Raw genomic sequence first — 288,358 nt, 5'->3', positions numbered from 1 at the left:
ATCGAACAAATTTCGAATATCAAATAATGAAAAAGAACTATTAAATACAAATTCTAAACCAAATAAAGTGAAATTAAAGTGTTTAGTGGTTGGGTTTTCAATATAATGCGCTCGGGACGCAGTAAGCGGAATGCAAAAATAATGCAAATGCATTTTGCCGCTGGTGCTCATTGAACGGACGCGATGAACTAAAAACAACAACAACAACAAAATGGGTAGTAAGGAGCAAAAGGGTTGCCAAAGTAATGCGCTTAATAACAAACTGCAGGCGTAACTGAAATGCCAGGCTACTGCACATTTGTCCATGGATGGGAGATGCTGGCCAAGACGAAGGCAAAGGCGAAGGCGTTGGCCACGGCACGGGAGGCGCAACTGCGGTAATTACAATTGCCGGCGGACAAGTTGCAACATCGGCCATGCAGCAGCAGCAGCAGCTGTGGCTGTGGCTGTGGTTGTGGCAGAGGCAGTGGCAGTGGCAAGCAGCGCATCCTCAGACAATTATATGCTGCCAAAGACGCATGCGCGCAGCTTCCTGACTGGGCATAAGGTTTTGTTTTTACGTTTTTATTTAACTAAATTGCTGCCAAGTTTATGCTGACTGCCTGACTGACTGACTGACTGATAGACTGAATGAATGCCTGGCTGACAGACTGACTGCTTGACATTTGCTGCAGCTCCCTCAGCCCCCATCTCGGGGCACAACCCAACTATTGCTGCTGTGATCCAATTGTAATTTGTTGGTCCAGAAAGAGAGCAAAGCTAAATTTGGAAAGCCAGATTCGGCATCCCCGACTCTTCTATGCCCTCCACTTTTCCGCATAGTCTTTAAAATAAAAAACAAAAAAAATGTAGAAAATTTGAACCTTAACAGAAACGACTGAATATCTAAGATGAAAAAGTAATTACAAACGTTTATTTCAACTTTTTTTTTATTAAAATATTCGAAATGTTTTTCCAAATTTTTTGCATTCCATGTATCTATGGTATAGTGCATTGATTTGGATGAATACAAAACACGAATCAATACCAAGTTCAATGATAACACTTCTATCTTTAGAGAAAAAAGGTTTCTGCTACTTTCAGCAGTCTTTCAAGCGAACCTTCATATAGAAGATATAGTAAGCTATACAAGGTAAACCGAATTAAATTGAACTTCACCATATTAATTGGTTATCAATTAATAAAGAACTCGTAACTACCAAACTTGGGTAAGATATATTTATAAATAAAAACATATCTCAAAATCTCTGATTTTTCAATCCATCGTTCCTATGAAACACTGATGCTATAGTTGGTTTGAAATAAACTTGATGTGCCTATCATTGAAGCCAGTCTACCTGACAAATTTGGTGTTCCTAGCTGCTATAGTTTCTAAGATATCGAGGTTCAAACAGTCGAACAAATAAACGGAGGAACGAACATTGCTAAATCGATTTATTTTTGGTGAGGCTTGGTATCTATAATATTAAGTGTTCTGCCTGTTACATACACTCCCAACTTGCTGGTATACCCTTTAATTCACCTACTGTAGGGTATAAAAATATGCCAAAATGAGTACGTGCGGGCGTTTTCCTCAAGAATCTGCGCGCACTCAGCTTGCAACGATAATGATGATTGCAGCTAAATTATGATGCTGCCACAGCCCGAGCGAGGCTGTTGTGGCAACAACAGAGAAAGTGTAGCAATTCAACAGAAGCTGCCAGCACCATCATCAGCCTGCATCAGCAACAGTCTTTACCATCAGCCTTAGCAGCCTGAGCAGCCACTGCAGCTTTGGCTTTATTTAGCATAACTTGCATACTTTTTTGCACGGCATGGTCCAAGTTGTCCAGCCGGCCGACCATTCGGTTCCTTCGTTCGCCTTTGGGGAGGCGGCAGCAGCACGAGAAAAAAAGTAATAATTGCAAAGCAGTTTGCCGCAGGTGCGCCACCCGCCTCTGTGTGTGCTCTGGAGTCGGTCGTTGCACGTTGTTGCCCCCTCATTTTGTAGCCCAGATGAGCACGCTGATAAAGCAACAACAGCAACTCCTTTTTTTTGCAGCCACATCCGATGACGATGAACAGCATGCCAACGTCTGCTGCGTCCCCATCTCGTATTTAATGCATTTGATCCTTGATGCTGTTGAAAATGAACTGTGCTCGAACATGCAATCAGCAGCAGCTCTTTTTTTAAGCTTTGTCTTGCTCGCACAATTTTATGAATGAAAACTTGTGGAGTAGACACTTTGCATGTTTCGCAGCATTTCCGAGGCTTCGGGTTACAATTAAGTTGGCTTTGATTTTCATTTGGATGTGGCCAGCATCAAGAGGCAAACCAACTCACGCACCCACACACAAGACAGAAAACAAACACATTGGTAAACAATTGCTATTGCTGTCTCTGCTGGCGATGAATGTGGCTGCTGGTGCTGCTGCTGCTGCTGCTGCTGCTGAGGCGCATTAACCCCGTTGGCTGCAGTAAGTCAGACTGGCAGTCAGTCAGTCACTCAGGTAGGCAGGCAGGCGAGCAAAAAAATATTTACCAAAGTGATTAAGATGCCTGAGTAATTTTTAACACAATTACGCTGCCAAGCAGACGACGGCCGGGGCACAATTGCTATTGCCTTGCCGGCTACCGTAGTTACACTGGCAACTTAAACGCAGCTGCAACATCGCCAGCAACTGGCACTGCCACAGCCACTGCCACCGCAACTGCAACTGCAATGTTGCCGTGCTAATGACCAGCCTCGGACAGCAGCGTAATATAAACTGTGGCATTGTCTGACCGAAGCAATAGCTGCAACATCGACACCACCAACAGCAACATCTAATACAGCAGCCATGGGCGGAGGCCGACATATATCAGTGGGAAAAAATCCTGATAAAAAATGTTACTTTACAATGCTACTATAAGAAGTTAACTCTTAATCTGGAGTTGACAAAATGGTTACACAAATTTTGGTCACATCTGAATTGTAAACAGAATTTAAACAGATTTTTCTTGAATTAAAAACAAAAAAATGTTAAAACTTTAGAACCCTTTGCTGGTCTCTTTGTAGCCATAGGATTAGAGACTCGAAGCGCAAGTCAAACACTACAAGTCTCTTAAGTATTTTCGATGTAAGTGAAAACAATTGAATGTCGAAGTTTAGGACTAACAGTTGGCTCATAAAAGTATAGACCTAAGCTCATATACTTTTGGTCGTGCTGCTATTTTTTCACCCACTAATACTATGTTATATACATATTATAAGAAGTGAGTAGTCCTTTTATCAAGTTAAGTTTTTTTACAGGTGACTTATGTCGATAAGCTCTTAAAGCTCCGTGATTTCAGGTATGTTCTTAATCTTTTAACTGTGATTTTTACCATTGATTCGAGGATCAGCCGCGTAACTAAGCTCTACTGCCTTCAACTATACAAGAAAACGAACCTGCTTTTCCATTCTATGGTATAATCTTGTTTTCTTTTCAAGTCCCTAAAATCTGTTTTATGGACCAGCATCTTGTTCAAACTTTGCAATTATGTATTTTCTATCCCCATTTACTTCGAGCTGAGCTATTCTGATTTCAGTCTGAATCAAATAAAAATTAGCTAGTTTATTATCCATTTTTTCGGCAAGATGTTATTTTTTGGACTGGAGATAATATATATAAAAAGCGCTTTTTAATAATAAAACCAAATGAAATACAGTTTCTTAAAAACGTGTGATTAAGGCTTCGTAATATTCCAAAAATTGCTGCCAAATCGATTGTAAATATTGTTAAATATTTGATTAGGTAATTAAATTCATTTAGTTAGCATTTACTTGAAAATATCCTTCCAATTAAATATGAAATGATAAAATGAAAAGGAGCAGCAACTTTGTTGTACAAGTGAATGTTTTAATTGAACTAAATTTAAAATGCATTTCAAAATGGAATAATTTTTTCAATACCCTACGAAGCAAGCTATATATATTAAGTACCGATTCTGGCTACGCCCATGCCAGCAGCAAATACCATATCGATGTTGCTATCAAGCCCAGCTCTGGTGTGTGTCTTATCCATTAGCATTGCCACACTAGGCTGACTTTAATCGTAGCGCAGCGGCGGGTGTTTACGCTTCAGTGTTTTTTGACAGCTTTTCGAACGCTCCAAAGGTATGGGTGGGGGCTGTGGTGGCGTTGGCGACTTGGCTTATTAGCATTTGCCGAGCGACGCGTGTTTGAAGGCAACAGCACATGCTGATAGAAATCAAACCTGTTGATTTACCAGCATTTAGTTGTGATTTATTGTGCGGACAGACAGACAGATAGACCGGCCGACAGACAAACAAACATTTGTACAAATACTCGTAATATTTTTGGCAAGGCAATTGCCACCTGCCTGATGAACAAACGAGTGTAACCTGCTGACATTTGCATTTGCAAATGGCGCCCGCAATTGACTGCAGTGGAAGATCATAAAACCAACAATAACACCAACAAAAGTAGCAGCTACAACAACAACAACAACCACGGCAGCAACATGGTCAGGCAATGCATTGGAACGTGATAAGCATTTGACACTTATTGCCTGCAAATGTTGCTGCCACACGAGCGAACGCGCGAGCGCGCGAGCGGCAACGTCAAATGGCGCAACAAGAAAAGTCGTGCTGCGTTTGGTTTATATTCGAGCGGCACGAATTTTCTGCCGCAAAATGTTGCCGACTCCGGGGCCGGCATCGGCATCGGCAATTGTTGCCAATGAAAAATGTTGGCAATGAGACGGAAAGGTGGCAAGACGGCAGCAGCAGCATCGGCCGATTTACGCGATTCACAAATATGCAAGTAAGTACGAATATAACTATAGTCGTACTGTGACAAAATCAGCTAACAATGTTTCTAAGCACTTGCGTCTACAGAAGCTTTGCTACTGCAACTAATTTCACTGATCGGCACAGTGGAATGAGGAATAGATAAACGGGTGAACTGAAAAGACAGGCAAAGGATCCTCTCATAGCAACAATAGTTTTCATTTTTAATTACATTTTAAAGTATTACAAGTATTTTGAGCTCAACGATTATGGTTATCATAATGAGGAAGCACAATCAAATGGTACAAAATGGAAAAGAAACAACATATAAATTAATTACAGGAAAATGGAACAGTATTCAAAATCAAGAAGTGAAATGCAATTTGTTTGGAACATTGTGGTATGGAACATTGTGGAAATCGAAGCAAGCGAAATGTGAGTTTTCTTTTATATAATAGTTATAATTTAAGGAATTTTTAGGAATTTTAAAAATATTCTACCTGCAAAAATACACTTAAATAACAGCCAGAAAAACAGCACAACATCTCCCAATTTATTTTTCTACATACTCCAATTTCCTTATTTATTTGGATAGTTTATTTATCGAGAAATAATACTTCAATTTTCTCTGATTCTTAATTATTTCGAATGATAAAAATTGTGTCATTGGGTAACGTTATTCGATCTAAATCAAAACTTTTTTGCAATGCGAATAAAAAAATTTAAGCAATACTTAAACATGTAAGTAATATGATAACATTATTAATTTGTTGTCATGTAAAAGTAGTTTTAAGGGCATTTTAACAAATCTTCGAACATTCAATGACACAAGTGGTAGTAATATTAAAAGTCAAGAGAATTTCTTGCTAATGGATTTTCATTCGAATACAAACCCTTAAATAAAACGATATATTTCTAGCCAGTGTGCTATGTTTGGGAAAAAAGAAAATAGCACGCGATGCGCTGGCATGAGCCTGGACAACGGGCACGACTGGAAAATTGCATCGGCGGCAAGTGGCAAGCGGCAAGTGGTGAGTGGCAGCAGTAGCAGCGGCTCGCTTGGCTGCGCAGCGGCACTTGCAGTGGGCCACGTGTTGCGCATGCGCTTCGAGTTGGACACGATCCACATCCACGTTCAGAGACGCCCTCAGCGTTTGTCAGGGTCGACTGAGCGTTCGTGCCATTGCAGTGGCAATTGTTCTACGCCGCACGTAGCACGTTGCAAGTTGGCGTGAGCAGCACAAACAGCACAGCAGCAGCAACAACAACAACAACAACAGTAGAGCAACACCTTCACTCTCATTGCCTCAGAGTGCCTGAAACCGAAGCTCAGCCTGAACCTCAGTCAGAGTCTCAGTCTCTGATAGTGGTGCGATGATGTATGGCCACTGCGATTGTAGGCGTCAACTCACGTTTATACTTTGTAGACATTATCGCGCCTGTTTATCTTTAAATTGCAAGTAAATTACTTTGGCTCGCGAATAGCGCGAGCAGCGGCAACAACGCCAGAAACAACACCAACAACAACAACAGCACCAGCAGCACCAGAATATGATAAATTGTGGCCGGAGAGTTTTGGTTCCCCCTAGACGTCGTCGTTGAAGGCTGTGAGTGACGCATTGATGGCGTGTTGGCATGATGGAATAATGAAGCAGAGGCTTACTTCCCGGCCTGTTCCCGTTCCGAATTCTAATCAATTATTTGGTTGGAAAATTGCTGGCAATTACTAATTCTTAAAGACTATTCAATTGGACGATGCACCGGAAGTTGTGAAAGGCATGAATAGACCAAAATAAAACCACATCTTAAAACAATTAACTGAAAAAAAAATTAAGTTAATAAAGGAGCGAACCAAATTCCAATGAAAAGCTAGTTAGAATGCTTAAGAAAAATGAGAAGTCTTCAACTCTTTGGGTGTAGATTTATCAGTCAGTCCCTTCAGGCAAACTCACAGAGGTGTGTGGTCAGAGAAGTCCACGGAAATGGTTAAAAGGTGACGTTTTTAGAGTAAAAATGTTGACAGTAGATGAAAAAGATATTTATAATCTGAACTAAAAACGCAAAAACAATTGTGCAAAGCGTAGGCAGTTGGGCATTTGGAAAATATTAAATGGAAATAATAGTTAAAATTAATAAATCAAAAAAGTTTCTCAGGTTTTAAGTAATTTATAAAAATGCTGAAATTCTCATCAATATAGCATGCATTATATTTTACTCGGAAATATATATGATAATTCAAGTAAAAACAAACCATTCTCTATGCCCAATTAGCTCAGAAGGATTTCTGTTCCTTATGCAATTATTGCAAGGCTAGTTAAGATATATACGTTTTATATAAAATATACAAGGAAGTGCTTTAAAAACTAGAACTATTTTTGATCACACCTTTTCCGTATGTTTTTCTATCTCCCTAAATAATGATTTTCAATTTCTTTCACTTCAGCCGCATTTTGAAATTCACGCAATTCCCTTATTGTTTGCTATTTATATTGATCACTTTTTTTTTTCAATGATTGATTATTCACCATTTGGCAGTTATATTTTTGCTTGATTCCTTGCCACGGAACAAATACTAAGACGATTAGCGCTGGTATTGCCAGGATTGTTGCTAGTCCATTACGAAACAGAAGCGCCAAATTGAAAACGATGTTGTATTACTTTTTAAATGCAAAACTGTTTGGTTTTGAATAAAAAATCGCTCGTAATTTATTCGAGTACGAAACTAAAGAGTAAATATAAATGTGCGCGGGCCACGCGGCGTATGCTCAATAAATTAGCAATGAAAGCGGCGTCGTTCTTAATGCAGCATTGGATATGATGGATGGATGGATTGTGTGTATAGTGTATATGGATGGGGAAATCTCTTAATAATGCGTCTCAGTGATTCTCACTTTGCCGTATTTGCCGTGCAGATGGTGCTTGGCAAAGGCCAAGATGTTCGCAGGGCTGTGCGTGTCCAGATGAGCGGGATACACCTTATGGACTAAAGCGGCATGACTGTGATGATGGTGGTGCACCAGAGGGGCCGAATGATGGTGCACATAGCCATGGCCATAGCCATGGTGGAGATCGCTGTGATGCAAATCGGCGGCATGGACATGTTCATCGACGTGGGCATTGTGATGAACCACATGGTGATCGACCACGGGATTGGTGTAGTGCAGGAAGTGGTGGGGCTCGTGATGCACCACCTTGGTCACGTGATGCACCGGCTCCACTTGATGGATGGCGTCGTGGTGGACAATCTTGGCCGCTGGGGCATGCACATCCGTATGATGCACATCCAAATGGCCGACATGCTCATCGTGGTGATGGTAGACAGGATGCGGATGCTCGGCTCCATCAATGACCACTGCCGAGGAGTGGCCCAAATGTATGCCATCCGAGTGATGCACATCGGCGTCCACGAAGTCGTGATGCAAGTCGTGATGATCGAATTGATCGTGATGGTCCACATGTGGCAACAAACCCGCCTGTGCAGCGCCCAGCACGGCCAAAGTGCAGATCAGGAACTGCCAAGGAAGCAAGAAATGTGAATGGGAATTTGTCTTCCCGAAGCCCCAACTGGACTTACCTTCATTGTAGAGATTTCGCGCTTAGTTGCTTGTATGTATCCAAAAAGTTTAAAACGACACTTGCTGCTTCGACTCCGGGCTGTGTTCGACTGTGCTCTAAACTGGCAAGCCCACGCACTTTTAAAGCCCTGCAAATTCGGCAGATTCGACAAATTCGACAAATTCCGACAATTGCATGTTGGCCAACACAACGTGTCAAACGTTGAAGTCCCCAATCAAAAATTTCAGCGCCAAAGCAATGAAAGTGATATGTGTTGGTCAGCCAGCAGTTTGTGGCCTGATCGGCATATCCAATGAGCTCCCACTTGGACGAACGTCACATTTGAAAGGCAGTGGGAGCCCCAAAGAGCCCACTACACTCACACACACTCACTCAATTATGTAAAGAGTGTGCGGCCAGTCAATAAACCTTTTCTAGGCCTCATTGCGCTGGTCGTGTCATAATTTTATGGCACACCGCATGCCCACCAACCTAATGAGCCGCATTTGAATTTGGGTTAGTCCCCTCCCGATTACATTGCACTTACAATTACAATTACAATAACAATTACGAGTTCAATGCATTTGGCAATCGGCAGAAGGGGAGAAAGTATTTGAATATTGTTGACCAACATAGAGTTTATAAAACTCATATGCACGAATCTGCGAAATACTAACAAAATATTTGCAATTCGCATACAAAACATACATCACGTATCTATGGGGAATTCGAAAAAACCCAACAACAACAAAAGAACCCCCAAAAAAAAAAAAATATTAATAATTGGAGAATAGCGAGCTGTGTGAAGTGCAAGATTTTTGCACGAAAGTGTTAAAAATAAGAGTTGTGGGTGTATTTGTTCACACGCACCAATTCTGGGAAAGTGGGAAGTGTTAAAATGGCAATGACTTGCCGCATTTGGACTTCCGTTGATATGTCTATAGAGTATATGTCAATATGCAATACAATATTCCCATTAATTGTTCTACAAATATGGCCGCATCTGATATTGATTTAAGAATTTGCAAATCAAAACTATAGTTTGCAATTGTAGAATACCTGCAAGCAAATAAATTGCCAATGAAATTAATTGCGATTTTTTTTTTTTTTAATAAAACTAAGCTATTTGTGAATTTGTATATCTATACAATTTTGTTTGGTCAATATAGGAATATTTGTCCAAGCACTGCCATTAGTTTGATCATAGAAAACAGCATTATGCAATTATTTAATTATAACAATAATATGCGCACAAAGAGCTGAAGTTATAGGATATTTTATAAAAATCTTGTAGTAGATTACATGAGTAGAGAGAAGTAATTAGAAATAAAACAAAAGGTAAAAATACGGATAATCGAACTTAATGAATAGTATCACTAGAAATATTTTTTATGCATTTGAAGAGTACACGTTCTGTCAAGGGAGCTTTTTTCTAAAATTGTGTGCATCTATACATGTCGAAGTCCGTTTTCAAGCGGTTCGCGTGCAGCCAAGAGAGGCTTTATGTAGAATTTTTCACAAAAAAGTGTCTGTGTCCGGTCAAGAGAGTGTCCTGCCATGAGAGACGAACTTGCTCTAAAAAGTAAACCAAAAATAATGTTCTAGGAAAAGTATCCGCTTACGAGGGGTGTACGCTTAAGGTACCATTAATATGAATGTTGTTGATGATCGTTATTCGATTATGTTGAAGGTCAACGGGACGGCCAAGATCCAGTAACCCAACGAGAACAATAAGTAAGTGAAACTTTTTATATCGGCTTGAGTTGCTTTAGTAAAGTGAAGCAGGCCTGAATCAGCTATTATATAGTAGATTACAAGTTGTGAACTATAACATACAATGTTTCAACAAGCCCCAGCACAGCTCGAATGTAATTAGAATATTAATGCAAATTTACAATTAATTGACAGCAATACATTTGGATAAAATAGCACAAAACCATATCCTTATCGAAGGATCTGACTCAACAAACAGTTTTAAGGTGGCCTCAACCAACAATCTAACTGATTAGCATATCTGTTAATATGGCTAATAAAACTAATAACTCATTCAACTCGCAGACACACACACACACATACACATACACAACATACAGACAAGCCAATCAGCTGCAACTTCCGCCCACTTGACCCACTGCTAATGAAAAGGCAATGCATGCAGACACGTTCGATAAATAAATTATTGGAAAATAATCATAATTCAGTTGCAGCACTTACCTTCAACTAGAAAACTGAGCTGCATTGGCGGCCATTAAGTGGGTCAGTTGCCGAACACTGTGACGTTTGGCTAATTACATAATAATTTGGCCAATTAAACGCTAGCGCTAATGAGCGACATTGTATGCGTAAAAGCAGCTCAGCCGCCGGGTGGAGGGGGAAGTGGAAGTACCACGAATAGCTTTGGGCGGACAACGCCAACACCCCATGCAACAGACTACAAACTTCCACCCAGAGAAAAAAACAAAAACATGCATAACTACAAACGTGCCAGAAATATCTAATGGGTCGCCGCCGAACTTAAAAAGAAGTGAGCGACAAAGCGACCTGCACGTTACCAATACCCAACTCTACTATACTATATATACAAATATCGCGTATATATGCATATACTACGAGTATACATGTATGTTTAAAATGCCAGCAACGTGCTGCGCGTTGCCCACGCGGCCTGTCACATGTGTCGGCTGCCAAATTCGAGTGCGAATTTGTTTTTAGTTAGAGTCGTAGTAGTATTTGATTTTTGTTTTACATTTTCCGTGGTGTTTATTTCGTGGAAGCGCAAACGCAATTTGTTCGCCTGACAAATTTTGTAACACTTGCTATGAATTTTGCATTTCGGCCCGCCCGACTCTTGAGACAATTCTTTTTTGGCGCACTTTTGGAATTGATTGTGAGCGACGACTTACACCTGCAACCACAGCAGCAGCAGTAGTAGCAGCAGCTGAGCAGCCAATTAACAAAAAGTATCTAGAGAGGCGTGTTGCACACAACAACAACAACAGCAACAGCAGCAAGCACAGATATTTTGTAATTAGACGTGGCAACAACAGCGGCGTCAACTCGCAGCGCTATTCAGTATGCAAATTGTTGTTGTACTTGTACTGTCGGAGCAGCAAAAAATTTACATAAACCAGCCAGACAAAGAGAGTGAATATAGAGAGCAGATAAAATGAAAACAACAATCTAAATAGTTATCTGCGGCTACAGCGAAGCTATGCCCCCTGCTTTCTCACCAAAAAAAACACTTATTTTTCAAAATTGTCGAGAACTTTGAATCCAACAGATTATTTGCACTAAGGGACTGATTGTTCGAATAACTATTTTATGATTAACACGTTGGCATTATCATAAAAGCCTTCTTAACCGTGGTTTCCAATGAAATGAAAATGGGTTTAAAAGGAGAAAATGTTGTATCCAAATGTTTTATAAGTATTTACTCCTTTAATTAAGGATGTTTAGTGGGAGACTGAATAATTAGAGGTTTATTTTCTAATTTATTTTCGTTTGGAATGGGGCTCTCAAATTTAACTTTAATTTTAATATATGATATCGAAAGAACAGGTATGCCTAAAAATATATTTATAACAGACATAAACATTTTTCTTTTTTATTTACTTTAGTATATAGCCAAATATTTTACAGGACAAATTTGAAGATAAAAATGTATAGAAAAGTTACAATAATTTTTAATAACGACTCCGAATTGTGAAGCTATTCACAAAATCAATAACATTTTCATTTTTCGATATGCAAGCAGACATATTCTGAGGCAAATCTATTCCTATATCTTCATCAAGCTAAATAAATTCTCAGAAAACAACAACAATAAGTCATCATTATGCTTAGGCTATATTATTAAAATATTCATTCCTTGATAACTTTGAAATTAAGATTCATCATCAAAATAGATCTGGAATACTACAACAAATCTCTAATCAATAATTAATAGTATTTAGTAATTAAAACATTCAGCAGAAATTTGAGGATCCCAATGCTACTCGTTTATAGAATAGCAGACTCTCACTCGTGCTAACAAACACAATATACCCCTTCGTTCAAGGTGAAGGGTATAGAAAACGCAAAAAAAACAAAAATGAATTTTAATTTATTTACACAAAAATGACGGCAGCGGCGCATGTTTGTAATTGAGTGCATCGTTAGCGAACGGTTGGGGGCGGGGTGGGATGCATTAGCGGCGGCCCGCTGCCAACAACTAATTTAATGCCAGCAGCAGTGACAGCAGCAGCAACAACAAAAACAACAACGACAACAACAACAGCAACTGTTGAGGCACCGGCGACAACAACGACGGCAACATGTCAACAACAACGCCTGCCCCCATCGTCTGCAACTGGGCTGAAGGATGCGGCCGGCGCGGCGGCAATGGCGGTCCGAGTGGGTTGAGGGTGCATTTATTTATGCCGGCCATTGTGGGCAGCTAACATGAAATACATTCTTTCAGCCCACAAATCAGCGGCAAGAAAAATTTGGCTGCAATTAATAACCCGTCTTTGGCTAAAATATGAATATAAATTTGGGTTAGAGATGTATTCCGATTGGCCAAAAGAATAAACTGAAAGCGATTAAGTGCGAACAGATGCTAAGGAAGAGCATTCGGTTTGATTTGATTGTAACTGTACGAGTATTAAACAAAATCTTGGCCAACTTCATAAAACTTGTAAGTTAAATAGCTTAAAATTAAAATAAATTATAGGTTTCTTTTAAAAACTCGTAGCTGAGCTGTGATGAGTTTAAGTAATTTAAAATTTTAAAATATTAATATTTGTATTAAAAAAGTTATTTCGAAGTTATCTTCTTAATGAAGATAATCTTGATAATTTGATAATCCATCTAATCTATCTAGCGATTGATCTACAGCTTAAAATTTTCAAAACCTTTTGGGAGAAGAAAAGTAAAAAATTTGGCTGCAATTAATAACCCGTCTTTGGCTAAAATATGAATATAAATTTGGGTTAGAGATGTATTCCGATTGGCCAAAAGAATAAACTGAAAGCGATTAAGTGCGAACAGATGCTAAGGAAGAGCATTCGGTTTGATTTGATTGTAACTGTACGAGTATTAAACAAAATCTTGGCCAACTTCATAAAACTTGTAAGTTAAATAGCTTAAAATTAAAATAAATTATAGGTTTCTTTTAAAAACTCGTAGCTGAGCTGTGATGAGTTTAAGTAATTTAAAATTTTAAAATATTAATATATGTATTAAAAAAGTTATTTCGAAGTTATCTTCTTAATGAAGATAATCTTGATAATTAGATAATATATCCTATTGATCTAGAGTTTAAGAATTGTGGACAATTTTCTAAACCTTTTGGGAGAAGAAGAGTCAAATCAGTAAAATGCTTTCAGTAAAATGCTTTAAAATTTATTCTGGGCAAAAAAAAAAAAAAATACAAATGACCAACTTCGGTATAATTTTATAACTTGATGTCGATTCCATAAATTGTCGAGACCTAATTTTTAAGATTCTTTGTAACCCCCTTAAAAAACTTAGCCAAACACCATACGTCTACTAAATGTCCAGAAATTATTAAAACAAAACGTCCTAGAAAGATCGAAAATTAATAATTATAAGGTTAGAACAGAAAGAAAATTATGAAAACATTTTATATCCTCAACCCTCAGTACTAAGATTCGGAATAGGAGGTAGAAGCTTTATACATGAATATCCCTTAAAACTGAGTACCCTTTTCTATTTCATAGCCAAATTCATTCTAATTTTGTTGCTAAAAAGTTCCTCTAATGGTACTTTTCATTAAAAAAAAACATTTACGCACATTCTTATAAAAAACATAGATCGATAAAGATCACTATATTATACATATACAGTCATACATGTATAGTAATCCACGATCTTGAATAACTTTTCTTTCAATAGCAGACCTGTAATAGCTAGCTTTTAAAACAATTATTTGTTGTAGCCAGATGTCCGGTCTTAGCTTAATTCACCATTTAAAACCTTTTTCGCTAAGACTAATTTCTTTGCAATGTGTGATCAATGAAGAGTAAGTTAAGTTGCTTTCAGCTTTCGTTAGTTTTTAGCTTCGAGTTTAAAGATTGTATTACTTCTCGCATAAGTTCTTCCAAGGCCGCTGTGCCGATCCGCATTTCCCGAGAAGTTAATCAACTCTTGTAAACTCTTGTAAGTTGTAACTCAAAGGGGGAGCATGCACAGCAGTATTATTGTATAGTGTGCATTGCTTTCGATTTTTTTAATCATTTTCTGTGATATGTGCCTACTGTGGGTTCCCATACAAATTACACAGCGGTAGAGCAGTAGTCTCTGTCGTTACAATTTCGTCAGGTAATGAAGTTCAACAAAAAGTTAATCGGAAAAGCAAGACAAGGCGATTGGCGCATGTGCCAGCGCGACTAAATAGACAAATGATACGGAACGGAAGCTACTTTTGCCTGCAATTGTGTGGTGGGCTTTGCTCGCACATTAGCGGCTATAAATTGTCTTAATGCACACACACACACACACACACACACACATGCACACATACCAAGCTACAGATTCAAGTCAGTCTTGGACTCCGACTCCAACTCAGACACCTTGAACGGTCTGGCAAAGTCGGCAAAGATCAGTGCGCCATCGTCGTGTGATTTCGCGAAATGTGGCGGCAACGCCGATTGAGTTGGAGTCGCCGTCTGATCTTCATACATGATCGTGTACATATATATATATACATACATACATATATGCAGCATAAGCTCATGTGTGTCTGCCTGTTGGTATCTGTATCTGTATCGATGCCTGCAGCTTATGCAACAACGAACCAAGCAACCCAATCCAATAAGCCTGGCCCGACTGCATGTCCAATCGCAGCCAGATTGTGAAAATTGTAACGCTCGATTGAGAGCTCAAAAGTTGCAGCAGAAGTTGCTACTATTGTTGCTGTTGTTACTGTTGTTCTTGTTGTTGTTTTTAATAATATTTCACAAAGCGCTGTTTGCGCCTGCGCGGAAGTTCGTCAGTCGGCAACCGCCGGCAGAGAACAATAGCCCGCGAACTCAATTCAAGTATATTATGCCACGAGTGGCGTGGCGTGGCGTGGTGTTGTTCTCAACTCTTGGCCATTGTCAGTTGATTTCATCTGAAATAGAAAGCATGCAATTTTCATGCCATGCCTGGCCTCCAATGCCAGCGATAGCGGCAGCAATTGATCTACGCGATCGGTTGAAGGAGTTATTACTCGAACAAAGCCAATGCCATAGCCACAGCAGCTATCCAGCTATTGCTCTATTAGAGTGTGCCTCTGCGTATGTGTGAGCTCTCATTGCCGATATAGTACTATATAGCATAATGATTTTGCGGAATTTCAAATAGACAGACGCACAGACCGACCACAGGACAGGTGCTAATTTCATAGAACGAGCCGCACAGCAGCGCGCCAATTGAAATGCTTGGCTCATCATCACAGGCTGCCGACATGCTCTAAAGCATATACATACTATACTACAAGTATAGGCGGCCGACTAGGGGAGGGAACTGTGGAAACGCTTAAGCTAACTCTAAATTATCTGCAGCAGCAATTGGCAAATCGACAGCCAATTGGCCAATTTCGATAGCGGGTCAGCGGCCAGTTGTGCAACGATTCCGCATTGACAAACTGCAATGCCGAGCGAGCCCATTAAATTGTGCAGTGTATGTTCCATGGAAGGAATTTCGAGAGGAAACGGTCTCTAATGGACGACCTATGAAGCACATAGACTTTATTTATAATTTAAATTCAAACTCTGAACAGAGTTGGCAAAACACTTTTCTTATTTGAATTCCATTTTGCAACTATTCTATAAATCGTAATTTAGTGAAATATTAATATCTTTATTTAATAGAAATAATAGATTCCAACACTATTATGGTATCTGTAAACTTAAATTAAGTCAGGATACCTTTACTATTCCGATTTACAATAGTTCAACATTTATATAAAAATATAATTTTACTTCATTACTTCAATTAAATCTGACTGAAAAAACAAATGCATGTTTCCATTAGAAAATTCAAAATCTTGGTTTTTAAAATATACCAATTGAATAGGTAAGAAACTTAGTTGCGAAAGTAAAACTACCACTCACAATATTTGTGATATCAACTTTCGACGATAAATAAATAAATAAATAATAAATAGCCACTCACAAATGTCTAATATCAATGTCATGTGTCGAAAGCTTTCTTAGCTTGTAAGGTTTTTTATATAATTTTTATATAGTACATGTATTCTATTTCTATGTCGACATAAATAAATAAAAAGTACGTCTGTTTACTGTGAACAGAAATTAAAAAATATTTTTGTCATACTTGTAAAACCCAATAAGTTAAAAACTCTAAAGGAGTAATATTGGTGAAGTGATTTGATAAGCAAAATACATATTCATATTAATATTGAAATGTATTGTCTATCCATCCACATACAAACATTTTCCCAAAAACAATCCTCTTATGGTACAAAACAATAACGAAAGAGCCAAAATAGGTAGCTACAGTTAAAAATTTGTCCCCGGGGAAGCTCGACTGTAAAATTATGATTGCATAGCGACGTTTAATTACCTTGCGGCTCGACTGCCCACAACTGGCACATAAAACGGAGTAGCGCCTTATCGAAGTCAGCAAAGGCGTTCCCACGCACAGGTACACAAGGATGCTGAGGCAATCGGCCAGGCGGCCAGTTGGCCAGTCGGTAGTGCCACCATGAAGAAGCAGGCCATAAAATGCAACTTAAGCAAAAGGATTTTTAATGCCTGTGATAAGATGGCACACAGGATGTGTTCAGGCCAGCCTCTGTCCCTCACTTACTCGCACCCCTACAACTATGGCTTGACTGTCTGTCTGTCCGCCCGTCTGTGGTCGGCGCTCGCTTCCAACCATTTTGTGTCAACGCCTGGCGACAAACACATAAATTAGTTGAGGGCCCATGAATGAAATCGATTGAAATTGATTGAGTTTAACTGTAAATGCATTTTTAAGCGTATGTTTGGCTGTGTTTTGTCAAAGATGTGACTACAAGCAGGCATGCCTACACTGAGAGAAAACACATTTCACCCACATGTGTAAGAATTGAGGTCGGATTTAGTGTTGAAAGATGACTGTCGATCGATTTGTATACAACTATACCTTGTCTGTTGAAGTATGCACATTTTTTATGAATAAACTAATTTTATATTTTGAAGCTTAATTGATTGGAGCTCTCAATCGGCAGAGACAAGAAAATTTAAATTGTTCCTATGCCCAAGATCTGGATTATCAAATATTTCGCACGCTTTTTTAGTTAGTTTTTTACTATAACGACGATCGAAAAAATTTTAATCTTTAAGTGCGAAGCAGAATGAATATTTTCAAATTCTTAAAAACTTGTTATAAAATAGAAAAAATTTACAAATTTCACCAACGCTTTGATAACAAATTTTTTTCCTTGATTAAAAAATATTTAAGGAAAAAGAGAATTTTTTTGCTAGAAATATAATTTACATAATTTAAATTTTAAAAGGTTTCTTATGATGTTTAAAACATTTAACAGATGATGGCTAAAAATATAGTTTAAAAGTTAACGTTTGTTTAACAATTTTCAACAAAAAATATTCCACATTAAGCGCTTAATCTTCAATCTAGAAGTGAAAAAAATATGCTGAGATTATAATTCTGAATTTCAGATAAATGAAAAAGCTAGTAAAAATAGCATAAGTCTGAAAATTCAGTGAGTTTTCTAAACTATTTCCTGTTCCCAATCAGGTGTTATAGTTCACTGGAATGTACTTGTATATAAAATGTCCCTAAAAATCAGCTATTTAGTTTGTGCCAACTTCCATATCACCTGATAGAGCTTGGAATAAATCTGGAGCTGAAATATATACTTTGTTGGTAACAGTGTACGAATTGAAATTGTCGAAAGAATGCAGTCGGTGGCTGCCCCCGAACCGCTGCCCAACCCTGACCCTTCTGACGATTGCGGGCGCGCTTATCAAAGGCCAATATCTAAGTGGATGTAGTTTCGTTTGTATAGCAAACGGACGGCGCATTGTCGCATATGTTTGTCTGTCTGTATGTATATACGAGTATGTATGTATATACATATGTAAGTCAGTATATGTGGACCTTTAACTGTTGCGCCTGTTGCTTTTATGCCCGCCTGCTATGCATTTTTATGCATATATATTATTTTTCTTTTTTTTTTTTTATTATTTGGAGGCTGTGCATTCAGGCCGTTTGCTTATAAATCTGTGCGTCTGTCATTAATTTTTCGTTACTCTGCGGCAACAGCAATAACAAGAGAAATAGCAACAACAACTTGTAAAACTGTAATTTTAAATTAATAGCCACATATTACAAGCAGTTTATATGCGCGCCAGCATTTAAGAGCGTAGGAGTGCGGTCGCTCGATGAGCGCCTCGAGCCGATCTGAAAGCTTTTCTTGCATCGCCGGAGCTGTGGTTCGGACTGTGGTTGGCACTGTGGTTGGCACTGTGGTTGGGACTGTGGTTGGGACTGTGGCTGGCGTTGGGGCTTTATCGGGCGAACGGGCTTAAGAAGGTGTTGAAATCAACAGCTAGTCCAAACTCAATAAGAATTTATAGCGGAATTATGTGACAGCTGCTGCCGTCGCCGTCCAACCGACAATTCAGAGACCGCTAGCGGGCGTATAACAATGCCTCGATGGTATCATTGTTGTTGTTGTAGTTGCTGTTGCTGTTGCTGTGCGTTTGAAGCGGCGCAACATTTCTTACGGCATTTTATTTCAACGCATTTCATTTGATTTGATTTCTTTTCTTTATGCTTGTGCCTGTTTTTTTTTCTTCTTTTTTTTTGCCCTCTTTGGCTCTCAATTTTCACCTTTGCTCACAAGTCTTTGGCTAATTTATGCAAATGTGTATTTAATCGTCGTTGACAGTTAAGGCGGCGCACAAAAGATGCAGCATTATATTGTCTGCCGATATTGTAGTTACATTGTTGCTGTGGTTCTTGTTGTTGTTGTTGTTGTAGCCGTGAATTTGTAACTCGTGCGCTTTGTATATACTATACTTGTATAGTATTGCTGATAAATGCTGATTGGCATCCAAAAACGATCAGCGGACAACACCCACCAATTGGATTGAACGTGGAAATGGGAATGGGAATCGAAACAGGTGCAAATTTGTTTGTTGTCTTGGCCATGTTAGGCACTTTAAATGGTCGCCTAATGAAGGTATTTGTGTATTTTTCCCTCTTCTCAAATTTGTTATTGGGGCTGTTGTTGATCTTATTCTGATAGTAGAGTGGAATCTGAACTGAAAACTTTCAAAAAGCTGTCATTATGAAGAAGGTATGATGGTTAAGCTGATGATGGTTCTTAAACTGAGGCTGCTTTCAAGTTTGGAAATTATATACCTTATCGTTTCATCTGTTGTTCTACCTAAAGATTGTCAGTATACTGTACCTTTTATATTATTGTCTCATGATATAATTTCGAACTGAGTTTCATTGCTGATGCAATTCTAATAGTTGTATTCAACCAGCTCTCTGGCTACCAATTAAGTTTACATTATATTTGAGTATATATACTATACTGCTGAAGAAGTTACGTTCAACAAGATATTAGAAGGCCCTCAGACTCTGAGGCAGCAATGATTATGGATAAAAAACTACATACGAGTAAATATCATTTGTTGGGAAAAAGGCAATAGTTTTTAGGTCGCTTGTTCTCGTATATCGAAAGATTAATTTCTTGAGAAGCCCAGAAGAAGGCAAAGAAAGTACCTCCTCCCTTCCGAAATTCATTTGCCATATCTATGTAGGTATATAGGATTTATCGTAATATAGTAATATAATAATGTCATTCTAATGTGATTGATTGTATTGACACTCGCTCTCAAGGACGGAAGAAAGGAGAAATGGAGCTCACCTTTTCTCGTAGCTGAATCTGAACTTTGGGACCACATAAACCTTTATAAATAAAAGAAGGAAATCGTACCGTTAAATTGTATTCGGTCACCAACTAGGCGCAAAATTTGTATAAAGCGGATAAAGCGTTATACAAGTATGCGTACCTCAATTTATTATTTTGCTAAGACAAGGGCTCTCTTATATTCAAATTGCTCAAAAAGCTCTGCGTCGCTGCAATCTCTAAACGGACATGGGTGCCAGTTCTCCGCCGCGCTCTAAGATCGAAAGGCGCCGCGTTTGATTATTTTTGTCCAGAGCCAACTGTTTTTTTTTTTTTTTTTTGTGTTAAGTGTTAAGAGACGGGTTAAATGACGACAGTGATTCCCCGGCAAAATGACTTAGTGGAGCAAAATTATAAAAATGTTGGCCCCGAAAATAATGCTTGATGTGCGGCGTTTATTTTATTTTGTTGTGACACCTAACCCTCCCAAAAAGCATGACCCCTAAAAAGCTAATAATTAATTTTTTTGTTGTTTTGTTTTCGTTAATATCATTTAAGTCGTTTCTTTGTTTATATAAAATATACGTTCAGTATGTTATAGTGCGCAATAGAAAAATGAAGAAAAACGCAGTAGCGTTACGATTAGTACTAACAAAAAACAAGAGGAAGGGTGACTTACCGCAATTTGCAATGCCTTCTCCCAACCTCTCTCTTTTTGACGTGGATCCACCAGCGGTAAGTAATCCACCACATTTTTATTACTGCGCCTCTCTGAGAGAGCTTTCAATTCGTAATGCGAAAGCGCGTGAGCTGCATAGCGGTAAAAAAAGTCTGCATATGTTTTAATGTACATATGTATATATACATATGTATATTAATTTACCAGATCTACGCTGCACACTGCAGGCCACTTGTTTTCCACTATCAATTTAAGAATCGTAAATTTTAAATTAAAATTCCGCTTGATATTGCTGATGACAGAACGTAGTAGTAGCAGTGGTATAATGAATTAGGTTCTGGTTGCATATCTACACATGTATACATACATATATGCACCGTTTTAGACCAGCGGGAAAATTGACCTTCGTAGACGATCTAGCTTTCTGTGCCTTTTCCTTCTGTTCGCTCTATTATCCCCTCTCCTGCAGGCAAGCGAAATAATTAAATAACAAGAGATTTTAGAATTTTAACATTACCTAATACTTATTATATTGCAGTATTATTTTTGAACCACACTCATATTGCTGACGACCGCCGAAGCTGGATGCTAATAATCATAAGAACTTTTTCATATTTTGATAAATCGAGACTTCCTCTATAACTTTATCTGTTTTCTAAATATACAACATACTTTAATAATTTTAATAATTAAAAATCTGATTAATGGGATTCAAATTCACTAAAATCAAAAGTTCCTCAATTTCTAGCTCAGATTCTGCTTCAAGTCACGTCGATAAACCGAATAAAACAATTTTAAAAGCATTACAATGTTTAACATGATAATTTTGAACTTCCGGAGCTACATATATAGGATCGACTTGGTATCACCTGGGAGTTTTTCTAAATAATTTTTTACTTTAATAATTTTAATAATTAAAAATGGGATTAATGGGATTCAAATTCACTAAAATCAAAAGTTCCTCAATTTCTAGCTCAGATTCTGCTTCAAGTCACGTCGATAAACCGAAAAAACAATTTTAAAAGCATTACAATGTTTAACATGATAATTTAGAGATTCCGGAGCTACATATATAGGATCGACTTGGTATCACCTGGGAGTTTTTCTAAATAATTTTTTCCCTGCAATAGATTTTGCCCGATCGATCCTATTACTGCAAATGCTTTGTGCCCTTCGGCATGCTAATCCGAATCGCAGCAAAGCTCAGAACTCCCTGAAGAGTTGGACCGCACCCAAGCAGACTCCACTTATTTAAGTATTTCCATGTCTAATAAAGGTATTAACTGCTGTACACTAATTGCTACAAAAACTACGCTAAATGGCGCACGTAAATCATTTGTATGCCGGAATGGATGCCCTTGGGCGCCAAGAATTGATTAGAGAAGCCAAATAGTTATGTCCGGGCATACATGCGCATTAAAATAAAGAAAATTACTACCTGAATTCCGCATGCGCATTAAACAAAGCGACCGCCTTGTGTGTGTCGGTGTGTGTGTGTGTGTGTGTGTTTGTCTAAATGTTTATAAACTAAATCATAGACAAAGACCGAATAAGCTTAACGGGCGCCATAAAAGTAGCAAAAAAACCAAAATAAAAAAGTCGAAGCTCGCTTCAATGGCCGCAAGTGTCGTGGTCAGGTAGAGAGCCAAAAGTTAGTAAGCGGCAAGTGCAGCACGCGCGACGTCTTTGCCTCATGTTGCAGGCAGTTCCTTGGCCCCCCTTACCGCCACCACACCCCTTGTTTAGCCACCGCTCCAATTGCACGTCCATGTCCATTCCCATTCCCATTCATGTGCTGTTGCTGCGTCCCGCTCGCTAAATATCAATAACATTTTTATTTATTTTGTTTGCGGGCATTTTGGCATTTTTGAGTGCATTTATATTATTTTGAACGTGGCTGGCTACTCGTACATTTTTGTTGTTGTTGTTGCTGCTGCTGCTAAAGTTGTTGTTGTTGTTGTTGTTGTAGTTGTTGTCGTTGCTGCCTAAAACGAACGTTTTGTAAAGCGTTTTGTCCGCGCGTCGCTGTTGTTACGTTTCAGTGCGCAGAGATTTCTGCAGAGGCGCACACGGTAGCCCGAACATGCAGCATGCAGCATGGGGCATGTGGCAAGGAGCGCGTGCAACTGCAGCTGCGCCACAAACCACTTGTCGCTTGGTAGCTGCAACAATAAATAATAAACCTTTTGTGGATTTTTGTCGATGATGGCGGTGGCGGTGGTGGTGCTAGTGGCTACGGTGGCTACTGCCATCGCAGGGATTCGAACCTTGCAACTCACCTACAAGTCAGGCAGATCAAAGCGGCGGGCCGCCATTGTCTTGCAGCAGCAGCCGCAGCAGCAGAAGCAGCCAAAAAGGCAACAACGCCGACCACAATAAAATGCAAGCAAATAAAACAAATTACAGTAAAACCTTTTCAATGGGATTTCCATCGAAACGGACAAATCAATATTAATAGATATGTATAGTAGAACAAATTAATAATTTGCATCTGCAATACAGTTTTTTATAATATTATACAAATATGAATAGTACAGATATAATTGAATTAAAAATTATCATTAATTTTAGAATCAATTAAAACAGTGGGTAATAATATTTATAATATCAGAAAATATCCGTTGTAAGAAAAAATGGTTGAAATTTAAATGAATTTTAAATCACTAGCACGATCCCCATTTCCATTCTAGGATAGAACCGGGTCAATTAACAAATCTACAAATGACCAAATCTGAAAATTCAACTGTTATCGTATATTTTAGTATATCTTTTTTTAGAGATCTGAAAACAGCGACAACAGATGTTAGGAAAAAATTGATAAAAATTAAATCAATTTTGAATCACTATCCACTACCGTGGATTTCCATTTTAGGATAGAACCAAGAGCACCTTTCAGTTCAATTAACAAATCTACAAATAACCAAATCTGAAAATGAAAATGTTGTATTCAAAAGAATGGAGAGAACGTTCTTAGCTCAATGCCTGGCTCTGTTCTCATCTAAATTTCCGCTTTCTAGCAAATATGATCAATATGGCAGTCTTCACTGTACCCACAAAATAAAAAATAATGTGTAAAGTCCGGGGCTGAGCCACAAGGAGCCACAGGCAAACACTTAGAAAGTTTTGCAGGCAAGTGCTAAACGCCATTCGTTGTCTCGGCTTGTTATTAAAATTTAATTAAAAGGGAAAATCGAGCGCTACGAGCACGAGTATTGTATGTGGAGCGGAAGCTGACCTACACAAATGACCAGAACAACAACACCAATAGCAACAGCAATACGTATAATACAAGTAATAGCGGCAACAAGTAGGCATAAAACCGACAAGAAAAACCGGTGGCAGTTTCTCTGACTATATAACTACGATTCCGGCGACGTCGGCGGTGATAAAGTATGTACAGAGCCCTGTCTGTTGCGGCATCGTAAAATTTTTGAAAACATATTTTACGAGCCAAAATACACGTTGACAAATTTAGTCAAACAAAAGAGGTCGCCAGGCCGTTCATTTTATTCATTTTTTTAGTTTTTACTTGCTAGGTGCGCGCGCCTTGAAAGAAAAGCATTTCTAAACGAGTAAAGACACATCTGATAATGTGTGTGTGTGTGTGTGTGTGGCTCATAAACGACTGTGATTTAATTTTACGATTATCGCCATACTTAAAACAAAAGCAAGCGGCAATGTCGCAAAGGCCGCACCAAATAAAAAGGCCAGAAGAAACAAGGGTAACAGTGTTACCAAAAAAAGATGTTTCCAAGCTGGTCGGCAATGCTTTGGAACTTCGAACTGAAATTCGAGCAAGCCACCCACATAAAACAACGGACGCTGTGCCATTGTCTCAGGCGTTCAAAATTCACTCGAATTGGCGACAAGCACAAAGCTCGTAAAGCCGAAAAGGCACTCATACCAATGCAGGTAATGCATACTACAAAGGAATATATGTATAGTATATAGTGTATGGACATATGTATACAAATAAAATTGTAGGCAGGTAAGTTGTGTGTTGTATTGAAAAGCCCTAAAACGAAAGCAATCGGACTGACTCGGCCTCGCCACCAAAGACATGACCACAGATCAACAACTTTGATCACGCGCATGCGCAACGACGCCGACGATGCCGAAGACTACGAAGACGTTCGACGACCGACGACGACCACGACCACGACAACGACGACGACGACGACGTTCGATGTGATTTCGTTTGAAGAGCCGCGCGCATGCGCGGGAGCAAAACAATCGCTTGACAGCAATCGCAGTCGCAGTCGTAGTCGCAGGCGCAGGCGCAGCATTGACAGTAGCGGCGCATCAGCAGAGGCGTAGCAGCTGCTGAAGATGAGCATTATTGTGATTTTGGAGATATCGAAACAATTTGGCAGGGAATGGGGCTATCGCAGGACATACTCGTACATATTTGTTACCTGGGAAGTAATCATAGCAGGAGATATTTAAACCTTTCTATGATGAGTCAGAAGCTTTTATACTTGTATGTTTTCAGAAGAAGTATGTTGATTTTAGAAGATGATTTTCATAATCATCCCCTTCTTCAAGTAAAGCTGGCCTTTGTTCTGTAAAACAGTGCCTAAGTGTAGTTTTCGCATCTTACTTTCATTCTCAAATATATAAGCTCTCAAGCATTCGAAAATGTCTGTGCAGAGGATATCTGTGAAACGTGCTTACTGGAGTTCCTGTTTTGACCAGTTTGCAGGAGCTAATATTATTATCATTTATTTTCTTAGTATGAACTACATTTAACTTTTTTCATTTTATTCATTATTTATGTCAGGACGAATAGCTATTGGGCTCTTTTGGTTTTCAATTTATTTGGGTTACTACTAGTGCTATAAAGTACTTGTTATTGCCATTGCGTAGATTAAAAAGAATAACTTAAGATAACATTTTAACAAGTTTAGTCAAGCCTGTCTTCACCTGTCTTCCACTTTACGTCGTTTTCTTCTAGTTCTGATTGGAAATATAATAAAAACAATAGCAGACTACCAAAAGCAGGTATTAAGTTAGGCTTTACCGCTTGCACAGACTTGATTTTATATGAATAGGAAGGAGCATCAAACAAATCTGTAGCTGCAGATCTTAATAGAGATGTAGTTCCTTAAAATGGTTGCAAGATGTTGGCCATAATTCTCCCATAGTCATTAGCTGAAATAAAACACTGAAACCTATTTAAATGAGTTAGGGGATAGGTCGAGAAGTAGGGCAGTTGCTATGATTTGTAACTGGGTCACCGTTTTTATAGATCGAAGAGCCTGAATGCGACGCCACTGCCCATAAATACAATCCCATCAAATATGTGTATAAGTAAATGGTACGGATATATAGTATCTACATAGTAGCTAGTTGGCGGCTAGCTGGTGGCTAGCTGGCGCTCTTTTGCACACACAGTGTGCCGCTCAAAAAGTCAAAAGTGAGGCAATGCAATCAGATAATAATCTGACAAACTGTCGCTAACGTTTGACGTTGCGCGCACAAAGGTAAGCGGCAGCAGGCAGGTCGGCAGGTAAGCGGGCAGATAGGCGGGCAGGTAAGCAGCCGACGGCAAACAGGAAGAAATCAAATTTAGCCAAAAGCCAAATGGGCCAATAGGCAAGTATCCGTAAGTAAGTGAGCGGCATGAGCAGCCGGCCTGCCAGGCAGACAGGCAACTCGAACAGCCGCTTGCCTTTTCCTAATGATGACAATTCCAGTGGCTGCCACATTTACGAATACTAGTAGTAAGGTAGTCTGTTGAACCGAACCGATCCGATCCGAGCCAAACCGAACTGAAAGCTCGACTTCGACTCGCTCGACTGTGTTGAATTTTGAATGATTAGTTTGATTCGCGAGCGATCGCCAGATTGAGCGCTGACTTTTAAATGTCGCAGTGTTGTCGTCGTCGTCGTCGTCGTTCGAATCGTCGTCGGCTGCTTATTAGCTGCGCTAAATTGTTGGCCTGCCCGGCACTAGGGACCCAATTTTGTTCAAGACAGACAGCCAGACAGTCAGACAGGCATCCAGATACGAACGTGCAACGAGAAAACATAGACGCCGCCGCCGACGCCACTGCCACTGCCACCGTCGTCCTCATCATCGTCCTCATCATCGTCCTCATCATCGTCCTCATCATCGTCCTCATCATCGTCATCATCATCATGATCATCATAGTTGAAGTCGAAGTCATCGGCAAAGTCGGGCCAAATGACAAAACGTAACGTGTGTCAGTTTTAAGGCAAGCGTCAACTCTAATGAACTCTTGTGTGAATTTCGAGTTTAAGTCCAATAATCCAGCGCTGTATATCAATTAAATCGCTGCCTGACTTTGATGTTACTCTGACTTCCTTCGAACCTCCTTAGCTCCGTGCCTGCCTCTCTGCTTCCCTGCCTCCCTGCCTGTCTGTCTGCTTGTCTGACTGCTTACCGAGACGCCCACTTGGCCCATGCCAAGGATCTCCCTCGCTCTCTTTCTCTCTCTCCCCGTCTGTACCTCATTGTCCCAGGTTGCCAACAATGATGATCAATGGGCCGTTACTAACAGCAATGACTGCTAGAGTAGTATGGGGATCGGTGTTAGTGGTCAGCATTGATGCACGTAGCATCCGACATGGCATTGCAAACATGTGTGTGCAGCTTGTCCATGTCAAGTCAAACAATTACCACAATTGAGAAAGGATGTGTGTGCTTGTGTGTGCTTGGGTGTGTGTGTGTGTGTGTGTGTTCGGCTGACCAATCCCATTGCAAATTGAATAAAAACATTATTTTATTTATCACTACAACTGCAACAACAAGCACATACTCGTAGTACAAGATGCGGCTAAAGCCAGTGGGCACACGGCATGACAATAATAATCAAGATCAATTGCAATTACAAGCAGCAATAAGCGCAATGAATGGATCGATCTAACTATTGTACAATAACTCGAACTAACCACAGTTTGCGTGTCACGTTGCCACAGGAAGCCAGGCCGGCCAGCCAGCCAGCTAGCTCACCAGTTAGTCACACTCGTAGGCAAAAGTATGATCAATAGTTGTGTGAAGGAAGGCGGCATTTAGAAATATATACAAGTATTTTATTGCATGCAAGTCACATATATTTTAATCGGTTGCATTTGCACACCACTATGTGTTTGCTACAATTGATGAGATAAAATATAATCGAAGAACGAGCCGATGGCCATACCGAAAAGGCCACTTCAGAATGCTTCGAGGATTGGAAGAAACTGGATTATATCTGAGGGGATTTCTTTAAAAGGGACAAAATGGATATTGATGAATAAATAAATACTTTTCATACTTTGAGCAGACTAGAAAAAATTGTAATCTAATCTACAAGCTATAGACGAAAACTTTCTCTTTTCATAAAAGCAAAAGGTTGATAACTAATAATTGTGTTCTTGGGGCTGTTTGTTCATTCGCATAATACCATTCTTCTTATTGATTCTCTACTATACATTTGTAGAGTTCGATGATCGATTTTTTTGCACTGAGACTTCTTATGTGAGGGTCTTAAGTGTTGGATTGGCAACCTTTTCTGTAACACGCTAACTTAAATGAACAGCAAGTAGACCAGCTGGAAAAACTGAAATAAACTGAAATAAAACCGAAACTAGCTGTGGTATAAAGATGCGTGTACAACCCTAATGGAACAATCTGAAATTTAAGCAATCTTGGTGTTCTTGTATTGAGCAAAACGCATTGCTTCACGACAGTATATTAAAATAAACACTCATTTGTCTGCCGTTGATGTGCCTTCTGCCTATTTCTGACTCCTTGGTAGTTTATCCAGGAATATTTTTAATGCGAAATAAAACTGCGTTGTCTCGGGCTCTTGAAACCTGACCTGATTTCTATCCATATTTTAGTTGGTTTTATAGCTATATATTAGCAGTGTCTCAAGGCCATTTTCTGGCGGTTTTTCTATCTATTTCTAGTGGGGTTTCATAGCGGAGTTGTGGCTGCTTTTCTACCTTTTTTCTTTTTTTAAAACCATTTTCTAGCGGAAAGCAATAACCATTTTCTAGCCATTCCTATCATAGGAAATTTTTATATTTCCAACAATCATTGATGAATAGTTATGAAGGCTTTTTGTATATTTTGTTTATAATACCATCCTTCTTATTGACTCCCTACTGCATTCGATAATCGTAATCTTTTTTCCAAAATGTGTTCATTTTCTTTGAAAGCAGTCTCATCGAATAACTTTTATCGTGTAGTGTTAGCGGACAGTCGGACGGATCTTCAGTGGAGCACAGACATTGGCAAAACTTTTGATATGATTTAACACAAAACTTGCTATGGAACCCGTCAGTAGTCTGGGCAGTCGCTACGCGTTTAGTATATTATTGCGAATTGTGTGTGCAGAGAGGGGCATTTGCTTTGTCCTGCAGCATGACGCGACGCGATGCGACTAATGCGCAAAATTCACACAATCCATCATGTTGGCCTTGGCATTGGTATTGGCATTGGCAGTGGCACTAACAAGCCCAAATCATCTTTAGCAGTCCGCTCAGAGCAGGAGGCGCAGTTATAGAACCGATTGATCGCTGCAGCTGAATGTCTGACGTACGCAAGGAACGTTGCTCATTGTTTTTGTTAATGTTGCTGTTGCTGTTATTGTTGTTGTTGCTGTTGTTGCATTTGTGACGCGGGCGCGCTATAATTGCTTAACGAGCGTTCAAATCGGCCATAATTTAAGTGCCGCCTTAATATGGCAAATGTGCGCATGATTGACAATTGGCAAGGACTCGAAACTTGATGCGCATGCGCGCCCGCCTTTCACCAGCGACTGGAAGAGAAACGGCAGCCACAACACAATCAGCAGCCAGTCCCCCAGTATTGGGACACAGTCAGACAGTCAGAGTCGGAGCTAAATGCATGCATCACAATTGCAGTTGCATCTCAGATATGGCCCACATGCGTTGGTGTTGGCCATGGCTGTGGGAACAGGCCCAAACCGCATAGCAAATGCAGTGTACGAGTGGTGTGGCGGCGTGGGCACTTGAAAGACACGGCATAATTTCGTTTTTTTTTTATTTTTATTTTATTTTACTTTTTTTTAACAACAGCCGCACACACTCACTCACTCACTGAGTTGGTTTTATTCGAAATTTGTTGTATTTTGTGATTTCCGCGGAAAAGATACATCTACATAGCAACCGGGCCGCTGTAAGTGTGTATCTATACGTGTGTGTGTATGTGTGTGTGTATGTATGTATGTGTATGTGTGTGTGTGCCACATATAATAAATAAAATGCTCGTACAACACTCGCTTTGCCATCTATAAAGAGTTACGCCCGCCCGCCTGGCTAGCTGCTCGGCTCTCAGCTCTTGATGTGATTTCGTAGAAGTGGCTCAGCACAGTGGCCCTAAACAATGAGCGATAAGGGAAATATACTACATACGATCACATACATACTTGTACATATATATCGAATATATACTTTATCTAAAAGCTTACAATTTGGACCACATTTCAGTTAAAAAACTTGTTATTCCGTTTAGCTTTTTGATTAGAAAGCTAAGCCTGCTCCCAAACCACTTCTTTTTTTTTTCAGTCGTATCACTGATCAGCCTGATGCTGCATTTCTTAAGCCTGCTAGTTAATGGATAAACCTACAGAACTTGCTGTATCGATTAAGTGTCAAGTTAGCTTAAATAAGGAATTTAGCTTGTCACCATTCTTCTGTTTTTGTCCGGAATAAAAAGAGAAGGATAGCTCCGATTTCTTTTATCGCAACAACTATCTTGCTTTAACAGGTTATTCTGCATATCCTTTATTATGCTGTTAAGCAAATGCTTTTAACTAGTCGTCCAATTTACGAATATTTTTAGATTAGTGGTGGTTTAGTTTATCAATTTTAAAATAAAACTTAACACCTATTAACCGACAAAAATCTTTATAGATAAGAAGCAAATTAGAGCTTCTGGGAAAAAAATATACAGAGAAACTACCTACATATTTAGCAATTTCGAAAGGTATATGAAATAATGTGATCTGAACTTAAAGCTGTTAGAATTAAGTACTGTTAACTATACAAAAAAAAAAGAAAAAAAAAAAATAAAAACTTGCTCTTGTACCAGAAAAAAGCCAGTGAACTAACGCAGAATGAGTCTCCTTTAAAAAGAATCACGCTCCTGATGCCTTACATCGGTAAAAGGCGGTACACGGGCATAGCAATACTTCAGAGCCCCAGCTAGGAGTGCATTTTTGGGATCAGCTTTCCTATTTAACCGATCTTCCAGTCTGAGCTTAAATATACGAAAATACTCTTTAACTATTCTTCAGTTTAAAGCCACTGTGCTTTGGTCAGTTGGAGTAGTACACGCGCTTGCTATTGCGTATTGCGCGGTAGGTACAACATCAGCAACAACAGCAACAACAACAACAACAACAACAGCAACAGTGACAACCATTACAGCAACACCATTGGCCAACACAGTCAGTTGGGCAGTCAGTCGGGCAAGTCGACCTCCACTGAGACACTAAGACAGTCGGCCCGTCATCATTTCATTGTTGCCATAAACTTGCATTTATGATGACTTACGGGTCAGTTTTCCTTTTGTTTTTCAGTCGTGCTCTGACTTGTCGTCATCGTCGTCGGAGTCGTCGTAGTCGTCGTAGTCGTCGTCGGAGTCGTCGGAATCGTCAAACCCAACCACTTAATGTCGCACATGAGTTACAAACGCTTTGCTCCTCCACACACTCGAAGTCGGCGCACTTTGGGGGACCATGTGGCGATGATGGTGGCGGTGGTGCTGGTGCTGGTGCTGGTGGTGGATGTGGTGGCGGTGGCGGTGGTGTTGCTGTTGCTGTTGGCGGCGGCGTCGGTGGCCCAAGTTGAGCCTACGCCTGTCTGTATACATGTACATGCATGTGTGTTGAGTTGGTTTTCGGTAGTTCGGAGAGCTATACATACATAGAGCGACTACGAGAAACAGGCGCTCTAGCACAGATTGTTGGGCCTGGCTGTTGCTGTTGTTGTTGTTGTCAGTTGTGTTTTCGTTGTTTGTTCTTTTGTGTTTAACCTTTTGTTTTTACCTGATTTCTTTTGGCCTGGCGACGAAGGCGAGTTAACAAACGCATTCGCCCTCAATGTCAACAACAACAACAACAACAGCTCCAGCCTGTTGTTGTAACATTCGTAGAAATCACAAGTGCTGTGACCAACATTTCATTGTGGGAACTCTTTTTGAAGTGTGCGTCTTAGTATGTGCGCCAATATCGCCTATGTACGAGTATGTGTGTACAGTATAACCTCAATACTCCAGAAACCCAAGAACTAGACCGAATTCGGGTTCAATCGGAACAGAAAAGGGGGAAAAATGGCATTAATACTTAGTTGTAATTTCTATTCAGCCGAATATTTTTGAAGACATGTTAACTTTCTTGTTCTTAGGCACGGAAATAAATATACTACAAGATATATAACCATATTAAAAACCACCTTTTAAGAATGAAATTAGCTCACAATTGTGTCGATTAAGATATTTGCTTTCAATCTAATTTGAGATTATTGATTTATCTTTTATTTTGAATATATAATTTTAATCATAAAAGGAAGTTTTAAAATTTCAGCCCAAGCGAGGAAGCCCTCATTGTGGACACATCAATCCATATATACAGATATATTTTAACAAGTTTCTAGGTCTTTATTAGTTCTGCCACATTACAATACGCATATCTTTATATGATAGGAAAAGAAATGGAAAAATTATACAATAGTTAAATTTTAAACAAGATAGAACGCTACAGTCGAGCAAGCCCGACAGTAAAATAGCCTGTACTCTCCACAAAAAGGAAAAATTAAAAAAAAAAAAAAATTAAAAAAAAATTAAATTATTAAAAAAAATGAATGAATTAATTAATTAAAATAATTAATTTAATTAAATTAGAATACATGTTTATGTTCAGTTTAAACAGCATACATTTACATCACGTACCTATGCGTGTTCATATGCGTGTATGTATGCAGCACAAAGTTGAACAAAAGCAGCAACAACAACAGCTGCGGGCAGCGCTGCCGACAGAGCTGCAGGCAGCGCATGAGCAGCGATTTTACTTATGGCTATAACTTTCTTCAGAATTGACCTATCATGATGAAATTTGGCACACGGACACATTAGTACTAACTGGATGTACCTACCAAAATTGATTTTTAAATTCCGAGTTACGGAAGTTATAAGAAAAAATACGAATTGCGGGGGAGTGGGGGGGTGTATCAGAAAAAATAAACAAACTCGTTCTGCCTAGGGCTTATAGGAACCTTGATACCAATTTTGGTTATCCTAGCTCTTGTACTTACTGAGATCCTTGCGCTCATACAGACAGACGGACAGACGGTCAGACGGACAGACGGACATGGCTATATCGACTCGTCTTCTCATCCTGATCAAGAATATATATACTTTGTGGGGTCTGCCACGCCTCCTTCTGTGTGTTACATACATGCGCACAAAACTAGTATAGCCTTTCACCCTTTGGGTACAGGCTATAAAAACATGTGTGGATTTTTTCAAAATTGTTTTCAAACACGTCACAACCATTATGACTGAACGCATGATTATACAAATTAAATGCTTCCGTAAAATTTAATAATTGTACTCCTTAGGACAGATCTTAAATAAAGAATAAATATAAAAAAAAAATTTACTTTAGTTCAAATTATAGCAGAAGTTTTCACATTAAGGAGGGTATACTGTAGACACATGTGTGTTTCTGTGCTTGTGTGCTCTGTGCCTCTACGCACACACACACTTCACGTATTGCGTCTAATATCCTTTTGAAATTGATTTGATTAACCTTTTGATGAACGATGATAATGAATATTTATTAACTGTGTTCGCCACCAGCTGAACAAATGGGTCAGCAACGCATTTCCCACACTCTGCAGATCAATAAATATTATATATGGAAATACATAAGTATATAACTTACGTTGTGTATCGTTTTGTTATTGGTTTTGTTTTGGTTCGATTTAATTTGCTGTCATTAAATGCTAAGTCCGAAGTGGATCATAAAAATTAATTTCAAAATTTGAAGTAATTTTTAGTAGCCCATCCAGTTTTCACCTCAAAGTTCTTTGTGTTGTTGTTGTGCTTGTTGTTTTTGTTGTGACAGCAGTTGCCATTTGATAACAGTCATTAAAAAAATTTGAAATTTTAGTATAGATAAAGCGAACTTAATTGGGTGTTGGCTGTGATCTCAGGCTGACTGTCCGAAGTAGAATACAGTTAATTAGGCGGGCATTTTATGGCTCAATTTGGAAGTCGTATACTCGTATGCACGTCCCCAGCCAAAAAATGAGGAAAAAATAACACAGAAATGTCAATTTATTAAAAAATCAGCTAATAAAAAAAAGAAGAAGATATGCATAGTTCGATCTGTGTGCTAGCCATGAACCTGATGAGCTTATTGGGGGGTACGAGGTGCAGGGCTGCTCTCGTTGTGGGGTGTATTTATTTTGATATCATTTGCATAGACTCGTTAATTAGGCGGCTATAGTTTCAGCCTTTTATCGGACAATTAAGTTGCATGCGCTGCGTCGTCGTCGTCGCCGGCGTCGTTGTTGTGTGGTAATCAAATTTTATGAAGTGGATCTAAACAGCTGCAAAAAGCGGCAATTAGCACAGAAACATATGTAAAGAAGGCTTTGTTAAGATCTCCTCAGCTTGAAACGGAAACATCAAAGCTCTGCCAAAGTTCGAAAGAAACGAGCACTTGGAGATCATTGGAAATTGGGATCAGGTCAGCAGTAACGACTATTGTAAAATGCTGATGATCATCATCATTTGATAGATCATATAAAATGATTTTTAAGTCGGTATGCAAATAGCATTGGCAATTGGCAAAGCTTTGTATTCTGATGAATGAGTTCCCAGAGAAATAAGTTCGCTATCGAGTATTTAAGCATGATAAGGTAATGCAAATTCTCCTATTTATTTACATATTCAGCCCTTACTTTTTAAATAGGGATCATATATAATAAGATCAGATTTAAATAGAATGCTGATGTGGCTTTTGATTTACGTTTTCATTTTGAATGGTTATAGTTTTTCATGCTTTAAATTATATGTACATATGTATATATAAATTATTCTTACGATCTCAATTGACATTTTTGTGTTTTCTTTGCCATTTACTTAGCTGGAAAACAACCTCGATGACATATCAATATCAGCTATAAAGTACGCATTAGTTATAAAGAAATGCAAATAAATTCAGTAGCTGGTGGGATTTTGCTTCTGCCAGCAATTGAGACCCTTTATAAAAAGCCACAGAGTATTATTAGCATTTACCAAGTGTTTTAAATAAACTTCTGTATTAATATTTGTAATTATCGATGAATATATTTTTTTTGTACAACATTTGAGCCGCTCGTTATTTTAATAACGAGCAGAATTTTCTTCTCAGCTTTCACCTGATGAGATCTGTTTTTGAAGCCACTGCCTATCACTTCCGTTATTTAATATCAACTTAAAAGTTCTCTGAAAACAATGGTGTTGTGTTACTGAGCCCTCAGATCTTTCACATTGGCGGATATATATTTTAAATACTTTATTGGGCCTAATGCTTCGCGCCGCAGGTCACCAAAATTGTATTGCTAAATGCAGACGGACTTATGAATTTTAATATAGCCATATAGTCACAGAGGTGATGTTCGCTGGTCATGCATTAACATAAATATGAAATTTATCACCACACGCACAGACACACACATACACACACACACAGTCATACGCCCAGACACACACAGATAGTTATAGAGTTGAAATGGATGCTGATTGAACTCATTTTGCTATTCAGCGCATATTCTTTTTATGGTACCATCACATTATAAACATCAGACCGACATCGGCATATCGGCACACTCTCAAAACAGTCCGAGTGTCAAAGTGTCCGGCCCGGCTTGTTTAAACAAAAGCAGTTTTAATAAATAGACACATGAAACACGACAACTAACACCATTAGCTCCACTTTAAATTGTTAAATTATTCAGAAACTAATATGGAAACGGCAAAACAGCTACAACAACATCAGCTACAATAAAAGCAACAAAAGCCACTGAGCAACCATAACGTCAACCAAACGATAAAAGCCAATTTGTCTGTCATTTTTGGTCAATTTTATGCAATATTTTAGTGGCCACTCGCAATATGCTCCATATAACTGCACACATACATAATTAAGTATACTATATACACATATATGTATGTGTGTATATACACACATATGTACATATATAAAGATATTCATATTTAGATGCATTTGAGCAGACATCAAGCAAATTGGTTTATCAACAACATCGACATCAACAGCAACAGCAACAGCAAAGCGCAGCAAATGTTGTTGATGAGCTGATTATGCGGCTGCTAATGCTGCCTCTCGCACTCCCTCTCCCACCCGCTCGGGCTCCCACCAGCGCCACCAGCACTATCTCCATCTCGCTCGAGCACGCCCGCAATTAACATATTGCGGGGTGTGGTCAAAACCGCCAGCAAGTGTGTGGCACCGGCACCGGCACCCAGCCATAAAGTGGACCACCAACAGCAGCCGCGACCGACTTTCCGTCTCTCCACCTGCACTCAGACAAAAAATTTCCTAAAAAAATTCCAAATTTATAAATAAAAGTGAGTTTTATTTGATATAGTATTTTATACGTTCTAAGATATTATGAGGATATCAGTTTTAGGAAACTTTAAAAACATAATTAAAAATCGATGTAGGGACATGTGGGAAACCTCGTATTTTGTTCTAAAATCAGAATACAATTGAAAAAATGTATTCCAATACCGGCTTTTCCTTTGATTGAAGGGTTTTAAGATCACCCACAAATATTTGCATACCTTTTATTTAATTATTTTAAAGCTATGATATATGAGATTTAAAAAAAGAGATTTACAAAAAAAGTATAATCTTATTACTCCTATTGCGCTAATTAAATGCTCAAATAGGCGGACATTTTTTTAGATTTCAGAAGAAACCTAAGATCCTTAGAGCGCTAAAAAATAAAGAAATTATAGTAAAGGAGAATATTTCATAAAGTAAACTTCTTGATATACATTATACTGAAATATGTAAACAAATATTTTGGAATTGTTTGAGCAATACTCTTCCATAAGAAGGGAATTCTCCTGATGATTGAGTTAGGAACGCTTTGAAAGTGTTACTAATATAATGATTTTTTAAGCTCTAGGTTGTTGAAGGTTCATATTAAGGGAGAACTACCTTTCCGATAGATAATATCTTGCTTGCTTGATTTTAAAACTGAACTAACCTAAACACTTTAAACTTTTTAAATTTTTCTTGTAGACAATTTAATTTTAGTTCGTAAATAATTGTAATAATGTTGCGAAAAGTAACTTTGAATCTTTTTAGCAAAGCTACTTTAAGGTTCTTTCTTCAATAAATATTTATGAAAATCTACCTGAAACTTACTGGCACAATTTATATAAAAAGTGCACTTAAACAATTCTAAACAACAAAATCAATAATATTTGAGCAATATTAATTAATGTATATTAATAACTAAAGCGTTGCTATTCTCTAATTCGACAATGTTAGGGACTTTTCTCCGTGTGTGCGCGCGTGCAACGATTTTTGGCTCATAAAATATATTTTTATTAACAAGGGAAATTAGTACGAGAAATCATAATTTCATAGCAGTGCTTTTTATTGCCATGGCATGGTTGTTGTTATTATTGTTGTTGTTGTTTTTGTGTGACTGGCTTTTGTTTCATTTTGAAAATAGTCTACTGATATTTAGTGAACTGTTATAGTTGCCTTTTATGTGTAATGCGATACCAGAGACGGGCGCAAACACAACTGGACATTCTTACATACATATAGTATACTCGTATATGTAGCCATATTGATAAACATAAATCTCTTTCACCTGGGATGGGTATAAAGGTACCATTTAATGCTTTCATAGCATCGTAAAATATATACAAGTATACCTATAGCTATATCTCTGCCCCTATACTCTGGCACTACTCTCAGGCTGTTGGCGCGCTCTAAAACTGTAGCGTTTATTTCTAAATTAGTTGCGTGTATGGGATTTAGAAAGTCCATCAGATCGCATCGTTCCGCCTCATATTACTGAGGCACTTTGGAGACCAATCTAAAGAGATCATATTTTATGTCGTTAGCGGTCGATAGATGTGATGTTTTAGTTTAAAAAGCGTCCATTCAACTGCTAATTTTCGAGATAAGGCCACTTTGTGCGATATATATGTAGTCATGCATATAGATAAGTATTGGCGTCGATATTTGTATACGAGTATATTTGTATTTGAGAAGCCGGCAAATTGGAAATACGTTGAAGGCTCGGCTGCTGAAAAGCGAAACTTCGAAATGAAGTGAGGCTGTCAGTGTTGCCCGTTTATTTATAATAATAAAGACATAGTCATATATTTATGCTTCAAATCGGTTTCACGTTATGCATAGACAAAGTAAAAAGCCCGGCTTATGCATACAACAAGAAGAAAAAAGGTTAAAAAAAACACAACCAGTTCCAGTTCTTTTACTCCATTGAATTTGGTCTCAAACTTGTTAGGAAAACAACAGCAACAACGACAACAACCGCCAACAACTTGTAAGAGCCAAACTATAATTTTTGTCAATTTTAAATTTATTTTATGAGCAACAATTTTTAAAAATAATGCCCAAGTAGTCACATAATTCATGCAAAATTCGCAGCTACAATTATGCAAATTTTAATTGAAAGATTTTTTTCTCCTCGATCCCCAACCAACGCCGCCAACGATTTCTTTCATATGCGTAGTATATGTATTCTATACCGATGTATATTGTTATTTTTTATTCGCTTGTACTTTTCAAAAATGTGTTTTTAAGGCATTTTGTTTAGCTGAGACTGTTAATGTTCTTTCCGTTGTTTGGCTTATTTATTATGCATTTTGTTTTTTGTCTTTGTATTGGGATTATATACATATGTATATACATAGTAAGTATAGTATATGAATTTTTGCTGCTCTTTGTGTTCTGTTAAAAAAGCATAGCATAGCCTATAATTAAAGTATCATATAGCACTCGCGGGCTGCGCGTGAAACTGTCAAAATATTTCCAACCAAAGCCATCTAGCTTGGCTGGCTATAATGATTAGCCGGTCATTAGTCGAAGCCGTAGTCCGAAGACAAGACGAAAAACGTTGGATCGCCGAGTCTGGGGTTTCATTTAAAAAGCCTTTAAGCCAAAAAGTGTTTTGTTGTTGTTATTCACGAGGCATGCGACCATTTGCTGGATCTGTTCGATGTGTTGGGTGTGTATGTGTGAGTCGTATGCCGGGGGTGCAGTCTAATGATGCTACACACACACGCGCACGCACACACACACACCTTCATAGCGGTGCTCTGGCCTATAATTAGGCTGCAGCTCTCTTGCCCCCGGCTCTGAGGCACTCCACTACACCCACAATACTATAATGATCATTGGAAGAGTCATGCGCGCTTCTGAGAACGCTTAGTAATGGAAACGAAACCGAATCGAAGCTGAGTCGAAATCTCGGTCCATTGAGTGCCTTCTATACATATATTTGCACTTTGCATCTACTTATGCTAAATAGCCTGAAAATTGCTTGTCATTTTTGTCGTGTTCGCTCCTCAGATTTATAGCGAAAATTCAACAATACATTTGCATGTACATATACTATATAGTATATTTTTATGCGGCAATATTTAAAAGCAGCCGCCATGTGGGTCCATAGGCTGTGCGCTTTGCGTTGATAAGACAGTGACAAGATCTAAAAGCCGAACTTCATTTTATGCGAATATCGAGGAAAAAAATAAAATAGCGAAAAATGTTAAACACGCGTCGATCGAAACCCCGCCTGGCAGATGCTATGCTCATCAATAAATAAATTAAGTTGCATGCGCCACAGTGGTGGGACGGAGGGGATTGGGATTGATTTGATAAATATTTTTATTGCCTACTTACTATATGGAAATGAATTAGAAAATCAATAAAAATTTGTAGTTTGAAAAGTGCATTAGTTACGCAATTGGAAAATAATACATATTTTTTAATTGTATTCTCCATTCTCCATTCTTCGGAAAAAAAATTTACAAAAATTAAATATATTATAGACTGTTGCTGTTAAGAATAAAGTTACACAATTCATGAATATTAGAAAGTACCAAAAATTATACATATATATGTATAAACTACAATATTCCTTATTTTTATCCCTATTAAAATTTCTTTCCCTATAATTATAACGATTAGTGTTGCAAATGCTTTCCTCATGAAGGGAAAGAAAAACCACGGAGTTTTCAAGCGAATATATAAAAGAGAAGCTAACATAGTTTTTAAAATAAATCGCAAAACAATGTGCCGTCTAATTTTAAATCAATAAATAGGACAAACAATTGATTGGAGAACCTTTCTAAAAAAAACTAACCATTTTAAATCAACCTCATGTGTTAGTATGTAGTTAGTCACTAACTTTAAAATCAAAGTAACACTTCAGCAATTTCCTCGTACATTCCCACTACAATTTTTAGACGTCATTTTCGAAATCATCCGCTAGATGTGCATAGGAAATGAGGGTCAGGTGTGGGGAATCGAAACTGCAGTTGCTTTTGACTTTATTATCTGTTTCTTGACATATTTAGGAGATCCCCTCCCCCACCAATAACTGATACATTTACACAGATGCTCTGTCGTCTTGCTGTTGTTGAACATACCATTTAGTGTTAAGCCGATTCAGAACTCAAAGTCCAGTTTTGGAATGAGCCGAGTATTGAGGCTATCGCGTTGTGCATATCAAATTTCATTCATTTTAGCTCGTTAGCTAAAATATCGATAATGGTCGAAATATGCGAGCGTGATTTACGCGGAAGGGAGGCGCAACTAAATCGAGATTAATTAATGATCTGTGAGACACTCCTCCCGCATAATGAGGCGCAGGCCTACACACATACATGTATGTATATACAAGTAGCATTCCTATGTATAGTATATGGATACATGTATAGATCGGAGATAGGCCCACGAGTAAGCGTCAGGTTTTGTGTAAGACATCAGTATCGGCAGCGGCTCTGAAAATGATTTTATGGTGTTGTTCCCAGGCTTGTTGTTATTTTGCTGTTGCCTAAGCTTTTATTTCATGCTATTGCTAATGTTATTAAATTAAATATGTTGTTAGTGCTGTTTACGGCGGCCTTGTGGCGCAGCGAACGACTACCGTTAGTTCCAATGAATTTTCAAGCACATCGCTAATGCTTTTAATTCCAGACACACAAACACAACAACAGCAAAAACAACAAACAACAACAAAACCAATCAAACCTAAACCATGATGAACAATTTATATGCTTTTATGCAAATCGAGGAGAAACGTTTGATTTTTTAATGCCAGGCGTGCGTTTTGTTTCCAAAGTTTTTTCTCCACTTCAGAGTCTCCTCCTTTTTGCTATGAAAATCAAATTTATTAAATAATATAAATGTTTATGAGCTTTTAATAAAACGCGTTACAATAAAAAGCCCAAATTTATATATAAGCATATTAATAATCAGAGTATAGTGAACCGAGCCAGACATATTGGCAACAAGTTACCGAGCAACCCACGCTGAACAAATCGCAGCTGCGGGGAAGCACACGAGCGGGCGAGGCATCTGCGGATTAAGCGACTTAAGCTTAAGTTTATTGCAAATGCAAATGCGGACAACTGATGATGATTATTTTTAGCAAAGTCGAAGAGAGTGACTGATAGGTAGATAGATAGATAGATATATAGATAGGTGGATGGATAGAAAGATAGATAGATGGAGTGAGTTAGTAAGTGAGTGAGTGAGTGAGCGATGGAAAGAGCTTTATGTGGCTATGTGACTGACGGAAACACACTGTCAAGGTATCAGGCCAGTGTCGTCGTCGTCGTACGCCTTCTCCTCCTCCTCCTCCTTCTCCTCCTCGTCCTCCTCCTGCGCCTCCTTCTCGCCATCTTTACAGCATCACCATTCATTCAAGTATGTCATTCAGGCAATTGACAAACCAGACAAGCATCGGCATCAGCATCAGGAGCGGCATCGGCATCGGCATCGGCAGCAACCGCCTCGCACTTGCCACAATCAACACGCAATTTGAAATTGGCAACGCCCGGCAGCGGCGGCGCGGCTTTAAAGCCAACTTAGCCAACTTAGCCAAGTCCCAGTGCCAGTCCAGTGCCAATGCCAGTGGTGGTGGCTGGTGAAGCCGACGTTGTCAAGTGTCAGCAACAATGCGGCGTCGTCTTCGACATCGTCGCATGCAAATGCCCAAATGGGTGTGACGATCTCTCAATCGCGAACGCGCGCTGTCTTTGTCGTTGCCTTTGTTGCTGTTGCTGCTGTTGTTGCTGTTGTTACCATTCAGTTGCCGACGCCTCGCCTTGCCTCGCCGTGCCTCGCAGCGCCTCACCTCATTCTGCTGATCATGCCTTTTCATTGAGTGTCGATTTGCCGGCCTTGATATCGATGCTTTAGTGTCGCTTAATTAAAATAATATGCCTACTCAAGTTACATATCAATTTCATTTCATTTTTGTTTTTGCTTCTTCTTTTTTTCTTTTTTTTTTTTGGAAAGGCAATTGCATTGTTAGCCAGACTTTCCCAATTCCGACCAACAATCAATATCTGATACAGCTTTCGCAGTTCATTTTACCGCCACATTAATAATGAAACATTTTATTTGAGGTGCCTCAAAAGTTAATTACAAGTTGCGCCCACAACAGCAGCAACAGCGATGGTAACCCAATCAAGCCATACAGAAGGCATACGAGAATGCGTACAGTTTAGGGTTACCATAATAAACTAACAAAAATATCAGATCTTTTTGAAATTAAGGAAAAAAGTAAGGGCTCGTAATCAGAAAAAAACCAAAAAAAAACCTTTATTTCCTAAATAATTCATATTATTGTGAGTTAACGTCAATGCTGCATTCAGCAGTTTTTGCTTTTAGTTTGCAGTTCAGTTGAAAGCAAATCTGCATCGATGAGCTGTTTGAAATCCTATTAAAACATTATGTAATGAAACAGTTTTAAAACTAAATAACATAAATATGCATTTATTTCTTTATATCTTAAAAGAAAGAATAAAATATCTTATGCAACATTTAAAAAAAAAAAAAAAATTATATCTAAAAGAAGAAATTATTTAATTAAAAGTCTTCATGAGACACATGGGAAAAAAACGATATCATTCCTGAACAACACTTTATTTGCCATGAAAGTATATGTAAATCGGCAATTCAGACAAATATTTATAAGCCCATTTGTTTAAAAAAAAGTGTAATAATAATAAAACGGCCACTCTGACACTGTTTCACATTTTACTTAAATTCCATCCTAAATAATTTCGATTATTGTTGAAAATACAAAGAAAATTTCACGTTCCTTTTCTTTTCCACTTTTGTGTTTATTTTTTTGTTACTGAATGTTTCTTTTTTTTGTGTTGCTTTAAGCGAAGCAGAAACAGTCGATTAACTTACAAATTGAGATTAGCGGGACATCAGAGACGTTGTCAGCGCCCCAGGAAGTCCCTCCTTCAACAGCCGGCCCAGGGAGGGGCCTCTCTCGGACTCCTCTCACACAATCAGCCAGACATTAGCACAATTAAAAGCGCGTTCTACCGCAGCTTTGAGCTCATTTTTCATAATTTAACACGCTGCCCCCGCAAACGCGAAACACGAAACGCAACAAGAGCGAAGGCAGCAACAGCAGCGACGGCTGTGAAGGGTTAAAGGGCAGCATGTTGTAGCGCAGCGTCTCTCATTAGATTTTCTATATCTAATTATGTACGAAATATATGATTAATTATAACAGGTTGATTGATTGTTCGATGTACGCTGTTGTGGCCACATGCAGCAGCAACAAACACCTTGCTTCCAATGCTGCCAGCGATCTCTCAGTCTCAGTCTCAGACTTAGACTCGATCTCAGTTGCAGTCGCAGTCCCATCCATTCAGTTTTTAGGCGTCGCTTCGAGACGGTTTGTTTTTTATTCTGTGTTTTTCATTGAAAATGAAAAATGCAGCAACAACATTGTGTTGTCAGTTGCAAACAAAGCGCAGGCGCAGCCTCAGACGCCATTTACACACACACATATTCAGACCACGACAGGTTGCGACTGCGACTCTTGTGGTGGCAACTGTTGCCGTTGCTGCCACCGCCTGGAAGTTGCTGCTGCTGCTGCTGCATGTCAAAGTTTTGTTGGCAACGCAGCTGTTTGATTGATGTTCGATTGCTGCGATTTCATTTGTATGTATTTTTTCCCCTCCTACCATATACTAGTGGTTTTTTTGTGTTTCTTGTCTAACAAAAGCTGAGCATGTTCGCCAGACCTTCATTGATAAGCAGCTGAGATTACAACATATGGCCAAGTTTTGCTAATGACTGTATTGGTTAATACTATGTACAGTCGAAATGGCCTAAATGAACATTTTAGAGTGTGACAAAAAAGATATGCTACTAAAGTACCATTCATAGCAAAAGAATATGTGCATATATATGTATTACAATAAAGTTCCATTATTTACTCAATGGGTGCACAAATTATGAGCATTTTTGATTAAACTTGGCCGATGGTCTGATGACGAAACTACACAAATGTGGAAGAGGAGAAAGGACAAACCTTCCTAAATCATTTCACAGAAATACCAACAGTTGAGATCGTCGAACAGGCACAATTTTTAGCAGGAGAGCCTACCTACCTATAAACAACCAAATTGAAATATAATATATCTTTTAATAAGCTTATCCACATGTTTTTTAATCTTTATCTATGTTTTTACCTTCTTTGAAACACATAGTGAGCGAGAGTGTATACTAAGATACATATTCAAACTTTCCAAATATTTCGAAAGTACTTTTTGATCGAGCTATATATTCGTCCGAGTAGTAGAATAGTATAGTATTGCTAGTGAAGTACACTTGTAATTATTTCAATAAAGTTAAAAATTAGTTTGATGGAAGTTTTCTTTGGGCACATTTATTTTGTTCAAATATATTGAAAATTTAAACAGCAGCTTTAAAAACAAAACTAACGCCTCAATCAAAAGGCAAAAAAAAATAGATCAATGCAACTAATGTTTTAGCTTGAAGGTGTTAGTGACAAAATAAAAGTATATCTGCAAGGTGTGTAAATTTTTTATCTAATTCTGACTATTCTGCGCTAAGTTAAATCTTTTTAGCTTCAACAACATGTATTTTCCATAATACTTGTTTTTAGTACCTCACAGTGTCCTCAATAATGAAATTTAATTACGTTTTTATAACTCTCCCAAATGTTCTATCATAATCAGTTTAATTTTTAACATAGATGTCGACCGAATACTAATATTTATACTTTTAACCTAATTTATTTAGTTACATTTCTTTATTATAATTATGTGCAGGTTACGGAAATGGTTCTAATATTTCGAAAATTGCGAACACAACAACAATTGAAAGCTTACAAGCCACAAACAACTCGGCATTTGTTGGCGGCATTTTAAAAGCAAAAGTGAGCCTCCAATTGCCGGCCAGGCCTCATGGAACAACAACAACCAGCAACAGTACGAATTGAGAAAAAAAATGCGAACAACAACCGAACCGCATGCACTCTTTGGCAATTTGATTTATGGGCCAAATAGATTAAGTTAGCGTATCTGCCGCATGCTGCTTAATTAATTTGTATCTCTCACCAAATCGAATGTTTCGATTCTGCAAATCCGCGACCATCCGCCACAGATTCAGATTGAGATTCAGCTACAGAAACATATACAGATACAGATACAAATCCAGATTCCGATTCAGATTCAGATTTAGCTGCAGATTCGCGACTCTTTCCGTTTCGTTGCAGTCGTTTAACATGTCAGCAGCCTCGTTGGCTCTTCCGCTGTCAGCGCGTTTGTCGCCGATGGCCGTTTGTCCTTACGCCGCCGTCTGCGCCATAAATTTTGCGCCCGTCCCTGTCAACTTGTAGTGCACACACACACACACACATACACAAACACACACACTTACATATAATGTCACATTTATTTATTTCTGTGTGTCAAACGAATTTGCTGCGCCATGCTCAAGGCCGGAAATTGTGTACTGACCATCAAATTTGTTTGGCTAATAGTGGCTTATGATAGGGAACTGAAACCGCCTGAGGGGGGAGGAGAGAGCGAGCGAAGAACTTAGTTAGAGAGAACATTTTCATTCATTCGGGAGACATGCTTATTGCTTAAATAGATAGACTTTAGAGTAACATATAGGGCTCAGCTTAATCATAGAAATTTAAGCTAACCTTGTAAAGAAATGGCTTTAAAATATATTAAGCTGAACTGCCAAGAAGACTTCAAAATTGTAGTGGCCGATAAGAAAACTTTTCGAAAAATTTGATGAGTTTGTGTCTGAAACTGAATCCAAACCGATTACACAGAATGGAACAGGTTTTGAATTTTGCTTGCTTAAAAGAAATCAGTCGTCTAATATTGGGAGACTGCCTAATTGACAAACATATATCATAAATTATTAATTTTTTTTTTTTTTTTTATTGTTTGGCCGGCTCGAGGTCAGAGTAAGAAAAACCAATTTATTTAATTTTCTTTTCTTTTTCCGATATATTTCGGTTACGCCACGGTAACCGTCTTCAGGGCAATTATTTAAGCAAGTCTGCTCTGTTTGACTTGGAGTTACTAACTCCAAGTCAAACAGAGCAGACTTGCTTAAATAATTGCCCTGAAGACGGTTACCGTGGCGTAACCGAAATATATCGGAAAAAGAAAAGAAAATTAAATAAATTGGTTTTTCTTACTCTGACCTCGAGCCGGCCAAACAATAAAAATAACTATGAGGAAGGTCACCAAAATACTCAATAAATTATTAATTTTAAAAACCCTATCAATTGTGATATTTTTCTTAATATTGATATTTAATTCTCCACCTTGCTAACAATTTCGTTTTTAAGATTAATTTGGCTTTCAATTTTTTTGCTGTTCTCTACAATTCTTATTTCTTTATAGTTTAAATACTATTTTTAAATTGCGATACAGTTTCTTAATTATTATTTATATTTTTTTGGATAGCTTATTATTGACTTATTGGAAGGTTGTTTTATTTATTGAATAAAAAATCGTTATAAACCATTTTTTAAGCACTTCATATGTTCCTGATTCATTTGCTGCTTATTAATTAATAATTATTATTTCTTTCTTTTTTAGGTGTCGATTTAATTTAATTGAAATGTTGGTACGTACTTAATTATTTCTGAACCTATATACTTGTATTTGTCACTATTAAGAGTTCTTTCCTAAATTGCTTAAAAGAAAGGATTTGTGATAAAATATTTTTATTTATATTTTCAATTACTTCTGCTGAACTTTTTAAACATATAAAAAGATTATTGCTATTCTAAAAGTGTATTTTTGGTTGAACGTGCTGGAAGTGTTAAGTTATAGTAGCTGTGAATGCTTTTCCTGGTCCTTTGTTGCTAATATTTGCTTATTAGTGCGTTTAGCATTGATTTGAGTTAATTGCCAGCATCGGAGCAAATGTTTCATCATCATCTCCATCATCATTAGCAACATATTGCCTGCACTTTGAGCAACATGCGCAGCAGCAGCATCAGTCTGGTGTCTGCCTGCCACACTTAGCGTTTGTTTATCGCACCAGCACGAAATGTGTGGCTGTTGTTGTTGTTTCTGGTTTTTTTTTTAGCAGCTACCGCCTAAGCCAAGCAGCCGCCCACTTTGTCAGCCCAGTTGAAGCTGCCAGCCTACCAGCCTAGTTGCCGTTAGTTTTGCCACTGCGAAGAGGCAACGACAAGAACGCATGTTGCCGCACTTTGCGTCGCCTTTCACGCGTTATTTACAGTTAGAGAGAGCTGCAGAGTTGGGAGGAAGCGATGCGCGGGTGTCTGTCGCCCGTTAGATGTCTGCTGATGCTGATGTTGCTGCTGTTGCAGTTGCATGTTGTCGTTGCGCCATCACTGGCCACATGAATCACGACGCAATGCCTGCGTGCCTCACTCTCTGGAAGCCTGGCAGCCAACAACATTGAAATTGAGGCAATTTGTTTGCTGTTGTCGCGCATCCTGCGGGTAATTAAAAAAGGCGCAAAAGCAACAACAACAACATCAACAACAACATCAACAACAACAGCAGCAGCAATGGCAACGACAACAACGACGAGAACGACAACGACAACGACATCGACAACGCCGACATAGCGGCCTGCATAGACACGGTAAACTGGCAAACTGGTCACTGCAGTGGCAATTTGTGGCAATTACATGCGGAGCCATTTACATTTAGATTGAAGGGTATTTATCAGCTCTCAAGCTCGAGAGCTGCTGCTGGCCAACTCGCTCAAATTTGGCATAAAATGGAGCCAAAGATTTCAACTGGAACTGGAACTGGAACTAAACCGAACTGTATGCAAACGAGTAATGCAAAAATAATATATTGAAATGAGATGAAAATTATAATAATATGCCAAATCGGCAACTACTTACTACAAAATGCTAACAAGTTGTTATTATAAATCGACATGGAAATTAGTTTACACTCGAAGCCGTTTTCCATTTGATTTATTGCCGCCTGTCACATGAGTGCCAGCTGTCTACCTACCAGCAACCAACAGACAACAGGCAGCAACCAACAACTGCCAAACGCCAAACGACAACCGACACTCGACACCAGCTATAGGCTGTTGTAGCTTTGGGTTGGCGCGTGCATCCTAGGCGAGCATTAAATTGCTTGCCCCATAGGTCGCGCCACTTGTCCGCCCAATGCAGCTGCCACCGCCACCACTGACTGGCACAGAAAATTTATTTAAAATACAACACGGCTGCAGACATTAAAATAAATTAAAACGTAATAACAAATAAGCCGTCGTCATTGCTCGCCGTTAATGCAATGACATTAAGTTTATTATGCACCTACGCAGGCAGCTCGGAGCTCAGCTTTTCATCACCAACATCACACCAACAAGAGTCCAATTGTGCAAAAAATTACAGTTTCTGTCCCCGCGAAAACGAATGCAGTTTTTTTTTGTAAATTGCAAACTGAGCTACGATGTCGACTCAGACTGGTACGATATAGAGTCGACCGAAGCACACGATTAATTCAAAAGCCGATTACATATTAAAATAATTAAATGAATGAAATATTAAATTTAAAGAGTTCTGTGTGAAATAAAAGTGGTTAACCATCTTGGCTTTAAACATGAATTGCTATACAAGTGATTATTAAAAATTTACAAAATAGCAATTGTAAGAGCTTTAAATTATTGCTTCATTTGTTAAAAGCTCATATTATTTTAAGCATTTAATGGAAAATATTGAGGACATGGCTAGACAGGTAAACTATTTGCATGATCCGATTCATTCAGTTAGTTCAAACAAATTCAATGCAATGCAAGATTTTCACAGCACAGCACAGTGAGAATTTCCCGGCTTTAAACAAATGAAATATTTGAATTATTAAAAACCATGTCAATTGTTTCTATTTTAAAAGAACAACTCATTTATAAATAAAATTGATGAGCAAATTATTTCGAATTATTACGGAATATATAGTATAGTAATATGTTTACATATCTATATATTTTCACATGCTTTAACAAAGAACAGATTTGTATACAGTCTTTCATAAGTGAAGTAAGTTTTAACCAATAAGTGATCTCTTACATTTGAAACTTTATTTGAAATGTTATTGGTGTACATTGAAACATTAACAATTTTTTTTAAATCAACTCATTTATATTAAATACAGTCTATTTTAGTAAATACATTTAGTCTATAACACAAGATTTATTCCGATAGTAGTAGAATAGATTAGACACATAGATACTTAAAAATTGGCAATCATCCTTCTTGTGGGAACATTTTGTCAATCAATTAATTGGTTAAAACTAACTTCAACTTACTTTAATAAGTTGTTTTTTTTAAGGTATATCATTGAAAAATGTTAGCTACAACTAAAGATATGTAAGAGTATATTGGGATAAGTGATACGATCTTTTTTTATTATTTATTTATTATTGGTTCCTAGTGCGACAAGAAAGATTCTTATAAATTAATTTTAATTTTTTTCTATCTAATCAAAATCAATATTGATTATACTCAAATAGACAGATATTTATAAATTGGGTAGCAGGCTTTTTACAAAATCTCGGCTCAGGTGAAATTTATATTAATATGGAAGCATTGCATAGAGTAGAAAATATTTTATTTATTTCGCATTTAACACAATAAACCATTAAATATTCCATGGTTTTTAATAAGAATAATAAATACTTTTAGTAAGGCAGACTGTCATAAAATGATTTTAATTTGTCATATATTAGCTTTATCCATCCTTTTTGTATATATTTTCTCAGCTGGGAACGCTGCTGGCAAGCAGATATTTTCCCATCGCTTGGCTTGCTTGCGGGGAACTTGTTGCCTGCCGCCACACTATCGGCACAAGAAAAAATTCTAAGCTCGCTTGCACCTTTTGACAGTTTTATGGATTTTTTCCGCAAAATGTTTTATGACACGCCACGTTCCGATCAATGGCGAGCAGTGCTGCTCCAAGTGCCAGGGCGAGCGCGAAACATGATTATAATGAGACTGACAAGACTTTGAACGTCGCTTGCATGTTGCTCATACGCCATGTGGTCTGAGAGTGTGTGTGTGTGTGTGTGTGTGTGTATGCGCGCCAATCAGCGTGTCCGCCCACACTTTTGTATTTAGTTGCGAGAATAATGCGCCAAAATTGAAATGAAAATGATAAATGTGCAATGCAACAGATATAACAACAACTAAAACAACTACAACAAAAAGTATAGTGAGGCACGCATATCGTTCGGCTTTGTCCGTCCATTGTCCAGTCAGGCTCCGATCTGAGCCTGACTCTGACTCTGACTCTCCGTCTGCGGCTCAAGCACCGCGCAGGCGTTTTTGACAGTTTTTTAATAAAATCGTACGTATTGCCAGCCTGCCAAAGACTCAGCCTACTTCATATCACACATACAGACTCGCACACACACACACACACACACATACACTTATGCACACAATCATTGCCAGCTTTTTGTTTAATTTTTATATCTCATTGCCATTTTGGCATAAACGCTACAGACACGGCCACGTCCGCAGACCGCCTTCGACTCTGACTGCCTGCCTGCCTGCCTTCCTTTCAGCCTTTATTTTATTTTTTTTGTAATGTTTTGCCTCAACGTTGCATGCCGCACGACATTTTTCGCGCCGTTTAATGTGTGTATGTTGGTGTGAGTGTGAGTGAGTGTGTGTATCTGTGTGTGTCTGTGTGTGCGATAATGAAAATTTCTGACACTTTAACCAACACTTTTGGGCCAGCCAGCAGGCGTAGCTGACAGGTAGGCTGTGCGAAAATGCCAGTTGATAAGTCAAAAAGTTGTTTCCTCATTACGTTGATAAACGCCACCGTCTGTGGCAAGTCCAGCCCCCCACACCACCCCTCGGCTGGCAACAAGATGCCGTTGCCTGCTGCCATCGTCTGTAAATTGATTCATAGTTTATGCGCTAAATATGACATGACCTCAGGCAGTGTGTGTGGTGTGGCATATGGAAACGATTGCAGCACGTTGCACGTTGCACGCTGAACGCCGAATGTTGAATGTTGATATTGCCGCGCTTTATTACTTCTGAGTTGTTGCTGTTGTTTTTGTTGTTGTTGCAGTTGCATTGTTGCGTTTAATGACATGTAATTACGCGTATATTTACAGACAGTTGCTTGCCTGCTAGCTGGCTGGCTGGCTGGCTCTCTGGCTGGCTCTCTGGCTGTTGGATCTGCAGTATGAGGGGCGGAGTGTGGAAGGGCGGGGAGAGGCAGCCTGACCATTAAGTAGGCGCCTCGAAATTGACAGCAAAAAGTGCAATGGTCAAAGGCAGCAGCATCGCTGTAAATTATCAAAGCCAATTGCACTTAAATGGACAGACTGGCTTGGACGTAGCTATGAATATACACTAGATAGCATAAATAATTGGATACAATAAGTATTTATTTTAATAAGTTATCACAGTAAATATTTCTTGATTAAGCTTATGTTTTTGCCAATTTTCTTCTATAAAATATAATCAGAAAATGTATGCAATCCTATTCCTGTGTTCGTATATTTATATATTGGTTTCCAATTCAAACACAAATGTGACGATAAGTAATTGGTTTCAAAACAAAAATGAACATCTATCAATGAGCAAAAAATGTTTCAGTTCCTTACATAAAAAACCTAATATACTCTTGTATAATATACTCTCGTATAAGAGAGAGTTGTTGTCAGTGAAAGACGTGTTTTCATGAGCTCTGTGTTTTTTATTTATTTTTGCCTTTTAAAGCAGCTTTTAATTTGTAATTATTGTTTTACTTTGTTAAGTTAATGTCTATTTGGCCCGTATTGTGCTCACCAAATGATGATGGCAAAAAGGTGATAAACTTTGCTTTGATAATTTAAAAGAATACATTTAAAGTGCAAAATCATGTAGATAATAATTTAAAATTTTGAGCTAAATTATTTGCTTCTACAGTCTCCACTGCATTTATCACCAAATCTGCGTTCAGTAACATACTTATTCCTCAAATCTAATAGAGTCATTCTACTTAGCAAGCTTACCTAAAAAGGGATTCCTATATTGCCAGAAACCTATGCTGCTAGTCAACTGTCAACTGTGATACAATAAATTCTATTTAATTATCTGTCCATCTATTTAACTATGTATCTATCCATCTACCTGCTATTTATATAGCTTTGACCATATACCCCATTTATTTGTCAAACTATTTAGCCCGTGTAGTGTAAATTTAAGCATATGCTTTACATATTCTTTGCAGCAGCTTGTCATGTTTAAGTTAACAGCACACACACGTTCACACACAACATATGGAACGCTGCTTATACTCGTACATATGAATTTTCCATGACTGCTGCATTTTCATTCATTTTCGTATCTCTGCGCAGTTTTTCTCCCCCCTCCTGACGCTTTAAGTTTATGCAAACGGAAGTACGGCAAAATGGCGACTGCCAGCCAACCAACGGCACCTACATCGCCAACGACAACGACCCTATGGTGACTGTTGCCAAGAAATGCAAACGCCAGCAGCAGCAGCAGCAGCAACAACAACAACGACAATAAAAGAAACAACGAGAGCAACAGCAACGGGAGCAACAAAAGTCAGTCAAAATTATGCAATTTATGCGATTTACGTGGCAGCCGTTTCATTGTTGAGGCTGTGCACAGGCTTAGGTGGCGATGGGTTGGGGGGCTGGGGCCGTACAATTCTTGGCGACAAGATTTTTTAACCAAAAAACACACTTGGCGCCATTTGCAATGATTGTTGCTGTTGTTGTTGGCACTGTTGTTGTTTATACGGTCGTTGCCTACTTTATGTGCGCCACAAATGCTGCTACTTTTGTGTAGTTGTTGTTGTTGTTATTGTTGCTGCTGCTGCTGCTGCCGCTTCCGCTGGCAACATAAATTTGCTAACCACGTACGCGTGCTGCAATGCGGCGCTTTTGTGTATTGTGGTTTGCTGCTGTTGTTTGCACACTACTAATTTTTTTTTCTGCTGGTGCTCCCGCTCTCAAAACTTGGCGTGTAATCAGCTGCAATTGGCTTTAACAAAATGTATTAGATTTCGCACAGATAGCAGCGCCAAGTGGAAGTGCAGAAGGCGCTGAAGCGTTAAATGTTTGCCCCTATCAAGCAAATTGTATCAGCAACACGCTCAAATTGTTGCAGCAACATTGACCCACGCCAAGCCAGCAACACTATCCACAGCAACATGCACTTCTAATGCCAGTCAGGCAGTTTTGAACAATAACAGCAGCAAAGGTTAAAGCATTTTGTTTGAAATTCAATGCCTTGGGTGCTTGTCGGTCGAAGTTGTTGTTGTTGTTGCTGCTGCTGCTTGCCACCGGCCACTCACTTGCCTTTTCACACCTCTTTTACTTGCAGGCAGGCAGACAGACAGACAGACAGACAGCAACAGGAGCAAAAGTTTCAGTAGAAAAAAAGTAGTGGAAACAGCTAGGCAGTAGGCAGCCCCAAATAGAGGCAGGTGTGAGTCGTGAGCGTGCTCATGAGCTCGATGAATAGCCTTGAAAGCGTATTCAGGAGCGAATATTTCTATGAACTTGTAAATGCCAGAAATCCAATCCGAACAATTCTCAAATAATAATACTCTCTTTTTTTTAACCAGTCTAGGCTTTATTTGGATATTTCTGGAGCAACTTTCTTTATTTAATATATATTTTAAATAATCTGATCATGGCTGTTTGGCCAAAACAAATTAGAAACTATTGAGTTGATAAAATAATGACACTGAACAATCTATGATATGGTATTTGTAGGCTCAAAAAATAAATACAGCAAATAGTGCAGAACAAGAACTATATCTAGCCACTAACCTGAACAAGAAAGTGGAAGGCCACTTAAATGCATTGTCTATATTTATTTTAAAGCTTCCTCTATCATATAAGTAAATTCCAATCATTCTTAGATTTTCTATTTTTTTGACCTTCTATTATACTATATAGTATAGACCTCATTTTAATTCTCTTGACTATGCAAGAAGCTTGACTTATTGTTGGTCTAAAATCCTTAGCAACAACTTAATTTCAGGTACTCTTAATGGGGACTTTGAATTTCTGTTTTATAAAGTATGTAGTTCATACCTTTAGGGCTTATACTATATATGTAGGCTTGTGTATTTATGTGCTCCTCACTTGATTCAGCGTGAGCTTCACTTTAATGTCGACCTTGGAAACTAGTTTGGCTTGGCGGAAAATTAGTTGAGGTTCGCATCACTAGGAGCTGCTTAGCAGCACCTGTTTGAGGCGGGAAGTGTGTTGTTGTTGTTGCTATCAGCGGCACATTTGTTAGGAGCAGCAGCAGCAGCAGCATTCAGAGGCCGCGCGTGCCCCCACAAAAGTGGAATTTACGACGGCAAAATAATCAGTGCAAGAAAATCGGAGCGAGGCACAAGCTGGCAATAAAATGCTTCCGGTGCAACAACATGCAGCAGTTGCAACTGCAATGTTGCTGCCGATGCCGCTTCTACTGCTGCTGCTGCTGCTTCTGCTGCTGTCTGATGCCAAAGTGATGCATGAAGATTATCATATGATACGTTCTAGGCAGCAGGCACAATATTTTGGCTGTCAGGCTGCAGCATGTGGCTGTTGTTGTTGTTGCTGCTACGGTTGCTGACAACAGCAGCTTTCGTTGTTGTCGTTTATCAACGGAAAGTGATCGCAGGACATTTGGCAACGGCAACTCCGAATGAGCGCAAGCTTATCTTAATGTGACTGCAAATAAATGCGCGTGACTTTCTTAATATGCTTAACATGTTCACTGCAACTATACTCTATAACTATAAATAAAAAGCGGCAGCAACAACTTAGTTATTATTATTTAATGTATGTGTCTGGGGAAACAGCTTCCATTTCATATTGTTTAAATGCAGATTGATTGATTGACTTCAACATTAAGTTTTAGTTGAAAGAAGCATGATAATATTTTAAAGCTTAACTAATTTTAAGAATGTTTATAAAGATATGGAAACCATATGCATCATCCGTGCATCAGAAAAGTTAACCACGGATGAAGAATTTCACATTCAAGAATTCTTTCTAATAGATAAACAGTCTGTTTTATATATAATTCGCAGACCTTGGAGAACGAAAGTTTTTATTGTAAGGCATTGAAAGTAGCTTCTTAGATCGTTTTTAAAATATATTTTAAATGTGCCTCTAAAGATTTTTAGAATATCTTAGCTCGTTTTTAAAATATAGAGCATATACAGTCGTCAATATTTTATAAGCAAGGAAGTATCATTTGTTTTTTTTAATTCATCAAAAAATCATTTCAAATTAACGAAGAATACATTTGAAGTGTAAATAATTTCCTCCAGATTATAGAAAATTCTCTGATATTTAATATCAATTCAAAAAACTTGTTCTAAAAATGATTTTTTATACAATAACTGTAATGTAAATATTGATTTGTAACTGGCTCTTATTTTATTATTTATAACCAAAAGATTTCATAGCGCATTAGTTAATTTTAAATTCTATTACAAATCTTATTCAAATTTATTTGCTAATTCTGAAACGTATAGCCATTCCGCCCAATGTGCGTTCGTATAATTTTATGCCAGCGCATTACTCATACGCCATGTGGCACGCACACGAATATTAGTCAGAGACGCAGTCAGACGCAGTTGTTGGGATGCAAATGAAGTTGTGTGTGGCCTGTGGATCTGTGCGTGTGGTCTCCGCTCGAAAACACCCGCCCTACACTTATTATTCGAAGCTCATAATCTGCCTTTTGACAGCCGACAATTTGCTTGCGGCTGGCAATGAAGATAAAGTGTATATTGTCTTGTAATATTTAATCATGTGTCAGCAAGAAAATTGCAGTATTGAGTGCCAGCAACTAATACCAAATTATTTTCCAACAAATTGTGTGTTGCATGGGCTATGTTTGTGTGTGTGTTGCACTTGTTGCCTGCAACAAATGGCAGCAACAGGCTTACAAATGAGTCATCAATTTGCTGGGGCTGCCGCCCAAGTTGTTGTTGTTAATGCGATTGCTGTTAGCCATGTCTGGGAGAATCTCATAAAGTTTGAAATTTAAAATCACCCACAAGCAGGCGGACGATGTACATAGTAGCCGTTGGATCAGATAAAGCTCGACGGCGCGCTTCAGCAATCAGCAGCGTCATAATTTTTCCAGCGATAAATGAGTTGCGATAACGAAGAGAGCGGCAGCAACACCAATAGCAGCAACAACAACAGCAACACCAACAACAGCCAGAGTGGTGGCAGGCTGCGCAAAAAGTTTACGTCGTCGTTGTAATTAAATGTCGTCAATTAATCAAATGTCACAATAAAAATAACAGAGTATAAAATCCTGAAATTAATATGCGTTAAAATGAAATGGCCTCAACAACAACAACAGCAGCACCAGCAACAGCAGCAACAACAACAATTGCAATGCCATTAAAATGCGTGCTGACCAGAACAACAGCAACAGCAACAAGAACAGCAACAACTACAAGCGACAGCGGCGACATTCTTGGAACACAAAATCGTGGGAGCAATTATAATTATTTTTAATACAAACACACAGATGGGTAGACACGTAGATGTTGCAGGCACATATGCCACACATACGTATGCCTGCAACTTGGGTGCGTGTGCGTTGCATGCGCCGTATTTCATGCTGTCTCCACGACGATTGTGTGGCATCTGCGATTTTTATCGCAGCAGCGCATATAATAACAATAATTCTTAAAGTGGGGGAAGGTCAGCAAGAACAGAACACAATGACAACAGCAGCAACAACAGCAACAACATGGAAGAGCAGCTGAAAAATACAGAGAATACAGCGCAGAGCAGAACAGTGAGGAAGGCTCAGCGCTTAAACTCAGCAACAACATTAATTTGCACAGCAGCAGCAGCAACAACAACAACAACAGTAACAGAAAGAGTAGCAACAACAAGATATACATTTGCATAAAGGGCAGCAAGTCAGCAGCAGCAGCGGCAGCAGCAACGGCCACGTCTGCTGCCTTCCCTCGGCACAAGTTGTAAAATGATATCATAATATGCGCCATCAACGGTTGCAAAATTTATAACTTATTTCACTGCCTGCCTGCCTGCCAGCCCCAGAGACGGACCCAGTCCAGTAACCGAGACCCAGTCCAATCTCAAGTTGGAGCAGCAACTGGCGGCGCCACTTTTCGTTAATCTCCCTCTCACTCTCTCTGTCTCTATCTCTCGAACTGCTCTTGCTGCTTCTGGGCCAGTCAGCGATCGTCCGACCGAGCGACCAAGCGACCGAGCGACCAAGCGACCAACCGACCAACCGACCCCCTACAGTAGTGCCAATGAGCTGTTAATGTGCGCGGCAAGGATTTCATTTCATTTGTGGAACTCGCTGGGAAAGTTTTGCTGCGAGTTTGCGGCTTATGCGCTTTTAAATTATGTGCTTTAAATTTGCTTTAATGTTGTGGGTGATTGCTTTTTGATTGTCCCCCCTTCTGCACCGAGAGATGCTCCTCTGCCTTTTCTCTTACTCTGCCCCTCTGGTTGCCTGTGTGAACGGGTATGTGTGTGTGTGTGTGTGTGCAGACACATAAACTTGCCAAGCGACATTGAAGGACGTAGGCAGACTTTGATGTTGGCACATCGCTTGCTAGACTCTGTCTTAAGTGGCGGGCGAAAAACACACTTAAAGAAAGCAGAGTTAATAATTTATTTATACAAGTATACAATTTTAAATTTGAAAAGCATCACTGAATTATTTATTTATTTATTTTTTTTTTAAAACATATTTCCATTTCAAATATATTTATATATGTAGTGAACTTAGATATGGAATTATGCAAATATTACAAATATTAATATTGCCTTTCAAAATGAAGAACTTGCAGTTTTGTTAATGATTGCTAAGTCACTGATTAGTTATTAAAAAGGCCAACCTTCTACGCTTTATAAAGTCAAAAACAAGTCCACAGGAGAGAGTGAAGCACAATAATTAAAGGTTTTCAATTGATATTAAAAAATGCGTTTTTATTCCAATTCCACAGATAGTGGAAATTAAAAGATATATTTTCACATATTTGAAAGTGAAATACAAATCACTTTTAACACTAATTAGCAATTTGTTTCCTTACAACTACTATATTAATATTAATGTCCAATAGCAAAGTAGAAAAATTTACAATATCAGTTGGAATTGCTTGAAAATTGAATGCAATGGAAATTATGTTGAAAATTCGAGTACATAATATATTTATATATCGATCTGGTAACTGAATTTCTATATATTTATGCTAGTCGGCTTCTTCTTGGTCACTCTCCCTATTGATCAGTGCATTAGAAAAGTTATTCATTTATTATTTTATCTTAATTGTTAGTCAACTAAATTGAAGCTCTTTAATGTAATTTCATCTAAAAATATGTTTTTCATTTGATGGATAAATTGCTTATTGAACGAAAAAAGTCAATTAATAAATGATTTTCCAAGTTCAAATTATGTATCATTATTTATGAGCATTCAGTTTAGTGAGTTAGGAATAGGGATTTAAGACTTTTTAGTATTGGGGACGTGTCCAAATTTCCATTCCATATCCTATTTCCTATAGCATCTTTTTCGTCGTGCAGCAGCAACAGCAGCAGTCGAAGACTTTATAGCTTCTAGGCGTTTGTGTGAACAGCAGCGAAGGGGCAGTCTGCGTGGTCTGGACTCTGCCTACGCGTTGCTTATTATGATTTTGCATCTTGGTCGTGTTTTATTTTTGCCCTTACACTCGTTGTTTTCTTGCTGCTGTATAGTAGATAGTTTGCCAGCTTATCAAGCTGCATTATTGGCTGGCCAAGTTGATGTTGCTGTTGCTGTTGAAGTTGCTGCACTTGAACTTGCTGTGGGCAGTTGTTGTTACGCTTGTCTGGCGCTGCTCTATGGGCGTTGCCAACAGTCAACAGCAGCAGCAGAAGCAGCAGCAGCAGCAACATTTACAACGGCAACAAATACTTGGACCCAGACATGTTTATTGTTCTTGTTGTTGTTGTTGGTGGTGGGGCTGCTTGGGTCTTGGCTTTTAATTCATGCAGCGCCATTCATCAGTTTTGTTTCTGACTCAACACATTAACAAAATGTCTGCCAGCGAAATTGCTGAGACATACGAGTCCGATTTGTTGTTGCTGCTGGCAAGCATTTCCTCTCTGTCACTGACATTGACATTGAATTCGAGCTTGGCATTTGTTTTGCATAGTTCGAAGCCATTTTCCCACGCCGCCACATCCAAATAACAATTTAAATAAAATACGAGGAATAATATGAAAAAACTAAGTTCTTGGGTAATTAGCGGCCAGACAGCGCAAACCTAACGATGTCACTTTATCAATTTTTTTCCTCACTTCACCTTGATGCGTTCCTTGTTGTTGTTGCTGTTGTTGTTGCCGTTGCGTTGTCCGGCAAGTTGCAAGTTGTACCGCTAATATGGCCTACGCCTACTCCGACCACGATCAAGACGCAGACGCAGACGCAGATGTAGACGACGACGACGACGACGACGATGACCAAGACGACACAGCAAATACCAAGCAATAAGCGAGATAAAAGCCAAACGCACAGCACAGCACATCCCAGAAAGCAGCCAGTCCCTCTCTGCGCTCTCCACCCCCTCCGGACGTCCCACATCTTGGATTCTTCTGCATAAAGCGGAGCACTTTGCATTAGCGACATAATTTATCTCGCAAACGAGCACGCGTAGTGTTCTCCTCGGCGGTGCCGGTGCCGGTGCCAGTACTAGTGGTGGTGGTGGTGGTGGTGGCGGTACCACGGTGGTGGCAGCGACGAAGACAACGGAACAGACGCAGCGGCAACTCGAGCTTCTGCCCAAGCCAACGGCTCACTGGTCATGTTTATGCGACACAAATGTTTAAGATTTCCCTCAAGAGGTATAGCAGGGAATAAAGTCGGATTTTTATAAGCGTACAAGCTATTATATATTATAATTTGTATTAAATTTGGAAATATTTTAAAGTTCGAATATAATACTAGTATTGTCCATAAACATTGCGAGAAATTCATACTCTTGATTTGATTTTGAAAACTGTATGTAATCTGTTCTTCATCAAAATATAATCGATTGGGGAAGTAACCAGACACTCTTTTATTGAGAGATCTCTAATAAGGGTAGGAGCTCCAAAAGCGCTTAGGTACTGTTCCCCGAAAGTACCGATACCAGAACGGGGTATTATTATATTGGTTAAACCTAAATAAACAACATTACAAGTAATTTTTACCATACCAATCCTAAGAAATATTAAATTCCCTTAAATAATAGTTGCATGTCATATAAAAAGTGTTACAATTATTTTAGAGTATTCGAAGCTCCTCTTTTATTTTAATAAAGTTAATCAAATATTTAAAAATCCCTTTTAAAGATTTAATGCATTTCGAATTTAAAATTGTGTTGGATAATTTTATTAAAATATAAAAAATAGGGTCATTAGAACAACTGATCCACTTTCCTAGACGCATTTAGGTCATGTTTTCTTTCTTATAAGTATATAATATATATATAATATAATATGTATATAATATATAATATTTAATATCAAATCAAATTTATATGTGAAGGACCATAATATGCATTTTACGTGTTCCACTCAAAGACATGAAATCTCATAAGTACTTATGTTTTAATTAATATTTTTACCAATATTCATAATAATGACTTCTCTATATGGAACTTCTGATGTTCAGAGAGATATGCGTCCACATACCTTCTCTTCCGAACTTTTGGAACCTTCCTGTGTAAACGAAGCACCATTCTACGAGTATTTCGACGTCTCTCTCGGCATTTTCTCCTGCAGTTCGTGCGTTGCACCTGCAGCCTTGCGCCTGCGTGTTTGTAGCCGCGTCATCTTCCATGTGCTCAGAGGTCCGTTGTCGTTGTCGTCTTCATCGTCGCCATGGTCTGTCTGTCCGTGTGTCTGTCTGTCTATCTGGCTTCGACTGCCTTTGACTGCCGTGCTGGCTCCCACTGCTCGCTACTCGTTATTGTTGGTGTTGTTGTTGTTTTGCTGCTTCTTTCTTTATTTCATTTTTTTTTTTGGCGCAACAAGTGCAATTATTAAAAATTCCGGAATTTCGCATTGCGTCTTCGGCAGCCGTATGCGTGGGGAGGTTGCTGTTGTTGTTGCTGTTCTCCTGCTGGTCGTTTGCTTTACGCATGCGCGGCGGCTGCCGCTCAAGTGCGTTGGTTTTCGCATTAATTATGCGTTCGTCGTTGGCTGCTGCGGCAGCCACGCAGAAATTGATGTGCCTGCTATTCCTGGTTGGCATTTTCTTTTTTGTGCAAAAGTATTTAATAACAGCGCTCAAATCGATATATCATTTGGCTTTTGGTACTTTCTTCTTATATTCGTAATACATTTTTTTTACCTTTGTAGCGGGGCCGCCTCTGCGTTTTCGTTAGCTGTCTTCCCACACTTTTGCTGAAGAATCAATTAAAATATCTTTCTCTTTTTTGTGCTAATAAATTCGCCATAGAAATTCCACTAAATCATTGGCAGCATTGGCGTGGCATTCCTTGGGGCAAGTTTGTCACAGTTGCGATCAAAATTAACAGAGTTATATGAGAGAAGAAAAATATAAATAAATAATATAAATAAATGGACAGTACAGTTATGCAATATGAACATGGGCATATGAACATGGGGTGTGGGAATTTTTGTTCTTGCTGTACGGTAGGGTTCTCCAAACGAGGAGTGGAGCTCTAATCGAGTGGACAGAGGACAGACGAAGTAACTCGACACTCACTTCTACAAAACATTTTCCATCGCTTTAATCAAAAAAAAAGTGACTTGACTCATACGTTCTTTAAAATATACTCTGGATACCCTTAGGTATGAGGTATCTCTAATAAATCCTTTTCAAAGCAATGCAAAGCAGCCAAGCTGACCTTCAAACTTGTATTGAATGTACAGACACTACTTGCCTGCAAACTAACTCAAGGCTCACTTCTACAAACAATTTTGATCGCTTTAATCGACCTCGACTTTAAGGTGCTTGTAAATATAGTCTAGATATTCTTAGGTAGGAATCTCTAAAAAATGCTTTTCATGGCATCAAGTTCTGTTAGTGGGTGGTCTTTCTTGTGATCTAATTCAAAAGAAAAACTTAGGAAATCGACTCTACATATTGCAATATACTCTAGATACCTTTAAGTATGAGGAAAATTGTAAATATTCTCTAGATTCCCTTAGGTATGAAAAATCTCTCATAAATCGTTTTCAAAGCATGATCTTTCTCGTGATCTAAATCGACTCTACATATTGCAAAATATTTAATTTAGTTCCAACTAAGCAGAAACACGTGCCATTGTCTTGCTTTAATTGTGGCTTTTTCTGGCCATATTGTCGTTGTCGTTTTTGCACGCCACCCTCCTTTTTGCTGTAACGCCACTCTTTTTTGGACTTAGCTAAAATTTTAATTAAAAATATTTATTTAGAGGTAGGACGGAAAGAAGCGAAATATTGTCGGCTTGTTTACTTGTAATTTGTGCAGGCTGTGCACCTTCCCCTTCCCCTTCCCTCCCCCTTGCCCCTCACTGCCTGCCAGATACGTGCGCGCGACAGGCTGGCCGGCGAAATGTTCAAATTAGCAGCAACGAAAGCAACAACTAATAATAAAAAGTCTGCACAAATGAAATGACAAACAAAAACATTGTGCACAACAACAGCAGCAGCAACAATAACAAGAACAACAGAAAACGGTGAGAGCTGACAAGAAATAAAAATGAGAGCACGCTTTTTGGCTGTCTCCGCCGCCTTTGCAGCTGTTGTTAAGTCTTTGCCGGCTGTGGCAGCCATTTTGTATTGCCATTTAGGTGAGATGTTGTTGCCCCACATGTTTGAACATTTGCACGAACAACAAAAAGAACAACAACAAAAACAGCAACGAAAGACGACAGAAATTAATTTTATGCAACGGCAAAAAATTTCAGCCAAAATGGCAAAAAACTTTTGTTGCCGCCGCGCCAACGTGACATGGAAATTGTTTTCTCGCATATTTAAATAATTTCGAGACTTTCATTTTTTCTTTCTTTCTTCTTCTTATTGCGCGGGACGGGGTTTGTCGACTTTTCCACAAATTAGCTTACTTTTTTCTGACGCTAATTAGCCCGTGCCAGCGCCGCCTGTTTGTCAGAGCACCACCAGCGCCGCCACCACAACCACAACCACAACCCATCATGTGACCACCCTAACCAGCCAGCCACTTATACTCACCATTTGAATTCGGCTGTTTGCGATTTTTTCGTTTTTGTTGTTGCTGTCGTTATTGGCTAGAATGCAGACGACATTTTGCGATTTTGTCACAGTAATTGGACATATTAATCTCTGTTCGCCGGGTCCGGGTCGCCACTGCCAAAGAACTGCCAACGCCTGGCGAGCATGCCCCATAGGAGGTGGCGTCGGTGACGATGTTGCAGTTATTGTTGTTGTTGCTGTTGCTGTTGCTGTTGTTGCACGTTTAGCATGCGACTGCCAATTTTTTATCGCATGCGCGCGTAAAGACTACAAGAAAACGATTAGAACGTCCACGTCGAGTTAGTTGCCAAGTGGCGACAGTGTGGCGTTTTGCACGCGTTTCATCGGCGGTTCCCTAGCGTTTTCAGTTGGTGTGGGAGCATTTCATGTAAGATCTCAGCAGCGTTTTTGTGGCTGCATTTGAAGAGGAGAGAGTGCAAGGAAGCTTCATTTTGAAGGTTAGAGTCTTATCAGAAGTTAAGTTCACTCAAACCGAAGACTCGGCAGAATGGACAATAAAAAGATGACACCGACAAACAACTACTTATATACAAATACATGTACATTTATATATTGTGTCGACAAATGTGGACAACTATAATTAAAAGTATACTTTTGTCTTAAACGGTAAGAAAGTCACACAAAATTAAACAAATTGTCTGAGATATGTTATACGTTCTTTCCATTTTTAACTGAGAAGGTATATTCATTTCAAACTGTCTTAAATTAAATTATTTATTGATCCTTTTGGTATTATTTGGTGCCTTTTGGATAGAAAAATATTTCGTCTCTCCTATTAAGCTCTAAGTACTTGAAAATATATTCAAAAGCATTGACAGCTTGTTAAACGTTTCAATTTATATTTGACTTCGATTGTTAAAAAGTCTTTCACTTTTAATTAGAACTATTATTAAAGCTAGACAATTGTGACTAAGTGTTGGTGAATTTTTTGGTGAATATTTTTCAAACTAAATTGTGTCATTAATTATTTATTAGGTAATTTAAATATTTTGTTATGCTTGCCAAGCGGATGAAAAGGGAAAAAATCGTTTTATAAGCTGTGAACATCAACATATATATTTCATTTAACAAACTTAGAAAGGCACTGCTTTTTTATAAACATCTAATATGCCAATCAAACAAAGGTAAAAGCATGCATAATTATAAATATATATGCTTGATAGGTAGACGGAGACCCACCTTAGCCATTAGAAGAGGTGTGGCAGATATCGCATTTTAAAATTCATCGCTCATTGGCAAAGCTTTGCGTGGACAACAAAATTAGATAGCATTTCGTAATATACATTTTGAATAGGATTTAATTTGATAATTTTTAAGTCTCACATTACACATTGTTGCTATTTTCTTATTTTAAATGAGCATTAATCGGCTTCTACTATTGCTTCCATCGATTAATTATTATCACAATACGGGCACAAATATTTCCAATTTCTGATTCTTTTCTTCATCAAAGCTGCTAATATCTATTTATTATTAAATTAATTAAACTATCAAACGCTTCAATTAATGAATAACAAATTAATTAGTTTATAAGTCCGTTCATTCTAAAGATTCTGAGCCGGTTTAATTCAAAATAGATTTCTCTATTAAAGCTGACATATAATTATAAATTAATGGCGAATGCTGCGAAATCTGACGTCGTTCATATTAAGTTTTTCATAGCATTTGTTCTCACTAGACTGCCTTTTATAAAACAGCACTTTATTCTCATAAATTTAACTAATACTCTTGCTTAAAACAGTAATGTGAAGCATTAGTTAGTTAGTTCTATTCGAGAAGAAATGTACGGAGATTATTAGACATATCCCATTCACGTCCAAAACACACAAAACAATACCAGCTTCTAGAGAACCTTTGGGGAATCCTTTCCAATAAATTGTATATGCATGGAAGACAATTTGGATTCTTAAAAGAATTTAAACAAGCAATCGTAACACAGTGCTCCAACGTGGACAGATCCTTTTTTTCTTATTAAGAGTAATTAATAGTAATGAAGGAAATATCTAGGAAATTACCGCTGAAAACTTAAGTAAATCGAAAAAGAAATATAATTTTTTTAATTTTATGAGGTAAATTATTTAGATCTACAAATTTTCATTTAATTTTAAATAATTTCCTTAAATACATATAAATAATTTTAAACTCTTACTTTAAAAACTTGAAAGAAAAAGTTGAATTTTAAAAATTTCCAAGATTTTTGTTTTAATTAACAAAAATATGCTTAATTGACAAAAGATGTTGATGTTATTTCGCAAACCTTACTTGCATTCCCATTTCAGCTCTACATATAGCGCCAAGTCTAACTGTCAGTTGGTCCATGCATAATAGATAGCAATTTATTTTATAGATTAAATTAAAAGTGTAGTGATTGAGAACGCAAGTCACATTGTTCGGCAAAAAAGTTGACATATTTCGGCGATAATTTTCACAATAATTTTTTTCAAATCATGTTGCGCAAATTTTTCAAAACGATTGACTGCATCACAGTTGGAGAAAAACTGTAAAAAATAAATATTAAGTATATAACTAGGCAGTGGCACATGCCGGCTGAGTGAGTTGTGTGCAATTTTCAAAACGAATTGCCAATGAAAATGTCATTTGAAATTGCGGCACGTACGCTCAGAAAATGGGCAATTTGTTGCTCGTACGCCATCCGACTCCAAGTTATGTACACACGGACACGGACAGGGGCGCGGACACAGAGACACTCTCAAATGGTGGCTGGACTGACTGCGGCAGATCTTAGATTTGAACTGGGCAGGAAATGGGCAAGTTACTTAGGCTCCGCTTGCAGTCGTCACATGCCCTAAAAGGTCTTATCAGGAAGGTGCAGTCGCGTCTCTTCGCGTCTCTTCGCTGCTCGTTAGCTGCCAAACGTTTGGCCGATTATCGCGTTTTTCCATTCAACCAGCCGAGCAGCTCACAAAGTGTAAAATTATTTAATGCATCTGCTTAACCGCAAACTCAGTCCATCTGTGGAGATCTGTGGAGGGGGCGTCCGTGTTGTTGTTGTCGTTGTTGTTGTTGTTGTTGGCTAGCAATTGATGCCGATGCGCATGCAGCGATATCATTTGGCATTTTTGTAGGTGTTGCTGATTGTTGCACGTTGTTGTTGCTGTACTTGAAATTGAAGCTGCACAAGTGCCGGGCAGGTGAGCAGACAGTGTATATTTTGCGCCTTCTTCTTCTCCTCTTTTTTTTATGTATTTTAAATTCAATTTATGCTGTTGTTGTTGCTGTACTCTTAGCTGTTGTTGCAGCGTGTAATTTCGTTGCTGCAACAGATGCAATCAGCAGCAGCAGCAGCAGCCATGGCCGAGCCAAAGCTATCGATATCAGTTGATGTTGCTGCTGCTGCTGTTGTTGCTGTTGTTGTTTCTGTTGAATGTTGCAAACAGCGCGCGAGTTGAGTTCGAGTCAAAGGCAATCGTGCAACACGGCATGTTGCTGCTTGTTATTGCTTGATTGCTGCTAAAAAACATCCCGAAAGCTAGAGTCGTACGCCCCCGACTCTTAAATACACTCTATACAAGTGTTGCAGTAACATCAATTCGAGCTTTATGGTTCTTGGGAGAATCTTCATCACAAGTTTGGTGACTATAAACGTTTTTTTCCAGCCGCATATTCGATTAGGCGCATAAATGGAGGAACAAACATCTCAGCTTCCACTATGAATGTTTTCTGTCGCATTCAAAAGGACGATTCCACAACACCCTTCTACCCTTCCAGAGAGTATAATTAAGTTGGCGCGGCGTGTGAGCTGCTGTTGTTGCTGTATAGTAGTTGTTGCTGCTACAATGATAAATCACTTAATTGCAGCGCGCGCAAAATGGAAATTGAGCGTGGCAGGCGGCAGTCGACTGACGACTCGGGAGTCGGTGGTCGGCGGTATAGAGATGGGCAGCTGGGTATGGTGAGGTGCAGAGGCAGAAGCAAGCGGGCGGTGCTAGGCACCCGCATCAGAAAACTATGTGCACCATAAACTCAAGTGATTGCTGCCCACACAGGCCAGAGCGAAAACGAAACGAGGCGGCAATCGAAATCGAAATCAATGCCTGACAAATTGACACAATTGCCGCATGAGTCAATTGAAAGCGGCAAACGGCAAAGTTTCACACCACCACCACCAACAACAACAATAACCATAACTATAGTTGACGACATCGATGAGGTTGTTGTTGCCGATACTGATGTTGCTGTTGATGTGTACGATGGCGATGTTGTTGATGATGATGACGTTGCTGTTAGTGGGTTGCTGCCACTTTATTTTATTGTTTCCCAAAGGCCATGCAACAGCTGCCACAACACCAGAAAAACAGGCACCGTGGCAGAAGAGGCACTGCTACTCCACAACATTATTGCACAACAAACTTCATTTGTACATTATCGTCAAGAAATACAAGTATATATAAATTAAACGTCATAGGAATTGTAGAAATAGAGTTTCAAGTAGAGTTTAGTTGTTTTTTGATCCAAAGCAATTTTTTGGTACATGGTGCTGAGTGTTCCATATTCCTCTTCATAGAAAGTATTCAACTTCATTATTTGTGGAAATGTCATTTAGCGAGCAAAGTAAAATCAATTTGCATATTTTTAAGCAATTAACAGCCCCGATAGATTATCAATAACATGTACTAAAATAAAAGTGGAATCAGAACCCATAACTACAGTATTTGTAGATTATAAATATTCTTAAACAATTAATTCTTATTCCTTTTTCGTTTCTAAATTATATTTGTGTATGCAATTTTAAGTTTAAACCTAAGCCGCTTGCCTTTCCCATTAAGGTGTTTCATCCGAGTATTGCAAATACTGGACTGTTAATAGAATAACAAGTTTCGCAAAAAGAGAAAAAAAAGTAGCATAACAAATTAATTTCTTAAATCAATCTAGTTTGGAAAACCGTATTTTCTGATTCATATTTTAAGCCCAATTACTGGAAAAGTCTATATTATATTTTGGTCCAATCATGGACAGGCTTCTTATCTTATCTCGCTGCTAGACCTCATTCAAAGTTGTGCTAAGTAAAAAAAAAAACTGTTGTTTTTTAATGCCGTTATAGGCCAACGGCATCAAAATATTTAATATAGCCAGCCACTGCAACGTGCCTGCTATTAACAAAAACTATACTTATTTGTGGATCGGCAGATCCAAGGATCTCTTAACACGATACCATCTCGACCAATAACCTGCTCGAACAGAGTCAACACCGAAGACGTTTATAGAGGCACCACTTCCTGGACCCACCTTTCCGTATACACTAACAGCCTGCACTTTTCAAACATCCATTGAATTATATGTTTTATTAATAATGGTCCCAATCAACTAAAATATTCAGCACCTAAGCCTAACAAATTCCTTTGCCTTAATTATAAATTGTAAACCCAAACACTTATTATACAAATAACTCGAAGAACCTGACCTTGTGATATTTACTCACAGTTTAGTAATTCCATTCCACAGTACAAGAATTTAGACGCTATCAATGGGCCATAAGTTCGAAGTGAAATAAATCGCCAAGTGGCGTCGTCGCAGTTGCCTTCTTCGCCATCGCCAGCGCCATTTCTATTGTCACACAATTCTAATGCGGCCACAACGAATATCTGTGTGTGTGTGTGTGTGTGTGTGTGTGTGTATGTGTGTGTGTGTGTGTGTGTGGGCAGCAACATCAATTAAGCCATGCCGCGATATCACAACAACAATTGCCAATTATAATGTCGACTGCTTGTCGTGATGTGTGTATGCGGGTGTAAAGCATTTTCGTTACTGATTTCATTTCATTTCGATTTCGATTGCAAATTGAAATCAATTGTTGGCTACCCTTTTAAGGCCTTAATTGATACAACAACAATAGCAGCGACGGCAAGAACAACAACAACGGCTCTCTGATTGCGCATAATTTGTGACAATCGAGCGCCTGATTTGATTTTATGCGCAACGTCTGAAAATTGAAATTTGTGTTATTTTTGGGTGTGTGTGTGTGTGTGTGTGTGTGTGGGAAACATTTTCGGCGGCTTTTTCAACTCACTGATCGCGCCCATTCCCACGTGCAATTTGCGATGCAGTCATAAATGCATTTTATTGCTAATAACGTAAATCAGAAACTAATTAACAACTTTGCGCCTGCAACTAATAAGCGTTATTATTGGCCGTAAGCGATGGGCCATGGCCCACGTGAAAGGCAGCACACACATTTTTTGATTCGGTTCATTGGCGAATGCATAACGAGGCGACTGATTAAATGCTGGCTAAGAGAAACCACAACAGCAACAACAACTGCCATGTATAAGAGACACACACAAATTAGCATTTCCCTTATTGCTGCAGCCGCCAAGAGACAGAGACGAACCCAATTTCAGCTCCAGCTCATCATTAAAATGTGCTCAAGCGCCCAAAAACTTGATAGCAATGTTGTTGCTGTTGCTGTGGCCGTGGCTGTGGCTGTTGTCGTCGGCAACATCGGCAACATGTCGCTGTCGCTGCCACAGTCTCTTTCTCTGTCTCCATTCTCATCGGTGTCGTCGTCGTCGTCGTCTTCTTCGTCGTCAATGTCGCCACAAAGAAGCCGCCAGCAGCTCACAAAAATGCGTCGAGCATACTCCCACCGCAGGGCCACATGCAACAACCGACAACCGACAACTACAACAAACAACAACATCAACATCAACGACAACCATGATGCCGCACCTGTCCAGAATGCTCTGCGGCACTGTCCTCTGCACTCTGGAGTACGTCATTTAAATTACATTAAATTGTTGCGCTGACCATGAAAGCTTCTGCAAATAAATTCGTTAAAATAACTGAACTAAAAACGCCCAAACGGAAGCGCTCAGGAGAGACGTGGATGCGGTGCCTCTAATAGAGATGGACGTGAGTGAAAAAATTTGGGGTGGGGTGAAAGTCAAAAATTGGAATACTTTTCTGATGTATTTCAAATTGTGGCAATTAATTAGGCTCTAATTATGCTCTAAAACCCACCTCATGGCAATTCTGCAACGTTTTCTTCCAAACAGTCGTACCCCTAAAATTTTGAAAGTTCTTAAAACTTCTCAGCATCAATCTGTATGAACAGGATTCATCTCATCTTACTATAATAATAATAGGAAGTTCACTCGTAATTTGGTGATCCCGATAATATTTGTTGTTTGTTTGTTAATCTTGAAGTCGTTAAAGGAATATAGATTCGTTGATCGAGATTATAATTTCTGAAGAAGATATCAAAAAGAAAAGAAATATGAAATCGGCGATCATCTTTTCACCCATAAGGACATACTAAGGAAACAGAATTCTGCTATAGACATATTTTGTTGAACAAGATTTAAAACCAAACAGACCTATAAACTGGCTAAGTCTTCTAAAGCTGGGCTTCTATCTTTAAATTGTGGTTGTATTTTCCGAAGCATTGAAGACGTAGTTTTTAAGTAGGTTTTGGATTCAAGCTAAAGAGGCAGATGAGATAATAGAAAAAAAATTAAAAAATAAGATGAAAGGTCAGTAACAACTATTTCTTATATACAGCTATGTTGCTTCAAGGCTTTAGACTGTTCTTGGAGTACGGAATTTTCATGGTCTTACCCCACTAGATCTAATAACTCTCTACAATAAGAGTTTTAGATCAGCTACGAATAAAGCTTCGTGACTATCTCACGCGTTCTTCGCCCAGCCTCTTAGCCTCTATGTTGCTGTCTCCATGTCTCTGTCGCCGTGTCTCTCAGTTTTTTGTTGATGTATGCAAGCCGTCGCGCAGATTTGTTTGCTTCATTGCCAAAGTGGAGCAGCAACAGCAGCAGCGGCTGCCACAAAATTATGCTGTTGGCAAGTCAACAGAGAGGCATGCCCCTTACCTCAGTGCCGCGCGTCTGTCTCTCTGTACAACCAGCCATTTGTACAATTTATGCGGCAACAACGAGCGACGCTGCAAGGCATTTGATTTGCAACAACACAAACAATGACAAGAGCAACAAATTTCATGAATGAAAGATTGTATGCATGCTGGACAGGAAGTGCCATGCACCATAACGGACGCGAAGGTGGTTTTGTTTTAAAGGATGCCGTTGATTGTCTGTCGATATGTTATTTCTGTTGTTGTTTCAATGCTCTCCGTCCGAGTGGGTTGCGCAAAAATGTTGCTCAATCAGCAGTGTGCGGCATGCATAATGCAAGTAATCGCCATGCAACGAGGGTGGCTCGCACAGTTGCTAAACTGGCTGCGAGGCACAAATTACACACAAAGACGGACAGCCACAATGACCACGACAACGACAACGACAAAGACAAAGACAAGGACTTGAAACTGAGGCTGAAACTAAGGCTGAAGTTGAGGCAGCAACTCTGGCAGTTGGCAATTACGCAGCCGCAACTTCAACTTGACATTGAGCTTGGCGGTTGCACTTAAAACGGACGCATGCCATATAAGGCAGATAACGAAGAGGCAGCTTGTGAGTGCGACACTCGCACAGTGGTTAAACAAATTTCCAAATTCCGATTCGTAATTGTTCAAACTGTCTTCCACTTTTTTTTAAAGTAGTGATTTGTTGTTCATATTTTTGTGAATTACGAATATCCGATCTGCTTATAAAAATTGTTTACATTTTAAAGAAATTTGTATCTCTCTAATGTTTAGAAACGAAATCAAGCATAAACAAAACTCAAAGAAATAGTAACATGTACAATCTATACAGCTTTCAGTTGGAAAATACAAACAAAATAAATGATATTTTAGATATTTTTATGAACAAGTTACAGCTAAAAATTCAGGGCTAGTAAAGCAATTCAACAAAATGTGATTTCTGAGATATGAGTAAAGTGAGAAAGAATTATTCATTAATAAAATTAATTAAAACTAATGCTAGGAATCGATATTACTTAATCTTTCATGCATATACAAAAGAGAACTAAAGTTTCCACATAGTTTTCTAGCAATCAAACAAATTCTCGATTGCTGAAAATACTTCCACTTTATACCAAAATATTATTGCAGGACTGGAAACAGTTCCTATCACAGTTTCTGGCCACAAAAGCATAATTTGGCACCACTGTGCGATCGGTGCATTCAACGACGGCATTTATATTGTAATTATGTTGCACTTCTTGCGCTGCTTGGCAGCGTTAATTTTTGGCATTGACGGAGCTACGAAATTGACCAAACAACACCTGCAACTGCAATTTCTGTTGCTGTTGCCGTTGTTGTTGTTGCTGCTGCTGACAAACAGTAGCCAGGAATATGCGTCCCTCGCCACTTTACGCTCATCAGCGCAATCATTTTAATTCAATTTACAAGTCGAGTGAAATGTTCAGTGGCCGAACGATGGCAACCCTTTTGGTTGGACAAAATGTTTGCTTTCGAGGGTGCTCCAACCGGCATGGAATTTGGCAGTGAGTGTTGCTGTTGTTGTTGCTGTTCCTTCTTCTGTTTAATGTTTGCGCTTGCTTTTATTTCGGTGCTGGCTAAATTAAGATTCCATTAGTATTGTGACCAAACGGCAATGGCCGCAAACGCAATGCTGCCCATCCTTTCTTCCTTACCGATGGCTCTGCTGCCACCACCCCCCTGCCCCTCAGCCAGCGTTCTGCCTGCCTGCTTGCCTGCCCGACTGCCATTGCATAGTTTTCTCGCAAATTGTCGCAAGCATCTTAGAAATGCATCTTTGCTTTTGCTGGCTGAAGCGGCTATAAATCTCGCAAGTGTCAAATACTGCGCCACATTACGTTCGAGTTGCCGGTGGCGACGGCGGACGAGTGGTGCTGGTGGATGGTGGATGGTGGTGGCGGCGGCGGCGGTGTTGGCGGCACGCTAAGTGTTTCTCTCCATTGCTCAATGGCGCAACAATTCTTCTAACAGCGTGCCAAGATGAACAATTGAAACGTGTCGCACGGCCATAGACACAATAAATTCCAAACTACAATAAATTATTGCTATAAATATTTGCAAACTACTGCGCGCACGCAAAGTTTGAAGGCGTTGCCGCCTTATGTGTCTTTCAATTGCATCGCCTTTTGTCTTTCCTCCAAATGCAGTGCTGCCAAAAGAAAAGACACAGAGCAGTAGAGAATCAGAAACAGAATTTCGATTTCTCATCTCTGACAATCGAATAACAAATACTCTGTCACTATACAGCAATAATTTTGAATTACCATCGATCTATCCATAGCCTAAGTCACTCAAACAATTGATGACCCTCAAGATAGAGAAATGATGAAACAATAAATGTCATTGAAATGTAAACTTTTTAGCTAAAATATTTATATTTTTGTTCTATTATTATTACTTCAAGAAATATAGGCTATCGATACAGATTACAATAAATTATATTGATTAAAAAGGAGAGCTTTAAAAACAAATGTACAACAATGTCTATTATCTATTTATCTATGGGGGAACTTCATTAGCCATTTCGCCAGTCATTCACGGCCAAATGTTGTCGGAGACCTTCACGTTATAGACCTAACACACCAAAAAGAAATGTAAGAAAAGAAGCAAACTTAATTCTAATTAAGAGCTTATTATGTTAATTAAGAAAAGAAAGGAACATTCACAACCCGGTGGCGAAAAATTTGAATTCCAGTAAGAGAACTCTCTTGAGTCACTTGACAATTTTCATTTTCTATTCCCGAATTTTTGTATCGCTTTAAATGTTCGGAAATTTCAAAGACTTTTCTGATATTGGTACTGCAATTTGTAATTGCTGCTCACAACTGAGTGGCGATGAGAAACTTTTAAAATGTTTTCAGTCAACTCTATAAATTGCCTACATCTGTCATTCTTGAACTCTAAAAAGGTGTTCCCGTACATAATCGGTGCTGCTATAATAGAATCAGATCATTATTGTATACAAAACTCATTTATAAATTGTAATACCATGTGGTTGATGTGAGGGTAAGTGAAAGGAATGGAGCTGAAAGCTTTGAAACAGTGACAAGCCAAGTGACATGCTGCCATTTGGAAGGCAACCAAAATTGAATTAGCACGATGCAAGAGATATATCCAAGCCATGGGGCAAGTGGAGAGTGTGGATGGAGTGTTGGTTGGATGGTTGGATGGTTGGAGTTTTCTGTTAAAAGCCCGAGTAAGTGCAATTGGAACTGGCGTGTGAACCAAAGAGAGAATTCAGCATAAATCAAGGCAATGACAATAAATCGCTCACGATTATGACAGGAGAGAGAGAGAGAGAGAGAGAGAGAAAGAGAGAACGAGAGAGCGAAATGTGCGAACTCAGCAGAGCTGTCCGAAAAATGGCAATCCCAAAACTTTAGCCATGGCCCAAAGTCAGTGGCCCGGTCCTTTTATGGGTCGCTCGTTCGAACAAAATAAATCAAACTGGCCACAATGATGAAATTATTATTTATGCACCTTTGTGCTCTGCTCTGCTCCAGTTAAGTTCATTTTTAGTTTTTAGAAGCTCGGTAGCCGGCCAGAGCGTTGCAGCTGCAAATGGAATTGAATTGAGTTCGAGTGTGAGTGTGAGTCTGAGTCTGAGTCCGAGTACGAGTCCGAGCCGAGTCTGGCCATGCCACGCACCCATGGCCACCACTTGTTGCCTGTTGCCTGCCTTTTGTCGCATGAAATTATTGCATGCAACATTTACCGTATTGGCCGTCGCAGTCGCAGTCGCAGTCGCCTTCACCGTCTCTGTCGCTGTCGCCTGCATCGTTCAGTTGCCATTTGAGAAATTAATAAATTATGAGTATTTATGTGCTGTCAAAGTAGTGACAGAAGCGAACGGCAGTCGGACGGCAGAGCGACACACAAAGTGATAAAATTAGCACAAAATCTGTGCGTTTTGGCATAAAATATGCGAGTTTATTGAATGTCTTCATAAGCACACACACACACACACACACACACCACACACACACAATCCCATGGCCAATGGCCATGTGGGAGCAACAAAAAAATAAAGAAACAGCAACAATGGATGGACTGGGCCGGGCCAGGCCGGGCCAGCCGGAGCAACAACAAGCAGGCCAAGCCTTAGCAATGGAGATGAAGTGAAAGAAAGAGGTCGCGGCACTTCTTTAACTTTTTATGAGCCTATTGGTAATTTATGCTTTTTGGCCATATATGGCATGCGTTTTATAACTGTAACTGGCGCATTGACAACAACAACAACAACAACAACAAGAACAACACAAACAGGTGGAAACAGTCACTCTGATGCCATGTTATATGTACACATGTCCTGCCACAGAGTCAACCAACTAAGGCAACAACTACCACACCAACTCCAGCTCCAGCACCAGCACCAGCAACTGCAACAAGCACTTGTCTTTTGACACTTGGCGCGTTTGACACTTAACGCGCGCATTCACTTTAAATCTAAATTTACTGATATCTGCGTACAAAACAGTATCAACACCAACGACAACAGCAACAACAATAACATCAACAACAACAACAACAACTCTTACAAGCTCAACTACAAGTGCAACAAGCACAAATATTGCCCAGACCCGACCAGGCCAAGCCGGGCCAGAGCAGGCAACTACTTCGATAGCAACGACGCGGCGGTGGCGGCAAGTAACGAACGACCTTAGAGGTAATAAACATAAATAACGCCATTGAAAGCGTCGAGTGCGCAGGCGCAACTGAAACTGAAGCTGATGCTGAATCTGAATCTGAAGCTGAAGCTGAGGTCCAAGCTGAAGGCTGAGACTGAGACTGAGACCAAGTCTGCGACTGAGTCTGAGTCTGGCTGCGACTGAAACACGACACAAGTGTGGCTCTGGCCCGGCGTCTCTAGCTCTGTCTCCGACCAAGTCCAAGCTGGCTTGTTATTTTGTTGGCTTTGTTGGTCCAGACTGGCACATAGAGCTGCTGCTGCTAGACAGACAGCCAAGCCAAGCCAGCCAGTCAGCCAGCCAGCCAGCCGGCCAGTTGGTGGCTTGGTCTATGGGCGGGCGTTAGCCAGCGAAGGTCAAAAGATTGTCGATTGAATGTGTTCAGACAACTCCAAGTTTTTCCCACAAATTTGCTAAAGCTTTGACTCTTTGCTACAGACAGTATTTACATTGAGTCCCTTGCATTCGGAATATCTACAATACTTTATTGTTCAAGTAAATCTGTATTTGAGTATCATTTCCTTACGAGGAATATATTTTAAACATACATATAGAAGAAGTACCATTTGTGTTGCCAAAATTGTTTACTACTATAACAACATTTATAACAATTTAAATTATTTTTGAAATTACTCGCTAGATTCCAAAATTGTTTTTTAAAATATTGCTTAGTTTTTGAGCAATTTTGGTATCAACAGTTTATTTTAGAAAAGTTGCTTTAGATCTAGATTTTTGAGATCCTAGTGAGTTGATTCTTAAATAGTTTATTTTTGTCCTTTCAATCCCTTTTAATCGGACGAGTTTCATGATCTCTATAGTATTAGTACAATTTTCATAAGTATCAAAAAAAAAGGGAACTATTTCATCTTCATTTGGAAACCTTTTTCTCCAAAGATCGGATTTCTATATAATAGCATTCCTGGATTTCCTCTTTGTTTTACAAACAACACATTAAAGAAAAGGGAAACAAATTGCAGAAGTCATAAGAAAAAAACTTGATCATTATTTTAAAAGCAATTATACTTTTAGTTTATTGGTTAGGAATATAAGTTTTCTTAATTTTAAATGCACAATACAAAATCTGTATTACTTCAAATAGTCCCACTATTTTGCTTTTTTATGTAAAATATTTTCTATTTAACCAACGTTCTTGACATTATAAAGATAATTAAAAATTAAATGTTTAAAAAAATCTTTCTATCTATCAAATAGCAAATTAAATTTTTCTACTTTCCCTTTTTGATATTTTAAAATATTCAAAGGCATGTTCTTCAAATATATTTGATTGTCTAAACAGCCATTAAGTTCGTGTGGCTGCTGTGTGTTCAAAATTAGTGGCGTTTGTGGCACTTGGCACTCCGACAGTTCGACAGGCGGAGAGGCGGAAAGGCGAAGAGGCGGGCAGCCAGTCAGACAGAGTCAAAGTCTAGCGGGCGTGCCTGCGATAATTGTTTCTTGTCCATTTGGCCAGCTTGATTGCAACTAATGAAGTCTAATGAATATACGTTTTTTGCGCTATGGCCAAAATTTAATCAACAAGCAAATTAGAAAAGCGCCAAATGGTCAGAGCCAGCAATAATTTTGCCAGCCAGCTGCGTCCGGCCCGAGAGTAGACAGTCTGGATCCAGTGTCGATGCCAGAAGACGCCGGTGAAGATGGCCGGATAGCTTTTGTCGCAACGCACGCCACGTGACACGATGCCCGTGAGCTTGGTGCCACAAAAGAGCGGACCGCCCGAATCCCCTCGACAGACATCGAGCGGCGCATCCGCATGCACGGTGGCGCAAATCATGCCATGTTTGAAGCTAATGGGGAATATCTTGTGGCACGCCCGATCTGTTTGCAGTTGAAAGATGCGCTGCGTGACCAGTTCTGCAAAGGGTCCCCTCACAAAGGACTGTCCCCAGCCCAGTACCGTGCAATTGGAAAAGGGTCGGGGTGGCAGCAAAGCCATCTCCGCGATGCCCAGCGCTCGCGAGAGATTCAACTCCAGCATCCCCTGCAAACGCATCAGCGCCAAGTCGTGCTTGTGACCAATCTTGCCGCGCATATAGGGACGTAATCCCTGAACCCTCAGCACCTGTGTGTGGACGGTGGGTCGCAGCCGATTGGGTGTGCCGGCAATGACGAGCAACTCGTGCGGCTGCAGCAGACGCCGCAGTCTGCTTATGGCAAGGAAGCTATTAGATTGGCTTTAGAAGACTATGTCGTCATCTCACCTGTTGTCGAAGACGCAATGCGAGGCTGTCAGAATATAGGTGGGCGATATGATGGTGCCCACACAATAATGATTGACACCAAAGTAATAGTGGCCGCCGCTTCTGTTCGACTTCATCTTTGGACTAATGCTCTGAATGGACACCACATATTTTGCATAAGGATGTTCGCTTTCCTCCGGCTCTGTGGCATTTGGGTGTGCCAGATAATAATTGCCTTCGCAGCCATCCAATGTCCACAGCATCAGCAGAACCGACAGCCAAAGCCGCAGCGTCCAGACGTTTTGCAAATGGAACATGTGATGTCTGAGAAATCGAGCCCGGCTCTGATGCCGTGTGCCAAGCCTACTATTACTCTGTCACTCAATCAGTCAGTAGATCAGTCAGTCAATCAGTTAGTCACCATGGGACTCACCAGCATTTATATACTATATACTACGAGTCAGTTCTATATGAGTTAAGTCCAAAAGCCGAGTTGGATAATACATAAAAGACTCATTAGGTTTTATAAAATATCTTGCTAGTTGATATCTGAATATTTATTGAATGGGAAACCACTACTTAGCCTCATTCCCTACTTTATATTCCCGCACAATTGGTCGTAGTCCCAGCCGTAGGTTATTTAAATATGCCTTGAAACTTGAGCAGATATTAACTAAGATACAAATGCGTAGTCTCCTATAACTACTGTACTTCCACTTTAAATGTGAACTCAATCTAAGAGTGAAGAGGAAAATCAACTCACTCAGCAACTTATCTTTCAGGAAACTAAGTGCATATAGTCCCGCTCAATCGACTCCTAAAACATATGAAATATATTGCCAAAGCATGTGACATATTTACAATCTTTGACTTTCCAAACTAATCGAATCCTTGTCAGGTGTTTATGATTATTTAATAGGTAGGTGAATTGAAATTTTTGAAACCATTTTCAAGTTTAAGCAAAAAACAGGATTTTAATATTTCTTCCATCTGACACTGGTCAGGATTAAACTCTTAACCGATTGAAAGCTCTTAAGATAAGTCAGTCTATCAGCATTTAACCTTCGAATCATAAATAAATACTAGCAAGAAATCTGCTGCTTTTATGCCAAAAAATTTAAACAATTACTCTATACGGGTTTTAATGACTACAACATGTTGCTTTCATTTATTTAGTATAACAATTTTTCCAAAATTTTGAATGGATTTTTAAATGAGTTCGGATTAGTCTGACAAAAATGCGGCTGTAATTAAATCTGTGCTAGCATCATGTTCGCCACGGTGCAGTTGCAGTTGAATTTGCCACAGCATGTGGCAAGAAGTCTCTGGCACGCTGATGAAATGTCAACAAAAGCAACAAGTCTATTGCGATTCTGACACCCACAAACTTGATGGCGTTGGCGGCAAAGTCATTCTCGTCGGCGACGTCGTCCTCGTCTGCCAGCAATAAGCACACAATTTGCATAAGCTGCACACACACACACATACATATATATATATATATATATATATGTTATATACATATATGTGTGAGCTACACATGAGGCATAGTCAGCGTCATCGTTGTCTTCATGGAGCTGCTAGAGCAACAAGTACTCAGCAACATCTTCAGTCTGCCACACGTTGCAACAACTCCTGTTACATTTATACCAAAAAAAAAAAAAAAAACCAAAAAAAAATTACCTCTGCTTTGCTTTTGAGCGCAAGACATAATAAAAATCTCTTTTATGGCACTTAAGTGTTTTGTGTGCGCATTGTGGGTAGCATTTTACCTTGGCTGCTGGTGCTGCTCCTCAGTTGGCTCCTCAGATGGTTGCCAGGCAAGCTGGCTGGCTGGCTGTTTGGATAGCTGGCTGTCTCTTGGCTGGTTGGCTTGTTGGCTTGTTGGCTGGTTGGCCGGCTCAGTGGCACGATTTATGCGACTTTTGGCAAAAGTAAATTGCGCGTAAAAAAGGCACAAGCTAGTAGTAGTACGCGTAGTAGTGGTGTTTGCTGCATTTGATGATGAAGTGCTCAAAATATAATGCGAGTGCTAACATTCTTTCCTCCTCAGCTCGAGTGCAAGTGCAAGCAAGAATTTATTAGACAAAAGTTGACTGTTTACGAGCCATGCCACGGCCTTTTGGCCAATTTCAGCTCCGCTTATCAACACAGCATCAGCTGACTTGGGACCAGGCTGACTGACTTATGTGACCACAACAGGTGCAACCACAGCAACAACAGCAACCACAGCAACAACAACTAAGCGCAGTAGCCACAGCCTGCGGTCAAAAGTTTTTTCAAGTTCATAAATGAAAAGTTGTTATGCGGAAAAGTGCGCTCTCTGGCGCTCCCACGATGCAGGGGCCGCAAATTACAATCACACACACATTAATATACATGTATATGTGTGTGTGTGTGTGTGTGTGTGTGTGTGTGTGTGTGTGTGTATGTGGCGGCGGCGTTGGCAGCCAACATTCAAATCCCATCAGCCACGCATGCAATCATCATGATCATTATGAACGGAAATGCAGGAAAGTAGGAGGTTTTAACTGCCGCTTCGACTGGCCTGACTCGGTTTTTTTTTCTCCTCATTTCATTTTTTTTGTTTTTTTGTGCCTTGCCACTCGCATCCTGTGCCATTCTTGGCGGCGCATAAAAAAGAGCGCAAAATGCGAGGCATGCAAAAAGTGCCGCAACAGCACCGCCGCCGCCGCCAATGTGGCAGCAACAGCGTGGCAGCAACAGCGGACGGAGGCAGCAACATTTGATGTCGCCAACGACAACAGCAAATGACTTTAATTGCATTTCTCAGCGAATGGGGCAGCCTGACTGCCTGCCTGCCTGCCTGCCTGCCTGCTTTTTGCCATCGCCTACGGAACATCGATAAAAAGCAGTTAGAACTAAGTACACAGACTCCGGCCGGACGGAATGGGGAGCCAGGGCCGTAGATTGGTGACGACAACGCGGCAGACACGGCGGCGACGCCATTAACAAACATTTGCCGCGGCAGCGACAACTTTTTGAATTGCTGCTCGAAACCTGCTAACTGTACAAATAGTAAACGCAATATTAATAATAATTAACTTGATTAACGCAGATCAAATGCGCGATATCACACACACACACACAGAGACACATACACTATAGTAGCATATGGACAGTCTCTGCATTAATCTCACAGCATGGAGTCGTTGATTGAGTTGCCGATTAGTGGACCAAGCATGCAACCATATTGGCTACGCATTAGAAACAAAGCGAACCAAACCCAATCCGAGCCCAGTCACCTAGCCCCTAGTACCAATGGAGGTTCGCAGTTGCAGTTAACAGCAAACAGTGGACAGTAGACAGTAAGCAGTAAGCAGTAGGCAGTAGGCAGTGGGCAGTGACCAAAGCAACGCCTCAACCTGGCCAACACAATTATGCAGCTAAGAGCTGGGCAAGTGCAAGATCAAGATCTCTGCAGCTACTGCATTTTGTTTGCCGAAGCCACAAGCCGGCTCCATTGCCACAGCCAGAGCCAACCAACAGACTAAACAAAAGATTGACGGAAGTTTTAGGCCACTCTGCGCAGGCCAATCCAGGCGCGCGCTCAATTAATTAATGGCAGCCACAACAAAAAGCCGCCAAAAGCGCTTGCGGCCAACACTCTGAATCTAAGTGGCCGTGCTACAGTAAGGCATGCCATCCAACAACAAATAGTTGTTTTAAAAAATGAATAAGACACAGATATTGGTGGAGAAACACTTGAGAGATAATGGAAGTTAAGTTCGCTAAAGACATTTACTCTTGTATTGGGAGAACTTGAGGAATGTCCAGCAGACCTTTTCCAAATCACTTATGCTTTTTGCTCCTGATTTTCTCTCTCACTCAATCTCTCTCTCTCGCCCTCTCGCCCTCTCTCTACTGCCCAATTGCCATTCCAAAATACCAAATAAAATGCTCAGTAGGAAAAACTGGAATTTATGGTTTATATATATACATATCTTCTGCGAAATTTCTGCTATACGACTTTCTTATTTTTCATGATTTTTTAATAATTAAATAAATACGTAAGTCAATTTGTATTGAATGGAAAATGTTTTTGTTGTAGAATGCTTATATTTCTGTTCATTTAATAGAAACAATCGTTTAACTAATGAAGTGATTAAATATTCATATTTTTAATTGTAATTTTGATTTATTTTTTATATTTTTGATTCTGTAATTTAATAATTATTGAAATTGGATACAATATTTATATTCCAATTGTAAATTAAATAACAAAAAATGTTTCTAAATGCCTCTTCGAAAAATAACACTACGATTTCAAAGGGCCTCTTAAACTCTGTGTATGTGGTTGTGTAAAAAATATTTAAATAGCCTGAGAGTTTCTTAATCGCATGGTAAATAATTAAGATATAAAATAATATTAAATTTCTATTCTTTAAGCTGATAAATAGTTGTAGACTTATAAATAAGCATACAACGATATGATAAGATTACGAGTGGATACTGAATTATTAAAAGATAACTAAATATTTAATAAAGGTTTACATTTTTGCTAATTTAGAAAAATGTTTCCTACTGCTCGTAGAAATGTGCCTATTTGAATATTGGAGTAAATGAGAGAGAGAGAGAGAGAGAGAGAGAGAGATTAAGATGAAAGATTATGATTCTTAAAGAGAGACAGCGAGAATGAGAGAAAAGGATGTATGCAATAAATGAACTGAAAGCAATAACAAATCTCTATGTGGCTGAGTTGAAAAGCAAATAAATAAGAGTGAATCAGTTCATTAAATGATTGCTCTATTCGATCGTCCCATTTAGGGAATTGTTACTGTAGCTATGACTGGGACTATGCGTCTAGTATAGGCATGCCTTTTCCCTCTGATTTGTTTGGGTGATTTTTATCGAAAGTACGTCTGTACATGCGTGTAGTTTACAAGAGGCGCGTACGAAGGCAACAGACGGCCGTTCACACGCCGGCAACAAGTCTCTGAGTTGGCTTAGTCGCTTGCGCCTGCGCAACGTTTTTGGCAAAAGCCGCCGTCGGCTAGCGGTCTAGCCAATGGATAAGTCAACGGTTTTGCCTTTCCTTTTTGCCGCTGCCTTTCGCCAATTTTGTGAGTCTGTCCGGCCGACGCGTCGGTGTGGGGGGCGCAGTGGTGTTGTTGTTGCTGCTGCTGTGAGAATTTGCTTAATGAATTTCTTACAGTTTTATCGCTTAATTTGCGTTTAATGCGCCTAATGAATTCAACCATTGCAGCTGTTGGCCGTCTCTACACATTCTCCCTGTCATACATCACGCATACGCCATGTGGTCTAAACAAATTATGCGCTTACTTAGTCTTACTATATTAGTCTTAGTCTCTAAGTTACTGCTGCTGCTGCTGCTGCTGTTATTATTGTTGTTTCTGCTGTTGTTCCTCTTTCATTTTGGCAGCCAACACTTCAGTGTGTTTGCACTAAGCTGCAACAAAGCCTCTTGGCTCAAGGCAGACAAACAATGGTGGCGAGCCCCACACGGCTTTCTGTATTACAAATGAGCTGCTGCACTATGTGTACGAGTATGTGCCCTTTTCCACCCAGTCCATGCCATCTCCACACTCCTACCAACTCATCATAACAATAAAACCAACGAAAAAAATACGCATAGTATATATTTGGACATTTGAAATCATTTTTTTTCGCTTGCTCTTTACATAATTACGAGTCGAGTTGCCGCCGTCGCGTCATCGCGTGATTTTTGTGCCGAAAAAAGAGGAGAAAAAATTATATTTTTATTTATGTGCTGCCACATTTTTTATGCTGCTGTCGTTCTTTGTACTTAGCTCCGCTTTAGTTTACTTATTTTGTCCTCCTCGTTCTCGCTAATATATTTTTGCGCTAGTCGCAGGGGGCGGCAATTTGCGCTAAGTGGATAATGGTAGTTAAATATGTCATAAAACACTTCATTTTGTATGTTTTTTTTTTGCTCTCCCCTCCGAAAATATTTGCTAAAACACAAGAAAATAAAATGCTCCTAAAGCAAACTGTCAGCAGTAATTTTCATTTCGGCTATAAAGTTGAGTGACAGTGGGAGTGGAATGCGGCAATTATGCTGAGCCGTTCCACTTGGAAAAAGGGCGTATTACATTTTAAAGAATTTCCACTGTCCGCTTTAAGGTTACTGTATTTTCATAACTTGACTTAACTTTCTATGAAAATCATATAATATAATATAGTATAATAGTAATTCGCTGTGATTACGTTGTAATTAACTTTTCATTTAACAACACTTCTAAGAATATGCAACAATCAGTCTCTAGGACGAATTATTTAATAATTTTTTTTTTTCATATCAATCTTTCTTTCATTCAATGTTTATTTTTCGAACAGTAAATCAATAGAGACCACGATGGTGTTTTTCTTTTTAATTATTTATATATGTATATTAAAATTTGAGTAATTTTTAAAATAATATTTACATTTATTTATTTTTTCCTTTCTTATAACCTCAAATTTTCATCACACTTACATCATAAAAATCATACATATGTACTGTGATAAGCATTTACAAGTAATAGAATAATCTTATTGATACCATTTCGCATTCTTATTTGAAAACTCTACTTTTGTACTTCCAAGCAAATCGAACTTATTTAAGCAAAAAAAAAAAAATACTTCCAATTGCGTTTATATACAAATTTTAAAGTAATAAAAAAGTATATAATTTTATTTACGTCGAAAACACATAATGAATTGTTGCCTTCTTTAAAAAAATAGATAGATTTTTCTATCCATTATTTGTAGGTTCTAAGTTCAACACTCGCCAACAAATTCACATTCTCACGAACCCCACTCTTTGGCGTTTTGCCCTGAAATCGCCCAAATGCCAAAGTTATCTCCACTGTGGCACTCACAGTTGTCAGTTTAATGTAAATATCTGACCGAATGCTCGCTAGCCTGTCATTAAAGTCACAAAACAAATTTCCAATTGATTATTTTTGCATAAAAATTTGCCAATATTGTGCTCGCATACCGCAATTGACACGACCTTGAGGCAAAAATATGTAATGAAATGCAATTACAATCAAATCCGCACAACCCACACATAAACACACGGAGCCAGGGTGCGGACCAGTTCGCAGCAAACCCAGACCAGGCCCACCATCGACGCTGGACGACGGCTACAGAGACTGAATACTATATCTGTATATATCTTTCTGTATGGGAATGGCAACGCAGTCTACGCATGCGCGCGCACTGCCAACGCAGCGTGAGCTCTGACGATAAATCGAAAATTGTTTGCACTGCCAAAAAGCACGAAATGTACTTAACCAGTTAGGCCGCTGGCAGCAAGTTATGGAATTATGTGTCAAATTGCAACGCGTAAGGCCCCGAACTGTGCGCCATTAAATAAAAAAGCTGGCGAAACCCTAATGGAAATGGGTAGCGGCACGTAAAGCTAAACGGACATGCAACTAACGGAGGTACGTACGGACAGACGGACTTGAACTAGGCGGTACGCCTAGTGTTCAAGTGGTAGCTGTGATTTTGCGCACATTGAATGCATTTTTAATTACACACAAATGCAGGAGGAATCGTCGGTAGTCAGCCAACTGCCAAACAGACCAAACAAACGCCAGCCAATATTCGTATCCACATCCACATCCTCAGCCTGAAGCCTGAAGCCACAGCCGCATATCGTCGCGCACTCATAGATAACAATTTAGCAGCGATTTAGGCAGCACTTTCAATATAGAGATGAGCGCGTGAGAAAATGTTAAAACTAAGGAGGGTCGAAACACTGCCACAATCACGAAATTGTTCTCTTCTTATCTACACTCGCACTACCATCACAAATTTAAGTCGAGGGTGGGGTGGGGTAGAAAATGTACTGATAACGTCGATTATATTTAAAAATCAAATAATTTTAGGATATACTAGCACTTTCAATTATTCAAATATTCCAGATCTGGCTTTAAGATGGCAAATTATTATTTACCGAAGCTTTAGTTGAGAATATATCTTTACACATAACAGTCCTTTCTTGCTTTTGAACTATGGATTCTACTCTCTGTCGCTCTCTTTTAAAGCAATTTTATAATGATCCCAGTAAAGGATTGAAAAGATTTGAAAACCTTTTTCAACGCTTGCAGTGGGTTTGATATCAAGTCACACTCAAGTCGATCTCAATGAACCACCCACCTGCAGCTCGTTCTTTGGGCCTTTACACTTAATTGTTGCATAAAAAATCCCAAGGCTATTTATTGAAAATACCATCAGGTAGCTACAAAGCAGAACAGAGCACTCAACAAGAAGATAATCTAATGATATTTGTTTATCTTCTCTAGTAAAGAGTGTGATACTCGAAATTCTTTTCGATTTGTACTGTAATTTCTGAAAAAATCTTCTGTTTGTGTTGAACGTAACATTTTCTGTGTTTTTAATATCGTGTATTTTTTGATTTGTCACGAATTGAGTCACATCTTTGGTTCAGTGTTATATGCCACTTAGTTTGGCCAGTCAACGAGTTGGCTGAATGGCTAACAGAGGCTAGCTGGTCAGCCTAGGGGCCAAACACCCGCGTCGGGCTACTGTGCTGTACTAAAAGTTTAGCATGCGGAAAATTAACATGAGGCACGGTGCTGCGTCTCTGCATTTGTCTGAATGCGCCCGACACTGTCTGTCTGCCTATTTCCTGGTTGCTGTGCAGATTTCCCTGGTGAGAAAAGCCACAGGCTGCCACCATCGCCACCATAGCCACCATCGCCGGCATAGCCACCGCAGTTGCCACCGTCACCGCCACAGATTGAGCGTGTGACCAAAGTCAAGTGCAGTGAAAAGTAATTAACTTAAATTGGTGAGGCAAGCTCAGCCTGGCATGAGCCTAACGACACAGCAACTATGTGGACTCTGCGGTCTGTGGGGACAAGGAGGGGGGCCAGGCCCAGTGGGTGCCTCAACAGATCTTTTGATAAGCCACGCTTAGACCGAAAAGCCTAAGCTTTCATTAAGTTTTCGAGCAGCTTTCGAAATATTGAAATTAAATTATTAAAACGCATTATGCGTGCGAGCGGTCGAGCGTTTCAGCGTGCGTGTGTGGCTGGGAAAAATCTGAAAAATCAATTCGTTTGGCAGCACATTAAAATATTTGATTTGACTCCCAAACGTCAATGAAGACCACCAGGTGAGCGGCCACAGTCCCCCCACTCCTGGCCACTTCTCTCAACTTTTGTAACAATTTGTGTGATTGAAACATAAAATAAAATTCGTTGCACTTAATGCTTAAATGCGAGTGGCTACCAAAAATATAGTATATGTACTAATAATGCCAATGAGATCAGGCTAAATGGTTTTCATTTGTATTAGGAGCAACAGCTCAGACAGACAGTTTGGTTCTATTTTCTGTTTTCCGACAGACAATATCTATTTATGGTAGGGCAAAGTTTCTTAGAAAATTCAAGTCTAATGCAATTTGACATGCAACAAGGAAAACGCATGCCAGCAACTGCAGGCAGAACTCCCCCACAAGCGACAGGCGACAGGCGACAGTCCAGGCCGATGGAGATATAGGGAGACCCATGCGGCGCTGGCGACACTGGGCCTAGTCCTCAGCTCTCTGGCAGATTCAGACGATGATGCCGACGACATCTGCTTGGTGCGATTTCGGAAAATGCATATCAAGCTCATTACATTGGAAATTGCGAACGCAGACATTGCAAATAGTTTGCTGCACTTGCCTGGGATCTGGATCTGGCAAAAAAGTTCAACAGACTTCAGATCATGTCTGGCATGCACTTGCGAGGGCTGTGCCATAAATTGTGATAGCTCTAGGGTTATCGTTGTGTTTTCCTAATTTGAGTTCCAAACCAATGATTAAGTTCTTCCTGATGATCTTTTTACTGATCCCTCATCAGTGACTGGCAATTATTGTAATCACTATCGCTAATCATGGTTAATGGTCATTAGGTTAAAGCTGATATTCATTCTGAATGAAATACTTCCTTTATTTTAGTTATCATGAGCAATAAGTTCTCTTTTCTTCATCGCTAATCAATGCACCAAATTATGAACTATTCTGAATTTTATTTTAAACATAAGTAGGAGCCTTTTTTAAGAGTTAATTCTCATTATAAAGTCGTATGTTCGTATTGCTTTTAAGGTCAAATGATCCCTTATCAGTACAATGCTTCGTCTTGATCAGAGTTCAATTTTGCAATCTTTGGCAATGTTATCAAATCGCGATCTTCCTGATCTTTAATTATATTAATATATAAAGTGCGCTGTGATGATCAAGTTAATCATTCTATTTTATGTAAGTCTAATAAACTTAGAGCACAACCCGTGTGCACGCACTGAACGAATCATTTGGATTCTATGTACTCGTAGTTTTCTTTTTCTTTTGCTGTTGGTGTTGGTGTTGGAGTTGTAGGCGCGGGTGCGATGCATTTATATGTACGAGTATGTGCATATATGTATAAATCTGCAGACAATCTGTGGAACAATGTGATAAATCTTATGCCGCGACGCGTCCAAGTGCAAGCCCCATCTCTGGGTGGGAGTGTTCCAATCGTTGCAAGTGCATGAAGACAACTGCAGACAGGCCTGCAGTGCCTTCAGTGCCTTCATTGCCTGCCAGCCGTTGGTCTCAGCCTCAGCCTCAACCTCAACCGCAGTCGAAACACCAACGCAGCAAGCTGCAACAAACAACAAGCAACAACAACAGCAGACAACAGCAAAAAGTGCAACAACTTGTGCATCATTTTCAATGCTAAGCAACATGACGCACATCATGGCAATGGCCCGGCACATAGCTCATATGGCTGGCACATTTATGTGTAGTTGATTGCAGTTGTTGTTGTTGGTGCGAGTGCAAATTAAAAATTCAAATTTAATTAAGTAAAAAATTAAACAAACATGCAGACGCGTCTGCGTTGTACTTTGTCAGTCAGCCAGCCAGTCAGCCAGTCAGCCACTCGGCCACTCATCCAACCCAAAAGAAGTCCAAAAGAACAACAACAACAAGAGCATCAACAACAACAACAACACAGCGACGACGACGACGCAACGTCTGTCAATGTGACAGGCGACAAGCAGCTGAACATGGAACTGCTACATCAGTCGGTATAGGAATTGGAATCGGAATTGGAATCGGAATCGCGGGCCAACATGCAAAAGACTTCGAACCAATCGCCGACACTTCCCTTCAATCGAATGTGTTGTCGTCCGATCTGAGCTAAAAATGTTTCAATTAAATTTAAAATAATAGGCATGCCTGCTCCGCTCTGCTCTGCTCAGCTCAGCTCAGTTTACAGCCCACCATATACGGACATCGGGCGATTGTGGCAATGGCAGCGAAGGTGTTCCACCGCATAATTCCGCATAACTAACTATAGGCTTGTGGCACACACCACGACCAGTGAGTCGAGAGAGGAGGCAGAGCCGGGAGGTAGGGAGCAGGAGCTGGAGGACCCCCACCGCCTGCCATGCCAAGTCATGAGTTATGAACACCAATTTCTCAGCGGCATCGCATCGACTCCACTGCCATTGCGTGTCCATTAGTTTTAGGTATCAATTTGCGCCATTTGATGCCAACAACCACTGCAGCCCCACGGCCACAGTCCATGCTCCAACAGCATTCATCAAGTGCGTGCGGATAAAAATAAAAATAGACAACAGCAAATGATTGCACTGCAAATCAGAAATGCAAAGAAATGCAAAGAAATGAGGGCCAAACATTTGGTTTTCGAGACGTGTAAAAAGTTGAAAGGCATGCCACTTTGAATTGTGAATATCAGAGACAAAATTATATATACAATTGTTATTAAACAGTTGGTATTTCGTTCATTTAAAAGACTAATGATAATGCTGTATGATTATGCCATTTGAAAATTGAGGACTTAAATAAGCGTACAGCAAACATAATCCTGCAACTCTTAAGAAATCTACACTTCATTGTTTTGAACAAGCCAGAAAGAAAACATAAATAAATTTACAACAATTGAACTTGAAAAGTAGATCCTTCAGAAGTTTTTGTAGAAGAAAAACTATCTTTTAGTAGAGTTATTCGTATTAACTAAAGTACCAGCAAATTATTTACACAACTGAACAAAATAATTCCTGATCATTTAATACACACTTAAAAAGTTAAGATTCAATATAGATATTTAAATAACTGTAATGAAAGAACGTATTAAAACTAACCAATAAAATCATAAAATACTGAAACAAAACGTTGTATTATAAATAATAAAAAAAATAGAAGAATCGCTCATTTTTCACACAAAATTAAATAAGAAAATGTTTTTGGAGGATCTCTCACATAATGCGGGACGATTTTTTAGCTGCCTATAACCCAAATTTCCTATACTTTACAAGTTTATGAAACACAGAAGAAGCTCTTGACATTATTTCTCACTGTGTACTTAAAATGCTAAATGGAAATTCTTGGTCAGTGCGTTTGTTGCATTTGGCTGCAGGGCGCATTGTCAACGGTACTGGTTGCAGAGTCCCAGTTGCAGTTGCAGTTGCACTTACAGTTAGGAAAAGGCAATGCCTACAAAAGCGGAAACGCAATAAAGCATTTAGTCAAGTGGCAAGAGCGGCCTGTCGGCGCCCAGTCAACTAATTATGAATCAAATGGCAGACTGCGCAGTCGCCCCTGGCCGGGCACGACATTAATAATGCAATATTTAATCATTGGGCTTACTGGCGGCACCTACATAATATCATCATCATTAGAGGCAGTTGAGTTGGTTGCTGGTTAGTACTTGTATAACTCGTTTGCCGCACTTTGTGGCATTGAAATGTTTGTGTGCGTTGCTCCCAAATGCCTGCCAGTCCACTGGCTAAATGATCGGGTTGGCTAATAGAGGAGAGCTGGTAGAGAGCACCGCCCCGACACTGGCACATCAGCACATCTGCCCATTGTCGACCCACATCAGCAGTCAGCAATTGATTTGACTTCCGCTGTCTAACCGAAATAGGACGCAGTGAAGGCAATGGGCTGACCCCAAGGAGCGGCCGCAGGCAGGAAATGGCTAAGACAGTGTCGGCAGGGCATTTCAATATAAATCAATTGCGATTCGAAGCAAAATATACACAGGCTGCATACCAAAAAAGAATAACGGAACTGAGAATACGTCACACACACAAACACGCCAGTAGAGAGCGCAAAAGGACATGCGAATTGGCAACACTCCCTGCTGCTGCTGCTGCTTCTCCATGCGAGTAGCTCTGGCATAAGAAATCTCAAGACATTTGAAATTTAAAATGCGATTTTGCCATTTTGCTACACACACACACACACACACACACACACATGGTTCGACACACACACACACACACACATGGTTCGACACACACAGCACACACTACACAGAGAATGCACACAAAACACATATGCCAAGTCAAATTGAAAGGATAATTCGCCCGCAAACACCCTCCTGGGTGGCTGACTGTGGCTATGGACTAGCCTGCTTGCTTTTGCTTGCTGATGGCATGCTAACACGCCTTTGAATTTGCCAATTGCTGTTGGCGCACGTACAAAACACTTAAATTTGCACAACGGCAGCAGCCAAGACAGCTCAGAAGGGGGCATGGCCGTAGCCAAGAGCCAGGCGAGTGCAGTCGACTCCAAGTCGAACTCGAGTCTAGTCGAGTCGAGTCGAGTCGAGTTGAGACGAGTCCAAGGCAGAAGTTACAGCATCAGCAGCAGCAGCAGAGAAAGGATGATGACGACACCAAACGCGCTGGAGCACGTTTAAGAAATAGAATTTTTAAGCAAGTGCGCTCCAACTTACTCAGTGCACTTTATCCTCGTCTCTGCGCCTCCTCGACCATGACTGTGCTTTGTTTAAGGGTCTGCACACTCTCCAGCAGAGTATAGCTACTTTATTACAAAGTCCGTCATTTGTTAAGGGAAGGCATTTGAAAGTTTTCCACAGTTGATGAAGAGAAAATCAAAAGAGTTGATATGATGTTTAGTTAATGTTATAGCGACTGCTTGTTTATCTGTAAAAGCAAAGCAATTTCTAAATTACGTTTTACTTGTATAAGAAGCATATTATATTTCTCTAGACATCATTATAAGTATTTCAAATATATTTCTCTATTTAATAAGAGTATTATAATCCAGTAGTTAATCGAAATCAGCGTATTGAAATAAGCGTATTCTAAAAAACACATATTGTATTTCTCTAGATATCATTCTAAGTATTTCAAATATATTTCTCTATTTAATAAGAATTTTATAATCCAGTAGTTAATCGAAATCAGCGTATTGAAATAATTTACATCACCAAAAACCGTTTCAAATCAAACAATGGAACATGGAAGATTCAATAGAAATATCATTAACAAAAAATTTAACAAAACTACAAAAGTGTTACAAAATTATCTTTGGATTCTTTATGGATCGAATAGTACAAACAAATTTAAAAACTTTCAAGTTTCAGTCAGTCAGTCAGGGCGAAATGTTCTTATTATAGAGACGTGATGTTATCGGTTATATATATTATTTAATTTATATTTATATTAAATACTAAAGAAAATCAGTAATATCTGAATAAAACATTTTGTTAAAGGCCTATTCACTTTTTGATTTCCAACGGAATTTTTTTAATCTTCTTTGTAAAAGCATTTAAGAATTTAAATTTATTTAAGCATCTCAATTATAAAAATTGTTTCCAACTAGGAAACCAACTCCTGAGACTGTTAGACTTTTATACAAAGATAATTTCCAAATTATTATAACGAAATGTCAAGTCTTAACAATTTAGAGGGAGAGTATGTGCTGTTCGGCAGCCACTGGAGCCACTGGAGGAAGTGTTTATTATTTTTTTGTTCAGCTGCATTTGTTCTTGTGGTTGCTGCGTTGTTGTTTAACGATTGCCGAAGTGCAGTTGGGCGTAGCGGTTTTGTTTCTAATGAATTGCCGTACGTTCAATATGATTTCTTGCACGATTTGTTTGTTAAAAGGCAATTAGTTGATAAAGCAGCAGCAGTAGCAGCAGCAGTAATAGTAGGAGCAGCGGCAAAAGTGCTACCAGTTCCAGGTTCCTGTTTCAAACACTTGCCCACACACGATTGTGGCGGCTGTCGCTTTAGCTTCGCCGACTCCTCCGACTCCTCCAACTCCTCCGACTCCTCCGACTGCTCCGACTGCATAATAAATTTGCTAACCACGTAATGCTGCAGCTGCAGTGCAGGGATTTGTGTACGAGTGTACATTTTTTATGCCACCGCCGACGCCACCACAGCCGCCATCGTCGTTGTCGGCGTCGTCGTCAGGAGCCGCAAAAGTTGCACAAAAAGACGGTGGGGAAAAGTTTAAGAAAAGTCAACCAGTTAACAATGCGCCCAACGTGTCGCCACGCAAGGACACATACACACACTCACAAGCACAACAGGCACACAGAGAAAACGGGAAAAGAAAAAACAAATAAAAGGGATAAGGGATAGGCAAAAGGATAACCGCAATGCTTGCCGTCGCAACAGGGCCAAAGTTCGTGCGCCCTAATGGCATATTGCGGCCAGTGCTAAAGCGACTCGCTCTGGGAACAGCAGCCAGTATTAAGGAGCAGGAGCCAGACGGGCTCAGGCCAGACGAAGGAGCTGCCTGTGCTTAGCCAAATGTGCGGCAAGTGGACAAAAGTTGAAGCACTTGAGAAACAGTGGCTTTATGGCTTTAATATGCACAAAACTTGCAACTAATTGGATTTGGTAACTCAATAAAAACCAAATTAAATGCATTTATATGGTGTGACTTAATTTTTGGAGTCCGCTGCTCACAGCAGGAATGTGGCGAGTTCCTTGACCAGAAACAGCAGCAGCACCAACAGCGCTGGACAAAGTTACAAAAAAGTTTTGGTAGAACGCCATTTTGGCAAGCAGCATGCATAACGAAACAGTCGTTGCAATGGTTCTAGCCATCAGGAGTGGACAGGAGTGTGGAGTGGGGCGTCGCTTTGTTTAGGAAATCAGCTGCCACTGATTGTCAATGTGCCCGCCTGGATCTGCCACAGGAAGCGGCTAGATTCCAGAGAGTTGGAGAGGTTGACCATCAGGGCATGGCGGAAAACTTTTGCATATTAAAATGGCATAAAAAGCAATGTGCACCATTTCCGTTGCCAATTGCATAAAAATGTCAACCGAAAGTCCGAAGCACAGACAGCTTTATGTTGCATAACAAACACTTCATTGAACCTGCCATGCTGCGTATGCGCAATGTGGCAACCGGCAATCGCCAAGTGGCACTTTTTCGGGTAGACTATACTATAGATAAAATGTCATTAAACGCTTAAAATTACAACACGCACAATGGCCAGCAGAGCCCCAAAGCCCCCAACCGTACGAGTACGCAGCCATTGTGGCAGCCTCATGGAATGGCCAGCTGCCCACACATCGAGCACCTTGCTTCGGACATTGCGTGACGCCTTGCATGCCCATGCTGAAGCAGCAGCAGCAGCAGCAGGATATTAAACACACACACACACACACACACACACATACACATGTGAGCTGCACACCTACATACTGCAGCTCCTGCTTTATTTTTTTGACCAGATTACCCGCACGATATGCTAATTTACATGCAGTGGGCAGCAGCGGTCTCGGCCCCAGCCATGGCTTCATCTTGCTGCTGCTGCTCTTGCTGTTGTTGTTGTTGCTGTTGTTGCTGTTGTTGTGGGCGATTTCACGCAAGGCCTTTTGGCCTGGCAGCCAGTTGAGGCCCTGATCGATATCTGCAGGCAGCAAAAAAATGTGGTAAGTACAAGCAATCGAGTTGTAATAAATTTAAAGCGCTGCCGACTCCGACTTGCTTCCCAGGCACATTGGATAGCATGTGGTGGAAAAATGGAAAGCAAATCATTTTTATAAAATAAACTAAAGATTTAATTGTTTCTGACATACAAGTATAACTTTAATGCATTTTTTGAAAGCGGAAAAGTGGCAAAAAAATAAAATGTGCAGCTTCTCCTCAGGCAGAGGAGGCATGTTTGAATTAAGACTTCATTTCTTATGGTTAGAATATAGTTATTTATTTAGTGCACTAATTGAATGCTGAGACTATGTTTTAATACAAATATTTGATAAAATTTGTTTATTGTAGTTCTTGATTTTTACATTCTAAGAAGCAATGATATTAGAAATTTTATTTGGTTACTGCAGTAAAGCAATGTCAATTAGCAGTTGTTATTGAACAGCAATCGCCTTCCAATTTCCGTAATATGTCTTCAAATACAGTAGCACACTTCTGTTGGCAATTTCCAGGTAATATTATTTTAGAACTATATTAGAAAGTCGTACTCAAAAACAACATTTAGTTCTTGGCAGTCCCCTTCCTATTTACTGACAGACATAAAGAAACTAAACAACCAAAATTGGACCGTCAAACAAGTTTTTATAGTTATAATCCTTTCTGATCCATCTTTTGTGAATAACTTTAAAAAAGAGTCGTTTCACACTGTGCTGCACCCGCACCAACTCGCCGAGCTGCCAAAATAAAAAATAATCCAAACTTGTTGCACGCATATTGACACAGTGGGGCTGTTGAGCTGTGTAACTGGCTGGCTAGTGGGGTGAGGGGGATGGGCAGGCAGGCTGTTGGCTCAGGGCATGTGCCGTTAGAAAGGCCAAAACCATTGATTTGCAGCAAACATTTCACCTGTTTGCCTGTTCGCTGCTGCCCGTCTGCCCGTTTGCCCGTTTGCTTGTTTAGTTGTTTGGCTCTTTTGCTGTTGAAAGTTTTGCCCGAGGGGCTATTTGCCAGTTTTTACGTTGCGGTTACGACCACTTAAAAGTGACTGCCTGCTGTTGTTGTTATTGTTGCTGTTACTATTGCTATTATTGCTGCATGCAAAGAGCGTCAATCACCCGCACAAACCGTTGCCTCTTTGGCTATGGAAAATTGTTGATTTGCCGCTTGATTGCGTGCGTGTCGTCGTCCGTAATTTTGCTTGGCCCGGGCATACTCGTATAGTGATTATGGCCTCCAGTTTGAAGTGCAAAGAGAAAAAAATCAGAGACCCACAGCCACATACACGCATGCAAGTCACACACACAATACAAGTACATTTATATGCATGTGGCTAGTACTTATGCAAAAACTAAATTTGAACGCCTTTAACCATCACTACAGACCAGCCGGCTGCTCTTTTATGACACACATTTTAATGCCGGAAGTGCGCCCGTGGCGCTTTTGTAGCCGCCTGGGAACGGAAGCTGTATTTTCTTGGGGGCCCCAGTTAGCTGCTTTCATTAGACGAACGCATAAACGCAGTCGCTAGTAATCGGCTTTATAATTAACCGGGACTGACCGATCGTTTAGTGTCCTTTTTAATGGTCGCCTTCGGCCCTGACCACACACCTGTGTGCTGAGTTGCTGCCGCAAAAGGTGTTTGCAAATAATTTGCAATTCTTTCGCAATGTTCGCCAAATGTAGTGTCGTTTTTTACATCACCACGCATCGATTCGTCATGAGTTTGATAATTGAATACTTAATGTTCAAACAAAAAGATGAAGTCGTTGCGGGGCGTACTCAATCGCTTTTTAACGGCTATAAAAATCAAAACAATTACAAATAAATAATTAAAATAAGTACAACGTGAAGGAAGTCGAACTTCCATTACTCTATCAACACCACGAAAACCTTCTCCAGAACTTTATTAAATTATTAACATGAAACTAGTGGTGGAAATCCAAGCCAATTTTTTATTTTTTACATTTTAAAATTTGATAATACAGTTGATGGTTATATAATGTAAGGTAGGTGATACCTTCCTTCAGGTCAAACGAATCTTGGCTGTTTAAATTTATTAAATTGAACTAAAGTGCCAAACTTAAACTAATAAAAATGTCAGCTACATCATTTATCATTTGAAACCAGGAAGATGGCGATTGAACCTAAAGCTTTAGGGGGACAGTGTACGCTTTTAAGATTTAAGGGTTGGAGTCGTCATTTTCGATGGATAAAAGGAACCAACTGGTCCAAATTGCATCATAGTAGCAGCAGCAATTCTTCAGATAAAGTACCGCTTTATAAATAAAAATAAAAAGTAAAAAAAAAATAAAAAAAAGTCACCTGGAGAAGAAAACGAAAAAGAATCAACCGGTGCCTGTGTCAATGAAGCCATTAAAAGGGAAGAGTCGCTCTCCTCTAAAGAAATAATCGCACTAATCTACTTGAACCATTGGGTGTTATCTTTTTATTAGTTAGTGGGTGAGTCGTCCTGTTCCACAGCTTGGTGCAATTAGAGTGATTTCTTTATAGATTAGTTCGAAAATGTATCTTGTATTAAACACGATAAAGAAGGCCGTTTTTTGGACATCTGTTTATCTGCTCTTTCCGCTATGTTATCCAGAAAGTGATTCGCCATTCCCAGGATGTGCCCCTCAGCTCGATGGGAGATGAGCAATATAAAGATTTAGATCCATACGCACACATACATTGCAGATGTACCAGAGTGTGTATTTTTGGTGGTACAACTATGTAAGCGTTAGATGTTCTATAGTATCAGGTGGTGTATAGCATGTAGCTTTATCTGAAATAAATAGATTGCAGTTTATTTTGTTTTGAAACAAATAAATATTTGATACTTGCATGCACTTAAAATAAATGTTAAATTGTATTTACAAATGCAATAATATAAATAATTAATATTGATCCAACGTCTCTTCAGACGAGGTGCTAGAAATTTCTTCCTGCGAAAATCTATACACATCTGAAGATTGTGGTTCCTCCCTCACAGGCCCACAATAGCTCTTTGATGAGCTCTTTGAGGGTGGGGCTGTGACTCTTGATTTTAATGATAGGTCCATTGGCACATCTTCAATAGTTTCGGAACTTGCTTTTTTGTTGTATTTCTTAGACTTTTTGTAGACCTTAGTCCTAAAGCAATATTTCAACTGGTACTGCTCCAATTCGTGCTCCAACTGGGCTATGGCAACCGCCAGTTTGCGCCGACGCGCCAATAATGAGTTCGTCTGTGAGGCTGGGAGCTCTGCGCAGATTATTCCAATCTGCTTGTACTGCACCATAATATCTTTAATGCCCTGTTCCAAGGAGCGTTCCCGCTTGGAGAGGGGACTCGCCGAACGGGGAGGGGGCCGAATTATGCTCTTACCTTTTGACATCGATGGAATGCGATTCTTTGCCATAGCTGAGCATCCAACTGAGTGAAGATTGATGGTTTTATTTAGACTTACTTTGTCAACAATTTATGTACATACATACATATGTATGTACATATGTATGTGTGATCGATGTGAAAATCTTAATTTGTGCCGTGCAGGGCTGCAGTGTTACGATGTCATCGCGTGAGGAATTAAAATCAAAAGGCTAAGAGACGGATAGACGAATGTTCGTTAGATCTAGCTTTATCTTACCTCTTTCAATTTCTTATATCGAAAAAAAATAGTTTCCAACTAAAATCTGTCGAATTTTGGTTTTCAAACTGCCTATGTGATTAGATGATTGTTGAAAATCAAATCTGGTATGAAAATCACAGCAGAAGACTGTCATTGTCATCTGAGTTGGCAGTTCAGGAACTGTACCAAAATCGTGGCAGCTTTAAATAATAATCGATATATCGACGGCTTAGGTAGCCCTTCTCAAAGCAGATGGTGTATGACAAAGACGCCATTTCTAAGTACTGTCGCCATATTTCGATTTTATTCAACAAGCTCGTACATTGAAGATAAAAAAAACCATTAATGTGGCCAACAGAAGTGCATAGTCCTCGTGGTGGTCCCCCGCGGAAGCGTCCGAGGCGTTCCAAACGTAAGTCCTCATCGGCAAGACCACGGCCATTCATAAAACAGTCTTGGTTCACGGACAACGAGCGCTGGGTGGAGCATAATGTCGTAGACTTGAAGATGCATCAGGAGTTTAATCGCATCTCGTGTGCTTTCTTGCCACCTGATGTGGCAGAACCAATTAGAGCGCGCTCGCGCAAACTGGATCTCGACATTGCCAAATTGGACAAGGATTTCTTGGAATACAAGTCGGAGTTCTGCTCCAAAAAGAAGTCTACCAGACAAGCGTTCGTAAAACACGAACCGCTCTCCAACAACAGCAATGGGAGCGACGATGATGACTTCAACCAAGCACTACGTGCTATAGCCATCAAACACGAGCCACTATCAGCAGAGAGTGATAATGAGGATACCCTTGATGTATGTGGCATCTCGGGAGATTAAAGTCCACTGGAGCAGCTCAAGAAGGAGTACTGAGAGAAGAGCCCCGAATATGCATTTTAAAAAAGAAAACTTGTCACAAATAAAAACAAATGTGTTCCAAATGTCAGTCGTTATACATACATATATGTATGTATGTTGGCTTGGGCGTTATTTTTGGAAAGAACAGAAGAAGTCGCGACAGATCTGGTCTCATAGGAGTAGGACGATCTAAGATGGCATTAGATGCTTGTTCAGATATAGTATGTATATATAATTATTCAACATATAATTGGATTTGTAATTTATTAAGACTACAATAGGTGTATGATATCTACCAATCGGCTGTTTGGCATTAACTTATCTGTTTAAAAAGCTCTCTTTCTGTCTCTGTGTATGCAGTTATGTAAAAGGATGATGTACTTTTGCAAGGGTATTTGGGCTCCGGCGTACACAAGAATTAATGCACTTGCCATGCCTCTGGCTGTGGTTGTGCGTTCCAAGTCGTTGTTTTGTGTGGCAAACACTGCCACGTCTAGTCTGGGCACCCACAAGCCGCACTCTGCATACTTGACTTGAACTCGCCGAGAATAATAGTTGATGATGCTGCCAGCTGACCTTAATCACAAATTTGCATGCGCATTAGCCGAAGGCAACAGCCACAATAAGCGAGTGAGCCACAACAAGCACAACCACAGCTCCAGCTGCAGTCGAGCATCTTGCAGCTGCGGTCTGCGCATGCGCATGCGCACAGGTGCTGTTGGAAAAGTTGCTCCAACTGAAAAGTTCGCTGCTACACCCACACACGACGCGTCGGCACGACACGGCGACAAAACAATTGCCACGACCTTAGCTTTAAATCAATTGATTTCCAGACTCCCTCCCCCAACCCGTGCTCCATCTGAGTGTCTCTGTTTGCCAGCCTTTGATTACACGTCGCGCTATAAATTTGTGTCACAACTTTAGCAATTTTTCATAATAGTCGTAGAAGCGAAACCAGTTGGCGGGCAAAGCCGCATATTTGCTAAGGTCGTTTGGCAACAATTGGGCGCTGAAACCCGTTGGCTGTGAAATGGAAATGGCTGGCACAATACGGCCAACACCCGCAATTGACAAGAGTTTTCAGAGTTTTGCAAATTGTGGGGCTACGGCTGCGGCTGTGGCTGTGGCGGCGATTGCTGCAGCTGCAGTTTCAGTTGCCGTTGATTTATGCACTCCAAGGCAGCAGCGAAGGCCACAAATGCGAGCATTTTTGCTGTTGTTGTTGCTCTTGTTGCCATTATTGTTCTTATTGGTCCAAATATGTGTGCCGCAGGCTGCTGTGCACATATGGCAAAAATTGTCAACACGTAACCATAACCACAGCCACCGCTCCGAGCACAGAGCCATAAACGCCGCACCACTCATGATAACTATCAAGTATTGATCATATGCAAGCGACTGTGGCATGTTCATGGCTGCTGCGAGTACCCGACTGTCTATTAATTAAGCAAAAAACAAATAAGAGCCTCTGTACAATTTTGTCAACAGGCGCAAACAACACGTTCACCTATTACAAATTGCTCTTGCCACTTTGGCACGTCAATCGCTGCTGCTGCTGCTGCCACATCGATTCCACCGGACTGGTCGTCAGTCAATATGCTTATCGGTGGCGAGCAATCGTGCGAGCACTATGAAAATGGCCGGGGCATGCATTCCGCATGGGGCAGCAATCCAATCATAATTTATTTGCAACGCGTTGTCCACATCATCTCCAGATCTCCCTACGAACGTATGTTCATACATACATACAAGTACATATGTATGTATTTATGTGACGGCAGGCAATTGAATTTTCCAGCGAAGAAGCTGGATGGAGCACCCTTCTTTCTATTTCTATTCCATCCAACCATCAGGCATCAAGCTGCCTGTCTGTCTGTCTGTCAACGCGCCTCCAAACTGAGCTTCAAGGTAATACGGAATATGTTTAAGGAATTATGGTCTTGAGCACAATTCTAGAGAATTATTGGGTGAGCATTTTGGAAAAAGCTTATTCACATACATATGTATGTATGTCTGTAAAACTGTCTTGTAAAATTCCCTTGAATGCAGTATAAATTGTATAAACTGCAAATATCGTCTGCCAAATTAAAAATATACACGAAATTACAACAGTTCCACAGAATCCAGAACAGCACAAGCTCAAATTTTATTTCAGTTTTTGATTTCTGCATAACAAATTCATATAAACTTTTCTGCTTAAAAGCCCGTTCAACTTGGCGATGAAGATAACTTACGTATTGGGTATTTCTGCCCTGCCTTATTAGCCAATCAGCTTTTCTTTATCTTTATCATACTACTTACATAAAGACATAAGTAAACTAAAGAAACTAAAAATCAAAAATTATTTATAATGAAGTACGAGCACTTTCGATTTGAAAGTTTCTTTTGAAACTTACTAAGAATATCATTTAAAAATTTGTCTGCTACACTTACTGATTTAATTAAAATTAAATTTTAAAGCCAGTCTTTTTAAGCAAGTCTGGAATTCTAAGCACATTACATTCATATTTATTAACACCCCTGTCTCGTTGGAAATCTGTATTATTTGCCAACCACAATTACAGGTGTCTCGCTTAGAGAAGTTATGCGTTGCAGGAATACCCCATTGTTATTATAATCAACATTCATTGTGATATACTTTATCGATTGTCGCTAGCAGTGACGCAACACTTACGTACTTACCGTACTTTCCCCATTTCGATTAAGTCAATTATTTTACCAGTGCTGCCTTTACATATTTTTTTGTACTTTTTAGAATTGCTTGATAACTTAAAGTCAATATATCCTCGCTTTATTTGTCAAAACAGATTGTTCAGTGCAGAGGCTAATTTTGAATAGAGATATAGGTTAGCCAAAATAAAGGTGAGCTACATATTCCTAAAACGTTAACTGAAGAGTTACCTCTAAGCTTTCAGTTTCTAGTATTTCCTACAGAATATCAAAAGTCTTGGTGAAAGTTAAGTTCTTTAATATTGTATTCTCATATAGAGAGCTTGTAGGGATACCGAAATTTAAGTTAAGCCTATTCTAGCTGCTTCTGTGGTACACTGATCGAAAATACCGATAACTGGCTGGTGCTGGAACTATTTGGTTAACGACATCAACGGTGCACGTAAGACTACGCTAAAGTTTTGTCTTTCATAGATTTTGGCTAAGTTGCTATTTGTTCTTAGAGAAAAGTTTCAAGATGTCCGAGAATCGTACTCCACGCAGCTCACGAGTTCGTCCCCGCGGCTCCAATTCTCCGAATTTGGGTGTGTCCCGCCGCGAAAATTTGGCCTCGGACCGTGAGCGGAACGAGGTTGTTCGGCAAATAATCTACAACTACAGGCGTACATGGACCCTTTTGAAGAATATGTCTCCTGCGGAGAGGAAGCCGCGCCTAGAAGGCTTTCTTCAAATCACGCTTACATCTCTCCGTCTATTTAAGGAGATAAACAATGACTTTGATTTTTTCGCTCCTGTAGAGGCTTCTGACGAGGAAAGCGATGAAGAAACTGCCGATGCCCAGGGACCCGCTGGCGGTACTGGGGATCCAATGAACAATAGAGGAAATGCAGCTCGTCGTCGTCAAAATTTAGGAGATACGCTGGTTATTTCTGATCCAGAAGTGTCCAGTTCCACTTCCTAAAGAGTGTTCTTTAGGTGGGGGACATTTTGCGAATTCAGATGTCCCTTTAAAACACACAGAATTATGCATTCGTAGTAACAAAACATACACCTACATAACACCTAAGTGTTCCCGAAGATTTGAAAAGTTTAGCTTTAACAGACACCGGATGATGGATATTCAGTATCAGAGATATCCATCAACTATCCACGTACTTAACACGTACTTTACAGTAAGTTTGAGAGACGCATAGATGTAATGCAGTAATATTTAAATATTCTGAGCAGAGAAACAAAACACAAACCTGAACGTAATAAAAATTGTAATCATCCCCATTGTAATGAACAAGTGTTTAAAGTATTTAAAACTCGCTGCCTTGTTTTCGGCACAATTTGTTAGACTTAGTTTGTGTATCCTGTAGAGCGTGGAATCGTTCTTCCATGGGTAACACTAAGATGTGCTATATGCAAATATTTCTTCGTCGATATCAGATGACGAAGCTAGTCGTGTTGACATCTAAATTCATCTAAGTGTCTTTCTTTCGCATAATTTGAATGTGTGAAAATAAGTTAATACGGTATTTATTTGTTTAAAATATAAAACATTGCATTTTGTCTTCTTTTAAAGATATACAAGTATGTGTAATAGTTGTTTATTCTCAACCATAAATCTCTCATAGTATTGTTACTTTTTTGATTATGAAAATATCTTCAGCAAATCTGGAATCTGAGTTATGTACAAGTATAGAGCTTCATGATATTCGTAAGCCTTAATTCATTAATGGCTGATTCCCTCCCCTTGACAGTGCCTCTCCTTAATTGTCCTTTATTTATTCCATTTTGCATCTACTTGTATATTCTATTTAGTTATGTTTTTTTTCGTTCGGCAGATGCCAAGCTTCAATTTGAACACAAACTTGCGGTTGTTAACGACAAATGACAGGCAGGCAGGCGGCTATGAATTTAACGATGAGCCAATGCTGATGGTTCTATGAATGGAGCAGCCTATGCGGGTGCTTGGAACCCAGCCCAGGCCCGGGTCGGCAACTGGCCGAGCAGGTTTGTGTCTGACTGCTCCTGCCACAAGTTCACTCGCCTGTAATTAATGCGCCGGCAGCTGCGCGATTGCTCAGCAACCGCTGAGACGTCGAGCCGCGGCACGCCCGCGCCCTCGCCCTCGAGTTGCTTATCTGAACGATTGCATATTAAAAATCTTTATAGTCTTGCGGTTTGTCTTTGCAGTCTTGGGGCCGTTTGGCATGCCTTCGATTTAGAAAATGTCGCAATGCGGTTAATGTGCAAGTGCGTGTGTTGCACTAACAGGATGGGTGAGAGGCGTGTGTGGGAAAATGTGGCCGCCACAAGTGATTTACAAACTTGCAGCCGCAGTCGCAGCCACAGCCACAGCCACAAGCTTGCGGGTGAAATGAGCACCAACTTATATGTGTATAGTATTTGTATATAGAACTATAAACTGTGACTGTGACCGATTCCAATCGGACCCTCAATTACGACGACGCCAAACGGAGCGCAGCGCATTAGAAGATTGCAATCAGTTGGCGGCGGCGGTTCGATGTTTCGATGGTTTGGCGGTTTGGCGGTTCGGATACGACCTCCTACAAGTCTTTGACAGAATTTTTATTTAATTTCCCTCGAAAATGCTGACTGATTATCCAACTGATAGCCGGCAGTTGTTGCTCGTCGCTGGCACTCGTTTTTATTGGCCATTGGCCATTGGGCCAAATGTGCGGCGTTGGCGTTTCAAAGCTAAACGCTGAAAGCTGAAAAATGCAAAATTGCATTTCATTTGGCCAAATTTATGTGGCATGCAAATGAACGCAGCCAGCGCCTTTGTCACATCACCATGAGCATCAGCATGAGGAGCCAGCAGTCAACCTACCAGGTCATCGTCATCGTCGTCCTCATCTATGCCATGCGGCTCATAAAACACGCCAAACACTTTGGCCGTAGTCGCAAAAAAAAGGAAACAGGCCCATAGTTAAGTGCCCTCGACTAGCAGATATGCTATACGAATGCTGGATAGCATATAATATACATATGTATGTATATTAATTGTTATTATATTTTTGAACAATTATTCAGTGTTGTCACATAGAAATGTTTCGTTTCTAATTATTGCTCCAACATTTCTTAATTTTACTTAAACAGAGTGCGAATAAAGAATTCTCTTTTTAATGACTCCCTCGCAAGCGTAATAATCTGTCAAATTATTCAGTTTCTACATTTTTATTTCACTTGATATCTAGTTATTGCAAAGTAATCGCTTGATGGTACCAAAGCATCATTAATCGTACTGTGGATCCCGCTAATGCCATCAACCACCCACAAGAGTACTTGAATTAATCAAAAGAGGCTTTTTACGATGTTTGTAAAAGCAAGTTTGAATTTATTTTAGAAGTATGTTGACTAATATGATATTATTATCATCTCTAAGATCATCTCAAGACTTAACAACAACCTATGTGACACTTGAATCTGAGTGTGAGCCTCAACCAATGTCTTGGATTGGATTATTTTCAATCGTATGTTGGGGTACTGAGAATCTTTAGTAACACACTTGGATCACAATTATGCCTTCATCTCCAAGAACAAATGATTTTCCGCTATTTTGGGCAAGTGAGTGTGGCGCTGGACTCTCTTTAATTTACTGGCATGTTGAGCTAGTTTTCCAACCATGTTTTAATATTATCCCAACAAATTCTTGCTTTAATTTTGATAGGACCGTTTAAGGGTGTCTTCCAACAATATCTCTTCGTTAGCTTCTCTGTTATTACAATTTACGGATATCTTTATTAAATTTATATTAATATCGCCTATAATTAAATGCAAGCAAGTCTTTTGTTACTTGCAACTGAAGTAGAAATGTATATACCCTTCTCGGCGTTGAAGTGCAGGGTATAAAGAGGAGCGCATCCAATTTGTGTGGCGTGTTGTCGTAAAGTTTTTTGGGCAGCCCGGCTCACTTGCTGCAGTTGCTGTCACACATTCATTTGGTTTTTATGAGCACGCGGGCTTCTTGGCTACCATTGCCAGCAGGATATAGTCAGAGTCGGAGGAGTCAGGATGTTGGAGGCAGGAGTATGTTAGCCGCATGCTGGTGGACTACACCAGCACCTTGCTTGATTAGAAGCAACGAGCAGCTGGCAGGTGGCTCTGAACTGCGTCGTGTCCTTTCGGCTCTGGCATGTGGTTGTTCATGTGCTTGTCTCGGGCTCTGTTTCTGTTGATTTACGTGCGTGCTTATTGCTTTCCGCTCTGCTCTGCTCTGCTCTGCTCTCCTCTGCTCAGCAATAATTCCACAAATATTCTGCCAGTTGCACACCCACTAAGCAACCACACCACACCACAACACTCAGCTTTTGCAGTTCATGATGTGTGTGAGTTGCTTGAGAAATGAGTTGAATTTTTCAGCACATCCGTTCAAGTTACTTTGTCAAAATGTTTGGTCGACCGATTGGCGCCCGTTAATTGTGCAATTAATCTAGCATTAGGCGCTGGCCCATCTTCAAAGCCACCGCATTAGATCGAGCAGCAAGTAAATTAACAATTGGCAGCATGGCTGGTCTAGTCTAGTCGAGCCGCCGCGTTGATTCGAGTCGAGTCGAGTCGAGTCGAGTGGAGTCTGTCGAGCCACTTGCAACGATCCGGCAATTGCAATTTGTTTAGCGCATTTGCAATTACCGATCCGAGTCTGCTAGTGGCGTGGCGGCTTAGCCAGCTGCCACTCGTTGCTCGAAATCTCTGTCGACTGGGGGGCTATAAATAATGAAATTTCGATTCCAGCAGCTCGTAACAAGCGACGATGACTACGACGATGACGATGAAGGAGATGACGCCCGTTCATCAGCTCATCATCAGCGACGCAACGGTCAGTGGAGCTTGTCCGGCCCCTCATGTCGCAACCTTGATCGTGCCGCACACCTTTTGTCAACAAATCATATAGAGTGAGAGTTTGAGCTGAAGTTGATTGGCTCGACTCTATACTCGTACAAGTCTATATCAGCATACGGTGCTGTTCAATAAAAATCAAAGTGGCAGCCACTTGGCACCTGCAGCTGCTACTTTTGGGGCTGCTGGCGTTCCATTTATTCCCATGGTGCCTCCTCTTGATTACGCCATAAATGCCCAGCCAGCTGCGTGAACTCATAGGGTAATTGATTATGTTTGTAGCCCTGCTACCACCAAAAACAGCAAAATAATAATAAAAGAAAGAAGCAGAAATCATTCAACGATACGCATGCGCCGTTGCCGTAATGCGTTAATTTATTTACGGCAGCACTGTGAAGATGCGCCCAAAGTGCGTGCGAAACTTGCGGCAGCCTTGAGCCGCACAGTGGCAGGCAAGAGGTGAGAAGAAGTGGCTGCCACTGTTTCCACTACTGTAAATACTATACACACAGATGCGATATAGTTTATTATATTTGCCTGATACTTATATAAATACTCGTATTGTTATCAATAAAGAGGAATCGTTGAAATGGTAAGAAATCATTTTGTGATTTGATTTGGTCGGTTTGATTAGAGAATGCTTGATATGTGCCTTTAGTTTACTTGTTATATGGGCCTAAGATTATAAGATTATATTTTTACGAACCAATAAATAAAAGATGCCTGAAAGAGCTGGCTTTCAAGACGTACAAAAATATATATGTATATATGTATATTTCTCCTCTCTAAGCCACCCTCCACTAGCGATTAGAAAAGGTTCGCGAAATACGACCAATATTTTATCATACGTTGTCATTCTTTATTGTTCCTTAGTCTGTCTAACTAATTCCAACACTACGCCCTAGTTATTATTTTCTCTCTTAAACGTTAACAGTTTTCTACAATCTTTGTACATCTCGATGCTTTAATTCACCGGCTACTATTACTCACACCTTCCTGCTGTTCCATTGATTTCCACTTTATGTTCGCCACTTCCAATCCGAAAATACAAGTAATTCATTTATGGAAATGGTGTGCAATTAAGCCCTTTTATTGCTACAAGTATGAGAAGGAGAATTGGCTTACCTATATCGGGCCCATTTCACACTTAATCCGCAGCTCTGCGCCAAAGACTTGCAGCTTCCATGTCGTCGCTATTTGCGCAATGCGCATACGCCGCGTATCACACGGGCAATTTTCTGAGGCGACGTCAATTTTTAATAATTGACAATTAAATAACAATAATTGACAATAAATATTAAAGCGACTAGCGTCGCAATTAATGGCGCGTTTTAGCCATATACAGCGACAGCATCATATAGTCGGCTACTCAGTCGTCAGTCGACGTCATAGCGCCGGCACTGGCTGACTGACTGGCTGACTGACTGACTGACAGTGGTGAGAGAAGCGAGAAGCTTTAGCTTCCCAGCGATTTCGAGACACAGTGCTACATTTACAACTGGCGGGGCTCATTATCAAACCCAGTTAATAACTCAATTAGCAGCGGTAGCCAAGTCAAGGCTGCAATGGCGCCCCACTCATAAATCAATCACGGGAGCCGCAGCCGCAGTCGGAGTCGGAGCAGAAGCCGGAGCGGCTCCAATGCGAATAGTCAGAAGTTGCAGAACTTAACATAAAACTGAGCGGCAACCCGCGGCTTGGCAGCTGAACCTGGAGCTGCGGCTGTTGCTGAAGATGCAGCATCCGAGGTTCATGGCTGCCAGATTTGCGTGCCGCGCATCAATATCTCAATATCTCTTGGGGCCAACGCAAGCGCGCGCACTTCCGGTGCCCAAGCTGTTTGCCTTAATTGAAACATTTTGCGTAAGCGGGGCAGACGAGGCAACTGCAACTGCAACCAACTGTAGGCCATTGAAGGCAACTTGCAGCCAGACACTAGATAGTGGTAGTAGTCTGAGGCAGGGGGGAGAGCGTGGCAGAGTGGGTGTCTGACATGGCACGTCGCCTCGCACCCACGCACGCGGCAGCCTCTTCCACTAGAGAGCCCGGCCACTCCATTTGGCCATTTGGCATCATCTGCTGTTGGCTGCCTGGTTGCTTGGTTGCTTGGTTTCTTGGTCTGGAGCGTTTTGTCTTACAAGCCAGGCGTTGTGTTTGTTGCCTTGTTCGCTCTGCTGCGCCTGCCCCGACTTGTCACAAATTGAAAGCTACATGCGGCAAGTACACGATTTATGTGGGCCGTCGTTTGGTCGCCTCCATTAAACGAAAGTGCATGATAATCGAGCGGCGGCACTCGGAGAAAAATCTGCCAATTATTTATTATTATTTATTTATGTATTTATTGCCAACAAATCAAAAAAATAATAGAGCGCATATAAATATTCTTATCAGCTCGATATGTATAAAGAAACTTGTTTGCTTATGTTGCATAAAAATTTATTATTTATTTCCAGTGCAGTGGTGTGACAAATACTTATTTAAACGAGCTTGAAAAACCACAACAGGATTTAAAGAAACAAGATAAAGTAAATTGTATTCCTCTAAATTCCTTTTATGGGAGACCTGCAATTGAAGTGTTTTGTTGATTAGACGAAAGAAATTTGAAAACACTTTTTACTTGAATATTATTTGAGATTTTTGAATCACCATTAACATATTTATTTTTCATTAATTTTTAATTATTTTATTTACAAAAAAATTTGCTCATAAATTTTTGTTTTTCTATTATTAAATAACAATTATAAGACCTTATCTACTTAATCAAATATAAAGTATGTTTTTACAGTTTATGAGTGAACAGATAGTTTCTAATATGTAACAAACACTGGCGAAATTTATTTATCAACAAACATTTTTTATTTAACAAATTCCGAGATAAGTTTAACGTTTAGGAGTAAGCCCTAAGAGTGTTTTCCAATAAGTGCTCCTATGGGTAAGTTATAATAATATTGAACTGTATCTTGGTTAGACGACTATTTCTGCCAATATTATCTAGAAAGTGCATATATGTTTTTCCCAGTGCAACTGGACGATTTTCAAATGTGCCCTGTTCGAATGGCCAGTCTTTGATGATGGTAGTGGTTCTGGTTCTGGTGTTGGTGCTGGTGCTGGCCGAGCCTGGCCAGTTAATCCGCAATTCCGGGACATGACCGCCAGTTTATGGCATTTTAATGGTCACTTAATTTTGTTTATGTTTAATGGGTGCGCCTGGACGGGGTTGCATCGTTTGCATCGATTACCGATTGCCCATGTCGCGATTGGCCAATAAGGCTTATTAGGCCCGGAGAGCGATTGAGAGAGAGCATGGTGCCATTATTCTTATTAAGAACGCGACGCGGTAGCCAACAACAATTGACCGAGCATTGTTCGTTAAATTGCGAATAATTTTTAGCAGCTTTGTTAAATATTTTGCATAACTTTGGCAAATCCCCCAACCCAAAGGCCAATAAATTCTAGAGAATACAAAAAATATATACATATACGTGTATTTGAGACTTTCCCACAACACATCTAAGACGGCGGCGGCGACTTTAACGAAATTAACGAAATCATAAAGCAGCCAAAGCGCCGCAATTGCAGGATCATATATAAACGCACAGCTATATACAGTATTTATATATGGGTGTACGAGTATATGTGTATGTAGATACAAGTATATATATAGGAGGGCTATTCTCTAATGATGCTGAGCGTTGGTTGGCTTTTGTGGCAAATTGCGGCGGACACTGCGGCTGTGCGTTTCCTTCACGAGTTGCGAGCTGCAACGACAACAGAGACAAAGACGCATGGCCAGCTCACACCTCAATTTGTGGGCCCGTGTCTTGGTTTGTGCAACCGCCCCGCATTATAAACATACACACACTCACACTCACACACACACACATGCACTCACTGCAGCATCATGATTTATGACTGCAATTCCAGCGACATTTTATTGCATTTTAATTAGTGTAATATCAATTTGCGCACACAAAGCGCATAAAATGCAATCGCACGGCCCATACCCAGACCTATATTCAGACTCTGGCGGTGGCGCTGACTCTGAGTCTGACTCCGACTCCAACTCAGACCGAACCGCTTCGCCACAAAGATGCACAGCAATAGATAGAAAGATACATCCACAGATGCGAATATCTATCTATCTGTCTATTGCAGTTGTCTGCATTCACACTCGCAACTTCGCTTCGGGGGAGTTGCAGCTTTTTGTGTTAGTTTTCTTCTTTTTCTTTTTTTTTTTTTTTTTTGCTATTTCTAACACTCATTAAATTTGATTTACAAACAACACCAGCGGCTGTGGCGCAGTCCAAGCTTTGCCATGTGCTAGAAATCGCACTTGGGTGTTAGTTGCATGCCACTCTTCGCAGCAACTGCAACAACAACAGCCCCAACTAGACGCATCCGCAGCCACACCTACGCATGTGGAGGGGGCGTGCTGCGACGAAAGGGGAAAGGGGAAAGGGGAAAGGGGAGGGCCGGGTTGCGACAACGGGGCGTACTAACAACGCGTGTCTTCACAACGCCCACCAGGCCATAAATTTGCCAATTTAATAACTCATAAATGCATGTAAATGCAAACAATATAATGTGCCACATATTTGAATGTCGCATAAAACAAATCGGGCGGAACATAAAAAGCGGAATTAGTGGAAAATAAACTGAAAGCGGTAGACGAGATGCACTTGAAAGTCATTAACTGTGCTATTAGCAAATAAATTATTTAAAGACAAATTATTATACAATAGCAGATAAAATGCACAGTATATATAGAATACTTGTAATAAAAAAAAGAGGTAGCTAAGTTTTTGGTGATTTTTAAAGTGGTGGTAAATAACAACAAATAAGATACATAATTAAATTCTAAAAAAAATTTGAAGTCCCAGCAAGGCTTTCCATATCTGGTGGATTTTGAAACGATGTTGCTATTGTATTTTAAAAGCTTGAAAAAATCTTGTATATAATGTTGGTAAAATAAAAGCTTAAAATTATTTCAAATTTCGAATGCCTTTCCATTGTTGACAAATTTTCGCCTTCTGTTCAGGAAGCAGGAAGAGACAATAATAGGATCGTCGAAATTTTGAAAGAGTTTCAGTGTAAATTACCAGTTGTGGGTGAAAAATTATGTTGCAATAGGCTGAAAAGTTATTTATATACTATATACACTATCTATCTATATAACCTACTGTTTCCATACAAACTTTTCTTTCATGAGAAAACAATTTTGTTATTTATTCATCAATTCATTCATCATTCATTTATAACGCATTAACTTTAACAAACAGTGTTACATTCCAATAGTCATTCACATTGGAATTGTATATTATATATTTCTATAACACAATAACTTTATATATTAGATATTTTTTATAAAACTTACTTAAATGGATAAATAATATCCACTCTCGGATTAATTAACGTTTACCATTGATTTACTTTGCATAAAACACGTTACACCTTTATGGAAATAAGTGGATAAGAGCAATTGAATGTGGCCTGATAGCTGCTAATAGCTCCTTACTATTTCTTTTCATTCATTTCCATGCCACAATCCAAACTACTTCCAAATACTTGAAGTAAATGATGCCACAACCACTTCGGCTACGACTACGACTACGACTACCACCATATCCAGTCATCTTTCTTCGCTGGCAAAACGATGACAAATTGCACGAAATAATATAAATTTGAGGCAGGACAGTAAAGCGTCTGGGACGCGCGTGCAGTGTGTGGAGGGAGTTGCAGCAAACTGTGGCAAGTAAACTGTTGTTTTTCACGACGACGCGTGTCACATTGTCCACCCACCACACAGGCTCTAGGCTCCAGGCTGGGACTGGGACTGCGACTGCGATCGAGGCAGAGGCAGAGGCAAGCAGACGCGGTTGCAGCCACAGACGGAGGGGCAGACAACATACAGACATTTGCATAATTTGCTAGTAATATTATTATTTTTTCCTTCTCTGCTTTGCTCAACTCTTTGTTCTGTCGAAGAACTAGACGAACTAGACACCTACACGCATATCGCCAAGCGACTGGCGGGTGGGAGCGCGTGATTTCGTGTTTGAGTCAATTATTAACACCCGCATGACGGAGACAGTCATCCCACATTTTGTCAATCCATGGCAATGGGTTAAGCATTCTAACGCCTTTGTTGTCCAAACAATGCCTGCAAATTGATCGCAGACCAGTTGAACGGTTACGGGTAGCTCATTAGTGGACATAAAGTTAATTCATGAAACGCATGCTGGGTGATCAATAATTGTAGAGATTTTCATTTAATTTGTTTAAATTAGTGCGACTGCAGTTGCGTCGTTGAGTCTGGATTCCCGTTCTCCTGCACTTAATAAATCTTTGTAAATTTATCGTTATCGCCTAATAAAATGTCACTGCTGATGTCATAGCAAGTTTTGGGCTGGTCGAGTGATAAATTAAATGCGCCCACAGCTTCCACAGCTTCCACAGCTTGCGAAGCTTCCACACAGTTGCAGAGAGCTGCCGGCCAAGTGGCAGCTGTTCTCAGCATTTGAAAATTGCGACCAATTAAGCGGCCACTGGCTAGCCCAACACCTTCGTTGCTGGCAAGCTGGCGAGCTGGAGAGCAGGGCTATGGCCCCATATCAGAGGCATCTCTGGCTTGCCACACATTCAAATGCCTTTTCGGTACTACGCCTGATTGCGGCAACATGCACGAAATTACTTTTCTGGGTAAACTGTAGCAATCGCAATAGCAGCAGCAGCAGCAGCACTAAAATGGAGCAGCAACATCAGCTGCAACATCAGTCGTCGGCAGCTGTAGAAACAAAGTCATAGCCTTGGCAGTCAGATATCATTGTCTCTTTGGCCCGTTTGGCTTTTTCACACACTCCCAACATATATATACACACACACACACACACAAACAGACACTTGAGCAGATACGATAAGCGTGAATTAAATAATTTTACACTTCTTCGCGCCTGTACGCGATTATCGGCAGCGATTGGGTTTGTGATTGTGTATGCTAACGAGCTGGCGGCGCGTATAATTGGCCAGACCTGGCCAGCTCAGGCAGCAGTTCTGCCAGAGATCGGGCCCAAAAACCAGTCAGCCATTGTGCCATGTTTGTTGCTGTTGTTGCTGTTGCTGTTATTGCTGTTGCTGCTGTTATTGTCTTTGTTGCCGTTGCTGTTGCTGTTGTTGTTGCTTCAGAGCGCAGGAGTCAAGTAATTGACAAACAATTACCTTTAACGCACCATTGTGTGCGGCTTTGATCACAGAGAGTGCGCGCGCGTCGGCGGTAACAGGCCACAGTGGTTCAATACCAGGCAAAAATGAAAAGTTTAGAGCACTCCAAAAATAATCAAAATGTGTGGCAGATTTATATATTTAGGCAAAAAATTATCCTTAAAAGTGAAATAATTCGAATTTAAATCCATTTTTCAGATACAGAAGATTATTATTGTACATTTTATTGAGGAAGTGACTCCTAAGCTACAGATTCTTGGTAAGTAATATGAAAAGCTGACACCATCATAATGAGGCTTCGTACAGTTTGTTAACTTCCTTGAAAATATAACAAAAGTGTACGATTCTGAAGCTCAGTCAATTGGAAAAAATACGTTTAAGGCAAATATGAAAATTAAAACATATTTTTGAGAGACCTCTCTACATTTACTTGAAAGACATCCTTTATACTATATGTTATCAGCAATAGAAAAACATAAATTCTACTGCTTTTTCAATTACAAATTCTACTCATATCTTAAATATTTTGTTTAATCTTTATATTTTGTTTTGAAACCAAACCAAATTAGTATCATCTTTTGAACATACTTATTTTATATACTCGTACGCTCGTATTTCTGTTCTAGAACTCCATTGAAGAGTTTTTTTTTTTATTTCTTCGCTCATTCCATTCCAGTGTGCATTGGCGGCAAAGGCTTTCAAGTTTGCAGAAGCGAAAGGATTGGGATTGGGATTGGGCTGCATGACAAACACCTCAATTTTGGTAGCACATGGCCGAGCACTTTGCCTACACACACACACACACACTCGCACACACACACACTCGCTCGCACACTCATACACACGGCACGACGCACACCCCCAACACCTGCCGGCTATTTGCTGCTGTTCCTTGGGATGCCGCTGCTGATGCTGCTGCTGTTCCCGACCATAATAATAAATATTTCATGAAGCTGTCAGCAACAAATAATCTAACCTTGCGCTGACCAGGCCCACTATTGCTGATGGTTGCAACAAAGGCAACCGCTGCGGATTCAGAGCGTTCAGCATTTGGTTGCTGCAGAGGCTTCGGTGGCAACACAAAGGGGCCGCCGCCGACAGCGCTGGCGAAATAAAAGAGAATTTGTAGTCTTTGTGGCAGGCATTGGGGCCGTACAAGTCTCGCGTACACGTCTTTGCCACAATGAATGCAAAAGGCGGCGGCGGCCGCAGCATCTTGTGGGTGTTAACAGGCCAGCACTGTGTGTGTGTGTGTGTTTGGCCCAAAAGGAATGCGGAAAGCCAATGGACCGGGGTACGTTTTAGCGGCTTTAATAATAGTAGTGCTCCCAATCGCTGCACGGCACATAGCATTGGCAATTTATTAAACATAAATTCATGGCAGAATTGACATTGTTTCTCCACGAAAATCAATTCAAATGAATGCGTACAACATTCATGTCTCCTACACCCGACAGAGCCAGTTTTGTTAGCCGCCGCTGCTGCTGGCATAAATGGAGCATCGTCTGTCTGTCTGTCTGTATGTCTGTATGTCTGTCCATCTGTCTGCTGTCCAAGTCGCGCGCACCTGTCAATGCAGTGACATAAACCGGTCGCTTGCGGGCCGCTGCGTTTACGCACTGGGACCTGTTGCTCCTCATCCTCAGCCCGTCATTTGATGCGTCAAACATGCGCTCAAACGCCTCGCCTTCATCGGCCGGCCGGCCAGCACACTTCCAAGCCAACCCACCAGCCAGCCAGCTAGGTGGATAGGCGGATAGTCTGGAAGGCTGGCAGGCAGCAGAAAATTTTTATTATTATTATGACCATTTTAGCTACCAAGCATGCGTAAAGCATACGTACAAGTGGGCCGCAGCGGCATTGCCAACTGACTGTCCGAATAGCCTGGCTTGGCCCGGCTTGGCCTGGCTTGGTCTGGAGAGGAGCTGCTGGAGACGAGCAGCGATAAATTGTGACGCTAATGTAAAGTGCGGCGATCCATTAGCAGCCAGCGACGATGGCGGTGACGGTGACGGCGACGGCGACGGCGAATGGCGGGTTATTGAACCAACAACTACTCGCATCAGACAAATAGCCAAGGGGCCAGGTAAGTCTTAAGACTGATCCAAATCGGCGACAGCACCTTTAACCGCCGCCCAGTTCTGCTGTGGCCTTTGGGTATTTTTATGACGTCCGTTGACAGATTTCACTTCCGTTTACCAACTGACTAACTGACTGGCTATATAGCTGGCTGGCAACTGGCTTATTGCTTGGTTGGTTGGTTCGCTGGCCGGAAAGCGGAAGTAAGCAGTTTACGGCCTCCATGTTCATGTAAACTTCCTCGACGCCACGCATTTTTGTAGGCGATTACGCGCCTTGTTGCGAATGGGAATTTGCTTGCTGTTTGCATTTAATAAATTAATTAGAGGCAACGTCGTGCCGCCTTCTGCTGCTCCATGATTAAGCAAACGAGAGTAACAGCAACATATACTCGTACTACCACTACTACTATCACTCTTGACTTCCGTCAATCATCAGACACCGTCTATCGCGGCTAGGCTTAGTGGGGAGCGGGTGAAATACTTGTATGCCACACTCATTCGTGTCTGATTGATTGTCCACGGAAAGATGTCTATATAATTCGTGTACAGTATTTATTTCCTTACAAATACAATTCAATTTCTGCTGGCTATAAGGATCTTAACTATCTGAGCTATGTACAGTAGTCTCTTCTCAGTTCCCTTTAGCTCCAAATAGGTCCTCCACATATAATTCTTTGTTCTATTCAAAGTTTTGATGGAGTAGGAAATTGCGACTTCATTTGCCCTGCGCTGAGGACAACCCAATATCTGCATATCGGAGTAGGGTTTCACCTTGAGAATATTCGCCAATTTGCTCAGGAAACACACAGTACTGCGATTCTACTGAACATAAACTTTTACATGCATTCAAGAATAACATTTAGAGATACTTACAAGTATATAGTAGTTGCTTAAAAGAAACATAAATTGGCTTTAGAAACATCCTTCAGAAGTAGCAGACGTCCAGCCTGGATCTAATCGTATTATCTTCTCTAGATCTTAGTAAACCACAAAAGGTCGAATTAGTCTGTATCTCCTAGATTGTATTTGGCAAAAATAAACAAAAAAAAAAAACGAAAAAGAAAAGGGAGATTTATCATTACATTTATACTCATTATCTCTTATTTTTCATTTCTTTCATTGTTTCTGTTATTCTCCTCATTTTTTCCATCCCTATTTCATTAAAAAATCCTAAAAAATCATATACAGTTTATAAAAAAAAAAAAAATGATAACCTCTATTTTGAAATCGGTTAAAAAGCAGACAAACCTGCTAAGTAGGCTTTCAACTTGTTCATTAATTATACAAAGAAGCTACACATGTAAAACACATATCAATCAATAAAGTTAGTTGCCTGAATTGTCCACAAATATGGCTAACTTCAACATAGTCGGTGCACCCATCAGCACTGGGACAACAATAATGGCCGTGGAATTCGCCGGCGGAGTGGTGATTGGCGCCGATTCTCGTACCAGCCGCGGGTCTTATGCGGTAAATCGGTTTACAGACAAACTAACACGCATTACGGATCATATATATTGCTGCCGGAGTGGTTCCGCCGCCGATACACAGGCCATATCCGATCTTGTGAAGTTCTCCATGGACCTCCTCCAGAACACGACCGGCGAACCGGCCGAGGTTTCTGCAGCAGCCACACAATTCCGCAACTATTGCTACGAATACCGCGATCAAGTTATCGCCGAAATTATTATCGCTGGCTGGGACAAACGTCTCGGAGGTCAGGTCTATACTGCGCCTTTGGGAGGCATGTTGGCTCGCGAGCCCTGGGCTCTGGGGGGCTCCGGTTCGATGGTCACCTTCGGGTATGTGCGCGACAAATATCGCGCGGGCATGGACAAAGAAGACTCCGTGGAGTTTGTAAAGAAATGCATCGAACATGGCATTAATCTCGATGGCTGCTCCGGGGGTGTTATTCGAATTGGTGTAATCACAGAGGCTGGACTGGAGCGCCGTCTGTTTTATAACACTGATTCCGGCGAACCGCAAGTAAACTATGAAGTGGATCTTTCCGCTTGCTGTGAGTTGTAAGCAATTTCCGGGAGAGGAATGTAAGCTGAATGCAATGAAATGAAAGTTTGGCGACCATATTCCTGAAATCGAAGGACTGTAGCAAATACAACCGACGAAAACATAATCATTTATGCATTTTAAGTGATAAGGTGATCAGAAATTTAACTTCGAAGAAATGATCGACATTGGCAAATTCGTACGATCTCCGATACTCCAAGACTGAACGACTTTACCGATCAAGAAAATCAACTTAGTTAAAGCTCATCCATTAATCTATATTTGCAGAGATATAAAGAATTTAGGAATTTGCCCTGCACCTTTCCTGCACTTGCAATAATCTGTCTTCGCCAATTGGGGAGTCCTTTTTCTGCTTTCTAGGTTAGTCCTAAGAAAAGAGGGTCTCTTAAATTATAACTAACTTCCATTAGCAGTTAATAAGCGAGCTTAAAAATGTGAAATAATTTGCAGACCTTATGGAAATCAGTAATCACGAATGCAGTTTGAGTTCGAAAACTAATGTTCATCCAAAATGAATCTTGCATATTCATATCGTAACCGACACATTGGGACTATGTTGCATTGATATGTGAATATAAATGTATCGTTATAGAGGGTTCAGTTAGCTTGGTTTATGCACTCCCAATTGCACTTGGTTTGAGGCTGAGAGGCCAACGCCTGCTGAAGCTGCTGTCCATTTTTTTGTTGGCGAGTAGTTTTATAGCTGTGGGCACTTTTTGCTTTGCCTTTTTGTCAACTGACTCGGCAAGGTGCCCATGTCTATGTCTATGTCCAAGTCCATATCCAGGGCTGTGTCCGTGTGCCGACAGTGACAAAAAACCGCAGGCACTTGATGCCAAGCGTCGGCGCTGGCGGCGCTGGTGGTGCAACCTAAGGCTCATTGCCGCAGTGGCAAAGGAAGAAAAAACTGAATAAAGGAAAGAAAGAGGAACCAGCAAGCTGAGGCTGTTGGTCTGTCCGACTGTCCGACTGCCTGACTGCGTGCCTCTCTCTCCCCGTCCCTGTTCCTGTCTGCCTGAATTGCTGGGCGTGCTGCGTTGCCTGCTGGAACTTTTCAGGCGCACTGCAGCAGCAGCAGCAGCAGAAGAAACGACGACGACAGAACGTGGTTAGCAAATTTATTATGTAAACGGAAATACGGCATATCCTTGCTCAGTGGTGGCGGTGGCGGCGGCGGCGGCGGTGGCGGTGGCGGTGGCGATGGCTCTTGCCAGTTCCTAGTTGTTGGTTGCTGGTTGTTGGCCACAGCAATAGAAATAGTTTTTGGCCTGCAAGGCAAAAGGGCAAGAAGCAGGCAAACAGCTCTGGCCTTAGAGCAGCTCGTAAATCGCATAAATTGTATAATTGTGGTTGTGCATTGTTGTTGCTCTTATGTATAGTTATTGTTGTTGTTGTAGCTGTTGCTGTCTGTTCTGCGAATTTGTTGCCAAATTGCGTTTGTAGGTGCCTTTGTTATGTCTGCCCGTACTGTTGTTGTTGCTCCTGTTAAAGTTAAAATGAAACAATATGTCGCCGACTCTCCCAACTCCCAACTCCCATCTCCGATGTCCGTTGTCCCTTGTCTCGTGTCCAATCTAAGACTACGGCGGACTCAGTTAGACAAACTTATTGAAAATTTTAGGCACGCGCGCGACACTCAATGGCGATTTCAGTGATGATGTTGCTGCTGTTGTTGCTGCTGTTGCTGATGCTGATGATGCTGCTGACAGCGGCGGCAATTAACGCCAATGAACAAGTGGATGTCGTGTCTGCAATTTGCTGCACTACGTGGCCATTAGATGGCTTCAAATTACTTTCGCTTGCCAAACAATTAAGCCGCTTTGATTGAATTTTACAAGTCAATTACAAGCAGCTTGGGCGGAAGTTTGCCAAAATGATGCAACAACAATAACAAAAGAAATCCTGTAGCTTCAAATTTTCATTCATGAATCTTAAATTCCCAATGGCGTATGCGTAATCTCGAAGTGTAAAGAAAAATAGTGCGCTGCTGAAAAAATCAAAGAGGAGACTGGAAGATTGGTGGAAAAAAATAAGTTTGTGAAGTGCCATTTCGATCCGTACTTTTTTTTTAGGTCCATCAAGTATGTTCAATGTTTGACTCGGCCCCGACACAATGACGCCTATTCTGAATTTATAACATTGAATTTTTGTGCGCAGTCAGCAAAGCATGAAGGTGTACACTGAGCAAAAAAGTCCAGCTCGGAAATAATTTTAAAGATATTGGATAGCTATATTTTAGGAAGACTTCTTTCGCTTCATAATTGTTTGCATATGTACTGGAAAAAACACGAAGTTTTAAGAATATTTGTACAAATGGTTTTCATTGGCTCGCTTACTGAATTTTTCGGGCATATTTAGAAACCATTTTCCCTTAAACTCTTTGATCAGCATTTATTACACATACATATTGGCGGAATTTTCAAAAAACCCTTTTTAATGCGCACAATTCAAAAAACATAATCCTAAAATGTACAAGTATATATAATATATTATAGCTCTACGCTTAAATTACTAAACTATAAATAGGAAGGGTTGCCTAAAATTCCAAAATACTACTTATATTATAGTATTTGAGGGTATAATATTAAATGTATATCCTCGATTATTCCACAATGCTTATTATGCCCTTTATTCAAGAGCATGCATGAAAATCTAAAAGTATGAATGCTAAAAGTACTATACTTAAAAGACCGAAGAAGGCGTGACACATAGTATAATATAATATAATATATAATATCAGCATGATGAGATGAATCGATAAAGACATGTTCACATGGCCGTTTGTGAGAATATAGCATCTAGGGACTTCAAACTTGGCGTGTAGACTTGTCTTATTCAAGCAGCCATATGAGTCATGCTTAGTAGTTAGACTTTAAGTTTATTTAGATATCTGAAGTAAATCTTACGATAAAGCTGTATCTTGGTCGGTGCATTATATCGCATAGCTGTCATAGCAACGATCTGTACAGAAATCAGTTTTTGTATCAACAACTTTTAGGCAGATATCTAAGGAAAATTTTGAATTCAAAACTTTTATTAGAATTCTTTTTTTGGAATTCTTCACAATCGCAGTAAATTGTTAGTAGATGGTCGGAAGGTTTGTTAAGTTTGTGTTTAATACTAGTAGGAGTGTACTGAGTAGGAGCTTTTCTATAAATATTAGTTTCATTATAAGTTGAGGATCAGCTTAAATTGGGCCTTTTATTGTAATTTTTTATTGCTTATCAAGGATTTGATATAAAAATGTTCTCTTTTCTCTGAGTGGTGGACTGAAGGAGTGGAGGAGTTGCAGTAGCTGCGGAATGGGCAGGCAGGGTGCGATAAACGTAAAATACGGTCATTACAGAACATCGATCGATCGATTGGTGTGCCGCAGTGCGTGCTGCAGACAATTGCTGATGTTGTTGTAGTTGTACAAGTATAGTAGTTGGTGTTGTTGCTGCCGCCTAATGAACGCACACTCGTACAGTTGGCATATGCAAATGTTATGTAAATGCAGACTGCAACTGTCGCAAGTTGTGGGCGTGCAACATGCAACATGCCACAGGTCGCTGACAGCCGAGTCAAGTCAAGCAATTTGGCATGCATTTGCGAGTCGAGCACGAAAAATGTAAGAGAAAAACTCAAATGAAAATAAAATAAAAGACAGTCAAGGAAAAACGCGTTAAACTGTTTAACACTTCTGCTTGGCTACGCCGAACGACACCCAAAGATTATGCCATAATTCATTTTGGGGCCACAAACACTCACACACACACATACACTCAGACTCAGTCTCAGGGTAAACGTCTAAGAAAAAGCCAAAAGGAAATGGCTGTGCATTAAGAAATAAGCAATTTGCAATGCAGCGGCAGCAAAAACGCTAAGAAAACTCACAGCACAAGGAGCTAGCTGCTGGGCCGCGGCCCAGCCAATGTGTCGCGCCGTCCAGGAGGCTGGGCAGAGAGCAAATGGTTAAGGCGAGCCAAGGACACGCGGCAACGGGACTAAGTAGTTGCATTAAAAGCTTACAACAAAACTCGGCATCGAATGCAAAGCATTTTATGTACAAACGGATATACTTGTATATATATAAATTTGTATACTATACGTATGTATATATGTTTCTGTATGTATGTATGTATGTGTAGTAAGGAGCTGTGCGCTGTGGGCGCACTATCCATAAACTTTGCTCGTTGCTCGCAGTTTTTGGCAGCAACTCAAAAATGTGCGCGACTGCAACGTGGCAGGATATTGCAGTAAATCATTTTGTAGTTTGTAGTTTTTGCGAGCCAGCAAGTTGAATGTCTTAAATGGTCTTTAAATGAAACAATGGCAATGGCCGAAATCGAAACCGAAATTGAAGCATCACTTAAATCGACGTACAAATGTAACGTGCCGGAGCACTAGCGCCAGCTTGCGGTAATTCTCACAAACTACATCATGCTTTAGTCGATTTGCCGGAGATGGGCAGTTTAAAAGTATGCTTGCAGCTGACTCACGCAAATGCTAGGCAGTGTACAATTCCAGGGCTACGGGCACTAATGAAATCGCCATCTGCCGATGTAGCCTAGTAGTGCGGGAAAAAATGATAAATTGTGTAACTCAGAGTTACATTAAGGGTATACATGTTAATTGCTTTGTTTCACATTCATTTAATTATATATCTATGAGTTCATTTCATCACGCACCATTGTCCACCTCTACTACACTCGATTCCTCAGATGTGGTGCAACAACGAATAGCGATAGCCGATTGTAAGCCGGCATGAAAATATCGATTGCACCGATGCATCGATGTGTGTGCCTTTGCATCCCCCCAAAGTGAATGTGCGCAGGAAAATTATAATAAATTAAAATTGCATACAGTAATTTAAAGACGCGTGTGTTTTTGCCCAGCGGCTGCATTTGCGTGTGCCAGCGTGTAAAAAGTGCCGCCAGCGCCAGGAAAATGGAAAACGCGTGCTGCTCAATTCCCAGATAAGCAAGCAGCTGTGCGTTGACGTCGTCGTCGTCTCCCCACGCACGGAGTTTGGCGTGCAGACGAATCAAACACACAGACAGACACACAGTCAGACAGGCACAGACACACAGACAAACACGCATTCTGTCAATATTGTTGGCGACAACAAATTAAAAAAAGATTTACAACAACTTGCAACTAATTCGCGTGTGGTGTGCTTGTTGGTCGCGGTCGCATTGTGAAATACTCACAAAACCAGACAGACCGGAACACCAGGACAAAGACCAACAAAAGCAACTTCAACATCAACAATAAGAGTAGCAATAGAAGTAACAACAACAACCTCCACCTCCTCCTCCACCCACAAAACAAAAAACAACAACAACACAATGCACCCATTGCAAAGTAGTTAAATAATTCTGCCTGCCCTGTCTGCGCTTTATTTCCTCACATTTATTTCTCTTAGTTTCTTGTTTCTTTCGATTTAATAATTTTCAACAAGTTTCCGTTACCGCTCTTAACACCCGCCCTTCTCCAGCACAACCACCACAACAGCAGCAACAACATCAATACCAACATTTGTAAACATTTAAACGCGCAGTTCCTTCGTTTCGTTCATTTTTAAAGAATTCTTTTCTCTTCATCATAAGTCATTTCCCGCCCCTGCTTTTCGACTACTTCACGTACACAACAACAACGAGAACACAGACACCCACACACACACACACAAAATTATATATACACACACACACGCGGACCAATACATACGACTGGTTTTCTGTGACGTGCGACCATCTTATATTTTCGTACCGTTCGCGCAATTTGTTTGTGCATTTTTTGTTTTGCCATTTTCATTTTCTTTGTGTACGTTGTCGCAACTAAAACACGAGACAACGACGCTGACGCCACCGTCGTCGCCGCAGTCGCAGTCACATCCGCCAGCGTCGACGTTAAGTGCAGAGCCGCACTTCAAAGCGATCTTCATAAGCGCACGCTCAAGCACCTGCTCAGAGAAGCAAGAAGACAGAGAAGGGGCTGCGTCGGCACGAGATACGACACGCGAGACCGGCTTCTAGGCCAGACAGCTGCGCAACAGCAACAGGCAGCAGGCAACAACAACACACTTGTTGTTGGCCGATCGAATTGGTGGCTTTCAGCGTTCATTACCACTTCGTACTTACACTTATTAAGGTGAGTTGCCCAAAGACGTTCGGTCAGGTGAATATAGAACGACCACCATTCATAACAAGCCAAATAATTGTCGCATTATCAGCGATGCAAAAATAGAAAAAGAAATAAAGAGTGTGTGCTGGGCTTGATAAGAGCGCTAGGCTCACGCTTTTCGACGCTTTCGCTGCTGCTGCACTCGGGTGCGGCGTTTACCATCTGATATCTGATAAGCGGCGGAATCACGATTCTCGTGCGTCCCGTCCGCCCGCACTTTCAAATTAAACGCGATGGCTATAAAATGATAAATAGCAGCGCGCTTATCAACAAACAACCCAAAAGCCTGTTGCCGCTCTCTTTCATATCATGTTTAAGTGTGTGTGCCTTATTTATGCGCCAACGAAATATGACTGAGGCGTGCAAATAGCTGTAAATCAGCACGGCGCTTCCACCCACCTTGCTTTTGTTTTTTATTTTTTGCTCTTCACGCTCGAACACTCAAGAAACTGTTCGCATTTTGCAGATGGTCAAGGAAAAGCCCAACTCGACGCGCATCTACGATAAGGATGGTTTCCGACGGCGCGCTGCTTGCATATGCGTGCGTGCTGAAAACGAGGCTGAGGTAAGTTCGATATGTGTTAATAAATTTAACAAAATTTATTCAATTATATTTCATTCTATTTTGTTAGACTTTAAGTTTGAGATTAATGGAACCCATTCGCAGATAGAAATGATAGCAACTTATTGATTTATATTCCTCTGAAGGAACACCAAAATTAATTATACACATACGTGTATGTACTATATATATAACCTAATGTGTTGTATAGGAAAATCATTATAATAATATAATTCACTCTTATTCTTCTAAGACCCGCCGATTATGCTGATGACTAACAAACCTGTAATTGCAAAGTTCTTTTTATATGATAAAGGATAACATACAGCACTCACTCTTTGAACCATTGAGTAAATTTGTAAAAGCTAAATAATTGATCTGTCTTTCGTTTCAATGTGCTCTGGATCCTCACAATTACAATTGTTTTCTGAAATTGATTATACTTTCAAATTATACAAAGCATATGAGCAGTTTTTCTAGATCTAGTGTATGTGATTTCCACATTAAGTTTCTACGTCCTAATTCTTCATTAATGTACTTAAATAAATAATTATATAAATTCCTTTGCCAAAATGAAAGCACACAATACTATTGTTTTTTAGCCAAGTTTGCTATCTATAAAGCATTCGAAACTGTTCCATTTTGAGAACACTTTTTTAACTATAATTATACTCCGCAGGTGCTGTTGGTGACTTCCTCACGCCGTCCTGAGCTCTGGATTGTGCCTGGTGGTGGAGTGGAGCCCGAAGAGGAGCCCTCAGTTACTGCCGTGCGTGAGGTGCTTGAGGAGGCTGGAGTTATTGGTAGTCTTGGCCGATGCCTTGGTGTTTTTGAGGTGCCATTTAACGCAATCCTCAGCTGGGCCTATATGCTAATTTACTCCCGAATTCTTTGCAGAACAATGATCACATGCATCGCACTGAGGTGTTTGTCATGAATGTTACCCAAGAACTGGACGAATGGGAGGATTCGCGCAGCATTGGACGCAAGCGGCAGTGGTTTACCATCGAAGATGCGCTTTCGCAGCTGGCGCTCCACAAGCCGACACAGCAGCATTATCTCATGCAGCTGCAGCATTCGAAGACTCTGGAGAACGCCAACACGCCGGGACGTGTGGTGAATGCCACACATCCGCCGACAACAACGACCACAGCAGCAGCAGCTGCTTCGCCCACAACGGCATAAAGACAATGTAGAAGTCGGAAGTCAAGACTCACAAACACACACAACACCCACACATTTACACACGCACGCACATTGACATTTGAAATTTACGATTAGACAGGCAGTTTGTTCATTATTTCGGTATGATAAATCATTTCCATTTCAATTTAAACCCGCTTCGCTTTTACACAACCCTTAACCCTTTGGATGGTCATCCAAGGCCCAAAAACTCCACTTAGCCATAGCAAGCACATAAGCGGAAATGTTTTGAGTTTAGATTAAGTCACATTTTATAAAGCAATTCATTTATGTTTTAGTAATTGTAATACATACAAAGGGAAAAACACAATAACATCAAGAAATATGTACTTTAAATTAACGACAACAACACAAAAAAAAAAGAAAAATAATAATGATATGATTGCCTATTAAACACACACACATACATAATGAAATCAACAAACCAACTTAAAAACAAATGAAATAATAATTTTTGAGCGAATAGCACTTTTTGCAAACGAAAAATGTAAACAAAATGGAAAAACTTAAAAAATATCTATTAGATTTTCTACTCTTTTTTATAATTTACTTAAAACATTAGTTCACTGTATTCTGTATTGTACGGAACAATTGGAAACGGCTTTAAGGAAGCGCTGAAACGTATTTATTATGCTAACAATTTTAAACGGCCTGTAACTCTCAACCTTGATAAATAGCAATTGTAATTGATATATCTGCCACACTTAACTGAGAATTATAATACAAGTGAAAAAACACTTCTCCCCTTAGGCACGCAGCAGTGAAACGAAAAATACAGAACTTTAAACTCTAAATTATACAAAATACTTAAATGCTAGTAAACGGTTGCCTATGCCTGAAGAAAATAATTCTCATTCAAACATATAGATGAAGATATAATATCGAGGAAAGTCTCACATTCTTGTTAGCCGGAGATATAAATTAAACAAATAAAGTAGCAGCAGCGCCAATAATTGACAAAAAAACAACAAAAAAATAAAGGAAAAAATAAGTTAATAAATACTATATTTAAAATAACAAAGCTAACTAATTAAACTCTTAAGAAATGTGCACGTTGTACTTTTTCGAAAAATACCAACAACAAAACGTTTTCAATGTGATTTAAAGCGTAAAGCGTAAAAAAGAGAAAAAATACACTTAACAATACGAAAGGAAATGAACAACTTTAGAAAGAATTTTCAAATATTTGGGCACTTTAAGCGCGCAACTATATAAATTTTCAACTCAAGTTTTGATGCTACATGCAACTATTTAATTTTTTTTCAAACATTTTAACTTTTAAAGCGCATCATCAAAGTTGCGTTTGAATTTTATATAGAAGAACAAAGTAAATAACAAGCGAATTAATTTATAGAATAAATCAGGAAGCTAAATAATAATAGAACTAGCTACAATACAAATAAAAAATTGTTGCAATTAATTATTTAAAAACGCAAGAAACAAACAAAACATGATTTACAACAATCGATGAAATAAAAACCACACAAAAAAGAAAAACTCAAAGCGCCAACCGCTGTTTTCCAATACATTAAAAAACCTTCTTTATTTATTTAGGTAAATTAGAACTATTTGTGTGCATGTGAGTGTGGAGCGGCGGTCCGACGGGCAAATAGTTTGCACACAACTCTTCAAATTATGCAAAAGAGAAATAATCGTGTTTATGGAAGTGCTATTGCTTTCAAGAGAAGTAAGACGTAGTGTGCAGATTATTTGGCTGTGTGACCACAGTTGAAAAGTTGTAGCTTGTTGAGCGCCGCCTACTTCCGTCCCTGTTGTCTCAAACTGGCATCTGCGGCCGTCGCGGATGAGGCGCCCGTGGACACTGCTTGGTATAACTGTTTCAGCTCATTGTAGAGCCGCAGAGCGAGCTGAACATTTGGGGCCTGTCTGCGACCCGGCACTTGATGCTCCTTCGAGGGATTGATGCACTGCTTGAGCACCAGCTGGAGGGTTCTGGGCATGCGAATGCCACTCAGCAGACCCGGTTGAAAGGTGCCACTGCCCAGGAGGATGTGCTCGCAGAAGATCTGAAAGTTGTTGTTCTGCTCGATGTGCGTGCACTTCTGCCGCTCGGCATCGCACAGTCCCCGGCAGGCGTGGAAGCTGCAGTCGGCGTGCGCCTGGCATGCCGATCCGCTCGACATGCGCTTGTCCAGCTGACTCTCCACATAGATGTGCTCGGCACTCTGGTACTTCAGACGCCTGTCTGTCGTCACGCCGAAGCGGTTCACCTGCATTTTGCACATCTTGAGAGGCTCCGGTTTCATCTCATCGAGCCGGAAAATGTACTCCATGATGTTGAGCGCATGCTTCAGACGCTGTTGGCGATTGGAGGCGCTATTTGGTACGACAGGTATCACAAGAATTAGACAATTAGTCCCTTATATACTATATAGCTTGTTTCTTACAGATACTGCATAATGCTCGGATTTGACTGCACAATTTGCAAACTCTCTGTGGCGTAGTAGGGACCGCAGGAGCCGAGGACTGCGGGGAACGTCGATTCCTCGTCGAAGAGTTTGCCCATCATGTAGTTGTTGTCCTTGAAGAGACGCCAGAAGCTCATCATTTGCTGCGAGTTGTTGTTTGCAATCTCCTGATTGACCAGCGCCCGTATCTGGAAGAGTCGAGAGTAGCTGAGAGTCAGGCGAGCTGTCTCGAGGGAACGGCACACTTACCATATTGTCGTCCAGCGTCACATTGTAGGAGAGAATGATGTGGAGCTTCACGATTTCATGGAATTCCTCGATTTTGGGGTAGATGGCCTCACCATTGCTATTCGTCCAACTCAGTTCATCGTCGTTGTGCTTGGCCAGCTGTAATTGCCAACAGGAGATGTCATGGCAACGCTTACTAGCGGCTATAACTGACCTACCTTCACCGCATACATATCGCCATTCTTTTCAGCCGTAAACAAAATCGTCTTCATGTCGTTCAGCGGACATTGGAAATTGTCAAAGCTCTTCTGGCTGCCACAGAGCTCCTCACACAACGATCCGCTATACTCGTGCTGCTCGTACTTTTGGCACTATCGGGATTGAATCGACCATTAGTTAGTCCTTAGGAGCACCCACTCCTCAGCCACTCCTCAGCTTACTTACCATTTGCGTGAGACTGCGATGTGACATGATCTTATAGCAGAATTTTAAATTTAAAAAGGCGTAGCTGAACACGCCCACCGCCAGCAGGACCGCAATCAAAACTGTACGCTGCATGCCTAAACGAAATTTTCGCCGCAGGGCAGTCAACATTTTTATGAGAAACTAAACCTTCATTTTTGCAAACTTTTTGCAATCAGTTGCATCCTCCTGAGGGGTGTATATAGGACTTGACGGACATCGGCGTGGATGTTTTGACGGTACCACATGGGTCCTGGGCATGCGCACACCACCGGGCTGCACAGTGCTGGCTAAAAAGTAAGACATCCTGCCAAAAGCGTCATCGATTTTCGATTGCATTCGATTCTCAAAAAGTACGTTTCTAAGTAGCTTTTAAAAAATAAGTTCGAACATTGAATTGAAAAGAGTTTTTAAAATAAATCGGATTCAACCAGTAACTTACTAATGAATGTTTAGCCTTTCATAGTTTGGAGTCCTTGTATAATATACCCTTCTACCCTATGGATACTGTTCAATAACTGATAATCTAATTGTATTTATTAGAATTATAAATGAGCAGTTGGCAAATACATTGCTTGTTTATTTAATGTTAAACAGCTGATTTTTGCTTACATTTCGGATGCGCCGTTAGAATTGCATTTGTTTACATTTGAAATGCAACCAATAAGAAAGCCCCATTTTGTTTACAAAACAACTTCAGCTTGTTTACTTTTCGGAAGGCGCCGTTAGGATCGTGCGGCTGTTGTGCTTTTTGCTTACATTCGCCTTTTAAACCCCAGCTACCTTGCTTACTTGCTGCTCACTTATGATCGCCTGGTGAAATCGATCGAAATTAAAACTTAACCGAGCATTTTTAATTTCAACCAAGTGGCCGGCGGCCCTTTAACGAAACTTAAACAAGCATTGTCTACCAGGTGAACATAAATGAGCAGTAGGCAAATGCATTGCTGGTTTATTTAATGTTAAGCAGCTGACTTTTGTTTACATTTCGGGATGCACGGTTAGAAATGCATTTGTTTACATTTAAAATGCAACCAATAAGAGAGCCCCATTTTGTTTACAAAACAACTTCAGCTTGTTTACTTTTCGGAAGGCGCCGTTAGGATCGTGCAGCTGTTGTGAGCCTCTGATTTTTGCTTACATTCGCCTTTTAAACCCCAGCTACCTTGCTTACTTGCTGCTCACTTATGATCGCCTGGTGAAATCGATCGAAATTAAAACTTAACCGAGCATTTTTAATTTCAACCAAGTGGCCGGCGGCCCTTTAACGAAACTTAAACAAGCATTGTCTACCAGGTGAACATAAATGAGCAGTAGGCAAATGCATTGCTGGTTTATTTAATGTTAAGCAGCTGACTTTTGTTTGCATTTCGTTTGCTTATGTTTACATTTAACATGCAACCAATAGGAGGATCCCAGTTTGTTTACGTTTCACAATGCACAGTAAGGATCGTGTTTGTTTACATTTCTAATGCAATTGCTTAAATATGAAGTGCATGCAGGTCAGCAGCCATTCCTTCCCCCACTCCACAGTTGAAATAAAACACATTTGCTGTTTGAAATTATTACTTAACGTATAATTCTTTATTTATACTCCTTGCTAAATTGAGCAATTACTTTACTTATTTCTCGTCATCAATTTATTTTCAATAATATTTGTTGTCTTCAGAGTGTTTAGAGTTCTTTCTGTTTTGCTAAAATTAATTTAAATTCATAATTATATACTTAAGTCCACGTTTATTGTTGTATATTATCATAATTATCAATTTCATTTTCTTTAAGTTGCCTTTTTATTTTTCATCTTTAGTTTTTTTTAGACCAACCCAAATCTCGTTCCCCTCTGCTTCCACTACTAAGGTAAATGTTTGTCTGCCTGTTTGTAGGTTTGGTGTGTTTGTGTGTGTGTGTGTTTGTGTGTGTGTGTGTTTGTGTCTGTGTCTAACGATTCACCTTTATGTATATATATATATTTGCGTGTGTGTGTGTGTGTGTGTGTGTATTTATATATATAATGTAACTGCATTTTCTCATTATACATAATTTTTAACTAGTTATGTACACAACTATATATTGTTATGACCAATGCTATGTAGAACGCTTTTATTTAATTCTTTTGTTAATGCCCTTCATCGCATCGAAATACTACATACGAGTGTTCGGAAATGAGGATAGAAAACTATCGCGTGTTTTTGCAAATACGTCAGCACGAGTATTCATAAAAACCAATCACATAAAGGAAATAATGCTCTGCCCTAGACTATACATATGTATCTGCATCCTCTCTGTTCGCTTCAATTGGGTTTAATTCGGCTATATGTATATATACGATAATTCACATTTTTATTGCGCTTTTGTCTAATTGTTGCTGTTAGTTTGTTAATTTCTTTGTTCTTTGTGTTCGTTCTTCTTTTTTATTTATTCATTAATTTTTTATGATTATCATAGATCTTTTGTTAAATTGCTTATTAAATTTAGTTAGTTTGTATTTGTTTTGGTTTTTAAATCTGTATTACAATCGCAAGTGTGTGTGTGTGTGTGTGTGTGGCACTAAAAATTCTTTTGTATCTTTGCATGTGTATTTTGTTAAAGTGTTTTTGTTTTGTTTTAAATTGTTTTGAATCGTTTGTCCTTTTGCTACGTGAACATTAAAATTGTATGCTTTAGTTATTTGTTTGTATGTTTGCTTGCTTGCTTGTTGGTTTGTTTGTTTTGTTTGTTTTGTTGTAATGGTTCATTAACTAATTTCGTATATTCCTTCATAGTTTGTATCTCTTAATTAACTTAGTTGGTTGTATTTACATTTAGAATAATGCTCACAATATTCGACCCAAAGGCGCTCACAATGATATGCAGGCCAGATTCAGATCCAGATGCAGATCTTGATCCGATCTGCCTATCAGTTCGAACTTGCCCGTCCATTCGATATCGTTCGTAAACATAACACTTGGTTCGTTACATACTTTGCTTTCTTTCTATTTTTCTTTATAACTTTTATGCAATGTTAACATTTTGCTTTTGATTTTGTTACAAAATCGCGGCTGCTCGGCTGCTTTTAATGCCCAGCGCTGCATATTTCCTTATTATTTTGGTTTTGCTTTAAGTTTCAGATTTTAATAATTTCAACTCATTTGTTAATGGTTTTTGCGTTTTCTTTGCTATTATTCGTTAATATTACTTAGTTCATTAAAATAATGTAAAAAATCTGCAAATTGCATACGCTTCGTTAATTAGTATGTGCCTTTAAAAAATGTCTATGATTTTCTATATGTATTCATTCTTATATTTACAGCAGTTTTTGGTTTCCTTTAAATGTTATATTTGTTTTTAATTACTTTTTCTGTTTCTGTTGTTTAAACTTTGTTGATGTTGTTGTTCTTTTTTCGTTTACTTAAAACCTTTTTTGGCAGTGCATTTATATTTATTTATTCATTTATTTCTGTTCTTCATCTATTCATTTGTTTTGTTTGGTTTCGTGTTTTTTTTTTTGTTTTAAATGATTTCAGCTAGTGACTACAAATTATGTATATTGTTTAAATTAAGTTATTAATTAATTAACAGCGATTATTTACAGTTGATTTTTTCATTTTGTTTTCACGCAAGGTACGTTTGATTCAACGATTATGATGAAATCATATTTTCATATCATCATCATATCTTTATACTTATAAAAAAGAATTCCGAAATCAAAAGATCCTTCATAGAATATAATTGGAAGACAGTTGTTGGGTCAATGTCAATGCATACAAATCATTGGCTAAGAGTCGAGCTTGCAGCATCCTTTTCGAGCCCCAGACACAGCGAGAGCATTCGAGTATTCGATGAAAGCAAAGGAATGTTCATTATAAACAATTATCTGGATTGTCTAGAAAATGCAATTTAAATTGGAACTGAACTTTGCTTTCAACTCTCTGCTTTAACTTTGTTCATATATCGAACGGCACACTCAAGTTAAAATCAAAATGTAAAAACTGAATCGAATCGATTAAATAAGAAAGAAACGAAAACATTTTCTACAATTATATGGAAACGAGACACTAATAGATCAGAAGATACATATACGAGTATAACAAATTCTTACTGAGCAAAACGGCTTATTGCTTATTTAAAAAATTGCAAGCAGTCCCTGAAGAAACTTGTTTAACGATAAATACGTACGTATCAAATAAATAAATAAAAAACTCCCCATTAATTATTAATATTATGAATATTATTTTAATATTTAACTTATTGCAAGTGTATGCCCCATAATGTTGCATCTTCCTCCTTTAAGTCGTCTACTACAGTACTTCCTTATCTTGTTCTGCAATTTTATTTAAAATTTACGCTTTTTATTTTAATTATTATTAATATTTACTGCAGTTGCTGAAACTCTAATTTTGTTGTTATTGTTGCGCTGCTTCCTCTTACATAATAATTCTTATATATTCATGCTGAGTAATTGTGCATTATTTATATTATTTGTATTATTATTATTATTATTTTGTTCATTTGCTTGGTTGTTTGTTTTAATTTAAATATTCAATTCAAAACCTGTACTTATCGCTATATTTAATATACAAATGTCATATTATGTATACGCACTGTTGTCTTCTAGCTTAATTATTTTTAAAATAGTCGTTGTTGTTGTTGTTGTTCTTTCTTCTTCATTTCTTGATGCTATTTTTGCTGCTGCTTTTGCTGCTCTTCTTGTTGTTGTTGTTGTGCTACACGCACATCGTACTATTAATAGCTAGCTAAGAATTTCCACGTGTTGTTGTTTTTCTTGGTTTCTTATACAGTGTTAGTGTGTGTGTGTGTGAGTATGAAAAATGTGATTGTGTGTGTGTGTGTGTGTGTGAATAGCGCACAACGGCAGCTTGAATTGTTTGGCTCAGATATTCCATTTCCGCTTGAAAAATTGTAACCACAAATTAATGTTAATTACATGGTTATTCTTTTCGTTTTTTGGCAGTGTACAAATTTAATTTAATTTTAACCTTCTCCATCATTATTTTATCCTGGCTTCTAGTTTAGATAATTAAACAAATGTGAGTGTGTGGTGTGTGCATGAAAGTGTTTTAGTATTTTTTGATTGCTTTTCGATGTCGAAAAATCCGTTTTAAATGACCGTACAAGTCAGCTGATGGTGTGTGAGTGTGTGTGTTGGTTCCCGCTCCTGCTTCTGATCTTTTGGAGGTGACGGGAAGCTAATCCTCGTCCAGACTTTGCGCTCGTCGCGGCTTCGGTTTCGAGACGACCACGAATTTGCGGCCAAAATACGGCGAATCTAGAGATCGGGCCAGAGGGGGAAGAGAGTACTTGCATAAGTCAGACTGGGGGGTTGGGCGTGTGGGCGAATCTGGGTGGGGGCGTGGCAGTGCGTTTATTTCTTGCGCAGAAAATCTGTGTATTTGCGTGCACGCTTGCGCACCTTCTTCAAAGCATTGCCCAGCCGGAACTGCTCCTCGGTCTGGCCATGAGGATGACCATGGCCATGAGTGTGGGCATGGGCGTGCGACTCATAGCCGTGCGAGTGGGCGTGGCTGTGCGTGTGCGAATGCGGATGCGAGTGAGTGTGTCGGTGAAAATGCGAGTGCTGACTCTGCTGGCTGTGAGGAGAGTGTGGTGGCTGCTCAAAATCGTAGTGGGAATGATGGTGAATATGGACGTAATCATCGCCGGCTGGATTGACGGATGGAGAGGCCGGAGAGGCTGGTGAGAGGGGTGTGTGTGTTGTGGGCGGCGAGTATTGGTAGCTGCTGCGCTGCGACAACAAATTGTGCTCCGAGGCAGCATCGAAGGACTCAAAGGAGACGCCAACAGCGACATCGGTTACTCCTCCACCATGCACTGGCGAGTGTAGAGAGGAGGAATGCTCGCTGGTGGTAGAAGCGCCTCCTCCGCCCCCAGCAAACTCCTTGGGCAGCTCATCTATGCCTAGCGGCTTGTCGAATTGCGAGTTGGCCGACATATTTGTGTAGTCGTAGCTGGGATAGCTGTAGGGCAGGTAGCCCGCATGATGCGCCTCCGAGGAGACGAGGCCGGTCCCAGCCGAGGAGTCTCGATTATTAATGAACTTCACCTCATTGGCGTTGCGTTCCAGGCTGCTGTTGAACACAATGTTGATGTTGTTGGTGCTCGTCGAGAGATTGATGTTGGTTGGCGACAGCGGAACCTCACTGGTTAAGCTGGCATTCTGATTCAGATTCGTCTCCTTGCTGGAGTTGCGCCGACAGCTGAGCTCGTAGCGTTGGAAGCATTCACCAGCATCGCTGGAGGCTGTGTTGGTGGTGTTTGTGTTGCCGTTGTTGGCCACAAAGTTGTTCTTGTATTGAAACTCTAGAGCGTTGCTGGGCTGGAAGGGATAGTTTTTGGAATTGTTGAGTATATTGCCCTCGGCATGATTGCCTTTAGACAGATATTGGTGAATGTCCTCGCTAGTTATTTGCAGGTCCTGATCCAAGTACGTGTTGCATTGAATGTAGTTGTTACAACAATTGTTGTATGCCTCACCCTCTTGATGGAACAGCACTGTTGTGGACTCCTCGAACTCGCAATGAAAGGAGCTGCCGCGTCTTTTACGCGCCGCCGCCGCTGCGGCTGCTGCCGCCGAGGTGCTCGGACCCTCATCATAAACTGATTTCCAATTGTTGTCCGATTGCCCGGCAGTCTGCTTACGGCAGGACTTCCTCTCCTTCTCATTTTCTTTCTCCTTTTGCTTGTCGCTGTCTTTGTCCGGTTCTGTCAGCTGCCAGGCATCCAGTTTCTCCACACTGGCTGTTTGACTGCCCCCCACAGTGGCCTCCAGCTCTGTGGGCGAGCGACCATCGGCTAGAAAGCTCCAGCGTATGGGCGAGGGAGAGCACGCATACTCGGGCAGCTCATTACTCAGCGCACCCTTGGAGCTGTGCCGCTCCAGAGTGGAGCCTCGAGAGGGGGTCACCACATCTTCTATGCCTTTGCCCTCCGCTGCAATCTGCTTTGCCCGATCAAATATGGAGGTAAGCGAGCCCAGCTGGCTGTTTGGGCGACTGGCATTCAACGCTCGCAACGAGATGGAAGTGTAACTGGGCTGTCGTTGCTGCAGCCGCTGCTGTTTGCGGATGGCAGCAGAGGCGGACTTGATGGAGTTGTTGCGACTCAGGGAGGAGCGCGAGCCATATAGACTGGTCGAGTCCGTCTGATAACAGTAGTCCGACGAAGTGCAGCAGGAGGAGGGTCTGCGCGAGCTGCCGTAGAGATCCTCGGCAAAGTATTGGGCGAGCTCAGTGCGCGAGGAGGAACTGCAGCAATTCTTGCGCACCAGAATCTCCTGCACCTCACGATCGGCACAGGCGGGATCCTGGCAGGCGTGCACCGAATTGCAGCAGGAGACGTCTGTGACCGAACGATGGCGCCGGGCACAGACACTGGCGGCACCATGACGTGGTTGATCATGTGGACTGCGATGCGTGTGGGCGCCTGGCAAGCTACCGCTGCCGCCGCCAGCGCTGTGCTGGCGCCTTCGACGGCGATAATGATGATGATGTTGATGACCAGCCGCTGCGGCTGCAGCCGCGGCTGCGGCTGGGGTTGCCATGCAGGACGACTGCGAGTGCTGACTGTTGGTGTGTGGTGAGGTGTGGCGACTGTGCGGTGAGGTGTGGCGACTGTGATGCGGACTGTGGCTGTGACTGTGACTGTGCTTGCGCAGTGGCTGCGATTGCTGATGGCAATGTGGAATAGTGGCTTCACTGTAGGCGGCGGAATTTGTGTGGCAGTGCATGGCATTGGCAGCTGAGGAGGATCCCGGCTGCTGTTGTGGCTGTTGGGACTGCTGTTTCTGAGGAGTTTGTTCACATACGATATCCTTTTCATAGCTATAATGTACATATTCGTGTGTATATCTAGACTGGTGTGGCTGATGCGGATGCGGATGAGGCTGCTGCTGCTGCTGCTCGGCATCAGCGTTGGCCGCTGACGCTGCTGCTGAGTGTACACTGATGGCAGTTTCAGGAGGTGTGGCGCTGGTGCTGGTGTTGTTCCTCAGTCAAGGCCCGCTGTTCTGGCAGACAGGTGCTTGCTGACGAAGGTGATGGGGCACAGAGGCAGCGTTCCGGCCCTGGTGTGTACTTCGGCCGCCTTCTAAAAATCGCTCGGATGCAGCTGTTGGGAGCGGGAAAAAGAGAGGCGCGCGCGATCGTGCGGCAAGCAAAAAGGAATAGAGATTGAAAACCAAATGTGAGGCTATTTAATAAAATGGTGGCAACCAAATTTAATTGTTTTTCTTTTCCTTTGGTTTGTTTTCTTTTTGTGTTCGTTTTTTCTTTTGTTTTTTGTTTTTTTTTTTTTAAATTTTTTTAGTGCAGCGAGGCGCTTTAGCTTTAGTTTACTTTGATTTACTTTAAAGTTGTTTAGTTAGTTCAAACAGTGCATGCAAAAAGTTCATGCCAATAATGACACATGCTCAGGCTAGATATCAGACTAAAGATCATGCTATAGCTGTAAAGTAAAAACTATATATTAAGTCAACAATTATATAAATAACTGAAATGATGAGTAGCATGTCATGTATTGGCACTTTATAGGGTGGCAGTGTATGGCTGATATTTTTGTGTGTTGGTGTGAATTGGTGGTCAGTAGTCGTAGTGTTGTTCACATTCGGTTTATTGATATGTTTTCAATTTGATTTTATGTACTTAGCCAATTTTTGCTTTAGTTGGTCCGTAGCTAGCTTTCAGTTGCGTACTAAAATAAAAAACGAGGACTAAAATTAATTCAAAATGAAGGGAAATTTTGTTTAGTTACAATTCAATGTTCCATTAGATTAAATCGAACTGTCAGCAGTTCGTTGCGCTTATTAACCTAGAGATAAAACGGTATAGTCGTGTGCATACGACTATGGAATACCCTGTACCACTATAAAGTTTATTGGTAACTTGATTATAACAAAGGAGATTGTAGAAAATAGAATACAAAATAAATATAATACTCAAGTGCCTATCAAAGTTCCTGACGGAAAGGAAATACAAGACATTTATGATAGGGCTACCATTCCCCCAAATTCGATATAGTTCGGACATATTTAGGTACAAGTACATGTTTATAAGCTACTATTTTGTGCACCAGCTCTTAATGCCTTATTCTTATGATTGGCATTTGAATGCATCAAGAATCTTAAATAGGAATGTTATTATTATAGGATGCGCAGATGAGCAGTTTATGATCTTCCTCTTTACACACAGGTGACAATAGGTACGAGTATATGCTCTCTCTGGTACAGGGTATATCAAGTGATTTGAATGCGAGCAGTTTTCAGTTGCATAGAATATTCAAATAGTTTTTATTGGTAGGTATAGCGTTATTTTCTTTTTGATCAGCTGGGGTGCAAGGTGAAGTACGGTGGTGTTTTTCTTATTTTACGAGTATAGCATTTTCAAGTAGTCAAGTAGGCGCGACATTATTGTGTAAATGCTTTGTAAATACGTTGCCCAAGGCGGTGGCGCTTGCTTCAAGATACTTGTTAAACTTATGGTGGCTTTATATGTACGAGTATGTATATATATATATATAGTACATGTAAGTAGGTACGAGTAGTAGATAGATTATCTGTGAGTACGTTTTGCGGTGACCATTTGCTTGCGGTGGCTCTGCTTTGCTTGCAAAGTACAGTACGAGTATCGTTCTACACTTCTACCTGTGGCGGACGTACATGACATCGACATCCTGCCGTGCGCCGAGTGCCTCCGAAAGCCGTCGCCGCCATAGTCAGACTCATCGTAGTAGCACTTTCGATTAGGAACTGGCGTTTGTATATTTGTACCATAGTTCGTGTAGCAAGCTGCCGAGCCTATGCCGCCTCCGGGCCCGCTCGCATAACTTGTCGATGTTGGACCCAAGAGGTTGGTGCTATCGCTTAGGGGGTAGGGACCCATGCCTTCAACCGTCAATGAAAACGAAGTCGTACCAAAGACTTTAGTTTAGTTTCAGGTTTTCAATCAAATGTTATAGGGTTAAATATTTTTTGTTTTGTTTTTTTACATCTCAGTTTAATTTTCATGCATTTGCACAAATGCCAATTTGTTTGTTTGTTGTTGTTTTTGGTATTATTATTGTTGTTGTTGTTGTTGTTGCAAACATATTTCAGTTTTGGTTACATACAGCATTTGGTAATTATTGTTTTTGTTTTGCGTATTTGTGTGTTTTTTGTTTTTGTTATTGTTGTGAAAAGATCCATTTGATGGTTGATTGATTATATCCAATATGTTTCAAGGCCCAATAGTTAGATTGAATTGAAGGATTTGTATGAGAAGTTTTTTGTTTTTTGTTGTTGTTGGTTTTGAACATTAAAAATTCATAAATGCCAAAAATGTTGTTGTACGAATGAAAATAAAGAATATGGAAGAAATCAATTTATATTTTTTTGTTCTTTAAAAAATATATTAATTGTTAAATAGTTTTTTTAAAATCTAATTGGTTAGAAAAATAGTATTTATTGATTATTTAATATATATATATATAACTATAAATATTATTAGTATTATATGTTTAGACCAATTCGCTACGACAATTTTACAAGCAGCTACAAAAACTATAAATTGAATTCGACAGTTAACAAAATGATTGGCCGGCATGCAATTGTACAAGATGATATTTAATATTTGATCAGCTTTCAAATTGCTGTCTATAATAGCTTCGGCAAAACCCTTGACTTGATTCTGATAGAAACGATTTCATATATTGGATAGCTTGGATGTGAAGCAAACAATTGAAAATATTTAAAGAATTTCAGTGCATACAAATTATTTGCACTTATTCATTTAAAAAGTATGGCTGAAATTTGGAAACCTACAGATACGTTTGTTTTATAGCAAAAAAAAGTATATTTTTTTATCTTTTGATTGAAGTTACATTACTTGTATATAATAACACATTTCAATATGTTGGACTGCAAATAATTTGGCTGTCTGACTAAAACAAAATATATTACATAGTAAGTATATAAGGTTTCGCTGTTTATGTGTTATTATTTTTTAAATTAATGAAGCTTATATTTGTATGATATTTGTAGCTTAAGTTTTATTGTTTTTTTAATTTCTTGGAGGGATCAATTAATTTAATAATTAATTTAATTTAATTTGCCTAAAGTCGATAGCAAAGTCTGCTGATGATAAAATATTGAGCTAAGTAGAGGAACTGCTCATTATTTTACCCGAATATGACGAAAATTGAATTAAATGCTTCCAAAATTCGACAAGCCACAATTTGCATTGTAGTGGATAAATATTTCAATTTTGCATACACAGCCATTCCTAGAATTGGTTGCTTAACATCCCATTCAAGCTGACTTTTGCAGCCACAAACAATTAGCTGTTTTTTCTCCGGTACGCATTTATTAACCACAGCATTTGCTTTGATCTTGTGATAACCGGCTGTACAATTGCATGGCCAGAAGGATAACTAGTGAGGGTAGCGAACGAACAAACAAACATAAGTAATTAGGAAAGCAAATTCTAAATGCCTAAAGCATCTCAAATGACATCAACAATATGCGAACGAGTTTGCAAATGGCTGATAAAAAAATATTACTAAAGAGCGAGAGTGGAAAAGGCGCAAAATGGGTTTGGCATGGCTGTTGGTTGTTAGTAAACATTTTTTGAATGGCGAAATGTGAAAATGTGTTTAAATATTAAACTTAATAGCAAAAATAAATAAAACATTTATGGCTAATTGCTCATCAACCGAAGAAACATGGGAGCGGGGTTAACAAAACAAATGATTATGCGTAATTTGGTGTGATATTTTCATAATTTTCACTTTCTATGTGAGTGTAATGCGTATACGCCATGTAGTACAGGCATTAAGTATGCGACATGTAGTACACGCTAGAGTGTGAGTGAGTGTGTGTTGTGTATGTGTGTGTGTGTGTGTATGTATGTGTGTATGTTAATAGTTTACAGGTCTTTTTTAGTAGTGTTGTTAGTTAAAAGGTAAAGTTTACACATGTGTTGATTTTTTTGTTGTTGTTTAACAAGGGCGTTGGCTTCTATATGCTTGTGTGTTTGTTTAATATATATATATATATATATATATATATATATATATATATATATATATGTGTGTGTGTGTATGTGTAACATTGATACGTAAATATTGTAGAATTGGCTGTTGTTTTAGTTGCTGTTGTTGTTATAGTTATGAACGAGCAATTTGCACAACAAATAATGTGAGAATAAACAAAAAAATATATAAAGGCAACATTTTCACAGACAGAGAGGGAGGTAATAGTTCATCTCTTTAAAAAAAAATTGATTTAATTTCTGTTTTTGTTGTTGTAAATGGTGTGTGTGTGTTTGTTTTTTTGTAATTATTTATTTATTGTTTTTTTTTTTTTTTTTGTAGATTCTTACGTGAGTCATGTTGGGTCTTCTCCTCAGATACCATCAATGCGGCATGCTCGATGCCAGAATTCATACTTTGAGGCTCCAAGCTATTTGTGCAGTTTAGCATACTCCTGAAATTCGCACACTCTACGATTATGTTTTAAGTGTAAACGTATTTAAGTTTAATTTTGCAACTAATGAGCAATTTTGAGTTACACAAACACGGGAGGCAGAAGGCAAGAGTCAGAGACAGAGACGGAGACGGAGACAGAGACGTGCACGCGTCACGCACACGAATGAAAGGTTTGTGGTGTAGTGGGGCTGTGGGGTTGTGGGGCTGTAGTGGAAGGGGGAGGGGGAGATGTAAATAGGTTGTTGGTTACATTTCAGAAAGATAGGGGGTGGGGGTATACACTCATACAAAAAGTTCATATACGCATGTAGTGGAAAAGTGTAAATTGTATGTTCGTCTAGACTGGTTGACTGTCACCGACTGACTGACTTACTGACTTACTGAGTGACTGACTGACTGGCTGACTGCTATATATATTTACTTAATTGTAGCAGGAAAACGTCATGTGTAGCTGGAAAAAGTTTTCCCTTTTTTCTCTTTTTTTTTGCTTGGAAGTTATTAAGCGCGGCTTTCATATGCAAATTATGCAAAACTTTTTTAAGAAGTTATAAGCATTGTTTTTATTTAACATTTTCTTTTATTGGCAAAAAAACTAAAGCTATAGAAAAATGTGTGTGCGTGTGTGTGTGTGCGACAAAAAATTAAACAATTAATAACTAAAAGTAAACTTAACTGAAACAACATATTGTGTGCATCTTTTTGCTGCAAAATAATAAAAAATTAATAACATTTAATAAAAAAAAAAAACAAGATGGCGGGAGGCTAATGTTGTTGTAGCTATAGTTGTTGTAATTGTGGCAATTGTTGTATTTGCTGTTGTTGTTGCGGGTGGTGGCGGTGGCAGTTTTGGAGATTTTAATGCATTTTGGGACGCTCAGCATTAGAGTCCCGTTGCGATATTTCAATATCTGCCGTCGAACAACTGCCGTGGTCATGAACGCTGTCCTCACTAAATGGGTAAACAACATAATAAGTGAGTGTCGGTGTGTGTAAGGGTGTGTGTGTGTGTGTGGATTTGCATAGGTGTAGTGTAAGTATTTGGGTGTGTGTGTATATGTGTGTGAGAGAGAGTGTTTGGCCATTAAAATTTGGTGCTTTAAACTAACCAATTTATTATTATAATGAACAATGAACGTGGAGTATAAAGACAGAGCTGGTTTCGAAGCGAGATTATGGGGTGAGGGGATGAAGAACGGGTACGTGTTATGAATTAGAAATTTGTAATTGGAATTGCTGGTGTGCGCTATTGTTGTTATTGTAATTATTGTTGCCGCTGTTGTTCTTGTTGTTGACATGAGAGGTACAAAACGCTTGATATAATGAAATGGCATTTTAAAATAGAGAGTAGCAGTGGTGGTGGTGGTGGTTGGTAATAAGTAGAGTAGTATTAAAAAATTCATATTAAATATTTAAATGGGTATGGTATTATTATTTTGTTTGTTGCTAAATATAAATTGATATTTAATGTTGAACTGTTGCCAGCTTTAGCTTTTGTTTTTTTTTGTTGTTGTTGCTGTTGTTTTTGTTTTTTGTTGTTGTAGATAGTAATGTTGGAACGAAACGAACGAGGTAGTCAGGCAAAGTTAAGCAGACATGCCAGTAAAAATGTTGAAACTTGAGCGCAAGTGGTTTTGAAATTAATTGATATTATTATTTATTTTAAATGTACAATTAGGTTCTGTTTTGTTTAGTTTAGTTTTAGTTTTTTTTAGCTAATAAAGTACAGTGAACGAGCTACTTTAAATAGAGACAGAGAGATGAGGAGACAGAGAGAGCGAGAGCGAGAGTTTGCACTTTTAATTGTAATTGCAATTTTAATCGTAAGTGTCTTGGCAGTTGGAATTGAAGGCGGCATTTAAAGCGCGCCGCACATTCCTATACGAATATTTTGTATACTATTAAAGAGGGCTCGCGTTTTTGGTACATCATGCAACTTACCCGTACAGTCTACTATCTCGAAAAGTCCTTTAAGGCGTTTAGTTTGTTTGATTGTTGTTGTAGTAGTAGTTGTTGTTGTTGTGGTTAGTACAGTGATATTAATATATATATATATATATAGAAGGCATATGTTTTTTTTTTTGTATTATAAATAGTAGTAGTTCAAAGCTATTAAAGTGTGTATGTGTGTGTGTTCTTGTAAATAAATGTGCCGCAAACGAAACCAAAGAGTTGGAATTTGAAATAATAATTAATTAACTGAGGGGCCTACAACGCCACTATTTGATGTGTTTGTAGGAGGTAGAGATATGTGTGCGCAATATATATAATTTGTATATATGATATATGCAAACCGCATAATAAACTTCCAAGTAATTGAAATGATGGACACTGCCTTTTTTGCTTTTCTGGTTTTTCTGTTTTTGGGAATGTTTTCGAACTTTGCATTTTCTTGAAAAATAAAACATTATTTGTAGTTACGAGTTATGTGACTGAGTACTGAATTGGAGTTTTTGACAGAGGACGCATCACATTTCGAATTTGTTTCTTTTCTTTTTTGTTTTTTGTCATGAGAAGTGTGTGCTTTAGGGCTAACTTTGTTGTACGTACCTGCCATTGTTGTGCCGGAAGAGGGCCAAGATCTCTTCAAACGTTTTGTTTTTGGTCTCAGGAACCTTCTTATACGTGAATATCCAAAATATGGCTAAGAATACGCTAAATGGCAAGAAGGTGTAGTTCTCCAGGGCAGTCTGAAAAAATGATCGAATTCAAATGATTTAAGAAAAGTTTAAAAATTATGAATAATCTGTTACTTTTGAATCACATTCCGTACAATTTTATAGCAACTTTTAACGATTCGTAAAGTATAGGAAATTCTGAAGCCATGAATTTGATTATATGTCACATTTATGGCACACGAGAAAAAATTATGGAAAACTTATAAAATAATAAAAGTTCGCTTCCTTGTTTGAAAAAAAGAGCTGTATTCCAAAAAATAAAATATATCATATATGTATATTATTTAAAAATACTAAATTTCTGCTTTAATATCCCTACTATGCTAATTGTATAAATGTTAATGTTTTATTTATATATTTAAGCTGCATTTAAATACATACAGTAAAATGCAAACATTAGTTGTACGATTTCTTAAGAGATGGCACTAGAGGCACTCTTAGCTTGAGCTTGAGCTTTACTTATACTCTTTCTCTTATTCTCTTATTCAATTCTTTCTCTCTTTTCTGATATTCAACAATGGAATCGTTCTTTGTACAAAATGGATATTTAATTTTGAAATCCTGTGTATAATCTGGATTATGCAGTTTATTTCCATTTAAAATATTTAGTCTGAGACTAACACTTACCTTCATGCTTGGGAAACCAATGCCGACCACAAAATTGGCCATCCAATTGACCAGAACCGCAATCGCCATGGCACTGGGCCTGGGGCCCTGTGAGAATAGCTCCGCTGTTATCATCCAGGGTATGGAGCCGGGTCCAACGGCGAAGAATACAACGAATCCGAGCGTGGCCACCACCGATAGATATGACATCCAGTCGATCATTTCCTGTACATAACCAAAAAACTCCTATACAACATGCATAGTAATCCTATTCTCGATGATTTGTAGGCTTTTTCTTTTCTTTTGCTCTTTGTCCATATAATTGAGAGTTTAACGAATCAAAGAATCAACCAAAACAAATCATAGAGTCATTATCGCGCAGACAATTATAATTATAATAATCCGATGGAAATTAAAATGAAAATGAAAGAGTTAAGCTAAAGAAACTCCTTTGCCTGCCACCCACAGACGCGTCTTCATAATAATTCATTCTTGACTTCGAAAAACACTTTTATGCATGAGTTGAAGGCTGTTCCGGTTTCCGACTTAAAATAGTAATTTGCATAAACAAGTTGCTTAATTAGTTTAGTTAGTTAGTTCGAGTTGGATTTAATTTTGGCTCTCGGGGAGCTGAGAAAGTCTTGCTTAAACATTTAAATCTCACCTAAAATAGTCGTAGCTTAATAAATAAAATTATAACTAATTATAAATGAACTGATTAAGCAGCGTATTGCATATCTCGCACACTCCCAGAAGTGTGGCAAAGTGTGGAACTGTGTGTGTGTGTGTGGAAAACTTTGCAACTAAAGCATATTAGCGCGTGTTCTGCTCTTTTATTGCCAATTGCCATTTTGTGTGAGCGACAGCTCTCTACTAAAATATTATGTTATTATTATACATATATATTTTTTATATCTTGTGTGAAATTTTGCATTTTGTGCCTTAAAACTTTCAGACTTTTGTTGTGTGAGGCTGTGTCTGTGTCCGTGTCTGTGAGAAACTTACAATGCTTTTAAGCACACATTTTCGAGCCCGATTAAGCAGAAAGCATAAGTAATAAACTATGAATAAAACTAAATGGTAAATAATTCTCTCTTTTTTCTCCGCATATTCGTTAAATGATTCTCATTATGTGTGTTTTGGGGGCAAAAAGCCTGCCAAGTCGAGAATAGCTTCTAATCAGGGGAAGAGACAATTGCATAAACGAGCTTGTTTCCAAATATTTCCGGTTAAAGGGCAGTTCTCCACATTATTTCTCCCTTTTCCGCTTACTTGCAAGCTCGTTTATGCAATAACTTAACCTAAACACAACATAAACAGGCAGGCAAGCAAGCAAACGACGTGCTATTAATGTAACTGAATTTGTTGAAGCCATTTGTAATAATGTATCATTTTAAATTCAAGCACTACTAAAAGCTTTTAGATTTAGTGTAATGCATGCAACATAACATAAATTATTGATCACTAAGCTTAAAATATAATTAAGGGCTACAGTAAACGCTCGATTTTAATAATTCTTAAGTATACTCATAAAATCATATCTCAAAAATATTTCAAATGTTAATTTTATCAAAAACTATTATAAATTCCAATTCATTTCAAATATTTGAATGTATGAATTTCGTAAAATTGCTTTCTATCTGAATATTTTTTCTTTTTTCAAATCATGAAATTTCTCAAAGAAGATAAATTGATTTCTTTAATATGATTTGATATTAAAATGTTTGTTAAAACAAACAAATTAATTTGAAATAAATATATTTTGGCGAACTGTCAAATAAAACAGATTAATAAATTAATAATTGTTTCGTTAGTAAAAAATGTTTAAATAATGTATTTTACTTTTCGTCATTTCTTTTCAACAGTAGTAGAAACACTTTCTCTTTTTCGGATCATTCCATTCGCTTATTGTTAATGTCTCCTTTATTGTTGTTCATTTTATTGTTCACAATTTATACAGAATTAGTTTCACATTCTTTTGTTTATATTTTGTAACTGTATCGAGCGTGTACTGCATTCAATAAAAAAGGCTGTAATGGCTATAAATTATCGTATAAATTTACTGAACTGAAGCGCCTGAGCGTAACTTAAATAAATCTAAAATATAGAGAAAATGGAACGAAAAATGGCAAACCCTAAATAGGCGCTGGGCTATAAATTAAACTTATTATTAATTCAAATAAGTATATATCTCACATTAATTATTTATATGTATGAATACGCGCGGGACAACTGTCATGCCATCGTTCTGTTCAGTTGCTAGGGGACTTTGGGGCTACACAACAACTTCATGCATAAAAAATGTAGGTATATATATGTATAGGCAATATATAAAACGTTTATATCAATATTCAAATATAAGTACTAGGTTGGTAGGTAGATATGTAGATATATGTATTCGCAAATGCACGCATTTTGGTTTAGTAGCGCGCAAAAGCACAAACACACAAACAAATGCTTAGTAAAAGTCACTATATTCGCAATCATCGTAATCATCATCTTCATAAACATCATAAACATCATGAGCATCATTACCAAAACAAAATGCAATGCCCGAAAGTTTTAAAAGCAGCGCATAGAGCCAGCGCCGCTAAATAGGCAATTAATTATACAAAACACAGAGAGATGGCCACTAAAACTGGCCAGGGATACAAATACAAATACAGATACAGATACGGATACGGATACTGAAACTGATGCTAATAGAGATACTTGCCCGAGGCTGCGGTTTGCATTTTGCATTTCGCATTGCATTGACTAGGGCGTTGGAAACGCGTGTACTTGCCTTAATTAAAAATGAAATTGTGATGAATATGGAGAATATAAACATGCCGCCCAGTCCGTACAAATGCAGCGTTCGTCGGCCAGTGCGATCCATCAGCGGAATGGAGACTAAAGTCATTGCAACCTGCATGAGGGCATTGAGTTACAGTTGCAGAGGAATTTTAAACGTGCCCGTAAATAGAGGAAGAACTCACCATAATGGCGCCAATGCCTATCGTGGCAAACTTGGCGCTCTCCTCAGTCAGTCCGGAGCTCATGAAGAGCGACGTTGAGTAGTAGAAGACGGCATTAATGCCGCTAAACTGCTGACTCAGCTGCATCACAATGCCAATGATCAATGGCGGACGCAGTGTTGGCGAGCAAATGAGCTCCATGGTCGATATATGGCTCTCAGCCTGCTGGGCACGCTCTTCAGCGCGCATCTCTTCGATGTCCTCCTCCACAGAGCCGGAGGCGCGCAGGCGCCGCAGTGCTGCACCAAATTGAAAAGCAAAGAGGAGATGCCATGACATGAGTTGGGTGATAATGCGAGTTTCCAGTTTTGTTACCTTTGCGCGCCTCCTCCTCCCATTGTTTGGTTATGAGCAAATACCTGGGCGATTCGGGACACACGGGCAGTAATATTAATTGCAATATTGCCGGACATATGGCCAGACCTAGCAGTATCGGCCAGCCCTCATTAGTGCCTAAGATTTGTTCAATGCCCAGCACCTGGGATAATAGTAAACCTACAGTCACAGCCAATTGATTAACAGTACCTAAGCCACCGCGTAGATTCAGTGGCGCTATTTCGGAGATGTACATTGGCACCAATGATGTATTGAGACCTGCATGGAACAGCATGGAACTACCTATAGCGCTCTGTTTATAGTTTGCAATGCGCAATTACTTACCGCAATTAACACCAATTATAAATCGGCCAAGGAATAACATTTCATAGGAATGACTAACTTTGGTAAAACCCATCAAACAAGCACCCGATATGCCGAGCACATTGTTCAACAATAGGCCGCCTTTTCTGTGGGATGAATGCAAAATATTTGTAAATTGTTAGCATTAAGGGATATTCGAAAATGAAACTGGAATCCACATTTGAATATGTTGCAGCAAACAAATTAAAATAATAACCTATCGCTATTCGACCTATCAACAAAAATATTATTTTAAATGTATGCCATCAAAATAATAAATCAACTTCTGGAAGAAGCACTTATTTTTGACCAATCGTCGAATCAAATGCTTGCAACACTAGAGAACTATTGTAGTTTACTTTCTTAGTAATAAATGTTCATATAAACAAGCTGATATATGGCCAAATGTTTAGACTGGGTATATAAATACTCCTATACATATAGTATATTTTTCAAGCAATGCATATTTGCAGGTATACAACTTTTCTTTGATTTTGTTTATTAGTGCATTTGGATGTCGGGTAGGACAGCACTAATTATATTGCTAGTTTGTTTTCTTTTGGGGTGTTCTATTATATCAGTTTTGTATTGCAATAGGAGTTAAAGTTTCTTAACATTTTTGTTTTCTATTTATCAGTGCTGGACCATTTCTGCGGCGAAAATAAAAAAATTCTATCTAAATTAGTTTTTAGTTTAGTTTGAAGCTAAATGTTGTTTATAGTTGCATTCCGTTTCATTTGTTTTCGCTTCTAAAATAGGTCTTGTCTCGCTTATATATACATAAATGAAAAAATATAACATTTGGGTACACTACTAGGATTTTCAACAATCTTTTTTATAATTTACTTACTACTCAGACATAAGTTAATTAGTATACTAACGAGTTCTATTTGTTAGTTTTAGATTCAGACTAACCTGCCAAATCGATTGGCCATCCAGCCGCCACTGAAACCGCCGAGCATGCCGCCAATGGCAAATATTGAGACTGCCACCGAGTACAGCTGCTGTATGAACTCCTCGCTAATGTCCTCGCCATAGCGATCTTTGTACACGTCTTTCATAAAGTTCTCGATATTCTTTTCGGGCGCATTGATGACTCCGGTATTGTAGCCGAATTGTAACATGCCCAGCACCGCCGAGAATATCGAGTAGGTGAGAAAGAAGGTGAGACCCTGTAAGCAGTGAGAAGACAATCATTAATGGGTTTGTATAGCCAGAGTTGGGGACTGGAAGGGGAGGGGGCTGGGGGAGGATAATTAACCGGTTGGTAATTCGTGGGCGGGTTGGCTTGTGCAGGCTTCAAACGCTTTGCAAACGAGTGTGCAAGTAAAACAGAATTATTAATATTTTATAGCATACTTTTTTGCAAGGAAGGGCACCAATTCTCTAGATCTAATTTGAATTCTAATAATAATAGCAAATCAATTAAAATTAAAATAAAACCAACAGAGTACAACCTTTTATTTTTGAGAATTTCTGTAATTTTTATTTACAAACTTAGGAGAAATTCGTAGAAATAATAAAACAATAATATCTAAGACTTATTTAATAAAAATGTGAGTTGATGACAAAGCCGTCTGTATGTGTGTGGGATTGATGAGAGAAACACGCTCATGTGGCTCCTGGTCTTTGACCCATAGATTGCACAACATGAGCATGCGAATGTTATTGATTTGTGTTGGTGGTGGTGGTGGTTCGGTGGTTGTCATTTTGTTGGACTGTGTTTTGTTTGGTAGATGAATAGAAATGAAATTTTAAGTATTTAATTACACAACATGGCAAATAATTTAAGCTACAAACTTGTTCTAAAAGTCTTAGCTTCCATCTGTGTGTGTGCTCCTCCAGTCTGTCGACATATTCGCGCAGCTCCTCGATCTCCTCCTTCACCTGCTGCACGGTATCCAGTTCGTGTTTGATGGCAACCATGTCGCGTTTTACCTAAATCGACAACGAATGGATGGAATATAGGTTAGTATTATTGATGCTGCCTATTGATGTGCCTAGTGCGGGTCGACAAAATTAATTAATTGATTTAAGATAATTACATATTTTGGAAGCATTGTTCAAAAGTTGTTTTAAGAAATAAAAGTACTAGTCATAAAGTCTGATTTTAAAAACCAATTCAATTTTTAACACTTAAATTTCCTACATATTTGACAAGTGCAAATAAAAGTGAATTAGGAATGTAATTAAAATTATGTTACCTAATAAATAGCATACAAAACTAGTTTATATATATGTTCAAAAGAAAATATTTTTAACCCATAAAACTCTACTCCCTATTTAGTTACTTTCTTGCAACATTTGCGATACTTATAATAAGACTCCAAAAGAAGCTAAAAGTCAACCAAATGTATTATTCATTTTAGTAATTTAACAACTAAGTTTGTGAACACTTTATAACATTATAAGCTAGGGCTAAGCAATTCTTGTTAAGCCAATTTGTAAACATTTCGATTACGAATTTCAATTCAAACTGTATTTTGTCTTCAAAATTTAAAATGGTACAATGAACTAACTATAAAAGAACATAAAAATATGTAATTGAATGTAAAACAATTACTCTTTGGGGTTTAAATTAAAATTGTCGTAGATTCTTGAGTTTTGTCAACCAGCTTGTTATGCTTATTTTGGTGGCTTCTACTAATTATACCTCTGAGACTTCGCTCTGGCAGCTCTCCACGGACTTGGTCAGCTCCTGCAGCTGTGTGCGAATCTCACACAAAGCCACTGTCGTCTCCAGGTGTCGATCGCCTCTCTGCAGCTCATCGAGTTTCGCTGATAGATTCATGCTCATCACGCTAACTTGCTTTTGCAAACTGCAGACAAGCACACATCATATATATTTAAATGTATATGTTTATGTATATGATGCATGTAAGTTTGTTGTGCGTTATTCAATTGCCACATTGCGTGACGTCACGTGCCGCATTTTCAAGTGCCGCAGTTTGCAGTTTGCCGTTGCATGCCATGCAAAAATACAGCGCCCCAAGTTACAGCCGCAAGATGTTCATCGTCGCATTTGTTGATATAGTAGTTGTCGTTGTAGTTGTAGTTGTTGTTGTTGTAGTTTGGTTTACATTTTACGGGTTTTTGTGTTGGCACAGTTAAAGAAAATATCAAGCAAAAATGCACTTTAGTTGTAGTTACTTGTGTGTTTGTGTGTGTTTTTATATGATTGTTGTTGTTGCTGCTGCAATTGTGAAATGTAATTGCAGAATGCCTTTTGGCTTTCTCAGACTTTTATGGTACACATTCGTATGTACTCGTTTGTATGTATGTATGTGTGTATATATCTGTATATGTATGCAGTTGTTATTTAGCGTATAATGTAATTTATTTTTGTGAAAGGCAAAAACTAAGAAGTTAAAAATGGAAGTTGCAGTCGAAGTAGAGGTAGAGCTATTTGAGGGGCAAGCGGAACTTATTTATGACCGCTTGCATTAAAATTTACTGAGCTATGCAATTATTGAAGAATGAAGCAACATAAATTTTATGGTTACAAGCTAAAATGAAAATACAGGCAGATATATACATTTACTGTGTACGTGTAGAGAGAGCAAAGGAACGGATGAGTTGCAAGTTGCAGAAAGTATTTGCGTGGCAAGCATAAAGGAGTCAGAAGTAGAGAGTGGGAGTGGGAGTGGGACTGGAACTGGGATTGGGATTGGATTTGGGGGTGTGGAAACTGTTGTGAACATAAAAAGATACTTAAAGTAAATTGTTGGCATTTGTTTTTGCTTTCCTTCTGCTTCCTGCTAGTAGAGTGTAAAATGCAAACGCAAAGCAAATAAAAATGCAGTTTGCGGCTGCTTTAACGGCTTAACGTTTAACGTTGCGTATACGTAATGGTATATTATGAGTGTGGGCGTGTGTGTGTGTGTGTGTGTGTGTGTTTGTGTGCGTCAAAGCGTCTTACAAAATTTACATTTTCATTAACATGGCAAAATCAAACAAACCGAATATAATGTACAATGCCAGGCCATGGCACATCAAAAAACAAATAGCAGCCAGGCAGCGAGCTCATGTTCGTCAGGCTGTGTGTGAGTGTGTGATGGTGTGTAGAGGGTGTGTGTATGCCGCGGGGGCAGCTCTAAATATCAGTCGCTCATCTATGGATTTGTAATACACGCGCACACTCACAGAAAATGCAAGCACTTTGATTCACACGCAATCAATCTTTTTGTTTTACGGCATCAGCTTTGTGGCATTACTCTTTCAATTCAAGTTGTAAATATTCGAAAGACTCTCAATGGGCCTCTCCTGTGTTCCCCTGTGCCTTGAAAATGCTTCGGAGGAGATTTTCAAACTCGGCAATCGGCCTCTTCACATACTCAGGGAAGATTAGAACGAACATTTTAAACTTGCGGGAAATCACCAGTTTATATTGAAAAATTTGTAGAGGAAACATTTCTAGGATGAAAATATTACCCTATTATTTTGAAATTAATTTTGATTTTTTTTTTAGTTTTGAATGCACATGATTTTCTTTATTCTTTCTTCTACTGGTACAATGCTCATTCGTTTAATATTTGTGATTTACTGAATAGGCTTTGAAAAGGACTATATAAGATTTTTTTTTTTAAATTTATGTCTTTCTGAGGTTCTTCAATATTTCAAATATATTTGGGTCAGCAAATATTAATTTCGTTAGTCCTTATTCAAGCGATCGTTAAAGTAATATTTGTTTTAGAAAAACGCAGTTTTTATTCAGGAGTAATTACGTGCTTTGCTTGAAATAATGGCATATTGAAAGCTCTTTTTTCTTTTTTTCGATTACAGGGCAACTAAAATCCCTCGATAAAATCAAAACTACTTCTTTCAATTTAAACCTCTCATTAGCTTCATTAAAGAGAGATACTTGGCTTTAAATGAAAGCGAGCTTCGGTCTAGAGTTCTGTGCTGCGTTATTTTTCGGAGTGTAGTTGGTTGGGTGAGAGAAGGCGGTAGAAGGCGCGGTAGAAGGCGTGTGGTGGAGGCGTTTCCAAAATTGAGAAGTGTTTGTTGTTGCTATTGGTGCTGCTGCTGGTATTGCTGTTGCTGTTACTGTTGCTGTTACTGCTGTTGGCAGTGCAAACAAAATGCGAGCGAGCGCTTAAATCAAATAGCAAAAGCAACTGTAACAGCTATGGCAACAATAACAACAACTATGATAGCAATAACAACAACAAGGGCAAACAAACAACGACAAAAGTTATAGACGACAGTTGCACATATCGCTTGCCGATGTGTTGGCGCTGCCTCCGCCGCCGTCTCCGTCTCCGCCTCTCTGTTGCCACTCAATGCTTCATATAGCGCATGATAACACAAATACACACACACACACACACGCACAGAGATATATGCAGGACATGCACAGCGGGGGCGCAGAGGCGTGGCTGCCAAAACTGTGCGCTCGAACAATGCGCATACGACACGTGGGCCGCACGCAGTCGAATTTGCGAGTGCAGAGCAGCACACCCTCTTGCACCTCTTGCACACCCGCAGCGCGGCCGCCTTGCACTTGAGTTATACGGGGGTGATACGGAGAGGGGGGGGGGGGGGGGGAGGGGGGGTATGCGATAGGGACGTTACATTATGTTAATGCGCCTATACACACACACAACATCCACACACACACATACATATGTGTGTAGTTATTTGAAACATGTTGCTGTTATTGTTATTGTTTTGCATTTCACGGACATTGTTGTGCCTTGCATAAAAGGATTATTTTATGCATACATCAGAGATAAAGAGAGAGAGAGTGGAGGGTGGTGTGGGGGCTGGTGTAAAGGACACTGCATCCTGTTCAAGTTATTGTTCTGTATGACAACAATTGTTCATCTGTGTGTGTGTGTGTGCGTGTGTGTGTGTGCGTGTGTGTGTGTGCTTGCATGTGCGTCTGTCAGGCGCAGGAATTTTCGGTTTTGTGTAACGGATTTGTATACGTGAGCATTTAATAAATTTTCTGCCAATTTCTATGCGACACAGAAACGCACACACACACAGACACACACATAATTGCATTGAAGAAGTGAATGTTTTTGGCTTTGACTTCGTTAAATTTGAAATACGTGAGCGCGCATTTCTATGGCAAGGATAATTTGAATGGATCTATATATTTTGCGCATTTTGTCAAAATTGCAAACGCCATCAAAGGGCGTCAAAAGCCAAAAAGCTTATAAAATGGCACAAAAAGACGCTTTTCACTTAATTAAAATGCATGCGGGAGCTCGGATTTCATTTGTGTTTTTGAAGGTCCTGCTGACTGTGTGTGTGTGTGTGTGTGATTGTGATTGTGTTTGTGTTTGCTGAACACACAGATACACCCGCTGAGCAAAAATGCATTCTTTTTTGCATGCAGATATGCTCGTTGTGTGTGAGGCAGTCATATACTCGTATACTTATATATTTGTTTAGTTGGGCATATGCGTTAGCTCCTTTATTTGTACACCTCCAAGGGACACTCTCTTTGTAGCTTCAGTCTTTTGTGCTTGTATTGTCATTGTTTTAATAACGTTAAAAGCAATGAAAAGATGCTTATGTCTTATTAGGAATATAAGCTCGTTCTCTAAGCTCGCAAACACTGGAACAAATGCTTGGGAGCCTTTAAGTTTTAAATTATTTTCAATCTGCTTACAATTCAGTCAAATATTTGAGTAATTTTATTTTCGTAACTTGGTTTTGGGAAATTGATGTTTCTAAAAGCATCTCTTGCTGGTAACACAGGTATTTATAATTATTATTTTTTATTTAATGCTACTTTTAAAATGTATACCAGAAACTTCAAAATGTAATTTATGCTTTAACTGACTTCAGGAAAAAAATAGTAGGTTTATCGAATTCAGGAAATGTCTTGGCCTACAAGCTATTTAAAATGTTATGTTGATAAATATTCTTAATATAGAATTATTTGTAGTGCCATTAATTAAATTAAAAGGAGTTGTTATTTTCGTTTTGCTTATTAACATTTCTTTAAAATTGTAAATAAATTCTGAAGTCCTTCAAGCTTTAACCTATTGAACACTTTTGTAATTAATACTTATTTTATATTGAAACTGAATTTATAAATGAGAACATTTTAAGCTGCCTCATTGCGGATGCACTTATGTTTTTTACGAGGCAAGTATTGATTAAAAAAGAATTAATATTTAAATAAAAATAATGTAATATAAAACTGCTAAACGCTTTTTCATTCATTTATATATTTCATTAAAAGTCGTCTAAATAACCATTTTTTTAGGGGAGCAGTGATTTATCTGTAAGTATTACCTAATAATAGTTTTTAATAAATAGATTAAATATTAATAAAGTTGCAATATTTAGAAGAAGATGCTAATAGAAACATTTAAATTATTCAATTTAATATTGTTCATAACATATTTACCAATAATTGGAAACTAATTTGATGTTGTAAAATGTTGTCGTTTTATTAAACACCATTTTTATAAAGGCACTTTTGAGCATTAAAGAGAATGCCGCATGACTTTTTTTTGGTGATAGTCTGTACACATTTGCATATCAACTAAATTGTTTATCGAGCGTCGACATCTGAAGTTAAACTTTCAAATTAAACTTTGGCTTGGCTAGCCTAAAAAAGGTTTACTCTTCCCAACACAATATTTCCATAAAGAATTTGCGGCATTTACATAAAAGCAAAATATAAGTTAAAATAAAGCTATATCATGTGCAAAGTACATAAACATACTCGTACATATGTATTTAGTATACCCACTATGTTATGTACACGTACTATGTACACATAATATGCATATGTAAATAGAGATTGTTTACAAAACCAATTGGCATATAGGACATTCACCAAACGTTGCAATTTCGTTAAAATTCTGATCATTGTAATTGTTGTTTTTGTTGTTTCTGTATTTTTAATATACGCATAAAAATATACACATACTCGTATACTACTTGTATGTATTTAGTATGTGTATACAAATCAATTGCAGTTTATATTTGTGGTCGGTCACGTGTATTTTTGCTATTTTCATATTTATTGTAACATATACATTTTTTCATTAATAATTTGCATGATTTTTAGGTATTTTGTTGCTTCTGTTGATTTTCGGTCGGAATTTATGCAATTTAATGGGCAAATAAATTTAATTGATTGATTTACTATATGAGTTATGCAAAGATAACGTAAAAAATACAGAAAGCCAATATCATTAAAACTTACTCGACTCCTGTTTTTTTGTTTTGGCTTTTAGAATGGAATGCATGAAAATATTAAACGTAAAAGTGACTGTGTCTCTGTGTGTGTGCGTGTGTAAAGGTTTATGAATGCCTGACATTGACGGCTTATACTATATGTGGTATAATTAAAAGTTGGGTAGTAGTAGTAGTAATAGTTGTTGTTGTTGCGTTTTCGTTTTTAGAATTTTGGTGAAACGACCGTTATGCCAATTAGTTTGGGGTTTTTGTTTTTGCAAATGAAAACGAACTTTTTTTTTGTTTGCTTGATTCTTGCACGGCTGCTAATGAAATGAACTTAATGTAAATTAATATACACAGATACCTGCTATTGTTGTTGTTGCTGCTGTTGTTGTATTATTCAGGTTTTTGCTCTTTTTTTGTGAAAATATTGTGTGGCGACATTTTTGACTGACGGATGTACAGTTTTTGATATGCATATGAGTTTGTAGGTAGGTTGACAAAACAGATTACGTATACGCAACATGGCACACTTAGTAAGTAGTTGGGTGGGCTGATGTAGTGATTGGTGTGGTATGGTGTGGTGAATCACGGGGTGAGGGTGGGAGGTGTAGGTGGAGGTGGCAGAGGCAGAGGCAGAGGCTTGAGCGCACGCTGACACTAATTATGACTTTGATGACATGCAAAGTAAAGGCGTCATGGCGCCAAGGCAGGCTGCAGGCTAAAGCACGAGTACGAGTACGAGTATGACTCTGAATGTGTGGATGACACATGTGAGTGTATTTGAGTGTGGGGGGCATACTACACATGTGTGTGTGTGTGTGTGTGTGTGTCGGTCGCACAACCGCATGCTGATTGACTGCTTTGCTTTCTCGTGCGTTCGTTCATTCGTTCGTTCGCTCGTTCATTGTTGATGTTTGCTGCTCAACAGCAGCTTTACATGATTGCTGCCTCTACTCGTATTGGTGTCCTATATATACACACATATATATGTATGTATATAGATGTGTCGGTTTGTGTGTGGCTGCGTGTGTGTGAGTGTGTGTGAGTGCGTGCATTTAAGTGTGCACAGCACAACAGCGACTTAATGACACTCAAACACTTTTCGGCATGTCATAAAAAACACAACACACAGCCCCACACTTGCGACCTCACACACACACCCTCACTATCGCATACACACATTCCCACAATTGTTGTGTTGACGCTGGTGAAGTGCTTCCTGAGCAGCGTGTTTGTGTCCATTGTACAACAGACATAAGCACCGACGTTCCGACTACACACATATTTACTTCCATGTGAGTGTGTGTGTGTGTGTGTGTATGAGTACGAGTGCGCTTGTGTGTGTATGCAATCAATGCCTTTTGGCTTTTGCCGTTTTGCCTTTAGCCGCCGTCTGTCATCGATGAAAGCCGCAATTGGCATGTTGGTACAAACATACCCGCACACACACACACACACCCAGACCCACACACACACATACAAATGAAAACGTAAAAGGCTCTGGTCGCTGTGTGTGGACACCTCTCCATTCAACTTTTAAATTTTGATTTCTTTATATTCAATAACAGTATTATTTGATTTATCATTATGCCCTCATCTCCAAACATTCTACTTCTTTGGAATCAATCGGAACTGCGTCATTGATCTCTATTTTCAATATAAAATACGCCAGAGATATATCACTAAATAATTAATTACTCAGCATTTTTGCAGCATAATATCCATAATTTGTGGTGTAAAGTCACTTGAACTATAAGTTCGGTTCATTGAAGTTATTTTAAGAAATAATCAGCACAATTTATTATTTCAACTATTCAGAATTGATCTAGAGTTGTAAATTGTGCCTGCAAAAAGAGAGGAAAATAATAGTGATAGTTTAGTCCCTCGTTGGGAAAAAATATTGTGACTTAAAAGCTGCTTAAGATTTGAGCCAAGAAACGAAAAATATTTCGGGGCTTTCAGCAAAGTCTATGTCTTGTAAGGGTTTTTTGTTTGCCAGTTTTGTAATTTCAAAATTGATCTTATTCAAAACCTTGGCTTGACTGGAATTATCTTGCGTATTGGATAGTGTTAAAAGTAATCCGTAAAATTATACGCGAAAAATAAAAATTTAAGTCAAATGCGAGAGAGAAATGTGTTCACTGTTAAGACTAACTATTCAAGCTACGACCATATATATTGATTTGTCAGCATTTTTAAAAATAATAGTCCTTCAATAACAGTTTTGTATAAAGTACATTTTTTGAGCCGCCATTCACAAAACTAGTCTTCTTTGCAGCTAATCGATGTGATGAATAGATAAACACTCCACGTCATATATAACTAGTGTTTTATGTTTTAAATCTGTTCATAATTGATCAGTACTTTGCATTTCGCATCTGTTATCACAGATATTTGAAAACCTAATGCCCATTACACATTTTCAGCATTACAAATTTTAAAACTTAATTAATTTTGGCGTTTAGTGATAGTCGCCCTAATTGCATTTTAATTGTGTGAATGTGTACATGCATGCAATTCAGTGTGGTGGGGTGTGAAATGGATGTGTTTGTCTAAATAATTTACAAATCAATTGAATGAAATGCAAATGCTTTTGTCGCAGGTCGGGCGATACATAAGAGGTGCAAAAGTGACGGTTATCTAAATACACATGTACAAAAATGTGGTGGCAAGGCATAGTTGTTGCATAGCAGTAGTATAGTGTGTGGAAGGTAGAAAAGGCAGTAGAAATAGTAGTACTAGTAGTAGAGATAGTAGAGTAGCAGTAGTTAATGTAGTTGCATGAAATCATTTTTGCATACTCATTGAGAGGCGTGAATACCAAACCACTTTGTGTGTGGCTTTTGGTTGGTTGTTGTTGTTGTAGTTAAACGATAGCAGTAGTTGTTGTTATAGTTGTTGTTGTATTGGCAGTGATGATGGTGATTGGTTGTTACAGTTGTTGTTGTTGTAGTTGTTGCAGTTGTTGCAGTTGAGGGTTTGTTGTTATTGGTTGTTACGAGAGTTGGGGAATGACAAGAACGAGTACAGACAACGAAAGCAAATGATGCATTAAACATATGTACATAGTATATGTATGTATATGTATATACTTGTACATACAAACACACAGATAGATATAACAACATCGATATGAGTGTCATGTTGATGGACAGATTGGCCGCCGGACAACATTGAATGTGAAGGCACAACATAAAAATTGAATTAGCTTCAAAATATGCAAAGTTATGTCCGTTTTCTGTGCTCACACAATGAAATTTTTGCATTTGAAAAAAAGTTTATGTATTGAACATACACAAAGGGATGCTTTTTCTTTTATGACACACTGTTACAGAGCAACACATAAAATAATTGCCGTTAATTAACACTTTTAATTAAATTGGAACAAAAATGCAACATGAATGTGAATCGTACAATGTGATGTTTTTTCTCTCTTACTTTTAGCAGAGTGTGTGCAAAAAGCGAAAAACAAAACAATGAATGCTTTTGCAGCTTATTGATATTAATTTACAAAATATTTGCCTAATTTTTTGTTATTTGTCTGACTATACTCTTGCAAAGGGTGTTGTGTGGTTCATAAGCATATTACGAGTCTTTGAATCGGACGATTTTCAAATATAGTACATACTATGAGTTTAAAATCATGTGATTTGTTTTAGTACCTATTATAATTTTAAATTCTTCTTTGCTTGATTAAGTTTCATATTAAAATTACTAAGTGTCTCTCAAATTGGAATTAAAATAATAATATTTAATAATATTTATAAAGCTACCTCATCAAGCTTGTTGTCCTGTTACATGTCACAATTACACAATTATTTTATATATAAATTAGTTTCAAAATATCATTTGGTCTTGGAAATTTATTAATTGAAATATATTGGTAAGCTGATTTTAAGCGGTGGCCGAACATTCTATTGAAATCTTTCCTGTTTATATATTTTATTGAATTATAGCTAAGATTTGAAACGATGTCTAAAATAAAAGTAACCTTTTCTGTCTCATTCAACACTAACGCTTATCCGATTTTTTATTTCTGAAAGTATATAAGCTGTAATTTAATTTAAAGTCTATATCCAACTCCACGTACTTTTTAAAGATATTGCTTAGACCACCCTCTGAAGATCGTAAAATTGCAGTATTATTTGTATTATTACGCATATATCTGCAAGAGCATTAAGGCCTCGGCATGCCAAAGCTATTTGTTTTGTTTGTTGAATTGTTGCTGTGAACCAAAATAAACAATAAGGATGGCGTTTGTATAATGTTAATGCTTTTAATTATTGGTATGCTTTTATTATAATTAATAGGTTTTTTTAGTTCTAGTTTGTTTATTTTTGTTTTTGTATATACCTTAATGAAAATAATGAAAGTAATGTAGAATATGTACCTGGGTGGCATTGTGCCCATCATTTTGTTGGCTTTTGAGTTGGAAACTGCGTCGTTAGTGGGCAACAAAATATTTGCTTTTTCAATATTTAATTATGCATTGAAAGGGCAAAGCTTAATTAATGTTTATTTGTATTATTATTTGTTGCATGGCGCGTACGTAGTAAAAAAATATGCATTTGTTTGCTTTTTGTTTTATTAGTTTGCATAGTTTCGGTTTGTTTTTTCTTTTTAGATTTCTTTACTTTGTTTTCAGGGTTTGGTGAATGTCGTATGTGCCCGTTTTGAGGAATTTCGTTTTTTTCTTTGTTCGTTTGGTATTTATGTTATTTTTATTTTTTCCTCTCTTGGTTTTTTCTTTTTTTTAGGTTGGGGCGGGCGGTCGCAACGTAAACAACAACACAACACAAATGCCCTCAATGAATAATTGACATTTTCTAAGGACACGCGAGACACACTTAAATTAACATAACTTGCGCACATCTGTGTGGGAGTAGAAGGGTAAAAGAAATATGGCACATAAATACGAGTACACAGAGCAAAAAGGTAAAATATTGAATATGTTGTTGAATACTCGTATTCATTTATTTTACAACTAATATTAATTGCTGTAAATCATTAACTGTACGTTGCACATAAATTAAAACAGTTAGGTGTTTCTCTTTGTGTTTGTGTTCGAGTGTGTATCTGTGTGTTTGTCAATTCGTGTCTGTGTGGGTGTGGGTGTGGGTGTGGGTGTGTGGGTGTGTATCTGTGCAGTTTATTTTTATTTACATGCCATTTGGTTGAAATCTGTCTCGACTGTTTGCCGCAGTGTGTAATTGAAAACTATTGTTCTCCAGAAATTAAATGTAATTAAATATAAAAAAACAATATATTTTGCGCATTAATGTTGTTGTTTATTTGTCTAACCAAATGCTAATATTTATGGCATGTTTGGCCGTGCAAATTAATGGCGCAAACGATTGCTCGCACGGCTCTAAACAAATAACATAAAAAATGTTGCATATTTCCGTGCGCTCTGAATGAGAAAGACCATTCAGCGCTCTTGGTTTGCAAATAAACTAAAATTAAATTATGTTAAGTGCATGGGCAGTCTGATGCGTAGGCGGGCGAAAGGCGGAAAGGAAATATAACTCGACAAATCAAGTGCAGTTGTCACTAATGAGAGCAATTAATACACTTGAATTAATTACTAAATTGTGTTTTGTTAATTGCTTTTGAATCTACTCGTAGATCGGATATTTAGCTAAAATATAATTACCATATTTAACTTGTTGGAAACTATTCACCTTATTGAAATGCAAATAATATATACTGACATTCGTTTATACTATAGTATCTTATTATCGGAACATAAGTGTGATAGCTTGCTAGTGCTAGAATTAGCTTAGTTTCACCTTTTTCTGATAGACTTGAAGCTGTGGTTAACCTGTATGTTTATAAAGTTAATTTTTTGCTCACTAAAGCTTTTTGATTGAGCTGAAAATAATATAATGTACTCGTTAACTAAACATTGACCGCTTATCACTTGTTAATACTGGTATTATCCTGCTTTTATTTTTAAATTGGGCAGCCAATACTTTGCTTTATATTTTAAAATAAAATACCATTGCAAATCGTCTGCTAACTCGTAATAATTATGCACTTAGCAATAGCTGAATGTATAGAAATGTTCCTAATTTTATTGTTAAAATATCTATTGGCAATTTTTTGAAAAGAACAAACAAACTAATATTGTCAACTGAGATATCAAACTGCCCACCAAAGTGCACAAGAAACACATACAAAATGATTAAGCAGAAGAAACAAAAAATGTTACTTGAATTTTTGAATGAAATACGGTTTACTACGACTACTGTGTGTATTTTTTTTTAATTGGAGTTTTACATACTCGAGCAGCAATTGGCGCAGTGTTGCTTCATCTTCGCCATGACATCTCAATCTAGACTCACGATCACGATCATGTGGGTTGTGGCGTCTTTCACGCTTTGGTGCATAACTAAAGGAATGACGATAAAATCGGCCGTTGTTTATATTACCACCGCGACTGTAGGCGTCTGTGTAAAAGACATAGTGTATAAGTTTATAAAGTGGTTGTTGAAACGGTTGTTAAAAATCATGATTTATATGCTTAGATAAATAGAGATTTGCCATCAAAAATAGTGTTCTGACTGCACTTCAAAATATTATTAGAATTAGAATTGTATATGAAAATCCGGGTAGCAAAAGTTTCTTTTTAAATTTAAATTGACATTTTATCATTAAACGAAAAACCATGATTTTTAGACTAGTGTTTGATTGTTCATTTGATATAGTAGAATATTATTAGGTATACACACCTTCGGGTCGCAAACGTACGGGCGGTGAGGTCAGCTTGAGTTGTGTAGACGTTGTTGTGGGCGGAGTCTTACGTCGACCACCAAAAACATAATCGTAAGAATCTTCGCTCAAATTGGACACTGCATGGGCACACACATACACATATATCATATATATATAAATGACTTAAATCGTTTAAATTAGGCACACAACTCAACTAAAAAATATGTTACTAGACTTGTACACAAAATAGAAACAACTTTTAGTTATGCTAGAATAATGTATAAATAAAAACGCAATAGCACACGAGAATACACTCGCTGAATAAAAATATTAAACAGATAGAGCAAAGCGGTGACCAAAAAAATATTAAACCTAAAAATGATTAACTTAATTTTATGTAAAAAAATTAAAACATGTTGTATCCCTTTGTAATCATCTTTTTTTTGGGTTAATCTGTTCCCTACATTGAAACTGGAATCGACCAAGTTCTTTGTATACTCACTCTACAGAAAAATCAACCAAAGGTATAAAAGTTTGTTCGTTCGTTTGTTCGTTTTTAATAGAATTAAACATATTTTAGTTTTGGGCAAAAAGTTTTTCATTGCGTTGTTGAATATATGTATGTACAAAGAAAGAAAGAGGAAGAGAGCACAAATATATTTGTAGTTTGTTAGCATATTGTTCTGTGTATTTATATATATATTCTTATTGACAGATTTTCGTTGTTGTTGTTGTAGTTATTGTTGAACAGACAATGAACAAGTAGAGGCGGAAGAAGAAAAGTAAGTGGAAAAAGAAACGCTGCCGTAAATAGGAAGGAAGTAAGCAACGACAAACGTTTAAAAGTTCACTACGCACAGCTGTGGATTTCAAATTTGTTCTTTTTTTTCAGTTGCAAACATTTCAAAACACAGCAAGGATAAAAATTAGCAGAGCTACTACATGAAAAAAGTTCGTTTTGTATTTTTGATTTCTTTTTGGTTTTTCATTTTTATGTACAAATAAAAATTGTTTGATTTGTATTTTATTTGATATACTAGGTATGTATATACTATATAGTAGTCAAAAAGTTGTAACACAAAGGCAAGCAGAGCGACATTTAATTAATGGACGACTGTTTGACTGATTGGTTTTCGTTTGGGTTTGACTGATTGATAAATTGATTGACTGATTGTTGGATTGATTGACTAGTTGACTGGTTGATTGGTTCATTGGTTGGTTGGTTGGCTGAATGAAACTGTTGAGTGCAGGTGAGTGGTGGTGGCTCACAAAAATGCTAAACAAAAGTTACCAAAAAGTTTTGCGAGTTTGTTTGATTTTTTATATTTTTTTATTCAGGGATGAAACGTGTGAGTGTGTGTGTGGGTGTGGGGGCTTAGCTATTACGCTTTCAATTATGATATGTAGTGTATGAAGATGTACATATATGTATGTGTGTGTGTGTGTGTGTTTTAGTATGCAAAAAATCAAATCAAATACAACGGCAATTATGCAGCAAACAAATGAAAAACTCAATCTACACAGCAATTGAAGTTGTTGCATAACGGGCAATCAAACCGAAAACCACTTGGAAATGGAAATAAAATTGCACAAATACATGTATACACACCTATAAACAAAACACCACGTATGTATGTGATGGTATAGAAAGAAAAGAAGAAAAGTAGCAGAGAGGGTAAAACTTTTCATACGAGGGCTAAAAAGTAAAAGCAACAAATATATGTTCGTATGCTTTGTTTTTGGCAGCAAACAAATAAAAATTCATAAAAATGGCAGCGACTACAACAACAATAGCATAGCAACAATAAGAACCAAAAAATTCAGAGAAGAAAAAGAAGTGTTCAGTTCAGTTGCTGTGTTGCGTGCAAAGCAAAAAAAAAAAGAAAACAACTCCTACTGAATGTTAACAAAACAAAAAGGAGGAAAAAAGCAAAACAAGGTAGCAGCAACATGAACAACAATTACAACAATAACAGAGACTCATAAATGTATATACGTATAATAATGGTAATATCAGAAACTTAAAGAACAAAGGTTTAAGAAAGCACCTGGAAATACGCTCAATGGCTGAAGCACTTGGGTGGAACGCAATGGCGGTGGTAGAGGTGGCAACTGTCCAAACGGATCTTGTTCGTTTGAAATGGAAGACGTTGGCGGTGAGATCATCGATATATCACCAATAGTCGCCATTTCATTATTGTGGCCAGCTGTAAGAGAGTTGAGCAAAAGTTACGACTACAGCCTTGACAAAGCATAGAAACAAACGAACAAATTCACTTCACACTCACAGTCACACTCACAAACACACTGACACAAGCACTTAGTTGACATCAAAGAGCCTGGCATTTAAAAGGATTTTGGCCTCACGCTTTACGCTCGAACAATCCTCTATATATATATATATATATAAATTATATAATTATAAAATATATATATATATATATATATATATAGTATATTTTCGTATATACTTACTAATATAAATGTATGAACACTATGGAATATAAAACAGATTTGTTGGCCAAAAGCTGAACTGGTCGAAACTTCACTTTCAAAATAGATCTATTATCAAAATATTTACACATCCACAAATGTAGTAGATACTATATATTTTATTCGTTTGATTCATTTTAAGAGACAGTGTTAAGGTATGTTAATGGGTTCTCTAATTTGAAATTTTAGTCGCTTTCAAAATATATAAATAAATATAAATTATTTTTAATTTTAAAATAATTCTGATTTTTATTTTCATTAAAAAGAATTTATATAATTAGTTATATAGAACTACTTGAAATATTGATTGAAGGATTCTGCCTTAGATGCACTTATATTTTAATGCAATTAAAGTGTGGTTAGTATTATTATTTCTCTTTAACATGTCATTATATTTTTCCCATTTTATGATATTTTTTAATCAATTGTGTTTTAATTTTATTTGTGTTTAATATTTCATTGGTATTTAATTCTATTTCCGGTAGGTTTAAAGACTTTTCAAACTTCATATAAGCCGGCTTTGGGGTGTCTATTCTGGGGAAGGGACGATGGACCTTTTTGTTGATGAATCGGGCTTATGTTCCATAGTTATGAGCAGCGTGTATGTATGTGTGCGTGTGTTTGTTTAGCCAAAAAAAGGCGCGCTTTCTCAATTTTCGGCACACGTGGCAATGCCAAGGTGTATACAAAATAACAGAAGCTACGGCTACAACAACAAGAACAACAACACCAACAATAACAACAGCCGCAGCAGCAGCTACAGCGCGCCATATTTCGCACATAAATTGTATGCCAAGTCCAGGGAGCTGCACGATCCATGCATGAATGCATACGCAAAGAGTTTATGCCGCCGATGCTGATGCTGATGCTGATGCTGGAGCTGAGGCTAAAGCGGATGCCACCGGTGTGGCTGCGGCGTTAGCGCCTTGGCAGAAATGAAACCAAGCGAAGCGCACGCACACACAATCCACAAACAAGGCTAAAAGCACACATATGTGTGTACTATATGCGAGTATGAGTGAGTGTATATATTTGTGTTCATTTTCTTATGGTCCGTATGCTTCTGCTTCTGCTTCTCCTTCTGATTCTGCTGCTTGGCTTGATTCCAGAGGCCTGACCTGCGTGCCTTTGCATAAAATAGATTTCCATTTTGATTCGCTCAGAGCACAGCAACAAAGAAAGCGGAGCACACTGAGAAATCGCCATTAAAGCATTGTTGAGCCCACAATACCCTACCATATAGTACACACATTTAACTGCTTAATAATCTCTAGCAATCGAGATAAGCGATATGATGTGCCGGTTCAACTGAATGCATTTTGAAACTTAAAGAAGAACTTTTTTCCCATTATTTAAGAGTAAGTAGAGTTGTGAGTTGGAGACAAAGAGCTTAAGACAAATAACTGTACGTTTCAAATAGTTGGGGCATACTTGGAGTTGGGTGCATGTAAAATAACTCTGTTAAAAAATTCCACTGTTGTTGAAGTTTATTTAATTTTTCAAATTAGGAACGATTGATGCTTTTCAATAACATTTTGTTCAGCGCTGAGTGTCGTTTCAGATGCAAATTTTTACAGCCTTTTTGGCATTGAAAACACTTTCTGCACACCATCTTCTATTCATCATGTTCTTTCAGCTCCTATTCTATTTTTTCCCAAAGAGACACACATTTGCTCCTTGAAAAGTTCGATAGAAATTTGATTTTCAAAAAATATATATTTTATATCTTTCTATCAATAATAGAATTAAGTCAAAATTAAATCATTTGTTCCAGCAACTGATTCAGATTTATTTGAATAGATTGTGAATTAAATCAAAATCATTTGCTGAATTATTCATATTTTTATCTGCCTTGCAATAATTGGCTTCTTAAATAAGTAATTGCCTGCTTGCTGCCATTTCTTACCCACTTGTGGGTTACATGTTCTTTATTGGTTTTAAAACTTTTAATAGAGGGACCACTTTAGAATCAACTTGTTAATGCTTTTTCGCTCACTCTCTGTGCACTGCAAATTACGTTCGATAACTAATATGCCTGCTCTTGCCGCACAACGAGGGGTCGGGGGCGTAGAAAAGTTGCGAGCATTGCTTGGCCACACTAAATTTTTTCACACACACGTTTCGGGCTTAAAAAATGCTTCACTTCTTGCGATAAATGGGCCACTTGCCGTTCTGTTGTGGCTTCTGCCGTTCGTGCCTGTCACAGCAACAACAACAATAACAACCACAGCAACAACAAAAGCAACAACAGGAATCGAAGCAGTAGCAGTTACAACAACAATCGAGGCAACGGTAGCACCAACACGTGCAGCTTTTGCCTACGGTTTGGTATTTTGAATTTTTATTATTTGCAATTTGCGTTAATGTTGTGGAAAGAAAGAAAGAATGAAAAAAAACGCATGTGGCTGTTATGGCTTTAGCTTTAGCATGTGTCTCGCTACCCATTGGCATATTGAATGGCCATTTATGCCGCACACACACACACACACACACACACACACACACACTAATGACCTTTTCATGTAAGAAATGTGTGCGGCGCAATGGCAAAAAAAAAAATGGAATCAACGTGTGTGCAAATTATAAAAGGCCACGCAGGCAGGCATCGAAGCAGATCGGATGGGGGAGAGGGAGGGGCAGGCTGAGGGCTTGGAGAAGGGCTGAACGAGCGCCTGATTTTGCATACGATATTGACAAAATGATTTGTAAATATTTTGCAAGTCATTAGTTTCAGTCACTCAGTCAGTCCAGTCACATAACGTCGCGTTTGGTTTGGAATCAGGTATGGTTTTTCACTTCAGATTGGCACGCCAGCGAGCTGGAAAATGTGCGTGCATTTCAAAAACATTTCGGAGCGCATGCAATGCATTTTTGCACTTAACAGATTAAAATCATTTGCATGACACGAAGAGACGCGCCATACCGAACAACAACTGCCACAAAAACAACATCAATGCGGCCATCTCACAGTGGATTCAAATACAGCTTAGAAACAATTATGCGACCAATTGCAGCTAATCACTGCAATCGTAGTTAGGTTCTATGATGAGAAAATACCAATTTATTGATATTGGCAGCTAGTTTCCATCAAAGAAAGTTTAAACTGCATTCAGTTGTGAGGAAGGCTGTCATGAGCAACTCATTCATTCAGTCTTCCATCATTCGGCTTAATGAGCAGCTCGACTGGAAAAATAGTCAGCAGTGCTGTACAAATCTGTACGAATAAAGTGGGCAGATAGGCAGCTGAAGGACCAACAAAGCTCCATGCATTCGCTATCAATGTATAGCCGTTGTATCTTTTCAGTAAATACCATTATAAAGCGTATCATGATAAATAAGCTACTTCTTTCCTTTTCAACAGTATATCGAGATTATTGCAATGTCTCACCCAAGTACTTTTAATTTTTAGTTATAATAGTTTACTTGTATATTTTGTGTTCATTTATAATCTAATTATCAATTGATATTATCAACAAATGTTTTCAAATATTTACTTTTTAAATCCAATTAGGACATAAGCATTTTACTTTCCCACATGGGAACAAGAAACAATAAGCAATTAAGGCCTTTATAATTCTCTTTCGACTGTACATATGAACAAATCTGTTCATTTATACTTGATATTTGTTGGGTTAATTGAATTAAAAACAGGAACACGCAAGACACTCTCCTATTTTTATTTAAGCCATCTATCTTCCTTTTTAAACAAACACGTTTTATTTCAAAAAAATATGAAAATATTTCATGATTATTTTTACTTTTTTTGTGTTGTGTGTTCTGGACAGGTTAATGAAATGTTTTCCCTTTTGCCTTTAAATGTTTCTCATGAAAAATTGAGCATTGCCAAAAGAGAAGAGTTATGCGAAGTTTCTATAAACCACATTGAAGATCCATTGCTAACGATAAATTATTGCACAAAAGGATACATTGAATTGAATTTGTGGTTTTACACAGCATTATTGAAATTGGAATAGAGTCAGAATCTGGCTGAACATGTTTTCAATTCATTTAATTGAAAAAGCTACTCTGGTCTATATAGATTTGAATGTAAGACCACTGTGCGTCTGCACCGTCTGTCCGCAGCTTGGCTGGTCAGGTAAACACATTCCCGCACTCCCACACATATGAGTATTTATGCTGCTGGTGGAACTCTTTGCTGACACTGCACAGATTTACGTTGCATGCCATTTTCTTTTTAACTTCGATGCATAACTACGGCAACTGCTTCCGGCTTCAATTGCATTGAAATGGTGCCAGGTTGCCCAAACAAACACACATGCACATGCACATGCACAAATACAAATATACACAGTAGATATGTGTGTGGATTGGGGAAAACATAAAGATAACTCGTTGCGTAGGCGCTCGAGCATCCTGAAGAAGTCGTATAGAAGTTGCATGAAGCACGCAAATATTTGCTTAAATTTGTGCTGAGGTTAAGCTTTTTGTTTGTTTTGCTTTTCGGACAAAGTTGATGACATTCAATGGCCTGGACGGGGCCAAGCTGAACTCGACTCGACTCGACTCGTCTCGTCTCAACACAACTCAACTCAGCTCAACTGAACTGCACTAAACTGTGCTGAACTGAACTGAACTTAACAGAAATACAATGGCTCCCTTATCCTTGCCTCTGTCCGACTGCAGGTCTGACCCGCTGGGCTGTCTGGGCGGCTAGCTGACATAGAAAAATAGTTGTGGAAAAATAGCAGGGCTGCGTTTTGACTGCATGCCAAGGCTGCTGATGCTGCTGACGATGTTGATGACGCAAGCAGTCGAGCGCATGAGCTGCACTTACTCATACATATGTGTATACGTATATACACATATATATATATAAATATATACTTATGTGTGTGTGTGAGTGTGTCGCCTTCACTGACTTTGAGCTTTGGCCATTGACAAAAGTTCACAACGTGCCTTGGCATGGCAGTTATGAAATGTTGACTGCGACCGTCCGTTTGTCCTTCTTATAAACCACAATCTCACATGTTTGCTGTTGGTTTTTAATAATTGAATATTATGCAATGGGCATATAGATCAGCATATAGCAGATGAGACGAGGCGAGTCGGGGCGAGACGACATTGGCACGTAGTACATATTCATATGCATTATACTTGTACTATATATTTATTCCATACTTATCTGCATAACTCTGTGCAATGCACCCTTTTGGCTTGTTGTGAAATATTTCTCTGCACACTTAAAGGCATGGCATCAATTATTTATCTAAGATTTATTGCCATTGTTTACAGCCACATTTCAATATGAATTTTAACTCCCCACCCACTATCATCTCTGTCGCAATCTTTCAATTTATGAGCTCACGAAATTGCTTACGCGCTTGACTGACACATCTGACTGATTTGTAATTATGTTACAAAAGTTTTGCACTCGCACTCAGCGCCCCCCTGTCTGCCAGTCTGCCAGTCAGCTAGTCAGCCAGCCTTGCTTACCTCATTCAGATCCCAAAAACATGGCCACAAAAACTTAAACAGGCTCAACTACTTTGCGGTAACTGACAGTGCGTTTAATTAACTCGATTTTCGATTTGTCGGCAAACTTGAGAATGAAAAGTTTCCTTGAGCAATGCACTCGATTTGCAACTATTGTGGCAGCCACAACGGCGTCGCTGAAGAGTCCTCGATGATGATGACAGTGCCTGCCTGATGTTGCAAATCAAATTAGTAAGTAAAATTGAAAATTTATTTATTCATGAGTAAAGCTAAAAATTTTTGAGATAAGAATAATTTAAAATTCAATTAACTGAGAACGCCCACAAAAGCAACGTGGGGGCAACTTACAAACACACACCACACTCAAAGCTTTATAAATAGTGAGTGCCAATGACAATGAAAGTGCCACAGACTAGTACCGGCCCTTACTTCAATAATAACTGCAAATTGAATGAGCATGGGCTGGCCGGGTGCCTGAATGGTTTGCTGACTCTCTGGCTGACTGGTTGGCTGGCTGACTGGCTGGTTGGCTGGCTTGTTGGCCACAAGTTGTCAGTTCTGATACTCGTATTGCATGCACTTGAACAGCGCCCTTTGTGTGCACATCGACACTCACTTGAATATCATGGAATTGAATGAATCCATTTTATCGGAAAAGCTTAATTAATCGATAGTTGCACTGCAATCCTGGACCGACCATTCTAAGATGATTACTCATGTAACAGGAGCTTACTTGAATGGCATGTGTGAAATGTGGGTTACGTGCGAATTGATTTCCTTTCATTCAGCTCCTATTCCAATTACTTACTAGTGCACAGAATTGAAAGCAATTGTATATAAGTGCAGTTTGAACTAAGCTAACAAGATTTGAACTGATTGTGACATTAATTTATAGTTTGCTTAGTAAAAGCACTTAATTAATTGCACCTGAAAATAATGTGTTGATTTAAATATCTTTCATATAATTTCATTATAATTTTTAACAAAGTGAAAAATAATTCTTCTTTTTTGAAAAATTTACGGAAAAATGTGCATAATTTCTGAACAATTGAGTTTTTCATTATATTGCTTATGAATTATCTTATTACTTTACTTTCCATTTATTTGAAGTTATTTGATGTGAATATAATATTTAGTTTTTGAACATGTACATTTCCCTTTGTTGTTAAGTTTTTGTACTTGGATTTTTATTTATTTCTTATACATTTTTAAAGTTAGTTTTAAGTTATTAAGCTTTATGGCTTTTTTGTATAACTTTTCCCGCCTTACTTAATTGATAGTCAATTGTTGTTTAACTTTTTATATTTCTCAATTGATTTAATTAAGTAGAAACGGCTAAGCTGTCTGTACTCTTAACATAAAGATATTTTTACCTCACTTCTAAATTCATAAAGTTTTTAAGAAAAGTGAATAAATTGAATTAAACTTCTCATAGTTTCTAACTTTCTTTGGTTCTTTTGGTTGCACTTCAGCCAACAAATAATCCTGAAATCGTTAAAAAACTTTGCACTCTTATAAATTCGCAAATTAATAATCCTTCACAGGATACATGGCATGTATCTATATTAATTGAAGCATTTAAGCATAGGTTATGCTACTTCAATGCGTAAGCTGCATCTATTCAAGTGAGCAGCAGTGTGTGTGTGTGTGTGTAGTAAAGCGTGTGGGTGTTTGTCTGGGTGTATGAGTTTGCTTTCACTGCATATTTAATTGCATAAAGCTGCTGATGAAAAGCTTTCGACCAAAACCCTGTTAAGTCAAGGCTGCTTTTGTTTATGTGCATTTACTTCTGACGAGTTGCACTGAGCCTCTTCCTTCAGCTATCCTTCTCTCTTTCTCTCCTTGCACTGCTTTCATATCTCTTTCTTGCTCGGCCATGCCATCTGTGGTAGGCCTTCAAATTTGTCAACTAAATGCATGATTGATTAAATGAAACAAAAGCCATACGCAATACATAGCAACACACACACACACACACACACATACGCATACAGGCACCTGCAACCACAGTAGCTGTTGTTATGCATGCGTTTTTATTGTTGTTGTTGTTGTTCTCGTTGTTGTTTGGTTCATTAATAGGCTTTTGTCTTTGCTAAACCACAAAAATTATTGCTGCTTAAATGCACTTGAATGCCTGAATGCCTATGAAATGCCACTGAATGCCACTCATTGTAGCTCATTGTAGCCCATGTGTGTGTATGTGTGTGTGTGTGTGTGTGTGACTATGTAGATGAGCAAAACCACAAAATCCTTTAATATTGCGTTTATGGTGAGCAGGAGCATTGACAGCAGAACAAAACAGAACAACAGCAACAGCAACAGCTATTGACATATAGTATGTTGACAGATTCGTTCCGATAAACTGATAGTTGACAAAATACGTGGCCGAAAAAAAGTGTGGAAATGTATTTCATTTACCCACATATTTGACAAAGCTATAGACATATACAGACAGACAGTCGTGTTAAAATTGAATACAGTTAGAGTTTATTTAACTTAAAACGTTGCAAAAACAAATCATACACACTCGAACACACAGATATTTGTGTGGTAGTGTGCGTGTGTGTGGCATTGTAAGTACGTGTCGTTGCGTCTGTGTGTGTGACACTTGACAATCAGCACTCACAACTGGCACAGACGGCAAGACAGGCGGACAGACAGACAACAGGACTAAAGACTAGCCGAAGAGACAGCGGCGAGGATAACGCATACTCTGCCTGGTTGGCTGGGAAGGAGGGGGAATCACACACTGGCAATCGCAAACGCAATGTGGCTGGCTCAGTGTCTGAAGAATGAAAAGAGGCTGGTTGCCCGAACTGGTTGCCCAACTGGTTGGTTGCCTGGCTTTGGCAACTGAATTGGTTTTGGACGTTCGCAATCGCTCGACTCTGTTGCTGTCAAGCTCTTGTCGCCGCTGCCACCATTTTTGTTATTCTCCCCATCGCCGTTCTCATCGTTCACTAAGTTGGCATTGCTTGTTGCGCCCTGCTGACTGCCGACTGCCGACTGCTGACTGCTGTCTGCGTATTGACAATGCCAGGGAACAGTTAATACAGCACACGTAAATACACTTTCACACATGCACTCGAAGAAAACATAAGTGATTACCAGCAGCTCAAATGATTATAACGAAAATACAGAAAAGCAGCAGAGTGCAAAATAGGAATGATATGTAAAATGCAAAATATTTACATTTCTAAAAACAGCACCTCTTCTCAAAACTTGTTTTCCAACAATCACTTTTCCATTTTGTTTGCAGACTGCTTTAAAATATTTTTTTAATTATAATCTAAAACGCGTAAACTTATTTTGACATCATATGCATACATATATTTTATTTTCAATGAAGTTTTTATTTGATTTATTTTCTTGTTAGCTGTTCGTGAATCAGCGATTCCCAAACATATTATTTAATTATTCTGAAATCTGCCTTAAGCTCAAATTATTTGAATGATATGCCGATAACGATAACAACAGACCAGGCTGGTTAACTTCTTATGGTATTATTTTTAGTTCCTTTTTTTCTTACAAAACTATAAAATTAGATCTAACTGAGAAATTGATAGCTGAGAATAAAAATTACATAATTCAAACAACGCTTAGGTTATACAATCATTAACAACAAACAAATACAAAGTACAAGCATGTACATATGTATATAATTGATTTAATATCAACTTGTTATTCCTTTTTCTTTCAGTGTATAGCCAACACAGCTTTTATTGCATATTGTTGTTGCCTTTGAGCGACGCTTACATGAACTTCGATGCCAATATCCAGAACAGTATGTGTTTTCTTTTACGTGTATTACAAAAAGTTTACACGTATTATAGCTGTTTATTTGTCAACAAGCCCAGGTCACACATACAGAGACGCACACACACACATTCACACACACATTCGCACATAAACAAAAAGTAAAGGGAACCTTAAGAGGAAAGGAACGACAACATTATGTGTACGACGGTCATATATGTACTATATATTAAAAATCATATTAAGTTGGTCGCCACACATGGCGTATGATTAATATTGGCTTGTCATTGCGACGCCCCCAAAAGTATGCAAAGCAAAAGTTTATACTCGTATGTGGTGTAGGGGCTGCGGGTGGCCGTGTGAGTGCAACAAGCATTGGCCATACATCAATATCAAGTTGCATTCACTAGCAGGCACGGCCCCGTACCGGTCCGCTCCGCCCCGCGAGAGCGTTTCATTCTGCACTTTGCCAATAACTGCATGACAGTTTTTGCACATTATTAAAATCACTTTGAGCTGTCACTCAGTCGAAAACGAGCGACGCGACGCGACCCGACCCGACCCGACGCAGGCGTTGACGGCGCCGTCAACAGTGGCTGCGAGTGTGACTCCGACGGTGACAGCAAATGGTGCTTTTATGGGAAATATATTGCGCATACGTCATGTGTGACGCTGGCATATAAAGTGCACAAACTTTTGTCGATTATATGTACGAGTTTATTTAAGTAGAGAGCTGTGAATACACTTATATCCTCGTACACACACACACATATATACTATAAGTCTGCATGTATATATGTATGTATGTACATATATATAGAAATCTGTCGCACTTACCGGTGCACATAGGAAAGCCATTTCGTTGCCAGACCAGCCGAGCAGCAGTGAATTATCATGCGTTGATGATGTCGAGCGCAACTTATTCTTTTCTTTTCTGTTTTTCTATTTTATTTTTTTGCCTCTTTTAAATTCCCAATCCCACTCCCACACACTCTTCTGTGTGCCTCTCAACTTCAAATCCAATTTTCGAGTTTATGCAACTGCCATGCAGTTGGTTGGTTGGTTGGAAATGCAAACGTAGATTTCGATTCGGACGTGGCGGTGGTCGCCTTAGCTGCCTTTTACACTTTTAGCTGCTCGAGCACATAAATTACTCTTTTCTCTCTCGCTCGCTCCTCCTCCTTCTGCTTTCTGTGCCGATTTTGCTGTTGGCTGTTGCATATAATTTAACAGCAAGTGCAGCACACTTTGGTGCGCCTGCTGCACAGCTGCCACAGCCTCTGATTCAGCTGCTGCTGCTGCTGCTGCTTTCGCACTGAGGCAGTGAACAAATGATAAAAGCGTTGACGCACTGCTAGAAAATATGCATTTTTAATGCCATAAATTAGATTTTTGCCGTTTGACGTTCCTGTTGCCACTGCAGTCCTTTTCACTGCGAGATGCTGTAAAGAGAACGAAAGAAAGAAATTCAAAGTAAGTCATGAGTACATGGCAATGGAGAATAAAAACTGCATAGCATTTTGCAAAACTGAGCTGTGTCTAAACGGCTTAACATTTTGCATTTGGCTAAGTGAAATGTGCATTAATCCATAATGCATTCCTTAGCTCTGAGAGTTTTGCACAACTTTTAATGAATTTTCACGCTTCACATTTAGGGGGGAAACAAAAATGTTCATGTGCTCATAAGTTCATCAGCTCAGCTGATCAGCAGCAGGGGCACGAAAATATTTGTATGCTCAGATGAAAAAAGTTTCCAACGTTCTAATAGTTAATTATGCATTCGCAATATGAGATGTTAAAGCAAATTTTATTTCAATTTCAGTTTAACTGTGTCATAAAAACTATGTGGAAACGAACGCAAATATTAAAAAACAACGAATTCATAGCATTTTTTAATTAATTGCGGATAAAGCCAGCGAATTATATAGACTCATACAAAATAAATATTGCATTTTTGTGTAACATTTACTAATTCGTATTTGGTATTCAGAAAACGTTTGATTATTTTATAATGTTGAGCTTTAATACTAAATGCTAACTACAAGTGATAGCAATTAAATAGCCAGAGAAGAAGCTCTGCCACAAGTCAACTTGATGACAGCTAGCCGTATCTCCACACAATGCCCTTCTTTAAATCCAAACTCCAGTCAGGAAGCACATTTGTCATGCTATTATGAGGATCCCCTCCAACATCTGGGCTATCACATCTTTACATTTCGACGCTAAATATATCAACGAAATAGTTCTAAGCTAGATAATATGTACCTCACAGATTGAGCACAAATCAAGCATTAAATTTTAAAACAACGGTCTTATACTATAGTATGCATGCGGACTAGTTTTTTTGATAGAACAAACAAATTGAGTTGCTTGCCAAAAATGTTGCGTCAAATCAAATCATAAAAATTGCATTACAAAGTATTTCGACTTGATAAGAATTGCAAAGCGTCGACAACAACAACAAATTGCCAAGCAGCTCAACCGAGCCGCTACCGCCAAGACCACCCCCGCAGCGGTCCCCCAACCATCACTAGAGCCACCACATCAACAGCAGCCCTGCCAAAGTGGAGTCGAGAGTTTTAGTATTTTAGTGACTGGCAACTGCACAAAATGCGCTTAAAAATTCATGAGTGTGAAAAAAACACAAGCAACCAGAGTGATGCAAGGAAGGACGAGGTGTGAGGAAGGGAAGAGTGAATTGTTTAGTGTGGAAAGGGAAAAGTTGTAGCAACTTTTGACAAGACTCGGCTTCGGCTGGCCAAAAGGCCAAAACAAAAATCATAACACCCAGTACGGGACAGAAAGAACAACAAACGTAGCAGCAGCTATGCACAGCAAGAAATTGTTCGATACATTTTAAATTTTCAAATTGCCAATTTTTATGGACTAGGCCGAAATGTTTGCAATACCATAAGTTCGCAATAAATGGCTCTATGATTGAAAAAAATGAAAAAGCATAAACTCAATTGTAATTAAGCAAATTAAATAAAATGAAGTAAAATAGTTGAATTTAGCTGCCATTGGTATTAGGAAATGAGGAAAACATTTCAAGTCAATCATAAAAATCACAAAAAACCAACTGACTATTCATGAAAATCCACGTTAAATGAGTCAAATATTTATCTATTTACAAACGATAAACTGATCAAAACATTGATAGATATTAATTATTATTTTGATTAAAGTATAGATTGCTTTGCTTGAACACAATTGCCAATTAAGTTAGCTTTACTTTTCTGTGTGCAGCCTCGGTCTCGGTAGGAAATTCGGTTTCAGATTCAGAGTGCGGTCTGCACTAAAGTGCCAAAGTGCAGCGGGAGCTGGAGACCGTGGACTGGTTGGCTGTCTGGCTGGCTGGCTGGCTCGTATGCATATGACTGGCCAGTGTTGTGCATGAATCGGACAGAAACAGAGGCCACAGCCTCAAAGCTAATGAGGGAAGGAGAGGCCAGAGTCAGAGTCAGAATCAGAATCAGAGTCTGGGTCACCACTCCTCATATGCATAGGCAGCGGCATAAATACAAGCCACGTGCATATCAGTGGATGGGAGGTGAGAAGTGGAGTAGAGCAGAACAGAGCAGAGCAGAGCAGAGAAGGATACCAGGCCATTGTTGTTGCGACATCAAAACAAACTGCAGTCGCGCAAGAAAACACTGGGAAGCGAGCCAGTCAGACAAACAGAAGGACTGCGAGACGGACAGACCTGTGCCTTTCATTCATACGAAATTACCTGGGGCATGGAGCTTAATGCCAGTTGGACTGCAAAATCCACTTAGGAAGTTGATACAATCAGTTGTTCTGTTGCTGTTGGGAGCTCAGTGCGCTCAGAGATCTGCGGCTGCTGTGGTGCCGATGGTGGCTCATGGCTTCATGTCTATACGGATGGATTCATTAAAACGAATTGCTCTGAAGCAGCAAATGAACTTGCGTAGCTGTTTGCCTGTTTGTTTGATTGTTTGATTGTTTGCTTGGTCAGAACTTTGGCCTAGACCAAAAGTCGATTCTGGCCACGTTAATACGCATTAAAACTGCAAATTAACTGGCCATGAGCCAATAAGCTTTTGTTGCTCGCCCCAACCTTCCACTATGCACTAAATATACACTTCAATTGGAGATGGGAGTGAGACGTGATTGCATTAATATGAAAATATTGCAACTGAATTAAGCAATCATAATAGTACTTAGTTTGAGTCAGGCTTAGTCAAGAGCTAAAAGAATTAATGCAAATATATAATGAATATATTTAATATTACCTTGTTAGGCATATAAATATTTGTATCGGTCTTAAATGGTAAAGCTTTGATCTTGTCATCGACTTATACTCAAAGAAATTCTCGCCCTTTTTCCTTCGTAACTCCGATAGAGTTCGAAGTATTCTAAGTATATAGTATGTAGAGCAACAAACGGTGGAGCCGAGAGCAATGCTTTATTTGCTTACTTAATATTAAGTTAGGTTATAATGATTTAACAATTGTTCACGTCTTTATCTAATTTTAGCACGAGCACACTCTTAGCACGTATGCCTTCCTCAACAACTCAGACCCGACTCTCCAATATGATGATTTTAGGTACTACCACTCCTACCTATATATCTTCTGCTTTAAATTGCGTGTTCAGACTGGCAAAACTTTTAAATCTTTGCTTTTTTTGCTTTAAAGTACCACACACTTACTAGGCTTACGAAACAAATGTTGATGTCTGATGAGCAAATACATTTACTCAGCGTATAAAAATAGATCTATGTTTCTTTTTGCTAAATCAATATTTAATTTTATTGTGTAAAGCATTCAGAGTTTATAAGTATGTACTTTTTTATGTGATGTATTCCTTGAAGTCTGATCAACTTTATGGCATAATTGGAGCAAATAAACAGAAAATATATGTCGCTGAAAAAAATGTTTTAAAAAATCGTCACCTGCCAAGTCAGTTATTTTCACAATATCTGCACATATCTGACACACGTACGAAAAAATGACTTCTCACATCTCTATTGGCAATTGCAATTTAAGGCCATGGGCCATTTGATTAGCTGAATGCAATTGGGCAAATGAAATGGATTTTGTTGCATGCAACGAATTGTGGCTCGTTTCGTTGGGTTGTGTAGCAGAGAATGCAACTAATTAGTGCACGTCAGTAGGAAAATGTTGCTGCATCATGCTCGCAGGCGCAACCGCAACCGTACGTGCATTCGCACTCCCACTCCCACATATTTTTGCGATCTTAACTGCTGTGTTAATTATTTATATTTTACATTTAATCCGCAGCTTAAGCCAAACTTGCGCACATTTCTAGAGCGCTTTGAGTTGTCGTCGTCGTCGTCGTCGCTGGCGTTTCTCTACTTGTGTGAAGAGCGCCTATAGACACAAAACAACACAAACAACAACCAGAACGAGAATCCACAGCAGCCCACCCACATGTAGAGCCAACACTTCCGCATGAGAAGCAAGAAAAAAGCATAAAGCATGCATATTGTACTTACGCATACATTTGCACGAACAAACAAATAAACAAACAAATCCAGCAAAGGCCTAGGCTAGGCACACAAAACACATAACACAAAATATATAGAAGACTCTATCTGCTCCTTGGCCCTCCTTGCTCCCCGCACCCTCACTCCTCACTGCACACTCACAGGACATAGTAGAGCTCCTGGCCCTAGTGACTCTAAACAACGTCTCTAAAGCAGAGCGCAAAGTAGCGGAGTCGCTCGCTTAAGTTGAAATGCGACTAGCCGGCGATGGGGCGTGGGAGTGGAGTAGAGGGTGCGTATGGTATGTTCAAATATGTGTGCGTGTGTGTCGGTGAGTTAGTGTGTGCTTAGAGTGGCTATAGCTCCAGCTCCAGCTCCAGCTCGAGCTCCATGTCTCTGCTCCGCTTTGGGTTCATGTCCATGTAACATGTTAATGAACTGCGCCAACTGTGTTTGCACAGAACTTAGTGTAATGTAATCCAAAGGCAGTGAGGCAGTCAGGCAGCAGCCGTGCGGCCATTACCACGCAGACACACATCATCACACACACACACAGATCCATACGTGTGCATATGTATGTGGCCCAACGCATACACCTCAACGCCCAATGTGTCGAATATTACGCCAAGGAGTAACTTTGACATTTAGCATTCAAGGCTTATGAGTGGCAAAAACAAGCTGCGTCGAGTCGCGCAGCTCCCGCAACGAGGCTCACACACACACAAATATACATTCATTCTAACTACAAACAACACACATTAGAGGTGGGCTTGGGTCCATTTGGTCGTATTCCATCGTAGTTGTTCTAAAAAACCAACAAGAACACGCGCAAAAACCCACACGAAAATTACACACATTTTGCAATTTTTTCACTGAATTCTAGACACTTTAGGAGTTGCTGACTGGCACGAAGACGCCAAACCAGTGAAGCCAGTATTCATTCTGAATTTTCTGTTTAATTGATTTGATAAAGACTATTAAAAGTTATTAAATTGATGAACAAAATTTTCAACTTGTTCACAAAATAGCATTCTAATTAAGAGCAACAATTTGAAACAAAATTGTTGCAGTTTATTGAAAAAATAAAAAAAAAAAACACACAAAAATTGGATAATGCTAGTGCTAGAGTAGTATGGAAGGGGCAGTCTATAAGGTCGTTCCATTTAAATAAATAATATAATATAAATACTTTATTTCTTGTCATTGTAAAAGAGATAAATTCAATTTAATAGTCAATTTTTATATTTGAAGAACTAATTTGGCTTATCTATGCATTATTTTCACCTTCTTTAATGCACATTTTTAAAAATATCTGGCAGATTTAGCAAAAGTATCTCTTTATGTAGAAATGTTTGTATATGAGTGCAAAATATTATATTTTTGATCAATTCTGTAGCAAAATATGTTATATTTCTTATATTTCGTGTCTGGTTGAAGACCGCCCATCTCTAGCACACACACATACTCACAATGGCACACACACACACATACACACACACACACACACACACGGAGAGACAAACAGCAATTGCCTTATGGTTATTTTCATAACTGGGCAAACTCTCTGCTCGCTGTTTCGCTCTTTATGCCTTGCACGCCAGTCCCAGTGTGCATAAAATACAAACTAAGAGAAAGTGTGACACGAGGAAAACAGCAGAGCAGCAGAAAGCAGAAAAGCTGAGAAGCAAGAAGAAGCGGAGGTGGAAGTGGAAGTAGAAATAGTTTCCAAGAGCACACAGTTGGGATTTTTAGTGACATGGCCATCGTGGTTCTTGTCGTTGCAGTTGCTACGTGGCCTTTTGTTGAAATTTTTAAACATTTATGCATGAAAATTGCAGTTGGCCAGCATCTTTCGCCTATTGACAGTTCCAGTTCCACCTCTCACTCCATCGCCACCCTCCACTCTCCACCCGCCACCCGCCATCGGGTCCGTCACCATCTTTTCCACCAACGGCTGACTGAACATGCAAATCAACACTAGCAATGGCAATAGGGCAGCAACTTCGACTTCGACATCCACTTTCAGTTCCATTTCCACTTCCCCTCGTACTCCCACAACGAATCGCTTTAGGGTTGACTGCCTGACTAGTTGACTAGCTGACTAAATGACTCACTGGCTGATTGTTGGCTGCACATTATAATTATTCATATTGTTGGCCAACTGTCGGTGGAATGGGGATGGGGATGGAGATGGGAATAAGGCAACTGTTAGCCCTGTTAGCAGCTACATGCCAGCCAGTGTCATATTAATTTAGTCAAGTGGCCACTTAAGTTTGCTACGATGTCTACGATGGAACTCTGTAGACAACGTTGATGGCAAATGGTTAAATGTGCAAATGTCACAAACTCTATCTAAAAGTGTGTGTGCAAGTATGTGTATGTATGTACGAGTATGTATGTGTGTTTGAGTGCGTCCTTTGCATAAATTGCATTGGTATTAGTGCAAATAACACTTGAGCTGCCAATGACTCTTGTTCATTGGCTCGTTAGTTCGTTAGCTTCAAGTCGAGTTTACAAGGGTAATTTCTATTATGTGTAGGATAACGATAAAATATGCTGAACACAGTACAATGTGCAGTTAAAGTTAAGAAATCGATTAGGGGGAGCATTGAAATCATTCCAATTTGAACAACTGCGGATGGAAATCGTTTTCACAAGTAGTTGTATGCCTTAAATTGTGAACGTAAGTAAATACTTGTAGCGTTGGAAAAAAACGATTAAAAAATTAAAAAATTTTCCAGTATTATTTTAAATGTGTTAAGTTGTCATTTGTTACAACTTCGCAGGCTGATCCCAAAACTACATCCAACATTATTTTTAAATGCTCATTCCTTTATGCAATGTCCGAACAACCTAATACTATTAAGAACCTTTATCGGCACTCGTTTTCTGTTACATTCTTAGCAGGAATTGACGCACAAATGTTCCTCAACAGTTTCTCTTAGTACAATAGTTTATGCTTCCACAGAGCTTTTCCATTTTCGGTTTATCATAACAATAAATTTTCCTGATATATCTTAGAGCCTATTCACACGTTAAAGTGTGGTTAATAATAATATGGAATATTCGACATCTACTCACAAAAATTTTTAAATTGTAATTATCACTATAAATTGTTGCAATTACTGCGTTACTGAGCTAAGCTCAAGTTTCTTTTGATTTAAATAAATTAAGTTGTAATATGTATTCATTCATAAATTTGATCTGACATTTAAGCGTTTAATTATTTGCTTTTAAATAGGTTATTTATTTGTTTTGAAATCTGAGGAAATTATGTCACAAAGCAAACGAAAAGCTAAATATTATTTTATATTTCGAATTATTAATATATTTCGAATGCTGGTTTTTAATAAAATATTATTCATATTGTTTTTAATTGATTAGATCGGATTAAATCGTATATATCCCTTTAACAAAAGCCGAAAATTCATCAAAATAAATCATATCACATACAAGTCGCAACAATTGTAACAAAATACAAAATACAGATGTAACTATTTAATTTAGTTTTAGAATCGTTATAATCGAAAGGCGCTGTAATGGCTAAGAAAAACGACTTGGGACTTAGCGACTCCGGAAAGTATGCCACGATTATGTAAAATGTAATTGCCGTAGCAGGCAGCGTACAAACTGATTCCGATGTTTAACTGACTGAATGAATGACTGACTGACTGACAATAACAAGAACAACAACAGCAAACCTAACGACTTACTAACTGAAAGAAAGGCAAGGGCTTAATGATTACAAATTGCCAGCGGCATTTTAATAAGCGCCAAGTCAGCGCCAATGTGAAACAATAAACCGCAAGAACAATAAATAATAAAAAAAGAGAAAGAGAGGCAAAACAAAACAAAACACAATAAACACATGAAGACAAAGCATAATAAAAGCGTGCGAGAGATGTTTAAATACGTGCCATGGGTAAGAGGGCAGGAAGGGGTCTGATGTGGAAGATAGAAAAAGCAAAGGCAGCTAAATGCGGCTTAAATGCATTGCTGCGATTAATATTAATTTCACGCAGTGTGCGCCGCCAGCTATGCTCCCCGCCCCGCCTCGCCCCGCCCCTCTTGCCACACTTGGCATGCCTAAATGCAGTTTTATTGCATTGGCCATGGCGGCCATGTGATGTCACGCACACACACACACACACACTCACTAGATACAATAGAAGCACGAGGGAGGCAGGATGAGGCAGCAGGATGAGTACGAGAATGAGGCTGCTGTCAGTTGAGCGACAAGTGCAACAGCAAACCCAGTGGCAGGCAAATGAAGCTGCAACAAAGTCAAGCCAGCAGTCAACAACACGCACACACACACACACACATGCGTACTTTCGTACAAATATATATATAGAGATATATAGTGCATAGTGTAGTTGAGTTCAGTTGAGTTGAGTGTCATGATGTGGCTGCCACAACCACAGCAGCAGCCAAAGCCACAGCCACAGCCACACTCGCTGCCTTTGCTTAGATGCACAAACAAGTCGCGTTGTTCCTCTTGTTGTTGTTGGTGCTGCTACTGCTGCTTCTACTGCTGCTGGTGCTGCTGCTACTGCACCCGCTGCTGTTGATGAAGATGAAGTTGCTTGGCAGTCGACGCTGCTGACGACAATGGCGCACATCATGCGCATCATTAGCCAGCAGCCAAGGCAGCAGCATCAAGTCTTGGGTTTCGCTCGCAGCTGCGTCTGTGGCGTCTCAGGCTTATGATGACTTGCTGCCATGGATGCAACATAAAGTGGTGGGTTGGATGAAGGGGAAGAAGGGGAAGAGGAGGGGGCGTACTGCTGCCATTAATGTTTGCTTAACATGCTTGCCAAAGCTGCAGAAGTGAACAGTGTGGCAGTGTGTGGGTGATTGTCATTATTTGCATGTGTGTGTGAGTGTGCAGCACACACCCGCCTTTTATGTCATTGCATTTCAATAATTTCATATTTTGCCTCTTCTTCCAATCTCTCAATCCATGCTATCGTCTAACCTAGCCTTGTTATGCACCCCCCTCCCACCATTCACAGCTACAATTTCACGCCTCATTATTGCACTTGCTGGCGACTACAGTTTGCCTTTTAATTTGATTTGTAAGTTTCTGTGCACTTTTCGAGCGTCAAATTTCATTGTTTGCCAATGCAAAGAGCATGCAGCAAAAGCAACAGTAAATGCACTTAAAGAAATTATTTCGCTTGCCAGCTGTTCTAGCTTACAAGTATGTGGTCAAAGCTAAGTATATTCCAACATGTAAACAACATTTTCTAAAATTATTAACATTACTACACTTTTAAAAAACATTTGCCTAGATTAAAAGTGCTATTGGATATTAAAACAATCATTGAAATAATTTAAAATGAACGTTTTCCCTAAAATAAAAAATAATCCAAATGGCTTCTTGTAATTAGAAGGAAATATAAACCCCAATCTTATTTTTAAAACATGTGTCTTATATACTGTTTGAAAAGAAGAAGGCAAAAATCTTGGAGCTTATTTGGAATAGTCACTTTTTGTACCTAAGTGCGATGTGAGATGATTTAACCCCAAGAATAACCAATGAGAAAGATTTTAAGGAAATGGTCAAAATATTGATGAGAGCTGCAGACAGCCATCAGACAAGTCGAGCTCAAAGGTTCGAATTTTCTTTAGTTGGCAAATGCGTGTGTATAAGAAAGGTATAGAACGTAAATGATATAAATGAAGTCTGACATTGTTTTTGTAAATTGTTACTGGCTAATAATTGAAAATCTTAACTGTAATTTAATACAAATTAAATACATACATATACAAGTAAACATACATAAGCGAGCGATTATGTAAGAAAGGAATTGAACGTAAATGGGAAAAATAAAGTCTCGCATAGCCTAATTGGAAATGAAAGAACAATGGTAGTGTTTACAAGAGGAAGATATCGCACGCCTTATAAAATAAATATTTTGTAACTATTATTTTAAATGGAATGTTGTTGACAAGTTTTTCTGGTATCTTCTACAATTTGCCTGTGTCGAATGAGCTTCGCATTCCGTAGAAATTCAACCTAGGCAATAAAAAGATCCATAAATTAAAAGCCAAGGTCGTCGCTTCTCAGCAAAAAGTGATAATACTTTTAGTTGCTGGAATATATTCTGAAACTGAACACCAAAAATATTGTATTAAACTTGCGCTTATTTTATTAACTCGTAAACTAAATAATAATACCTAAGAAACTTAAAGAGAGGTAGTAGTAGAAGCGAATAGAGTAGCGCATAAATAATAAGAACGCGGTCGCTTCAATCGGCAGGTAATTCTGGCAATTTTAGGCACTCACTTAAACTCATTTGTATGTATGTAATGCACTCTGTACACGCAGCGACTAATGCTAATTGGTATCTATAACTGTAAAGCCGAGCATCATAAATTAATGAGCTAACTCACTGACAGACTCACTGACAGACAGACAGATAGACAGACAGGTAGGGAATGAGTTTCTCAGTAAGCCAGTCAGTGAGTCAGTCAATCGTGGTTGACTGATATGAGTAGAGTTACAAATTTTCGAATTTCATGTGAAAACGCGACGCTATATACACACACACACACACACACACGAGTGAGCACATTTGCATATTCATTTCCATCATCATCATCAACAACAGTGGCAGTAGCAGTAACAGTAACAGCAGCAGTAGCAGGAGTGAATGAAAAACAGCAGCAGCACTGATAAAAACTATCAAATTCATAATGTAATTAACAAAGCTGCTGGCAAACAAACAAACAACCGAACAAACACCAGCACCAGCAACATAAACGCGACGCGAAATTGTGTACATCAGCAACCAGCTTCGAAATCTCCCCAAGCCCCCCCTGTTCCCCATCCCACCATCCCCCTATGTCCCAACCCCCCTCTATACACCTATCTGTCCGTATAGAAACCTACGAGAATATCCATAGAGTAGGCTTACCTGCTATGGTTGCACATTTTTGTACATGTGCCTAAAAATAGAATTTAATTTAGTTGCCATTTTCAGAAAGAGGAACGAGTGGTTGTTTGGGTGGCTGGGTGGTTGGGTGGTTGGATGGGTGGTGGGTGCGTGCTTGGCGGTTTTAGTTACATTGTAAATTGAAGTTTGGCAAGTTTTAAAGGGCTGGTTGGACTATCGCAGAGAATGCGTGCGTATAGATGCTCGTAAACTTTGTTTTAAGGCCAACTTGAAGTGTTTGCGCATTAGTTGTGGCTGCAGGTAAGTTTTAGTTAACTTGAGTTAAGCATAAGTACGAGCCAGTACACAGACAGGCAAGTAGCTGTTGTGGTTGTATATAAACAAAAGATATCGAAATACTCATTTATAGGGCTACCTTCGCCAACTACCTACCAACTACTAAGTAAAATTGATTATTTTTGCAAACTTTTAAACTGTGGCTTTATTCTGCCTTTGATGTAACAACAAATATTACTTTGTGAAACTGATATTAAACCCAAACATGTTAAGTTCGGTGTAAATAAAAACTTGTTTTCATTACAATTTTTATTAAAATAAATTCTACAGATTAAATTCAACAAAAGGTAATGCGTATACTTGTATATTGTTGGCAGATTTTTTTGATACAATTCAGAAAAGCGTTTTTTGCCAACTATACAAATAATAATGTTTAGAGCATTTCTGCTTTTGACATAAAAATGTTATAGCATGGGTATCTAAAGCATTAAATTTTTTTGTGTTCTCAAGGTCGCAATGCCGCTTGAAATACTGTTGTTTATTCCATTGGTTTCCAATTCTTACAATTGGAATGGAAATTTAAATGCAAAAGAAGAGTATTATACTCGCTTTAAAAAAAAATTGTATATAATAGCTAATCAGTAGCTAATTTAGAACTTAGAAAGTATTAAAAAAAAAGATAATGATGGTGAACATGTTTAAATTTGAAATAATAGCCATTGAAGCTTTTATAGCTTGATAGTTTTAGGACTCCTATTTAGTTTTATATATGCATATAATCTATGCTTGATACTTAAAGATCTTTATTACACTACAGTAAAGTAATGTAGAAAATCTTTCTTTAAATTGTAGCACCCAATTAAAGATGTTCCGTATTTACATGTTAAGTGTAGTACCTACATTATTGGTCAATGGAAGAAAAGTATTAAGTTCCCTTTGTCTGTATGAGCGCAAAATAGTTTAAATTATATTATTTTCCGCAACCCCCATAAAAGATTGTTGGTTTTTTTTTCACTAAACGTATATTCAACAATCGATAAGAAAAGAAGTAATTATTTAAGATGCAGTAGATAATAAACTTGAAGTCTATGAAGACCAACTTAAGAGGTTGTTTAACTTCATAAACTAACCAGAACTTCAAAGTTATCAAAGTGTTATCTCGAGAAAAACTCTGTTCCATCTTGCAAAAAAAGAAGTATAGGTAGATAAATTTATCAGAATTTGCAATCATGGAATAACAACGGCCATACACATACATACATACATATCTAATCATACCTAAAGGTGAGACTGCAAACAGTGTGTAATTGCATGGGACGACGCTAACATTAATTTTATCTTAAACACATACAATCTACAACCTCTTATTAAGTTGTACAGTTTCGGAAATGAACATTCAAAGTTTACGCAAACTTATAGTATGCCTGATTGTGATTGCAAACTGAGTGCAAATTTAATATACCAGTTCAATAAAAACCAAAGCACACACAATTGATGTTCTTAATACCTCCATTCTATGATTACTAGTAATTTCCATTTAATTTATGAGCCTGGTAGCACAGAAATTTTTGTATTTTCTTATTAAAAATCCGCATCAACTAAAACTTAAAAAAATCAAAATTATGTATAATTTCCAATTTTAAAATAATAATAACGTTTGTAATTTAATTAATAATTATTTGACAATCTATTTGTTTTCCTCAGATAAATAACTCAAACGAGATTCCAATTCAGTTTGGTTATCTTTTCATATTCTAATTATGGTAACATTACAGGGATATGTAGCTGGCCTTTAAAAGTATTATGGAGACCCCTTTTGCTAAAACAGCACAAACGAATAAATTCCGTAGTTAGCACCGAGATCAACAGAAGCTCATTTTACACCCTATAGCTGATACTCTCCTAAATACTACTGGCTTACTACTGGGAAATATTCGCCTTTCTTTGGTACAAAATTGTAATTTGAAAGTCATTTCCATTCAACTGCCAACTATTATAGAATCTTTAATTCGTACTTACTTATTGTAATTGTTAATTGTGTAAAAATGTTGCATTCATTTTCCTGAAAACCATTCAAGCTGAGAAGCCAATTTGGTTACGTACTGAAAGCTGTGCTGTGGTTACGATTTTAAAAACGAACATAAAATAGTGAGCACATTTAATAAAGTAAGTGAAAAATGGAACCGTTGCATATATATTGTGTAATAATAATAGATTTAACCATAAATTTAATAGCGTCTGTTTAGTCGCGTGGAAATGCCATAAAAATCATAAAGACTGTACGGTTAACGGCGAGTATAAAAACTGGACAGCAAAAACAGCAGCAACAACAACACTTAATAAATAACAAAATAATCACAATAAATACATGAGATCGTCATGAAATCGTTTTTTATTCATTTATACATACATATTTTGTTTTTTATTTTATTTTATTCTTTGCATGTTTTTCATTTCGTTTTTGCGGCACGATACGTGCAATGAACGTTTTAATTGAGTTGAGTTGTGAGTTGTTCTTGCTGTTGTTGTTGTCGCTGTTCTTTTTGTTGCTGCTTCTGTTATTTATCTTCCTTGCTTGTGTGTGTCTGTGTGTAGGGTAGAGGGTGGCGTGCGTTTTGTTGATTTTATTTTGCTTAAAATTAATTTAAATGCAATTGTTTTACTCGCTCGGTGCGACAAACTTGTTGCAATTTTTACTTATGGCTTTTTCTTGTTTCTTAACTCCAACATACATACTCGTACGTACCTTTATTGAAGAGAGCGAATGAGAGACAAACGAATGGGAGAGGATTGGACAGTAACTGTTATTAACGAAGACAACGATTAAAAAGATTTATGCTCTTGAAATTGAATTGATTTAAAAGAGAGAGATTGTTAAAATATATAAAACCGCACATATAGTATTTGGCGTATCGCGAATTTTTTTAAAAGCCTAAGAGCTATTCGCGGTTCGCACGTGAGTAATTAATGCCGATAGCACCGCAAGCAAACGTCACAATCACACAACAGTAACAAATCGAAAGCGAAACAATAATAATAAAAAGCACTAAACAACAAATTCGTGCGTTTAGCTAAAATTAGTACAGCACGGCAATTAGAGGTGTTGGCACAATAATCAAATAAACGAAAACAAACGTGAAGCACGAGAGCCAAAGCCAATGAAACGTTTGCTAAGACGCGGCGTCTCTCACACTGACTGACGAGAAGAATGGCATGAGCCCGACTGCTCAAAACAATTCTAGTGAGTACCGTGGTAAGCTTTTTCTGGCAGCGCAGCAGCGGAGAGGAGCAGAAGAGCGTAACTGCGAGAGCATAATGAGAAGGTAAACGGTGTAAGCAGTAGAAAGTTGTCTTAACCGGCTAGACTGGATCTTGCGTTTGCATCGCCCTGAGAGACAATGGAATGCAAAAAATAATAAAAACTAAGCGAGCTTCAATGTTATTTTCGTCTGTGCCGAAGCTAAATACCCTTTCTGTGGCTTACAACAACACAATCTATTGCGATTTAATCTATAGGTACGCGTATGCTTATAGCTTTTTATCTGTTTCTAATCTTTTTATAAACAATAAAAGTTTTTAGCCAAGAAATCTAGAAACATGATCACTTATATAACAGTTGAATAAAAAAGTGAACTGACATTGTCCTATTATCTGAGTTTGCCAAAAAAAAAAAAAAAAAATTGTGTAAAGTAGAGTAGTGATTGAAATACTACTCAGGATATATATCTATATGTACCTAAATTATATTGTCAACGTGGTTCCTTCTTCTTCTGTGTGTCACAAATTTACAACCAAAAAGCCATGTACCCTGACAGTCTACGGAATATAAACAAAAAACAAAAGGAGAGCTTAGCGGGTGAGCTTATCAGCGTTACCGAACGCGCAGCTTTTAACTGAGAGCGGCTTACAATACCTGCTCGATTGGTAAGCTGCTGCGACCGCAGAGCCAACAGTGCTTTGAAGTGCTCACGTGCCAGGGCTGGCAAAGCACCTGTTCTAATGTTTACATGAGCTTATACTCTTCCTCGCGAAGAGGGTAACATAGAGTTATCATAAGGTTTGCTTTGTCCAGGTTTCTAATAGAACTAGTCTAGCGATTTTTTGACCTCTAATATTACTACTAGGATGTTGAGTTACATCACACTAATTTATTTATTTTCCAGGCCCGATTTCTTACTTCAGGTATTACAAAAAAATCCGAAATACGTCAGCAAGTTTCCGCTTAGGGTCAATTTGAATTTGAATAGTTTGAATAGTGAATAGTTCCCGTTCTACCTCAAAAACAGGGAAATAATTAAATTTTTTTATAACACACCAAACACACAAAAAAACATCAAATTTCTTTGCATATAAAATAAATAAATTGATTTGTTGTTATTATTATTATTTTATACAGTTCTGTATAGTATATAACTATTTCTAATAGTTAGAGCATCAAGAGGTCATTGCTGCGCACCTACAACTTGTTTTATCATTTTATCTGAAATTTTGATAGTCGTCGCACTACACACACCGCTTAGTGTAATCGCATTCGTGCGTCCAATTAGACAGACCAAACCGCAATTGGTTTTGATTGCTTGTTATCAGCAACAGCACCAGCAGCAGCAGCAGCAGCAACAAAAACAACTACAACGACTTCAACAACTATGTAGTAGTATATAGAGAGCAGCAGCAGCCAGAATAATAACAACAACAACAACAACAAAAACAACAACATCTACAGATATGGCACGTCATCGTGATGGGTGTTGGCACGGCTTAATGCTCGACAAGCTTTGTCGAATGTGTTGTGGCAATTAGCGTTGAGTATTTGCGCTGATAATGCGCGGCATTTATGAATTGTAGCAATAATTATGGCATTGGTATTGCCAAGTATTTCGAGTGTGTGTGGTAAGTGTGTGCGTGTGTGTGGGTGTGTGTGGTTAAATTCGAGTGTTGTTGTAATGATTGCTGCTGCCACCGAATTTCCACAACCAACTTGTTGACGGCTTTGTTAAAGACGTTGCTCTAAATGGCTTTCGTTTAAAATGGCGCTGCTCATTAATCTTAGCCAAGTGAGCGACGACTTAAGGCGTCCTTTTTTCCATTTTATTTCTCCTTTTTTGTTTCGCTTGTTTCTTGTTAATTTGGTTGGATGTGTGAGGCCAACAGATTTGGCAGCACGCACACATAAACAAGTACGAGTATAAGCGCGCCTTCAATGCGGCAACGTGCAGCGCCTTTAAATATGCAATATAATAAGCAGACGTACCAACACACACATCCCACACACATAACAATACAGTGAAGTTTGTCTAAGAAGATAGTTCAGTCTGGTGGCATAAGAAGTCCACGATATAAGAAAAAATTTGGAAAGCACAAAAAGAATAATTGAAAACATTTAATTCTCTTTTTCTTTCAGAAGCAATCTGTGTTATATCAATCTTTGGATGACTGAGAAGCAATTGAATTTTCAAAATCAATTTGTAATTAATATCTAGTTTAATTGGGAGACGAGGTAAGGTGGTTAGTTTCTAGCAAGTAAAATGGACAATGAGAAATGCGGTAATGGTCCAACACTATAATTCTGGTTATGAAATAAAAATTGAAACATAATACAATTGCACTCAATGTCTATTTGTAAAATAAAACAAAGGTGGGTGCAGATTGTTGGTTAGCCTGAGCATAACGTGCGAATTAAAAGGGAAACCTTTTCCTGCTGATTACAATTGGAGCAACAATAAGAAATGATAACTATACTTTATTTTTAATTGAAGTGCAGTTTCTTGCTTACTACCAAGTTGAATTGGTCGAATAGGCATTCAAAATATTGGATATGTTGAGCAGCTATGTATGCATTTATTAAAAGCCAATAATAGCTGGTGACAGCAATTATTGGTTATGTTTAAGAAATTTATACTATTTAAAAAACGCGCAAACCTCCAAAGAAATAAAGAGAAATCACTCAATGTTTAAAAGATGACTTAAATTGATGAAAAAAGGACTCGAGTTAAATTGTTGAGTCACATATTTAATTGAATTGATTGTTATTTCAAGTTCCAGTTCATTGAGTTCTACTCGAAATGTCATGAAGGATATGTTCGTTATAGCCAAGTTCGTGCTCGAGTCGGCCCAACTTACATATTATATTGTATTAAGACTTAAGCTTGCGCGTCGCTGCGATTTTCGCAGACGCCTGTGCGTGTGTGCGTGCGTGCTTTTTTATATGTGCAAGTGCGTAAGTGTGTGTGTGTGCGTGTGTGTGTGTGAGTTTGCAATTATTTATGTTGTTCATTTGTTTAACGGCGCACCAACAGCGGCAGCAGCGGCTACAGAAGGAACAGGCAAAGGCAAAGGCAAATACAACAAAGCAGTTGTGGCAGCGATGATGGCGGCCAAGCGGCGACTGGGACCTTAAGCGGCGTTGACGTGCGCAAGGACGACAACAACAACAGCAGCACAAAAAAGCAACAAGCAACAACAACATAATATTCAACGTTGTCGGCAACTGGCCAAAAGAACATATCATTTACATGCCATGCAGGCAGCGACAGAAACTGTAAAAAACAGCAGCTACAGCAACGCCCACACACACACACTAACAATTCACACACACACTAACATATTCACACACAAATACAGACAAGCAATACGCGCGTCCACGCACGCCTTCAATGGCCTGGCCCAAGGCTCTGGGCCCAGGCCCTGCAATTTGCGACGCCAAGATGTAAAGTTTAACACATAAACTCAAGAAAATTTGCAGGCGCGTGTGTGCGTTAGGAGTGTGCGTGTGTGTGTGTGTGTGTGTATGTGTGAGTGGAAAAAGGCAAAAGGCAAATAATTTACAATTTCTGAAAAGAAAAGCCAGCCAAGATACTGGCTCTACCAGGCACTGTAAGAGCGAGATGCAGCAACACAAAGAGACACAGAGAGAGAGAAAGTGAGAGCACGCACTACATGTGCAATCGTAAAGAGCGAGAAGCGGGCCGTTGTTCTTCTGCTTTTACTCCTTCGTGTTGTTGTTGTTGGCGTAGGCCGCGGTCTGTACAACGTTGCCAGCCAAGTGTATTAAATAACAACAACAACAACAACAAAACATATACATATACAACACATATATGTATGTACATACATATAGGAACTCTCATGCCACATGAAATGTGTTACAGCAAAGTGTAAAAATAAATAATTTAAAGTGTGTGTAAGGACATGCTGCAAAACGTTGCAAGGCGTTGACTGCGTGCGCCAAAGGAGTCGACGATATGGCAATGGTGGCGGCAGCGTAAATAGTACAAGTCACATACACACCCACACACCCACACACACACACACACCACACCACACACGATCCCACATACACACTATCGCACACACAGATTGCAGACAGAGCCGCCGCCCGCAGTTATGACAGCTGTGTGTACGTGCGTAATATTTTTGCTTCATTTTTGTACACTTTTTTTTGTAGTTGTTGTATTTGGCGAACTCGCGCTGCGTTCGTTCGGTAAACTTTTGTACTCAATACCAACAACAACAATAACAATTACAACAACGCTTACAACAGCAACAACAAGTTGGCCTTTATAAGTGTTGTTATACTATGGCAAGAAGCAGAAGCAACGAAAGCGGCAGAAAACTTATTATTTTGTCAGTAAAGGCGAACAACAACAACAACAGCAACAACAACAAGACGAGCAGCAGCGTCAAGAACAGCAAAAAGCAAAAGCAAAACCAAATTGGAACCGAAACTGGAAGCATTCAGTGTCTGTGGCTCTGGGGTACATATTGTTGATGCCAAAAACAAACATTTGGGCTGGCCAACAATTTACATGCATATCTAACGATTACATACTGGTATGTAAGTATGTTCGTATGCACTGTCTTTGGAAGAATCCATATTCATACGTAAGCACGAATGTGTGTATGTACGCATATTTCAATTGTATTTCGAATATTTGTAGGCACAAATATTTATGGGAAATAAATCAGAAAGCACTTTGATAGCGCTTTGATTACAAAACTTTCGCTTTAATATTTTTGTATGATAGAACAAAAGTTAGCAGCAAGTGTTCGTGTGCTCGGTTTATTGAAAGATAAAAGGGGGCTAAAAATAAACTAAATTGTAAGCAAATACCCCAGTAAATTTGTTCTACTTTTTGTAAAATTTGACAAGAGCATAATCCCGCGAAATTAAAATTTGTTGACAAATTCAAGAACAATCCGGCGTACAACTTTTTATTTGTTATTTGTTAAATATTTGAAACAAACAACTGAAGCAATCTGAAAACAAATCAAAATAGTTGAACTTTAATTCGAGCAATTGAAATTGAATTGAAGAAAATCATGAGCTCTCATTTACTTGAAAACAAAAATGTTCGTACTCGAACTCGAAATGCCTATATACAATATTGGTAGAATAGTTTTCTTAATTTGTCAGTTAATTTATATACAGAACAAATATGCAAAGTATTTGTGTTTAATTTATTGTTTTTATTTTTCCTTGTTTCTTTTTCTTTCTTTTTGCTTTCAAACGAATTATTTCAAACATATAAATAAATCCAATTAAAAATGCTCATCTTCATTTTTAATCTGAGCTCTAGTATATCCAATTTCCTTTGGATAACCAATAATAAATAAAAATTGATCGTATGATTGCAGCACGCTTTTAAAAAAGTAAAACCAATCCAACTCGTTTAACTCAAATTAATAAAAAAATTTTATTCAACACCTAGCTAACACATTCTCACTCCCTAACGGGATGGCGAGCCAAAATTTCATCAACAATTTTTTTCTTAAGAATTACTTTTTACAAAAATATTTATAGCCTTCGCACTAGTCAATCAAATTTTTGCAATATTTTTCAGCTTTTTTGTGTATGCAGCTTCCACTTTTATTTCTTTAATATATAATATATATATAGATGAAACATAAAGGTAATTCAGCGCGGGTCACGTTTTTCATTTAAAAAGAACTTTATGCATAAATGTGCGGATCTATGTGTGTGCGTATGACAAGCATTTTCATTTATGTGTATATTTTTTATTAGCAACAAAATATTTGAGCAAATATTTATTTAATTATATAAGCCTGGACACAAAGCAGGCGCGAAATATGGCCTGGAATTTGTTATTTTTTCGCACCTTAGCCCACATTGGCAAGGACGTGGCTATGGTCATGGACACTGGCACCTTGCACCCCCCTTTTGCGATTATCGCATCGTCATACACGTGACGCCTGCGGCCATTTTGATGTGCGAAAAAGGAATGCAAATAATAACAATAAGTTACTTAATTAAATTTTTCGCATGCCATGCAATGTGCGTCTGTGTGTGTGAACGTTTGCATGTGTGAGCGTGCGAGTGTGTGCTTGCGCGACCCTTCAGCGTAATTATTATTGAATTGTCTGTGGAAAATTTCAATTATTGCAACCAAATAGTTCGATTATATGACACATGCCAAGCGAGCGAAACTGTCTGACTGACAATCAGCAGTGTTGTTGTACTTAATGTTATTGTATTTTCTGTTGTTGCTGCGGCATCTGCAGCAGCTTCCTCGCCTTTCATTGTTAAATGACTTTTTCATTTCATTTGAGCGACTTAATTATAAAAGGATTTGGTCAACAGCCGCGGCATAATTGAGCAATTGTTGGCCAAAAATTGAATTCAATTTAATGCACCCCTTCCCAAACACACACAGAGGCACAGACAAATGTATTTGCATATATATTGCCACAATAAACATTACAACGAAATCGAAATCAAAACTAATCAAATCAAATTTCAATTAAATTCAAATGCAACAATGGGCGTTGTTATTGACGCTGCTGCTCGCTGGTAGGGAGCGCGATTGAGTATAGAGGGGGCTAAGGGGGCGTGGCACAGTTTCAAGGGGCGGCCCGGTCTGTGTGTTGGCGTGCAAATGTATCGTTGCTTTTGCCATTTCGCTTGATTACATGCATTTTATATGCGCTGCCTGAAAGTAGGCTACACTTTTCAATCACAATCAAATTTTATGCCATGCATGCATCCACACACACACAGACATATGAGCAGCCATCGTAGTGTATGGGTAGTCGTGATTTTGAAGCTCATACACATCTGACGCCCAAAAACTGAACAGCCACAACAACAACAACAACAAAGGGCACTACATCGCAAATTGACAGTTGCCTTGCACAACTTCGTTTTTATTGTGTATTAGTGTTCTTGTTGTTGCTGCTGCTGTTGTTGTTGTTGCTTTTCTTGTTAGTATGCACAAGCAAGTCCTACCTGTCGATTGAACGACGGCGTCGAAATCGCATGTGAAGCGAACAAGCAAACGACCGAGCTTTTCATTTACATAACAATCAGAGTGACCGAATTCGGGTGGAAAATTAAAAGCTAAAGATGTACAAGATAATAGTAATGAGAACATGAAATGAAAATTGATGATGTTATGATAAACTGGAAAACCATTAAGAGAAACTACAACATAAATCGTTATATTTGCAACTTTTACTTTCATTTCGTTAAATATATATTGTATTTTGCATAAATTACTACCCAAAAGTATATATATTAAGTTATATACTCTTGTGTATTTTCGAGTTTTTGATATTTTGTTAAGACTAAGTGGTAAGTATTATCGATTAATAATCCATGCTATTGGGAATGCCTTGTATTTTAAGAAATTATATTCCTTTATATTTCACAATTAATTCATTTGTTATAAAAAAGTAGGCCAATTCTTAGGGGTTAATATTCATGAAACAGCGGTTGACGCATATAGTATGTATATATTTATCATACGACTACTACAGATATTGCCTATATAGCATGTTATTCTCTTCTTCCAATAATATAGAGCTACACATTATCATGCCAGAAAATCTATTCTAAAAATTGTTTACTGGTGTTTGTCCAGAACACATATAACAACTCTTAATTATAGGGAATATATTTGATAAATTTCTAGCATAGCTTATTATTTTATCAGAGAATTGCTTTATGTATGTTTTTAATATTTAAATTGACAATCTGAATTGTAATAAAAATAGAAATTATGAATAAAACTTTATAAAATAAAAGTAAAGAATAAAATTACTTTAAGCTTCGTTCTTTTTGATGGAAATCAATTTAAATGTTTAATTTTTGATCAATTTTCATACAAAATTTATCAGAACATGCTAAAATGTTATTAAATTGTGAAAATTGTTTCCTTAGAGCAAGAACATGCATTTAAAGATAATAGCTTTAAGCTTCTTCCAAATACATTTTTTGAACACATTTTCTATCTGCCTCCAGTCGATTCATCAACTCTAAAGCAGCTCTCGTGTACGATTTGAAGAGCGCACACTGGAAAAGTGATTGCAACTACTAAGTAATACTGGCATATGGGGACTTATTAAGTGCTCCTAGTTGATACGCTTTCAGCCATTAGAAAAGAAAAGGGTTAGACAACAAAAGCGTTCAATTTTGCTTCGAAAAATGTTTTGCAAAAACAAACTTGCCTAAAATCGGTCACACTGAAGGCAGCACGAACCGGCAATATTGTCTGTGTGTGTGTGTCTATGTGTGTGTGGGTGTGTATTATGGTCGGGCGTTAAAAGACGTTAAGTGTAAAAATAGCAGCACTCAACTGCCAAACATTCGCTTTACAGCAGGGAGCAGGCAATTCGTGCAACTGTCTTAACAGAGCTAACAGGCAACAACAGCAACACCAAAAGCAACAAAAATAAACGAAAACTTTAAAATTGGTAGCACACGAAAACACACACACACACACACACCTACACACATGCAATTTGCTCGTTTCATTTGGCCGACGCCGCCATTTTGTGGACTCTCGAGGGGGCGGTGCGGCATATAATTTACATTTGGCTTCGCTTCATGAGGTGCCATAATCATAAATTGACAACTTGAAATTTGCACATGGCAGGCACAAACAACAGCAACAACACCAGCAACAACAACAGCACGTGTAAGCCTTGCCTTTGCCTTTTGCCTTCAAGTCAGTTAGTCGCGTTTTGGGGCCCTCTGCATTTTTAATGAAGTCGCTCTCTCTAATGCTCCGTCGCTCCACTGCTCTGCCCCCTATCTCCCTCCATCCATTCCTCTCTCTCTTTCTCTCTCACTCTCTCTGTTTAGCTTAGTCACTCAGTCAGGAAGCGCGCGCACTGCCCATTAAAGTGCAAAGTGTTTCAAATGTACATTAAACATTGTAAATTATGCGTTTGAGGTTGCGGCAAATTTGACATGTTCTTTTCGTCGTTCTCCACAACAGACACTCCCGTCAGTCTGTCTGCTTAAATGTGTGTAAGTGTGTGTGTGGATGTGTGTGTTTAAAGGAGACAACTTTTTAGCCCATTGCATATTTTAGCATAGCAAACAAATTTGACGCTGCTTGTTTACATGATTGGCAAATATGCAATGTAATGTAAATTCATTGTCGCTGGCAACAAAAACAGCAACTACAGTGCTAACAACAACAAGAACAAGAGAAATTTACAAAGCGCAGCTAAAGGGTGCTCTTATTTTAGGCATACAAACCATTTTACTAAAGTAAGGCAATTAAGCATTTTATTAATAATGCTCATACGAAAGTTCTCTAGAGATCCAAAAGCTTGAGGCAACTTTCCAATGAGACGCTAAGATATAAAAGGTATTTAATTGCCATTGAAGCACCAATACAAAATGACAAATTACTAATTTGAATATGAATTAATTTTCCTAAGATTTTACTAAGGTTTTTATGTCCTAGTGAGAAAAGCAGGCTGTTGCTTTTATGATTCCGAAAATATATTGCCACTGATACTTGCAGAGGGGCTTATGGAAGAAGCATTTGGAACTGGCAATCAATAGAAAACTTAATATTTGTCATTTTTATAAAATTAAGAATCGAATGGTACACCTTCCCAAGAACGGGCAGTTAATTCTGTAAATGAATTTATTAAATATGCAAACCACAACACAGGGAATGAGGCATCCAATACTCTCTCCAGTTGAGCCTATTATTAAGTTATTCTTTTTCATGGTATTCTTTTTTTCTTTTTACAAAATAGTTGTTTATTAGGAAGCAAGTAAAATGTTTTGATTGTTAAAAGATTGACTGAGCTTTTTTAGTTCATAACATAATAGTATCCTGCTTGGGTACATTTGAGCTCGCTGATAGTAAGAAGTTTAATATTATTTAGGTGTACAATAACCGACTGGGTTAACAAAGTGCTTGAATTGTTGAAAATAAATTACTCTCTTTATAGTGTTGGTGTATTTATTCTTTGTCGTTGAATATAAAACTGCCTCTTACCAGATGTTTCTCATAATTCACATGAAATAGACTTTAACTTGCTTCGGGCGCACTTGAAGCCCAAATGGGTAAATAAAACTACACACAAACCAAATTTTTAGTTGACACATTGCCTATCAGTAGAAAAATTGCTGCCTCACACAAACAACAAACGCTAGAGAGGAGAAAAAAAAAACGAAACACCCTTTAGTAGAAAATGTTGTTCCAGTTTTTTTCACATTTCACGTTACAGAAGTTTTTGGCCCCAAACTTAATTGAATGGGTTACTTCAATTTGAGACATGAGGCGAAGCACGCGCCAGCGAGCTGCCATTGTTGTGAGTGTGTGTAAATGGTGGCATGGGTCTGTACCACACACAAGGTTGCTGTTGCTGTTGTTCTTGCTGTAGTTGTTGGCATTGTTTTCGAACTTTACCACAATTTGTAGTCTTTTGTGCTTTACTATAAGCCGTGCAGATTTTGCGGTTTTGTGAGTGTGTGAGTGTGTTCTTTTTTTTTGTATTTTTATTTTTATGAGTTTAAGTGCGGTCGTGGCAACAGCAACAACAACGACGATAACTACTACAACAACAAAAGCAGCAACAGCAGCAGCAGCAACACTGCCGCAGTCTGCTAATGAACTGAAGGCGCAACGTGCGCTTTTTTTTCCATTTGGCTTTTTTTTGCCCCAACAATAAAAATGCAAATATTTAAATTAAAGCCACACACATAGACGCACACAATCACACAAGAGGCGGCAAAACCGCAGAGCATAGGAAAAACACAGAAGCAGCAGCAGCAACAACAATGATAATAATAACAACCAACTACCACTAACAACAAACAAAAAAGCATTTGAACGCTGCTGTGAAAATTAACACGCAATTTGAAAGCAACTCGCAAAAATGACTGCCAAAAGGAGTACGAGATTGTGTGAAATTGAGGCTTAAAGCTCAAAATCAAACAAATAATAAAATGATAGACAGACAAACAGGCGGACAGAAGGACGGAAGAGCAGATAGACAGACAAACAAACACACAGAGTAAAGAGACATCGAAAGACGAAAGACAACGAACGTCGAACCGCAGAATCGATAAAGAGCAAGTGATAAGAAGAAAAAATGCCCCAAAGGCAAACCATGGCACAGCCAAAGGAGTCAAGGAGAAGCAAGGAGCACCGTGTCCCGAGTCCCATGTCCTGTGTCCTGCCGTCACAGTTGGCTCGCTATTTTGTAGTCACATTGCTTGACTCGGCACACTTTAAAGCATTAGTTGGACTTTTTTATGGCATGGCATTAGGCGCTTAAGATGTTCAAGCCAAAAGGATAACAACAACACAGTCGACCAATGAATCGGATGGGGAGGGGGGGGGGGCAGGATTGGGGGTTCGGAGCAGACTGTCAGGCCAGCCGGCAGCGGCTTTGGCATATAAAAGCAAAGAGGCTAAGTGACAACTAAACTTAATGGCACTTCAACAACAGCATGAAGCAATGGACGTAGAAGAGGCAACAACGCAGGACAGCACAGCACAGGACAAGACAGGATAGGACAGTGTACAATAACAACAACAAAAATAGCAACAACAAGCTGTAGATGCGGTGCAAAACTCAACGGACATTAGCCTCATTGAATTGAATGACAAAACAAACGATGCCAAAGACGACGACGGCAGCGACAACGTTGAGGATGAGGACGAGGACGAGGAGGAGGTGGAGCTGGAGCTGGAGCAGAAGGACGGCAACGAAACACGTTGTGGATAAGGATAAGCAGTACAACGGCCAGAGCAGTGTCACCAACAAAGCGTGTCTAACAAGAAGCTAAGGCCAGAAGAAGCGGGTGGACAAGAGGATAAAAATATTGTATCAAGACAACATTAAGATAAAGCAAGTAACGCATACATAAACAAACTGCCTGTCTTACATGCTTTGGTGCAAATGAGCCCAACCAAAGGCGGAGCAAGAGAGACAGAGAGAGAGAGAGAGAGAAGGAGTGAGAGAGTGTGCTGAAGAGGGGGAAACTGCCAACGAGTGACCCAAAATAATGGCAGCAACAAAAACAAAATCACATAAAACGCGACGCATTGAAAAAAAAACCGTATAGAGAGAATGAGTGAGAGAGGGAGAGTAAGAAATAAAAATTGCCAAGTGGGGGGAGGGGGCCAGTGCACGTCGCTGCATGACTTGACCATACCTACAACAACAAAATGTGTGTGTGTGTGAGTGTGTGTGTGTGAAAATAGTGGACAATATTGTGCGATATGTAAGGTGCTTTTAACGCCATTTCTGTTTCTTTTTTTTTTCAGTTGTTTGAACGCGCGCTTTGGCTGTCAGCAGGGCCATTTTATAGTTGTTGTAGTTACTTTTGTTGCTGTTGCCATACAATTTCCGTATCCGGTGCTTTGGCACTATCAGGCGTAAGCATTGCTCACAGCATGACGACGCCATCTACTCGTGCTACATCGTCATTCCCCCTCCCATCAACTAAAAGGTACATATATTGGTTTATGCATGAGCTGCATGGCTAAGCGTGTGACAGTGCCACGCCCACATACTCCTAGCTAGCTCCATCCCACACCAGCAGCAGCAACAGTGGTCTAAGCTAACATAAAATTTAATTTATAGTGCACTCAAATAATTTCACTCTTTAGCTTTTTAGATCTACACACCCTTTGGAAATTTCTCTCTTAAAGTGTTCCACTTATTTTAGTTATAGCCCTTAGGCGCTAGCCAGCAGTGCTTACCCATCTATTAACTGGAATTTGCAGCCGCTTTGCCTGCTGTCCATTGGTGCGCGACCGATTTGGGCAGTTCGATTCTTGTTTATAAGCTAAGATAACACCTTGCGTGACTAGTCAGCTGTGAATCATCTGAATCTATTTCTTAGCCAGCTAAAAGCTGATGGCTCATTATTTAGTGACCCAGATCTAAATTTATTTGGGGCTTTGAGTTGAAATATTGCCAATTGAGCTTACGTCCAATGCATTTACAAATTACTCGCACTTTAAGTCAAAGAAGGGTTGGCTTGTAACAGCAAAAAAAAAAAGAAGGAGTGTTGGGAATCATTTCAACTAACTTTGTTATCCAACTTAACATTTGGTGACCACGTTTTAAACTGTCTCAAAATCATTTAGAAAGCACACTTCAACATAACAAAATCAATTCAATGGATTCGGTTCATTAGAGAGACAGTAAAGTAAATTAATGGACAAATAACAGAAAACTTAAGCTACGAGGTAATAAGTTGGACATAAAGCTTGACGTGAAGCTACAGAGAAGAGTTACTAATATCGTCGTGATATTAATATTTCGAAAAATTAAAATAAAAAAATAATTAAAAAATTAAAATAAAGATTGCTTAATGACTTTCATATTTTAATTTTTTGATATCGAATTTTGAAGTGTTTTTCTGCTCTTAATGGCCAAAGCTTCAAATTTTTCACCCATTGTCTTTTCTTAGTTTGTTTATTACACTAAAAGATGAGGGCTATCAAACAATATAGCAGTTATAGGAAAAATATTGGCCTCCTCTTCTTTCGCGCAAAAGTAATGAGCGATTTATGTATGAATTAAAACATTAAGATAATGATGTTTTAATTTTTATCAAAAATGATTCTATAGATAAACTGAAATAGTTTTTCTGACGTGTTTTCCTCTTAGTGGCCAAAGCTTCAAATTGTTTAACTTGTTGTCTTTTGTTAGTTACCCATAATGATGCGGACTACCTAACAATGTATGTACAAGTTATAGGAATAATATATTTGTCGTCTTCTTCTTCTTTGCAGGATAATTCCAGAAGAATTCCATCTTAGGCAAACTAATTACATATTTACGTATGGATGATGACGCCCTTCGCGAACGAATAGTTTTGGCACTTCATACTCGTATGCCAGAGAAGAAGTTGCTGCCATCTGACGGCTTTAGAGTGTTGAGGCGCTCGCCTATAAATGTCGGCGGCTAAGTGATTCCACTTCCTGTGCACTGACAGGAGGGGACCGAACAACTATGTTATGGCCAACACATACTCGTAAAGCAAAGTCTGGGAAACTCTTTAAAATTCACTTACCAAACTGCATTAATTATTCAGCGAAGGCGCCGCGTAAGAAATGTTGTTGTTGTTGGAGCTGTTCTTGTTGATGTTGTTGTTGTTGGTGTTCCCCGTCTCCTTGCTGGGGCAGGCAAGTTGGGACGTCGCAACGAGTTGAGCAGTTGGGCAGTTGAGCAGTCCGATGCATGCCTGTAAAGTGTAAGAAGAAAAAAAAAAAATGAAATGAGAGCAAGAAATAAGAGGAAAGAGGCAAAAAAAGACAGCAGCATAAATATTAAATGCAAAATAGCACGAGATAGAGAGCGCAAAAATCTTGAGCTGGCCAAACGATAGAACGACAGGACGAACAAACGAGCCAAAGGAGAGCCACTGCCAGAGAGGGTTGTGGGCGTGGACAGCTCAAGGATTTGCACAGAAGAAAACTTTAGAAGGAGCGATTTCGATGGCGATGACGGTGGCGTTGACTGCCGTTGCCTTTTGCTAAATTTACTAAATTATGCGTTTTTATAAATAAATCAAATAAAATATGCGCGCGTTCAGGCTGAAAGCTGGCCAATGCCAAGCGGCAGTCAGCGCCAGAGTATGGTCAGGACAAAGACTGGGGCTACGACTAGGATTGTAGCTGAGGCCGGGGACTGGGGCTGGAGTAAGTGGCTCGAAGAGGCCAAGAAAAGCGTACAGCAACAATGGTGGCAACAGAGCAAAAAGTCCTTTGTGACCTGGTTTTTGGTCATAACAATATTGCCAACCGAAGCGTGGCGTAGCGCACACAATTACCGGTATGGCGAGGGGACGAGCTGGGGAAAGGAGTCGGCTCGGGACGGATGCCGTTGCTGGCCGCATGCGGGCGTGGCTGCAGTTGCGGTTGTGCGGGTGTGCAGGCGTGCGTGTGTGAATGACGTCATTGCTGCACTTGCACGTTTAACATTACGCAGCTAAAGAGAGTTCTCAACGGAGAGGGGAAGCAAACAATGTGAGAATGTGCGCGTGTGTGTGTGTGTGTGTGTGAATGTGAGCGCATAAGTGTGGCCAACACAGCTGTTGGCTTTAGTATATTGCATACTTTCAGGCGATTTCAGGCTATGGTGCGCAATCAAATGCGTGTCGGCTTGCCTTCCTCAATTGTAGTTTTTGTTGTTGCAGCTGCAGCGTTATAAGAGAGACACCTATGCTAGCATAGGAGCTTACCTTCATAAATCATATGTAATTTTCTAAATAATCAGTTCTTGTTTCCTAGACTCCAAGACCCTGTTAGATAAAATATTAAAAATAATGGCCAACAGACATGTTTCATCTTTTACGGCTTCTATCAAATGCCAAGAACACAATTCTACTGGAAACAATTTAAAGTAATTCCGTTATTTTGGAGTAGAAGGGCATTTAAAAAATGCCCTGAGCTAACAAAATAATCTGGTTTTATGAACGCCTTCAAACACACACTTTACTGAGCACTAGAAACATTTCAGTTGTAATTTCTTAATAGAATAAGAATCATGCGCTATAATATTATCTTTTTTTTACAAATAATATAAGAATATATATTTTGTAGCAAATATTATAAAGCATTTGCAAAATAACCAAATAAGAAAAAACATTACTCTGCATTTTAAGTTAATTAGCATCATATGTTTATTGCTTTGACTTCGAATAGACAGTGGAAAAAGGATTATCTAATGCTCTATTTTCGAATTTTCATGCAGAAGTAATAATTTTCTATTTTCTAGTGATATTTCTGCTTTTGACGGAAGGCAACAAAAAATTATATTCTTCATTTATACTTCTAATAATTCTTAAATTGGAATTTTAATGAATTAAATAATAATTTTAATTAAGAATTATATTAACCTATTAAGTGCATATTTTAATAATAATTCAAGCGATTCTAAAATTAAATAAATTCTTTAGCAGCTATTACCTCTTGTAATTTTTGTATAATTTATAAAATTGTTTGTGATATTTTTTCTCATTTCCGTAATCTCATTTCTGATGAAACTTCATTAAGTTTTACTTTTGTGTTAACCAACCAACCAACCAGCGAGCCAAGCAGCTTATTATAACTTAGCTTTTTGCTTTCTGCATTACCGCTTAATGGCCAAGCACATTAATTGCTTTTGGTCTGGCTAAGTACGAGTACAAGTATTGTGTTCAGTATCGCTATCTGGACCCCTTTCGCTTGTAAAGAAGTGCTTGTACATCAGACGCATTAACATCCGGCATGGTCAGTTAATCAGGTAACTTAATTGAGTTATTAAAGCTAACAACTACGCGCTCATATTTAAACAAAAGCGTTGAAAGCCTTGCAAGATTTAACGTGTCAAGCTTTAAAATATTTAATAGCCCCCATAGGTGGTTGGATGGTTGGTCGGTTGGTTGGTTGCTGCTGCTCCACTACTGAAATGGAATAGCAGATGAGGCGCGAAGTGGTCCAAAAGCAACAGAAATGACAGTAACAGTTACAGTTACTGTAACGGCAATGGCAACAGCAATAGCAACAGTAACAAAAACAAAAACAACAAATAGTGCAACTTTAAGCATTTTTATTTAACTATTTGCTGCTGTGCATCAAAAATTAGAGAAGTGAGTGCAATTTTTTTTAGCCTTTGCTACATTATTGCTATTCTTGTTGTTGTTGTTGGTGCTGGTGCTGCTGCTGCTATGACTGCCCTGTGGCAAAAATAAACAAGCAGACGTGCTGGAGACACTCTCTCTGCGAATGTGTGTGTGTGTGAGTGTGTTTGACCTGAGGGGTAGGGCTAGGGGAGTCAGAAGGGGTCAGCACGATAACGCTTTGTAAATATTTTTGCAGCACTTTTGTTTTTATTTTCGCGCTTTTTAGTTCACAGCAACTTCCTTTTTACGGCTGAAGCACAGAAAATTTTTATTCCACTTGCCGCTTCACGTTTTTGTTTTTTTGCATTTTTTTCATTTTTTTATTTTTTGGTTTGCAGCTGCTGCTCGTGCTACTGTTGTTGTTGCTGTTGTTATCCACCATTTTGTCCGTATTATTTTTTTTTTCACTGACTGACTGGATAGCTGGCTGGCTTAGCTAGCGAAAATCACGATGCTGTTCGCTTTTGTTTGAAGCGATTTCACATTTGCGCTGCGCTTTTTGGCCACGCCGGAAATGGCAAAGGATATTATTAAGCGGCGGCATGGATGTCAGCGCTATCGCCGGCATACAACAAGAAAGGACAAAAGGCGCAAAGCAAGAGGCAGCAGGCAGCATCAAGCGACAGCAAATAAGCGCACGAACGGAAAGCCAGCCAGGGACAGCGAAAAAGGACATGGAACTGCAGTCGGCTAAATGGAAAATGGCGTTGGCCAAGCGCGTAAGAGTTTTGGTTGCCAGTGTCCCCCTTCTTCTCCCCTTTATCTCTCATACACTGCTCATGTGTGTGTATGTGTGTGTGTTTGGAAAGCTCTTTGCTAAATTAAATATTAAAACCATGTGCACTTATGCAACTTTAATGCAATTTTGCTAAAGTAAACGAAATTACCAAACAAGGACGAGCGGGCGAAGGCGGTCGAGTCGGGCAATAAGAGCCACAAAAACACACACACACACAAATATACAGGGAGAGACACAGTTACACAAACACGCACACACACATACACACACACTCAAGCATGTACATATGTATGATGCTACCTATATTTAATTTTGTTTTTTTTTTACTACTTTGTGTGTCTGCGGTTGGCATTGCGCATTTTGGCGCGCCAGCCAAAAACGCGCGCATATAAAAAAGGATTAATACACTTAAAAGCCACATGAGTAGCCGCCAACAGGCGCACATACACACACATGTACACTCACCCACACATACAAATACATGTGTACTTATATGTATAAAGAAGGCAGCCTCAATTACATGCAGCGCCACGCTAAGCGCACATTTACGTAAAAGCCAAATGAAGCCGCAGCGGCAACTACAATAACAACAACAACATCAGCAGCGACTACAACAACACCAACATGGACAACAAGAGGCAGCAGCATAGCAGCATAGGCAGCGAGCTGGCTAATAAAGGCGTCGCCTTAATTTACAGCAGGCAAAGTTTATGTCGCTGATGCCGCGGCACATGAAAAATTCAAGACTTCAGTTGACAACGCCAAATGGCAGGGGGCAGCCAAATGTAAGAACGGATGTGGACGGAGAGGGGTGGGGGGAGGGGTGCAGGAAGTGGAGCTCAAAAGCTGTCGCTGCTCGAAAACTCAGTCGCAAAAGTCGAAATCGTGGCAGAGCCGCAAACAAATTTGAAAATGTTGTCATTGCTAGCTTTTATTGCCGCATGCCTAGAATGAGTTCGCATTGCTGTTCTTCTTCTTCTTGTTATTGTTGTTGTTACTCTTACTGTTCCTGCCGCTTCTGCTGCTATTGTCGCTGCAGCTTAAGTCACATCCTTCCTTGTACAACTAAACATGTGATTTTCAGCTCTTAAATATGCGCTGCATGGCAGCCAAGACAATGCTTTCATATACGTGTATATACGTACTCCTACATATACATATGTATGTACATATGTATGTGTGTCTACAGTAAAAGCTGCTTAAGCTGGTCGCTTAACTCAACAAATTTTTTCTTTGACTTAAGGTCGTTTGTACAATCTAAAAAATTTGTCTATATACGTTAATCAAAATCTATTTTGAAATAAACTTTCATTTGATATTCAATTAAAAAAAAATTAAACTAATATTCCCAAAACTAACTATTAGATGATGCTTTTATTATTATTTTCTTTTCTAACATTTGTAGTCCAATACATTTTCAGAAGAATTTCCTTTCAACTAATAATAATATGAAAAGTCAATATTTTAATAAGCATTCAATTAAGATAATTTATTTTTGTAATATTTTTTTTTTATGTAGCTACAGATGACAAATATTATTTTACCCTTTCATTGAAAACTATTATTATAATTTTCAACTGAAGTTTTAAACTTTCTATGAAGTTGCGAATTATTCCATAACTACATACTTTATGCAAACAAAAATTGATCTAAATTATTGTTTCGTAGGGGCTTTCCAGAAAATGTTTATTTCTGTATTAAATATTTTTGGTGAATGTAATGATCTTAATATGTTTCAACAAATATACTGACGAAATCTAAGTATAATAATACTTATTCGAAAACAATATTTATTTTTTAAAACTGTTTTTCAGTAGTTCTTTTTATGTGTATTTTTGTTTTTATTCAGCAAGCTCAATGCCGAGTAACTGTGTTACTTACTTATTTAAAATAATTAATATCATCTGCTCGAAGTTCGACGATTGCGTTAAATAAATTAAATTAAATTAACACACTCCTTTAATGAGCAGTTTTACAATTCCACTCCAGCACTCGAGCTGGAGTTATCTTTATTTGTCACCTCTTGGTGTGCAACTTGAAACCACTGTTGCATTATTATCTGCTCATCTCAAAAGCTGTGCTATCAATAGCTTAGCTATCAAGTCAATAGGAATTAATTTCAATCCACATTTTCGATATAAATTTCTTGATATACCAATAAAATAACAAATATAATTAATTATGAACGAATTCTTTTAGTATACACATGAATAATACATTTAATTTAATCATAGTTTTTCGGATTTAATTACCGATGATATTATGACCGTGTTTTTCATTCATTTTTTTTAATGTTCCTTTCTAATGTCGTCAACAACTGTTATTAAAATGTGAAAAATCCATGACAGTATTTGTTAAACATTACAATCCTTTTTATTTTCACCATATGAACGTATTAGCAAGGCGTCTGCTGAAACGGCGGCGAAAAGGAAGAAGAGTATTAAGAAGGAGGCTGAAGAGATTACACCCTGATGATCTTCCCAATAGATTTATTTAATATAAGAATTAATAATTAAATGAAATAAATAATTAAATAAGACTAAACTCCTAGTTTAAGCTGTATTTGTATATTTCTATAAGTTTAATTTAAGTTGTTGTAAATAATAACAGTAAAATTAAAGTTTTATCAAATAAAAAAAAAATTTTATTTTCCATATGGCTGGCCAGCCTAGCAGGCTGTACTGTATGTCTAGGTATATATGGTCGTATATTTTACTGATTTTATTATTTTTATCAAGCTAGTTTTTATCTGCATGTGCATGTTGCCACACGTAGCATTGTAGCAAATACAGCCACTTGCAACTTTCTTGGCATTTTTACGTGCGCCCCTTTGTGTATGCTACACTTTTTACTTTTCTGCTCTTCCTTTTGTTTCTTGTTTGTTGTTTGTTTGCGACAACACTTTCCGTTGAAACAAAGTCGCGCGCGCGACTTTCTTCCGTTTCTGCTACTGTTGGCCTTTTTGACTGTTGTTGCCGGTGTTGTTGGTGTTGTTGGTGTTGCACCAGTTATTGCTGTTGTTGCCACAAAACTACATTTTACTGCATGACAATTTATTGAGTTGAGCTTCTACGGTGGCTGGGTGGTTGGTTGGAGGGTTTGATACTGGATGGCATAGTAGAGTGCAGTACAGTACAGTGCAATGCGGTGCAGTGGTTGCTGTTGTACTGCTCATTTGCCGCTCGTGTGGCGCTGTGGCATTTGGCTCAGTGGATCGGTATGTGGCTTGTTTGCCACTCGTTTCTGTGCTTCGTTTGTTTGGCTCGGTTGTAAATTTTTATTGTTCGTCTTCCATATACAACCTTACGACCCCACCACCACCACCACCACCATCAACAGGACTTGTTTTTGCAACCGTATTTTATTTGGCTTACTGTTCATTTCATGCGCTCCCTAAATTAAACACAATTGTATTCCTCGTGTTTTTGTGGCTGACAGGGAAGGAAAGCGAAAGAGTTGTGGCCGACAAATGTTTCGCTTAAGTAGGTAAATTGTTAAAGGTACAAAGCAAGAGTTTCAGAATCCGCTAAAATGTGGAATCCAGCAAACACTACATTCTAGTTGCCAACACTAATCATCACTGCTTTCTAATTGCCAGTCTGCTTAATTGCGTGCTGGAATTTCGTTTCCGTAGAATGTTGATGTTGCCTGTGGCATGCCGGAGCCTTAATTTAAGATTCCATTTGAGTGTATTAAACGCGTTGACTCTTTTAAAGCTGATATTTAATTTATTTTAAGTCTCCCTTTTATAACCAAAATTATTAGAAGGCAATTAATCTGTTTTACTAGTAATAAGTCTGACTGAATGACAGTTTAGGTTAACTTTATTTTTAAGTTCCCAATAAATAATAGTATTGTTGGAGGAGAATCGAACATATCAGCTAAAAGATTTAGTTTTATTTTAATTTTTAAATATGTGCCGTTAAAAATTAACACATTCTGGCAACATTGTTGATCAGGACATAAAATAACACAGAGAATTCTGGAAGGCACTTACGTCTATTGGAATATCATTGTGAAACGCAATTTAATTCAGAACCAGGTCTGGAAATATGTATTACAGTAAGAAGTCAACACCCTAATAGCATACGATATAATGGAGTTAATTGAGTGTCAGACTTACATATTTTGGAACATATTATTTTTAAGCAAATTGTTAGCCTGAGTAGTCGAAGATGGAAAATAACAGACTTCTTAAGATACCACTAATATAAATAAAGACTGTTTTATTGTTTTGTTAGTGATTCTAAGCTTTTATTAACCACAGCTTTCGGAGAATTAATAAAACATAATTTAATTATTTCAAGCATTAATCGACATTTTAATAGCCGTTTCTGATATAGCGTCAACCGTCAAATTCAAAACCGAATCAATATTCCTTACAATCAGAAATTATTGTCGCAGAGCTACATCAAGCCTTATCTTATCCTTTATATGAAAAATTTAATTCAAATATAAATTCGTCATATTGTAATTGTGGCTTGTGCTTGAATGTTAAGAGAATACATTTCTTTACAACAAATAGTATAGTAGGTGTCCGAATAAGCGCTATCTGGTCAGCAAAAAAAGTTACACACTTTGTCAAAAACGTCAATTTATTATGTTAAATACTGATTAATTAATTCTGTCATACATATATTTCAATTCGATAAGTCACAAAAAAAGGGATATATGCAAACCGAATCCCATGTGGTGCTAAATGCCAATTTTTTTTATTGCTATTAATCATCGCCTTACAGCGTCAACCCTTTAATTCTCAATTTCTGGGAAGGTGGGAGTGCCGCCCACACAGAATCATAAATTTAAAGCTTGTTTGCATTTATGGCAACTCATATTTACAATTTTGAGGAAATTATTACACGACACGCTTTTTCTTCGACTTTGATGAACATTTACCCAATAATTGGGCAAGTGCTTTCTTCTCTCTTTTGCTCCTTTTTGTATTTCGAAAAGGTAAGCCATGCAGTTTATTCGCGCGCATGCTATATGTCGTTCACTTAACGTATATGTATGTACACATATAATACATACTATATAAGGCTGCAAAAAAGGCAGTCCCGGTACCCATTCTTGGAAAGTGTATGCGTGCTGCGGTCTGCCGCAGACAGCATTTGTTATTCTTTTTTCTTGCCTTATTTTTTTATACGAGTATGCAAAATTTAGTAAATAGCGCGCTTGCTTGCTTTAGTTTTATTTGTATGGTATTTTTTAAACATATATATATTTTTTTCTTTCTTTCTGTTTTATTTGTTATTGCCGCTGTTGGTTTTTGCCAAGCTCTGCACACACACATGTGTGTGATTGTGTCTCTCTCTCTCTCTGTGTGTGTGTGTGTGTGTGTGCTTGGTATTTGTGTGTGGTTGTTTGCACGCACACACAGCCATACATCATGCGATTTTATTTACATTTTTCGAGCTTTTTTTATATTTCATTGCATTGCCGCAGTTCGTGAGCAAATACAAAGTATTCGCTGCCATTTGTTGGCCCGCTTTTTGTTTGATTTCCCCCTTCCCCACCTTCCCTTCTTCTCTTCATGTACTCCTATCTTCCTTATTCATGCCTTTCCCCTTTTCTTTTTTGAACTGCTCGCTCAGCTGGCATTCAATCTATTTAGCATGAAAAATTACTTGAGATTTTTGAATAAAACTTCACAGCAGTAGCAGCAGCAGCCGCAGGAGCAGTAACTGAAGAGCAAACGACAGAGTAGCTGCAGCGAGTGCGGATTGGGATGAGGGGAGGGGTAGAGTGTCACCTAACGACCACAACTAACCACTCTTGACATATTTATGAGCTGGCATACAAAACTCAAGGCAAACTTCATTTATAACTTTGTTAAATGTGTCCAAAAGGCAATCAAAGCCACAAAATTGCATGGCAACGTGTACATTGGATTGTGGGCGCCTGCTGTGGCGTAGGAGTTGCGACAGACGTGGTTGTGCAACGTGGTAGGTGGCAAGCTCCAACACCTTGCAAGTAACACAAAAATCGGACATTTATGTGGCTGGTGCATAAAAAATGCAGTGAGAAAAGCCCAATATGGCCGGCCAAATGGAGGGGAGCTGGAGAACTGTGTGGTCCCATCGCGGGGCGATATGAGGGTGGGGGGCATAGACGTTGGCCGGGTCCGGGCGCACACACACATTAAATATGACCAACATGGCTGCCGTCATGGTCACGTTGACTTTATATCCGTTTTGGCAGCCAGGCTAGCAGGCAGGCAGGCAGGCAGGCAGGCTGGCTCGCTACTGGCAGGTAGCACCTGCATATGCATTACGTTCCCTTGGCGCTCTGTCTGATCCACATCCACATCCATACAGACATACTTACACACATCCTCAGACTCTGTGTGAGCTGCACACACTTTGCAATTTGCGTGTCCTGCCCTCAACCCGCTCCCTTTTCCCGCCCCTGTCAACGTTCTTGCCATGTCTGCATGCAAATAAAATGCTTTTTCAGCTGCTGGCCAGCAGCAACGCCGGCAGCAGCGCTAGCAGCAGCAGCAGCAGTCACTACAATAACAACAATGGAGCTGCCCAGCAGCTGCGGTCATTTGGCGGTTAGCCGCTTGTCCACTGCCAACATCGAGCAACGCGTGCGTCTTCGATTTTGGCTGCCTGCTGCCCTGCCGGCCACCATCCTTCCACCTCCACATCCTTAACCACCTTTTCAACATATGCAGCTTATGTACAGAGCACTATCGTTATGGCAAACAAAAGAATATTTGCATTTTAAGCTACTATTCGTAAGATGTTGTTCCTCTTCCCACAAGTCTTTCAATTAATATGTTGTTTCTTATTTTATTTTTGTTATTAAATTTTTTGTTATTAAATTATCACAGACTTCTCAAAGGACCTTTCATTCCGGGTCAACTACAGCCTACTGAATAACTTTTAATTTTAATCTTCAAAGCCCCATTTAATGTTGTATTTTGTAAGATGCCACTATTGAAGACACATGAACTATTTAAATAATTGTGCTTTTAGGACAGATATTAAATAAAGATACAAATAAAATAAGGAAGCTAATCTAAAAGTATGAAATCGTTTAACTTCGCCTGTCTATGCATATCTTATCTTTTCCATAATCAAGTGATAACATAAGACTTTTTAGAAACCCATTGTCTGAGCTGCAGAACTGGCTCTATTTAGCATAGCCGTCAAATATAAGAGTACTATTAAATTAAAGCAAGATACTAATTTTAGTTGTTTTATTTTTTATTACAAATACCTTTCTGTCTTTTGACTGTGGTAGGAAAGTCGTCAAATATTGGTAACTAACTGCTATCACACATATTTACTCGGTCTCACAATTTTGCAGCAGTTCCAAGGAATCTCTGAGTATGTATATAATATTGTAATACGCTTGCAAATTAAATTCTCCAGTATTTTGTATTAATTATTTGGTATACGCAAGTAAACTCAATTGGAAAAAAACTGTATTCTGAGCAATAAACTTTCAAAGTTAAGAAAATTCAATTCTGACGGAAGTTGGCATTAATCGACACCATTAAGCAGTTTCTGGTCGGAGTATGACTTACTCGCGTGACTCATGTGAATTATTATTTGTCACAATTCGACATTTTCAGTGCTAGCCCAACTCCAACTCAAACACACATTCAAGCCCTATAATTTAATTTGTAAACTGAAGAGGACGTTAGGGATATTTTCACGCCATCTGTCAACAGAAAATGATAAAGCAATAAATTGAATGGTGAGTCGATGTATGTAATGAAGATAATGTAAGGAATCAGATCAGCTATCAATATTTTGTTGTAAAATATGATTGAGTTATAAGACTATTTGTATAAAATAAAAAGTAAATGAAAATAAAAGAGAGCGAGGGAAACAGTTAAATAAAATGCGAAGGCAACAGAGTCGAGCAGAACATAGAAATGGCATGAAAAATGTAAAGATTTCATTATAAAGAAATCAAAGCAGATATCGGTAAGGAACAAGTCCTGAGAGAATAAATCAAACAAAAGAGCTGAGACACACGAGCAAGTGACAAACCTTGATAGATTGGGATGAGTCCAAACCACTAAAAAGAAGAACTAAAGATGGACAAAAAATATACACAAAATTAACAACTGATATGTAGGAGTACATCTGATAGAAAACTTTGTGGAAAGCTTTTCAATAAATTCGTGATTGAATTCTACAATTATTCTCGATTCAACCACTTCTGGAAAATTCGTAACTACAACTCAATATACTATTGTAGTTTATTATTTCATACATCAATGCCAAATTTATGTGAACACTTTTGAAAAAATAAATTTTTATTCCACGATTTTATTATTTGTGTCCGACAACCCGTGCTTCTAAGATTTAGAAGAACGAAGTGCTAACTTATTTCTGAGTAAAAACAATCGCAATAAAAGCGTTAACTGCAACTTAACGCCTTGCCTTAGCTCAGTAAAGAGTCAGACTACGTATTTTATATTGATTTAAGGTGCGAGCACTGTACATTTGTACATTTGTGTTTCCCTCCAGCTTTCAACTCTCTTGATTTACGAGCCCGAACTGCTGTAATGGTGTTTGCCTTTGAATGTCTTGCAATTAAATTGTGCCTCCTTTGTTGCTATAAACACGTGCGGTTCGGTTGTTTGGGTTTTTATGCTACACAGCCCATGCAACTATTATAACAATAAAATGCAGCGTAAAAACTTTTAGTTCTACAACTTTATGCAGACGCCACCCTCCCCTTTCCCATTCGCTCTATAGAGTATATATACAAGTATGTTTGTATGTACGAGTATCTCGTCAGCCCCAGGTTGGCAGATTGCTTGGCTGACCATGTAAGCCAACAATAACAATAGCAACAACAACCAATGGGACAACAACAAGAATAACGACAACATCAACCACAGGAGCAACAAAAAGACTTGTTATGTTGTTGTTGCTTGCCATCTCACCTGCGTCGTGTTTTGGGCTTGTGTACAACATGTGGTATGCGTTATATTTAATATGTGACTTTTTACACGTGCAACAGCCGCACAGACAACGACAGCACCAGCAACAACAGCAGAAGCAACAACAACAGCAACAGCAACAAAACAAAGCTGCTCTTGGCTTTAATATTTATGAAAAGTGCCAAACTGTAATGCTTGTCCGCTGTCTCTCTTTTATTATTTTTATTTATTATTATTATTTCTTTTTTTTGTTGTTGTTGTATATATTTCGCAACATGCTGTTTATTATGCACAATATTTTGACTCATTATTGCGTTGAGTGTGGGCAGCCTGGCACTGGCAAAGGACCAAAAGAAGCAAAGGACCAAGCCAGCAACCGGAGCAGTCAACGCTGGCTTGATTGCCGGCCTGACTTTCGTCTGTTGTCTTAATTATGCATTATTAAATCTTGTCAGCCTTACAAGCTCGCTGGACACAATGACGCAAGCAAACCACCACACACATATACTCGTATATACGTATATAAAGATATTCGTGTATATGTTTGTGTGTGTGTGTGTGTGTGTGCGTCTGTCATTATTGGTGGCTGTTGTTATTGTATTTGGTATACGATTCTGTATTAAGTGTTGCTGTTGGCGCGTTCAACTAATTTGAAATTAATGAAATTCCTTGAATAATTGAATTTGAATCGTTGGCATCTGTGCAATTAGTCGTTGCCATCAAAATGCACACACACACACGCATGCATACATACAGATGTATATGTATGTATATACTATATGTTGATATGTAGACGTAATCAGCGCAACGGCAACAGAAACAGCAGCACCTCATTATATGTCATGTCATCTCATTATGTCGGTCGCTCGGTCGGCTCGGCCTGCTAGTAGTACATAATGTACCGTTGTAAGTCATGCATATGCATGTCACTGTGCCCACCACATACCACATACATTGAAAGAAATCTGTATCTGTATCATAGAATAATTTGATAATACTTTATATTACTTTTTAAAGAATCCTTGTCAATTGTGGGATATCATGTTTTCGTAAATATTAATATACACTCGTATAGTTACATAGAAAACTACAAGAATAAACATGTTCTGGGTATCAAAAAAACTAAACCTCACGGTCATTTTCAATTTCCATTTCAAATAAAATTTTCAGCATAGCTGCAACTTAGAAAGCGTTTATATTTTATGTTTCAGAAAAAGTAGCTGAGAACTACAGTCTTTTTTTTTTGAAATATTGACACACACGAATGCCTTTTGCATTTACGTAAGAAAATAATTGCATGATAATATTTTTCAAATTTCGACACATAATGTCCAATCGTAAACGTATGTACTTGTATATTTTAAAATTATATTTTAAAACCAAGAAATTCGACGAAATCCTTATAATTATTCATTTAATAGAAGTTCACGAAAAGCTGTGTGCCTATTTATCGAAAAGAAAAGGAATGGGCATAGATCGAGTGTGTACAGTACAAATAGGATGGGATAATAGTGGTCTAGAAAGGACTGGTCAGTGCGTTTTGTCTGCCGTCTTTGGTTCTAAACAACTCACGTTCACCCGCAACATATATATTTCAGGAGAAAACCCGCTTCGTGCGGACTAACAATAAAAATACCTACTATCCATAACTACTAGACAATTGATACTATTGAGCAATCATAAATTCTAGATATGCACGAAGACCTCTTTGTTTCAAATTCCTCCATAAGATATTAATCTCCTGCAATTGGTTTAAAGGAAAAATATTGTGTTATAAGCATCAAATATGAAGAAATGCTTTTTAACAAATTGCTTTACTTGTATATTAATTTCTCAAGCTTTATTTCTGCATTTTGACATTTTTCATTTCATTTTTATTTGGCAGCACACAAAATGAAATGTATGTTGATATTTTTTCTCTGTGTAGCCGTACATATATGTATATGTATTCGTTGGCTTGGCATGCAGATTTACATTGCCGTTATTTAGTGCATGACAGTTAAATGAGTTGTGGCCTTTATCTGTAGTTAGATTTGGGCGCATTTAATCAAATAGGCTTACGGCTGTATATAATTTAAAGAGCAACAACCTGCAATTGCATTTAAACAGTCGGGCCATTTAGTCGGATTCATTTCAAAAATAAACACAGTTGGCCAAACACACGCTGTCTAACAAGCGGCAATAACAAATGGCTCTAGACTTAAAATGAAACATTAAATATAGTCGGGCAAAATAAACGTAAATAGCGTTTTTTTTTTTTGGCAACTAACATGACACACATTTGTTATTTACTGTTTTTTGTTTTTTAATGCATTTTTCGGTTTTAGCGACCTACATAGGAAATGTATGAATTATGTTCTACCAATAAAGTATAAACAGGGTCGCGGTCTGGAAAACTACAAAAAGGCACAGACAGAGCATGTTAAGCCCTAGATCCCCTAGATTTTTTTTGCCAGTAACTGTTTAGCCATTGGGTGGAAGCTAGAACAGCCCTTTCCACGAATTAAACTTATTATTAATATTAAAAAACTTTTATGACATTTGAAAGCCTCGGCAATATACAAGTAATAGACAATTACTAATTATTAATTAATTTTATCTCAATGGAAAAAATTTAAAACTGCGAGAAAAGCCTTTTTCACCTTGAATACAAGTTTTATTAAAAAAGAAGATAAATTTTTTAAAATTTTTCGTATTGGACATTGGACTTTAAAATCATTAATTTTAAACTCCAATTTTATTCTTTATTTTTATTTGAACAACTTCACCAAATTAGTACATTATTTAGACGTATTCATTCTCTTTTGCTGCTCAAAATTATTCAAGCCATTTTTTAAATCGCAGGTAAACATTGTAACAGAATTTCTTTTCAAACGAATTGAGAAAATGAAAAAGTAGTGAAAAGAATTTTCAGCCTAGTGCTTCTAAATATTTTGTGGTCTGATCGGAATTTTTTTAAATGATATACAAAAGCAAACAAGTTCTCTTCAGATTCTATGCCACTTTCATGTAAGCAGTTTCATAAAAATAAAATACGCTATTAAGAAGAAAATATTGCTCACCCTAATAAAGCATATACTGAAATCAAATAACCCAATTGCATAGAAATCGCCCTAAAGTTATCTCTACTGCCATTCCAAGCCTGCTAATTATCGTTAGGCCTTTATGAAGAGTCTATAAAATGAATGTTCACATAATACAAAAACCTATTGTTCCCCGATTTAAATCAAAATTGAGTTTCAATAAACATATTTTAACGTTGAGCTTTTTGTGCTTCAAATTGAACTTCGGGCCAGCTCAGATTAATTCGTTACGATTCTGGCAAATATTGCTCTTGGACAACAGCCAACCTCTAACACAATTGACAGCCTTATTTCAGATTACTCCTGAAATGAGTGCTAAAAGCCTAAAACGAACCTTTCATCAAATGCTGTGCCTTGACTCTGCATTGCAAATTGTGGCTCGGCATTTAGTTCCTTCTAATTTTCAACTTTTTGAGCTCATCTCACTCGACGGCCAACCTCTATTCTGTGCACATACGAGTACAGAACTCTTTTCAAACATGCCATTACTGGCAAATGAATACAGGTGCCTCGTAAACTTGGCTCTTTCATTGTCCTCGAATCATTCCCTAGCTGGCACGTGTGTGCGTTTGTATGAGTTGGTTAATGCAAAGTTCCTGAGCCAGTGTCTGAATGCACACACTCGTACATTACGCATACGAGGGGTCGTACCTGCCTGCCTACCTGACAGCCTGCCAGCCTGCCTGCCTGCCTGCCTGTCTGCCATCGCCCACATCCAATCAACATTATTCATATTTAAGCCGTCCAATGCGAGGCCAACTGTCAGTGCACGGACAGTGCATGGGCGCAGCTTTAATCGACTTCATTTACTCATTAAGCAGATACTTTTGCTTGCAACATGGGGCACCATGGCACCAGAAACAGCACCAGCACCACCAGTACCGACCAGCACCACAACCAGCACCGACACCGACATCGACGTCGACATTGGCAAACGGCAACGCAATCTAATGCGATTTCCTTTCTCTCACCTTGCCGCAATGGCAGTCACAACCATGGCCGCAGCCACAGTTACCGCCGCAGTTCGCCCCGTTGCAGCCTCACCTTCGGCGCCATTGCCACGACAGCTGCAGCGCGTAATTGTTTCCTTGTTAGTTGCATTTGTGGCACGTTTAGGCCGGCACGTTGACGATGAGCAGGACTGTGCGGCATTTACCCTGCCACCACAGCCCCTGCCACAACTACATGTGAAATGCATTTATGAATGGGCACCACCATAGTCGCAGTTGTCGCTAACATCCTCGCTCGTCTCCAACACCATCGTCGTCGTCGTCGTCGTCATCGTCGTTGTCGTCAATTGTAATTACTTCAAAGACTTGCGCCTGCACTTAGGTGCGTTTAATTTTGTGCATGTGTCGCTTGGCGCCTCGCATTCATTTCCGAGCAGCTAACCAACCAGCCAACCAACCAACCAACGAACCTTTCAACCAGAGCGGCAACCAGGCAGCCATGTAGCCAGGCAGCCAGATGCGCTGATTACTCACATACATAGTGCCGTACATTAGAGATGAGCATTATTTATGCGACTATAGCCCTTAGTCAGACTTAAGAGCAAAAGGCGCAGCTACGACAAATTGTGAAGTTGCATCCTTTATGCCCGCGCACACTATGTAGGCGAATGCATTTGTACACGTTTACCTATTTCAAAAGTGTGATAAAATACTAGGATATAAGAAATGTATCGCTAACATATTAATATCCTTTCAATTTGTGGATGACAATAATATTACCATCAGATCATGGACAAGCATTTCTTCATAACGAGAACAAATCTTCGTTTGTATATATGTAATCTTTATTTAAAATCTGTCCTTGGTTGGACAATTATTAAATTTTATGATAACTTGAAAAGTTTTTAATCATGCTTCTGACATAATCCAAACCGAGTGCCTGCTATATCTGATCACAATAAAATAAATCAAAAATCGTAAATCAAGTTCATGCTTTATTTAATTTTGTAGCTTGCAACAAGTTTGACATCATTTTACGATCTGATTTGTTTTTTATTGACAAAATATTAATATTAAAAAATTATTTTTTATTCACTAATAAAATAAATATATACTAAAAAAAGGTATTATTCAAAAGTAGTATTAAAAAATATGGCAGACAAAAGCGAGCATAGTTTTTATAACCTGTACCCGTAGGGTAAAAAGGGTATATTAGGTTTGTGCAAAGTATGTATCATGCAGAAGGAAGCATCTCCGACCCCATAAAGTATATATATTCTGAATCAGCATGACGAGAGAAATCGATCTGTCCGTCCGTCTGTCTGGATGAACGCGAGAATCTCAGAAACTATAAAAGCTAGAATAACCAAAGTTGGTATCCAGATTCTCCTATGTCCCAGAATGGACGAGTTTATTTTATTTTTTGGAATTTTCCCCCCTTTCCCCGCTACAGAATTTCGTCAATACCGCCCACATTTCAAAAGTTAACCAAACTTTGCACACATAATTCTTCTTCCTCTTTTTACTTCTGCTATGGGCGCATATAACTCAGCGACGGAAGTTTACCTGGGTACAGGGTATTTCACTGTCGGGCTTGCTCGACTGTAGCGTTCTCTCTTGTTTAGCTTGAAAATGGGGAAATGCAGATATCGTCACATTCTCTTTATATGATTTAATAAAGAATATTCGAAAATTACATTTACTTGTAAAATAAATATAGCAACGCACTGCTGAGTCCAAAACAGGCATTTTCTCGCATCTCTAAAACATACGCATAGCTGCAACGATATGTAGTATATGTATATGGATGGATGGATGTTGTATATAGTAGTAGGTACGTGAACCACACAGTCACCATTAACGCTGCAAATTGTGTTCTTTGTTGTGGTTACATGTGCGTGTGCATGTGTATGTGTGTGTGTGTGTGTGAGTGTGAGTGCGAGAGTGCGGCAACGAAAAAGGCGCCAAATGTGGCCCGAAACTGACATAGTTTCGCATTACGTCGCTGCTTCTGTTAATGTTGTTGTTGTTGTTGCAGTTTCATGTGTGACCAGATCGGTCAAAAGCAGGCAAGGGCGGGCAGTGGCAGGCAATGGGGACCCAACAACCCATCAACCGCCGTTGGGCACAGTTTGCAACTTGCTATTAATTCACTAGCAGGGAGCCCACGGAACGCCCGTGGCCTGTAATGGCAATTTATTTTTGAGCGTGCTGCTTTTGTTGTTGCTGTTGCTATTGCTGTGGTCGTTGTTGTTGTTGTTGTTGTTTGTTTTGTTACGCTTTGGTTTAATTGGTTTTAGTTTTTAGCTGATTTGGTTTTCGACTAGTGCATTGAAATAAGTGCATGCCTTAATTAAAAGGCAACAGTGCGTATGCGCAACCCAACAAGAGTCAACGACTCTGCAATTTTCGAGAGAAAACAATAAAGACCATAATGTTTTGCTCGCCGCACCTGAGCTGTTGCATTTTTATGACATCAGGTGCTATACGGGGGCAAATAAAATAACTGCAAAATGCTGACAGCAGCAGCAACAGAAGCATTAACAACAACAATAACAACAATAACAATAACTATAGCAGACATAACAACAGCCACAGGCTTGGGGGTAAATTTTTATTGACAGCACACTGATGGTATGATTGCTGCGTCAAAACCACGAACAGGCATCGAAGTGACCAAAGGGCGAAAACAAAAACACGAAAGGAATTACAAAAGGGAAAAAAGCAGGCAGAGAGAAAAAATGAATAGCACATACAACAAAAACAAAACGCGTTGCTGATAAAAAAAAAAAAAACGAACAGCAAATGCGGGCACGATGATGATGGCAATGGCGTTACTGATGCTGATGCCAGAAGAGGTAATGGTATTGGTGGTGATGATGATGGTGATGGTGACATGGTGTTGGCCATGGATAAGAGTGGGCGTGGCTGAGTGCAACGCCCACTGATTGCTGCTGCCCTTGTCGACACTTGAAAAATACAATAAGCGTTGGCTGCCTGGCTGCCTGGCTAGCTAGCTGGATAGCTGGCTAGCTCTCTGGGTGCTTGACTGACTGACTGGCTTGTCTATTTGCTCGCTTCGCTTTTATAATTTGCATTGTTTTCGGCCATCATGCAGTCGCTTTGTCAGACAGTCAGTCAGTCAGTCAGTCAGCCAGTCCAACAGACAGTCAGTAGAGCGTTTGATAAAGCAGACCGAAAAAAAGCACCCCGAACTGCAACAAACGCCAAAGCTACGGCCAATCAGTGGCCAATCAGGGCATGGGCTTGGGTCATGCCACAGTGGAAATTGTGAAAAAAAACGCATCTGGTGAACAATATGAGGCATTTCCAGTCATTTAAATATATTTGGTAACATATTTGCTGGTTGAAAGTGATTCTCAAAAACTTTTTAAACCCATTTTAAAAACGTTTAGCAAATTGTTTGCTGAATAAAAGTAATGTAAAGCTAATAAATATATTTTGAAAAATAATGAATGTGCGATTGTGAATATATGTTATATAAATAAATGATTTCAAATACTCCAAATGGTCTACTCTTAAGATTTAATTATTTATAAGAAATGGTGCGTTAAGCCTCAAAAAATATCTTTATTTCAAATAAAAGCATGTCGGATTAGACGATGGCTCACAGGCCTACTCTGCTCGTATACAGCATAATTCTCAGTCCTATCTTTAAAGTTTTTATAAGCCTAACTCTGATCAGACGTCTAGCAAAGCGGTTGCTGTGTCGGATAAGCCAATTATGAATATTTTTTGTATAAATAAATGAGTTAAATATAATTACAAATAAAAAGTCTGTACAGCCTCAAAAAATATCTATATTTCAAATCGAAGCATGTCGGACTTATGGAATGTTGGAAAATCATTTTAAAAATGATAGAAAATCCTGGGAATACTTTAATAAAGATTTGAATGGGTTAGACCATAGTTTACTCTGCTCATATACAGGATAATGCTCTTCTATTCTTCTTTTTTAATTCTTTATTAGCCTTCCGCTGATCAGAATCCAAACGAAGCCGTTTCTATGTCTAAAAAACGTACACTTTTTTAAGTTTACATACAATTACATACACAGTACATGTTAAGTACACAGAGTCTCATTTGATGCTGGGACCTGCTTCGATTGATTCAGATTTTCTCACAATCGTATCTCCAACTTGGAGCAGTCAATAACAACAACTGGGCAGAAGTGTATTTTCTAGTAAAGCGAGAACATGAAGAGAGGTAGATACTCGTATTTAATGAAGATGAGCATGTTCTTTGCCATTTTTCCTTTATTGAGCAATCACTGTAAAGTGAAGAAGCTGCCGTTGTTCAGTTGGTAAAACTGTCCAAGTGGCAGGCAGTTGCTGTGACAGCTACGAGTATAAGAGTCCGGGCATGGACCGGGCCTGAAGTGATTGATGGTTCATTCATGCATGGCCATGTCAATCGCTCGGCCATCCGACATTCAAGTTGCACAGTTGCAGTTGTTGTTGTAGTTGCTGTTGTTCCTTTTGTACTTGTTATTGATGTTACTTGTTAGTTGTTGTTGTTGTTGTTTGTTGCGTCGTTGCGTCGTTGCTGCAGTTTAAACAGATTAGAGCCACTTTTGTAAGCCATTTGCATGGATCTTTTTGGCAACGATGACAACATTGACACAGAAAAAAAGGGCGGCAATATATTTCAGAGCGCGTTTATTGCTACATGTTGTACTTGTTGTTGCTGCTGTTGCTGCTGTGTTTCGTTTGAAGTTTTATGTATGCTGTTGTTTTTGGTGTCGTTGTTGTTCAATTTTATGCGACACCTGCACAAACTGTCGCAGTCGGTCGAGTCGTTTATTTGGACCGCCAAATGTTGCAAATGTTTTACATGTTACCAGAGGTTTTTTTTCGTTTTTCCTTTTTTTTTTGTTGAGTTGGTTGTGTTTTTTGCATGTAGCAACATTTTATTTGCTTTGCAAATTAAAAACAACACATGTACTTTAATTAAAAAATATGCCCGCCATAGCGCATGAGACAGCGAGATAAATAAAAATGCCCTTTTGAGTTAACGAGCGTAAAAAACCCTACACCAGCACATTGGAAAATTCATGCCACGTATTTCCTCATATTTGTTCGGGCGCAACAAAATGATATGATGTGATATTTCATTTTCTTTTCTGTTGACAAAGACACAGACATACGGTATACATATGTATGTACATATATGCTGCACAGTTCAATTAAACCTGCTTGCCGAAGAGAGCCGTATGCTAAGCCGATCTGAATGGGCAGTTTTTTGTCAATACACCGAATGCAATCAGTAATTGGTATTTTAAATGTTGTTTCATTGATGAAAGCCATTACAGAGTCAAAGGGTTATAATGAATTTCGTTAATTAGGAAAGGAATGCGGTAAAAATATGGAACATTGTACGAGCATAAATGACAAAGTTAACCTGAAACTATGAGCTGGTAAATGAGGTTCAGCAACAGAGCAGCTCGTAGAGACGTCGCATTATTTGTACGCATTGACTTATCTCCAAAACACAATCCAGTTTAATGAAAAAACATAACATAACAAAAGGGTATGGCTCGTAATATAACAACTTCCAGCAGTGCGCTGCAATTCGATCAATAGTCGCTCATTTCCTTTCAATACAGCCATAATTCATGGCCTTTCAAGCGGCAGCGCAAAAATACAAAATGGCGGCACAAGCCAGAGTGGCTGAGTGGAGGGTGGGGGAAGAAAAGTCGAGAGCCAAATCGCTGCCGTATCAAAATAAACCGCGCAAGCCACAGACAAACTTTTCACATATAATGCCAAGTTGTTGAGCTGCTCAGAGTTTTTGCTACTTAAGTGCAGCTGCAGAAACACGTTTGCTGCTGTTGTTGCTGTTGTTGTTGTTGCATGCCAACTGCCAAATGAAGAAACGACAGCGAAAGAAAACTCGACTCAAACACAGGCACACACACACACACATAGATACTAGGGAGTAAGCTAAAATCGAGAGCAAGCGCAAAAGAAAATTTCTAATGAAGTTTGCAACTCGGATGCGAAAAGCACAAAAGTAAATTGATTGCAATTGGAATCAGTAGCAGAAACTCGCAACGTCAATCAAATTGAATTCACGCAGATGGCAAGCAGCAGCAAGCACTAAACGACAACGACAACGACAGCAACAACTACTACTACTACCTAGGAGTGTAAAAGTGCAGAAGATGCAGCAGCGAAGCGATGCAGAGTCAGCCTGAGGGATCCCGAGGCACGACTCATTGAGGAGGCGAACTAGAAGCCACAGCTACGCAATGCGGCAAGTACTGGCATTTTTGCCTCAACTCTTAGTTGCACAATTCCACACAGGATGTGTGCAAAGGCAAGAAAAAAGAAATGGCATGCATCATCAGTATGAAACTTTGTTAATGAAATAGGTAGGTTTGTGTCTGTCTCTCTGAGTGTGTGTGTGTGTGTTTGCAACTCAAAAGCTGTTGCAGCTGCAGCAGCAGAAACAGCAGTTGCTGATTAAAAACGTCAATAAAAATAGAGCATCGATGGATAAAAATTGCGAGCAAAGGCAAAATTAAAGTTGAATGCAAGCGGCTTGAATGCCAAATGAACTCGACTAATGAAATTTTATGCGCTCTGCAAAGCCATATCGATGCACACATGAACACCCTCGCACACACACACACACACACACACACACACACATGTCCGTGCATTAACACACACACACGCACACACTCTCGTCCTCAGTTGCCACAGCAAATTGATTGAAACTTGGTATTTGCTTCTTAAGATGTGTTCTCATGAATACAACAAAAAGTTTCTCAAACTTTTAAGAGCAAAAGACAAACTCCTTTTATTTTACCAATTTGTAGAAAGATAATATCCTTGCAAGGAGTTTCACTTTGTGTTTTTAAAGTGCACTTTTAACTCAATAAGCAAATTGTTCTTGTGAATTAACTTTTCAAGTGCGAATCAACCAAACGATTTTAGTTGATTGGTATTTTTCGTCAATTTATGATAACTAGAAAACAGTTAGTAGATGGTTTTAGAATCTCCTAAAAATATACTGACATTGTAAATATTAAGTTGAGTCAAATTAAAAATAATATTATTTACTGAACTGTTTTAGGTAACATTTCTTTTGTGATATTAGTATAGAAGGTAATAGTTTATTTTAAAATTATCCGGCGTTGCGAATGCCGTATCATTGTAGAAAGAAGAAAGAAAGAAAGAAGAAAAATTATAGCAATTTATAGTTTAAATACAACAAAAAACAGCATTGTAATTAAATTGATATTGAAATGTTTGTTATGCTTTAGCTCGTATTAGAGGAAATGTCGAATACATCACCTGTGTAAATAATTTAATAAAATAATAACACGGATCGAATTCAATTAAACATAACTTTATGGCAGCACGTCTGGAATTGAAGTGCGAGAACAAATTCACAGAAAGTGGAGCTTTTCAAAGCTCATCTGAATATCAAAGCTTTGTTTGCGAATGAGAGCAGGAGCACCTTGATCAAAAAGAGTGTGAGAGAGAGCGAGAGGGAGCGAGGGAGAGCTCATAACAGAAAGAGTAAATAATGAGACAAACCATAATATTTTCAAGCTAAACCAAATAAAGCATGTACTTACTTAACATAGAAATTAAATAAATTAAATAAATAAATAATTTGTGTTTTAAGCTTAACTAATTAAGTTGAAGAGCTAATTAACCGCAGATTTTCAACTAAATTATAGGTATATGATTTAAATAGATTGTTTGTGCATTTGGAATATGTTTTACCTGCAATCAGTTTTTCAGATCTTTATGCATTGCTTCTAACGTACCTGAAACGAGCAAAAATAAATAAAAATATTATTAGTTTAATACAGATTTGTAACAAATTTGCATGCCTTTTCCATATTCAACAATTTCCAACATTTTACAATTTCCCAATAATATTTATGAATTCCATACTTATTTTAAAATTAAGATGTATAGAAATTATTTACCCCCTAATTGGAGCATAATAAACAAAAAGAAATTAAAAAGTGAAGCTTATGAACAATTCCAGCAGACAGTGTATAATTTAAAGTTCAATAAATCCAGAATCGGTAAGGATAGTTTAAGAAAAGATTTTTGATGCTTACTCTTTCAAGAAATGACGATTCACTAACTGCATACATTTCTAGCAAGTTAAGCTTCCAGCGATTTGTGACCAAATATTAGCTGAACGGTTAAACGTTCATGATTTATCGCATTAGTATAAACACATGCTAAAGTTGGTAAGAATTTGCACATAAATATTCGAACAACCTTGCTATGCTGGCTGTCAACAGCAGCAGTAGCATCAAAAATAAATAGAAACCCATAACAGTCAACTTGAACATGAGCGGCCGACAAGAATTAAGAGAGCATTAATTTCGCAAAAACTTTTGACAAGCAGAGTTTGTGAAATTTTTGTTAGAGCTGTCTGAACGTCTCCTCTTCTGGCTTCTGGCAGGAGCGGACGGGATGGGGAGATGGGGCTGCAGCTGCAGCTTCAGCTTCAGCTTTACCCACAGTCTGCAACCCGATAATGTCTTTGTTGTTAAAGTTTTAGGACCCGTAGTAGCAGCAAATAGCAGCACAAAAGAAGTGGGAAAGAATCATCAGCGACGGCAGACGCTTACATTAAAACAAATGTCAGACTGTGGCATTATCACTCACAGCCATGAGCAGCAACAGCAACAGCATCGGCAAAAGCAGCATTAGTACATAGTAGTGGTAGAAGTAGCATCCGCATTAATGTGCGGCAAGTGTGGCAAGTAGCAAGTATAGCATGCTTCTGAGCGTTAGATAAATAGCATGGCGGCGGCAGCATTGCGTGCCCGTGGCCGTTGGACGACAACGTTGACAACTAAACACAAAACTGCCAGCGCAAAGTGATTGTCTGCCACGCCCACCCGCACACAAACACATACACACACACACACACACACACACACATCAACACAAGCCTTAGACAGTGACGAGGTCAGCGTCAGGTTGCTTGCTCATTTTGATGGCGACGGGTGGCAAAGTCGCGCGTTCTACTGTGCAACATTTGTCAACATGCCAAGCGGCATTTAAGGTTGCCACTGCGCACATGTGTGTGTGCCTGGGTGTGTGTATGTATTTGTGTTGGTGTGTGGACTGCACGCTTGACCTGGCGCTGTTTTAACTGTGGTTAACATATTTTTCAAGCGCTTTTTGCGGCCTGCAGCGTCAGACGCGGGCCAACAACTTCATTCTTACTTTTGTGTGGTTTTTATGGTCAGTGTGGCCGCTGCTGTTGCACTCACACAAACACAAACACAAACACACATACAAGCATACAAATACACATTCAAACTAAAACCAGAAGCTGCGTGTTAATTTTACATTTTTACGCTTTCATGGCCGTCACTTGCGTGTGGAATTTTTGCTTCACAATGCGCGTGTGTGCGGCTGCTCTCATTGCTACTCTTATTCTTGTTGTTGTTGGTGTTGTTGTTGTGATTGCTATTCACACTATTACTATTGTTGTTGTTAGCTGGTCTCTCTTGATATTTGTTCTAGCGGCTATTCGTTTAGCTCATTGTTTCATTAAATTTTAAGTACTTTTTCATTTTTTTTTTCGTTGCAGTTGTTTTATTGTTATTGCTGTTGTTCTTTGCCTTTATGACCGCAACAGTTTAGCAGTTTATGCTTTGATATTTAAGTCCGGCCATTTTTATTTATGGTCGCCCGCCTTTAGCTGACTTGGCATGTTTAACTTAGATTACGTATACGCCATGCTGCACATCTCACTAAAGCGCAAAATGTCAGTCTAAAAGTGCACAATTGTGTATGGCAAAGTAAATGGCATTTATCCCCTGCACTTTATTATTACTAATTCGCCCTTTTTTCCTCTCTCCTACTCTCTCTCTCTCCTTCCATCGCTCTTACGTAAAAATGTCAGTGAATGTGTTGACTTTTTGCAGTAAAAAGTATGCTATTTTTTACGAATGCTTGTTTGGTCAGCGTGCGAACAGCTTTTTGGCTGCTTCGGTTCCACACACTTGGCACGACATTACTTCATGCTCTCAGCGCCATTAAAACTATTTTTTTGAGTGCTACCATAAGCGGCTATAAATTTAAATTATTGGCTATAAATTCTTGGCTACGCCAATGTGGATTGTCAATAGATTGCAATTTATGTTAAGCGACAAAAGCTTGATAAAAACTCAAACAACAAACAAACTGCTGACAGATAAACAGAAATTGCTAAAGAAGTCTTTTTGCGACTTTTTGAGAGTGAAAGTTGGATGATTTTAATCAATTACTACAGCTCTATATTTGAGCTTTCGCAAACTTTTAAGAAATACATATATTTTTAATCATTTTTAGTACATATTTAATACTTAGGCCAAAATTGTGTTTAAATATAAAATGTCTGCTTGTATATATCAATTAATTTATCTTAATGAAAGCAGTTAATATAAATATTATTGAGTTTAGCTTCGTTTTTCCGGTGAATATTCACGAACAACATTTACTTTTTGCACAAAAACATCTTTGAGTTTTGATTTGCCTTTCTTTAGAAATTAAAGAAAGGAACTTTAACAAAGGCAAACAAATAATTCGAAATGTAAATAATAAATTCAATTTATCTGCAATATTTTCAGTTTATTAAATTTCTTTAATATATGAATTTCTTCAATATAGTTATTTAATATAGAAATGTAAATAATAAGTTCAATTTATCTGTAATATTTTCAGTTTATTGAATTTCTTTAATATAGTTATCTTCTTTTATGCAAATTAAAAAGTAAGCCAAGTTCAATTTCAAAATATTCGTTCAATGTTCGCCGCCAAAAGTGCTCTTTAGCAGGCACCTACATTATGTGCTAATTCCTAGAAATATTTGGTATAGTAGTCGTCGAAGAAGCTGTAGTCAAAGTGTCCGTAATCGGCATAGCCCTGGTACTGATAATAGCGCTCCAGTGTGTCTATGTGATTAATCGTGACATCCCTGAAAAACATGTTGGGCACAAAGAATTCATTTAAATCGATCATGCGATTGAACGGGTATCCAAATGGCTTGCTATCGACAAAGCGACCTCCCATGCCAATGCCGCAAGAGTAGGGGTAGCCAAACGTAGAGAATTCTTCATGTGTATTAGGTGCCTCGTATGGCGTAACCATGAAGAACATTTGCATTGGCATACCATTTGTGTGACCGCTTGGCAATAGTAGACGATCGGGGAAGCCGCAAAGGGACTCACTCCTGTTCAGGGGGAACTCATACTTGCCATTGTAGGCCATCATTACGTCATAGTACAATTCTGTGTAGGTTGTACGATCCTTGATGGTCCAGTCAAAATCATTGGAGCTGCGCTCGATCACGTTGCTGCCACCAGTCAAGTCATAGAGAAACTGGTCCAGTTCGAAGAAGTTATCGCGGTTATCTTGTAGCGAGATGATATGACCGTCTTCGTCGAATTTGGGTCCAATAAATGCACGAATGACTACCTTCTGGGCCTTGGCCGCTTCGATAGTGTAATTGAAGGTGAAGGGCTTGTGGTTGAGGCGCATCTGACGTGCGTAGAGGGACTTATCCCACAAAAATTTGCCATCCTGGAAAGTCATCTTTTCTTTCAGGAGATTGGTTACATCAAAATCTACCAGATCGTGATAGGTGGTTAGTTCGCTGACCTCGACCTGTTTTATAGTCACTCCCGGAAACAAAAGCTGTTTCTTAGTGTATTGTTGTAGATCGTTTTGAAAGTTGAGGAATGCCTCACTTTTCTTCTTGTGAAACATGTATTGAATAGGATCGCGGTTCATCGGCTGAAAGTTCAGTTTGACATCCATTTGACTATAGTCATTCTCAGCGAAGGTCAACAAAAAGTTTTGATAGATCTTCTCCATTGACTCCGGTTGTTGACTATCTATTACATGTCCATCCTCTGTAGCGCCCAGCTCGATAGGCATTTTGATGGACTTCTTGCGGGACCTATATTTAATTCCGTTGTAGAAGGTTAGGTGAGGATCATAGCGCATCTCTATATTGTGGTGCAAGGGGAATTTTGGTATTTCACCAAATCCATTCGACAAACGCTCCATATAGTAGCGAGAGAGTAGTTGGCGCACAATGTACAACCAACATTCAGCACGACGATCGTTCGTCTGAACAAAAGAGTTTTCATCGAAAAAGAATGCGTAGTTTAAATTAAAGTAATACCAGTAAGCATTCCAGCCCACGTCCTCAGCAAAGTAGGACAACTCCCTCTCCATGTTGGCAGCACCCAGATCGCGGGTATAATCAACAGGCATCCACCAAACTTTGCGGTCCTTCATCATTGTCAACCACTTGGCGTTCTGATTAAATTCGTGGATATTTTCACGCAGCATGAATTTTTGCTCAGAATACCACTGCTTATCAAGACCCATGAGCTTCCACCACTCCCACAGTTTCCAGTTCTTATCACATCCTTTGTCCATATACTCTTTTTCATGCAGGTTCTTCTTAACCCACTTTTCATAGTCGAATTTCTCAGCCTCATTGATAAATTCGCGGTTGAAGAAGAACTGCGGAAATATTTCATTTATGGAGGGTATCATCAGACCGTGGAGGTCGTCGCGGCGGATGACAGCGAGTGTCAAGGCGTAGACAAACATGGCCGCGTTGACGTGCATGCGGGCCCAAGCAGCATTGTGCTTAAAGGTAGTCCAATCCTTGGCATAGTAGAAGAAGTTGAAGAGGCCGCGAGCTTGTTTAGCATGAGGTATGATTAGTTCGTCGAAGAACTCGCCTTTGGGCAGAAGGGCGTTCATCTCGTAGGCTTCCCGAAATCTTTCCATGCACACGTCAAAGCGAGTGTAGTATGATTCATTAAAGTAGAATGTCTCGCCGGTTTTGATATGCTCATCAAACATCAGCGGGTCCTCAACACGATAGATAATTTCCAAAATGAATTTTTGTGTCTCCAAAAATATCGGCGCTGCAATCTGGACTTCATGTATCATGAAGGAACGCAGCGACCACGCAAATGAAATTCAATAAAAGAATGGCAATCTTCATATTGATTTCTGTAGGAGGAACTTACTAATCGACTTCAACTGCTCCGGACTAGACCCAAAAGACACGCTCCAATGAATAAAGCGAGTTGCTTTCTAAGCAGGTTCCCTTATATAGCACAAACCCTCGACTACCAACCATCTGGTTATTTATTTATTTATTGATCGACAAACAAAGCTGCCGATGTAGAAAAATAAAAAGTCAAATTAAAAAGTAAAAAAGGCCCATATAATTTAAAAAATAATAACGAATCCGACTCGATGGGGGAATTTTAATTGCTCAGCGCCAATCTATACCTCGCCTCACAGCACAAAGCTGTCAGAGACGTCATTATACTTCACAAAGAGGAAATACATATAAAAAAAATTAATATAAAAAATAACAAACAACAGAGAAAAAGATGAAATGAAAGCAAACAGAGTAATATTAAACATGTACTTTAAATTAAATTTGACAAAATGAAAAATAACACAGTATATTAACAATATAAATAAAAGTACATTTTTAATGAGAACAAGTTTGTGGTGTTCTCAGGTTTAAAATAGCCCTTCAGTAAAAACACTAATCATTAAAACAAAATTAAGAAATGTAAACTCCCAGTAGCGAAAATGGATTCACAATTAAAAACCACAAAAGCATCCAAAATACGAGTATATTATAAATGTTGAAGCATATGAGTATTAATATAAGTATGCACATGTGAAGTTTCCTGTAGCAATCGAATAAATCAATTAAAAGAAAATATACAACATTTCCTAATTTCAACTTAATTGACGAAAAGTGTTCAAATATGAAAGTAAACTCAATACAGTTCACTACCTTTTCCAAATGCAGACAGAATCAATATAAAATTCATAAAATTCGAAAATGCAATCACTCATAGAGGTTATCTCAACTGACTTTTGCTAATCTATTCGTAAGCGACGCATATTGAACATAACCTTTAAACCTATCGGTTTCCATTTCCCCTCCATTCCACAAATAGGAAAGGAGCTGACAAATGGCAATTCGATTGCCTGAATATGCCATAATATGTTTTTCCTCTATGCATTTGGCAGCATAACAAGCATTTTCTAAATAATCCATTTTTCACATTTTGAACGAAAATGTGTACAATGAACTGAAAACCGATGCACAAACAAATTGTTTTGCTATGGCAAATTTTAAATAGCAAAATGCATTTTTGATATTTTGCCCATTTTCAAATGTAGCCGATGCCGATGCCGATGCCGATGTGGCAGAGGCAGAGGCAGGGTTGTGGGAGGGAGAGGGAAATGCAAAACACTTTGATCGCCTTACAGTGCACGAACATGGGAAATCAAATGATTTCCGTGCTAGCCGACAACAACAGACACAACAACAACAACAACAACAAGCGGAATAGAAAAGCAGCAAAGACGAGTGCAAAGCAAGCGGAAGTGTTGCTGCCACTGTTGCCCTCCCTTTATGCCACACTGCCAGCACTGGTATCTACCGCTTTACTTTGGCTCGGAAAATACAGCAATTTACCTTTCAACTATTACTCTTAAACGTGCACTACGGTAAATGCACAAAGCGAAATCAAAGTGGCATAAAAGCGCACCGAAGACATATAAAAATAAAGGAATGAACTGATAGATAGAACTGACAGACAGACAGACAGACAGGCAGGCAGGTGGACAGACAGACGTTCAAACTATCAGAGACTGGCGGCTTAACCCTTTTACAACATATCTAATGCTATTATAAGACATCGAGAAATAGGGAGCTGGCGAGAAATTAGAAAAAAATATTATTGTATGCATTGTATTGAGGAAGTGGGATTTCTACTTTTATTTCAACTATCAATGAAATTGTCAGTAGAAGCGAAGGGGTGGGGGTCTGTCAACGGCCTCTGATGCCCCCCCCCCCCCCCCCCCCCTCTCTTTGCCACATTTCTGTGACCCAAGGAATACTTGCATATACATACTTTTTTTGCATTTGCAATTGATTTTCTACTTTGCTTTGCCAACTTCTATTCATTTTATGGTTAGATGTGTGTATGTGTGTGTCAAAGCAAGACTCAAAATGGGCGTAATTGTGTAAGGCGTCGCTTTGATTGCGCTCTCGTAAGCCTTTGCCATGACTACGCGTTTTAATTAAAAAGCATAAATTGCAGGAAACTGCAAATGCTTTTCCTTATTAGCACAAATTGATTTTGCCTGTCGCAGGGCGGGCACCTACCTACTACTACTTATTTATTTTGCATTAGCACTTTTAATTAAACTCAGCTTGCCGGCAATGCCGGATCACTGCAATCATTGTAATTAAATCAATGAATGATTCATGTGAGTGCGCTCTTGGCGCCTGCATTAATGCACCGGCCATGTACTTAAGACAATTGAAAAAAAAGATTAAATAAAAAATAAAATACCCAACCAGCAACCCAACCGCGTCACGTTGCCAAGTAGATCCAAGTAGATAGATAGCAACGACTCCCGCCAGATAACAGGCACAGTGTGAAGCACTAAGGGGTGAAGAGGGAGAGAGAGAGAGAGAGTGAGAGAGAGATAGAGATAGAGAAGGAGAGCGGTAAAGTTGGTAATGGAAACGGAAACTAAATCAGCAGTACTTGCTGCTTCGTTCTGCTAATTTTAGTGCCAATTAATTTGATGGCAAACACTTGCAGTTTTACAGCCCATGGCGTCGCTGACTTGGAAACCCAGGTAAGCAGGCTGGCAGGCTGGCCGACTGGCAGACTGGTAGGCAACCCTACTTTCTACACTAGGCAGCCTCTAGGTATGCTTTAATTTTGCAAAAAGCTCTGTTGACAGCCTCAGTTGTGGCGCCTTCTTTGCATGCATGTGCATGTCTGCCCGCCTATATCTGTGTGTGTGTGTGTGTGTGTGTATTTCTGAAAATTAAAATAAATTCAACGTGTTTATTGCATTTGCGTTGGGTAATTGCGTATACAATTTAATACGAAATTAAAAGTCACTTTTTTGCATTTAAAATTTAAATAGGCTTTCAATTTAAATGAAATGGAAAACATAATGCGCCCCGAAGGCACTCATGTATGATAAAGTTCATGTGGATGCTAATTTGTGTGTGTGTGTGTGTGTATGTGTGTACGTAAGCATCCATTGCTGTAATTAGCTTGTGGCCATTAATTGCTGAGAGCAGTGTAAATGTTAAAGCGCCAAAATTAATTAAGCATTTCACAGCACAGACATACTATATCCATACGAGTTGATTTATACAATAGACCTCAATAAACTATTAAACTATTCTAGAGACAGTGCTACACAATTCTTATATTGTACGTGCTATAATTGGAAAGCGTTCTGCTGATGAAAAATCTTAATTTTTGATTCACCTCTGATTCCTTGATTTGTCCACAAGACAATTAGCCATGTTGAACATTCTCGTTCCGCTAAACGTTGTTGCTTCCGGTCATACGAACTGCTGTCGAAACGTGCCCAAAGCGCTTGTCCATTAATGGTAATGCTCATACTTGTAGTTAGCAAGAAGTTGTCAGTTGTCAGACGTGACTCTCAACAGAAAACGAACAAAAGAAAGCAGGCCTGTCTGCAGGCATACGAGTATAGGAAGGTAGCTAAGCCAGACTCAGCACTAATTAATGTTAAAGCTATAAGATTGTGGAACATGACACTGATTTTTTCCACCAATCTTTTAAAAACGAAATTATCTTTACAGCCGATGCACATGATGAAGCTAATTATCATATATTAAAATAGTGCTTAAGTTATGATATATATTGAAAAAACTGGCGGGAAATAAATAGCATACAAGTATTTTTAATAAAATCCTTATAATTAGTTTTAAGAAATAATATTTGCGCTCTTTAGTTTCCATTTTAAATCTGACAAGCACTTATAACAATCTAGAATCTATACTTCTTAGTACAAATTATGTTGTTATGAGATGTTCGATGCTACATGAAGAATGTTATGCTTTATCCGAAAGTTGCTTAAAAATCAGTTGCGATATAAGTATATACCCCAAGGACATTAAGTGGCATCTAATTTTCCGAATCAAAAAATTATGAAGTTGTTATTCTTAACAACATCGAAGGTAGCCACAGAAGTTTTTTTTCCCCATTTTCCTGCTAGTTTCTTTAGAATTTTAGGATTTTAAATTGAGTTGTTTTATATTTTTTATGTAAGCTTTATTGGCCAAATATTTGATAACTATCTTTTATAATAGAAAATGCTTGGTCCCGAAAATTTTGGTTTCTGGTGATAATAAGTAATAAACATATTGCATTATTTTCTATATATATAAAATATATTAAAAGCTACTATGACCAAAAAAAAATAAGAACGCATTTTTTACAATAATATTTTGTATTAATTCTCTCTTATATTAGCTATAATGCTTTAGTTAACTGTCGAAGTTACTCAAGACGATAACTTATTTAATTCAGTTCGCCTCTTTATTCATCAAGCAAAAGCCCTTAAATGGATAGAAATATTGTCAAGACTGAAGAAATACCTTAAATAGCATAACATATTTTAGAAGTACGCATTACAAATGCTTTTCATGTCAGCGTTCACTTATTTCGAATGTCTTTTTTTTCCACCATATTCCCAGGTTAAACAATTCATGCATTTTTATTTTATTTCTTATATATTTTCTGAAGAATGTGGAAAAGTAATTACTTTGGGTATGCCATGATTTCATTTCAAGATTATTTTCTTGCGCCAGATCTCGATATCCCATTGTTCACAATTGTTCGCCATCTTCTTCCAATTTCCATTTTCCATCTTCCACTCGCCCACGCTTTTTTCTTTTCATAATTTATACATATGTATATCAGATTCAGCGTCTTTGCATAAGCTCTGCTACGCAACTTTCATATCTATGCATTTCTCTACGCATACGCACACTCCCCCTCTCCCCCCCACCCCCCTGAGCAACCACACACCGTCCATCTTAATACAATTTGCGTTGCCATGCAGCTGTGTCCCAATGCTGTCAGTCAAGTGCTGCTCGTCTGCTCGTTAGGAACACCTTAGCAGCCCAGCCAACTTAACTTGTCAACGTGGCAGTGAGATCCTGAGACAAAGGGACGGTGGGCGAGAATGAGGGCGGGGGGCAGAGAAATGTCGCATATACGAAGTAGGTTTTGTATGCATGTATTTATGGGTGTGTGTGCTCGTACGTGTGAATGCACAGCAGCCACGATGCCTGTCATTTCTATAACTACTTTTGCAACTTCTAGTTAACTCACACACGCACACATGTGCGCATTAAGCACTTAAAAGCGCACACATGCACACCCAACTTTCACATGCTGTTGGTTTCGGCTGCCAACGTGTTTATGTCTAAATATGAAAGTGCTCGTGTGTGTGCATGTGTGTTTGTCTATAAATGTAAATATACACTCAGGAATAAACGGAAAGAACAAAATTCCATAACACTATTCATACCATATTTTTTGACCATTTTTTATTTGAATAAAGTTTCGAATTAATTCCATTAAAATATTAAAAAAAAAGAACATTGTTTGAAAAATGATTAGAATTGAAATATCGTGTGGACTCAACAATACAGAGTATATAACGTGTCCATTAGAAAATATTCAATTGCATTCAATTGTACACCCAATGCTGTTAGGTAGTTTTGCTAGAACGGAAATTCTTTTTTTCTGAATAAATAGAAAAAAAATCCAAAACGCTTTTTAATATCATATAGTTTGTACTATTGTAAAGTTTCGAAATAATTGCATTAAAAAATTCTAAAAACAAAAAAATACTGGAGAAATTTTATAAATTTGTTTACAACATCAACGCCATCGTTTCAAAAAGAAATGGAATTGAAATATCGTAAGGACTTAGCAATACAGACTATACAGACTATACAAGTATAATAATTCCCGCCGTGTCCATTAGAAAATATTCAATTGCATTTATTGCAACATACACCCAACGCTGTTAGGTAGTTTTTCTAAAACGGAAATTCTATTTGTAGATCTTCATTAAAATATTAAATGCAATTTTGGCAACTCAGCAACAATTTAAAGCCGAGAAATCGCGTGACTATCCGGGACGCAGCTGATTTTTACCGGGACTATTTAAAATTTCTTTGGTGTATGCCTACAACTAGAACAACATCGCAACAATGAAGAAAAAAACCACTAGTAAAGATCTAGGACAAGTGCTTTTTCAGAATTATTTTATCGAAGTGCCGTTGGTTATTTACATCACTACTACTTGTAGTAAAAAAAAATTCTTTAATCATATATTCCGAATTTTTGGCATTAAAGCACTTATTTCCATTTGGCAACCAACAATCACATTTGATTTCAGATTTCATTAAGAAATCATTCTTCTTAATATAGGACCTATGTATTTTTCTGAGTGTACACATGCAGTGTTTCTGCGTGTGTGTGTGTGCTTCTCCTATACTTACATATGCACAATTACATACATTTTTAAGTTTGTATGTACGTTCATGTGCCTGCAATGTCTAACTGTCGTTGTTGTATTCATAACTACTTTAAGCTTATATTCAGCTTAGCCCCATTCCCTCCAGCCTCCAGCCACCAGACACCAACCTCCACGATCTTAACGCCCTTGCCCGCACATTCAACGGCAACTCGCACGCTTTGCATTTATTAAAGTTTTATCTCATTATAAATTTCTTTGGCTGTTGTAAAATTTTTTCATGCCTTGTAGACAATGAAGACAGACAATGACGTCGTCATCATTGTAGTCGTCGTCGTCGACATCATCATCCGTATAGTCCTCGTTTCATGTACACCTGTTTTAAGTTGTTTTTATTGTTGTTGTTACAGCCGCTTCTTCCTCTGCTGCTGCTGTTGCTTCTGTTGCTGCTGATGTGCATATTTGAATACACTTTTGGCTCTGGTTCTGGTTCTGCTGTGCCTCCCTTACACACTTTTTTTTGTCATTCCAGTTGCTGTTGTTACTTTCATTGTTGTTGTCGTTGTTGCAGCTTAACTTAAATCTCTCTTGCTTGCTGCAAGTTTAAGTGGATTTCCCTGGTAAAGTTGGACAGGTAATGACAGTTTTGTCAATAAGTTTCTTCTGCTCTTCTTTTTTTACAGCGCCTTAAAGTAGGCATGCAAAAATATTCCGCACAAGTTCTTTTTCCAACTACCTTTAGCTTTTATGGGTATGGCATGGACAGCTTTAGAAAGGATTCTGCGACAAGACTCAATAGTTTCAAAAGTAATTAACTCTGTGGCCTCTTCTTTGCTTCACACAAACTTGCATTAGAAAATGAACAAAAAAAAAAAAAAAACACACCAGCCTAGGAGTGTGGCAGATTATTATTGAAAAAGACTTTTTATTAGGAAAAAGTTCAAACTGTTTATGATGCTGAAAGAAATAAACATTCTCTTATTGTTCAACCATTTCTATTTTGTATAAATGAAGTCATAACTGAGGAAAAGAAGTTCAAAGGAGTGCTTTAGCATAACAAAATGACAAACTTTAATCAACTGCGGCTAGAGTTTTGAGGGGTGACAAGTTAATCTGTAATTAATAAGAGACCAAAAAATTGGCATGATTAGTAGCAGCTTAACATAACAAGTATAGTACTATACTTGAACGAACTTGTCACATCAAATGCCTTATCGTTGAGTTGAAGTTTATAATTTTTATGCACACTCTTAAACACAGCTCAAGTAGCTTTAAGAAGCATCCAATGTATGGGTGCGACGTTAGTTTTATGGTGTCAAGCCACAAGCTATTCCCCAAGGTCTGCAACTGTAGGGGAAAATACTGATTGCGCGAGAAACCAACAAGTATTAAGAGTGTTCAATTCGTTGTAAGAGGCCACCGCTCCAAGAGTGGCTTTTTAAAGTGCTTGAAGTGGAAAAGCTGAATATTTTCATCAATCACGTTCATACATACGTGTATGTAGCGTTACGATTAGAAACTCTTTCCTTTAGCGAAAGGTCTATATGTATATTAAACAATCTCTTAATTCATGTTGATGTAGTATATTAATGCTAATGTAATTTTTTTCATAGCAGAATATTTTTCTATATAGTTTATGAATAAAACTATATATAGCTTTAATCACTTTAAATATAAAACTACATTTAATAATTCGATTAAAAAAAATTTTTTTAATTCTAAAATCATGGGAAAAACTTTTAAAATATCTTAATAAAATTGTATTTATATTTATGTGAAGCGTACAATTAGCAATAATTTTCTTCGTATATTAGATATAATTTTTCATCGCGCTTTTGGGAGAATTCTTCCTATGAGGTATTTTTTAAAGATTTCCTTTCTCAGTATATGTTCTCAAGCTGGAAGAATTATTTTCAAAAATTGTTTACTGCGAGTATATCTTCAATTTCTCAGATTTTAATATTTTTTTTGACTAAGGAATCTTTAAGTTGTTTTAATTTGTGCAGGTTTTGCAAATTAATGATTTCTCGCCCTGTAAAAAATTGTTTTCAAATACTAACCGACTTTATTCATCACTTTATGTCGATTGTATTCTTAGGTTCCAAAATTATTTTTCAAAAAATCATGAAAAAGATATATTAGTACGTCTTCTTGAATCTTGCTCCCTCTCCCACCCTCGGTCTCTTTTAGCTCAATAGGCTCAAGTTATTACTCGACTGCTGCTACATGACTGCCCATCAACTAACTCACTTTTTAACCCGTTAGGGGCACCACCGAAATGTATTAAGTTACTTGAAAAGTTTTACCGTTTCGTGCGAATTCTCTTTTTTTTAATTATTTCTACGGCACGGGTTTCATTACACACTTCAACGAGGTGGGAGCCTTGTATCGTATCCTCCATCAAAAGTAGAAGTGCAAGCACAGACGCCTAATTGCATGCCACACACTCACTTTAAAAGCTAAAAGCACAAATTAGAAATCCGCAAAAGTCTCCGTCCAGGCCCTTTGGCCTAGCAACTAATTCACTAAGCCTTTGCAGTACCGCTCTGTAGAGCAAACAAAAAATTTAAATAAAAACTTTGCCATTTAAAATATGTACGCATATATAGAGTTGGTGGAAAAAAGTGAAATATTACATATGCACACCCCATAAATATACCTACTATATAAATTATACGAAAAGCATTCACTTTGTAAACTTTTTTTCTGCCCAGTCCGACACACACACGCGCACACAATTCATAAATCGCATCCACATTAAAGGGTGCACAGCAGAGGGAAGAATAAGAAGCGAGCATATATGCACATCAACATATATACATATGCATATATATATAATCTTTTTTTTAATATTATTTCGCTCTCTCACTCAACATTCATTAAATTTAGTTTTCCAGCTGCTTTTATTTTACGGCTTGTGATATTTTGTTCAACTTTTTCACTTATTTAAGTAGCAAATTTTTGTGCATTTTCAAATATTTGTGCAACGCTTCAACTTTTCCCGAGCACAATGACGTTGATGATGATGATGAAGGCATTGAAGTGTGCCCAGGTGCGGTGGCTGGGACAGCAATTTTGTTAAGCCAAGCGCTGACAGTGAGTACGAGCAGCAGTCCGAGCTGTCCGAGCAGTCCGAGTCCAATAAGCAGAGGCTCAGCTCTAACAGCATGATTCAAAACTGTGTTCCAGTCATTCAGTTCGTAATTCAGTCAAAGTCTTGGTAAGCCCAAAGTCGCTTGTTTGTTGCCAAAAAAAATGCTCAGCTGTCCCAGCTGCTATTATTTTCGACAAACAACAACTTCTCGTACGTACACAAGTACTACTCTATAGTGTATGCATGAAGCAACCTGCCCTTGTCTGCTTGGCTCTGTCATGTCCTATCATGTCCTTTTGCCTTGTTGCTGTTGCTGTTGTTATTGTTTGTATAGTAGTTGCCTTGTTTCTGTCTTTTTATTTCAAAAATTTCAATTTAAAGCGCCACTCCAAACAATTTTCACAAAATTTTGCATGCCACAGTTGCATATTTATATATGTATGTATGTATAGTATGTGTCTGCAACGTCCACTATTGCTTGTATTTTATGCATTTTGCAAAGTGAATTTATGCTTATTTTACCGCGTTGCGTCCGAAAATTTTGTAAACAGGCCAGCAGCAGCAGCGTAGACGACAACACTGAATGAGTGTGAAGGGGAATGGTAAATGGGGAGAGAAATGAGGGTGCGGCACAAGAAGAAAAAGCGCAACATTTATGCAATTAAAGCCAAATTAGCAATGAATGCAACTCGAGTGCTTATGGAGGGTACAAAAGTTGCCATCAAACTTTTGCCTTTTGTAAAGTTTTCTCTTTTGCATGTTCGCCCTCCCCCCTAACCACCTCGCTCCCATTCGCTCTTCTTCTTTCTCATTCTCTCTTTCCCTCAATATCTGCCTACCGCCCATTCTCTTGCTTAGCGTGCGCTTGTTATGCGCAAAAATTTCTGCAACGCTTTCAATGCGCGCTCACTTTGTGTAGTTCGCTGCACACACACACACAAATAAACATACATACACACACACACACACACACATAAATGCATTCATATAGCAGGAGAGAAGGAGAGGAGACGCAGAGAAGCAGACAAACAGACAAACAGACATACAGCTTCCAATTAATTTAATGCCAACAGTCTAATGAGCGTTTAAGCTTTGAAAAGCGTTGGCAAAATTTTTACCCAACTGTCAGATGGGCGAATAGACAGTAGCAGCAAAGGACAGGGGGACGAAAGGACAGACAAAGGGATAGACAGAGAGATATTCATAAAGATAGCGTACGGCACATTGCGGCATTTAGCGTTTGCGCTTATAAGTATGCTACGCTTTTTTACAATTTTGCACCCCATACCCTCACACAGTGGCGCACGCGTTGCAGTAAAGGCAAATTATAGCACTTTATGCGCCATAATATATAACCACTTGTGCTGCAGCTGCTCTAAATATGTCCGACCATACATACATATAGATATATGAGTTAATGTGTGTGTGTGTGTGTGTGTGTGGAGTGCATAACTCAAGCACTTTGGCCTGCGTTGTCTGTAATCAGCAAAAGCGATTTAAGGCACTTTTGCTTTTGTTTATTATTACAATATTATCTCAGCTTTTATTGTTTGGCATGTCCGCCACTTGAGTTCAACTTAACTTTGACTTAATGGCTGTTGGCTGTTAGCTGTTGGTTGTTGGTTGTAGCTGCGCCATTGTTGTAAGCAAAGGCTTGTGGTACCCATCTATGGCAACACATCAAAGAACGTGCTGCTGCTTCTGCCTCTGCCTCTACCTCTGACTCAACTACGCTTGCAGTTGTCTAGCTTAAAAGAAGGGGGAGGGGGATAACAGAAGCTGAAGCAGTTGAATCAGATCATTCATCAATAATTATCAGACCGAAACGACGATGAAGGGGAGTTTTGCGAAAATTGGGCTTGACGTTGCCACAACAATGTTCAGCCCAACTAATTTATGCCAAAATAGTAGCACAAAACGTAAGACTAATGACACTTTGCAGTAGCAGCAGTAGCAGCAGTAGCAGCAACAGAAACAGCAACAGCAACAACTACAGAAGTACAGGAAGAGGAAGCGGGAGGAAGTGAGAGCAGCGGGCGAGCAAACACGCGAACATGGTAAAAGTTTTTGGGCATACAGCCTGCCGCTGCCTCCTCCTGCCTTCCGCCATCTGCCATTCGCCTTCGATGCCGACACTGCTGCCAAAACTGTACACTGTGGCGGGGCTGTCATGCCATGGAATGTAAAACTTGCGCGCAAAATGATAAATACGCTTAGACATAATTAACTTGCGACTTTAATTAATTTTTAATGAAAAAGTTAATGAGGCGAAAACATATTAAAGTAACAAACTAACTGGCGCACAGCTTTCTGCAGCAATGATGTTTGTTAACGGGCGTGGCAAATGGAAAGGACTAGGTTGTGGGCTGGTGGCTGCCGGCTTTGGGCAGTGTGGGCTGTGTGGGCTGCACAGGTACAGACTGTTTTTCTCATTTCGGATGTGTCACATATTGATGTGCGTTGCCACAAACTTCAATGAACTTTATTTGTATGGATTAGCGTAAGATAACGCTTCTAATGAACAATGTACATGACTAGTTTTAATTTATTTCACATTAGAGGGTCGTTTGGCGCATTGCTTCCAATGAGTAATGGCTGATACAAGTTGAAAGTCATGGGGCAAAGAAAAGAAGAAAAGAATGCTGATCTATTTTCCCCACTAAATAACCCAAGTTCGGGCACATTTTTTTATGAAAAGATTAATCATTTTTGGTCACAACTTTATTGAAAAATATGTTTTACATACACCACAACAGATTTCTTTTTTTTTGCCTGTCTAAGTGATATTTCTAGACGGCCTTTGTGCAGCTAACGTTGATTGAAAATGTTCCTATTTAATTATGTTTTAATGTACCTTTTATAGCAAGTTGTGAACAAATATTAACATGTTATTCGAGCAAATCAGGAGGAAAAAAATAAACTTAAAATGTAATTAAATATAGATCTTACAAATAAATCTTTTTGTATGATTCGTCTTTCTCGATTTGATTCAACCATTTAAGATAAATAAAAAACAATACAATATATTTAAATAGCACGAAAGTGCAATCGTAATCGAATCCTTTCCAGCTTTAACAAATTCAATCAGTTTTACGAGATATCAATAAAAGGATTATTAATAATACAAAAAGAGGGAACTATGATTTTAAAACTATACCACTATTTGTTAACCTCATACAAAAAATTCAAATATATTGGAAACCAATTTTTAACTTTCAGGGTTTGATTGTTTTTATCAATCCTTTGGTAATTCGATTATTTACTCGGGGAAATATTTTAAGAGGATGAGCTGAATAATTATAGAAAGTAAGCGATGCATTCAATTGATATAAAAAGAACTTTATATTCAAAAAGACTGCATCTCACTCCAATTAAAAAATGTATAAGCTTTTAGTCAAAAATGTAAGCCACCTTTCGGACGATAGTAACGGAAAGGGCGGTTTAAGAAAGTTTTACGCACGGATAAGCAAATTGAGGCAAAAACCACGTGCAATGAAATGCGAACAAAAGAGGAGTGGAGTAGAGGAACAGGAGAAAAACTATATCGTTTATTACACATACGCCACGTAGTCTGACAAAGTTGCAATCTCGCTTATGATGTCTCAACGCGCCATTTTTAAAAGGCTACGTATACGTAATATTCGCCAGCAACAACGCACCCACAAACGACAGCCGCTTTAATTGGATTTTCAGTTGCTGCCGCCACCACCAACGCGGCTGCCACCAAAAGTACAAAATACAGAAGAAGAAAAAAATTGCAATTTTCGACAGGCGGCTGCTGTCTGACTGTCCGTCCGTCCGTTAGTCCGTTCGTCCGTCCGACTGTCGTTTCATTTCAGCTCAGCTCAGCTCAGTTTTGCTCGTTGCTTTCTTGCATGCGCGTTTTGTGCTCTTCCCAACCACCTTCTATATTTTTTTTGTATTTCTGGTTTTTGGGTTGTGTGTGTGTGTTTTTTTTTTGTTGGCTGAGGTTTTGCACAAAACATTTTGCGCTGGCACTTTTCGACATCTGCCCTGCCCCGCCCCGTCCTGCCTTGCCCCGTCCGCCCTGGTGCTGTTGAACTGCTCGACAAGCCGTAAAGGCGGCCGTTGTTTTATTTCGCGTAACAAAGTTTACATTTCACACATTCATCACTTTTGGCAGCTGCAACTAATAGTGTGCAATGTGGGCAATGGGCGAGCCATTTAGGGGCGTTGTCAGCATTTAAGTAGCAGCTGCCCAACAGGCCACCACTGTCTGCGAATGGGGCGTGGCAGGACAGTCGCCGCATTAGTTGGCGCGTGAAAAATGTTGCCTAAGAAGAGCAAAATACACATTACTCTTACATATACATATACATACTCGTATACTTTGAAAGTCGTATAAGTATAAATGTTTGTGGCCTTCTGTAAAAATTGTATTGCACTTTTCGTTTTGTGCGCCAACTGCAATGTTGTCCTTCTATCTTCGGCCTGACAATCTGTGCCAAACGTTTTTGGGCCTTTGTGCCTTTGACTTGTGCCAAAAAGCGGATTAGAGAGCATGTTAAAGTCAGCGCATAAATCAAAGTTAGGTAGGCTGCTGAACTTAAAGCTTTAAAGGACGACATCCCATTGTTGATGACCTTTTTCGTTTTTCCAATTCCCTGCCCTTTTTTTCGTTACTGCTTTTTTGTATTTTTGTTGTTGGCTGCTCGCCGCTGGGGAATAAATATAAATTCCTTGACTGGGGCATAATTTTTCTTCACTTTGCACATTGTTTGTAATATTTGCCATGCCGCAAATGCCGTTCATGGCTTCATTCCGGCACACACACACACACACAGACAGAGACACACATACATATGCACATTTGCTAACCTTAGACGGGTTGACGACATCAACATCGACGACGAACTCCGAGGACGACTGCGGACGAGAAAGCACGAGCGACAACTTCGACGACTTGACTTGACTTGACTTGCCATACATCGATATGGCGATTGGTTTGCCGTTGTCTCCGGCTCACACACACAGGTACATATCCGCTGATATAGCTACACAATGATGAAGCTGTTGGCTGTTGGTTTAACATGCTGCCCTCGTTGCTGCCCCTTTCAAGCAAGTAAGCAGCCAACCAGCCAGAGACTCAGCCAGCCACCGCACACTTGGCCAGAAGCACAAACGTCGAATACCAAACTCAACTTTGTAAAATAATACTGATATAAAATAATAATACAGGAAAATTATACTTAGATTTATCAGACTGTGCTGCCGATTCACAATTTGAGAGTCTCCAAGGATCGCTGGTGAATCCTTACCTGAATTTCTAATTCTCCACTTACTGGATTTCCGAGCTTTTCTCAGAAAAATAAATATTTGTAATATAGGTAGAATATACAAATGTATATTTACATTCTTTCGTATTAATTTTTTTTATTCCTATTTATTTTTTGTATTTAAAAAAATCAACAATTTAGTCTGTCGATACAGATTACTATAAGATGTTTTATATTACAATAGAGAGATATGGAATAATATTATGTTATAATTTCATAATATATACTATACAACATAGTCTATAAATTTTATGGACTATTTTCAAGCATAATGCTTAATATATGTAATTATGGGACTCATGTTTTTATTCTCTTTTTGAAAATATTAGCTTATCCGGCTAAACATTTTTTTAAAGCTTTCAAATGAAATTTAAAAATGTTGTCCGCTTGAATTGCCTAATATTATTTTAAGAGAAAATTAAATCTAAAGTAAATGTTAAATTTTTAAATTAAAATGCAATTTTTGTTGGAGAATATTGAACCAGTGTGCAGCGCATGACTCTTGACGTTGCACGTTGCGCTGGCAACATGGGCAATTGACGTCATAAAGCGGGAAACACACACACACACATACACAGAGATACACAATGGCGCGCACACGTGCACACGAATACATTGAAGCAATTGTAAGACAAGACGTGGCACAAAAAGTGTCTTCAATCTTTCAACGTGCGTTACAGCAGCCATTGATCATTGGGGAGCGATACTGATTTATGGAACGCGCATTAAGTTTGAATTTCTTGGACGGCTACACACGCACCAACACACACACACACACAAACACACATGCAAAGCATAAAGCCCAGAGCGCAGCTCCTTGGGTTGCCACTCGCCTTGCCCTCTGACGTGTCTTATTTCCTGCACATAATTCATCTTCATTTTAATTTTGCAACAAACGCAGAGACCGGGGACAGAGTGGCTGCAGTTAAAGAAGCTGCTGAGGCTGCTGAGCCTGATGTTGATGGAGTAGCTGCCATGCGGCTGGCTAGCCTTGTCCTGTCCTGGCATTGCCATTGCCTCTAGTTGCCTCCAGTTGCCTCCACTTGCCTTCTAACTACACAGCCATTTGATCTTAAATCAGACGCTTCATTATCTTAATTTACTCTGCACCCCTTTACGCTTTACATACTCTCGTCTTTCTATTTTTTTCCATTATATTCTTTTTTTTGTGTTCTGCTGCTGCAAAACTTTGCAGACCGCACACAAATTTGCGCCCAATTGCACTTTGGAGCAGTTTAATCTGCGAAATTGCCGGCGCTTTGTTAGACAGAAGCACTAGCAGCAGCAATGGCGATGGCAATGGCGATGGAGGTGGCGGCCTGCTTGCAATTTCTGCAAATTGCTTACATTACGTAAATGAAGATAGTCGGGAATGGCGCGACGCTGGCGACTCGAGCCGCATTCGTATCGCGGCCAGTCATCAAGCAACTGCAGGCATATTGCGTATACGCAACGCTGCAGCATCTAGTTATTGTCTAATTGAGCGTTATGCGGCACCAGCCGTAGCACCGACACAGCGGCAACTCAAAAATCTTGCGGCATGCCACTGGATGGCACGTATATACAACCATTCAAGCAACTTTAATTAAAGCCGCGACGATGGCATGACACACTTCACACACACAAACAGACAAACACACGAACACCCACCACTCAGACACATTACAATACAATTAATTTATGACATTTTAGCATGATAATGCTTTTACTTAGTGGCTGTATACCAGCCACCTACCATGGCAAGTGCACAAATGAAGCACAACGATATGATGCGAGTATGAAATGAAACGAAATGAAATGCAAACTGTTAATGCCAAGTGCGCATATCGCACGTCCTGCCCGCCCCCCTTTTGTCGTCCTATCCCTGCCGCCACCTCCTGTTGACGCCCGTGGCATTTTATTTATACGCGCCGGCAACATTTTAATTAAAATAAAATATTAAATCAATGCCGCGCCACAATTCACAGTTAGTTGGTGCGCCAGGCAACAAACGCGTAATTCATTTGGCACAGCATGGCCGACCAAAGCCATACAGGGAGACAGAGAGAAAAGTCGACTGAAATAGAGGGAGCAAGTGATGTAGCTCGATAGTATAAGCGAGAGCTAAAAGAGCAATGACAAGTCGCTTAATTACCGGCGGCTGCCCATTAACCCATTAATTAAAGTGACGTCAAAGCCAGTACCAGAAAATAAAACACACACACACACAAAAAAAAAGATTGTCCCAAGCCCAATGAGGCCGACACACGAAAAATTCTAACGGCAGTCTCATATTTATGGTCCATGTGAACTGCTAACTGTGAACTGCAAACTGCACGACGAGAATTAAGAAAATCCTAATCTGCGACACGCTGAATTTCCCACACCCTTTACAAAGTCAAATGGCATGCCCGAAATGAAATATCATTCTGAGCTCTGAGCTGAAAAATACATTTCATTAATCAAAAAGCAATCGCGGCAAGTACTTTTTAGACATAAATACAAACGTAAATAAGCTGTTGTTAAGGTGGTAAGCCCACTAAAATCTGTGACTGAAAAGAAAGAAAGTAAGGCCTAATGATTGATATTCGCCAATTTAATTTAAATTTTCTGACTAATGCAATACATGTACATCGATAAAAGTAGTTTTAGTTTTGTAATTAAATAAAAACAAATATTACATAACAATTAAGCATTAAAAAATTAAATTCAGAGCCAAACATTTTGTATTTGCAAGAAATATAATGAACCAATTAAAAATTGTCACTTCCCGACAACGAACTAAGACAGTTGGTGTAATTTTCGCTTTTGATTTAAAAATGTCGCCAAAATATCAGTTGACATAAAGAAATGGTTATAGAGACCATTAATAAATAAAGTATGGTAGGAAGGAGGACGGACTTTCAAGTCTTATTAAAAACATTTCCAATCGCTGTTGTTTTATAAAAATTACCTTAAACCAAGAAAGCAACGGAAGGACAAATATATAAATAGTGTTAATTGTTGGTGGGTTGTTTCCGTTTTTTAGTTTTGAAATACGAGACTTATGAACGCCACTGCGGTCTCATAATTCAATTTTAGAAAATATAAACTAAACATATCCACCACAAATCATGAAAGCTGATATATTAGTGTTCCTTCTGAGCATTTAAATATAAGTGAAATACTTGTTCTTCAATATTCTGTTAACAACTGCATTATTGAGCGCAAATTGTGCGCAAAAAATCGATCGAAATCGGTAAATTGCCATTACAATGTAAATAATTTATAGTTCACATCGGTCGAAGCTGATTAAAAATGCAAATTGAACAACCACCAAGACTCAATTATCCATCAATTTTCATAAGGAATTGCATTATTAATTGTATTTCCTGCAATTATCCTCTGATAAAATGTATGCAGTTCCCACAATTGTTAAAGATAGCTAATACTTAGTAGTAGTAGTAGTAGATAGTTTCTGGGGCAATCGAATAGATATGGTATATAGACTATTAATCAAGCAATCATATGTATTGCTAAATGGAGAAAAGAAACTTTTCAATTTAGGCAAAATGTAGCTTAGAGTTCGAAGTGGACACTGAAAGTAGATCCAGTTAAATGGTAGAGTATGTAATTACTCATTATTACTTCATCGACCCTAATCCCATTTTTCAACTGCTGCTGCCAAATCACATGACATAGTTAGTGGAGCTCATTTTTCTTGCATTTTTTGTTGTTTTTGTTGTAGTTGTTGTAGCATGAAGCTCACCGATTTATGGACCGAAAAGTTGGCCCACAGTTGCGGCCGTTTAATGGCACAGTCAAATGCCAAATTATATGAAATTAGTCTTAGCCTGGCGTTTAAATATTAAAAACGGAAGAAGGCATAAAATAGAAACTAAAAATCAATGCAGCGTATGGCGAGTGTCAGAGACCAAATGGCAGTTCAATAATGAATAATAACGGGGCCGAGCTGGAAACTTTACGATGCTGTCCATGAGTCTCTATTGGTCTGTATGTGTGTGTGTGTGTGTGTGTGTAAGTGCCACACGCTGTGCTGTCACAACAACAACAAAGGCGGCATGTCGGCAAAAACTTTGGCAATATATTTGCAACGCATTACGCGGCATGTCAAGCGTTTTATCGCGCGTATTTTTCAATTTTGCGCAGGACAGTCACACACACACACACAGTCACACACATGCTGAGAGTGTGTAGCATGATGAAGCAGAAGAAGCGCAGGGCGACTTTCTGCCAATGACACTCGACCAAGCGCCACCTCCGCTGCAATATGCTGCAAAAACAATAAAAATAAAAAAAACAAGCAATGGGGCAATGTCGCGTTTTATACATTCCTTTTTTATTATTTATAATTTTCTCTTTTTTCTGCTCTCGATTTCTCTTTCTAATGGCAGCTCATGTGGCGCTTTTGGTCATATTTCTTAGTCTCGTGCAGAGATAACGGGGCGCGCGCTCATAAACAGACAGAAAAGTGAGGATGATGATGAAGCTGGGCTGTGCTGTGTGCTGTGCTGGCCATGTGTTGGAAGTCACCAAATGCAGCAGGCGAACGAATACAACAGCAACAACTGCAAAAAGAACAGACACACACATACTCACTAAGGGTAAGCACATTGCACATTGGAACATTTCCGATGGACGTTCATATCCGCTTTTTGTCGTTCTCCACAAATATTTCCATGTGTGTGTGTGCGTGTGTGTGCAACGGTGAGTGTGTGATTTTGAGAGCGCGTTTCAAAAACAGGAAATACATTATAGCAGCTGCCTGGTAGATAGACTTATGTGTAGCACTGTTGAAAAATTGCCATTGCCACTGACACTACCTCGCCCGCTGCCACTGTTGTTGTTGCATCATTTTTTATATTTTGTAAATAAACTTCAACGTGAGTTATGCCACACATACACATATACATACACACACTCAAACGCTCAAACACTCAGCCACTCATCCACACTCATATTTTGGTGTTACATAACAGCTGCGACTCATATATCACAAAAAGTACAAATATAATAAAGAGCGCGTAAAAAAGTGTAGCATACTTTAGTGCGCTCGCAACACATTGATAAGCAGCGCCCAAGCCCAACACAAACTACCGTTCGGCCAAATTTCACATATGTAATGTAAAGTAATCTATCTAATGTTTCGCATGGACTATATGGATGTGAAAAAGCAGGTAATATATGTGCGGAAATGTTGTGACACTTGTAGATAGCACAGCCATGGGGAGTGTTGGCATTCGGTCGGTGTCTTGCAAAAATGAATTTTGTGTGAATATAGTATTTTGGGCTAAGTGGTTTGAGAATCTGTCCCCAGAAGCACAGAAATATAGCGTAATGATCTTTAGGAAGGTTGGACAGAGAAGCAACAATAGTAATAAACCGGAAAATCGTTAAAGAGGCACGTGGGAGTTGAGGAAGACAATGAAAGATTGCAGCCGTATGTCGATGATGTGATAAGCTTAATATTTACAAAAAAATATCGAATGATTTACAAATAAGCAATAAATGAATTTATAAAAATCAACACCACATTCGATTAGCAAATGTTATTACACTCAAACGGGTACCGTGACTGATTGTTGTTCAAAAAACAAATCACTCTGAAAATGAAAACTGATTTCGATTCAGACTTCCTTGAGAATAAATATAGAATAAAAGAATAAAATAGAATAGAATATAACATAATAGAATAGAATATACAAGTAGATTTTTTTAAAGAAACATATGTATGTATTCAAGTTGATACTTAACTATGTACACTTGATATACAGCTGTGCTCAAAATAATAGTAGTACTAAAGCACACTGTGGTGCAAAAACTTTGTTAAAAATATAGCTGCATATTGTCTGGAACTACTTTAATATTCTGATTACAGGCATTCACATTTTCAATGGGGTCTCTCCATATCTCTTCATCATAAAAATAGAAAGCAATCGCAGATAAACAAGCATCAATGTGGTATTTGTGGAAATCAATCTCTGAGTTTCTGCTACACAAACTTGCTATGCTTTTTGTAACAGGTATTCATAATAATGAAATTAAAAGGTTTCTTTTCTTGTTAAAAATATAAATAGAACAGAATTTAATACAAATGAATAAACAAATGCTCACCTCACCTCTATGCACATTTTTGTGGCTATAAAATGGGATATGAATAGAAAATTGCTGGCACATAGAATCACATGCTCCTCACAATGTGGGGCCATGTGTGTTATCTGTCTATATATCTCAACTGCTTATAAAAATGTATGCAAAAGCTCTTGGCTTTTAGTCCTGCCACTATATTTAGCTCAAGCCAAAACGCATTTGTTGCCAATTGCTCATTTATTTCCAACTGTCAATATCAATAACAAATGGTTGTTATCCTTTAGGCAGCAAGCCGCAAAAACTAGCACAAACACAAACACACACACACACACACACATAATCATACATACATGCTAATACACACACACACTCTCACATATCTCGACATACTCAAGTTGACTTACTAATTTTGGCCCTGAAATGTACGCTCGCCGCCACTATCAACGTTTACTTTACTGACCGACTGCCTGAAACTTTATGCTTTTTTTCGCTCTCCCACTGCCGGCTTGTCTAGAGTTGTGTCTTCTTTTTTCTTTGCTTACGAGCTTGTTCTTTTGGTACACATGACATGGCAAAAACTGACAGCAGTAATAAAATAAATGAACCGCCATTCTTTTAAATTGAGTTTAATAAGCGTCACACTTCATCGACAAAAGCACTGGAGCCTAACCAGGAGGATCCCCAACAAATGGACGCCATGCTTGGCTGCCCGACTGACCGACTGCCTGCCAGCCCGAATTTGAGACTCCAGCCGAGCCAGAGCGCCCCTTTTACAAATGAACTATGAAATGGTCGGGCCACATGCATATTTGGCACGGACAAGCACACACTCGCACACACACACATATGTATACGCATAACGAACGCTCGCACACTTATTTATTATTCCCCAAGCGTTTGACCAACGGCTAACCCAAAAAATACAGCAACAACAACAACAAAATATATACAAAAATGGCGGGCAAAAGGAAAAGAAGAAAAAAAATTGCCGCACGGTTTCGGTTTCAGCATTTAAATGTTGTCTAATTTGGTTGCCATTCTGTTCAACATGATGTCCTACAATATTTTTGCTGTTGTTGTAGTTGGAGTTGTTGTTGTTGCTGCCCCAGCACTTTTCCATAAACTCTCATATGCGCCAAGCATTTTTTGGTTTATGCGAAAATTTCCGCAAGTAAAATCACATTAAAATTGTGTGCATAGTTTGAGCGTGAAAATCGGTTACACATGAGATTGTAATTACGATAAAAAAAAATACGAAAATAGTGTGTAACTGGCCGACGAGTGAAGCTTTTAATGTTTTCAAAACAGTACACAAGTACTGTTTATTTATAATTACTTGTATAAACAAAAATATCCATGAGAGTAGTGCTTCAAAAGCAACACAATCATAAACTGCTTCCATTTCAGTATGTAATGATAAATAGTTGACGGTACAAAAAAATAACTTTTACATAACTAACTTTTTCACAAAAACATGCTTCATTTCAGTTCAGTTCGTTTTGGCAATACCCCCAAGGGAAACTTTACAAATTGTCGGCCATCGAAATACTCCAACATGTTAGTTGTTGTTGCCAATAGCTGATATATATGATATAGAACGTTACACGAATGATTAAAAAACACTTCAAACAAATCTTAAAATATCAAGGCTTTGGAAACAAAACCGTTAACTGCTTGTATGAAAATTTGCATCTACTTTTAGTTTCGACAACATTTTTATAACATTTTTAAAATACGAAAATGTTCAGCTTTTCCAAGAAGAAAAATCAAATGCATATGCTGTACGAGTATGTAATATATATGTCTCTTTTACCTTTAAAAAAATGTTTCTCAAAATTAGTCCATCAAATTTTAAATTTTTTGAATGAATGAAATAAGCATTACTATTTTGTTACAGCGGATATAAATCATTGGAAGTTGCACTTCCTAAAAGATGTTCTGGATTACTCTAAACTGAACTTGGCAATAAGTTTTATTGTAATCACTATCACTAATATTTCAAACTTTTTTCAAGTTTTTTGAGTACATAAATAACTAATGAATAGTGGTTTGGCAGTCGAGAATAGTAAATAATCGATGCAGACCAACACTCCAAAATCTTTATTTATTTAAGTCTGCCTTTTTTGTCTGAAAATATATTTTTATGAGCTAAAATAAAGGTTCTTCACATCAATAATTGGTCAAACACTTTTCGTTGATTTAACTTCCCAATATTGAAGTTGTCGCTTTTTTTATATTTTTTCCAGTTTGCTTTATTAAAATTTTATTTTAGTGTCTAAAATAATTGAAACCACATTCATACATATATAAACTAATTAAGATCTCATTCATAAAGATAAGTCTGCCTTTTTTGTCTAAAAATATATTTGTATGAGCTAAAATAAAGGTACTTCACATCAATTATTGGTCAAACACTTTTCGTTGATTTAACTTCCCAATATTGGAGCTGTCGCCTTTTCTATATTTTTCCTAGTTTGCTTTATTAAAATTTTATTTTAGTGTCTAAAATAATTGAAACAACATTCATACATATATAAACTAATTAAGATCTCATTCATAAAGATAAGTCTGCCTTTTTTGTCTGAAAATATATTTTTATGAGCTAAAATAAAGGTTCTTCACATCAATAATTGGTCAAACACTTTTCGTTGATTTAACTTCCCAATATTGAAGTTGTCGCTTTTTTTATATTTTTTCCAGTTTGCTTAATTAAAATTTTATTTTAGTGTCTAAAATAATTGAAACCACATTCATACATATATAAACTAATTAAGATCTCATTCATATATTTTTTAAAACTATATAAGGTCAAAAATTAACAAAAGGATAAACAAATTGAGGCAAAAACGAAAAATGCATACATATTTATTTCCTAAGAACTATTTTTTACTTAATTTACATAATATAAGTTTAAGCGACTTGAAAGTTTTATCTCAAATTTAACCCATCTAATTATTCGTATTAAATATTAAAAATATAGTCCAATTTGTTTGTTTTGCTTATAATATTAACTTTCATTTAAAAAACATCTATGTGCATATACTTCTTTCCCTAAGGTACAAATGAAAGATGGATGCATGACGAAAAGCTGCAACTCAAAGATCACAATTAAACAAAAATGTCTGAAGAGATTTTCAATCACATCCGATAATTTATTTATTATATACTCATACTGCGCTCAACATTTGTCGATATCAATTGGGTAAGGAAATGATTTCTATGCAGATTTTGACGCGAATTTTCCAAGCTCCCCTCGTGCACACATAAATGTGGTTCAGCGCATAAAAATGCCTTTAAAAATAAACATGCAGGCGAAAAAGGTAGCGAGTAAAATGCTTATGGTGATGTGAGGGGCGGGGCGGGGCTGGGCGGTGAGGCGTAGGGTTTGGCATTCGCTTGTGCAGCCAGCGCGGCGACGTCGCGTTGTTATTGTTGTTGGTGTTGTTGCCACCCTGGCCGTAAACAGCCAAATGAGCCAAATAAATGTTATTTATACAAAAGCAGCAAAAATAAAAAAGTAAAAAAAACGGAGAAAAAATCTGAATCAAGTCAAGCAAAAATTGCAATTCCTTGTTGTTGTCGTTGTTGTTGTTGCTATTATTGTTGCTGCTGCCTTGTGTGCAAGCCAATTCGATTTATATATTTATATAAAATTCATGCGATATGAAATCATATAGGTAACTAAATATGGCCAAACTGCCAGACAGCCATTGGCTTTTGTGCGGCGCCGTTATGTAAACATACGCACACATACACACACACAGCTCACATGTATGTATATGGGGCAATAGGTGGTTTGATGGAAGCGTACGAGGTGAGGGCAAGCCGCTTGTACAAGCGATTGAGATATTTATTAAACGGCAACAACAACAACAGCAACAAAAGAAAACGAAGCCAGAAAAGTTGCCTTAGAATTGTGCTTGTGTGGCATATGTAAGCAATGCACACACCAATACATGCACAACCAATCATGCATACATACATATATGCTTATACATACCTACAAACATACCCATATGGCAAAATAAACGCGCACATAAATAAAAGACAATGTCAATTCGAGTGGAGTCCGCGACTGAAAAGAAGTGGTGGGGGATGGGGCCATGGAGGGCGCTGGCGCTGCAAGGCAAACAAAATGGCGAAATGGGCACACACACACACACACACAAGTACACACAAAGGCAAATGCCTTGTGAATGTGGCTCGTATATTTATTTATGGCTTTGATGAGCCGAAGTTATGGCAAAAAATAAAATGAAGGCAGCCGCCGGGGAGGAAAAAAAAACATTCACTCACACAGGGTAACACATACATATAGCAGAGAGCGCACGATTGGCTTTTTTAGCAGTTGTTTTGATTGGCAGCGCCACAAACTTTGCCGGCTAATTAAAATGGCAAATCAAGGGACCAGCCAAGCCAGCAACGCAGCGCTGCGATGTGACAGGCTATGCAAACATTCCCCACCAATGTTGACAGGGTACAAGTGAGCCCTTTACACGTAAACACACCTACACCTACACACACACACCTATATATATATATATATATATATACCAATACAGGGACACTGTCAGCACTATATGCTACGCAACATTAATAGAGCGTGAATTTTAGCGCAAATATGCAAACAAAGCCGTGCACACAGTGAAAAGAGCCCGCAGCATTTGGATTTGGATTCGGATTTGGATTTGGATTTGAATTTAGATTCAGATTCTGATGCTGCTGCTGCTGCTGCTGATTCCGATTCTGATGCTGATGCCGATTCGGTCTCATGTACGCCTTTTGCTTTACCCCACAATGTTTTGACAATCAAAAACCAAAAGTCATTTCATTATTGGTTTTGCGTAATCGAACAAAAGTGAGACTGGCAGGCAGGCAGAGCTGACGACGCCAGCGACGACATCAAAAGTCAATAGAGTCAGTGAGGAAAAAAAAGAAGAATATACTATGTATATATCGAAACCTGAAACGTGGATGCAGTGAAGCGAAGTGAGGCAAATATTTTGACTTTGACACGGCGAGCCAGAAGCCAACGTTCAACAACCAACAGCGAGCTGTGGAGAGACTCAGAGACCCACAGGCCAACAGACCCAGAGACCCACAAAAACCAATCCGCGCACTTGACTGAGCCTGCGCGCGACTTCACAATAAAGTCAAAAGTGTAAATGACACAGTTCGTTAGGTGCGCTACGGCCAGTGCCAAAAATTCCCACAAATTATTCCGCATACGCACATATATACAAGTATATACATATGCCATCTACATACGCATACTACAGAGTATATATATATACCACCAATACCAGTATGTATGTATTACTGTGTTTATAAATGTGTGCACATGTATGCCTACAGGTGAGACACGATACACGTTCATTGAGACAATGTGGCCATTGCATTCACATTCGGCAACAACTTTATTGAAATGGATAAAAGGGAAATATTTTCCAGAATATTATATCAATGAATATAGAATACCCGTACTATGTAGTTTTGATACAGTTGGTTGAACAGCATGCCCATAAAAACTTCAAACAAGAGAGGAGAAAGCGAGGTAAAGTTTGCTTTTTGTATGCCAATGTCTTGTTGCTATTCGCAAGGACCAATTCATCAATAAGTTAATGTTGAGAAGGAATGTTTGGTGTTTAAATGTTTGCTATGAAGTGAATTGTTTTCTTTATTTGTTTTAAATAATAATGCATCCAGAAAACGGTTTCCATGGTTTAAATCAAAATATGTATATTGGAAAAACCAAAAGAAGTCTTTCAAGTGGAACTCTAAGTAGAATTTAAGCACCAAACATATTTCCAAATATATTCAAATTACAAAAATTATTCTTTACAAAGTACTAATAACAATAGTTAATTTATAAAAATAAAGAATTCCAAAAAAATATTGCCAATCCCGATAGCAAATAAATGATAGACTGTTTTTGATATTTTACAATATATTTAATCTTTTTTAAATTCTTAAATTAAATTAAATTAATTTAAGATCATTTGAGAATTGCAAATTTCTCTTTAAATTTGTAAAGTCTTAATCTTGATTTAAAGCAGCAAGGTTTATTAAATACTTTACACAATTTGGTTTTTTTACAGCCGATCTCAAATGTTATTCGATTAATATTACGACTATTTTAATATCATTATTCAATATTTGTATAGAAATAGTCGTCAACGTATATTATTCAAAAACACATTTTTAAAAATATTAATGTTTCGGATATAAAACTGCAAGCTATCGAGAAACCTTTTTTAAAAAATGTTCACTCAGCTAGTAGTATGTGAACTTTGACAACAAAGAACGATATTTTTGAATCAAGCCTCTTCGAATAGTTAGTCTTCAGTTAGTAGTTCTATCATTCTATCCTTCTGTATATTTTTAGAAAAGCTGCATAGACGTTTGGCGTCAATAGCTCACCAATCGAATGAGTCCTAATAATCCTTTTAGCTTACATAATTTTATTTATTTTATACTTCACACAAATAAGACGTGTATGTTTTTACACTTTTCTTATTATGCTTACATACAGCTCTACCTGCTTAGGCTTAAGACCGATGTTTGTAAAAAATTTTGATGTCTCCATCCTTCTGGCAGCCTTCTCTCGACAAGTTAATGTGAGCAGAAAAGTCGGCATTCCGAAACCGACTCAGCTCTCAGCATATACGACATTAAAGAAATCGCAATCCGCTTTTATGGATGCATTCATTGACAAAATACTATGAGAACCATCTTATTTCAACAAAAATGTTTTTTTTTTTTTTTTGAAAATATAGTAAGCTTGAGCTCTTGGAATTATTTATGAGCAAGTGTGTCCAAACTTTTTAATTTTTAATGCTAAAATGACAATCTGATGCCTGCTATCTGTGAACTATTTAAATAGTTAAACTTAATTGAATATCAGATAATAATAATAATAAAAAAGGACGAAACATACTAATTTGCATATCTCTGAATAAAGTTAAATATCTTGATAGACCTCATATTCACAATTTTAAATTATAATAATTCATATTTAATGTATATTCTGAAGAAAATTTAAACAGGAAATCGAGTTGTGTTCAGATAAGAACAGCAAGCAACTTATTCAATTCGCAGACGCATTCAGAAACATCACTTAAGTGTACAAGGCTATCGTCGTACACACACACACATACACACAAAGCAGGACATGTGTAGGTGTTTCCAACGCTTAACATACAATTGATGCGGATAGCTCGCCTTTGGCATTGGCTTGCATAATGCCGGGGCGTGGCATTCCTATTGCTGTTGCTATTGCCGTTGCCGTTGCGTTTACGTTTGCCTTTGCCTATGCCGTTGACTGGGCCCACACATTAAAGCACGTTTCGTATGTCAGATGGCCGAAAAGGCTTCAAGTCTTATGCGCCAAACACCCATTAATGGCTGGCGAGTGGTGTGAGAAGAGAATGGGGGGTCATTACAGCCGTCGGCTGTATGGAGCACAAATCCAATATGCCAACAGTCGAAGGCAGTCGAAATGGCAGCGTCGCAGTCGCAGTCACAGTCGCAGTCACAGCCTCATTCACAGTCTCAGACAGCAGCCTAGATTTTTGATGGTAAACGTGCGCCTAGCCTGACAAATATTTTATGCGCATACAGCCGAATCGTAACGAAACGAAAAGAACCGACAAAAAACACAGAAAATCATAAAAGAAATGTTACAGGCTCTGACTCTCTTAGAGTCTCCTCCTGCAACTCCAAGCGAGTGAATGTTCGGTGTGAATGGAAATGCGATGTGGACGCGATTTAGCTGCACTGCAGCCACAGGCATAGTGAGTGGCTCGTAAATGCCACGAAGCCCAAGGCAACAATACAACACACACCTACATCTACATATGTACAGTGAGCCCTTGAGAGTGCGTATGTATTTCAGTTTTATATAAAATCACCCAATTTATTTCTTTCAACTGTATTTATTACAAAAAAAAAATTGCTTGATTGCTCACTAAAATATCTTAAGCAAAGCTTAGTTTCAAACACTTTTTAGTTTATCATAACCATTATCTATACGCACGATCTGTGCATAGCATATGCAAAAGACGGGCTGGCACTACTTTAACATTGTATCTTAATATTAATAAAATATTTCCTTATACATGATAATCACAATCTAATCCATTAAAAATATTTCTAGCTTGTTTATCGAACGCTAATAAATGATAGTCCTAATTACTAAAATAACTAATTTAATATCATTTTTTACTTTACTCTAAAAATTAGTTCTATTCATTTTCTCCACATATTAATACTTGGTGTTGAATAAGATTAACCCATATTAGACCATTCCACTTGATTAGCATTAGACACTATTTACATTTGATAATAGCTACTATAAAAATAATGCTATATGCATTTATTTTTTGAAATACTTAAGCTCCTTAGAGATATTCATCAATAAAAAGTGTTGTTTATTTATTATTTAATTTTTAAATCAATTACATTTAATTTAACATTTCAATCTGCTACTACATATTTAAATATATTTTCTACACAGATTTTCTCAGAGATACAATTTGTACTAAGCTCCCATATATTATTAAACTCTTCAAAGATTATCTAACAGATTGCGCTCCACATCTATTCGCTCAGTATTTCAGTTCGTTTTGAAAGCCGCCTTAATTGAGGTCCGACTGTACACATGTACATGCGCAAACAAACTTATTTATGCCAATGCGCCCAAAAACGAAAAGCAGCAACCAAATACTCGTATATAAAAAAAAACGCCCAAAAGATACACACACACATACTCATACACATACACATATACATACAAAGGCGACACGTATAAAAGATACAGGCCAGCAGATACAATTGCAAGCCGTGAGATACCAAAAATTTGTGTAGCGAAAACAGCGACGACGACGACGACAACGACGGCGACGGCGGCGACGACGCATAAAAAGGATCAAAAGTACTAAATAACAACAAGGAGTCAACAAACAACAAGCACAGGACGAAGATGAAGATGAAGATGAAGACGACGTTGGCGGCGGCAAACGGAGCGACTGAGAGCTTTGAAGTTGCAACAACAATTCCCAATTGGCATGGTAACGACGAGGCTGTGGCCAAAAAAGGACACACCGCACACATACAAACACTCGTAAACTGGCACACACACACACACACACACACATAAGCACGCAAAGAGCAGACAAAAAGCTACAGAAAATATAACACACGAAAATACGTGCAGAAAGACCAAAAGACAAAAAGATAACAACACAGCGCAAAGAAAAGAAAAAACATACGATGATGTTAGCGCTGGCGTCGCGGCACAAAGCAAAAGGTGCAAATAATGCTGAAAGCCAACAACAAGGCGTTGTTAGTCCCATCCACCAGACATATGTATATGTGAATACACTCTAAGAAAATCAGAGTTACTTTAAAACAACAAGCCCACCAATTATATCAACATATAGACACTGGAATATTTGTGCACACATATTTGGAATATTTATAATTAGCTGTTAAGTAGAATACATTTTTCTCCTCTACTTAATCTTTTTTTATGGGTTTTTTAGGTCTACTTGTATAATGTCTCTGACAACATACTTGTATAGCTGTAAATCGAAGCATAGCTGGACAAATGGCAAATAAAATTATACCAGCGTGTCAGAGCTATTAATAGACATTATACTGCTTTTCTTAGGTTTACATATATTTTAAGTTGAAATTCTAAGGTAATATTATTACATTTATTTATTTTAATTTATAATATTATAAGTCATAGTTATTGTAATATGTATCGACAGCATAATTTGTTGATTTATTAAATAAATAAAATAAAAATATTGACAACAAAAACGGAAGGAAGCACTAAAAATGTTTTGTTCATTACGGTCGAGATAATATTGCTTTTTTGTGAAAATAATAATAAATAAATAAATATAATTGGGGTATAATTTTATTTTACAAACAAATTTCGGCAACATTATCAACCGAAGACCTTGCGGTCTCAGTGCAAGCAGTACAGATAAAAATCTATTACAAATCATCATCATTTGGAGTATTGGTATGCCACGATTCTTCTATATGTTCTACATTATATATACTTCTACATATGTACATTATATGTGTATACTTTTAAGTCGATATACATACTTATTAATTCAAAATGTGTCCATATTTTGAAGCTGAAGAAGTCTTGTTTATTTTCTTAAACAAGGCTTTTTAAATTTAAATTATTAAGAATATACATTGAGCATAAAGTAAGCTACACAATTATTCGACTAATCATATTATATAGTTTTTTACTATATAGAATAATTATTTAAGTGTTTCCTTTATAAAAGTTGTATTATTATATTTAATAATTATTTATATTTAATTTAATATAAAATAATAATCACAAAGCTTTTATTTTTATAAATGTGATATAGCAATAAGATTTGAGTTTTCATCAAAATCACAATGGGATTTAGAATCCATTTAATTCTTTGTGTCAGTAACAAATTCTAATCAAAAGTTTGAAGTAGCGACAACAAAATCCACCACAAAGAGCGTAATATATTTTTCAAATAAATCATAGAAATCATAGGCTTTTAAAAGTTTGGAAAACTGGAAAACCCGAAGATAGTTTTTATTAATAACAATAATAATAACAAAAATTACCAACATTTAAAACAATTAAGCATATTATTACTTAAGAAAGATCTATGAATATATATTTTTCAATTTGAACATCCCAAGAAGAAATAGCATTAAGCTTTTTCTTTAGTGTAAATACTTACATATATGTACACGTATATTTATAAATGTTTGTATGTTCTAAGTAGTACAAGTATGTGTTGCTTGTCGACGGGAACATTTGCACGTCTTGTGTTTCTGCTGTTTGAGCGTGCAAATGTTTTCGGATTTGATTTCGTTTCAAAATTGAAAAACTAAACATTCATCTTTTGGCAAAGACTGCTTCGAAAAAAAGAAAACATTGTAGCAAAGCATGAGCATGAACTAGGTACAACAACGGCAACAGCAACAGCAACAAGAGCAGAAGCAGCAGCAACAAGCAAACAAATAATGTTAGCCAAAAAGAGGAATGATGGCGCACAGACAAGCAAGCAGGCAGCTCAGCAAATGCTTTATTTGTATTTGTCTATCACATACATATACATACATACATACATAGGCAGACATACAAACACACACTTAGAGGCAGGAACACATTTACAATGCACTGCGATTTTTGGCTAAATTCGTTTCGACGGCAAAAAGGGTTTTCATTTCAACACAAACACACACACACACAGACACAGACACCGAAGACCAACTGACACACAAACTTTGTGGCCGATTTTTGTAATAACGAAAAACCGTCAATATGTGTGCGCCTTTATCTGTGTGTTTGCCTCTCAGTGTGTGTTTGTACGATCCTTTGTGTGTATTTGCGCCTTGGGTTTGGCTTAGGCCTGTGCTTGCGCCTATACGTCTGGGTTCTGGGTCTGGAATAGGGACGGCGACTGGGACTGGGACTGAGAGTCGGGCTTGGGCTTGGGTTGATTGCTTAAGTAAACGCACTCAGCTCAGCGTCGAGTTGTGTTGAGTTGAGTTGATTCGTTCAACTTTAGTTGCGACCCGACCCCGTTCAAGCAACGGTTTCATATTTTCAACTCTTGCTTTTGTTACTTTTGTATTGCTGACGTTGATTTTAAGGAGGGTCCAGTGTTTTTTCACATCCCCTTATCTCTCCCCACTCCCCTTTCCCGTTGTCGGCACTGATTTTTGCTTTTTATTTTTATTAATAGACTTTTTGTAAAATGCCAAACAATATTTTGTTGAACAGCCCATCAATGAGCAATGGGCGCCCCAAAAATTATGCTACACTTTTTTCTCATCTTCTGACCAAAGGGTTGAGTCTTTGTCTGCGCTCGTTTGTCTGCCTGTGTGTGTGTGTGTCTACGTGCGTGTCCAGCGGCTGTTTATAAAGGATAAGTTGCTAGGAAATTTTCGGTGTATGTTTAATCCGTAAATCGATATGATGATGCATTGTGTGTTTCTATGTTGCCCCAAAAATAAACCGAGAAGCAGCTGAAGCTGAAGATGAAGAGGCAGAAGCAGAAATAAAAGAATTCGTTTTTTTTCGGCCCAATTGGTGAAAGAGTCGTCGCCTCACATAGCTTTGTGGTCAGCCTGAACGTTTCATGATAGCACCAAGCAATTAATTTTGATAGGCCCTTAATTGTTGTGTGTTAGCTTTTATATTATTTTCATCGTCCTCATCATTGTGTAATTAAATTAAAGGCGTACGGAATTTATACTTTATTTTCAGAATTCTTTAACATTCTGCCCACTCATTGAGTAGAATTTGTTGACAAAGGACCCGATACAGATACACAATTATTTGCATCTCTGTCCCGCTCTCCCTCTCTCTGTATCTCAACGTCTATAATACCTTTGTCTTTGGGATCAGGCTAGTAAAGCAAAACAAACCGAAATGAGAATTATGGCTTAAGTCGGGAAAGGAATTGTGTAAGCAATTGCAATGAATTGTGTAAACAAAATATACAAAGTGAAGTATTTCGCATTCGCAAGTTCACAAAGTCGTAACAAAGTTAGCTACCTATACAAATTTACCCCGCATCTTAGTTTTGTTTACATTCAGCATTACTTGCAGCTACGATTTTAAGATTGCTGCCCTAATATATTTACTAAATGTGGAATTACATCGAAAATGGGTTTATTTATTTATGCGCCAGAACAGTAAAGCCTTGCCTCATATTTTTCTATACCAAGGCAAATTAGTATTGGCTGCATACGTTAGCATTTTGCGAAATGTTCGAAGATATAGTCTTCGCCAGAAATTACAAGTTTAATAACAAAATAGTTGAAAATATTTCACGAATAAAAAATTACTTTTAAAACAATTAGTTGATTTTTGTAATTGGAATTACTGACACAAGCGATAATAATCTTAAAAAGCCAGCTAACCTGCCCTGACAGTAAGAATAGTCTTTAATTAGTAAAGTAAAATGAAACTTGTGTACAATTTAAAAAATAATAATATTAATGACACTTATTTATCACACTTAGACAACAAAAGGAAAACTTAATTTAACGTGAAAAAATGAGAATAAAAACAAGAGAGAGTGAGTCGCTTATAAATTGATAATACTTTTATTTTAATTATTATAATTTACCATTTCTTTAATTGTTTTTATTATTAGTTTCAATAAATAAAAATTCACTTTTATAATACGTTTGGAGTATGGTTTAAAAGTCTATTTAAAAACAAAAAATGGAGGAGAAGCTATTTGTTGATTTAAAAAAACATTGTATATTATTTATTATTTTCTGTACCTCTATATACACTATAATATCAAGTTATACTGTTTGAATATAAGAAACATATATACGCGATTTATGATATTACTGCAGTTAAGCTAGCTGTGGGTACTAGATGAGTTTTGCTTTTATTGGCCGCAGAAATTCGGCTTAAAATATTTTGTTGCCTTTTCGATTGAAAAAATAAGGTACTTTATTTGTAAAACCCTTGACAATAATCAATTATTATTAACCATAACTTAGACCAAATTAAAGATCTTACAAATGTCTATACCTGTAATCAAAAGCTTCATATGGGTCTACCCGCTATATGTCTTTTATGTTTGACTGTCTATTACACAAATCAAAACTGAACCAAGGAATTATTCTTTAATTGCGGTAAATGTTTGGTTCTTTTAAATGCAGTGTCCTTACCTAAAAGATAAGCATTATTTCATTTTTATAGACAGTGAGGATATATACAAAATTGAATTTCAATTCCATGATTTATTATAAAGCTTCTCTAATCCGAAAAAATACCTAAAGTCATATAAAACATTTTAAAAAACTCACACAGTCCCATAATATTTTCATGTCCTATCTATTTTATTGTAATAACCACATAAGATTTAAGTCCCCACCCAATCGACATTTCCACTCATATGCACAGGTATAAGGATGTCAATGATTGAAGCTTAAGGATTTTTTTGAAAGGTAAATACATAAGTATATTATAATGCATACTTTTGAAAGCAGTTTAGATTGATTGGTTCGGAGATAAGCGGCCAAAATTGACTTGCTGTGTGAAATGAAATGAAATCACGACAGCTGCCTTCCAAAGCCGATTTATATTACGACTGCAGAATTGTAAATATGAATATTAAATATGAAATGGGAAAATTACGCAACGTAGCTTTTTACAAAATAATATTCCTTTCGACAAACTAATTAAACTAACCATTTTGCGAGCCGAATTGCAACTGACAGCTAGAGTTGTTGCCCATAAATTTCGCAATGAGGAACTTTATCGAATTTGTTGTGTTAACTGAACTAATTAAAATGTTTGATAGAGTTTATTTGCAACAGATTCACAAATAACTTTCAACTACATTTTGGTTTACATCGTACTTGTATTTGAAATTTGCAGCTCTCTGCCAAAATCAACTAAAATTGTTCAATTAGTTTAATCATGTGAACAAACAAGTGGCTAGTTTGTAACTAACTATGTTAATTTTGTGTAATCGAATGCACATATTTGTGCGGAATTATGTCAAAATATTTGTTTAATTTTAATTGAACTTTCACTTACCTTTGCATGCAATAAATTTGTCTACAACGCTAATTCGAGTACATGAACGAGTTTTGTCTTTAATTTTTGTATTTAATTTAGAGGTTGTTTGTTGCTTGTTTTTTTTTTGTCGCGTTTGATGTTAACCCCTTAAAGGCACAATTGCACAATTTGCTTTACAATAATTTAATTTTAGTTTATAACGAGCAGCTTGATTATTGTTTATATTTGATGCTTTCTTATTATTGTTGTTGTTATTCGTTGTTCATTTTGTCACACACACACTCGCGAGCACGTGAATTTCAGTTGAATTTGCTTTATTTATTTTGTATTATGTTTTATTTTTATGTATTATTTTGAGCACACTGGCACCAATTAATGAAAACCTGCTGAAAATTAAAACCGACATTTGTAAAAGTATTCGCCACACAAATGCAAGTGCATGGCCAAACATAGAACGAATGCCAACACACACACACACTCACAGTCACACAACACACACACACACACATAGACAACCGGGCCAAGAGAGCAATGGCAACACAAAAAGCCAAATAAAAAAGCCAAATCCAAATATATGAATTGCTTTCATTTTGTGGGCACAAAATACAGGGATATATGTCGGTCGCAATGTCTGACATTCGGCGGTCTGTCTGTCTGTCTGCCTGTCTGTATGTCGCGTACATTGTATGTGTGTCTTGTTGTGTTTGTGTGAGAGGACGCACATGTTCGGCTGGCGCGCCTGTTTGCATGCATGAATGTGTATTTGTGGGTGTGTGTGTCTGTGTGCACTTGAAAAGCATTTAACACAAAAAGCTATGCTCGGCAAGGCAAGGAAGGGCGAGGATAGGCGAAGAGCAGCAGCAGCCACAAAGATGGGCAGCAGCATCAGCTTCTGAAGCCAGACAAGATAAATGTCAGAGGTTATGGTGTTAATGTCGCTTTTATTTAAAACGGAAATCATTGGCAAGAACAAAGCGAAAATATGTAATAAAAAATAAATTAAATGGAAAAGTGCAACAACAACACGAACAACAATAACAACCAACAAAGCCAGAGCACACGAATGTGTCACGGATTTCATTGCTCATTGAATACGCATTCATTGGTTTGGTGAGCTGCGGAGAAAGCGACGCTTAGTCTGCGAGGACATGCAGCAGGACAACATCATTGAGGCAGAAAGGCACTGGCAATCGAGGCGAGCCGAGTCGAGTCGAGTCGAGTCAGTCAGTCTGCTAGCCTGCCAGCCAGCCTGCCTGCGTAAGCGATAGCGAAGGACACGCACACACACACACACGCATATGCCGATCCAAACGCACACACTGAAAGCGCCTGCGAAAATCAGTGGAAAATAAGCCACAGAGAAAATCAAAACTACGCGCAATGAAGGCGCTGGCCTGGCTGGCTCACTGGCTGGTTGTCCTGTCTGCCATTTGCGCTCGTTTGCATGTGTAGCATGTCGGTGTGTTACGAATCCATATACATATATATATATATATATATATATTTATATATATATATATATATATATATATATATATATATACGTAGATACGTGTGTGTGCGCGCGTTTGTGGCTTTGCCTCGTCCTTTACATTTTTGGCGTAATTGCTTGGCAATTGCAGTTTCGCATTTTATTGAATTTTACACAGAAAGCTTTATATTGCTCGCACACAAACACACACACGCACACACACTCCTCCTCCACACACGTCTGTATGAGTGTGTGTGTGTGTGTGCAGGGAGCACTTGTACAATTTTGTCATAATATTTTTATAGTATATGCCAATTGTTCGTTTGCACGCGCTCACAACATTGCCAAAACATTTGCCTTCGCTCCTACTTTTCTTTTTCTTCTACTCTATGGCATGTTTTTTTCCTCATTTCTATTTTGTTGCTTCTCTACGTTCTGCCTCTGCCACTGCCCTGGTGATTGCCTTGCACATGGACGTCGGCGACGACGACACATTTCCACAACTTGACATATTTATGTGTGTATGATTGCATTTTTTGTTATGTTTTTTTGATCATTTCACTTGCATTATTTTTTGGTAATTTTGCATTAATTTTATTTTATTTTTGTATAATTTTTTACATTCACAAAACAAACGCACAGGCTGACAAACACAGATAGAAAGACGCGCGTGCAACACACACACACGCACAGACATACCCATACAACACACACACACACACATACAGGTTAGAGTTGTACTATGGCCAAAGCCTCTGCCTGCGGAACCGCCCTAAAACAGTCGGAGAAAAACTGAAAATGAAAATTTGTGAAAAATTTACCCAAAGCACGCACGCACGCGAAGCGTCAGCGCCAGTGCCGGAGCCAAAGCCAGAGTCAAGCCAAGCATGCAAAAGAGAGCGCAAAACTCTATGAGTGTGAGCTTTATGCGAAAATACCGTTATTTGTCATTGAAAGCAACAACAAGTAAGCGCTGCGAGCGTAACACAATCAATAAGCTTCAACTCAGTAAGAAGGCGGCCAGCCCGCAAAGCCAAAAGTAAAAGCAAAAGCTCTCGCTCGCTCACTCATTGAAGAGCGAATGAGAGCGGGTGGTGAGCGCCACAGGACTGAGTACGCTGGCTGGCAGGCAGGCAGGCAGCATGCTTGTGAATGCTTGATTTTTAAACAAATTGGCAGAATTTGTTGTTGTTGTCAAACATTGATAATTTCAAATAAAAATCAAGCTCTGCACACATACACATGGAGACACACACGAGCTTTGCTTAGCCACAACTTGCAACTACTTCCTTTCTTGTTTTTTTTTCTTGTAAATACAAAACACACTGTTGGAATTTTTCCGGATTGGCAATGCGCTCAACACGTCTGACTTTCACCGTCGCCACAACATGAATGGTCAGGTGTGCGCGTTGCTTGGCATCCCGAAGCTCTGGCGCTTATGTTGGCGCGCTTAGCCGTTTCTTCTGCTGCTGCTGCTGCTGCTGGTGATGCCTGCCTGCCTGACAGAGCGTAGGCGGCGCTTCACTCTCTCTGTCTCTCTGGCCATGTGTGGGTGTGAGAGCACGCGCGTTTTGCTAAAATACCGTTATTTCTGACAAGCAGTGCTGTCCACTTGCTATCGGCCCAGCCTGTTTAGATTTGACAGCGCAGAGTTGCTGTGAAAAATGCATCAAATGTGAAAGAAGAGAGCGCGCGCGCATATTGAAAAAGCGACACTGTAAGAAAAAAGCAAGCTTTTTGTGACGCGTAACGGCTTGTGAAGGGCCCGCATTGGGTAGAGGAACATTATGATGATGATGCTAATCATAAATTCGCTGCCAAACAACTGTTGAAGTGGCACTCTTATTGAGCTGGCAAATCAGGCCTCATCAATCTGTCAACTCTTTGCATAGACCATACGGCCACTTAGCACACACACACAAACACACACACACATGCACGTACAATATGCCAGCATAAGGACGAAGGAAGGCTGGCAGTAACGACAAATGTTCAAGCACCGCTCTGCCTGCCTACTCAAGGTGCAAATTAACGCCATCGTGGCAAGCCAGGACTGGGAAGGGCTTCTTAGCCTGAAGCGCCGTTAGGCGGCAATTTTGTAGGCATAATTAAATATTAGTGGGCATCTTCATCGTCCTGCACAGCTGTGCATTGCCCGCAGAAAACTGAAACTTGTCGATGAGAAACTCATGCCCAACATGCTGAGTTGGTGTGTGGTGGCATGTTGCTCCTGCGTGGCATGCGGGTCACTGGCATTGCGATGAATGTACCTCGATGCCTCGTGCCAAGGTGCAAATGCAACATGCAACTGGCCAAAAAAAACACGCACACATACACACACAAAAGCGGTACACAATAAAAAAAAGGAGCAGCAGCTATCAGTTTACAGGCCGTTTGAAATTTAATAGCCACAGATGCTGACTTTTAGTTCCTTTTTTTCTATGACGATTGTTGTTGTTATTGCTTGTGACAGAGATGCTGTCCGCGCTCTAGTGCTGCGCAAATAAGCAAACGCACCCCGCTGCCTTAGGCAGGACATCAATAAGGGTAAGGGTAAGGGTGCGTACGGCATGATTTTACATAATTCCTACACCCTTCAGAAACCACGCACATAGCGCGTATATATGAGTGTGTGTGTGTGTGTGTGTGTGTGTGTGTGTGTGTGTGTGTGTGTGCATTGAACTTTCGGTCTCGAATGCACACTATAGATGTAGGCAGGACATCGTCTAGTAAATGGTAAATAGTATATGGCACTTTTGACGCTTTAAATTGATTCACACCGCACACAAAACATTCCCAACACACGCAGGCACACCCCCTCGGGGCGCATATCCGCCTTTACGCACAGCATTTTCAATATGCGCGGACAGTGGATGGTCCATATAATGAGTACCATATAGATATCAACAGATTCCAACATATTATCTGCTCCAGTAAAAAAGCCCTATACATGTTAATATTTTGCTTATCTTCTTACTTATATTTCTTAAACAATATTTTTCATGCCAAGTTTTCGACACAGCGCCTCCTGTTTAAGATCTGAGGAAAGAACAGAGAAACCGCCGCCCGAAATTGGAGAGTTTCGAAGACAAAAAAGACTAGATTAACATGGTTAATAAAATAAAATAAAATAATTCACCATAATTTCCTTTATACTTAGTATAATTTATTTTACTTAAAAACTATCACATTATATAATACGGTAATCTGTATCTCAGAATGTAAATAGAGCACACAACAAAATATTAAAAATCTGTAACATTTACAAAAAAAAAAAAACGTATTTTAGTGACTTATATTAAAAATATATCTACAGTTTCTAATAATAATTGCTTATAATCGTATCCGTAATTTGTATTTTCCAGGTCTAGAAATGGACTTTAATGATCGAACAAAAAGCAAAGGATCTTTCGCTTCAAACATGCAGACGGACGGACAAAAAGTCGTCAAGAATATATAGACTTTGTCTGGTCTGCCACGCCTCCTTCTGTGTGCAACATACATTCGCTCTAGATCTGTATACTCTTGTATACTCCTGGCATAAATTATACTATCAAGAAATTAAAATTAATCAATTAATGAAGATCTATCGCCGTCTTATCAAATTGTGATCGTCGAAAAAGTCTTCTTATTTAAGTAGAGTAATTTTTTCATTTTTTTATTAAATAAAAATCCGCCGCTTCGTTGTCCCACTGTACTTTCACATCAGCCCATGCTGTCATGCATTTGTATGCATTTGATTAAACATTTTTTACGCGTTTCCGTTTTTTGTTTAGGGCATCATTAGTCGGCACGTTAGTTATCCTGCCCGTTGATGCGATTGTGCATGTGAATGTGCATGTGGATGTGGTCCAGCAGCAACGGAACCCCCGCACTCCGCACTCTGCACTCTGCACCCTGATACACACGCACACTCGCTTATTCAATCGCTTGCTCACACCCGCGCACCCTTTTTGGGCGCATTTGGTATTCGTGTTGTTGTGTACTTAGGCGCAAGTTGCATCTGTCCACTTCCGTTCTGGAAGTTTGGTGCGTTACTTGTGCCGGTTCCTGAGCCCGTGTTACTGTGATGTGATGCCAGTGCTTGGTCCTCCGATGGGTATTTGTGTGGGTGTGAGTATGTGTCGTTATTTGTTTTAGCTGCTTTTAAGTGCCATCGTGTTTTGGGTTTTGGTTGTGGGTGCAGGCAGGCAAGCTGGCTGGTTGGCTGGCTGACAGGAAGCGATCGATAGCCCATGTCAATGTCCTTTAATGGCATTTCATTACAGGAACAGAAACAGAAACAACAACAGCCAGCCATAGAGGGAGCGTAGCTATGTATGCTGTTGAGCCTGCGGTTTTATTTACCCATCACTTGCAGTTGCTTTACGAGTGCCATCAAATGGCCATTGAGCATTATGAGAAAATTGCCAAGACAAAGCATGAGACGTACACTTTTCATCATCATCATCATAATCATCATCAACAACATCGTCATCACTAAAAGCATTGAAATTAGTTGTAAAATGCAATGCAACCCTTAAAACCTTGTAGACAGTGCCCCCTGGATGACTGGGCTTTATAGTTATGGTCCGATACATGCAGACATACTATACTCGACATACTATATCGAGGAGGAAAGTGTTTACTTGCACCACAATTATAAAGTGATTACACATAAGTCTTGGAGGGTGACACGCTTAGCAACCCATAAAAATGTTTACTACAAAAACAATCGAACATTTCTTCGGCTTTCCAAACAACAATAAAAGCAACAACGGCAGCAACAACAACAGCCACTATATTTTGTTTTCAGTTCTTTTTTATTCAAATTTTTCAATACACCATTTACAATTTTTATTCAATTTTCTTCGTTTGATTTATAAAATATAAAAAATATACAAATATTACGTATGTATAAAAATATATATATATATATATATATATATATATATATATATATATATATATATATATATATATATATTTATATCTATATAAAATATATATAGTACAATTTTGTCTTCTTCTCCTTCTTGCTTCTCATTACGTACATTATTGTTAGCGCAGGTATAAAAATGTCGACCACGTTTTGTAAAATGTATACTTAAACTGTAATATCACAAGACAATTTCTATATACTATACAAATATTTGTTACTTAACTCTTAGATATGCTTAATGTTGATACATATTACATATATGTACATATGTATGTATATATATGAATGTGTGTGTTTATTATAGATTGAGCGAAGTTTTCCCACTTTCGTTGTACTCTGTGTGTTTACAACCGATATTTGCTTTGAACATTATTACTGACTAAGGAACAATAGCGCTGTGATATTGCTCGATCGCTATACCTAGAGACTAGTTGACTTTTAAGTACACAACCGCTGGTTCTATTCTGCCTCTGGCTATGTGTATAAAATGTATATTAAATTGTACTCTTCCAATACATTCGCTGGTAGTGAGACGCTGGTTTAATGTCCGTTTATAAAAAATCTAAACTAAACTATTTAAGTTAAACTAAACTTAACTGTGAAGGCGCTCTAACGAGTCGCTCTAAATTACTAACTTAGGGAGCCTACGTCATGACTAGAGTTCACACTCGACTTGTAAGTACAGCACTGGGTTTTAAGCTGACACTGGTACTACATGGCTTAGAAATAATAATCGTATTGGAATGCCTAAAACTATTACTGCACACTTTTGCCTGAATTTCGTTGGAGGTGATTTTGAAATTTTCGAAACTGAAATAAAAAACTAATAAAGCTATATCCGAATTTTCAAAAGGATCCTGCGAAAGGGACCACTTCAATTTTAATGAGAACATAATGAAAGCTGATTAACGCCTAAAGTTGACTAGAGAATAAGTTATGCGGATAGCCTAACTAATGACTAGTGAGTGACTAGAAGTTGCCCTTCGAATGTCTGGAAACCATGAAAGCAAAACTTTCTGGAAACTTCCAGCAATGTTGCATTTTTTCTGCTGCGCAACTTCTCGGGACTTGATATGTTTTCAGAAAATGACTAGAAATAATTAGTATTGACTGAGCATAAGTAATTAAATAATTTGACTGCATAAATTATAGTGTATATATAGGTAGTAGTATGTCCACTTAAATTATTGACTAGACAATAAAAACTAGTGTAGCCTCTCAAATTAGAAGCCTAAACAATAAATGACTAGATGAGAATTTTTAAAATTTTTGACTGAACTTTGGGGATTTTAAAATTGTTTCAATTTGGTAATTTTTAAATGATTTTTGGTATAAATTGCAAATGACTTAATTGTATTTCTTTGGTATAAGCTGACTGAAATATTTAGTTGAAATATTTTCGGGTTTTTAAAATTGTGCCGCTTTCAATCCTTAAAATATTTTCTGGTATTAACTGCTTAACAAATTCATTGGAAAAACAAATACTATGTGGTTAGTCCTGGTCTATTGATTTAACTGATAAAAATGAATCGAGAATATTGAAAATATTTTGAAACTGTGCAGATTTGGATTAGTTATTATTTTAACAACAATTGGGATTCAAAACTTAGTGTGATTCGAAATGCTTTGTTAATAAAATTGGTTAATGTTTGTTTTCAATATCTTTGAAGCTATTATTAGATACCAGCATTTCAAAAAATTCAAATAGAAACTCTTTCATTTTGTATCTAATATTTGTTTTAAACATTTTTTTTGAAACATATTTGGCAACAATTTCGAAAATATTAAGCAAAATATTTCAATTGTTTTCCACAGATCCTGATTCTGAATATGCGAACTTATTGAATACGCTTTTGCGTTCTTTGGATTATTTTGGTTTGGTTTGGAGAACCTTATCCCTCACTATAGACTAACTAAATTAAATGCCTGACTGGTCAACTGCAAATTGCACAATTGCTTTGCACGATTTCGAGATCATATTGAAGCTGATATAGTATTGATGCTGCCTATTTAAAACTTAAACTGTATATAGTAGGTATGTACTTGTATGTGTATAAAGTAAAAACTAACTGACTAGAGATTGCCGTCTGCCTAACTAATAATAGTACGAACAACTAGAAGGGAATGTGTTTTGAAGCATGGAGTACAACTAAATTGTTAATAACTAAGGCTTAACTAAAATTCAATATGTAACTGAAGTTAAACATGTAAATTTTCTTGCATAGACTATAGGGTTCTTTGGTCTGTTTTTAGCTGTAGGTCTCAAGCGTGGAAACAAGAGCGTGAAAGGTTAAGAACTAAACTTAACAATAGCTATTAAACAAAATACATAAATATATATATTACACAACCAACTCACTTTACTCACTCACTGGACTCCCATTGGACTCCACTCCACTCCTCTCCAGGTACGCCCCTTAGTGCGCCAAGGTCGTGTGTTGAATGACGGAGGCACAGTTTCGCAAATTTGTTAGAGCGGCCGCCGCAATACTCTCCTCTTCGGTCAGGCCGTGCTCGACGATTTGGAGGCGACCATAGCCGGCCGAGCTGCTGGAGGAGCTGCAGTCGGACATGTAGTCGGGCTCGTAGTCGCAGTGGCTGCTGCTCGCCGCACCCACCACATAGACGCCCTCATCCGGATAGGAATGCGAGCTGCTGGCCGAGCTGGAGCTGGCGCTGGAGCTCGAGCTGGACTTGTAGGGTGCTGCCTGAAAGCTGGCTGTGATGGTGGTGGTGGTGGTTGTTGCTGAGGCTGCTGGGGCTGCTGGATTTGTTGGGGCGGTCGTGTCATCCTGAATTGTTGTTGTTGGCTGCAGCTTTTTCTGCGTTCCACGCTTCGCATGCGTTTGCTGATGTTTGCGCAGATAGGCTTGACGTTTAAATTTCTTGCCACATTCTGCACAGCCAAAGGGCAGCTCTTCAGCATTCTTTCCAGACTCATTATGTAGCTGCTGCTGTTGTTGTTGTTGTTGTTGCTGCTGCTGCTGCTGATTGATGGTATTGCGATTTTCCTTCTTGGATGCCGGCTCCTTCTTTGGCTTGTGCCAGCGTCGATGTGAGGCCAAATTGGCCGGACAATTGAACTGTTTGCCACACTCGGGACAACGGTATTCAAGGAGGACAATGCAGGCGCAACGATGCCGTGCCAGCCCAAAGGCATCCTCGAACTTAATGCGACACAGCTTGCACACATAGTCGCCAATGACATTCTTAATGGCCGCCAGCTCCGCTTTGGTCTCCTCAGTTACTTCGACGATATTGTATTTGGGATCGATGTCGCCATTACTGTACTGCATGGTGCCATCGGTAATATCCTCGAGCGGACGTATAATGGTGCCGGAGACCGGTGAACTGGTCTCCTCATCGAATTTAAGCTTGCGCGTCGCTTTATTTCGTTGGGGCTTTGTGCTCGGCGTTGGTGGTTTTGAGGTGCGCGGTGCCGTATCGGCGGCTTTGATGGGCTTCGCTGGTGTGGTGGCAACTGCAGTAACTACTGGGAGGACTACCTCCGCTTCGACCACCATTTCAGTCGCCTCCCCACCTGCTGGCTGTGGTTGTGCCTGTTCTATGTGCTTCACTTTTGGCATTTTGGCTGGCTGCTCAGCATCATCCTCACTGCTTTGCTGTAGTTCGTTAAATTTTCGCTTCGCTGGACTCTGCGGTGGCGTTATGGGCTTTAATGGCATGGCAGCTTCTGTGGGCGAATGTCGGATGGATGGGAGTGATGTGGTTGCTGCTACTGTTGCTGTTACTGTTGATGTTGCTGCTGTGCCTGATACCGGTTCGGTATAGACTTCGGCAAATGCGGTTGCCATTGGCACATCGTTCGCTATTTGCGGTGATGGCGGCTTTACAGACAAATCCAAGGGTATTTCACACTTGGTCTTGATGTTCAGATAGCGACTGCGATATTTGGGTGGCAGCGATGCCACAGTGGTCAGCAGACCCAGCCCATGTGGCATGCCCGTTGCATTGTGCAGCAAACGAATGCTGTGTGCTGTTGCGCCCCTCTCGGCGATGTTGTTGTTGCTGGCGACGCTGGCCATTGCACAGTTGCGCGTTTTAACGTAATTTTGACAAACTTAAACAAACGAGCCGAACTTCAATAAAATTTGCTTAATTTTTTGTTTGTTAGAGAGTGGGAGAGGAGGGGGGAATAGCGAACAAACGAACGAACGAACGATTCGAAACTTAATAACAAATTGAAAACTGAACTGGAACTGAGCTTGAGAGAACGAGAACGATAACGAGAAGCGTTTGCCGGTTGCCGGTTGCTAGCGCTCTTCTGCCTGCTTGCCTGCCTTGCCTCTCTGCTTCCTGTCGGCTCAACGTTTCTGCTGCGAATGACTAACAGCATATCCTGCCGGCTCTATTTATGTGTGCCAAAGGAAAGCGAAATTAAAATCATTGTTTGTGTGCGACGACGTCGTCGTCGTCGTCGCCCAACACACAGCTCTTGCTCTTGAATGTGTGTGTGTGTGTGTGTGGAAATTTCATCCCCCGTCATGTCGTTGTCCTTTTAGCCCTTACGTGCAGCGACGCCGGCGCTGTTGCTGTTGCTTTTGCTTTGGCTGTTCCTGCCGCAAAGCCGGAATCTTTTGTTAGCAATCACACACATTAGTCACCCTTTTTTCCACTCAGGCGGGGGGAGCCCTATAGTCGAAGCCGTGCATGTCGCCTCCGTCGCCGCCGCCGTCGACGTCGGCAGTGAAAGTCCTTTGCATTGTGGTTGGTGCACATTGCACTTGGAAAAATCATTGTTTATTATAATTTTGCAGCTGTGCCTCAGGTTGCCACGTTCCACAACTGCCAGGCCCGTTTGTGTGCGCCTGTGTGTTTGTTGCAACATTTGGCTTGCAAATTCTGTGATTCAGGGAATTTCTAGGTTCACTGACAATGGCCTAGCGGGTTGTCTGCTCTCTTTTTGGCAACAGCTGATAGCCATGAAGCCATTGATTGTGCCTGAAACCGCGGCACAAATTTGAATTGAATGCTCAAACTAAAACTCAATGGGCCGGAAGGATATACCAGATGAAGACATAGGCAAGCTGCTTTGTTACAAATTCATTGTAGAGAGGAAGCAGTTAAAGTTAATTGCGCCTATATTCTAAACATTTTGTATGCCAGAGTTGCGAATTCAAAATTTTTATTTATTTTTTTTATTTTTTTGTGCTGATCCTGAATCTCTTCATTCTGTACAACTGTTTCTCTCCTTCTCTGACATTCTTTCCCTTTCCGATTCCAAATCGAAATAAAAATTTAACAGAAAACAAAATCTTCAATTTGAAAAACTCTTCTATCTTTCCCTTTCCGATTCCAAATCGAAATGAAAAACTCTTTCTGAGCTCTTTTTTCATTTCAAAACTGCTTTCTTATAAGAAGTGGAACATGCAACATAATTTTTTCATACCAGAAAAAAAACTAATTTCTTGATATTTTGACGCTTTCAAGCATTTTCGGATAGATCTGTGCTTAAGTTCTGCTCAACTAAAAGATAGTTGCAGTCCAAAAATAACTGTTTAATATAAATTAAATAATAATGTATATACTCGTAGTTTATTAACAAAAAAACATTAAAATAGAAACAAAATAACCATAAAATAACGTTTCATTATGCATTTTGAGAAATATTTAAATAGTAATGTAATGTAATAATTGTACAATTCCTTATAATTTCTCACTTGAAAGTACTGTTAATGTATGTATAACGTATTAACGCTTCACACTTTACTGAAAACTCGAAGGATATATGGTTTGTAAAGCACCCACAAGGAACCCCATTTCTATGACGAGACAAATTTATTTGTCTATCTATTTTACTGACTACTACTTTCATCCATTTGGAGGCAAAGTGATGAAACTTTGCAGACTTCTTTTTGACAGACACAGATAGTATGGGGAGACCGATCATGTCAGGCCCTTACTTGTACTCATATATTAGATAGCTGTCATACAAACGACTTACGCAGATGTGCAGATGACTAGGCCTTTCCTAGGTACTTATGAGTTCTAAAAATATTCGTCGTCAATTCGACCAAGAATAACCTCACTAAAAAGTAAGTTATTTACCAAAATAAAAAAAAATTTTTCTTGAAACTAACTTCCTTTATTAGTTTTGGGCTTATATACAAAATTATATCAACAATTTTTACTAAAGTTTGATTTAATTTACCAAGTTTCGCGATGACAAATAAAACTACTTGAAGCTTAGTCGAAATATATTAAGACGGTTTATGCTGAGGTTGAATTCTGCTAAAATTTAATAAAAAAAATGTATTATTTTTTTTAAATCTTTATTTTTTTATTTAAGATCTGTCCTAGGGTGGACTATTATTAAATTTTATGATAACTTCAACATTTTTGTAATGATGCTCTTCTTCTCATGATGGTTGCGGCGTGATTCGAACCGAGTACCTACTCAAGGAACGAAATCACAATTATGGCATTCCTGCTAGCTCAATGAGCCAGGCGCCGTAATAAATAAAATAAAAAAGGACTTAAAAATAAAAGGGGAGAACTTTGTGATTGGGGATCCAACAGGAACCATTTAAAATTGGCCGTATTTGTTTCGACAAAAAATAAACGTAACATAAGAACAAGCGTGAGAACTAAAACTGACGTTCTGTTTTGTACTGTATTAATATTTCTCTCAGTGCATGCTGTTGTTGCATTTTCCTTGTGAGCTTCGCTCCTCGCTGTCTACGCACAAACGCACACAACAACAAAGACAGCAACAACAACTATGCTAAGCTCGTCAAGTTTGCTTTTGGTGGGGTAGGTAGCAGAATGGAACGCACACGGAACGAACTCAAGGCGGCGCAGCACGAGCTCTGCCACTCACCACAACACACACAGACAGGACTATTGTGTGTGTGTGAGTGCTTTGCATTAATATAATCGAAATGCGACGCCATCGCGAACGCCAACGTCGACTCTCAACTGGCGTTGTCATGAAAGGGAATGCACTTTCGATTCAGTAAGAGGTCTTTTTGCCGATGCCGCGCGCTTTACACAAAATACAAATATGGCATATTATGTTCAACATGACGCCATTGTTGTTGTTGTTGTTGTTGTTATTATTGTTGTATTACGGTAGGCACGTGCGTAGCAACGGCGCGCCGCCACTGCCACTGCCACCCCAATTGGGTTTTAAGTATTCCCAAAAGCAGCAAAAGCAGTTGCTGCAACTTTATTTTATTTTTATTTTTTTGCCAAGCACGATCGCCAAGTGGGGTGGCTCGTCGGTCGTCTATCGTCAGTCAGTCAGTCAGTCAGTCAGGCAATGCGCCCCTCAATCAGTGTTTGCCATGCAGCTTAGAATTAATAGCGCACGCACCGAGCGAGTCTGCGAGCCAGAGAAGTGCGCCTGCCACGCGAGCAGAGGCAGGACATCGCAGCATGCTAGATAATTCCAACAAATGCGAATACTCCTGTCTGCCTGCCTGCTTGCCTGCCTGGCTGGCAACGTCCTTTGTGAGCTGCAAAATTCCAACCCTGTTTGCAACCCTCCAGCAGCAACAGCAACAACAATAGCAAGTCTCCTTGCTATTCTAACAACTGCCGAACTGTCGTCCTGTCAGCCACAAATGTTACGTTGCTACGTTATTTCAAACAGCATACAAGTATACATACACAAAACAAAATCAAAATATATATTTTAATTATTTCAGTTGCTATATTATCATAGATACTTTCTTAAAATATTTGTATTAATCCTGTCCATTTTTAAATAAACATTTAATGATGTTGCAAGCCCGGGCAATGGCTAAAATTCCACACAAAGCTTATATTTATTATAATTATAATTCAATTATAATTATCAGTTCAATTTATTTTGTTTAGCTCACTAAAATTAAACAAATTTAAAATACTAATCCAATACATTATGTTAAAAAAAGCCATTCAAAACATTCTGAAATATAACTATTTAGTCCTTCAAAATAAAATACGATCTTTTGGAAAGTTGTATAATATTTAATTATTTAATATTATTATTAAATATTAGCAACTAAACAAAGAACAAATATATGTAACGAAAATGTTTCCACCAACTTTTTAAATGAAATTTCTTCCCGTTTCAATGCCTTTGTTGATCTGAATTTGAATACAGAAATTGTAATTTTAATCCGAAATTTCAATGCTTAACAATATTAAAAAAGAACTATTTTCTGGAAGCCACTCCAAGTTTGGTTTTGGCCAAATTAAGCAGAAATAAAATTAAGGGTTCTGTTAGTAAAGTTTATTAAAAAAAAACTTTACATTTGTCTCAGCTCAGGTTTCTTAATAGGCCGTCATAGCATAATTTAATAAATAATCTAACTGGATCGAGCGAATACTGATTTGGACAACAATAAAATATTATAATTAGATTGAAATTATGTTGTGCATCACAAAAAAAAAACTATCGCTCAGTATTCGTATAGTAGCATAATGCTTGTTTTTGTTATAATTTTTTTTTTTTTGAGTGTACCAGCAATCGTATATCCTTTTGACTGCTCTGATTTGTGGGCCGCTTGCCTGCGTTTAAGAGAGCGCTCCAAGGCGCGCTTAGCTCAAATTTGCACTCAACAACACCCACGAGTGTACGATGCCAAAAGGAATTGATTGTGCAGGTGTGGGGGGATCCCCTTTGGTACGCTACGCATACGTTTCTTTGCCTGTTTGTTTGTTTGTTTGTCGTTCATTGCTAACCCTTAAGTGCATCTTTTTATGGTAATTTCAAGTGGAGTCGCACGCCTGTTTCTCTGCCAGCCTGTCTGTCTCTCTGTCTATCTCAGAGATTGCCAGACTGCGTCGCGGCCTTGCCTTGCCTTGCCTTGCCATGCCGTGCCTTGCCTTGAAAGCGAATTGCAATAATTAATGTTCGAAAATGCATCGTTTATGTGGCATAATGCATTTTCATTTTCATGTACATACTCGTATACGCGAGTATGTAGTATGTCTCAAAAGCCTTTGGAGTGCCCCAGCAGCATCGCAAGCTCTTGCTTCGGTACGCCTCAAGGATGCTCCACTTGTGGCACATGTTGCCATTGTCGCCCTCATCCTCATCTCCGTCCTGTCGGTGTTGCCTTTGCGTTTGGCTTTGCCTTTTTGGGGGTTAGCCGCCATCAGCTGCCATCGAGTTGTAATTAAATTTTTGCTTCATAATTTTATGCAATTTTCACGGCTTCAAAAAAGAGGAAGAAAAAATGGAAAGCCCAAAACGGAAACTGGCATGCAATTTTTTTCTCTTGCCTTCCATTTAATACGTAAGTGTGAAGTGTTTTAATTGTGTTTCATTTGATTATTTGTTTCAGCAATATTGTGGCTATTAAAGCTGCGTGTTGGCTCAATTAGCAGGCTTCGCTGCCATGCGCAATTATTCGGGGAATTCGAGCCGATAACAATTAAATTCGAGGGAATTTCAACAGTTGCAAAAAAACATATAATTGCATGAAATATGAGATGCTTGTCCTGGCGAAATTTTCAGTCGTGGTATTTTACATTTTAGTTAATTGCCAGCTAAAATATTTACAAATGCATAAATTGCAGAATCTGCAAAATTACATAGAATTTCAATATTGATTTTAATAAAATACGCAACGAGCCAGCTTGTGGAATATTCATATGTAGTTACAATTTTACAAACTCACCTACAGCTTTAAAAATATCAAATAATAATGTTTTTTTGAATAACCAGCAGACTTTGCAACCATAGTTACAAATATGGCACCATAATTACTGATCTTTCAGTGCAGTATACTCCAAATAATTTGTAATGATAAGGGGTTTTATATAATTTGGTTGACCGTCTATAAAATAAATAATAATAAATAAATAAACTATTTGAAGAAGTAAAAACGTAAATGATTTCATTAAAAACTAAACAATTCGTAATAGATATAACCAGTCGTCATACGCAAATATTTAAAATAAATATAAATAATAAAAATTCCAACAAATATTTTATAATGTTACATAATTGAAATAAAATGTCAATGTTGCTCCCAGATGAAACAAAATTTAAATATTAATTTTGTTATTAAGCTGAATCAATGAATAATACAAATTCCAACAAATATCTGATATGAAATGAAGTTCTATGAATCAATTAAGGAGCTTTACGATGAAAATTGAATTCTATTGTTAAAAACTTTGGAAATATATAAAAAAAAAATTTTTGATCAATAATTACGAAATATTTTGTACCAGATACCCTCATCATATCAAAAAAATTCCATTGAATTCTAAACATTAAATTAAAGTTATAATTTAATATTAACAATCCATTTATGATCATTTTTTCCACCAACAATCCAATATAACTATTCTTGAGGCAACTCTCGAAAGTTGTTAGAAGGCATACTAAAATAAATATTTGAAAACAGCAATTAAAATTCAATAGACAAAAAAAATTCAAAATATTACTGAGCTCTGCTTAAATGGTTGTGTTTTCATAAAGTATTTTTTTTTTTAGGACAAGCAAAAAAAAAGGGAAGAGTTCCATTTATAGTAGCTGTAGTAGATTATTCGTTATAGATTGAGCATAACACTCGACAAACATTTCTCAGGGGATTATCTGCAACTTAGATATAATCAAATATAATTTTTTGTTTGTCATAGACCTAAGCTGCTTGTTAATATGAAGTGGCTAGACTGGAGACAGAGTCTCATGTTCAGCAACAATATTTACTCTGTTGAGGTTCCTTCTGTCCGTATAAAGTATTCTGGCAATCTAATCTTATTTATACTTTTATTCAGATTTAAGAAATTTCAAATTTTCTTTCCGTTTTTATATACAATTGTTGGCAAATTAAAAGCTTAAGCTTTATTCAAACTAATAAAACAACTTGTCTAATTTACTTTCATTATAACCTAACTAAAAATACCCCACATAATGCGCATAATTATATTAACTACCAAGTCCCGAAATCAAATAGGAATTAATTCACATCATATCAGAGAAATCTGCCGCTGTCTAAACAATTTATAAACCTGCGCACCCCCTTAAGCTTCGAACATTCACGTTTGACACTTCGAAGCTAAGCTCCCCTGATGAATCATCCGAGATCCGAGCAACCCTTGCAAATAACCTCGATGTGCTGCTAATAAGACGTAGAGCATTGATTAAAGCGAACCGAACTTAACACCCTGCTATCGAGCCCATCGAGCTTATGCCCCCTTGTAAGCCGAAAGGCTTAAGGTATTTGCCGGAGCTTTGTTTGTCGCAGATGCTGGCCAGAGAGGAACCGGCTTGGCCAAATGCAACCAATTTTTGGCCCAATAAATTTCAAATTATTATGCTCATACTAGCCAAAAAGGCAGCCGAGAATGCCGAAATGTGGGAGTGGGAAAATAAATTATATAGCATAGTAGATATATGAGCTATATGCGTAAGTGTATAAAAACGCCGCAGGACATGCTAATACACACACAGTCATAACTCGTCAAGCGTTTTGCATGAGCGCGCAAAATACGAAGAAAAAAGGAGAAAAACGGTAAAAGTATGGAATAGCATGGAATGAAGGAAGGAACAACAACAACAGCAACAACAATAATACAGAAAACAATCACAATTCAGTCGGGTGTCGAAGTGCTTTGGGCACGCGACCAGCGCACAGTCATGCCAGCGTTTATTTGTTGTTGTTGTTGTTGTTGTTGTTGTTAATGTGTTAGTTATTGTTGTTGTTGTTGTCGTTGTCGTTGTTGTTGGTGGTGCTGCTGCATAGCGTTAGGGCAGTTGTGCCACATAGAGGCATGTGCACCATGGAAATCACAATGCAAGAGCAACCAACCACTGCCACATAGAGTCCAAGCCAGAAGGGACAACAAC

General features: G+C 38.5%; 7 protein-coding genes and 2 pseudogenes across 8 annotated transcripts; 3 read left to right on the top strand and 6 right to left on the bottom strand.

The window, feature by feature from the left end:
- Positions 1 to 7,617: 7,617 nt before the first annotated feature.
- LOC115622430 (histidine-rich glycoprotein) lies at positions 7,618 to 8,333 on the bottom strand. Its single transcript, XM_030516371.1, has 2 exons — positions 8,328 to 8,333; positions 7,618 to 8,265 (listed from the first exon to the last, which is right to left on the bottom strand). Exons 1-2 carry the CDS (start codon positions 8,331 to 8,333, stop codon positions 7,618 to 7,620), a joined length of 654 nt encoding a protein of 217 aa, XP_030372231.1.
- A 69,432-nt stretch (positions 8,334 to 77,765) lies between these two features.
- On the bottom strand, positions 77,766 to 78,752 carry LOC115622428 (kallikrein-14-like). Its single transcript, XM_030516365.1, has 2 exons — positions 78,457 to 78,752; positions 77,766 to 78,399 (listed from the first exon to the last, which is right to left on the bottom strand). The coding sequence occupies exons 1-2, from the start codon at positions 78,750 to 78,752 to the stop codon at positions 77,766 to 77,768; spliced, it is 930 nt and encodes a 309-aa protein (XP_030372225.1).
- Positions 78,753 to 102,395: 23,643 nt separating this feature from the next.
- Positions 102,396 to 103,551, top strand: LOC115623103. Of its 2 annotated transcripts, none has more exons than XM_030517309.1 (3): positions 102,396 to 102,462; positions 102,589 to 102,712; positions 102,774 to 103,551. In XM_030517309.1, the coding sequence occupies exon 3, from the start codon at positions 102,788 to 102,790 to the stop codon at positions 103,229 to 103,231; it is 444 nt and encodes a 147-aa protein (XP_030373169.1). In that variant the 5' UTR covers positions 102,396 to 102,462; positions 102,589 to 102,712; positions 102,774 to 102,787; the 3' UTR covers positions 103,232 to 103,551. The 2 variants fall into 2 exon arrangements, with proteins under 2 accessions (XP_030373169.1, XP_030373168.1); XM_030517308.1 differs by having other exon boundaries at positions 102,451 to 102,462; positions 102,523 to 102,712.
- Positions 103,552 to 117,729: 14,178 nt separating this feature from the next.
- On the top strand, positions 117,730 to 118,710 carry LOC115623017 (annotated as a pseudogene).
- Positions 118,711 to 123,241: 4,531 nt separating this feature from the next.
- On the top strand, positions 123,242 to 127,340 carry LOC115622851 (diphosphoinositol polyphosphate phosphohydrolase 1). The gene is made up of 4 exons (XM_030516933.1): positions 123,242 to 124,577; positions 125,077 to 125,175; positions 125,852 to 126,007; positions 126,070 to 127,340. The coding sequence occupies exons 2-4, from the start codon at positions 125,077 to 125,079 to the stop codon at positions 126,355 to 126,357; spliced, it is 543 nt and encodes a 180-aa protein (XP_030372793.1). The 5' UTR covers positions 123,242 to 124,577; the 3' UTR covers positions 126,358 to 127,340.
- Positions 127,341 to 127,889: 549 nt separating this feature from the next.
- Positions 127,890 to 129,895, bottom strand: LOC115622998 (divergent protein kinase domain 1C). Its single transcript, XM_030517157.1, has 5 exons — positions 129,477 to 129,895; positions 129,251 to 129,403; positions 129,054 to 129,191; positions 128,784 to 128,992; positions 127,890 to 128,712 (listed from the first exon to the last, which is right to left on the bottom strand). Exons 1-5 carry the CDS (start codon positions 129,624 to 129,626, stop codon positions 128,133 to 128,135), a joined length of 1,230 nt encoding a protein of 409 aa, XP_030373017.1. The 5' UTR covers positions 129,627 to 129,895; the 3' UTR covers positions 127,890 to 128,132.
- Positions 129,896 to 133,631: 3,736 nt separating this feature from the next.
- On the bottom strand, positions 133,632 to 272,996 carry LOC115623206 (glucose transporter type 1). The gene is given in 19 exon segments (XM_030517430.1): positions 133,632 to 137,015; positions 137,103 to 137,618; positions 141,863 to 141,966; positions 144,516 to 144,655; positions 145,271 to 145,474; positions 148,035 to 148,157; positions 148,228 to 148,505; positions 148,582 to 148,860; positions 148,927 to 149,051; positions 149,860 to 150,116; positions 150,715 to 150,882; positions 151,598 to 151,763; positions 163,382 to 163,547; positions 163,830 to 163,949; positions 165,861 to 166,019; positions 176,353 to 176,957; positions 205,463 to 205,633; positions 270,173 to 270,540; positions 272,952 to 272,996. Coding segments are annotated over 16 exon segments (4,974 nt in total). The 5' UTR covers positions 176,363 to 176,957; positions 205,463 to 205,633; positions 270,173 to 270,540; positions 272,952 to 272,996; the 3' UTR covers positions 133,632 to 134,856.
- On the bottom strand, positions 232,591 to 234,760 carry LOC115623205 (annotated as a pseudogene).
- Positions 272,997 to 278,963: 5,967 nt separating the features above from the next.
- On the bottom strand, positions 278,964 to 280,592 carry LOC115622423 (insulinoma-associated protein 1). The gene is made up of 2 exons (XM_030516358.1): positions 280,088 to 280,592; positions 278,964 to 280,027 (listed from the first exon to the last, which is right to left on the bottom strand). The coding sequence occupies exons 1-2, from the start codon at positions 280,590 to 280,592 to the stop codon at positions 278,964 to 278,966; spliced, it is 1,569 nt and encodes a 522-aa protein (XP_030372218.1).
- Between the last annotated feature and the right edge of the window lie 7,766 nt (positions 280,593 to 288,358).

This window comes from Scaptodrosophila lebanonensis, unplaced genomic scaffold (assembly GCF_003285725.1).
Source record: "Scaptodrosophila lebanonensis strain 11010-0011.00,11010-0021.00 unplaced genomic scaffold, SlebRS2 tig00000043-arrow-pilon, whole genome shotgun sequence".
In the NCBI taxonomy this organism is placed as follows: Eukaryota; Metazoa; Arthropoda; class Insecta; order Diptera; family Drosophilidae; genus Scaptodrosophila; species Scaptodrosophila lebanonensis.
The sequence above is the reverse complement of the archived record's forward strand: the minus strand, read 5'-3'. Positions and strand labels throughout refer to the sequence as shown.

What these genes read in the sequence shown, in the direction of transcription:
- LOC115622998 (XM_030517157.1), bottom strand. Translation starts at nt 129,626, where the DNA reads ATGTTGACTGCCCTGCGGCGAAAATTTCGTTTAGGCATGCAGCGTACA. An exon ending in GCGATATGTATGCGGTGAAG is followed by an intron (nt 129,192 to 129,250) that starts GTAGGTCAGTTA and finishes TGGCAATTACAG; the next exon opens with CTGGCCAAGCACAACGACGA. An exon ending in TGACGCTGGACGACAATATG is followed by an intron (nt 128,993 to 129,053) that starts GTAAGTGTGCCG and finishes CGACTCTTCCAG; the next exon opens with ATACGGGCGCTGGTCAATCA.
- LOC115622423 (XM_030516358.1), bottom strand. Translation starts at nt 280,592, where the DNA reads ATGGCCAGCGTCGCCAGCAACAACAACATCGCCGAGAGGGGCGCAACA. An exon ending in GGCACAACCACAGCCAGCAG is followed by an intron (nt 280,028 to 280,087) that starts GTGGGGAGGCGA and finishes TAGTTACTGCAG; the next exon opens with TTGCCACCACACCAGCGAAG.
- LOC115623103 (XM_030517309.1), top strand. Translation starts at nt 102,788, where the DNA reads ATGTCCGAGAATCGTACTCCACGCAGCTCACGAGTTCGTCCCCGCGGC.
- LOC115622851 (XM_030516933.1), top strand. Translation starts at nt 125,077, where the DNA reads ATGGTCAAGGAAAAGCCCAACTCGACGCGCATCTACGATAAGGATGGT. An exon ending in GTGCTGAAAACGAGGCTGAG is followed by an intron (nt 125,176 to 125,851) that starts GTAAGTTCGATA and finishes TATACTCCGCAG; the next exon opens with GTGCTGTTGGTGACTTCCTC. An exon ending in GATGCCTTGGTGTTTTTGAG is followed by an intron (nt 126,008 to 126,069) that starts GTGCCATTTAAC and finishes AATTCTTTGCAG; the next exon opens with AACAATGATCACATGCATCG.
- LOC115622428 (XM_030516365.1), bottom strand. Translation starts at nt 78,752, where the DNA reads ATGTTCCATTTGCAAAACGTCTGGACGCTGCGGCTTTGGCTGTCGGTT. An exon ending in CATTGCGTCTTCGACAACAG is followed by an intron (nt 78,400 to 78,456) that starts GTGAGATGACGA and finishes TGCCATAAGCAG; the next exon opens with ACTGCGGCGTCTGCTGCAGC.